This window comes from Heterocephalus glaber, unplaced genomic scaffold (genome assembly GCF_053883595.1).
Source record: "Heterocephalus glaber isolate CG9 unplaced genomic scaffold, H.glaber_assembly_v1.0 deba00000281, whole genome shotgun sequence".
NCBI classification, from domain to species: domain Eukaryota; kingdom Metazoa; phylum Chordata; class Mammalia; order Rodentia; family Bathyergidae; genus Heterocephalus; species Heterocephalus glaber.
Genome location: NW_028258139.1, coordinates 22,282,366 through 22,526,158, shown reverse-complemented (window position 1 = coordinate 22,526,158; position 243,793 = coordinate 22,282,366). Strand labels below are relative to the sequence as shown.

General features: G+C 49.3%; 2 protein-coding genes across 6 annotated transcripts; one reads left to right on the top strand and one right to left on the bottom strand.

Moving 5' to 3' along the window:
* The first annotated feature begins 2,071 nt into the window (after window positions 1-2,071).
* On the top strand, window positions 2,072-221,332 carry Tg (thyroglobulin). Of its 2 annotated transcripts, XM_087187453.1 has the most exons (48): window positions 2,073-2,182; window positions 3,243-3,351; window positions 4,418-4,515; window positions 5,543-5,746; window positions 6,081-6,240; window positions 14,225-14,331; window positions 14,832-14,975; window positions 15,184-15,372; window positions 18,659-19,741; window positions 20,173-20,760; window positions 23,424-23,663; window positions 25,931-26,059; window positions 26,346-26,423; window positions 26,866-26,978; window positions 28,895-28,997; window positions 29,886-30,086; window positions 31,392-31,607; window positions 32,860-33,014; window positions 35,456-35,612; window positions 36,686-36,910; window positions 42,911-43,060; window positions 46,687-46,857; window positions 50,826-50,942; window positions 53,861-53,976; window positions 55,970-56,078; window positions 59,418-59,609; window positions 64,606-64,773; window positions 71,742-71,807; window positions 72,603-72,683; window positions 76,101-76,238; window positions 77,164-77,340; window positions 78,521-78,632; window positions 80,494-80,573; window positions 81,440-81,583; window positions 88,044-88,106; window positions 98,253-98,387; window positions 100,706-100,870; window positions 116,852-117,074; window positions 118,126-118,219; window positions 121,315-121,474; window positions 129,752-129,951; window positions 187,806-187,970; window positions 188,870-189,040; window positions 203,737-203,918; window positions 206,289-206,396; window positions 218,796-218,930; window positions 220,249-220,439; window positions 221,120-221,332. In XM_087187453.1, exons 1-48 carry the CDS (start codon window positions 2,116-2,118, stop codon window positions 221,236-221,238), a joined length of 8,298 nt encoding a protein of 2,765 aa, XP_087043579.1. In that variant the 5' UTR covers window positions 2,073-2,115; the 3' UTR covers window positions 221,239-221,332. The 2 variants fall into 2 exon arrangements, with proteins under 2 accessions (XP_087043580.1, XP_087043579.1); XM_087187454.1 differs by lacking the exons at window positions 187,806-187,970; window positions 188,870-189,040 and having other exon boundaries at window positions 2,072-2,182.
* On the bottom strand, window positions 136,348-212,361 carry Sla (Src like adaptor). 4 transcript variants are annotated; one of them, XM_087187466.1, is made up of 10 exons: window positions 212,229-212,361; window positions 204,528-204,654; window positions 167,363-167,630; window positions 155,143-155,240; window positions 145,884-145,983; window positions 144,994-145,080; window positions 143,202-143,305; window positions 141,033-141,164; window positions 139,079-139,208; window positions 136,348-138,222 (listed from the first exon to the last, which is right to left on the bottom strand). In XM_087187466.1, the coding sequence occupies exons 4-10, from the start codon at window positions 155,201-155,203 to the stop codon at window positions 138,009-138,011; spliced, it is 828 nt and encodes a 275-aa protein (XP_087043592.1). In that variant the 5' UTR covers window positions 155,204-155,240; window positions 167,363-167,630; window positions 204,528-204,654; window positions 212,229-212,361; the 3' UTR covers window positions 136,348-138,008. The 4 variants fall into 4 exon arrangements, with proteins under 4 accessions (XP_087043592.1, XP_087043599.1, XP_087043588.1 ...); XM_087187473.1 differs by lacking the exon at window positions 204,528-204,654; XM_087187462.1 differs by lacking the exons at window positions 204,528-204,654; window positions 212,229-212,361 and adding an exon at window positions 192,464-193,128.
* Window positions 221,333-243,793: the final 22,461 nt, after the last annotated feature.

The following is a 243,793-nucleotide window of genomic DNA, read 5'->3' as shown; positions in this document are numbered from 1 at the left end:
AAATACCTTGAAAAGGTAACCGATTATTATGGTTTATAGCTAGATGTCCCCCATGAGCCTCCTGTGCCCATAGGTGTGGCTTTTGGAAGGTGACTGAGGAAGCTCTATACCTAAACAAGATGTTAGGATGTAGGGCCTGGTTGAAGAGGAGGGTCACTGGGGGCATGACCTGGCAGGGCCTCCCTCCCTCCCTGCTTCCAGCTTGCCCTGAGCTGAGCAGCTTCCTTTGCCAGACCCTCCACCAGCCCTTCCTGCCTTAGAGCGGGCCAACTATGGACCGAAACTTGAGCTAAAATAAACCTCAGCCCCTTGAAGCGGTGGGTGCCGGGATTTGTGTTCCAGTCATGAGAAAGTAACTGAGATACTAAATCAGATAATAATTAGGTTGGGCCTGAGTCCAGTCTCAGTGGTGTCCTCATGAGAAGAGGAGATGAGGACACAGAGGTGTAGAGAGGAAAAACCAGGGGACTCACCCGTCACACACAGGCCAGGGGGAGGAGCCTCGGGAGGGCTGAACCCTGCCAGCACCTTGGCCTGGGACTTCCAACCTCCAGAGCTGTGAGAAAATGGACACCTGCGGTTTGAGTCCCCACCTGTCATACCATGTGGCAAAGCCTGAGCAGACTGAGACAGTGGCCGACAGTGGACACTGACTCCACATTCAGTGCCATTCGAAGTACCTCCACACTTGGTCTATTCACTGTCCACAGCACCCAGCCCAGGGCTGGCGGCCACACAGCTGGCCTGGGCCCCTTGAGTTCCCCTAGGGCAGGGCCTGCTCACCCCCACCGGCCCCCAGCTCCTCTACATTGTGACTGCCCCTCCTCAGCCCTCAGGGCCAAGTCTTCAGTGAGCCCCAGGTCACCCACTGCACCCTACCCTGCCATGCACACAGAAATCACTGGCCCCTTACCCTACAGGGTCATTCTGCACTTGTCATTTGGCATTACTTAGCATAATACCCTTGGCAGAATGAGAAAATAATGAAAACTGAGCATTTTCTGAGCAAGTGCTCTTGATCATTTCATTTATTTATCTCACAGCAGACAGATATGTTTTGTTTATAAAACAAAACCAAGGCTGGGGATTTAGCTCAGTGGTTCCTCCGCCTGCCTCACAAGCATAAGGACCAGAGTTCAATCCCCGGTACCAAAAAAAAAAAAAAAACTACCGTGAAAAAACAAAACCAAAAAACCACCCTTTATCACAAAGTTTAATTAAATTCAATATTAACTCAAGCTTTAAAAAATCTTTCAGGAAAGAAAACCAACAGGGTACATGAAAGAAAAGCAGCCAGCTGCTGACAATTCTTTGGTAGAAAAGTAAGTTGCGTACGTATACAAGCTGCTCTAATTATCAAGCCCAAGTTTTATTTTTCAAAGTTAGCTTTCAAGGCATCCCAAAGAAAACATACAGACACCCCTAACAATACAAAAATTGAACAATGAAGTTTAAGGATGTAGCAAAAGCCAAATATGACAATACACACAAATAATTTACAAAACAAGCTTTTCAGTTTCATTTATTCCCTTCCAGTTGCCCTGATAAGCAGGGACACAAGGGTATCCACCTTTCCACTCAGCTGTGTGGACAGGGAGGCCGTGGCTCTGGGCCGAGCTGCATTTCCCAGGTTCCATGGGCATAGGCGCGGAGGGTGGATTCCAGCAAGCCCAGAGGGGCTGCACTGAGCCCCAGGCTTTAAGAGCAGGAGAAGCTCCCCTTCTTGCTCCCTCCTGGTGGCAAAGGACAGATAGAAGGAGTGTGAGGGAGGAAGGAAGGGACAGCTTTTCCCCCACAGTGGCACGATCTTGTTACTCCCAAAGCCACTGATCTTTGGCCGTGGCCTGTAAAGAAGAATTTTGAAGCTGCTCCACATAGTTCTGTTCCTCACAGTGTAGACAAAGTTGTCCCACCCCGCTGGCTACTCAAGTGCCGTTGGAGGGAGCAGATGCAGGTGGAGGGAGCCCCTTGTGAGCAGCACAGAAAACAGGATGACCCACTGCCCAGTTGAGGGCCCCTAAGTGGGAGAGCAGGGCCAGCCTCAGCCCTATAAAGGCTCCCTTGCCAGAGGACCTGGGGAGAGAGTCCTCCTCCATCCCAGAAGGGGCCAGGACAATGGCCTTAGTCCTGTGGGCCTTTGCCCTGCTGGGCTCAGCCTGTTTGGTGTCAGCCAACATCTTCGGTGAGTTCTGAGGCTAAGCCATGGAGCAGGGGAGGAAGGGAACCTACGGGCATAGAGTTCTAGGATCAACCAGGCTCTGGCTGGTTAATTAGATGTGTGATCTAATTTATCCTCACAAAGGTTCAGAGGTGAGATATTTGCTCTTCTTTTTTTTCAGTACCAGGGATTGAACTCAGGACCTTGCGCCTGTAGGTGTGGAGCCGTTGAGCTAAATCCCCAGCTCGGCACTTCTTTTTTTCAGGTGACAGAGGTTCAGAGAGATGATCTGAATTGCCTGAGGTCACAGAGCTAGTTATTCACAGAGTGGAGAGAGGAAACCATGTCTTCCTAATTGAATTCTAGCTCCCCTCAACCCTATGTTAATTGTTTTGCTTGAGATTAGGATTTTTTATCCCCTTAGCTACTCCACAGTCTGTGTCGTCCCTGTGAGTAGTTGAGAAGTAGCCAGCAGGCAGTAGAAAAACATTTCCCCGTAGAATGAAATAGACCTATGTTTTGGCTCACACTCTAACCTTCTCACTTTGGATAAACTGCCAAGCTGCAGCTTCTTTGTTAAGAAGCGATAAACACCATTTGCCTCAGTTGGTGATTTCTGAGCAAAAGCCCTTGTGTTACATGGTTCCCAGGGAATACTAGGCGTGTGATGTCAGTAATTGCTTGGTATTCCCACTGTGTCCGAGAAAGGGGCTGCATCTGCAGGAAGTAGCTTGCTAAGTTCAAGAAGGTCCTTCTGCTCGTTTTCTGACCTCACCCCCGGTGGCTCGGGTGAGCGCATAGTCTTGCGTTTGTTCCGGAACTCTTCCTTCCTCAGCTGGTGACGGTGGGTGAGTGATTTTGCCCCCTGAGCCTTGCAGCTCCATGGGTAAATGGACATATTGCCCATCACCTTCCAGGAGAGTGTAGAGGATTGAGATGAGCAAATATCCCACTGGACCCGAGTGCAGGGCTGCCGCCCTGGCAGACTGCGGTACTTAATGACTCGGCTGAGGAAGTCAGCCTCCTTCGGGGGAGCCTGTCTGGGCCCGCCTGTGCCGGCTCTCAGGAACTCTTCTCTGCGCAGAGTACCAGGTGGATGCCCAGCCGCTTCGTCCCTGTGAGTTGCAGAGGGAAAAGGCCTTCCTGACGCGGATGAATTATATTCCCCAGTGCTCTGAAGACGGCAGCTTCCAGTAAGGCTGACTTCAGCGAGGTCTCCCTGCCAACACCCCAGCGCCTGCCTGGAGTGCTGTGCCCTCCAGCTACTCGGCCTGCTTTGGGAAGTGGCTGCTGTCATTTAGAGGGCTCCTCCTTGGTTTTCCAGACTAGATGGACACGGGTCAACATGACCGGGAGAGCTCAAACCTTGCGTCCCCACGGAGCGTGACAGCCTTTGTCTTCCCGACAGCACTCTAACCCGGGGCCGCTTTAATAAAAAGTGTCTGTGCTCTTCGGTAAAGCACAAAAGGGGGACTCCTTGACACCTCCCCAGTTCCCTCAAGCTATTTCCTCATGAAATGTTGGGTGGAGGGAGGCAGATGCTTACTGTCCCTTTGGGTCCACGGCTGCCGACTAGCCCGTCCAGCTCCTGGGGCTGTCCCTGGGCTGCTCGGTCCTCTCCTCTCTTTGAGGGGTCTCATGGCTACCTCGAACAAGCTTGGTTCCTGAGATGGTCTCCAGGTAGAGTAGGAGGAGAAGGTAAACAACTCTTCCTTGCAGAGTCGAGGCAAGTCCTTGTAGAGTGGGTCCAATTGAAATGTCCTTTGCTTGTGCAGCCATGCTGCATTCAGGGAGCTCTGTGTGTGGCTGCGCTTTCAGAAACAACTGTGATCCCCCCCATCCTGTGAATTGTTTATGTGTCTAGCCATGCTTTGTATTTTCCTGACAGTGCAAAGCAATGCTCCTAGTGCAGCCTCTGCTAAGAGGGTGCTAGGCGGACTTCTCCCTTCTGCTGGCTTTGTTTAGGCTTTTATTCCCACGTTCCTGTTCCAGGCCCTTGCAGGCTCAGGCCTCCCTGGCTCCAGGAAGCTTTGCACACTCTTCTTTTTACCTGCATGCCTGTTGCCATTACCTCCCCACCCCTTGGCTCCCTGAAGGTCTTGGTTTAACCATCACTTCCCCGGGAGCCATCCACAGCCGGGCTCCATCCTGCCCGGTGCTCCCCTGTGCCATCTGCTGCCCTCTGGCCTCATGTCCTGGAGGCTGTGTGTAGCTTAGGGAACCCACACCGGTGTCCCCTGCTGTGTCCCTCCTCCTCAGGACCATCCAGTGCCTAAATGATGGCCGCTCCTGCTGGTGTGTGGATGCTGATGGCAGGGAAGTTCCAGGCAGCAGACAGCCAGGGAGGCCGACAGCCTGTGAGTGTGAAGCGGCCAGGCCGGGCGGGACAGGAGGGGCCTTGCTGGGTACGTCACACCCTGGAAGGAGCACGGAGCACGGGCCGGCCGGGGTCACACAGTGCTTCCCTCGGGGCTGCTGCGTCCTCCTCTCCGAATAAGGAATCCTTGCACACCATGCAAAGCTAACACCCCGAACATCACTGTGGGAATCAAAGGAAATGTTTGAGTCAGTTTTTCAGCAAATAGCTACCAAGATTGTCAAGGGTTAGGCGCTGAGGCAGTATTGGCAAGGAGGCATCAGAGTGCCCAGGAGCCAGAAAGTGGCCCTGAAAACCGGGAGTGTTTTCTCACCCATGGTGTGGGGTAGCTATGGGATTTGGGGCTTGAGTGAAAGCTTTACAGTTACAATAATTATACAGTGAGTAGTCAAAGAAGCATAGTCTCCATTTAAGGCATGGCATATCTCTAAAACAAAGGTCAATGTAAGTTGATTACTTAAAATGATGAAAGTGAGCCTAAAAAGAAACCTGCTCTTTAATGAATGGCAGGTCGGCTGGTGCTCTGCTTTTATGTGGCTGGCGCGGCTGGCTCTGGGGCAGCCACGTGCCCCAGGGGACAGCGTCACATGCCTTGCTGAGCTGAGAGTGCCCTCTGCAGCGTGAATATGGAATCTGCCTCCCAGTGATGTGAGGCTGCAAACACACAGATAAGCCGGCACATAGGAGGTATTCAGTGGGGCGATACCTGGGCCACTCTCCCTCACGCACCTGAGCAGGGCAGGTGGCTTCCAGCTGTATAGACGAGGAGAAGGAAGCATGGAGTAGTGAAGCAGCTTTTCAAGGTCACACGGCAAGCGTGTGCAGAATCCATATTCAGACAAGCTCTGTTATGGCTGGCCTGAGTGTCCCAGCTGCAGAGCCAGGGTGACGGGGGGTGTGCTTGATGCCATGACATAGTAATATCTGCTCTCACTCCCCAGGGTGTGAGAGCCTCTTGAATGCTGGGTTTTGTGGCACTCCACTGATGCTATGCTTTGCACCCTCAGGCCTGTCCTTCTGCCAGCTGCACAGACAGCGGATCCTGTTGAGTGGCCACCTTAACAGCACAGCCAGGTCCTTCCTCCCTCAGTGTCGGGCCTCAGGGGACTACGCATCTGTGCAGTGTGACCTGTGGCAGGCACAGTGCTGGTGTGTGGACCCGGAGGGGATGGAGGTGTACGGTACCCGCCAGCTGGGGAGACCAGCACGGTGTAAGTCTCGTGGGGCACCAGCACAGCTTTCCTCTGGGTAGACCAGGTGCCCTGGGTGTGCTGGCCCCACGGGTGGAGGGCTTGGCCTCAGAGTGGCTGAAGTGCTGTGAAGGCAGGTTGTATTAGCTGATCATCTCTCGGGCTAGACGCTCCTCTCGCTGGGTCACCGTGAGAAGTACAAGCAGGATTTCAGCGAGCTGAGTTTCTCCTGTGGTAGCTCTATCACTGTTGTGTCTACATGCATCAGTGCAGCCTAAGTAAACGCATCTTGACACAGAAACACACACATCTCCCCATCTGCAAGAACTTAACATTGTTTCGTGAAAATGTTTAGGTCCGAGGAGCTGTGAGATTAGAAACCGTCGTCTGCTCCATGGGGTGGGAGACAAGTCCCCCCCCCAGTGTTCTCCAGAGGGGGACTTTATGCCCGTCCAGTGCAAGTTTATCAACACCACAGACATGATGATCTTCGATCTGATCCACAGCTACAACAGGTAAGGGGCACAGCCTGAGGCTGGTGCATCACAGGGAGGAATTACTAGGTGCTGCTCCTGGCCAGGTGCAGTGTCTCCACATTTCCGACAAAGCAAGGCACAGTCGCTCTTTCCTATGTTAGCTAACTTTTTGTTGATCTGACCAAATACCTGAGAAAAACCAGCCTAAAGGAGGAAACATTTACTCTGGTTCACAGTTTCAGAGGTCTCAGTCCATAGCCACTTGGCTCTCTTGCTTCTAGGCCTGTGGAAAGTAGAAGATCACAGCAGAAGGGTGTGGTGGAGAACAGCTGCTTATCTCATGGCAGGCAGGAAGCAGAATAAAAGGGAAAGAGTCAGAGAAGGGGTCAGGGACAAGATATAGTCCCCAGGTCACACCCCATGGTCTACTTCCTTAAAATAAGCCCCACCTCCTATTTCCATCACTTTCAATAATGCCATAAAAATAATTTCATCAAGAGGGTAATTATAACTTTCATAACCCAATCGCTTTCTGAAAGCCCTACCTCTGCACACATGAGCCTCTGAAGGGTGTTTTAGCTCCAAACTGTAACAGCTATTAAAATAAAAAATGTATGTACTCTGTGGCCCAGCCATGCAAATGAAAACACTGGAATTTGAAGACATGTATTAGGGTGCCTACTGCATTGCTTTTCATTGTAGCAGAACACTGGAGGAAAGGTGCCTATCAGAAGTGGTGGGGCTTGGGGCTTGCTGGTATCCCAGCACTTGAGAGGCGGAGGCCAGCCTAGGCTACACAGTGAGTTCAAGCCCAGCCTGACTACATAGTGAGACCGTCTGAAAAAAAAAACATGGTGGAGGACTGAATAAATGTGTAGACACTATATTTGTGTGCAGCCTTTCAAAGGAATGCATTAGAGCTTGAAGAGCTGAATTGTAGAGGATTCCAGAGTATGTTATAACATCATGATACAAGATATAAGGTCTTGTGGTATATGATTGAATTTTTAAGAAAGAAAGGTCTTTATATGGGTTATATTGGTTCTGTGACTATCCTAGGCTGTTGGGGCAAAGAAGAGGGACACAAAGAACATATGTGGTCACCAACAGCTACTTTGTGGGTTAGGGCTGCTATGGAGGGTGGGTGTCAGCAGAGAAGGAAAACAGCACAAGAATAATCATGTTATGAGCTTCCATAAATTATATATATGCATTGATAAATAACTTTATGGACTCAGATAACAAATAGAGAAAGAGAGATGCATTGTAAATCTTGACCCAAAGAGCCAGGTAGCTTCTGGCTACTCAAGATGGCTACCTGGCTATTGTAAAGGGCTCACACAGATCTCAGGTAAAATCGAACCATTCTGAGCCCAAAGAAGCAGGAAGGCAGGTCTGTGAGTGCTGATGAGCATCTTGCAGGAGAAGCTGAGCCTCTGGCTCCAAAGCAACCCATCTCTCGCCCTGTGTGACAGAGGAGGTTATCAAGGGCTGTGCCAGGGGGAGTCACAGAGCAGCAGCCTATGTGCAGGAACTGTCTCCAGGTGGCTTTGTGTAAAACGCAGAATATCTTAAAAACTGGGAACTTTTATTAGGTTATATACTATGCAGTTTCCATTTTTGCAGGTAAAAAACATTAGATGAGCATTAGCAATTTCATATGTTCTACTTAAAACTCAAACTTATGAATTCCTGGTTCTAAAGAATAAGGGTGGGAAGCCACATTTCCCCATGGCATTGGGCAGTCAGGCATAAGCTGTCATTTTAGATGAAGGCTCACACTCTGTGGCCCAGGCCCCTGGAGCTCTGTGGCCATGGTCCTACCAACTCCACCCACTTGCATTGCTGTTGGGCTGGCACTATGGCCCTGGCCTCTGTGACCTGCATCCTGCCTCTGTCCCTGCCTAGCACAGGGACCTGGTCGCCTTCCTCTCAGAGCCTAGGTGTGAAGTGGGTGGGGGCAATGACCGCTCTTTAGGTCACTGGAGAGCCGATGAGACTTCATTTACGAAACTGTTAGAACGTTAAGCATTATGAGTTATTATTTATTTTAGGGAATTCTCATGCATCGGCAAATTTAGGTGAAATGTTTACCCCAGGCAACTAGACAATGGTCCACCTGTGAGCATGTAAAATTCTCAAGCAGCCTCATTTATTGAATATCAATCAATCCAAACCAATGTATTCTCAGATCAAGTTCGGCCAAATGTTTACTGTATCCAGGGATTGTTATAGACTTCTACTTACTTTAATACCCCAAAGACACTCATAGTTACAGTCTCTAGTACACATGAGGAATCTGAAACTCAGCAGTTAAGGAACTCAGCCTAGGAAGCAGTTAATGGGTTCTCAAGATGTCTGGCTCCTTTTATTGTCCTGCACTATTATGCCTTTTCTATATTACCCACAGTGTGTAGCACAGAGGTCTGTGCACAGTAAGTCCACAATCAGTGCTTAATGAATAGGCAGATGCAGTGAGAACTTGGCAGGAGCTGCGATGAGGTTGAAGCAAAGCTCATAGCTACCTCCACAAGAGGGCAGTCTAGTTCAGCACAAAAGCTAGGAATGAAGGAAGCATCCATTGTTCAACACACATGAGAAATTCGCTTCAGAAATGGGATCCTTTTCTGTAAGTAAGCATATTTAAAAATAAATTCTAGTTTAGGAAGGTCATGGGAAGGGTTGGGTGGTTGACTGCAAGCCTGGCAGTAGTCAGGAGATTTTTGAATAGTTATGTTGACCTGGCCAGTCCCAGTCCCAGTCCCTGTGACTCCTCTGGGCAAAGCGACAGGAGCCATGGAAGCCACAGGGCAAGTTTAGGTTTAGCACCCGGGGTTGCCAGAAAAAATACAGCACTGCCAGTTGCAGCCAAATTTCAGATAAGCAAAGGGTAACTGTTTTGGTGCCGGTCCTCAACATATCATCAAATATTTTGAGGCTGGAGTAGGGGCAGGGGAGAACAAAACCACCGCTGAGCTTAGATTTCGGAAATAGTGGATGGGGTGGGGAAGAGCAGAGTGGGTGAAGAGAAGTGGCTGAGTTTGGGGGCTCCTGCCCTTGCTTGGGGTGGGGGAGATAACGTCGCCTCAGACCAGAGCAGATAGTAGGGAGAGGTGGGTGGGACTTGAGAAATGTCTACCAGGTGGAAACTGAAGAACGTGGTGAAGGAACAGATGTGGAGGTGAGGGAGGGGAAGAATTGAAGAAGACTCCTCAATGTGGTTTCCAGGTGCAGAGCTGAGGATGAATTCGAAAAGGAAAAGGCACAAAATTTACTTGTGCCTGAACATAGTTTTAAGTTTTAGGCAAAATTTACTTCAGAATATCGCCTCTGAGGGTATTTCCTTGGTAAAATAAATTGGGAAATAACACAAAGCAGTTAACTTAGTTCCATGGGGTCCCAGGAAACTTGACACCTATGGGTGGCTCACTTGCTAGCCCATTCTGAGTTCTTAATGTGCTGGGCAATGAGTTACACTTGAACTTGCCATAGGGTTTGCCATTTGAAGTATATCTCTTTGCCTCTTTAAGATCGCTCCTACTCCATCTGTTTGGCTGGTGGCTTTTAAAACACACGTGATGGAGATTAATCTTCAGCCCTCACCTTTCCTATTGCCCTAGTCCAAACATTAACTATGGAGATACATCCTGCCAACCATATCACAGGTGAAGATCTTCAGAGCCTTCAAGCAAGGCTGATGCCATTATCAAGGCTTTAGTGATCTGAGTTAAAATTCAGTAAATTGGCTTCTTTATCAACCCTTGCCTTTAGTGACATAGCTACTCACGCTTCTTAGCAATGAGCCTTCTACTCCAATCCCTCAGTAATGTGCGCTGCTCTGATTGTCCAGTGAAATGGGTCAGTGCATCTTGACATATGATGAAGGATCACCCTAGTTGAAATATAGAAGAGACCATATGGAAAACCCTTGTTGATGCATCACTGGATCCCATCCACCCAAGATTTCTGTAGTGGTGGTTATGCCTCAGGCACGATGCTAGACTACGTCTTCTCCCTTGAGGAATTGCCTGCTGTAGTGCAAGAGAGAGTCAAATGCACTGCTCATTCATGAACTAAGGGTTGGGTTTCTGGAGGGGCTGCTGGTTGGAGGAGTTAGACAATCTGTCTGAGTATGAGTCACTAGTGGAGCCCAGGGATATGAATCCCACTTTGCAAGTGACAGCACCCACCCCTGGTGGGGACTAGCATTTCAGATTCCACTACGCTTTATTTGTAATTTCTGTAAGTCTAGCTTAGCCACAATCTGAACATATACTTAGAAATACATTAGTTTCTCCATCCCTGGGACTTTCTTTCTTTAGGACTCTTTTATGACCATTTTGAAAACCTGATTTTCTTTTTAAAAAAATTTAAAGTTTTATTTTTACCTGGTTTTTTGGGGGGTTTTTTGTTGTTGTTTGTTTTTTTTTGGTACCGGGGATCGAACTCGGGTCCTTGCGCTTATGCAGCAGGCGGTGAAACCACTGTACTTGTACCTGTTTGTAGTTCATGTAGTTTACAATCGTCTTGGGGGAGTGGTTGCAGGTATATAGTATAGCATGTCTCTTTCTTTTTAAATCCCTTTCCCTATAATATCAACACGAATGCTTTTCTTTTTTTTTTAAACAAAAGCAAACAACCTTTTCCACTAGACAAAATACCTAGTATTTTTATTTTCAAATATTCTGTTGATTTGAAGTTCCTTCATTTTTCCAGTATGCACAGAACGTGATAAAAGTAGGAACTTTGGGAAATCATGAGGAAGGCAAAGTAAGGGCAGATGTAAGTCAAGGCAAAGATTGGCCCACACCAATCATTTTCTAATGTTATTACCAGTGTGAGAAACTTTTCACAGTATTTATCGCCATGATCCAAAACCCAGAGAAACGATGAGAAGGTGTTAAAGTGAAACCGTGTTAAATTATTCAGCTTCTGCTAGATGAAAATGATTCAGTCTCTCAGGAGAGTACAATTTTTTCCTTCTACTGAGGACAGGAGAACCTTGGTCCTCAGATGTTCATAAAGATGACAGTGCTGTGTTCCATGTGAGGCTATGGACAGAGTCTTTGTCCACCCACACTCTGCCCCGCAGACAGGATAGAGCCTCGCTGTCCTGCTCGCGTCAGGTCTCTCGGTTCAATTTCACAAGTCCAGCTCTCCTTGAGTTGTGTGGGTAGGCGACATAGTAAGACGATTGGAGTCATGACACAAACCCTCCTGCCCTGGTAACAATGACAATAAATGGCCAAGGAATAGCAGAAGCAATAACTAAATAATCTTAACAATGCAAATTATTATGTTGCGAGAGGAGTCCAAACTCATAGGTAGTGATATCATTTCAGAACTTACCTACAAAAATCAGGTTGTATTAAATCCAATTGTTGACACCCAGGGACGTGGGATGATTCAGAGCTTGAGTTCACTGCTGGTTGCAGGGCAGGCTGGTGGAGAACTGTACCCTGTTTAAGTGGCCACTCCCTCACTATCTGGCCGCATTCTGTGTTGAAAGAGCACTGGATAAAGACAGGAGACTCCTGTTCTCTGGTCTTGGCTGGGTGAGCTTGACTTACCACATGACCACTCTGAATCTCAGATTTCTCATTTTAAAAGGATTGTTGTGAGAATTAAATAAGATAAATGATGGAGAGCACTTGGCATAATGTCTTATTGTTGAATACATATCACTATTTCTATTTTTGAGTAGTAGTTAATATCAATCACATGTGGCTAGCCCAGGGAAGAAATTCTGATATTCTTGGCTCTGGATACTTAGTTGTTCTCACCACATACAAAATTGGAAAGAAGGGGCTGAATATGGCAGCATAGAAGATCTTCCACAGAGGCAATGAAGGGGCAACCCTAGAGAGTCTAAGTAGCAGGGACTGGCCTTAGGGCAATCTTCCTGGCAAGTGGAAGGACCTTGGCTCCAGCTGAAGCCAGGGTGACTTCCAGCATGCATAAAGAGGGGAGCTCAAGAGTACTGTCCATACCCAGAGCACTGGTAGGTTCAGGCATTGGGTAATTTATAAGACCAGGAACCAGAAACCCTGAGAGAGGGACTTTGATCATAAAATAGCGGAGGAAAAGTAGCAGGAGGTTGTGACTTCCCTGAGCCTAGAGGCCGAGGTGGGCCTTTGGGTTGCAGCTGGGGAATGTGCATGGAAGGAGAGATTCAAACTTGCTGTGCTTTGTGCCAGAATAGATGTCACAATCCACTTAGGCAGCTAGGTGGTGGTGAACAGTGCGAATCTCCAGCAAGTCTGTCTTCAGTGTCTGCTGAATGCCAGGAGAAGCAAGGCGCTGGGCATAGGGAAAAGAGTGTCAGAACACAGGAACATGCCTCACAAGATACAAATCAGGGACCAGGCATAGCTGCACACACTGGATAACAGCTATGGCAGAGTGAGGTATTGTGTGGTGGGAAAGGGCAGATCGTGAGCTCCCGTTCCCAGCATGACGTCAAGGAGACGTTCCACATACCTCAGCTTCTTCAACTCTAAAATGAGATGAGAATTAATGCCACCTTCCTTGTAGGGCCATAGGTGGATTAAATGAGTCAATGTATATTAGACATTTTGTGGGTTGACTCTTGTAAAATACTACTCATTAAACAGAAGCAATAATTATACTATTTTTAGCAATTTTAAAACTGAGTTATCCCAGTTCCCAATGATTGGACTTTTTATTATATACTCCCTATCAGAGGCAACTAGGCAAAATGAATGTTTTGTTTCTATTATGTAATACATTTTCTATAACACTCTTTTAATATAACCCACATATATATAATAGTAGACCAACAATATGGAAGAAATCCATAATCCTATAATTTTTATAACTTTTGTCTTACATACTTATTCCCATTCAAATTAACTAATACTTGTTGCACCCTGTGTTCAGAATCTGGGTGGCTGCTACCCTACGTATTTCCTCCCAGTACTGATGCATTTACAGTCATGGCCGCAGGCATACAGAGTATTTTAGGCATTAGCCTTTCTACACAAAGCTATACATGCTCCTTTGTGGCTGTATTTTGCAAGTATCATCCTTAACTAGTAATTTATTTCATTTAGGAGATTTACCATAATTCACTTCTTAATTTTAATTATAATGATTGGACGTGAAGGTGCTTTCTATATTCTGCTAGAAGAGATTACAGAAGATCACTGTTTGTGCAGAAGGATACTGATCTGTTAATGTATTATTTGGAGATAGATTTCCAGACATACTTGGGTCTCAAGTGCTAATTATAAAGGGCTTAAAAAATCCCTCAGTGTTGTATAAATATGAAAATTCCTCTATGATGGCTAAATCCTTGCATCTGGGGAGAACCCCATATGGCTCTCCCAACCTCAGCTTCCTACTACTTCCAGAACGGGACTTATGTAGCCCATGACCTCCTTGTACCAACGGTCAGATTAGGCATGACTAAGGGTGACCTTTCCTCAACTTACACAAAGCCTCGGTGCCCTTGTTAATGATGTCATACTGATTTTGTGTTTTTGCAACTATGGAGCTGGAAATTTTTCTTTTTGCAGACCTCCGATGGAGAAATCTGACTGCTTTTCAAGCTCTTACAAAGTGGTAAAGAGCTCTGGAATCATTTGATCTCGCAAAATGAGATCATGTACTGTGTGTAACGTTTATAAAGCAAACCCCACTTTTTTCCTCTAAAGTTATATTTTCACAAAATATCCAGTTAATGTGGTGTTCACTGCATGTTTTTTGCTTGGCCCTGAAAGACGCATACATGGACATAAACTGGCCAGACTCCATAAGTGAGGGAAACAGCTAATTGGTAGATGATAACTATATTTTACAAGGTTCAGGCTTGCTCTGGCTTGGTGGAACAGTTTAGGGAAGAAATGCACTTACTGCAGGACTCATGGGGCATATGGCATGTGAGCCAAAAGTGAACACTCCTGTCCCATAGCTGACGACCTGGTGACATTTATTTTGACAAGAAGAACTGGTGATGACTTGCTTTTATGTGATGGTGACCAGAAATCTCATTGTCTCTCAGGTTTCCAGATGCATTTGTGACCTTCAGTTCCTTCCAGGGCAGGTTTCCTGAGTTGTCTGGGTACTGCTACTGTGCTGACAGCCAAGGGCGGGAACTGGCTGAGACAGGTGAGCACCCCATCTCTAGGAACTGGAATGGAGGGAGTGCGATCTCCAGGCTCCAGGGCTTAAACCTCCTTGCCAGGGGATCAGAAATGGCAGTGACCACAGCTCCCTTGGTGGGCTGCTGTGAACATGAAAGAGGGTGTGGCCCCAGCGAGCTTCCCTCTGCGGGGCCCGAATGCAGCTGCTGCTGGCCTATCCTGTGCCTTCATGCATGTTGAGAGGGGCACCGGCTTTGGACAGATGCAGCTCTGAGCTTTGTGAGTGGAACACAGGGGAGTGGATTTCAATCTCTCATTTTCTAGGAAGTGCCTCTTTGTGCAGTGAACACTCAGTACAACTAGACACAGCAGCTGTGACTTTTGAAATTATTAAAGTGCTGTTCAGACCCGATGCCTAATTGTGCTGGTGAAAGTTCTGTCCCTCTTGATATTCGTCAGCACAGTAGAGTCAGGGGTTTCTTCCCAAATGAGCCCATCCCTGAAACACTGGCTGCCTTTGCTCAGGTCTGGAGCTGTTACTGGATGAAATTTACGACACCATTTTTGCCGGCCTGGACCTGGCTTCTACTTTCACTGAATCTACTCTGTACCGGATACTGCAGAGACGGTTTCTAGCAGTGCAGTTAGTCATCTCTGGAAGGTTCCGATGTAAGTGACCAGCTGCCAATGGATGTGTGTGTTTCTGCTGGGGGAAGCGGCTTAGGGTTTAAGCTCACTGCGGTCTGCATGGCTGTTCTACCAAAGTAAGTGCAGGGGTTTCTAACGCTGACAGCAGGCAGCAGTGCATGCAGTGAACACACGAGGTGTGGTTGACTGGCTTTCACAGTGCCCCTCCTCCTCTGTGGATCTCTTTCAGGCCCCACCAAGTGTGAAGTGGAGCAGTTTGCAGCAACCACCTTTGGTCACCCCTACATTCCAAGCTGCCACCGAAATGGGGACTACCAGGCCACGCAGTGCCAGACACAAGGGCCATGCTGGTGTGTGGACGCCCAGGGAAGGGAAACCCCTGGAACTCAGCAGCAGGAGGGGGAGCCACCTGCTTGTGGTGCGTTTCTCCTTGCAGGGCATCCTCTTCTTATCTCCATCATATACTTTGTTGTTTCTCCAGACCAGCCTCTCTGGAGCCCAGTAATTCAACAGCCATTCACTGCACCACAACTGAAAATCAGTTTGTTGTTAGTAATTCTCAACATGCTTCTCATCTCATGTCAGCCATAGCTGCTTCCTCAGAGAGCTCAGGGGATATGGAGGGGCTCTGAGGTGAAATAAAAGCAAAGAGAATTGGGTTCGTACATGGGCTGGAAGAAGCATGACCAGGCAGCCTAAGAATGAAAAGGGGAAGTTGCCTGTTCCACCTCAGAGCCTTGAGAGGAGGGAGAAGGCACCTAGGAAGGCTTTGGGGAAAAGTTGAACTCCGTCAGAGTGTCTAAGTGCAAATGCTTCCAGGAAGGAGGTGGAAGTCAGGCAAAGATGTGGAGAGCTTTCAAGCTGCAGATGCCAGCTGGGGCTTTGCGTGTGAGACAGATAACCCAGAGAGCTTAGAGGAGAGACTGAAGGGAGCGTGGATCTGAGGCAGTGGAGCCAACTGGAAGGTCACTGTGACATCCTGAAGAGCAATGATGGGGGCTTCTTTAGTTTCCGAGGGCTGTTTTAAGAAGTCATCACAAATTGGGTGGCTTAAAACAACCAAAAGTCATTGTCTCATACATCTGGAGTCCAAATTCAAGGAGTGAGAGGGCTGTGCTCTGTCTGCAGTCTCCATGAGAAAAGCCTATCTTGGCTCTTCGTAGCTCGTAGGGGATGCCAGCAATCCTTGGTGTAGGCTTTGGGTGTGGTAACATAATTCCAAGCGTGGCCTCCATTGTACACAGCTGTCTTCCCCCTGTGCCTGCCTCTTCCCCTCTTCAGAAGCAAGCATCAGTCACGTTAGACGAAGGGCCCCCAGCCCAGAACGGCTTCTTCTTCCCCAGTTACGTTTGTGCAGCCCTGGGCCAAGTAGAGTCACATTCTGTGGTCCTGGGAAGGCCAGGAATTTTGGAGGAACACTGTTCAACCCAGTGCGGTGACCAATATTAATGTAGAAGGAGGGAAGGCTATGAACTTGAGAACAACTATTGCTAGGCATCCCAGTGAGACCCCATTTCGTCGTACCAGTGAGAATGTGAAGAATCTTAGCAATGAGGGAGAGGGAGAGATCCAGGAGTGCTCGCAGACTTCCACCACAGGGAACGAGGTGGCTTTAGGGTGGTCTGAGATGGCACAAGAGGAGCACAGGTCTTTGCATAGCTTCAGAACAGGCATCTATTAGAATTCGCCCAGTACCTTCTTGCTAACTCACCCATTCCTCCAACTTAACCCTTTAGACTTGCTGCCTGGTGTCTGGTAGTAGTATTCTATCTGCTGGGAGGATGTCAAAAAAGGAAATCCAGGTGGCCTTCCCTGAATGTATTCGCAATCACATTTCACTCTATCGAAGCTTAGGGAAGATTGCCTTCCAACTCTCAGATGGAAATGAACTCTGGCTTTCAAAATTAAAAATAATATCTCTCTCAAATGCATGGATGGATTATATATTTTTACTTTTTTTCTTTGGTATGTCAGTCTTATTGCTGTAGAAATAAATGGCCCATGGAAACAACATCTGGATTTTTTTTGCCCTGGTAGCACTCCATAACAAATGTATGGAGGGGGTAGGTTCAGGTTTTCATTGACAGATGAAGAAGCAAAGCAGTGACTCTTTCTTCCATTCCTCCCTTTAAGATCCACTAAGGAAGCCAGGGCCATGCTGAGGGATGTGTTACGGGTTCTCATGCTGCCAGCCTTTCCCTCTCACCACGTGTTCCAATTCTTTCTCTGTTGCCTGGTTACAGAGGGAAATCCGGCTAACTTTTTTTTGGCACCTGTGTGAATCAAGAAGAAATAATTATTTTAAAAAGTTGAGGGTGGGATACATGGTTTAAAATGTACCCTAAGTCTTATGATTTTATGGAAAAGTGGAATGTACTTACTTTTACCTGTGTGACTGTGACAGCCACTGGCATGTGAATCTTGTATGCATTTGCTTAGTGGGATTCCAGCCAACCTGGATATTAGGTAGAATGGCCTGAGCCTGCATGGAGGTGGCTGAGTCAGTCACCCCGAGCTAGACATTTCAAGGGAAGACCAAGGAACCCAGAGGCATGTGCTTGTGTTTTGCAGGGTGGATATTATTGTATTATATTATAGGAAATATTGTATTTCCTGTGCTATGTATTTTATTTCTTTTTTTTTTCTTTCTGTTTTTAGGCTGGCTGCAAACTCACTATTTAGCACAGGCTGGCCTCAAACTTGCAGTGATCCTCCTGCCTCTGTCTTCTAAGTGCTAGACTCATAGGCATGTGCCACCATGCCCAGCTTCTCCTATGCTGTATTTTAAATATTGTTATAATATAGGAAAATATTTATTATAAGAAACACTAATAATATTTAAGGTCTGAGTTTTGTTCTCAAAGAGATTATAAACTAGTTAGCCTAGAGAAGACTACCTAAGAGATTACCATGTGGTGAAGCATTAAAGTCCATCAAGAATTCCAACAAGAGAACACTGGAAAGCAACATTTCAGTAAATTTGTTCATGTTCTAGCTTCCTAGGGCTGCCATAAGACATCACCACAAACTGGGGGGCTTAACAGAAATCTGTTCCTTCATAGTCCTAGAGGCAAGATGTCTGAAATCAAGGTGTTGACTGGGCTATGATGCCTCTAAACATGGTTGCTGGAAAATTCTGGCATTCCTTGGCTTGTGGCTGCATCCCTTTGATCTGTGTCTCAATCTTCACCTGGATTTCTTCCTCATGCACCTCCATATCTTCACATGACCTTTTATAAGGACACTAGTCACTGTGTCTACAGCTCACCCTAATCAAGGATGACATCATCTTAACTGATTCTATCTGCTAAGAATCTGTTTCTAAATATGGTCTCATTCTGAGGGCCTAGGTAGACATGGATTTGTGGAAGAACATTGTTCAACCCATTTCAGTTGGCAAATGGGGTCAGCCTTCCAGAAAGTGGGCCAGTGACTATGAGGCTTGCTATAGAAGAGCATCATGCCCTAGTGAAAGCTGGGGGAGGGGTCGTGTGGATTGGAATAGTCATTTTCTCCAAATGGCCCTTAGACATGGCTCAGAGGTAAAGGAAACATAGTAAAAGGCTACCGAGAAGAAAGTGGTCCAAAATGTAGGTGTCCTTGATGGACATTTTGGGATCTGAGTACTAGAAGGATCCAAGGGGCCATCTTGAGCTTGCTGGTGAGGTTAAACCATATTTCCCCTTTCATTTTTGCCCATGCAGCTGGAGACCAGTCTTGTTCCTCAGAAAGGCAGCGGGCCTTGTCCAGGCTGTACTTCGGGACCTCTGGCTACTTCAGCCAGCGCGACCTGTTCTCTGCCCCTGAGGAAAGACGGGCTTCTCAGGGAGGAGAGAGGCCGGCCACATCCTGCTCACCCAAGATCAAGCAGCTCTTTGTTGACTCGGGGCTTCTTCACCTAATGGTGGAAGAAAAGGAGCCACCGTTTTCTGCAGTAGAGAGTCTGCTTGGAGAAGCTATCAGAGCTATTTTTCCCTCCCGAGAGCTGGCCCGTCTCGCCCTTCAGTTTACCACCAACCCAAAGCGACTCCAGCAAAACCTGTTTGGAGGGACATTTTTGGTGAACCTTGGCCAGTTTAACTTGTCTGGAGCCCTTGGCACAAGAGGCACATTTAACTTCAGTCAGTTTTTCCAGCAACTTGGTCTCCCAGGCTTCCAAAATGGAAGGGGATCAGTAGAGCTAGACAAAGTACTTTCTGTGGGACTGGATTCAAATTCTGCCACAGAACCCCTCAGTGCTGCGAATAAGCCAATTGTGGGCAGCTTTGGATTTAAAATCAATTTGCAAGAGAACCAAAACGCCTTAAAGTTCATTGCCTCTCTTCTGGAGCTTCCAGAATTCCTTCTCTTCTTGCAGCATGCTATTTCTGTGCCCGAAGATGTGGCAAGGGATTTGGGTGATGTGATGGAAATGGCGCTCAGCTCCCAGGCCTGTGAGCAGACACCCGGAAGGCTTTTTGTCCCCTCATGCACTATGGAAGGAAGTTATGAGAATGTCCAGTGCTTTGCTGGAGAGTGCTGGTGTGTAGACTCCTGGGGCAAAGAAATCCCTGACTCGAGAGTCAGAGGTGGACAGCCGAGGTGCCCCACAGAGTGCGAGCAGCAAAGGGCTCGCAGGCAAAGCCTCGTGCGCAGCCAGCCTGCAGGGGCCAGCGTGTCTGTCCCTTCTTGTACCAGTGAGGGGCATTTCCTGCCTGTCCAGTGCTTCAACTCAGAGTGCTACTGTGTTGACACCGAGGGTCGGGCTATTCCTGGCACTCAGAGTACTCTTGGAGAACCCAAGCAATGTAAGTCTGTTGGGCATTTGATCTGCAGGCTCAGTGGGTCACTCTTTAGTCCCCAGCCCAACCCACCGTAGAAAACTGAATTCACTCCTGGCTAAAGCGCAAAATTCAGTTAATGACCAAATTAGCTGCTTAAATGAGGACTCATCCGGGAAGGCTTGGATGATGTTAAACATTGTAAGAAGCAAGCAGGAAGATTGCTTCAGCCTTAAGAACTGCAATATATATTTCCATAGTGCTGGTCAGTAGCTGTCTCAACAGTGCTGATGGTTATGGCGCCCTTTGCCTATGTCATCTATAAATTTAGGGCTGTCAAGATTTCTTCAGCTATATAAGGTTATAGATAGAATTTAGACACTTAAATGATTCTATCTCTGTCTTTCTGGCTTATTAAAAATTGTCAACTAAAATATCTGTTTATTATTCCTTCTCAGGTCCCAGCTTCTGTCAGTTACAGGCCGAGCAAGCCTTCCTAGCCACACTACGGGCCCTGCTCTCTAACTGGAGCATGCCACCTGCGCTCTCCAGCATCTATGTCCCACAGTGCACTGCCAATGGGCAGTGGCAGCGTGTGCAGTGTGATGGGCCCCCAGAGCCAGTCTTAGAGTGGTACGATCGATGGAGGGCTCAGAACCCTGATGCCCAGGAGCTGAGCGCTGCCAGGCTGCTAATGACCATCATGAGCTATAGAGGAGCAGCTTCCAGAAACTTCCGCCTCTTTGTTCAAAGCCTCTATGAGGCTGGCCAACAAGGCATCTTCCCAGTCCTGGAACAATTCCCTTCCCTCCAAGATGTTCCACCGGCAGTGCTGGAAGGGAACCTGACGCAGCCTGCAGAGAACGTCTTCCTGGACCCTTACTTCTTTTGGCAGATCCTAAATGGCCAGCTCAGCAGGTACCCGGGCCCCTACTCAGACTTCAGCAGGCCACTGGCACACTTGGACCTCCGGAGCTGCTGGTGTGTGGATGAGGCTGGCCAGGAGCTGGAAGGCACTCGGGCCAAACCAAACCAGGTCCCCACATGTGAGTTCACTTACGTGAAGAACCGAATCTGTGTTCTTGGAAAAGGCTGTCTGGTGGGGGAGCGTCAGTGTCAGAGGGGCTGGAGGGCCAAGTAAATTTTTCAGTGTGTGGTTGCTAGGGTCAGGACTCAGAGTCTGGTGACTTCCCCACGTCTGTATGGTCAGGCATAACAAGGGGTGATATCATCCATTTCTATTGGTCATTCAAACTGACACCTTAGATTTTCACCCATGTCTTCTGGGTGCTGAGCATTATCTCAGAGCCAATGAAAGCTATGAAAGTGATCATGATCTAGCCCTGGGGCTCCCATGGTAGATGTGTTAGTCGTGTCATGAGAGTTACATGCGCCATTTAAGTAATCAGCCAGTCCCATGGTGGTCCTGCTACTTCCGCATGCTACTACCAGGTGCTCAGGGCCTCTGGAAAGGGTCACCTAAAGTGTCTCTAATTGACTTGGAGAGATTTAATTAAGACTAATTGGAGAGGCACAAATGAAGGTCTGTGTGTTCACCTTGTAGGAAAGCTGTGGTGCATAAAGTATACATCAAATAAAGGTGACTCTGTGTCTTATATTAAAATGCTGTATTTTCAAATAACTATGGCAGCAGTTTGAAGAAGAACCAGATAGATTCAGTACACTATTATTAAATCAGAATCTCTCTCACCTGCGGTTGTTAAAAATATAGGTAATATTGTAGCTGTTCATTTTTGGTGAAATCTCTCAATCCATCAACTGCAATATTGTATATTGTCAGAAGCTTTTGTAATAATGTTAAAATGTATCATACTATTTGACGTTAGCCAATGTTCAGGCTTCAGCAGAAACTGGATTCTTAGAATGTTGGGTGAGAGAACCACGTGATGAGAGTAGTACTACCCCAGCCTTTCGAAAGCCAGGAGACAGCACTACAAGGATTAGCCATTGAGAGATGAAGACCTAGAATAAGACCTTCAAAATCCAAGCATTAATGTTGGCGTGACTGTTGTAGAAGAAGTCTTATTTATTTGTGTGAGGGCTGTAGAAACATTCTCCACACCAAAGATCAGGTCTCCTACTCAGGGATGTTTCTCTAATTTTAGATACTATCAGGCTGGACTTAGTTCTCTTGGTGCACGATTGTAGGCACCTGCGTTGCTGATACTTTAGTGACTAGGTTTGTTCATCCTGGTCTCATGTTGGACTGATCATGAAATCCAGGTTAGAGTATAGGGTACTTTTCACCGAGTAGCAGGGAACCATGGGTAGTCGACAACAGGGCATAGAAAATAATCCATTGAGAAGAAAGTATTAGAACTATCGATTTTCAGTATTTTATGTCTTCCTTTCACATTTCTATTTTTGTTTTTGAAATTATTACATGCTAACAGCTGAAACAGTGAGAACACTTCACTTGGTATTTTATATTGGTATGTGGATATGCCTCACAGATAAAGAAATACCCATATTTGGGGGCAGTGCATGTTTACAGTCATTTGTTGATGAAGGAATGTTATCAAAAAGGTTTGGTTCAGAGCCTTGATGCTCAAAGCGTGGTCCAGCAGCACCAGCAGCATCTGGGGAACTTGCTAGAGATTCAAGATCTCAAGCTTCACTTACTGAACCAGAACCTGCTTTATCTAAAATATTATCAGCCAAATCAGAGGCACTCAAAAGCTTGAGTAGGACCAGGCAAGAGGAGAGAACCCTGGTTTTAATAAATGATAGCTGGATTAGTACAACTGGTGTAACACACACTTCCTGCACACGTGCATGCAGGGTGATGACTCTAGTCAGAAGCTGTGCCACACTCTTCAGTGGCAATCCCTCGTAGGATCATTACCAAATTCATGAACAATTGGAACGGAAGCCCAGTCATCCCCGTTACACATATCCAGGACACTGAAGCTGAGGATTTAAGCACATCAGCTGTGACTACACAGCTAGAGAGTGACCAAAGAGTTGCGCCCAGGAGTCTCTGAGACCCAAGTCTTCTTAACAAAAGTAACTCACTATTACTTTCAGTGCCTGGCTATCCATCCATCCACTCACCTACCCACCTGCCCACCCATCGACCCATCTCTCCATCCATCCATCCATCCATCCATCCATCCATCATCTGCACATACTTCCATTATAAATAGCTGATCAAGATCACCATTTCTAGAATGAAACTATCTAGACTGGAATTTTGAATCAATTATTTACAAGCTGGAAGGTTATATGACTTCTCCAGGCCTCAGTTTCTCTTCTTCAATGTGGGTCTAAGAGTATCTTCTTAGGGTCTGGGATTTAGCTCAGTGGTTCCACCGCCTGCCTCACAAGCGCAAGGTGCAGAGTTTGGTCCCTGGTACCAAAAAAAGAAAAGGAGTATCTTAGGCTGTTGTGTAGGTTAAATTAGATTCTGTAAATGTGCTTAGGACAGTGCCTGGCACGGAGAAAACTTTACCTATTACTAATACTCATGTAGTAGGTCCTCCCAAATGTTGAGTGAGGGAGATTATAGAGGCAAAGTAGGAAGAACATTCCCAGTTGTGGAAAGAGCCAGTGCAAAGGGAGAAGCTGAGGTGTGTGTGTGTGTGTGTGTGTGTGTGTGTGTGTGTGTGTGTGTGCATGTGTGTGTGTGTTCTCCAGTTGGGCCAGGGGCAGCATTACATTATGAATGAAGCCTATTTTTATCCTATAGGTCCTGGTTCCTGTGAAGAAGTGAAGCTTCGTGTCCTGCAGTTCATTAAGGAAACAGAAGAGATTGTTTCAGCTTCCAACACTTCTCGGTTCCCTCTGGGGGAGAGTTTCCTAGTGGCCAAAGGAATCCGGCTGACCAGTGAAGAACTTGGCCTTCCTCCACTCTTCCCATCACGAGAGGCTTTCTTTGAGAAGTTTCTGCATGGGAGTGATTACACCATGCAGTTGGCAGCTCGGTCCAGTGAGTGCTGTGCGCTGAGGTTTCTTTATCTCTTTAGGGAAGCAAGAGCTCGCACGGGTCTCGCCTCCGTCATCTCCAGGGTTTGGTTTCCCCAGGCTGGGGAAGAAAAGGCAATGTGGCTTTGTGGCCCAACTTGAAGCTAGAATACTGCATGTGTCTTTAAGATGATCCAGACCTTTCAGCTGAGCCACTGTGGGGAAGGGTTCATATTTTGTATTACAGAGGACACCTGTGGCCTCATGAAACCACGTAGTATTATTAATATGTAAGGGACCCCAGTAGTTCATCCAATCCCCGTGGCTTGTTCCAAAGCTTCTCTTCATTTCCAAAGATGCAAGAACACCGTGAAGAGGGAGAGAGAGAGAGAGAGAGAGGGAGAGAGGGAAACATTCATTATCGAGAAACTATTGCACACATGAACACATCAAATCCTGAGAGTATCTCCAAAGGCAACATCATTCCCTGCATGTGACAACAGAGGAATGAAGGGAGGGAGCCTTTCGTGCCTCCTCTAACCCTAGTGACAACTTTACCATATTTAAATTTGCCTTCCACTAAGCACTTACCATTCTGAGCAGATGACCGGATCTTTGCATTAACCTTTTCAGGAGGACAAAGCTGTAACCATCATCTATGACTCTTTACAAATGGGGAAACTGAGTCTCAGGTTAAGTCAGTTGTTTACCCATCAAATAACTTGTGAAACCTACATGGGAACCCTGGAGGTCTGAGCCTTGGCTTCATTGCCTTGGAGCCCGTGCCCTGTCCAGCTGATCTCAAGGCCAGCCGGGCTCATCCCGAGACTATCTGACCCGGGAGACTGTGCCCTTCCTCCTCTGCCCTCAGCCTGCCCTGAACATTTCTAGTTCTCATATTGACCCCACATCTGCTGGGTAGGGTTACATAACTGCTCTGTCTCTGAGCATCCCCTGAGCGCTCCATTCCTTTCCCGTCCCAGCTGATTCCCTGTCCGGAGTTTTCTGGGCTTTGGTGACAAACAGGACAGCTGTCCTCTCCCCGCAATATCTGCACCGAGTCAGAGTGCATCCCCATGGCTGGTGTCTGCTGCTGGGTTAGGGTGGGGTTTCTACCGTCTGAGTCCTCTAACTCCATGAGGGGGATCTCCCAACTCCCTCTCTGTCTCCTGCCTCATCCCCACCGGACACCTCTCATGGAGGACACATCACCACGTCTTGCTCATCTGTACATCCTGGGGCCTGTGTGGCCTTGAAGCAGAGTAGGGCTCAGTAATGGTGGTGAGCCAGCCTGTCTCCCCCTTCCTTCTCTTTTCTTCCTTTCCATCTACTCCTTCCCTTCTGTGCCCAGGCACCTTTTCTTGCCGTTCTTCAGAGATTTGGGGACTTCTGCTTTTGACAAGAAACAAGTGATTCTAAATTGTGTGCATGGTCAGGGTTTGACGCAATTGAAGAAAAGTAGCTTAATGATGCTTCAGCTGCACGCGAGCTTCAATTCAACTGACTGTGTGGCGGGTATGAGAGGTGGAGGTAGCACTGCATCGCAGTCTCCCTCACACAGTGATCCTTTGTCACCTACACCGTCTACATTCAAGCTCTGCACAATCAAGTCGTGAAAACTATCACTAAAATCACACAATAATAAAAATTACATTTTGTGGGGCTCCTTTACTAGCTGTGCAGGGCTGTGTGCAGCCTATGATCCTGGTCTAGGGCCTAGTGAAGGTTGGGAGAGCTGTAAGAGGGTTGAAGGAGGAATGCACACAGCTGTGCCTGGATAAAAGTATCGCACTTACCCTATTCTGTACTAGACCCATTCTAGAGATGAGTAAACACGGGTGCAGAGAGGTTGTCCCTTTGCTCATGATCACACAGCTAATACTGTGGGACAGTGAGGGTCTAGGCAGAGGCATATCAGATCCTAGAGCCCTGTCCACTGCACCAGACTGCTTCAGAGGCAGGGCCCACTGTCCCCAGACTGGCTCTGACTGTGGGTTGGTGGAATTCTTACGTCTACAACCTCTCCCCTCTGGAGCCATGAAGACCATTGCTGATGTTACTGTAGATAGCTACCAAAAGCCTTCTGTTTTGCAGCCTGTGTTTATTCATATAGGACAAACTGCTCCAAGTTCATGCACTACCCAAGGGGCCTCGGTAATATTTCAGGGGGAAATATTTGTCAGATAAATAGGAAGGCTGCCTTATGTTGGAGCAGTGATGTGTTCAGTTGTTCTCAGGGACAGAGGTGTAGGGCAGGTACCACATTCTGCTCTTCTCTTCCCTGGTCTCCAGCCTTGGACTTCTACCAGAGACACCAAGGTGAGCTGCCTGGAGCAGCCCCCGCTCTGCGGTCAGGCCCCTACATGCCACAGTGTGGTGCATTCGGAAGCTGGGAGCCCAGGCAGTGCCACATGGGGACTGGTAAGTGGGACCTCAGAAGCTAAGTGACACCCCTCCTTTTTATGTGGAGCCAAGAGCCCCAGCACAGGAGGCAAGTGGCCTGCATTCTCAGCCACACTTTGGCAGCTGAGACAAATCCTTGAGCTTCTCCAGCTGTCTCCCTGTAACGAGAACAGGGACCTTCAACAGGCTATACTGGGGCTGGAGGGGAGGCCAACTTCCTGTCAGGGTAATAAATGCAAAGAGGTAACATCCGGGAGTGAGCCTCAGGCCTTTCCTGGACTTTGAATGTATGGCTCTTTTCTAGGGTACTGCTGGTGTGTGGACGCGAAGGGCCAGTTTATCCCCAACTCACTGACTGCCCGCTCCCCACAGGTCTTGCAGTGTAAGTACAGTAAAGCCTGAGAACTCTCCCCTCTGACCTCGGGGATGGGTTCCAGGCTGCTCAGGCATCCATTCCGACCCCAGCCAGACACATCCCCCAAGAGCCAGGGCCAGCGGCTAGCAGTGACCTCAGCCTTCCTGGTGGAGCTCCAGGTGGAGTGGGAGTGAAGGGGAGCTCTGGCTCTTGCCCAGTGCACCTGCTGCTCACCTGTGACTTATCACTAGCTCCCATCTGGAGCTCCAGCCTCTGCCTCCACCTGAAGGTGGGCCCTCAGTAATCAGTAGCCCACTCCAAGTCTCAAGACTGCCAATGGCACATGCTTCGTTGTCCTGGGGGCACCTCCATGACTAGATGCATGGATCTGAAACCTAGGGTGAGCCAGGGTCTCCGCTTTTCCTCGGTGTCCCCGCCCAGTCTGTGAAAAGTGCCCCTCTTTCCCCAGGTGCCTCACCTTGTGAGCAGTCTCGAGCCAATGGGCTGCTTTCTGGTTGGAAACAGGCTGGATCCCAAGGAGACCCATCCCCAGAAGACCTGTTCACCCCAGCCTGCCTTGAGGTGAGGCTCTGGGGACCCAGGAGGGTGTGAGAAGGGATGCCAGAGCTCATCCCAGCTGGTTGAGGTGACTTTTGCAGTTTTCAATTCATTGAGCTTAGTAAAAGTCTCTCAGAGAGTCCAGGTGGGATGTTTGTCCTGAACCTGGTAGGCCCTGGCTGTGTGCCCTTGAGCAACTTACTTACCTTCTCTGTGCCTCAGTTTTGCTTTTCAACGTAGGGTTGGACCACATTTTTGTGCCAGCTAGTGCTGGAACAGTTTGGAGACCCCCTGGAAATAGCTTTCGTGAATACTCTGAGATTCACTGGTACCCGTGCAGTTGCTACCATGTGTTTCCTAAAGTCACCTTGGCCAGATCACAGTGCTCAGGTTCCCAGTCCAAGTGGATGACATCATCCCAAGCCCTCCCAGCTCCCTGGATTACTGCAGAAATTCTCAATCTGCCAAGCACAGGCAGGAAAACTCACAGGGGAAGAGATCATGCCTGGACCCTTCAGCATCACTTGCCAAGACAGGCATCCCTGAGCCTGTTTCCTTTCCCTAAGACGGGGATGACAGGAGTCTCACAATCTCCCAGGGACTTTGTGAAAATCTGAAATATGGAAGTTCATGAAGCTGCAAAGTGCTGTGTGAGCTCAATATTATTATCATTGGGTACTTAGAACATAGCTTCCAAGTACGAATGAGTTTTGTAGAGAAATTATCCACATGATGTGGATCTTCATCCTGTCTGACAACCACCTGCCGCTGGGTTGGAATACAGGTCCGCTGCATGTCCTGGGCACTGATACTCGCTCAGGAAGAAGCCAAGACGGGCACCCGGCCTCTCTGCGGGCAGGGGTGGGAATTCTAGCACATTCTCTGATTGTGTGGTGCTCACGTTCCAGCCCCTGCCCAGGGCCTGGTGCCAGTAAATAGTATCCAGATTCTCCCTGTCCAAACTGAATGCTTATATCCTTCAACCCAGGAGAAGTCAAGTTGATAGAACGTTCTCAGTTTTAGGAATTTTTTCAAGGAAAAATGTTAAGGCTTTGCTGGGCTTTGCATCTTACCTCTGCAGTTTACAAGCTTCATGGTAGGAGGCACGAGGACAGAGGCATCCTTATCTCCCCAGTGCCGTGTGCATCGCACAGCACACTCAGGCTGGGCCAGAAGTAAACAGCACCGTGCGAACCTCATGGTTACGCTCTCCTCACATGTCGGATGTTACAAACATTATCGCCGCTGGCCGGCAGACCGGACACAGCAGGCTGGAAAGTGGACAAGCGGCAACTAAGTGCTCAAGGAAACAGCAGCAGCCAGGATGTGTGCGGCAGCTGCTTTCCTCCGGCTCACTTGCTGTGCTTGCGACTTTCACTTGCAGGTGTGGCAGGAAGGACTTTCCTGCCATCCAAGAGTTTGTGGGAGGAATGTGCTCGGTGCCAGTTCCTGGGATGTTTATGTAGGGAAACTGAGGCCCAGGAAGCTAAAGTGGCATACTAGGGGTCCCTAGAGCAGCAGATTCTGTTCTGTAGGTCCGTGGCCAGTGATGAGGGTGGGTAGCTGCCTTGGACGGCATCTTTATTCCAGGTAGGATGTTTAGGGCCCTCTTCCAAGGCCCCTCATTAAAACCTACTGCTGGCATTGGTGGAGTTGGTGCAGGAGAGTGGGATCTGCCACCCACGAGCTCTGGGATGCTGCTCCACTGTGAGCAATAATTGGAGTGAGCCTTCATTTCTCCACGGTCAAATGGGGCACCTTGTCCTTGCCTGTGGAGCTGGTATAACCATCAATTCAAATTAAATGTGTGGAGGGTTGCAGACAAGGTAATGTCCCCTTCTTATGGTAATACCTTCTTACTGGGGGAAGCTCCTACCACCTGTTTTGGACCAAGAAGTGGGCCACAGAGACCTTGCATTGACAGCCTTGGGTTTGCTCAGACAGGAGAGTTTGCCAGGATGCAGGCGTTGGGGACCAGTGCCTGGTGTGTGGACCCCGTGTCTGGAGAAGGGACGCAGCCCAGCACCAATGGCAGCACCCAGTGTAAGTGCTTTTCCCAGCCTGGCTGCCCCACAGCCTCCTTGGTGAACCCTGGGTGTGGAGTCCCCACAGCTGGCTTCCTGTCCCCACCCTGCTGCTTTCCCAGCAGGGCAGTGCAGCTCCTGAGTTCACCTGTAAAACAGGGTGATCTTCTCCCACCTTCCCTACCTCAGGGAGAAGGCTGTGCTCTGTGACAGAGGCAACAGCCTTGCTCCCTGTCCCAGGTGGCTTGGTGCCCTTGAAGACTGCAGGGGCATAGGCCTGCTGGCAGTGCTCCGCCTGGCCCTGGGCTTCCCTTCTCAACCTGCCGTCGGGTCCTCAGTGAAGCCCAGGGCATGTCCCTGAGGGGCAACACTCTGATGGTGCCCCTGCCTGAGGCCGCTGATGCTCCACTGAGGTCAGAACAGGCTTGAGCTTCTTGGCTTGGCGAGAACATGGGCTCCTGGGGGTCTTCTTTGGCTTCTCTCGCCTCTCCGTCACTCTTGCTTCCGGATCTTGTGGAAAGTTCCAGTCAGACTTTGAAGAAAGCAGACACTCTCTTCGCCTTGGCCTTCACTCCCCCTGGCACTTCTGCCTGCACTGTGTCTATACCTTTGCTACCCAGCCTGGCTGCTTTTCCCTTCCACCAGCAGCTCCTCCAGGAAACCTTCACAGGCCTCGTGTGGCCAGGCTCTGTGCTTCCAAAGGGTCCTCAGCCGAACACTGGTCATCCGCATCTCATTGACATGCACTTGCACACTCACTTAAATCTCCTGTAGACGCTAAGCACCCCGAGGGCAGGCAATGGAAATGGAGAGAGGACAGAGTCGGGAGCCCTGTCAGTGCGGGCAGGCTTAAGGTGGGAGTGGATGGCGAGGATGGCTGTGACCTGCCTTGTCTCTGCGCGTCCAGGCCCGGGCCTCTGCAGCTCTCTCAGAAGCGGAGACCTGTCCAGGAGAGTCCGCCCTGGACACATCCCAGCCTGCAGGGAACAGGACGGGGCCTTTTCCCTGGTGCAATGTGACCCGGCGCAGGGCAGCTGCTGGTGTGTCCTGGACAGTGGAGAGGAGGTGCCTGGGACCCGCGTGGTGGGCAGCCAGCCTGCCTGTGAGCGTAAGTCCTGAGCCCGGAGGGACCTCGGGCCACACGTCCCACATCACTTCCCTCCTCTGTCTGGATGGAGCTCTAGGAAGCAAGGACGATGGGAATGGGACTGGAACAGAAAGTGTAGGAATGATGTCGTGGCAGTTGATTTCCGTGATGTTGAAATTGTGTCTGCTTCCCCAAAATGCTCACTGACGGGTGGAAGTCAGGAAGAACCTGGGCAGGGAATCTCCAGGGCTGGCACCCAAGGAAGCCCGGGTGCTGCCTGGGAGGGTCAGGTGTTGGTCTCCTGGTCTGTCCTGAACAGGGGAGAGGCTGATTGGTCTCGGTCTCAGAAACGTGGGATGGACGCTCTGTCCCCAGGGGCACTTCAGGCACTTGTGGAGCTCTCAACTTCTCCTCGTCTAATTTTACAAACTGTTTGAATATCAAATAGCGGAATATGCAGTTACAATACATAATAGAATTGTTAAAATGTAGTATACGTTATTTACTTTTTATTTCCTCCATGTACTCAAATTGTAAGGCATTACAACTATTTTGAAGTTCATGTGAGTGGGTGGGCTAGACCATCTGTGAACAGGAAATGGAGACATTAAGTAGTATTTGGTACAAATTAGGCCCAAGTGGCCTGAAAGGTTTGAGAAATACTGCCATGAGTGGTTCTGCTTTTGCCACAGTGGCCTTTCCTTTGTTCTGATTTTTTTACTTACAGTATTTGTTTCTAAACTTTCAATCTCTAAGCCACGTTTGGAGTGGCAGAGAGCTTCGCGGAGGCCCAGTGGTGCCTCTGGTTTCCATGCAGAAGAGGATGGGAGGAGCCTTCCTAGGGAGGGTGGGTGGGGAGCTGCCTGCATTTGGCTGGCCTCACTCCTACGCTCCCTGCGTGCACCCAGGCCTTCGTGACCCTCCTGGGTTCCCTGGTTTGCTCCCCTGTGTGGGCCCAGCATCCCCTCACCTTGGTCATCTTCAGCAGCTGCCACCAGGCTCAGTAGTACTTATGGGTGCTTGTAGTAGAAACGCCTGCTGGGTGCTTCTGCAGCAGGGAGCGGGGTGACACACCCACCCCGAGTCCCCTCCCTGTCCTCCAGGAGTGGGTGTGCCCTCTGGGACCCAAGAACAGGTCTAGCGGAGGCTACGAGGGTCACACCATGGCTCTTCTAGGAGGAGGGCAGAGAGGGGAGCCAGCCCCGGCGCGGCCTGAGAGCCTGGCACAGCTGGGGATGGCGGTGGGGAGGCCTGGTGACTGAGGGTGCCCAGGAGCTCAGCCCTGCATGATGTAGGTGCCCACCACCCACTTCTCTCTCCCTGTAGGCCCTCAGTGTCCGCTTCCCTTCCTGAGCGTGTCAGACGTGCCTGGCGGCGCGCTCCTCTGTGACAGGGCCTCGGACCTGGGAGAGGCCGCCGTCCAGCAGTGCCAGCTCTGGTGTCGCCAGGGTTACCGGAGTACAGTCCCGTCGGGGCTGCTGCTGTGCAGCCTGGAGAGCAAGCACTGGGTGTCGCAGCTCCCCCAGCCCCTGGCCTGCCAGCGTGAGTGGCCTTGGGGATGTGCGTCCTGTGCCCTGCCCGTGGGGTCAGAGCTGAGGGTGGGAGTGCAGATTCGTGCCACCTTGTTTCCCCACCAGAATGCAGCCTAAGCAGTACCAAGGGCAGGAGAGGCGCCGCGGAGCACTTTCTCCTCAGAGGAGCAGATGCGCTTCACAGGCCCCGGGAGTGAGGTTTATTTGTGGCTTCTCTGGAGCCATCTGTTCCTTGGGCGAGTTTCTGTCATTCCAGCTCTCCCAGGATGTCTTGGATTAAGGCGGATTTTCAGCAGGGAGATGCTCTGGCAGCCGTACCAGTGACTACAGTACTGATACACTTAGGGCGGGCGGCCCGTCCAGCCTCTGAGAGTGCTCTGCCCCAGCAGCCTCTCCCCAAGGCCCCCAGGACAAATACCTGACAGGGCAGAGGCCCCAGGCCTGGTTCCAGGAGTGCCCTTCCCCTGTCTAAACAGAGCTCCTGCCTTTGCCTGAGCCCACTTGACACACGTGAGAAAAAACGTACACGGCTGTGGACCATGCTCTGAAAACACGTCCTTGGCAAAGCCTGGTCGCCTGGGTAGGGGCAGACAAAAGGGACCTCACACTCTGCCTGCCCAGTACAATGGGAGGACATGGGGGTAGAGAGACCCACATCCAGGAATGACTGTCATAAGGCTCTGGGTAGCTGCCGGAGCGTCAAGGGCAGTGTTTGTTACAAGCAATCTGGGCTATAGAGGATCTTCATCAAGCAAAAGTTTAATATGTGATTTGGCTAAATAAGTGGCTTGTTCCTTTGATTAAACAGAGTAGCCTGAGCTGAAATAAAGACCAGGCCGATCACCAGTGACTCCAGAGCAAGGAGCCTTGGGGGAAGAAAGCCTGGGTCTTTGGTTCCCTAAAGTGGGGTGCAGAGCTGCGGTGTATGATTGTGGAGCTTGTACGCTGAACAACCTTAGGGAATGTCTACTCTAAAACCCCAAAAGCATAGGGTCACCTCGTTTGCCTGCAAAATAATGAGGAAGATTTTCCAGGGGGAATACCTAGGATTCCCCTGGTTCAGAGACTGGGGCAGGTCTAGATTTGCTGAGGGTGAGAAGTAATTCCGAGACGACAGTTACGTCAGGAATTATTAGATTCTAAGGATGATGGCGTGAAATGGCAGTGCTAAAAGAAGACGAGTTATTTCCATAGAGGACAAAACCAAAACCAACCCCATGTCTCTGCCAGCCCCAGCCACTGACCTCCGGTCTCACCTGCAGGGCCACAGCCGTGGCAGAGCATCCAGACTGGAGCCCACCTCCAGCTGCAGCTCCCCCCGGGCAAGATGTGCAGTGCTGACTACTCAGGACTGCTGCAGGCGCTCCAGGTCTTTATCCTGGATGAGCTGACGGCCCGGGGCTTCTGCCACATCCAGGTGAGCTGTGTGAGCCATGGATTACTCAGAGCGGTCCTCTTATTACCGCCACTCTGCATGAGGAGAACAAAACCGGGTGCTGGAGCCCTCTCCTCGTCAGGCCATTATCCAAAATCTTTAGAAGCGAAGTAATTTGTCCAAGTTTCTCATACTTCAGTAAGTCCAGGTCTGTCCGGACTCCTTCACTATAACAAATTCACTCATTCATTCATTGATTCTTATAGTGAAAATGTCCGACTGCCTGTTACAGGGCAGGCATGGTTTTAGGTCTGAGGATTGTCACAGATGATCTGATCTAGACAGTAGTTAAAGCGGTAAGGAACATTTTTAATTCCTAACATACAATTGCGAGGAGGAAAAGAGTACAGCATGAACTAAACTCAGCATCCATTTGTCCAGAGGTGGCTAGCATTTTACATGGAGGAGAGGTAGGGAGGAGTTACTGAGGGCTCAGTAGAGTCAGGGAAGAGAAAAATTACACAGAGCAGGAAGAGGGGCTTCATCCACATGAAGCATGTCTGGGTTTGCCAGCTGGCACTTATTAGATTTAGGCACCCACCACAGATACAGGCTGGACAGTGGGGCCTGGCTTCAGGCGTTGGATGGAAGGAAAAGTACATTCTCTAGGGGTCCTTGAGTTTTCTACGCAGGCACTCTAAGGAAGGAATAGTGTCATCCTGAGGTGCAGCCCAAGCTGGTGGAACCATGCTGGTGTTGGTTCTTGGTAAGCAAAGGCTGAGGTCCAGGAGAGGGCTCAGAGAGTCTGGGCTCGCGACTGGGCCAAGGGAACATCTGCAGGATGACACCAAGTCTTTGTTCCCGGGGACTCAGTCTAGGGGGATGTGGCACTGAGCAAATACACATTAGTGGTGGGGAGGGCCCAAAAAGGAGGTAAAGCAGGACAGGGGTGGTGGGGGGGGAGGTGATGGAGAGGTAGGAGTAGCCTTGGAGAAGATGAGCAGTGAAAGCCTCGCTGGGAGGAGCCATTGGAGGGGACCTGGGCACAGTGAGGCTGAGCCCCGTGAGCGCAGGAGCCTTGCAGATGAAGTAGGAAGGGTGGAGCTGCCGGGATGGGAACACAGTCACTGATCCATAATATCGAGGGCCCTGCATGGGTAGGCACAGTGAGAGAGGAAACTGGGGCCCGGGGTGTGTACATCACTCGGGGCCACGTTGCCATGGTTAGGACAGGGGGCTTGCTCTGTATGTGATGGGGTGCTTCGGAGGCTGACAGTGACAGGATAAGTGTGGGTTCCAGTGTTTGCTGTGTGGAGAGTGGGCTTCAGGGGCCAAGGACAGGAGCAGGGGCTCTTACAGTCGTCTTGGGTGAGGGGAGAAGGCTTGGGCACTGGTGTCAGTCCCGCATATGAGAAGCAGAATTTGTGACAGTGGCCAGCACTCCCGCGACTGGGTCTGAGATAACGGAGCCCAGGGAGAGAAAAGCATGAGGATGCCTGAGGCTTGGGCTCCAGGGACTGGGAGGAGATGAATGCCGTGTTTCCTGACAGAGGAGCAGTGAAACTCTCATAGCAAGGAGCAAAGTGTTCCAGAGTGCTGGGGACCTGAGAGTGGAGGAGAGGGCTGAAGATAAAGACAGGACTCTGGAGGCAGCCTGGTCAGTGGCCCTCTGGTGGGGGCCTCCAGGACCAGGTGTCGGGGTGCAATTAGGAGGTAGAGAGGTTCCGAGGCAATACAGGTCTTCTCTGGAAGTAGGACATGATGCATAAGCTTCCAGACAGGTGGCTCTGGTTCCAGCCTTGACATCAGTCCTCCTGCCAGCATGACTGGGAATTTCTCCAAGCTGGTGAAGCTGGCGAGGCCTCATGCCATTGTGAATGGAACAGGGGATGGGAGCACCCATCATGGAGCCAGGCTGAGTGAGGTGAGACACATGCCCAAGGCTTGGCTCTTCACACGTTCTGCAGTGAGCTGTGCCTGCACCCCAGGTCCACCACTTGCTGGCTAAGGGGTCTGAGGCAGATCCTTAGCCTCTCCGAGGTGAACCCCCAAGGAGAACACAGAAAAGTGATTTGTTTCAGCTCCATAGGTTTGTTCTGGAGATTAAACTACCTGACCTGTTTAAAGTACTTCACACAGGCCTGACGAGAGAGTTCAGACTCTGCGCCGCGTCGCCTTGTAAGGTGCTCAGTGCCTGCCGCACAGCAGGTCTTATTATGAGACACCTGTGGGAAGACCTCCTCTCAGTGTCCCGGGACGAGCAGGCTTCTGATGCAGAGCTCGCCTCTGCCCCGACTTGTGCCTCTGTCCGCTATGTAACCAGGGCAGCTCATTTAGAGTCTCTGAATTTGTTTCTTCAAGTAGGTGTGACTGATGCCTCATCCCCGAAGCAGGGTGGTGGGGGACTACAAGAAGTAGCAGGAGCCTGTTCTGGCCGTGGCACCTCCTACTCTGTCTCAACTGAGTGCATCACTCTCACGCAGGTGAGGACGACTGGGACTCCTATCTCCCATCCTGTCTGTGACAGCTCCTCAGTACAGGTGCGGTGTCTGACTGCGGAGCGTCTAGGAGTCAATGTCACATGGAAATCCCAGATTAAGGACATCCCAGCAGGCTCGCTTCCAGATCTGCATGACATTGGTAGGCTTTTCTGCACTGCTGCTTGAAGAAGCCACACAGCCTCTCTCTGCCTCAGTTTCCTCACGTTTCAATGCAGCTGGCAAAGCCACAGTGCCTTCCTGTGATGACATAAGGAGAGAGTTATGTACTGATTGGGAAGAACAAGGAGCCATGGGATGGGTTTTTTGATACCCACGGGAGCATGTGTCCTGCTTAGCTAGAGTGTTTCCGTAGCGTGGGACACAATGCACCTATTTCCAACTAGATACGGGGAGCAACACCCCCTCCTGCCACCCAGTGGCCAAACCTAGGACCACACCTCATTGGAGCTTGCCTTCCACTCTGTGAGAGGGACCTGACAAACACTGCTGGGGTACACAGCAGGCGGCAGACCCTGCCGCTCTCCTGTCCGCCCCCTGTCTTCCTGGCAATAATCTGTGGGACAAGTATCCCCCAACAGCATTATGAGTTAGAGGCCCCACCCCACTCCAGAGAGCCTGGGTAATGTGGGTACAGCTGGGACGCTTCTTCTTGGCTTGGTCTGCACACAGTGATGGCCGAGGCTACAGCAGCCCACTCTGAGCAGGCATCCACTCAACTCCACACGCAGTTTTCCTCTTTCTCTTCCCAGGAGCCTATAGGTCAGAGCTGGAGGTCTTCTCTGTGCTTAGCTGAGCACAGAGGCAGAAAGCTACGCTGCCTCTGGAAGGTCTTGCCTCTTCTGTGTGTGGCCCCATCAGACCTGTTCTCATTGGGGATCCTCACCAACCACAAGAGGGGTGTGCCTGGGTCCATTCTGCAGATGTGAAAACTGAGGCTCAGATACGGTGGCTCACTGAAGGAGGATGTGGCTGAGTGTATGGATCAGTTATAAGATTCGGTCCTATATCACAATGGGCAGAAGTGGCTGGAGCCAGAGACCTGGGTGGGAGCACTGCTTGTGTTTCTGATCCCTGTGTGAATTTCAGTCCATCAAACCCTTCTCCTGGCCTTGGTTTTCCCACTGTAAATGAGACCGCAGATGATACCTCTGTTTCCTTTTGATGAGGATGCAGAAAGTAGTGAGGTGACCCTGCCTCATTCTTGTCTTACAGAAAGGGCCTTAGTGGGCAAGGACCTCCTTGGGCGCTTCACAGATCTGGTCCAAAGTGGAACATTCCAGCTTCATCTGGATTCCAAGGCATTCTTGGCAGACACCTCCATCCACTTTCTGCAAGGGGACAGCTTTGTGGCCTCTCCCCAGACATGGTTTGGGTGCGTGGAAGGATTCTCCCGAGTCTCAGCTACCAGCAAGGCCAGCCGGGACCCTCTGGGGTGTGGTAAGTGGCCCCTGAATCCTCAGGAGGCTCTGGGAAAGGCCGATGAGCTGGAGAGCTGCTGTCCTGCTCACAGAGTGGAGGATCGCTTGTGCATTTGTAAAGGGAAGCTTTCCACTTTGCACAGTCGTGCAGATATCACCCATAGGAGGTAGGGCAGGAGGAAGAAGCTGGTGTCTGAAGTTAGCCTTTCTGTTCATTCTTGGCCAGCCTGGAACCTCTGTGTGAAGAAGGCAAATGTCTACCCTGTGTCCTGGGCAGAGATTTTTCCACCTGGTTATAGCCATAGGTCACCTACCCAAATCCCAGATGACCATTTTTCAGCCCACAGCTTTACAACTGAGGGAAAGTGATTGGGACCGGGGGTTGCTTGAGCGGCTCTTGCTTTGTCCCATGAGTGTCTTTGGAGGTCATTTTCATAGGAAGGCAGCTGCGAATTCCTGGATGAAAGGTGGATTAATTTCCTATCACTACCGTAACAAATTAGCACAAATGTAATCATTCTTCGGTTCTGCAGGTTGAATTCTAACATGAGTTTCATGGAGTGAAATCGAAATGTGCGCAGGGCTGCCTTCCTCCCGGAAGCCTGAGGGAGTCTGTCTCCTGCTTTGTCCATTGTCTAGGAGGTGGCCACATTCCACGGGGGTAGCTTCTTCCCTTTGTGGTCAAAGGCAGTAGTATTTCAGCTCTCTGCATCTTCTCTCTAATCGCATCTCCTTCTGACTTAGGCGCCCTTTTAATTATGCACAGTTGGATAATCCAGGCCACTTACCCCAGGGCAAGGTCAATGGATTGGCAACCTTCCATCCACAACTTTAATTCGCCTTTGCCACATGGCCTGGTATAGTCACAGGTTCTGGGAACTGACTCGTGGACATCTTTGGGGGCCACTGTTCTACCACCAAAATTTTGAGGGTGTCAGGAGGAGGAGCCGTCTTCTCCTGCAGAGTAAGGTAGAGAGGCATTTTTATTGAGCTGAAGAAGGATGTTCTTAGTTATTTTTTCCATTATTTATATTGGTTACAATGCAAGAGATTCATGCCTCTTCTTCTTCTGAAATCCAGACCAAATTGTGAATTCCACACAGGATTTGAGATGCAGCTAAATCCAAGCACAGGAAACAGAAACACAGCCACTTCCCACTAATATTTACAGAGTATGTTACAGTTGGCAATGTGGCTTTGCAAATATTTAACTCTCTCGGTAGCCCTTGGTAATCAGTTATTTCCTGATTAGGCAGAGAGGCTGAGGCCCAGATTAAATGAGACCCTGCACCTAGTGGCCGGAGAAGGCCACTTCTGGAGAGATCCGTGGTCACCTAAGCAACCAGCGGGGTGGTAACCCCAGTTCCTCTGGTGGGCAACCCATGATTTTTCACTCTACCTTTCCAGAGGTGCCCAAAGAGTGAGTGCCAGAAATGGGAACAGGAGTGATGGTGCTGGGTGGGTGGGGGAGTGTGAAACAGCGTCACAGAGCGGGAGTGTCACACAGCGACATCTGCCACCATGATCTCAGACTTGAACAGGACGTGTCCTTGGCTCCACCACCAGGACTCTGAAGTTGTGGGGTGTGTGTCTGCATGTGCGTGCACACACACATGTGTGTGTAAAATGAAGAGGCTGCCTGGAAATCTCATACCAAGGTCCCTTCCCGAGAACTACTCATTGTGATTGTTCATTTCCATCCGCTTGGAAGTAGGTAAGGAATAGTTAGCTAGGCTGTGTTTGCCTGAGAGGGGCCCTGTGTGTGTCCAAGCAGACCCTGGGCCAGCAGTGGGCCTCATGCGGTGAGGGTAGTAGAGAGCTCTGCCAGGAGCCACAGGATGGTGCTCGGGGACGGACCAAAGGACAGGGGTTGCCCAGGATGTACCTCCTCCACAATAGAGGTCACAACCTTTTCCTGTAAAGGGCCAGGTAGCAAATATTTTGGGCCTCCGTGGGCCATACAGTCTGTTTTAAAGACTACTCAGTCATTGTAGGGAATTTATTGATAAGTCACTGGGTTCCAATAAACCTTAACTTACCAAAACAGAAGGCAGGCTGCATTTGGCCCACGTGTTGTAGTGTGATTAGTCTTGGTTCACAATGAGCCTACGTTCTGCTTCTCCACTGCCACAGCCTTTTACTACTCACAGAGGTTGTCAGTCACACGCCTCAGCCCCACACCCTTTACTCCACACAGAAACGTCAGGATGCAACGGACAAGGGCAGGACTGAAGGCCTTGGGTTTTCCCCAGGACCAGTTATAATATCCAGTATGTTGTAGTTCGTTTCTGAGATGTGGGGCCTCACTGGCACCTCTGTGCAGAGAACTGAGTATCACTAGTCCCGTGTTACAGATGAGGAAACCGGGTGTGTAGTTGTGTGCACTGCCAGGAAGCTGCTGTGTGGGTCTGGACCTGAGTACTGGCTCCGACATTTCCTCATTGTAGGATCCAGGCAACATTACTCAGCCTCACTGGGCATAATCTGAAAAATAGGGAAAATGATGTCTATTACATGGGACTGGTTTGTAAAACATGAAATAGTTAATGCAAAGCACATCTCTTAGACATAACCAAGTCTCAAGACATGGTTCCACTGTCACTTGCACATTTGGAGATTTAAAGTCTGCTCCATCTGCTTCCAGGTTCTTCGTTCCGTCTTCTGCATTGCACACCTCCCTTCTCAGCAAGGGAGACCTAGTGGAATCATGGCCTCTGCCACTTATAACCATTCTTATTGGCTCTTTTCCTTCTAAAATATATCTGGAATGCAGCTGTGAGGCCACAAGACAGAGCTTTGTCCTGTGGAAATGAAGCAGGGTTTTTGTGTGTCATCTCTGGGATTAATCTGACCCTCTTGGAGAACAGTGACCTGGAGCACATAACTACACACAGCCCTGTGACACACTGGAACGTGACAGCCCTGATCAGGGAACTGACAGTGCTGCAGAGTGGAGGCCTCACTTGCTGCTCCGACACATCAGCGTTTTTCTCCTTCCTCCTTGCAGCCAGCCATATGGCTTCTTTTGGAGTTACCTGCTGGCAGTCTTCATGCAGATTGGCTCATTAATGAGGATCACAGGGAAACTGTCTAGATTTTCCATTTTCTGATCTGGATGACATTAACTTTCACTTATTCACTGTGCATTCTTATAACACAACTAGTTCCCTGGGGATATTTTTCTAAAGTGATATGTTAGGGCTCCCTCCCTCCCTCCCTCTTTCCCTTGCTTTTTCCCATCCATCCATCTAAGCTTTAAAAATATAGTTACACACCAAAGACACATTTCCCCTAATTCTGGTGAGGGATGTACTTGCAGATGGGGTCCAGTTGCTGCAGTGGATTATCCAGCCACTGCCTCCTTCTGACTTCTAGGAGTGTCTTTTGGGTGGAAAATAGGAAAAGACACTTGATGTCGGGGAAAGAAGAAAAGAGTGGGAGGAAACAGCATATGGGTTTCTTCAGCAGAAAGGAGGCCTAGGATTTGTTGGTCTGGAAGTTAAAAATAGTTCCCACAGGGGCTGGAGATTTAGCTCAGTGGTTTTGCCGCCTGCTGCGCAAGCGCAAGGACCAGAGTTCGATCCCCGGTACCAAAAAAACCCCAACAACAACAACAAAAAAATAGTTCCCACAGGTGTGGTGTTACACGCCTGTGATCCCAGCACTCTGCGGGGTTGAAGCCAGAGGATCTCAAATTCAAGCCCAGCCAGGGCAACTTAGTGACTTTGCAATACCCTGTTTCAACACACACACACACACACACACACACACACACACACACACACACACACACAGGAGAGCTGGGTGTGTAGCTCAGAGCAAAGACCATAGGTTCAGTCCCAGTACCACCAAGAAAAATAAAAGGTAGCTCCCAGCTCCCCTTTCTGGGCTCCTCCCCTGCTTCTTGGGTTTCAGAAGCTGGGACACTCAGGCTAGCCAATGAGTTTAGAGGGCACTTACTTGAAAAGAGACATAGCTCTAAAGCTCTGGAGATGATTATCAACAACCTGACTCAAAGCAGTAATGAAACTCCACTCTGAGGGAAGGTATTCTTGGCTAGGGCAGACTGGAAAACACCGTTTGGTTTCCAAGCCATGGCTTGAGTTTCTAATTTACTCAGAAATGCCAAGTAGAGGCCCAGACCAGAGAAGGCAGCTGCTATATGAACACTGGCCTCTCCACAGCCACCCCGCCTTCTCTGCTGCCCTCCCTGCTCAAGGGAGAAGCCTGGGCTGGCAGATACTGCAGGGTTTTGGTTTGGAGGTAAAGGACTGGGTTCAGCTGTCCCCTCTAGTCGCCTACTGCCTGGCCAACCTCCATCTTCGCCTCAGTTTTCTCCGGTCTGGGATGGGGATGATCCCTTTGTCATAGGATTGTGAGGGTGATCGTCAAAACATCTGCCCCTGTGCTTGATGCATTTTATAATTTTACCTCTCCATTGCCCTTCCCAGAAAAGCATGCTAGTAAGTCTTGCACGCGTGTCCTGATGCTCAGCCTCCTCACCTGTGAAATGGGGTTAAGAGGCAAACTCAGGGTGACCTGGATGCCAGGCACAGGGGAAGGGCCCTGAGAGTGGGCAAGATTTCAGCTCCCACATTTCACTGGCTACCACTCATTTCTGGAGGTTATTTGACAAACTTCAGGACCACAATGCTGAACTGGGAAAGAAAACAGAAAGATCCTCATCTGGCCCCTCTTCTTGGAGCACCGAGGACCGAGTCAGTGGGGCTGGTTCTTGCCTCTGGTAGAGTGCCTTGGAGCCCAACTTGGAACTCCTAGGAGAGATACTCTCTCAAGTTAGGGTTCTGTTTCCCCAGCCTGTGGCATTTTAGGGAAGGGAAATGAGGAGGGACTGGGAGTGTTAAGACCCAAGGGAGAGAAAGCCCTGGGAAATGGCAGATTAGCAGCACAGCGTGGGAAGGGCTAAAACAAGCGAGACGTCCATGAATGGATTGTAAGGAGGCTCCACTCTTGGGGGTCCGATGTGCTATTTCTGAGTCAATCTGAAACCCGGCAGACCTGATAGAAGTACCTCTCCTAATCTCATACCCTGGTGTCCCATCTACCTCACCCTTGTCCCAGGAATGAACAACACTATTAAGACTGACAGACAAGAATAGGCCACTCATGGGGCTGGGGATTTAGCTCAGTGGTTTTGCTGCCTGCTGCATAAGCACAAGGACCAGAGTTCGATCCCCGGTACCAAAAAAAAAAAGAATAGCCCACTCACCTCAAGTGAAATGGTAATGAGTTGTTGGATTTGCCCAAGGTCACCCTGTTTGGCAGTATTGAGGTTGGCTACAAAAAAGACTTCCTGCAATGTAAAAATAATTGTCCTTTGTTGCGTACGCATGTGAGTCCTTCATCATGACAAGTACTGGATGTTCATTATCATTACACTCTCGTCAGGTGCATCAGTGATTCCCCATTTCCCACAGGAGAAAGTGGAGCTTCCAAAAGCCTGCAGTGATTCAGGTGTGGTGGGCTTTGGGACTTTACCCGAGCTCTCTGCACCCCCATTGCTCTTCACTATGCCCTAGCTCTGGGAGTGTTTCCATGGTAACCCACGGCTGGACCACCTGTTCAGTTGTGCCCCAGCTCCATCTCCTGCCATTTGCAAACTGGGCTCTGGCTCAGTAGCTGGCTCGGCCTGGCCTTTTCCTTCTCATTCCTTGAATGATCTGAAATCATTCCCTCTTGCTGTTCCCTCTGCCTGGAATTTTGCTCTCCTAGGACATTTCTCGAGGGCCTGCTTGTCATCCAAGTCTAAGCGCCACCCCTCAGAGAGCCTCCCTGCCACCCATGCCTGACTCCCTCATCTGCACAAGCACATTGGCACCTGGAGATGCTGCTGCTCAGCTGTTCCCTGGGCTTCTGGAGCCTGAGGCACACTGTGTTCCCAAGGGCCCTTTGTCAGACTGATGAGCTCTTGGGCTGACTTTACCTGTGTGTTTCAGAATTGTATGAGAGAAGCAGGTGGCTTGTTCTTTAACATTGGGTCTCTGTGTGCTCTTCCTAGTTATGTGCCCTGAGGGAAGCTATTCTCTGGACGAGCAGTGTATTCCCTGTCCTGTTGGGTTCTACCAAGAACAGGCAGGCACCGTGGCCTGTGTCCCGTGTCCTTCAGGAAGAACAACCATTGCCGCTGGAGCCTTCAGCCACAAGCACTGTAAGTCCTGCAGGGCTGGTACGAAGGAGAAGCCTGAGCAGCTGCAGGCAAAGGAGAGCCACACAGCCTTGTGCTGCAATGTTTGGGGATCTTGTGCGTGTGGGGGATTGTCCTGACCACGGTGGGATGTTCAGTAGTATCACTAGGCCACATCCACTAGATGCCAGCCATATCCCTTCCCCAATTTCTGACAACCAAACATGACTCATGGATACAAAGTCTAAGGCTCAGAGAAGTGAAGTAATTTAGCCAAAGTCATGGAACAAGTAGGTGCTCGATGTTGGTTTTCTCTGATTTGGAAACTTCTGAATTTTGTAAGTCAACCTTATCAGATCAAGAAGTAGAAGATATTTTCTGCCCATAAGAGTACTTCTTACTGCCATGCCGCCCATATTCCCTTCTGGCCCCAGGACCATACGTATGTCTTCCCACAAGTGACGTGATTTCACTTGGCTGCTTACCCATCGCTTGATAATGGTTAAGGTTTCCCTAGCCAAGATGCATAACTTCCCTTGTGATGCCTCTTTTCATGTCAGTCTGAAATTGGGTCACTGTGAGGCACACCATCATTACTTCCGCTGTGACTAATTTATAGAACTTTCAAAGCAAGCATTCAAAAGAGATCAAGTCACTGTGTTGGACTTTACCTTTGTCAGAAGAGCAGTACTTACAGGCAAGTAATTCTAAGAAAACCCAAGTGGGAGGAGCTGGGTAGCTCGGAGCCCGCCTCTCCTCCAGAGTGGAAACTTCCCTAGAGACACAATGCCCTGCTCACCTGGGTGCCACCCTTCTCCTGTACCCACTCACCGCAGAGCTTTTGGTCAGGGGTGGCTTTGAGTGCCATCGGTGTGCACTCAAGCACCTTCCTAAAAGGGGACTGCTGCCTCGTGCTGTGCTGGTCATTCCTTATGGAGGGGATGTGACAGAAATGGTGGAAACAGAGCTAAGCCTTGCACTAGCCAGGTTCAGTCCCTGCTCTGTGCTCTTATTGGCGCAGGACTAGGTTACTATTTCTTCTCTGAATATTGACTCTGTCATCTGTTACACAGGCCCAGCAATACCTCACTCACGGGCATGTCTTGGTCCAGGCCACTCTTACCCATCATCATCGACTGAGTGGCTTAAATAACGACCATCTGACTCTCCAGGTTCTCAAGCCCAGCGACCTGGTGTCATGGAGCCATCATTTCCATCATGAGGCCCCATTCTAATGATCTCATCTATATCTAGTTACATCCTAAAGGCCTCACCTCCAGATACCATGACATTGAGAAGTAGAGCTTCCATGTATGAATGAGGGGCACAACTTTCAGTCTGTAGCAAAGCAGAATCACAGTGTTTAATGTGAACAACAAGCACTCCCCACCCCCTTTGCTCACACTTCTGTGTAGTAACAGGACTCTGTTGCATCATGCTCTCTGGACAGCTTCCTTGAGCACAGAATCAATTTTAGTGGACTCTTACCCAGGATCAAGGTTGAAGTCCCTGCTAAGGTTTTCTTCCTATCTAAGAGCTTCTCCATGATGTGTTCACGCTATCATTCTGCCTTGTGAGTTACCTGATCTGAGTTGAAATCATTCTGAAGAGGAACAGAATCTGCTGAGTTTGAAATGATGCCCAGCAATTGGAATCTTTCCTTGGTTTCTCTTTGGTGTCAGGATAGCTTTGAGAGTCCCAGTTCCTCTATAAGGCATACTTATCTGCATACTTATTTATACTTTTCTGCTGCCTCCACCAGTGTACTGGGCTCATTGGACCATGTTTGAAGTTCTATTGATAACTAAGTAGCTATTTATTTATTGATGTATTAGTTCACATTTAACATGTATGACATGCAAACTATTCTATTTTAAAAGTAGCTTTTGTAACCCCCCAAGTTGTTATTAATCAGTGGCTAATAATGTATTTAGTAGTCTTAAAATATGGAAGCTCACATACTATCAAGTCTCCGTGTGCCGCAAAAGACTACCTTTCACCTATTTCTGAGCTTTAGAGAAACGAGTAATGGAATTCTCTTTTTATATCATTCATCAAAAATGTATTGAGCTCCTGCTTTCTGCCAAGTATATACTAGGTATTTATAATAATTAAAATCTCTTTCCTCAAGGAATGTAGTTATTGGTTGGAGAAGGAGGTGAGTGAGTGCATAAATACATTGCGATATAATTAATGATTTCGTATTTGGATGCTATTACAGCAGCTTTGCCAGGGCTGGAAGGACCGGGATGGGTGGAGGGGTAAGCTAGGGGGCTAGGTGTAGAAAAGACTACTAGAAAGAGGAAACAGCCTGAGCACTAGGACAGAGGTATTCACCCATGGATCTGTCCCTATTGATTGATTTTTGGGGGAGCTTGTGCTGTGTCAGACACTAAGAAAGTCACTGGGATAGTTGCGAGCAAGACCGTTTCTAGTCCCTTGATCTTCAGTCAAATGAATAGCAATAGCCACCCATCTTTCATTCACAGAAAAATGGAAATGATAACCACACTCCCTGGTATGATGGAGAGATGCAGATCCCAAGAGAACAGTTACCAGTCAGACAGATCTAGCTGTGGTGCCTGGTGTGGCTAGTCTATTCGGACTACCAGCACAAAATACCATGGACTGGGAGGCTTACTGGCAGTAGAACTTGTTCCTTACGGTTCTGGAGGCTGGAAGTCCCAAATCAAGGTGCTGACAGATCCTCTGTCAGATAAAGTCATCGTAGATGGTGGCATCTGTCTGTGTTCTCACGTGGTCGGAAGGGCAAATGAGCTCCCTTGGACCTCTTTTACAAGAGCACTAACCCCATTCATGAGGGCTGCATCCTCCTGACTGCATCATCTCCCCCAAGGCCCTACATCCTGACAGCATTGTACTGAGGATTAGATTTCAACATAGCAGGAATGCTTCCTCAGGAAACGAGGATTGAGAAGTGTAGATCTGGTTTTGGTTACTTTAATGAAATACCGAAGGCAGGGTATTTTATAAAGAAAAGATATTTACTGTGGCTCATGGTTCTGGAGGTGTGAGGCCTCAGGCCTGCATGGGAAGATGGCTCTGCTGGATAAGTCCCAAGACGATACAGCATCATGTGGCAAGATCCAGGAAGCACTGTGCATCTGTTGGTGTCTCTTTTGATCTCTCTCCCTCTTTATAAAGCCGCCAGGGTTCAGCCATGGTGGCTCTACCCTAGTGACCTCTAATCTTAGTCACCTCCTAAAGCTACCCTATCAACACCATAGTCAGATTAAACTTCCACACTCTCACTACCTCAGCATGGGGATCACATTTCCATAGCAGGAAGCTGGGACAGTGAGCGGCAGAGGAGAGCGCATCAGCAGGGCGCCCAGCTGGTGCCAAAGCCAGGTCTGAGCAGTGGGAGCATGGGGGCAGGGAAGTGAGACACTGAAGGCAGCAGATGGGTGTGGGGCGTACAGTCTGTCATGGGGCTGGAGTAACAGGCTTCTGCATCAACAGGGAGCCTGGGTGCTGTGCTTTGGTGAAGGTGGGAACACTGGAGAGCTTTAAGCTAGTGTCTGGCCCAAATGTGAGACTTGGTCACCCGGGAATGACCCGGAGCCTGGGGCCTGGGGGGCAGGACCCCCAAAGCTGTCACTGAGTACTGTGTCTGTCTTTCATTCTAGGTGTCACTGACTGTCAGAGGAATCAGGCAGGCCTGCAGTGTGACCAGAACGGCCAGTACCGAGCCAGCCAGAAAGACAGCACCAGTGGGAAGGCCTTCTGTGTGGACAGTGAGGGACGCAGGCTACTGTGGTCACAAACAGAGGCCCCACTCTCTGAATCTCAGTGTCTGGGTACGTGCCCAAGGCTAGACTGGCTGTGTGCTGGGGAGGGGCCTCCCCAGAAAGGAGGAGAGGCATGAGAAGCAGTTGTCTCTGACTTTCTATTTTGAAAGACACCAGAAGAACAGTGGGATGAACAAATACCTTTCATCTAGAAAAAAAATGGTTAATATTTTGCTCATTTTTGAATCATTTTAAAGTAATTTTCAGACAACCTGAGACCTCACCCCTAAATACTTCAGCATGCACAAATGGTAATGTTTATAAAAATGAATCTCCCAAGTCTTTCTGCCACGTAGTCAGGTGGCCTCTTTGAACCTGAGTGTTTCTCCCTTGGGTGAACATTGTGGAAAGAGTGGGTATTGGTTCTGGTTCCTAAACTCCCTTGCTGGGTGACCCAGAGCAAGCTGCCTAACCTCTGTGGTCCTCAGGGCCACCTGTCTGTTTCCTGAGATATTGTGAGGGTCATCACCATCCAAGTGCTACCCTGTGCCACACACAGTTCCTCTCTAAGCTAACGGTGGTCGAGAGGACACCAACATCCTGTAGTACAAGGCATGCTGGGAGTCTGCAGAGCAGAAGGCTAGACAGTGCTCTCTGCGGTCGGAAGTGGTTTAATCCCAGTGGGTCCCTTTGCTGCCTGTGTGGTCTCAGCAAGCCTTTTCCCTCAGCGGTTCCCTCGTCTACGAAATGAGGATGTCCTGGCCTGCCTTGTGTGTTGGGGGGGGTGCATTTGAGCAATGACGTGATCATCAGAAGTCATGGACGTTTCAGAATGAGGAGGAGGCTCGGCCACAAAAACTGCCCATTTCCCTGTGCTTAACCAGGTGCCAGCCGCAAAGTCCCTCAGTGCTGTGCTCTTCCTCTGCCCTCTTCCCACAGCTCCTCCCTCTGCCGGAGCTGCCCACTTCCCCTCCTCCTGCCTGTGTAAGCCAGGCTGAGCTCAGTGGCCAGATTCTCAGCATCTCTGTGTGAGGACAGGGCCTGGCGCCCGCGAGCTTGCTGTGTGCCCAGCAGCCTGAATGTTCTTGTATGGGGTACATGTTATTGTCCCTAGTAATCTAGTGGGGAAACTGAGGCACGGTGCGGAAGTGTGCATCTTCATCTGATAGTTAGGTATACCACATCTAGATTTTCAACTGTATGTTTCTGACTCCCAAACCCGGTTTTCCATTGCAGCAAGCTGTGCCTCTGCCTGGAGTTATCTCCTTCCTCCTTAAATCCACTTGTGCACCCACACGCACACATGACTTTACATCTGTACACACACACATGCACACATACACATGTTCACACCTATGTACACACACAAGCCCACGTATGCATGCTCACGTGTACACACACACACACACACACACACACACACACTGCCTGTCCTGTAGGGAAATTGGTACACCTAACTACAAACACCGGAGAAAATCCAAGTAAGAAATTATCATCTTCTACTGTTCAGAGCAGTCATTCTCATTCTCTGGCCAGGAGCTAACAAATCCGAGGCCCTTTTCCAGGGCAGGGCAGTATGTGTGTGTCCCCCTGGGCACATTGCAAACCTGACAAAAGTCTTCTTATTCTTTCTCAGTCTCTCTCCTTGTGGGCAGAGCTAACAACTGTGGAAATTGGGGCTGACAGGTGCTCTAAGAGGTCAACTGGGCCACTCCTTTCCAGATGGAGCGCAGGGTCCAGAGAGGAAGCCACTTGGCCAGAACTCACTGGTACTCACTGGCCATTCTGGGACTGTTTGCCTCCTCTCATCCCACTGACAGCTCTGCTCTGGGGACGGCCACATGCAGTTTGCAAAACCTGCCATGGCCTGTTCTACTGAGCAATGAGAGCAGAAAGGAAGGTTTAATCAGCAGCAGTAGAAGCATCCAAGGGTCCAGGCTCAGCTCTGACAGCTCTGAGGACGGCTCCCCCCAGGTGCTGGCTTATGCACAGCCACAGGTAGTCATCATGCTTCTTATGCAAAGCTCTGAGCTCTAGGCTTCCTCTCTAGATATGCACGAGATTTCCATATTAATAGACTGCCCCCATTAGAATGTCAGCTTCTCTCTCAGAATCCCTTCTGTGCCTCTGAGAGGAACTTGCTTCTTAAGAGGGGAATTACAGTCTCATATTAGAGGCTTTTGCCCTTCAGAACATGTAGAGGACACAGAGATCGGCTGAATACCTCCCCAGGGAGGTGTTTTCCCAAGTGGGATTTGTCTCTGCTCTACCTCTGTTGCCACCCTCAGCCCAGGCCCCAGTGCTACCTCATGCATCACTGCCATAACCTGTACTGCTCCAGACCAACAATTTCTCTGTGGGGCTCCCTGCCCAATTATTTAAATGATTTCAATGGAAATTCTGCTTCTACAGGGTCCCTGCGTTGCTCTTGGGACCAAGTAAGATTGCAGTTTCAAAGCATCCTCTCTGGACTTGCCTCACTGGGCTGTAGGTTCTCCTGAGCTAGATCCGTAGCTTCTTCCTTGTTCTCTTCCAGAGAGGTAGATACTTGTTGATAAGATGAATTGCTCCAGCTGTCTTCTTCCAAACTGTTTTCTGAAGGTCTTCAGGGAAGAACATTCTCCATCAATGTCCCTTTTCTGAACACCAGCAGATTCTTGAAATGAAGAGCTACATTGACTACAATTTCAGCAGATATTAATTAGAAATTGAAAGACCTTTTAAATATCGTTTGTTCTCCTAGAATGTTTGATCATGTGATCTATGGCAACCCAGACTTAGGGACTCCTATGCATATATCATGGCATTTGCTGGACTGAAGCTCAGCTGTTCCAAACAAGGTACCACAGAATGTAAAAATTATACAACAGGAGGAGTCAGCAGCAGAAGGGCCCCGTATAGGCTGAGCCTGTGAACTTAGCAACTTCAGTGATCAAAGTGGAAGAACCACTTTGTAAACTTAGAATGCTTTCCTACGTCAAAATTTCTGAAGCTTAAAGCATGCCATTTCTATATTAATGCTTTCTTCTTCCAGCCTCATCCTATGAGAATAAACATTTTTTATTTTTATGGTTTTATTATGAAAGCTAAGAAAAGATTGCCTTGGATGGCCCCGATATATTTTCTACTTAGACTTACTGCTTCTTCATTAAATACACATGAATGCACTGACTTGATGAAAGCCAGTCTTGATGTAGGCTCATTTATAAAGCGATAGATGTGTATAATGAGTGATCACATATAGGTTTATAATTATATCTGCAAAGAACTGACACTCAGGTGCTTTGGGGCTTATTAATGAATCTTGCTTTTTGACAGGGGCCTGCAAATAACACACTTGGGCATTTGCGGGTTGGAAGATGAATCTCATTCCTCAAATTATCCTCCATGTTTCTTTAGTTAGTGAGGAATGGTTCCAAGTCACATGGTCTTGACAAACTATCTTTCTTCCTCCTCATTTGGCTAGTTCCATGAGCAGTGGCTATGTGATTCCAACCAAGTGGGCCTCAAGAACTGTGTGTTGATGATAGCTAGAGAAGCAGATGTTAATATATCAATTAAACAAATATTGTCTTGAACATGCCTGAGCCACATGACACATCTCCAGATTAACACAAACCCATACATACATTATCTGATTTCTCTTTGTAAAAACAATTTACCTTGTGTCAGAAAGAGTTTAAGTTGTTTTATGGAAAGGAATATTTTGATAAAGTAATAAAGTTTAGATAGAGAAAAACAATAACAATGAGAAGAAATGAGCTGAAAGGTTTAACGTAGTGTCAATATTTTTGTAGTATTTGCTGATAATGATGTAGGCAAGGTAAGTTATAGCTATAAGTATTAGACATGGACAGCATGCTGGAGCGCCTTTCCTTAGGAATTGTTCTGGTTTGTGTGATGAGAGGGTGCTCATGGGAAGTGATTTCCTGACTGTTTTGTTGGCTGACCTGACTTCATTTGTTGCTCTACTTGATACTCATGTAGACGCGCTGCACCCTTCATGGTCAGATTTTATAAGTCTGCTTTATTTACAGTGATGCAGAAATTTGAGGAGGCTCCCGAATGGAAGGTGATCTTTGATGCTGATGCTCCTGGGATAGTCAGGTCCAAAGTTCCTGGTTCTGAATCCCCACTGATGCAGTGCTTGCCAGGTGAGGGGGACTGGGGAAATGGGCATGTGGGGAACGGTGTAGAAACATCTGCTGCAGATGCGGGGGAAACAAAAGGAAGTGAGCCATCAAAACCATAATGAGAAAGTGTGGTTTGTCAAAAACACTGTGAATCAATTAATTTTCAACATGTATATTCCATCCATGATTTCATTGCAGAGTTTATAGCACATCTACTAAACGGCAAGAAGTATACAAAATATTAGGGAACAGAAACAAACAAACTTAGTTCGTTATAGAGAGGCTTAGGGCATGTATCTGTCTATTGCAACCATGAGGTCAGAGAGGTAGTGATAACAGCTAGTATTTACTGAGCATGTGTCTTTACACGGACTATATCATAATCTTATAGCCACCCATGAAGTAGCCATTGTCATCCCAAGTTACAGGGAGAGTGTAAGATCAATAACACAGAGCTAGCAAGTGACAGACCTTCAATTCAGAGTCAAGCTAGTGGATATAAAGCCTACAGTCTCAACTGTTATTGCATTATGCCTCCTTCAGTAATGAAGTGGTTTAGTTGTTAATTAGCACTGTAGCATAAGTGTATTTTGGATATCTGCTCTGGCTCTGATGAGCATATGCTGTTTATAGCACAAACACAGTGCAGGATGTGAAGAAGGAGCTGAAAAAAATGGAGAATGAATGGGATACATAGGGTCCAGGGCAGTAGTGGTTAGCCTGTGGCACAGTGGGCTGTTTGCAACATTGAAAGCTCTAAAAGGTTCACCATCACTGGTCTAGGGGAACAGAACCAAGCGGAGGACGAGTGGACATGAGGAACTCATGCCGAGGAAGCGCACCTGATAGCTATGGCAGTAATTTGTCCTGACAGGGAACATTATACTCACATCCATGCGTGGACTCTCACACTGTGTCACAGCTTGAGATAGACAGGCAAGAAAGAGAGGATGCAGAGTCCGACAGAACGAGGTGAGCAGAGAGGACAGGTGCATCTGTTAGAATCAGGAGATGGTTTATGCAGTTAGGATAAACTCGGTGATGGAAATGTGGTGACAGGAATAGGTATGGTTGAGCAAGACCACCATGTCAGGAGAGTCTATCAAGATAGTGTCCTATCAGACAAATGAAAGAGGGCCATGCCAGACAGGAAGTACTTGTGATCCGTGGGAATTCAGGCATTCAGCATAGAGTCCTTGGGCCGCCATCACTAAGTACTACAGACCAGGTGGCAGTGAGACGTATTTGCCCAGAATTCAATAGGCTGAAATTCTGAGGGCAAGGTCTGTTATCTCCCTGGCTTGTAGACGGCTGTCTTCTCCCAGGTCTTCCCATGGTTTTCCCCTGTGCTTGTGTCTGTGTCCTAGTCTCCTTTTCTTAGAACGACACTGGTCATATTGGATTAGGGCCTCCCTGATGACCTCACTTGTCACTGAGTCACCTCTTTGAATTTAGTCAGACTCAGACGTGCTGGGGTCAGGACTTTGACATATGATTGGCATGGAACACCTCATAATAAACATCAAGATGATTTTGCAGAAGGTAGAAGGGCCCCTTAAGAGGAAGGAAAACAAAGGACTTATGGCAATGAGAGAGGTGGAAACTGTGGTGCGAGAAAGGGGCCAGGTAAAAAAGCCAAGACCCTAGAGGTCCAGGCAGTGCGATGGGGAGTATGAGGGAGGCGTAGTACTGTAGGACAGAAGAGGATACTGTGCCTGGGGCGGGGCAGTAGCCCTGCGTCTGGGTCAGACCAGCTGCAGTGGTCGGTGCTATTCTAGAGTACTGATCCGGAACTCTTCCTGCCGTCCCGATTGGCCTTGTCCCTGAGCCGGAAGCAGAGACTGCTTACACACAGTTGAGGTAAAGGTGGGCTTTAGGTCCAGAAACAGGTGAGCCCGAGTGAACTGCTTTCTCCGGTTCTGAATGAGCCCGATGGTGTGTGGATGGAAAGACCCAGCATTTGCTTCTCAGTGCCCAATTCATGAGGGCCCTGGACCCATACAGCACTGAGAGGAGCCCCCAGGGACCACCTCCACAGCTGGGGTTCACCCCCAGGGTTCCATCCTCATAGGTCCACTCCCTACCTTCACAACTGAGGTTCCAATTTGTGTGTTGTCCTGTCAGAGGAAAGGAAAACACCCCAGCCACCGGATACATGGCTCTCCCTTGGCCTGAAGCTGGGGAAATGTGGTGAGGAAACAGGGCCTGGAGTAGGAAGCCCCTTGAATGACTACTCTGCCACATCACCATGTGACCTTGCCAATTCTTAGCTTTGTTCCTTGGTCTCTAAATTTGCGTCTCATGAGCGCCATAGTCAGTATGAATAGTACTCAGACACTCCAATGGCGTCTCTCCCTCAGTGGTGCTTGCACATTGGAAAATGTTCCTTTTTCAGTCAACTCACGTTTTTACCGAAATCTTCCGTTCTTGGTAAATTATTAGCAGCTATCATTATTCGTGAACTTTACACGGCAGAATATGGCTCAGTTTAAGAAACTATTATAACCTCATTCGTTTATTTAACAAACTCTCTGAGCCTTCTATGTGCTGGGCACTGTGCTTCATGCCTGTGGTACAGCTAGAGCAAAGTGGCCCTGGGCCTGCAAGGTGAAATGGGGCCTCTTATCTTGGGGAGACTCGTCATGAGAAATGTGGATTATTCTATATCGTCCCCCCGGAGGCCCCCTCAGCTGCCTGCCTGGTGGGTGAGGAGCAGAGCTGCAGACATGGTGGATCTCAATGTGATCTCAGTGGATACCAGGCGTGGTCCTCCTAGAGGAAAGCCAGCGAAGTAGAAAAGGCCTGCATACTGTGACTCCCAGTGTGTGTGGGTATGCTGTGAGTGTGTGCGGGTGTGTGGCAGGGCAGGACTCCGTCTGTCCTTTCTGTCACCACCGCGCCAAGCCCAGTGGTGACTGTCCCTCATGGGGCGTTTGCAGATTGCGCAGGGGATGAGGCCTGCAGCTTCTTCACGGTGTTCACCACGGAGCTGGGGGGCATGTGTGATTTCTACGGCTGGACAAGTGACAGCTTCGCCTGTACCACTTCCGCCCAGGTGAGAGGTGTGGCGGGATGCTCCTGCCTGTTCCATGTCAGACACACTCTGGTGCCACGGTGAGGGCTGATGCGGCGATGGGGTGAGACGGTCACAGCTGATCTTATGGCCTCCTGTTCTTCAGAGAGATGGGGCTTTGGGAACTGAAGCTGCCCCAGGCCTGAGACTGACTGCAGAGGTGGAGGCAGAGTATATCACTTCCTGGGGAATCACACGAGACTCAGCACTGATCATCCACTTCCTGTCCCCACTGCTCGCTTCATCAAGCAGCGTGGGCCCACGTGGATGAGGTCACTGTCACAGCCCCAACCACTGTCTGCCTCTCTGAGCCCTAGACAGGTCTCCAATAAAACGCAAACGTGTCCCGTCCTAACTTTCTAACTCCTAAGCCTGTGCGAATCCTCCGGAAAGTGTCCATGTACTTATAAATGTTTTTATTTTGATGCTAATGTTTTCTCCTATGTGTTCCTTTCTACCTTGACTTCCTCAGGAGAGTTATCTGTGTCTGTATCTTTTCGGTGGTAGCATAGCAGTTCACGTCCTAGATGTGCGTTATCCATTTCACATGCCCTCAGTTCAGGACATGCACATCTGCAACAGTTTTGTAACCTCGCAGACACTAGTGCCTTGGACACCCACGCACTTGTATGTTGCTATTTAGGTCCTTGGTCCCTTGGAGTCCTCAAATCTTCCACAAGGACAATAATGGTATCCATGTCACAGGATCACTGTGAGGACTGAATGCATTTTTAGGTGGAACATCTCAGAGAACAGCCAGAGAAAGTTCTCAGTGATCATTACTGCACATATCACTACTGTCAGCATCATCACACCTTCCCAACTCGGCCTAGAGGGAAATCCCTTCCTGAGCATCATGAAGCTCCTCTCCAGGGCCCTGGGCTTGCAGTGCACTGCTAGGGGTGAGGGAAGGACTGGGATATTGGTCATCACTGGTCAGCCCACCCTGCCCCACGCTCAGGTCTGCAGTCCCAGGTTCTGCTTTCGTCTTTGCAACTTTGCTGCTTCTGGACCAGGTTTGGGCTGTGGGATAGGAGGGGGACTCTTTGCAGGAGCGCTTGTGCATTGGGGTTAGCCTCCCCTGGGCCAGTCATCCTCCTGGCTTCCTGCTGCCCCTGCCCTACCAGGGAATGGGCACAGAAGGACCAAGGGCCCCGACTCCAGTCTGCAGCAGCTTCCCGCTGTGCTCTCCAAGGCCCTCCTGCTGCCCCTAGGCCATCACCTGGCCCATGAGCTGAGGCTGTCTGAAGAGCTCAGACTGTTGCCTTCCAATTGCCTGTGCTTTTGCCTTTCTCTCCAACGGTTCCCCAGGAAATTCAAAGTTTGACAACCAAAATGAGAGAGCAAAATACCAGGTTAAAAACACAAACAGAAGTAGTCAAATTTATCCCGCATACCCACGGGGCAGAATTACTCGAAATAAGCCCCAAGCAAGGTCAGAGATAACTAAGAATGCGACACCTCTGGAAGTGTGAGCTCCTCATTTTCCTGGGTGGAAGCTACGGGGCTCCATGTTCTCCCAGGAGCTGGCTCCTGCCTCTTCACTTCTCTTCAGTCCTCCTCTCACTGGACCTTGTCTAAACATCTGCTGGATGGCGGTGTCCATGTCTGGTGTTTCCTCTGCTTAAAATCCCCCTTTGTTTCTACCCAGCTCATTCTCACTCACACATTAGAACCTTACCCAGATTTACTTTTCTTGGGGAACATTCTAAAGTTCGGCTTCTCCACAGAACTATTCACCCCTCCTCTGTAATCGCCTCCTCTCTAATTGGCTGGCTCTTTGCAGCTCCCATGCTGGGCTGATTTACTGCTTCCATCTCTGTTTGCTCCAGTAGACCAGGAGAAACTAACAAGCAGGAATCATTCCCTTTTTATCTTGTGGCTCCAGTGCCTGGCTATGGTTAGTTTGAAAAATGTGTGTTGAATGAACGGCTAAACATCACAGAATGGTGATGTATATTCTTTCTGTTTCCAGGAACAAGACACTCTGGGGAGCTTGCAGGTCACTGACTTTGGAAGCCTTAGGTGCCAGGTGAAAGTGAAGAACCGTGATCAAGAATCTCTGGCTGTGTATTTGAAGAAGGGTAGGTCGGCGGAGCTGGATGTCTCAGGGGCCTTGTCGTGTCTGGAGCTGTTTGCCAGCAGGCTGGGTTTGGGGAGAGCAGACCGCTGTCACTGGACTCCATGCCAGAGCGAGTCCTCTCACATCCATGCTACAGCAGGCTCGTCCCACAGCCTCTTGCAGAGAGCAGTCTGCCAACAGCTACAGCGGGTTTCACAGCATGCTCATTTGTGCTCTCTGATTCTGCCCTCAACCCCTTCTGTGGGATGCAAGCCTACAGCTGCAAATGAGGTTCTAAGTCACAATGCAGACAGAACCCAGATGCGGAGGATCCTGGCAGAACTCAGCAAGTCCAACCTGTGGGGCCTCATGTCAGCCCCTGATGCCACCTGTAATGCTGGTGTCCTAGCAGGGCCTGGGCTCAGCTCTCTGCAGCTGTCCCCCACTCCGGCCCTCTGATTCCTGCAGCCTCTCCTTCCCCACCCTCCCTGACATTGCCAGACCTCTTCCCAGCCAGTCCGAACCTCAGAGGGCTTCATCCTCTTCCATGCCCTGTGCTCGGGGGACCGCTCTGGGTGAGGCACCTATGCATTACTGGAGGGCTAGGGAACTACTGATTCTGAGCCAGTTCGTGGGGTAAAGCTGAGATCTGGCATTTCTAATAATCTCTCTGAGGACGCTTCTGGTATGGGACCACACTTTGAGTAGCAAGAAGTTAGTATGTTAGAGTTCACAGCTCACTTTTCTATTCAGCTTTTTATTTCACCTTCACAGCAACTCTTCCAAGAAGGCCAAAAGGAGAGCAGAACATCCTTGACCTCACAGTCATTCTGTTAGTCATCTGAGGAGCTGGACTTAAATCGCGGTGTGACTGCATCCTCTTGCCCCACTCACCGCAGGGCAGCCCTCTGGCCTGGCCGTGGGTGACATGTGGGGATGAGCACAAGCCTTCTCAGAATTCCATGGGCTGTGCTCTTCTGCCCTGCCCTGCCCTCCCCTGCCCTGTTGGCCTCCTACTCCTGCCCGTCAGGGCCATGGAGTGGCCAGCAATATGGAGTTTGGTCCTGGCCTGTGGTTTGTGGCTCCTCCTGCAGCCCTTGCTCCCGGCCTTCACTTTCCTGAGGTTTAGGGTTCAAGAGCCAGGATGAGGGAGCCACCTGTGTAGGATGAACCTCAGCTTTGCTCCATGCCAGATGTGTGATCCTGGACATGTTCCTGGACATTCTAAACCTCCTTGTCCTCCTCAGTAAAGCAGGAGTCCTATAGGGCCTGAGGCTATCAGGCAGGGGTGAGGTGACCCATGGGAAGGGCTCAAGGATTGGTGTGTGGCAAATACTCCAAAAGTGTAGGACATTTCTATGACCATTTCTTTCTTGCTGATAAGTTTCCTGATGGCTGGAGCTATAGCAGTGGAGCAGAAGACAGTCAGTGGTGGTTGGAACTGGGACCTGGGGTTGGAAAAAAGGGGCAGGGGGCTGTCATTCTCTGAAATCTACAGCACAGGGCAGGTAGTCTGGGCTCCCAGAAGCTTCAGACTTGTGCTGGGAGCAGCTGGCAGCAAGTGGAGACCTGGCCCGGCCCCACCTCAGCTGGCTGCCACAGCTGCCTTTAGCCAAGGTGAGGACAAACATCTCCCCTCCAGTCCTCCTGTCCCCAACACCTCTGTCTTGACTTCAGAGTGTGTTTGGGGACCAGAGACTGCTGGAGCTCAGGTTTCTTTGCTCCATGACAGATCACTAAGATTTCAGCCCAAGTGTTTATTCTAATGACAGTATTTTTACCATCCATCTTTAAAAACAACAAAGCATAGGGATTATTTTCTAAAAAAATAAAAATGAAAATAAACAAGTAACCCCTACTAGAAATGTTCTTTAAAACCATGATTTGGCCTTTTATCACTTTTAAAAAGTGCAATTGTCTTTCTAAATGTTTGTTATTTTCTTCTTTTCCTTCTCATCTCTAGAAGTGTAAAGCTAGGGGGAAGATTATAAGGAAATTGAGACACCTCCTTGTTGCCAAGATAAATCAAGGGCAGAAATGCGCTTCCTTTTGTTTTGTTCTGGACTTCTGTTTCCAGCAGGGCCACGCCGCAACCCCACTCTGGCCCCTGGCAAGCTGGAGAGAGAAGCCCAGGCTCCAGGCTCCTGCCTCCCTTACCCCAGTCTCTGATCAGCAACAGCCTCCCAGGGTTACTGGAAGCTCAGTCTCTTTTCTGTAAAATGGGAATAACATGTCACAGCCAAGGAGGAAAGCACGCATTTTCTGAACAGTCCTCGGCACCCAAGGCAACTAGTTATGTCAATCGCGCCCTTCACCTTAAGTGGCCTGGAGGGCGGTCGTGAAGATGGGAACAGATTCAGAGCTTCATCCGTAGCCCAGTGCCATTTGCTCTCCTGTAATGGCTGTGGGCCTCGGTCCTGGAGAATATGTGTGATCTTTCAGAATCAGGGGAAATGGGTGTCAGCGAGTGCATCAGTTTGCCTAGCCCAACCATGCATCACACTGACGAGGCCTAGAAAGAGGCAGCATCTTGCCACCCAGTGCATCCGGGCCGGCTGTCCCCCCAGTCTGAACCATCTCCCCGGCCCGGTCTATGTCCAGGACTGCACTGTCATGAGGAGACCTTGGCACCGGCACATCTCCTAACTCAGTGGTGGCGAACCTATGGCATGCGTGCTGCAGCGGGCTGCTTGTTACCATTGAGAGCTCTAAAAGGTTCGCCATCACTGCCTTAACTCATCACTGACAGCCTCTGCGTGACAAGGGTTTGTGTTTGCAATGTGGCTGCAGGTGTGAGCGAACAGTCACCAATCCATGAAAGGACTAATGCAGCAGTGAGATCATTTCAGAGGGGGTCCAGGGCTCGGTGAAAGTGAAATGGGACACCGGGATTCCAGCGCCTCCCAAGAAGGGACACAAAACTAGAGCTGGCCCAGCTTCTCTGTCTGCCATGTGTTCAGACTGATTTATGTCACAGCAACCAGAGCAGGCCAGTGGAAATGGACTTGGAGCATGCAGGGGAAGCAGGGCACAGTGTCTCCGGGTATATTTAGAGCTTAGTCGCTATTTCTGGCAATAATAATAATAATAATAATAATAATAATAATAATAATAAAGGCCAGTTTTGTAGACGAGCCTCCAGACTTTCTTAGATGTGAGGGCCATCTGTCCAGGTCTTCTGAGTCTAGGACAGAGCCCTCGGCTGTCTCCACCCCTGTCACATAGTTAAGTCCAGCAGCTTTGGGTCCTGGTCTATCCTCTGCTCGGGCCAATGCAGCAGACCGTTGTTTGCAATTATCAAGCTCTGCTCAGCTCCACAGTGTTTTGAGGTCTTTTGCATCTTTTTTCTGCCTTTCCTCAGGTCAAGAATTCACCACGGCAGGCCAGAAAACCTTCGAGCCCACTGGTTTCCGAAACTCACTCTCTGGATTGTACAACCCCGTGGTGTTCTCAGCCTCTGGAGCCAACCTGACCGATGCTCACCTTTTCTGTCTTCTTGCCTGTGAACACGACGCCTGCTGCGATGGCTTCATCCTCTCGCAGATCCCAGGAGGTAAGGCTGACAAGAAGCACTGGGCCTAACAAGGGACAGGGAGCAAACTGAGACACAAGAGCTGGGACACACACATGGCACAGGGGACTTCAGGGAGAAGGCCACCACACTGGAATAGAATGCACTATTCATACGTACCAAGTCGGATCCAATCCGGCCCCTTCCACATGTCGCATGCTGTGCTATCCACTTCACATGGTAACACTAGTTTATTCTCAGTGCTAGGTTCAGTTCTACAAGCCCAGAAACCAGAGTTCGGAGAATTTAAGTCATTTTTCTCATGGCCATTCAGCTTGCTAAGTGACAGAGCTGGGCCTTAACCTGAGGTACATCCTCAGCAGCATTTCTCTGCCACCCAGGAAGTTGGGCTGGTCACGCTTGGTCACAAATTTTAACTCATTCTTGTTGCCTGTCATTATTCATTCTACAGCTATCTATTGCTTGCCTACTGAATTCCAGGTCCTGCCATCAATAGGACTGCTGTTTCCAATTGTCTTTCAGCAGGGGGCGCACTCCTATTGATACAAATAGGGACTTGGTGGCAGGGCTTGATGGTTGAGAAGGACTTTGGTGCTGTGGACCTGGTTCCAGTCACGGCCATGTCACCTCCTGGATCTGCAGTCTTGGGCAAGTTGCTTAAACCAAGTCGGCGTCTCCTTGTACATGAAGTAGGGAAGGTGACCACATCTTAAAAGACAATGGACACAAAATGCTGGGCGTGGTTTGCTCCCTGGGGTTAGCACTAACTTAGTAGCTTAGTAACAAGAGGACCTAGCTGTTCCACCAGGGTCAGCTCTGCCTCCACCTGAGCAGCATCAGACTGTAACCCAGGAGGTGGCTGGCGGTATTAAGGTTATGGGAAATTCTAAAGATTAAAACAATTGAAATGGTCTGATATATCTTTTATAGCCCTCACCTCAGTCAACAATAAATTTAAGAGATCGCCATATACATGCAGTCCAATGTGATGGGCATTAGGAGTAAGGAAAAGGAACTTTGTGTCTGGAAAGAGGCAGGGTACACCAGGCCATTCATTCACTCACTCATGCGTTCATTTACTCGTTCACTCACTTGTTCATTCATCCGTGCCTGCTGTCATCAGCCAAGGTGCACTGAGCCTACTCTGGCCTGGCTCAGGAAACGCAGCAGAATATGGGGAATGTCCAGGAGAGGCGGTGAGTGGGAAGAAGGCGAGAGCGAGGGGACTTGGTGGTCAGGAGAGGCCTATGAGAGAGGAGGGACGAGGCCAGGCTCTGTGGCATGGACAGTGTGGAGGACGAAGAAGCAGGGGTCCGGTCCACAGTGGGCTCTGTCTCTGAACAGAGCTGGGGGCGGGGAGATGCCATTTGTTTTGAAGGATGTTAACAACTGAGACGGGCATTTTAGGAAGCAGGTATTTTCAAAGTGCCTACAGTTCATGTTCCTGTCCTCAGGCTGTGGCCAGCTTCAGCACCTTCAGGCCACTCCCTCAGGCACAGGGTAGAGAGGTCGCCCCTCTGCCTTCTCAGAGCCGCTCCGCCCTTGCCGGCTCTTCCCCTCCGAGGCAGCCCAGGGCCTTCTCCAGCTCCCTGCTCTGAGCCACACACCACATTCCCAGCCCCTCTCCCTTCCCGGAAGCCCAAAGAGCAGGCCCAGCAGAACCTAAGGCTCCCAGCTCCCTCAAGTTCCCATCCTGTGCTCTCCTTCCCTGCCAGCACCAGGCCTGGCAACCTGGGGCTCCATCATACCCCAAACCCTCTCCTTTCTGCTAGTTTCTCACTCCAGCTTCTAAGCACCCCCTTTTCATTACCTTTGGGATCCAGGTTCAGTCCGTCCCCACCACTGCTGTCTGTATTTCCTTGGCCTTGCTACTGAGTCCCTTGTCTTGTCCCCATGCCCCACTGCCCAATGCTGCATTCTCTGCCCTCCATTCCTCTCTCTGCAACTCCAAGCCCTCTTCATGCTTCCTGTTCCTTTGTCACCTAAAGCACAAACCCACTTCCCTGGTGGACCAGGACTCCTCTAGGCTTTGACACAGACATTTCAAAGGCTCCGCCCTATGACAACACGTACTTAGGTGCAGAGCAGAGTTGGTGGATCCAGGAGGAGGCGACCTGCCCGATGCCCAGGTCCCAGTGACCAGCATGGTGAGCTGGACTCGGCTTTCGTGGTCCGTGGAACCAAGAGCTCATGCTTTGCTCTCCCACCTTCACCTTCTCCTCTCAGATCCCAAGGAAGGAAAGGAGAATTGTTCATTAATAGGCCCTGAAAAAAGTTAAACATCATCTTGAAAATATGTAACACAAGTTTTTCCCTATTCATGAAGACTTAAGTCTTGAACAATCTGTAGGTTTAACTCAGTGAAGGACAGGGGGAAGATAATTCTCAGTAGAGGGGACAGCATATGCAAAGCCATGTGGGAAGAGTGTGCTTGGTAAAGAAAAGGAACTGTGAGTTAGCTTTGGTCGCCCGAGCAGGGAGAGCAAGTGAGAGGGCAGGGAGTCTTGGCTTGAGAAGAGACAGGAGGGAGAGGCAGGGGAGGCCACAGAGAGCCTTGTAGCTGCACTGACAACTATTTTTCATCCTAAAAATAATTGGGAACCACTGTAAGTTTAAAGCAAGGAAGTTTCACAGTCTCACTTGGATCTTAAAACCGGCACTCTGTCTGGAGGGTGGAGGTGACAGAGAGGGTCTTAGATGCGTAGGGAGGTCAACGATGAACAGCTGCAATGGACCAGTAGGAAGAGGGTATCTTAGCTAGGTCATGGCAGGGCAGGTCAGAAACAAGACACTACACCATCTCTTTAGGAAGCAGATGCAGCAGGACCCTGGGTATGGGGATTCAGGAAGAGGGAATGTGGAAGATCATTCTTGAGTGTCTAGCTTTCCACCTGGTTGGGTAGTCTGTTCCTATGATGAATAATGGAACATATCAGTGATGAATTTGGCGATGGAGAGGGAGATTTAGGAAGGTCATGGGTGCATGGGATATGCTAAGTTTGAAGCACCTTTGAGACACTCACAAAATGTCTTCTGGACACAAAGCTCTGGAGTTCAGAAGGGAAATCTGGTGAGGAGATATTCATGTATGGAGTAGAAGCTTTGCAGTAGTATCAGGAGGCATGTGTATGGCGGGATTTCCTTGGAAGAGAGAAGCAAAAGAATGAGAATAGAAAGGAGGTGGGCCACGTCCAATGAACACCCACAGAAAGCGTAGAGAATCTGCAGAGAAGGACACAAAAGCTTCCCCACAGGAGAGGAGGCGACCCAGGAGCCAGGTGGCTGGTGGGAACCTCAGTGGGAGAGGGTGAACATGAAGCACGGTGTGATCCTGAGTGTTGCTGAGGGTTCAGGAGATGATGAGTGCAAAATGCTGGCATTAGCTCCCAGTTGTCAGTCAGTGGTAGGTAAATGAGGATATATTGTTGGAAAGTTGGGGCAGGAGCCCACATTAAAGAGATCCCTAAAATTCCTTCTAGGTTTAGTGCTCCCTAGTTAAATGATGTGGACTTCTGTTAATGTTTAGATAGAGGGGAGTGTGTTACATGCGTGTGCACACGTACACACACACTTTCATGTTCACCCATATTTAGAAACCCTCTAATCAAACCAAGGATGCCTCTTTTAACCAGCTGCCTCTTCCATGAATGCCACAGTCTCTCCAGATGCTCAATTACTTACCAGACCACATGGCCTTTCAAGTTGGAAAGGTTGATTACATTTTCCTTAAGATCATATATGGAAAAATAGTTTTGCTCCATGGAACAGTCAGCCCACAGTCCTGTTTTCCGTGATATTTCTGGCTGGCAGCTTGCTTGCTTTCCCCTCCACATTTAACCTGTGGGCTGTGCATTCTGCTGAGCTAACGGATCACCTCGCGGCACTGACAGCTAAGCCCTCTTGGAGACAGCAGCAAAGGGTCTGGCTGACACCCTCTTCAGGCTCACACAGGGGCCTGCTTGGAGTTTTAGCTTACAAAGCTTTGGCTGGATCTGCTGACGACCAGGAACAGATGCCCACCACATCCTTCCCCGCAGGCTGAAGAGTCAGTTAACTCCCTAGTAGATTTAGATTCCCCTGTCCTCTTCCTCTCCCAGCTGCTCCTTCCAGGACCCTCCAGCTTCCTCCAGCAGCGAACCTCAAATGGCTGTTTCTACACATGGTTATTAGTCTAACTTCTTGAGGCTCTGTGCCTACATTTTAGTTGAGGCTACCTGAATGTGGGGCTCCGGGGAGACTTGTGTGAGGCTTCAGTGGGTGTCCCTGAAGCTGGCAGGTGCAGCCAGCAAGGTGACCTCTAGTTTCCATCTGGCTCCCAGCTCATGGACCACCAGGCTTCTCACCAACACTCCAGCACTAGCAGTCAAATGCATGTCCTGAGCTAGAAGCAGGACAAATAGTCGTTTGTGTTTAGTTCTGTGTCTCTGCTGGAGAGGCTGGTGCGGGGGAGAGGTAGGAGCGACAAGGAGGTCAGACCACTGTGTTCGGGCTCCCTCCCTCCGAGGCCTGCACTGCCTCTGGCACCATGGCTGGCTCTTGCTGCCCGCTGGCCATTCCACTGTTGCTCTGTAACCAGAAAAAACCATCCCCCTTTCCACGCCTCAGTTTCCTCCTCTGTAAATCCAGGTGGCCTAACTGGGCCAGTGAACTGGCTGTGCACCAGAATCTTCTGTATGTGCCCACAGACATTAATTCCCAAGGCCCCCAGGGTGTGCCCTACCAAGTCCAAAGGTCCACCCATGTCTGAAGCCTGGGAGTGTGCATTTTCAAAACTCTCCTTGCGTTTTTTATATCATCGGTCTGAGCACCTGGTTTGGGAACGCCATACTGGATGACCTCCAAGGCCATTTTTGGAACAGAGCTGGGTTTAAAGAACTCCGGGCTCTGGAGTTGCAGTGTCTGTGTCCACACTTGAGCTCTTGTCACCTGTTCCCACCTACAAGGCTCCCCAGGAACAGGGGGCGTCTCAGAGGGGCCCTGCTGCTTTCTCCTCACACCTCCCTTTGTGCCTCCACAGGGCCCCTGGTCTGCGGGCTGCTGAGCTCCCCCAACGTTCTCCTTTGCAACGCAGCAGACTGGATAGATGCCTCCAAAGAGCAGGCTAACTCTACATGTCCTGGGGTGACATATGAGCAGGGCTCCCACCAGGTGACATTTCGTCTAGGAGGCCAGGAATTCATGAAAAGTAAGTCTCTGCTTTTCGCCCTCCTTCCTTCCAAATTGCTTTTCCACTGGCCAAACTGCTATTTCCTGAGCTCTTTGTGTCTCCTGAGGAGTTCACACTTGGGAAAAGAAAACGTAGGATGTAAATGATGCTTCAGAGAACGCACCTTTCCTTGGAAGTGGCCCATCACAGACTCGGTGAACAGAATAAGCCTCGTGCATTCTCCTTGCCTTTGGTTCTTTTGGAAGCTCTTCTGGCTTTCCTTTTTGACAAACGTATGAATGTCAGAGCCAGAAGGCATGTCTGCGATCACCTGTGGCACCCCTCAGTTCAGAGATGGGTGGGAGTGCCCCAGTCAGGCCCCATTTCCACCTCTGGAGGCCCGAGAGCCTCGCTCCATGGACCTACTAGGAGCTGGCCCTTCAGCTGTGTCCCACAGACTGGCTAGGCCTGTGTCACTCACGGGGTCAGGTCGCCAGCTCCAGCAGCTGGGAACTGGGGTGGGCATGCAGATTCTCAGGCCCCCACACCCTCAGGGCCCAGGAGGCTGTGGTCCAACAAGCCTTCCTTCACCCTGGTAGTCTGTGTGAGATGAGAGCAGGCAGCTGCTCACTCCCTCTTCTACTTCCTCTTTCATCCCAGAAACATCTCCCATGCTGGGAGTCTGGCCCTCACCATGGCCTTGTCTGCCCTCACACAGCACTTCCGGGGGCTCTGCTGTTACCACTATCCTCACTTTACAGCAGAAGAAACTGAGTCAAGAAACCCCCAAGGTTTCAGAGCTAGTGAGTAGCAGGGTGGGTCTGAAGCCACATCATGGCTCCAAAGCTAGTGTTGTGGCCTCCTCCATGAGCAAACAGATAACTGGTGGGAGAACAGGAGACAACATAGTGTCATCCTTAGATAACATCACTGTCCACTGTTGTTGTCTTTAATGTTGGTCATTGTTCTCTGTTATCTTTTAAGAACTGAACTATGTCTCATTAATTTCTGGGTTCACAGCATAGAATGTCAAACCTGGCATAGAAATTATATGCAGCATCTGTGGCAGGCTCACTACATAGTTACCCAAACCTGGAAAAATATTTCAGAACTTGGTGGAATTCCATGAGGCTTAAATGCTTTCCTCTGGTGTAAATAAAATCAAATAGCTTATTTATGTGAGGATTACTAAACACCTGGTATTGATTGCTCTAAGAGGTAGCCTGAGGTGAAAACAGGCATTTCCAGAAGGACATATGATATATTCCTGGGCAATAAATCCAGAAGGAATTGCTTAACCCAGAGCATGTGCTTGGTCTGTGCCCAAGACATGAAGAATGTGCCCTTGTCTGGTCTTCCTGGGAAGGAGTGATTACTGAAGTGACTTCTGAAGGCTTTGGATTCGTTTAATGCCTTGTATGTGTATATGTATGTTCTGGGGAGAGAGAAAGTTCTAAGAGAAGTGGCTTACGGTGAGCACTTCAGGAAGTTATCACTGAGAACAGTAGGTAAGAAATCCTTCTTTTCTATAATAAGAAATAGTGATTTAATTCTTATTAGAGGGTGAGTGATAGATGACCTTTCCTAATAGAAGATATTGTTGGAGGGAAAGAGGAATGAGAGTTCCAGGGACATGGACAACTGAAGGAGAAGCAAAGGATGGATTGATAGAAAATAAGGAGAGTTAGGAGTAAAAACCAAACCAAACCAAACCAGAGTTTGCCAACAAACTCTATCCCTCCCAAAGCTGCCAAGGGCCAGCCTCTTTTCAGTTGCCAGTTAGATAGCAGTAAAACAGATTCTGGAACGAGACCTGGATGCAAATCCCAGTGTGGATGCTGACTGAGTGCATGGCCTTCTAGGCTCTGTCTTCCCAACTGTAGGGAAGGCAGTGGTAACTCCTGACTCACAGGGAGGCTGCATGCGGAGGAGTGCCTGGAACACAGCAGGAGGAGGGAGTGTGGAGCAATGGTTTGGGTTTTACCGTACTTGGAACTGAGTCCTGCTATCCCCTCTTGCTCTGTGGCTTCATTTGAGGCACTTGCCCAGCCTGAGCCTCTGGATCTCCATCTGTAGAGGGGGGCACTTTGTATAGGTCCTGAAATGTGCTGGCATGCCACACAGGCTGTAGCAAGAAGCACTGTTGCCAGCTCCCAACTGTGCATCCTACAGAGGCCTCCACAGGGCACCTTGCTGTCCAGTCAGCTTGCTATTCCTGCCAAGATCTGGGTCAGCAACAGCTTGGCTACTGGGGACTCAGTGGTCACTTTAGGCAGCACAAGGGAACCGGTTGCTGGTAGCTGTAGGAAGTCACAACCCAACAGTATAAACCAGTGACTGCGAACCTTTTAGAGCTTTCAATGATTCAAACAGCTCACTGTGCATGCATGCCATAGGTTCGCCACCACTGGTGTAGACTAAATTCAAGACAGGAAGCAGGTCAATATCTGCAATCGTTATGCAGAGTACTTTCACGTCCATCAACTCAGTGATGCTTTGGGCAATCTGGTGAGTGCAGTTCAGAGCTGTGAGATGATGTACTTATTAGTGCCATGGCTGGGGCTCAAACCTCCAGCTCTGGAGCCCAGCATTGCCTCCACTGTATCCCTCAGGCTACATTCTGCTGATATGGTCCCCATATGATTTCCTGGAAGCAGAAAGTTGTTATGAGTTGTCTTTTTCATTGTCCCAGCAAAGCCCGCATCTGATCTTCGAGAATCTCACCTCTCAGCTCCCTCTGTGGGCTGGCTGTATTCCAGAGCTGTAACAGGAAATTCCACTTTAAGGATTTTAAGGGGCTCCCAGGGGAAGAGGACAGATAATTCAGGAAGGCTGGCAGGTCAGGGATGAGCCGCAGAGGTGAGTGAAGAAGAGCTGGTGGCCATCCTCACCAGTTGGGGGCCACAGGTCGGGACGTTACTAGAGTACAGGGACCTCCTGTTTGCCACCTTAGTGGACTGACAAGGATTGTAGCCACACAGAGCGCTGCATAGCTCACCTCTGCTTAGGGGTTAGATGCCACCCAAGGACCAGCCACGGTCTCTGTCTCCCACATTTCCCACGAGTATTTCTGGGTGATTTCAACTGTTTGGTATTGGCTTGATCAGCTTTCTGGTTTCTAAGAAAAAAGGCTTCGAAGTCTTAGGGGCTGCATATGAATAATTTGTCACAATGTGTTGAAGTACAGATGAGTGAAAAACAGGCAGATTAGATGACCCTGATTTGCAAAAAAACTTAATATTTGGTAAGAGGACAAGGCCTTGTCAGAAATAGTGCTGGATTCATTTTGAATGAATGCTTGGTAGTGCTGCCTGATGCCTGCTATTCCCTTACTACCGGCTGTTTTGTGTCAGTGACTATCCCTGTTGCATTCTGCAACGCTTTCGTGAGCCTATGTCTCTGGCATGACTCCACTGACCAACACACACATGTACTTCGCATTCATTGTGCTGCTCGCAAGGCCTGTGTGTTAATAGGAGTTGGAGGGGCTGGTCTACCCGTGGCTCCTCTCTGGAGGGCGCAGCTCCTAGACCGCAGCTTGCAATGGCTCTGAATGACTCTTGGAGTGCATTCTCCAGTTTGGGATTCTGCCCACTCCAAGGGGCAGATGCAGCGCATGGTCTCCACAGGAGTATTCTAGGGGTAGTGAGGACCATGCAGCTCCACCAACACTGAAGACTCAGACACTGTGGCTCTCAGTGTGGATGTGTGGATGGGCAGCGGGGACATCCTGTGCTGTGACTGTGGAAGGAAGGAATGGCAGAGATGTTCCGGCAGTCACATCCTCACTGTGTAGCGAGGAGGAGAGACAGTGTTTACCTCAGTTTCATGGAGCTTCTTATAGCAGCAAACTGAGCTAGAGAAGCGCTGGGGAGTACAGAGAAGGGCTAGAGGTCTGCCTTAGAAGCGCACATCTGGCGTCTAACTTCTCACGCATGGGAGGGAGGAGCTCTGCCTTTCCCGGGTAGGCTCTGCACACCATTAGTTGCTAGTTTTCCTTCACTCATTTCTCTTTGTGTTTGTTTGTGTAATGAGCACCACTTGCACACCAAGGATTGTGCTGGGTGGGCGAGATAAAAAGGAATAAGGCCTCGTCATCACCTCAAGAAGCTCATAGTGCATTCAGGGATCTTGGCATCGGTTACCAGGTGTGAGACTAAAGTCTGAGTGCTGCATAAAGCCAGGAGGGGAGGCATGTGGCCCTCCCAGCGAGGTCGCGGGGCTTCCAGGGAGCTGCTTGCCCTCTCTTCTCTCCTCCTCTTCTCTTCTCCTTTCTTCTCTTCTCTTCTCTTCTCTCTTTTCCCTTTTCTTTCTTTCTTTTTTATGTTTCTTTCTTTCCTGCCTTCCTTCCTTCCTCCCTTCCTTCCTTCCTCCCTTCCTTCCTGGCCTTTTCCTTTCTCTTTCTGTCTCTCCCTGTCTCTTCCTCCCTCCTTCCCTCCCTCTCTTCCTTCCTCTCTCCTTTCCTTCTTTTCTTTCTTCCAGTACTGGAAAATGAGTTCAGAGCTTTTGTGCTAAGCTACATCCCCTGCCCTTTTCTATTTTGTATTTTGAGACAAAGTCTCACCAAGTCACTAAGTTTCCCAGGCTGGGTTTGAACTTGTGATCCTCCTGCTTCAGCCTCCCAGAGTGCTGCGATTATAGGCATGTGCTGCCATGTGTAACAAATCTGATTCTGAAAGAATGAGTAGATGGGAATCAAAGGAGATGGGGTGGATGAGGGCACTAGGCAGAGAGAAAACAGGTGCAGTGATGGAGAGGGCTAAGAGCAAGCATTAGATGTGACTGGGGACAGAGCTGCTGTGTGGAGGCTCAGGGTGTTACGAGGGAAGAAAAAATAATCTTTTCTTAATTGGAGTGGATCCCTGAAACGACAGGCACGCCAGCAAGAGAAAATCACATGTTTCTCTTTACCTGAGAGCTGCCCAGGGAATGAGTAATTCTCAAAGAGATGGCCTTGACTTTCAGCTTATGTAGCATCTTCAACAATGAACAGTGCATTTTTAGAAAACTGACAAGACAAGGGGAAAAGACTCTGCATCACTGGAGATGGTGAATTGTGGCGAGACAAGGAAATGGCAGAAAACAGCTGGTGAGGGAGTCTTGTTCCCATCATTCTCTGGTGCTGTCTCCAGTCCCTTCAGGGTCCAAAGTCGTCTGCAGGGGTCCTCTTCCGTTCCCCTTGGCAGAGCGGGTAGGGACCTCTGTCTACCTCTAACCTCCTATGTGACCTGGCAATCATTTTAATGATAAAAATACTAAGGGGTTGTTACTTTTCTTGTGATTCACAAAGATGATCCCATGATAAACTATAGTGGTCACCAGGCTTAGTGTTAGATTTGAGAGCAGTGAAACATCTTAGAGATGTCATTTCACCAACTCTTATGGGTTAAGTAAGAATCATAATGTATTGATGAAGATCTTTTGAAAACTTTATTTACATCTGTATTGCCAAACTACCTGTCTACTATCTTGAAAAAGAATCTATCAAGCAGATTTGGCTATAGAAAGATCTAAAAAATAAATTCTCTGGTTTCCACTGTGACAGAGTCCAAAGCTCCACAGCCTGAGCTTTATAAAAAGCAGAGGATGACACTATGAAGAAGTGAGAACAGGGCAGTTCTGTGTCAGTGTTGTAGGAGTGTGGTGTGGTCTCCTCCATGAGGTGGAGTGCAAGACACAATTTCAGACATCCGAGTCCCAGTCTGTCAGGTGGCTTAGTTCACACTCCCTCAGTCTTACTAATGACTCTGAAGAAAACCGTGAGAGAATTCTGAGTAGACCTTTTAAGGAGACCCATTATCCCACCACAGGACAGTCTGAGAAGTCCTAGCATCATTGTTTATTCCCATTTCTGAAGCAAAATCCAGTGGATCACAGCTCAGTATTTTACCTCACCGATGCCCCAGCATAGGGCATGTTTGTCCTTGGGGAGGTTCATCACCTTGAAGGCTGAGTTTTCTATATAGTTGAGTGTTTTTCTGTAAATACAGGAACCTTGATGTGTTTTGGCCATTTTGGATGGACAGAATTCTAGAATACATTGTCCTTTCCTCAGGGTGTTGCTTAAGAGCATGACTGTGGAACTAAACACATGGGATTTGAATTAGGGCATTCACCTCTCTTGACTTTGATTTCTTCACCTAGAACTTGGGGACCTTGCTTGTAGCATGACAGTGAAGTGTAAATTAGGTAAAGTATAAAAGGTGCTCATTACAGTGCTCAATAAATGGCAATAGCTGTTTACCCATATCTGGATTGTAGTAATAACGAGAAACACAATTTGATCATTTTTTGATGTCTCAAGTGCTGGGTCAGCTGTCTCCTGTAGGGCATGGGATTGTTGTCCTCCAGGCTTAGGTTTTCTGAGCTCTTTCCTCAGTCTTCTCCATCAGAGAAGGAGTTGGGAGGAAACAGAGGGCTGCACATGGGCCAAAGAGGAGCATTGATCATTAAGAAATAGTGTGGAAAATCTAGTCTTCCCCAAGGTGGCATCCAGTAGAATAGAGTTTGCCAGAAAAGAGAATTTAATAATATTAACAATAAATAATTGCAGCTGCCAATGAGTGTTTGAGGATCCCGGAAGACAGCATATATACTGTCTTCCGGGATCCTCAAACACTCATTTTATATATATATATATTTTCCTATCCTCACAGTTTCATTCCACACTGATCAATGAGGCTCAGAGGAGCTAGGTAATATTGAAAACAAGATTTGGAGCTTCCTGGGAATGTGATCTTCTTTTAAAGCCAATTCCCAGTCCCTTAAGTCTTTCTCTTATGTCATGATTCACAAGCCCTCAGCCAAACAGTCCCTTTCGTGGCCTGAGATCGACATCTGAGGTCTGACAGCTCTGGTTTTGTACCATGGAGTTAGAATCGAGTTCCAAGAGGCTTTTGAAGCACGTAGGACGATTTGAGGGAGAAGCCGGGCTGTTGTGGTAATGGTGGTTGCTCACCGAGAGCAAGTACCCACATATTCATGAAAATCACAATGTGCTTTTGTAGGTCTGGCACCCCTGGAAGGAGCTCCGGGCACTGTTATCAGTTTCCAGCAGGTTTATCTCTGGAAAGGTAAGCTCCCTTGGTGGTACAAGTGGTAGGGCTAGAGATTGGCCCTGCCTGTCCTTCACTGGGCACTCTGCTCCCCACAGAGAAGAGGTAGAGATCTGCTTTCTAAGAGAGTGCTCTCTGTATAACAGGAGGGCCCCCGCCTCATCAGATAAGACACCACACTCTAAAAGGAAAATGCACAGCGCCGAAACCCAAGAAAAGAGGGAGGGAGGAAAAACTGGGTTCCCGGAGACTGAGTTCACTGAACACATGCTGCCCTGGTTACCAGGATAGGGGGATGGATGGGGCTGTTGCCAACTACAGCAGGAATCTGTCCAAGGAGCCTGGGCCCCATGAGTCTGGGGGCTCAGGTCAGAGGACAGATCCCCAGGGACAGATCTCCAAGTAGTGCTGTGGAATTTTGTTAAATTTATTCAAATTCCAGCTTGTCTTCTCACCACCTGAGTGATCTAAGATAAATTATTTTTCTGGGTCTCAGTTTTCTCAAGAATAACATGGAAATCTGATTCCTCACCTTCACAGGGTGCTGGAAACACCAGTATTTATGAACATTTTTTACACCACAGGGCAAATGTTCAGAATTGCAATATCAAGGACCATGAGGGTTCTATTACGGATGGGTTGGCTGACGTTCAGTACAAGGCCATGGCATGCAGACCTGTGCTGCTGGGCCTGCTCCAGACCTTCACAGCTCCTGGCTGTGGACCAGGAGAATTTCCCGCTTTGTTTCTACCACGTTTACTAAAGGAACACTACTCCTCGACGTCATGTGTACTCTTCTTCTGCTCCTCCTAGATTCTGACATGGCGTCTCGACCAGAGTCTATGGGATGCCAAAAAGATGTGGTACAGAGGTCTGAATCTCCAGCAGAGACAGGTATCTGCCCCCAAACATTTGACATGCTTGGGTGTCTGTGGAGACAAAATGGTGGTACCAAGGGTGGAATCAATGAGTGGATCCCTCACCATTCGCTGCTCACTCTGTTCTTCAGGCTCAAATGCCCCTCTGAGCATCTCTCCTATTTCACAACATGGCAACTCCTTACATGGGTGATTGGCACAGAAATTAAGGCAAACTTAGAAATTCACCACCATCATTGGAAACAAAAACAACCCTAATAATAAAACCAGAAAAAAGGCACATATTAAAGAGCAAGTTTCACATGGCTGTGGTCAATGACTACTTCTTATGTCAGTCAGTCTTGAAGAGTATAAACATACAAATATGCCAAAATTGTTTAATGAATGAGAAAGATTTTGAAAATGAGTCACGACATGCAGTGGGGGCATTTGTGGAACTAATAGGGATGACACATACGGAACGTCTGAGACTTCACCTTTAGAACCGGTGGTCCTTATTGCTGAAGTGGACCCAAAAAGCAGTGTGGGGGGCAAGGGAGAGAGGGAGAGGGAGAAAGGAGGGAGAGAGGGAAGGATTGAAGAGGAGGAGGAGGGAAGAAAGGAGGAGGGAAGAAGAGTGGCTTACTTTGTGCTGCTGTAAGAGGATGCCACAAAACAGGTTGGCTCTTTTACAGTGAGTAGGCAAGGGCCTTCTTACCATCAGTTCCATGGTAGAAGGCATCAAATAGGTGCAAGAGAGCAGCAAGGAGCTGAGCTCCACTTTATGATCCACTTGTGGGCTGGAGGCATAGCTCAGCAGTACAGTTCTTGCCTAAAATGAGTAAGTGCCTGGGTTTGATCCCCAGCACTGGGGAGACAGAGACAGACAGACAGACACGCACACACAAAGGGAGGGAGGGGAGGGGAGGGGTGAGAGAGAGAGAGAGAGAGAGGGAGAGAGAGAGTGTCTGCCATTTGCAGACTGTGTGGCCATGGGCAGTCTGCTCACATGCTAAGCCTTGAGTTCCTCAGGTGTAGAATGAAAGTTTCTTACCCCTCCTATCCCAGAGACGGCAAAACTCCTGCATGTTACCTGGTGCCTGACAGATGGTAGTTTCTTTCCCTTCCTAAAATTTCTCTACAGGTCAAATGAGATCACACACACACACACACACACACACACACACACACACACAAACACACATCTCAGCTGCAAAGGGCTCATCTCACAATAGTCAGCTAGTGGGGCTGAGCTCATTCTGTGCCCAGAGCTGCTGTGAGATGAGCAGTGTCCTCTGCTTAGAGTGTGGGCTCTCAGCTCAAGAGACCAGGTTCGAAGCCCAGTTTTGTCTCTGGCTGCTCCCATGAGTGAGTCACCTCTGAGTGTCAGCATCTTTGTCTGTGAGAGTCCTGGCAGTAGCCACGTGGTAGGGGAGTCAGGGAACTAGAGGGAAGATTCTTTAAACTGCTGGGGTTTAGAGGCTGAGCTCACAAGGCAGGAGCTGTTTTATCCACAGGAACTGTTTGTGCTTATGATCCTACTGCAGAGCCTGGTTCCTGCAAGCATTTAGCTGAGTCTCGGCCCCGCCCTGCCTGTCTTCCTATCAGCTAGCTGATCCCCAGGTGGATGGGCAGCAGGGCCATGGCTCCTATTCTTGTCCAACCCCAGTGCCGTCCTTCCGCCCCTTCAGACATTTTCACTGGAAACATCAGCTTTGCCTTACAGGAGGCACCTTCTTGGTGGGCCTTTCCCCTTTGAGCAGCTCTCTTCCACACCTCTTCTGTCTCCTCTCCTTTCTGGTTTTTGCCAGGGCTGTCAATGGGCACACTTGCCTCCAAAGTGCACTATGGGTGTGCTCAAGTTTACCGGTTGTCCTCACCATTTTCCTGTGAAAGACAGGGAGCTGACACTTCAGGGAGGGCTGTGAAGGAAAGCGAGGTCTCAGTCCCCCAGCCACCTGGGAAAAGCCCTGCACTGTGCTTTATGTATGCTGGTCAGGGTTCCCATTTTACTAAGGAGAAATGAAGGGTGTGAGGTGACTCAGTGTCCCAAGTTTCAGCCAGCCCTGCCCAGTCCCAAGTATGTAGCAATGTGAGGATCCAACCAACTGACCTGAGTCTGGGTTTTTCTCGAATCCCCGTTGACCCCTCACATAGCCAAGGTGGGCATTCGAGCTCAGAACCCAGAGTTGGCTGACACAGTGGGTGTTACTTGTTTAATTTGCAGAGTAGACTTCTAGTTTTTTAAATAAATGAGCCAATATTTTAGAATTGGGGGACATTATATAAAAATTCAGGTTTCTGGCTTCTCTAGAGAAAGACAGGAAAAACTCTAGCAACACTGACTTCAGATTTCCTCTTGGCAATCACCTTCTGAGCTGAGTGAAGCTGGCCATCCTTTCCCTCCTAGTGTGTGTCCAGTGCTCTCCAGACATCACCAGCACCCTGCAGTCCTGTCCGCTTCTTATCCAAGCCTTTGTGTTTGTGGGCAGAGCCTTTCCTGGGTAACTTCACAGCTCATGGCAGGGTGAAGGTGTATGAGGTGGGGGCACTTGAGAGTGTTTTAAAAACCCACATTAAGCACTGTGCCAGGGCTGCACCACCAGCGCTGTCACAGGATCCCCACAGGAGGGTCCTCTGGCCACCCTCCCCACTAGAATGGGAGCTTGGCCCCTGCCCAGTGCCCTGCGAGGAGACAGAGTGAACAGAAAATGCTCTGCTCAGCTTTCCTTTCTCAGCTGATCACATTCCTGGGATGCAAAGGATAAAATGTCTGCAGAAGAAATGCCATTGGGCCCAGGTCAGTTTCTCCAGGGGCTCCGGCCCAGACTGTGTTTCTCAGGGTCCATGGGAAAGACCTCTGATTCTCTGATTCAAAGCACAGGGAGATTTTCCCCTTTCTGCCTCAAGTCCCTGTGGTCAGTCCGAGACAGGAGACAAGCAGAGGGAAGCAGTATGAGCAGCTCCCTCTGGCCATCCCAGTCCCGGTCTCTTTCCCTTTAAGGGGAGCACAGAGTTAAAGGCACATTGAACATGGGCTCCTAACATGGCATCTGTGCAAGGTACAAGGAGGTGTGGAGCTACAGTAATCACTCTTCTGTCTACCAGATGCTTCTTAAGCATATGTGCTGGTCACTTGGATGTTCACAGAACAGTCAGATATCCACAGACCAGCCACAACCTGACACTGGCAGGGTGTGGGAAGACAGATGTGAAGTGCAGTAGGAATGCAGGGGAAGGAGGGTGCCAGGAAGCCCATAGCAGTCAGGGGAAGCTTCTGAGTGAAGTCCAGATGGATCTGCCAAACACTCCCAGGGGACACTGGAAGAATTTGTTCCAGGTCAGAAGGTCACCGATGCCAAGACTCCAAGGGCAGGTGTAGTTGAAGGAACATCAAGTGTCTGTTTCATATTCATGTAGAGATAAGGGTGAAGGACTTGACTTTCTTTTTCAGGTTCAACAGCAGAACTTTTCTCCCCTGTGGACCTCACCCAGATCACTGTGAATGCAAACAGATCCCTGCCCAGTCAGCGGCACTGGCTTTTCAAACACCTGTTTTCAGACCAACAGGCAAAGCTGTGGTGCCTTTCTCGTAAGTATCCTTAGGTTATATGCCTCAGCTTTCAGACTCTGGGTTTGGGGGTCATAGCTTAGCTCAACTCCGGAGACACAGATAAGACCAGCCTCAGTGCTGTTACTCAGGGGTCACTACATTCTTAGAGGATAGACAGGACCCAATCCCTGTCTTCCAGAAGCTTCCAGAATGACCATGTAGTCATTCAGTCTCTGCTCTGGTCCCAGAACCTATCAATCTATTATCAGTCCATCTGCCCATTCATTTCTCCACCTGTCTGCCTGTCTATCCATCCATCCATCCATCCATCCATCTGTCCATCAATCCATCCATCTGTCCATCTATCTGTCCATCCTTCTGTCCATTTGTCCATCTGTCCATCCATCCATCCATCCATCCATCCACCTGTCCATCCATCCATCCATCCATTCATCCATCTATCCATCCATCATCCATCCATCTGTCCATCTGTCCATCCATCCATCCATCCAAGGAGTTATTGAATACGCATTTTATTCTAGGCCATGTGTTGGCTCTTAGGGATAAAAGACAAAAAGAATCAGCCATGCTCTTGCCCTCAAGGAGCTCACCCTTACCTCTGACAATGAGTGATGTGGGAGAAGGGAGAAGGGAGAAGGAGATCACTCACAAAATTCACAAGTCTGGTTTGCAGATCTTGCCTCCAATATGGTCATGGGTGGATCCATAGAATGGTATCCTTTCACTCCTGTGTTGCTGAGTTTACGGTCTACCCTTTATTCCCACTTCTACTCTGCCTTTATTCTGGACCACACAGTCCCTCCCCAGGCAGGAGAACCCCAGACTGGACAACCATGACTCCCCTAAGAAGAGCCTCTGCCAGACATTTCCCCCAGGGGATCCCTTAAAGGTAATTCTCCCCTGTGAGCCTCCTGAGATCTGAAAGCCAACTGTTCTGCTGCAGGCTGCTCCCAGGAGCCCTCTTTCTGTCGGCTTGCAGAGGTAACAGAGAATACACCCCTGTACTTCACCTGTTCCCTCTACCCTGAGGCTGAGGTGTGTGATGCTGTTCTGGAGTCCAGTGCCCGGGGCTGCAGCCTGGTCCTGCCACAGCAGCCAGGGACCCTGTTCCGGAAGAAAGGTGAGCCCTCAGGTGTCTGCAACTGCTGGGTTTCTAGTGGGAGGCTGCTCTGCGGTTTCAGAAACAGCCGGGTTTGTTTGTCCTTCTCTTTAATGCACTCAGAAGCACATAGAGAGTGTTGTAGCTGGTGCACTTGTCACCTGGAATCCCATGAGGCTGTGGGGTGCAGTGGGTTCCAGCCTCTGTGACTGTAACACCATCAAAGGTGGTGTTTCTCACCAAGAGCACTAATAACACTGTAGTTGGTGTTCTTTTTTCACCCTGTGTAGTCTGTCTTTCCCCCAGACTTTGCTGACCTTAGCATCCCTTTCTGTCTTCTTTGCTGAAGGCTCTTACCAGGTATCTGGTGGCTCTAGGTTTTCCACTCAAATGGTAGTCAGGCCCACTAGGCCAAGGAGAAGCTTTGGTGAAAGCTTCTGGCTTTAGAACAACCTGACTGGGCCAAGCTTTGGGCAATCTCTCATGTCAACATTTTCAGGTCCTTGCTTTAGAGGAATCTTGCAGTACCTGCTGAATGCATAGGCCTGGCTGCTGGTGATTTGGACACCATATCAGGTCGGAGGCAGGGGTTCTCAGTTCTTACTATGGAGACTGACATGAAAGGACCCCTCTTTCACCATAGTGTGCATCCCATCCGCTCTCCAGGGCAGCCAGAGACCCTCTCTTATGTCCTCTCCAGGAATAAGCCTTCCGTACTCTTCCATGCTGGGAGAGACACTTGTCATGTGGAAACAGAGAAGCACGTGGCGACCTCAGTCTTCTGAACGAGACCGTCACTCCATCCACTGCTTAGGCTTCTTTCTCCCTTCAGAGCTGCTGACGCTTGAACCTTCCGAGAGCCAGAGGGTCATGGTCTTGCTTCTTGGTTCTCCCCACAGAAAGTAGAGTCTGCCTTCTTAGGTCTATGGAACCAAGTTTTACCTCTGCATGCTTTCTACCTCCACAAAGTGTTTAATTACATCTCCTCTCCTATTCTCTCCACCATCGTGCTCTTATGCTTTTACAAGAATCCCGACTTTTATTTTAATGAGATTTTGATTGAGAGCAAGAGTCAGTGTGTGAATTTAGTGTGCCATCTTCAATGGAAGCTTTCAGTCTGGTTTCTACTCATTGGTGCTAATGTTTTCACAGGTACAGTGAATTTCTCTCCAAGTGGTAACATCTCTTTTCTTTTGTGCAGTTGAACTGAACAACAGAGTGAAGAACTTTTACACTCGCTTGCCATTCCAGAAGCTGGCAGGGATTTCCATTAGAAACAAAGTGCCCATGTCTGAAAAGCCCATTTCCAATGGGTAAGCAACCTCTTCCCTGGCCTTAACATTTATTACTAAAACTCTTTTGCTTCCACGAAAAGGGTGAAGCCATAGCAATTAAAGACAAAAGCCTAATAACCACTGCATAGCCCAAAGCTAAATGGAATAAAAGTTACAAGAAGGTGGTCATACCTAAACTCTGGGCTAAGGCAAGCTACTGACGTTAAACACCAACTTTATCTCTTAAGCTTTAGTCAGACAGTGGAAAAGAGATGCATTGAGCCATATCTTGTCAATTAATAAGAGTTATCAAGCATGGAAATGAACCAGGTTGATGAATCCTACCCATCAGAATCACCAGGAGGGCTTGTTATCAACCACTGTCCTGGGGTCCATCCTGGACTACTAAGTCAGCCTTCCTGGGATGGGGCTCAAGCACTGAAATTTTAAGGAATAAGTATGTGTTTGCAGCACATGAAGTTTGCATTCATTTTAGGGAGCAGGAGCGTGTATATAACACAGCTTGATTCTTTTTTAATCTCTTTCCCCTTACCATCTCCCTCCCTATGCTCATCTCTTTCCACATTTTCATTCTTATTATTACTGTTTCAGTTCATGGTTATGACGTATGTTTACATTCATTGTGGACATTTGGCACATGTACATAGTACCTCGTAAATTTTTTTACTCAGTCATTGATCCATGAACTATTGATCTATGAGGTACTATTGAGCTGTGAAGTTCATGTTTCTGGCATTTAGTATCTTCTTCTGAAAATGGAGGTAAAAAGATGATGCGGGCAAGTTTGTCTTGGGGTCCAGCTGGACATCACCCATGCTGACAGAAGGGTGGAGCCAGGGATCAGCCTGAACTCAGTGCTGGTATAGGAGCTGGTGGAATGGAGCAAGGGTATCCCAACTCAGGGAAGCATGGAAAACCAGTGGTCCAAGCTCAGGCTTAGCAATGTAATTTCAAGACAGCAAAAGGAAGTGGCAGGTGGACAGATGGACAGGGACTTGGGGAGGGAAAGCCAGGAAGGTAGCTCCTTGGTGTTAGGGCAGAGATGCAGCCAGCATTGCCCAGCAGATAAAACCTTCAAACACTAGGATGTGACTTGGCTCATGGAAAAGCAACAGTAAGAATGTGGCAGGGTCCACACACCAAAAAAGGACACAGAGGCCGAGTAAGTTCTCAGGAATCGGGTTGGGACACATGGTCAGGACAGGAAGAACTTAAAACTGAGCTTCAGAGCACTAGCTGGAGCCACTGAGGTCCTCCCACTATGACTGGTTCCGGAAACTGGAGGGTGGGTCTGGTTAGCTGCACCAAGGATAGCAAGGTAGGTACGGGGGAGAAAGCCTAGTAGGATGAGCCAGACGACAGACACACCTTCCTGGAATGTGATTAGTTCATGTCGCAGGGTAAGAGGAGAAGCCAAGGAGGCACAAGCTCAGCTCTTTGCTACTTAAACAGGCCCCCAGAGGGTCATCCTGACTGTAGGACGTGGACCCCCCTACCATGTAGAGATGGCTTTTCTGCTGTGTCTTCCTTTTCCCAGAGTCCAAAGCTGAGACTTCCTCCTTCTCTGAAAAGATTGTAGGAGCAATTCAGATTACTGGATTAGCTTGACTTGGAGCCTAGTGTGTAACAGGCACAGAATATATGCTTGATGAATGAAGGAAGGATGGCAAGACAGCATTCTCCGGCAAAGAGAACTTTGCTTTCAGAAAGATTCTCAATGCTAGGAATCCCCTCATACACATTGGCCAAAGCACCCACACTTTAGGTAGTTACAAAGGAAGCTGACCTCTGAAAGTAAGAGTGATGACAGTTCATCCCACTGAGTGGGTGCTGGGCCCCACTGAAGCCCTAAGACCTGCTCTCTCTCTTCTGATGCCAGGTTCTTTGAATGTGAACGACTATGTGATTTGGACCCATGCTGCACCGGCTTTGGATTTCTAAATGTGTCCCAGTTAAAAGGTATTAATAATAACAAGTCCTTCCCTCTTGCACAGCACTCTACAGGCTAGAAGACACGTTCACACTTCTGACTCATTTCATCCTTAGGACCTCTGCAAGTGAGGGAAAGAAGGGATCCTCATTCATAATCTGGGGGCTTGGAGAGGGCAGGGGGCTCATCAGTGTGACAGCTGGATGTGACTCCCAACCTGGGGACCTGTCGACCCTACACATGCATTTCTGCTTGACCCATATAGCCTTCCTCCCTTCCACACTTCGCTTAGCAGTTTTCAGCTCATCTTTCAGCACTCTGTCAGGTGGCTTGGTGGGGTGGACTTTGGATACATCCATATTTAAAACCTGGATCAGGGTCTTGGAGTAGGGGTGTAACTCAGTTGGAGAGTGCTTGCTTGGCACACGCAAAGCACTGAGTTTGAGCCCCAGCACCAAAAACCAAAAAAAACAAACAGACAAACAAAATCCCCCAGAAATGTTGTGGAGTAACTTACTGGTGATGGGACTCTAGCTGAGTCACTTACATTCTTCCTGAGACTTGGGTCTCCCATCCATAAGTAGGAATATACATGTTACCTTCCTCTTTGCGTCCTGTGAGGACCAAGGGAAGTGATGTAAGCAGGGCCTGGCACAACTCTGTGGCACAGTAGGCAGGTGCTCAGTCAGCAGCAGGCACCCCTAGCCCTGAGCCCCTAGGCCAGAGGCTCCTCACACAAAGGGGCCAGGTCTGCATTGGAGGCCAGGATCCTCCCAGAAAGCAGTAGTGAACCTCAGATGTCTGCTGAGCACTGATTTATAGGATTTCCCTCATTCAATTAGAATCTCCTCTCCTCTCCTGCTCAACATCCTGGTCTTGGCTATGTGTTCCCCAGGAGGAGAGGTGACCTGTCTAACTCTGAGCAGCATGGGAATTCAGATGTGCAGTGATGAAGGTGGAGGAGCCTGGCGCATCTTGGACTGTGGCTCTCCTGACACAGAAGTTCGCACCTACCCCTTTGGATGGTACCAGAAGCCTAGTAAGTGACCTATTCCTGGCAGCTCTGTTGGAGTCTTTAGTACACTGTGTCCCACCCTCACAGTGTCCTCAGATTGGGAAGTAGATGGATCAGAATTCAGTGGGTGCAAGCAACAGACACTGATTCTCTGTACTGCAAGCAGAATAGAAATTGAGTGGGAGTCTGCTCATTGTGTCAAAGGAAAGATGAGCCGCTAGATCTCCATCTGGAAAAGGAGCAGTCTCCACAGATGCATTTAACAAGAACAAGTGGCCCAATTCATCAGGGCACCACAGTTGTCACTGATCTTCTCCAAAGGGGCCACTTGGTATATTAAAGCTTCAATTCAAGGAACAAAGTTCGGTACAGCTTGAGCTGAATCTACGCACTGCCAGAAGGAGGGTAAGATGTGTGAGTGACGGTGCCAACAAGCCTGGGTGCACTGGGGGAGGGGAAGTTGCCCAAAGTATGGGTAAGGTCTTGTTGCTGGACAGGCCAAATGAACAGATGTTCACTATGCCATCTCACCTTAATCAGGGGAGTTAATCAGGACAGCGTGTCATGTAGCAATCTTAGGGAAGGAAAGGGTGACAACCTGTTTGTGTTTGACAGTGCAAGTGCAGCTGGAGCTTCAGGAGCAAGGCAGCATTGGCCCAGTGTGGGTCCTTAAGCCATGTGAACAGAAGTCGTGCAAGGCATATGTCCTGCACCTTGTAGGAGCCCGGTTTGAAATTGATGCAGGAATGAGTGAATGGAGATGCATGAGGAACCATTAGTGTCTCTGCATCCACCATGGGTTTGTGCTCAGGAAAGTCATGATCCTTGTCAGTTTCTTCTTCCATGAAACAGGTGAATGAGACTCAGTGTAGTGCCATCACCTCTCACATTCTGGGTGCTGGTGGTATGGGGGGACCGGGGGAGCGATGTGAGACTGTAGAAAAAGTGGAAGAAACTAGAGATCTGCCTGTCCCAGAATCAAAGTCACAAATCTGTCCCAGACCCCATAAGATTGAAAACGCTGTCTTGGGAGGAGTCAAACAGAAAGGCCAAGTGGAGGGTCGGTCTCTCCAAGCAATACACTAGCGTTCACTGCTCACTTTGACAAAATCTGAAAAGGCCCGGTCCTTCCTGGCACCTCCCGAGAAGTAGGAGCAAGGGATGTCTGATCTGAAGGAAGATAGAGATCCGTAACGGTAGTCTTCTTATTCTTCACACCCTCCCTTCACATTACTCCACCCAAAGCAGGGAGTGACTTTTCAGTGCTTTCTGGGTGTCAGACACATGCTAGAACTGCCTGGACTACTTCAATTCATACCCAGAGCACGCCTACAGAGCAGACATAGTCCCTCCCCGCTAATACGTGAACTGTGTGGCATAGAATGCTGGAGGTGCTGGACCCAGTATGAAGTATAGTCAAGTTACAAGCCCAAATCTGACGGCCCCAAGTCCCCTCATCCCCTCTTGGATGTCAGCTCCCTCCCGGCAGGCCTTCAAGTAGTAGAAGCTCCAGACGTCTTGTATGGCTGGTTTCCCCCAACTCAGTTGACTAACTAGAAACTGACTAATCAACTGGAGGAAAAGACTAGCACGCTGGCAACCAGCCCCTTTGCGGTTTGGCCTCCGGTGCTGGAACTGGAAGGCAGAGCTTGGACTCCCAGGCAGCAGCATTCTTGACCTTGCTTGTGACCCTGTGGATTCCTCAACTTCATGGCAGATTTCTCTTTTTTGGAGTTAATTATTTCCAGGCTGAATAGAATCTTCCTGCTGATATCTACCTTCAGCAGCCTGTGACTTGATTTGAATTCACGCTATTGACTTTTTCTTTTATTTCAACATCTTGAATTGTTTTAGGAAAAACTTCAGAGTGATATAATGAAACAGCCTCCACCACCCAAATCCGTCTCCTGGATTTACCTTTCAGAGCAGGGAGGAGGGAATGCTTGCCCATGACTCCTAGCCCTGATGGACACCAGAGGCCAGCCCTGAGCCTCCTGCCCGTCTGTCTGTCCTGTCACCTCCTCACCCCACTGGAGTGAAAAGTGTCCTTTTGCATCTTCATATGACTCATGGAAGACTTGGGTAAAATGTTTGAGCAGGAACCCATTTGTTCAGAAATCTAATGGAAATCAGCCCAGAGTGTTCTGACATCTTGACAGGAGTTGGCAAGGGAAAGGGCCCAAGGTCCTTCTTATCCCAGCTCGATCCAGCTGTTTGCTTCTTTTTATCTGATTGCCCAGACCACTGACTGCTGCCAGCGTATACTCTGTGGGGTCAGGCTGGGGACTCAAGAGTTTGGACTGGAAACTACAGGGCAGGGAATTAAAATTCAGAGAGAAGTTCTTACATTCAGCAAACATGGCCCGAACACCAGCCAAATCTGGGAGCCTCCATGCGCTGGGCTTTCACTTTGCCAACGTGATCTCATTTAAACCCTGCACCGCATCAGATGAGGAAATAGAGGCCCGGGGAAGTTACCTTACTCACCCAAGGTCACATGGCAGGCAAATGAGTTAGACTGGGACCCTGGCCTTTCTGACTTTAAGTCGCTATGTTATATCGCTGAGTGTGGATAAATCAGGATTCCTGTCCTCTAGGCGCTCACAGGAGTGACAGACTCAAGTAAATAACCCAACCTTAAATAAGCAACCCATCCTGGTTGTGAGTCTCTTGTAACATAAGGCTAGAAGCTTGGAAACTCTGTTGAGTGTTTGTAGTGGGTCACATAGCATATGGGCCACTGAGAAATGGGAAATGAATAAAATATAGGGATTTTTTTTTAGAGACTCACAACCTAGAGAGGAGATACTCACAACAAACATATATGAGTAACTGCAGCAGAGCTTACTTAAGGAAACTGGCCTAATGAATCAGACTTTTCCCCCAACTGGGTCATGTTGACCAGTACAAAACCATCTTTGGATTCATGACATATCTTGAGCCAAACAAAGCATTTTCCCTAGCAGGGTTTGCATATTGTACATTCTTGGTTTCTCTTTTCTTTCATAAATAAAACCACATCGGCATCCTTTGGGGTCATTCTGACACATAGCTGACATCATTGTTACCTTTTTTCCTCATCCTTGTCTTTGTAGCCAACCACATGCATAATGGTATGGAACGGTCTCCATAGGGAAGGGAAAGCTAGAAGGAGGAGCCCCGGGCCTTAGCCCTGAGGGCTGGCTGGCATTCTAGGTCACCTCTCCTTCAGCACTCATACATGACACACGAGCATTACCAAGCAGCTACTGAAGAATACTGATAACAGACTTCGGCCATGTTTGGCCTGGTCTGATTATTAAGCACATAAACATCTCTATCCTCTGGTAACTGTGAGCTGCTGACCATGAATCGCCTGCCGCTGAGGGGCAGAAGGTAGCCTTCACTAAGCTCCTAATGTGCACTGAATGCCGTGGAGCATGACAAGGGAGTCCCATAGGTGACAGTCTGGTTGAGGGGCCAGATGTGAACGAGAAAACCCCTTGTGAAGCACTTCAAATGTGGCAGCACGGGAAGCACTTTGCTTGCATCCTGTTACGCCCTCTGGGAGGTGGGTGCCCCTCCCTGTCCCGCACTGAGGAGACAGTTGTTACCTCTGTGACCAGACAACCTGGGAGGTGACTGGGCCCGCTGGAGGCAGAGGAGGGGCCTTCGCAGGTGGAGGGGATCAAAGAATGTTGTCCTTCAGGGACTATGCTGACCTGATGAAGTTGTCACCAGGCAGGGTCCAGGAAGTTCCCCTCAGAGAGGAGAAAGGGACCTCAACTCAGTCTGGGCAGATCCTTAATGTCGTGTTCCAGAAAAGCACTTGAAGACGTGTCTGTCACAGGCATAGGCTGATTTAGTAGACGGAGTTAGAAAGTAAGAGAAAATGGGAAGGGACTTCAGCTCAGGAAGCTGAAGGGGACACAATTCTGATGGAGAAGACCAGATTGGTCCTTTAACAAAGGGAAGAGGGTGGAATTTATAGAGCAACTGAGATGGGCTAGGTCTGGTAGGTCATTATCTCAGGTCTGGGTTTATAAGATGGCTCTGGAGAAGTCATTATTGGTCGAGGCAGCAATCTTGTCTCTGTGAAATGATTGTTCTGCTTGGGGCAATCTCAGTTTCCCTCAGGCTTTGCTGGGTCCTAGGTGACTGTGTATTTAGGACAACAGTGGGAGCTTTTTAAACACCCATTGGTAGTTACATGGCCCCATAAATTGCTTATCTTAATGTCTTCAGTCTTGAAGGGGATATAGGTTATTTCTAGTTTTCAGACAGACACTCTGTGAATGAGGAACATGAAGTGTGCAGAGCTGAGCAGGCATCTGATCCAAAGTCACTCACTAGGCATCTGTAGGCCCAAGTGAAGAGTCACTTTAAGAAGCAAACACAAATAGAGCTTTTAATGTGTCATAGGTTCAGGGCCCAGTAATGGACCTGCCCTTTCCCCTTTAGGGGTCTCTGACTGTCTCGAAATGGCTCCAGGGCAGAGCTGGCCTGAGTTAAAGGACAGATGTGGAGGAGCAGGATGACCACTGGTTACGGTAGACACTGGGGTACAAGGACAAGGGAGGCATGTTCCTGCCTCTCAAGCCTCAGGACTCAGCAGAGAGGTCCACACGCTTGTCATTACACCCTAACCTTTGTCTCATGGCTGTGTTCACAGAGCAATGGGTGAATCTCCTAAGGTTTAGGAGGCAAAGGCACAAGCCCAGAAGAGGGCTAGAACCAAGAAGGACCCCAGAGAACTCAGAGATGCACTGGTGATGCATTCTGAAGTTACTGCCCCCAGGTGAACAGAAAGCTCTGTGTGTCCTAGCGCAGAACTGCAGAGGCCAAGGCTACACAATTGAGGATGCAAATGAGGACCCAGAGGGAAAGGTTTGGGGAGCCCGGAGGACCAGGGTGAGAGTGAGGGAAGGAACAAGCCGCTGCTCCTTAGCCAAGCAGAGCCAGAGTCCTGGGCTTCCTGGAAGGGATGGGCTGCAGGCAGTGGGTCCCTTCACTCTGGAAGAGAACCAGAACTGCCCCTCCTGTTTGTAGCTAGCGAGTGGAAGAGGCCCTTGCTTCGTTTACAGAGCCCAAGGGACTTCTAAGAAGACAGTCAAAGCCACACAGTTTCTTTCTTCTGAAGAGAAAGGAGATCATTACTATCTACACATCACCTCACGTGTGGGTGTTTTCTCACTTCATTCTTTTTTTTTTTTTTTTAATTTTATCTGTTTAGTAACAGTTGCATGTAGGATTTCTTTATTCCTGCATGTTCTCAATGGTTTCTCCTTATATTTGCCCTACGTGGAAAGATTTGGCTTTCTGTAGCAGGATCTTTTCTTGGTTCAGGCTTTGTCCAAATTTTAACCTGGTAATAACTGCCTTGCTGGGGTCGATGCCCACGTGGACAGTTGGGCCATTTGCCTTTTCCCACTGCAGCTGTCCAGTGTAGATGGTATATTTCTCCCGTAGACCTGGACTGCTCTGCCCATCCTCTGAATTTTATAGTGTCCTCCTACAACCTGCGCCTCACCGGCCTTTCAAATAGATGTAGGTTGTGTGTTCTGCTTCTGTCTCAGCTCTCTGGAAAGAGAGGAAGACATAGTCTCCCCGTGGATATGGGAAAGTACACTGAACCATGCCTTTCGCACTTCTTGCTTCAGTCTAAAGCACAAATGGATTGAACTTCATTTGGGCCACTGTAGGAAATCAGTCTATCTCACTGCACTCTTAGATCATCCTCCTTCTGCCAGTGCCACACCTGGGTATAAAAGAGGTTAGAGGAGCCACTGTCACTCTACCTCTCTTTGGAATCTTGAGTTCAAATTCAGGTCTGCCCACCACTGAGGTTCCTGTGTCCCTTTGCCATGGGGCCTGCCATTAACAGCCGTCATTGCCTGAACTCTTCTGCGAGGCACAGGACTAAATGTCAAACCAGTCACTGCTGGGGTAGACAGCACTGTGCCCGTTGTGCACATGTGGAAAGAGGCTGGAGAGGCTAAGTGCTTTGCCCTGTCCACAGAGCCAGTAGTGATGGTGGCAGGCAGTGGCAAGGTTGGCTGTGTCTGGCTTCCCGCGCTCGGGCCACGCTTCTCCATCCTGACCAGGGATTGGCCAGCGATTGAGTGAGAGGCGTGTGTCAGTGCCACACAGAGCTCTACTCAGTACCTCCTCTTTGCCCGAGAGGTGATGGGTAAAGCCTGGGGGCAACTTGGGGCCTTCCTTGGCCTAGGCCTTGAGGGAAGTGACACAAAGTCATCCCTCACCCCTGCTTCAGGGTATGGTACAGCAGGGGGGCCTGTGCTGCCGTTAGCCGCTGGAGCGTGGGGCTGGTGTCACCTCACCTGAGCACAGCCTGGCTCATCCTGACCGCAGGGGCTGGTGCCACCCACCTGTCCCCCGAGTCTGACTTCCCTCCCGCCATGCTGCCCTGAGCGCTGCTGAGGTCTTCAGAAACGGTGACGTGGACTGGTGAAAATGAGCTAAAGGCTGCTCTTCTTCTTTTCAGTCGCTCAGGGCGATGCCCCCAGTTTCTGCCCTCCGGCTGCTCTTCCTGCCCTCGCCAAGAAAGGTAAGTCCATCATTTTCTTACCTTTCTCAGCAGAGCACGGGATGCTGCTCTCACCCTCACAAGTTCCAGTGGGCACACACGTAGGTAGGGAGGCCTCAGGCCAGGGACACACGTGGTGCAGAGGGGAGGCTGACATCTGTGCCTTCCGCCCATGATGCAGCTAAGCCAGTCGCAGTGGGAGTGAGCCCAGGGTCCCCTTTCCACGGTAGGGATTGCTGCACCTTATCAGGCAGGGCCAGACCTGCACAATCCCGGGGCAGTGTCAGCACGGTGGTGTTGGTGGCCAGAAGGCGAAGGAGGGCAACTCTACATTAGAATGGGGCAGCTGGGACTCCTGGTTCCTGGGTCCAGAGGGTGACATCAGTGGCTGAGGCAGTGGCCATGCACCGGGAACCCAGAGCCCACAGCCCGCTTAGGGCGTGGCTGTCCTTCCTCCTGCGCATGCCCACAGCACTCAGGCCGCCACCCGGACATGCTCCGAGCGGCCATGAGGTAGGGGCGGGGCAGTGTGGGAGCAGGGGCAGCCTGTGTACTGGGCCAGGCGACGTGGGAGCCACAGCAGAGTCCAGGGCTCCAGGTACCGGGCCCCTCCTGCCTCCATCTATGAGGTCAGGGAGGCGCAGCCTGGGGTCCAGGCACCGCTCAGCCCAGAGGCCTCGTGACATTAATTCCTGGCTTGTGACATTGTATCTGAGGGGTCCCAGACACCTATCATTATGGCCTTACCACAGAACCGAACATAGCTCATAGAGGAAGGAGTTACTGAACACCAAGGCTGTGGCTCAGAGTCTGAAATTGTCCTCAGCACGTGTTATAAAGTTTGCTTTGCACATAGTTAAAATACCTTACTTTGGAGGTCATGTGTACAGTACATGTGTGATTTTTTTCCCCTGAGCATCCCATGCAGCGCCTATATGCTAAGCACTTTAGATATATGGCCAGTCGCTGCTTGCCGAAGTGTGGAGCGCCAGGTGTCACCATTAAACCTTGCGAGTGGTAGAGATGGGGCTCAGAGAGAGGTTAAGACTCCTTCTGTCTCAGGGTTACTGCATGTCTGAGCCAGACTTTGGCCAAAATTGATTTTGTTTTATCAAGATAATATAGTTGAAATAGAAAGTCCCAAAAGATTTATAGTTAAGGAGAAAAAACCCAACAAACACTGTTCCTGTCTCACCTCTACCCACCTGCCCTTCACATGGCAGAGACCATCACTATTATTTCAGCTGCTTCATTCTAACCCTTGCTTTCATGCCTCTGAGCCCTGTGCAGATCTCCCAGGGCCACCTCTTGGTCTGTCAGGTATGGCGGGGTCCACTGAGTTCTCATACGGGGATTTCCATGTCAAAAACTCTTTGTGTGCTGGCCCTCTCCCACTGTTCCCTTTTCTTCCTTTTTGTTATCTTTATGGGTTTGAATGTTTTATTCCTTCACTTCATTTTGTATGGGTTGAGAGGGAGAGTAGATAAGCATGCTAATTATGAGCAGTAGTATAGTACTTTTCAAAACTTCTCAACATTTAATGATGACCTGTTTTTTCCTCAGCACTGAGCTATACATTTGGTCTTCACACACACCTCAGGAGACAAGTCTTGTTGTAATATTTGTTAGTTATAGAAAATTAAAACAATGCAGAAAGACAGAAGGGAAACCACAAAGTTACTCTGTACTGGTTTCTATGTTGGTGGGTGTATTTCCTTCCAACCTTAGGCTGTGCAGTATGGTCTGACATAGTTGTAATCTATTTATAGTGTTGCGTGTTTTCATTAACTCAACCTAGTATTGCATCATGTGTACACTTCTGAGCTGCTGTCTCTCTAAACCATGCATCATGTGTGTCTCCACTCACTCATTCCTCCCTGGTGCTGCTTTTGTAACGCTTCCAGTCTGTGATGAGCAGACAGGTGAGGGTGATGGAGTATTCACAGCGAGGACTGTTAGGTTATTCCTAGTTCTCTAACCCATTCCTCTGTTTTTGGATGTTTGATTTTTTATGATTCTTCCTCATCATAAAAATGCCATGCCAAAAGAATACCTTGATACCTAACACTTCTTCTGAAGTCTGGATTATTTCCTGGGTAGATTCTCCAAATTGCATTTCAAATTTTGGGTTTGAAAAACTTTTATTGTAAAACTCTAGACATATTGTCACTTGGGCTCAATCAGGTGTGTTTTCCCAGCAGTAGTGAATTCAGGTGCTTTCTTTATCCCCATCACATGTCTTCCATCTTTAGGTATCATCACTAAAGCAAACAAAAAAGTTTAATTTATAGATAAAGAGTGCTTTGATAAAGGAATGTTAAATACTTATTGTTAAAGATGTATAAGCCTATGTGTAAATATTTTCAAATGATTTTATGATGCTCCCACTCTATTTTTACCAAACATTCACATTACTGAGACTTCAAGTAACAACAGAAGAAAAAACCAAGCTGAAGTATTGAGCATCTCCCTTTACACACAGCTATGGATCTGAGTAGTCGTCTCCAAGACAGAGTAGATGTCACAGTATTTTTAAATGTGCCCTTAATGTGTGATTTAATGGCAGGAGCAAGGTCAGTGCTGACATTCCATCTCCACCGGGAGTTCCCAAGTCAGAATCTCTCGTTGGGATGCATTCTTCTGATGTGACTCAGAGAGGGCACCATTCTGCCTGCGGGTGCTGAAGTGTCAGTGTGTGACAAGGACAGGATGCACGAGCACACATGCATATGCACTGGGCCCTTGCAACTTACTTAGCTTTATGTCCTTTCTGTTCAGAGAAAAAAGAAATGTTTATTAAATACCAGATGTCTATAAATCACTTAAGGCTCACAAGAAAGGTAGCACGGTGTGTTTTTGAAAGAAGGAACCTGGGGACCAGGGGGTTAAACATATGAGTTCAGATTTGAACCTCCCTGGCCACCTCAGAGTGAGGTAGGATGACTTAGTTGAATTTCTGCAGCAGGTTGACTGAGATGGACGGCTGGCTCTAGGCCTGTATGGAGTCCTGGTCTCTTGGGCACATTTCTTGTGTGCAACTGTGTGTGTGGAGTCATCTGTTCCAAGGCCACTTTAACGAAAGGACTCTGTTGCTCTGACTAGCTGATGGAGGTGCTGTGAAGAGGCAGCAACTTTAAAAGTCTCAGGGGCCCCTGCCACCCCGCAAGTCCCTGGCTCCTCGCTCCCAGCACCTGCCCCGATTCACCATCCCAAGGCCAGGCCTAAGGATGAGGAAAGGGCTCTCTCCTTCCTTCCCAGCCTGGATTGGCTTGGCCAGAGATAACCACCACAAGCCCAAAGGACACTGTTTGTGCATTGTTTTATTTCCTGCAGTCTCTGAAAGAGTCAAAAGGAACTAAGAAAGTAGCTCATACTAAGATAAAAATGTGGATCTCTTAATAAGATGTGTTTTCTAGAGAGTATTCACATTTTTTTCCTTAAAATACAATACGTTTATATTTACCATTGGGTGCTTGTACCTGTACATGATGTATCTTGGTTCTTATTTTTTCCCCATTACCTGTGCGCCCTTCACCCCTTCCACCTTTCCCTATTTACATAGACTTTGTTTCCATCACATTTTAACAAGTGGGCAACCAGAAAAATCTTGCTTTTTAAGAACAGAAATGCAGACCATTTGATAAACATTTAGGGAACTGTGTTAGGGAGGGGACCACCTACCCAGCAGGCCATGAAGTAGACCATCCTAGAATGTAGTCCAGTAACAGATTTCCTCTACTTCCATACACTGGAATTATGGATGCTGATTAAAAATAATGATAATATCTTACAAGTGGCTCATGCTACACATTTAAAACAATGATCCTTGGATCCTCCACTCACTCCATCTCACACACACACGTGTGTAAGACTAAAGACCCTTCGCACAATCCCACCAGCCACTGACAGCCCTGCAGCAGTGGGGTTCCTCTGCCTGAAGTGACCAGAGAGATGAGCACACAGGTGTACTCCTGACTGTCTGGCTCCACCACCTTTGTGGGCTTGGGAAGGTCACCAGGTCCGCTGACATCCTTGTGCCACATGCCAAAGGGCCTCTGAGGCACCGGGACTGCAGTGAGCAGCTAACGCTGGCTCTTCACGTGTATTTGGGTCTCAAAAGTTCTGCAGTTTGCCCAGCTGGCCAGGATCATAGACTGAACCCCAAAAGAGAGTTCACATGCCCCTAGGAAACCAATTCTCATGCTGTCTCCAGGTAGCCTTTGTATTAGGGGCATTTGGGAGGCTCTTGATAGGAATCAGGGAGCAATCAGTCTCAAGCAGAGCCTTTGATTGTCCACTAGGTATTCTGCTTATGATGAGCCTGTAATTTTTCATGAAGACGTTGAAAGGTAGAAATCCTTGTGGTTTTCTCTTACTTTAAATTTCTCTAGCAGTGTCTTTGAACTTAGCAGCCCCAGATATGATTACTCACAAGTTGGTGAGCCCACAACACAAGCACATGACCTAGCAGAAGCTGGACCACTGCAGATGTCGTTAGAAACTTCTGCTGCAGTGGGTGTGCCACCAAAGAAACAGCTGTGAGCTTGCAGCTGAATCATGGAGAAGGGGCAGCTGTAGCAGAGTGGGGACCAGGAGGGGGCAGTGGGAGGGGTCAAAGACTTTGCCTCAGCCCTCATTGATTCTCCAGGAGCTAACGTAATAGCATGTGAGAATGCTGCTAATAGAAGTGCCAATCAGTTATAGGTAGCGTTTATTAAGTGTCACTGCTTGCTAAACAGGAATCACAATATCACTGTTTTCCATAAACTACCTAATCCAGGTATTGAATGAATCAAACTTATTAGTTAATTTAGGAGCCCTGGATTTCAATTCTTTTTCCCATCTCTGTAAGAATTAATTCAATTATTACTTGCGTACCAGAAGACCTTGACAGTGATTGAATAAATTAATTTGCTGATTAAGTAGTCACAAGGGAAGCAAAGGGTTGTTGGTTGTATAATATGTCATTTCATGTTGCCCCTTGCAGTTTATAAAACACTTTCATTTCCATTGCAGAAGTATGGCTCCGAGTTGCCAATAGTGTGCCCAAGGTCTCAGCTTCTGACTTCTGTTCTGCACAAATCAAAACATCACATTGTACCAAATAAAGGCATACAACAAACAAAAACAAACTTAGAAAAAGGTGCATTGTGTATTGGAAGGGAGTAAAAGCAATTGGCATCATCCACTCCCTGCCCAGTTGTGGGGTGACCAAGCTGCTCCACCCAGCTGCTTGCTCTTTGCTGCCCTGTCCTCTCTCCTCTCTGCTGTCCCCTCAGTAACTCTGTGGTTTGCAGGGCGACACCATAACATGAGACTATCCTGAGTTCAAACACTGACTTGCTGCCTGCCAGCTATGTAGCTTTGCACAAGACAGTAGCCCTCTCTGAGCCTTACTTTCCTCCTCTGTGAATCAGGAATGATATTGTTCTTCTCAGGAGAGAATTGTGAAGCAGAATCAGCCAATCTTCATATCAGTTCTCAAGCATTCATGCTGGCCTGGTAGAAGGTAGCGCTCATTGCTAGTGTCTGGTCACAGAAGGAAGGGGCCACTTGACATTAAGGTGTCTCTAGGGCCATTGCTTCCCTGTTAACGCGTAGGACAGGGCCTCATATCCAACAGCGCAAAGGCTTAAAGCCTGGTATGCACTTCTGCATTTGGTTGTCTGTACTGAATGCAAGAGTTGCTGAGATTCCTCCACTGCAGTGTGGCCAGGGCAGAGGAGGACTGTGCTGGGCAGGCTGGCCTGTATGGCTCTGGCCAGGGGAAGCAGTCCTGGACCATAGCACAGCAGGTGGAAGAAGTACAGTCACTGCGGCTGCTGCTGGGGGCTGACCCCAGGCTCTGTGACACTGAGGGATGCCTCTGTAACCTTGGGGTGAACTTTTCCCCCAGTGCCTCAGTATCCCTATTTACTATAAGGAGGATGGATCCGAGGGAACATAGATAACTCAGGTGACAAGCTAAATGCACCCGTTTCCACTTCTTAGATGGGCCTGGTGAACAAGCAAGTTGGGGTGCCCAGGGCCACCTGTGGAACTGGGAGAGTCTCGATGCAGCTGGAGACCTCAGTGATGGCCCACCGACCATGGGCTTGCCTGGTTCCCTGATGGTGCTGGGTGGTGGTGCTTTCATCAGCTTTCCGTTTTCAAAGGGGTTGCAGTGTAGGAATGACCCAGGTGAGGCTGAGACTGGCCAGAATCTCAGTGGTGACCCTGGAGTCTACAGTGGTGACCAGAGAGAAGTGGACAAGGCCTGAGCAGTACAGAGAAGAAAGGACAGGTCTCAGGCCAGCTGAGGAGGCAGGTGTCACAGGGGAGGTGATGGGCTAGGACAAGGGGCAGCTCTAATTTTACCTGGATATCATCTTTTGCTGCCAGGTGTAGTTCCTGATGAAGGAGGCCAAGAAACAGTTGTTGAAGTAACAGATGAATGAAAAAGCAGATTCATAACCAAATTAGTTAATTCAGAGGGTTCTCAAGCTAGTGCCCTCAAGACACGCCATTACCAATCTGGAGTGTAGTTTTGGTCCTATTTTCAAAGGAGCCTCAGGGTGAAGAGCCCACATTTCACCCTTGGTGAGAGTCCTCTTGCCATTGACTCAGTAATGTCCTGTAGAAAATGTCAACACACAAACAAATAGCTCTCCTTTATGCCAATGGAAACCATTTGAAAAATATAATGGGGGAAAAAACATTCCATTTTTAATGACATCAAGTGTTAAGCATCCTAAAATTCAAATTAACGAAACAAAGTAATGCTTAACTTTGAGATCATTCCAGATGATTAGCTTGACAGACTTGGCAAGACAGTTTTCAATTTCATCCAAAAGAATAAAGAGCCAAGGAAATATTTAATAAAGGAAAGTAATATGGGAAGACTTTTATCATCACACGATGAAATATGTTATAAAGCGACTTCAGCTGAAGGAGAGTGGGGGTGGAGCCAGAATTTACAAAAAGATGAATGTACAAAGGGGCTGCCCATCAGAGCAGATTCACTCATGTGTAAGTACATAATATCTGAGAGCAGACATTTCAGGTTTATGAGATTACATTTTAAAATAAATGGCACTGGCATTGTAATTTATAAACTATTTTTAGAAAGACAGAAATACCCCAAATGAGAAAATCAATAAACTATTCACTCTGCTTTTTAGAATGACGACCCTTTGGGTGGGCTTGGAGACTCTGTTCCCTCCTTTATCAGCATCGCTGATTAATTTGCTAAGCTAATGCTGCCCAGGCCAACTGGGTACCAAGTGGTGTGTTACACGCCTGCCTTTTTGTCTGTAGAACATGGACAATAGTGGTGCCCGCCTCATGGGGTGTCGTGATATTAAATGCAGTAGTGTTGTGGCTTCCTGGTAAGCAAACAGCAGACTTACATGAAATGCTACCAGGATCCTCTGGGCTTCGTGCTTCATCCTGGTCTATAGCCACCAAGAGCTTGTTCTCAGAGTGGCCGTGAGGTGTGAGTTCATACAGCAGCAGGGGCTCATCTGGAGCGCTTGTGCAGCCAGGCATGGAGCTGAGGGCGGGTGGAAGGCACAGTAGGGACTTGGCTCCACACCCTGGGATGGTGACACAAGAGCTGGCTGTGACTTCAGAGGTGAAACTCACTCTTTAATTATACTTCCCCAGACTTCAGCCTAAACGAGGTCTGTGGTTGAAGCTTCCATTTTAGGACCATGATCGGCAACTTCGGTCCTGAAACCCATCATAACTCTGCTCTAGAACTGCAATGTCCTCACTATCTAAAAATATGCCACTCTGGGAGGGTGCTGTAAAAAAATGCCTCTGGCCTGACTCTGGAAATGGAGCCGCATGGAAAAGGCTGGAGGAGATGGAAGCCCGAGTGACGCGCACACACAGACCCTGACCTGAGGACAGTGCAGGGTGGGGTGTGAGCCCCTGGCAAATCAGTCGCATTATTTGGTGACTTCTCTGGATGAATCTTTTCTATTTTTAAAAAAGTTGTGACGTGTTAAAGACTGCATGGTTGAGTCCCTCACTCCTATGCTGACACCACCCCCTGGGAGACAGGGCTAGGTGGTGGGGGTGAGGGGTTGGCTTATGAGAGCGGAGCCCTCACCAGTACTTCAGTGACCTTAGAAAAGAGACATGGGAGAGGTCGCCTGCTCTCTCTCAGCTGTGCGCCATGCGACGATATGGCGAGGAAGCAGCATTTGTACCAGGAGGAGGCACCAGAACTCAGCCCCACCAGGACCACGACTCTCTATTTCCAACCTCCAGAATGGTGTAAAGGAAAGGTTGTTGCATAAGGTTCTACAGAATCCCATTACAGTGGCCTGCGCCAATGCAGACATGGGAAAGGCTATTTGCTGCCTTATTTACCACTGTCAATCTCACACAAACCCCCCGTGCTACCTGTGAAAGACAAGTCTGAGGTAGAGATTACAGGCTCTGCACACAGCTGAGAGCATGGTGCCATCAAAGCAAAAGCCTTCCATCCCTGGAGCTAATGTTTTGGAAGAGCCTCAGAGACAGAGAGAACTCCAAGGGACAGAGACCTCTGCTTGGGATCCAGAGGCTTCCTCTAAAGTTCCAGCCTAGTAGCTCTCCAGCTCTGGGTTCTTGATAAACTTGTGTAACTTCTCCTTGCTTCCAACTTCTCATTTGTGAAGGGAGGCATTGGTGCCTCTACTGGACCCTGTGTGTGGGGTACTGTGAAGAGCAAATGCGGTGAGGTAGACATGGTTTGTAGACTGTAAAGTGCTACGCTTAAGATTGCTCTAGTGTTGTGCTAGACCAGGGTAACATCTGCTAGCAAATGTTTAACAGGATCAACTACTGTGTTATGCTGAAAAAGAGAGATGGGAGGAAGGAAGGAAGGAAGGAAGGAAGGAAGGAAGGAAGGAAGGAAGGGACACATTTCTCCACCAGCCTTTGTTCTCCCCTCCCTGTGCTGCTCTCTGGGCTCCATATCAGTGCTCCAGGAGGCTCAGGCAGCCTCTGCTGGCCTCTTTAATGTGACTTGTGGACAGTGTAACATGCACTAACCTTGGTGTACAGTGCTTCCTCAAAGCAGAGCATTAAGTCTGCTGCTCAGGCCTATCTCTGTCATCTCAGAGACACACATTGGTCCCAAGGTTTTAGCCATGGCATTGGTCTCAAGGAATCTGAGTTCTGGCAGATCTTTCACCTCTGCCTGTCACCCCTTTGGCCCCCCGCTCCATCTTCCTCCTTTGCACCCTGTGGCTTGGGAGGCAGCACAGGACAGCCACCATAGGGTGGGAATAGGCTCCGTGGCTGGGAAGACCAAGTTCTGGTCTCACCCTGCTGAGGCTCTGTGGCCCAGGCAAGTCCTCTAGGTGTCCCTGTGTCCCATTCCCTTCACCTTTAAACAAGCCATCTCAGCTGGGGCTTCCCAGGGGATGCTCTGAGATGGAGCTTTGCATGCAAAGCACCCTGGAGACAGGCAGCCTTAAGGACTGGGGAGCCAGACAGAGGAAGAACTTCAACGCTAGCCAAGCAAAAGCCTGTGATTCCTGGGGAGTGGAAGTGGGCTGCCCTTCAGAGCCATTCTGTGTTGTGAGCAGAGGCTGGTCTTGTCTGTCTGCACTGACTGGATGTTGGATGCTGGCTGTCCCTGGGTCAGGGATCCACCTCTCTTGGATCAAGGGCAGTTCTTGCAGGACTCAGATGAAAGCTGCCAGCCTCAGACTTCCCAACAGTTGAGAAATGAGAGCCCTGTTTGTGGAGTCTGGGCAGTGCACCAGGGTCCTCTGTAGTGGGTGTGGGGAGGATGGAGGCATGTGGCATCTGCAGAGACCTGAGCGCAATGCCTTGTGGTACCTGCTGAACGTGGTACCTACCGTTGTTCCTGTTATCACTAGTGCCCCATGACAACACAGCTCCGTGCGCTCTGTCTTCTAGAGTTTTCTGCCATTCTACTGTGGACTGCTTGATAGAAATAGATACGTTTTTGCTTATTTCTCTTTTTTTAACCTTTGTAGCCACCCTCCCCCATGGCCAGTTGAGAGCTTAACAAATAGTTGTAGGATAGAGAGACGCATAAAGGTGAGAAAGGCATTGGGTCGCATGAGAATGAGGACCCTGAAGAGCGCGTCCCGGGGCTGTCTTTGGGGACCTTGCCGCCACTGTTTTCATAACCATCTGGCTGTCCTCTGCATTCTCTCCTAGTTGCTGTGGACTCCTGGCAGTCCCTGGCTGTCTCCTCAGTAGCTGTGGATCCGTCCATCAGGGACTTTGATGTCGCCCACATCAGCACTACTGCCACCGCCAACTTCTCAGTCGCCCGAGACTTCTGTTTGCTGGGTAAGAGGAGTCCACGCCCCCAGAAGTGTGGATCAAGCCTGCCCAGTGCTGCTCAAGGACCTGATTTCAGAAGCTTACAGAGATTTCGGGATAAATAACATGGGGGTGGCTGGGCAGGAAGAAATTAGCTGAGAGGCAGAGACCTGAGTGGGTCTCCCCGCTGCCCCACTGCACAGCCCTAGGGGTAAGGAGGAGGTGCACTGCTGTGGTCTTCTCACAGGCTAAGCTGAGACCTGGGGCAAGACTTATTTCCAGAGATTTTCTTCTGTACAATTTAAAGAACTTTCTTTTTTAAAAGTTAATTTTATTGGTACATTTTAGGTATACAATAGAATGACATTCATCATTGGAAATTTGCACCTTTACATAGTCTCTCTTGGTTCTTATTTTTCTCCCTTCCCCTGCCCTCCCTTCAACCCCTCCATCCCTCCCTATTTACAAAGACTTTGTTTCCAGTTTTTCCTTTTCTCATATTAATTCCATTCCCTTCTTTCCTTTCCCCTACCCCTCCCTCTTCCCCTTCCCCTTTGCCCCTTTTCTTCCTATTTCACATTATCTATTATACCTTTTAGTCCTTATTTACACTTTCAGTTTCTCACACCAGAGAAACTATTCGGTATTTATACATGTGTGTCCTGTTTAATTCACTTAAGAGTATCGCCTCAATGTGCATCCATTTAGCTATAAATGTCTCTAATTTCTCATTTTTGATGGCTGAGTAGTACTCCATTTTATAAAGAAACCACATTTTCTTGATCCAGTCTCCAGTTGATGGGCAATTGGGCTGCTTCCAAGCTTTAGCTATTACAAACTGTGCTGCTATGAACATGGGTGCACATATATCTCTGTGGTATGATTCTTTTAATTCTTTGGGGAAGATCCCCAGCAGGGGAATAGCTGGGTCAAATGGGACTTCCAGTCCTAGTTCTTTGAGGTATCTCCATACTGATTTTCACAGTGGTTGCACCAGTCGACACTCCCACCAGCAGTGCAGCAGTGTTCCTCTTAAAGAACTTTCTAACAGGCAAAAGTATCCACAGATGCATAATGCCTTTAGAGAATTTCCTTTCTTTTTTTTTTTTTTTTTTGGTACCAGGGGTTGAACTCGGGACCTGGTTGGCACTTGTGAGGCAGGCAGCAGAACCACTGAACTAAATCCATGGCCCAGAGAGTTTCTAATCATTGATGTTATTCAAATAATAACTAGGTGGCCCCATGATTGGAATGTTCTGCAAAGAATTTTTAGTTTCTAAAAGTGGCTAAGGTCAGATTCTACTTATACCCCTCCAAGATTCTGAAGCCCTCTAAGATTCCATGAATTCAGTGAATCTCTCTTACAAAGTTGGGTAATAGCATTCACAGAGCTATGTTTATCCCTTAGATCAGGCCACCATCTAGAGATGTACCAATTGCCTACTGCACACTGTAGTTGGTGTCATTCAGAGACTGAGTCTGAACAGCTCCTTAGGCCATGTACAACTTCCCCAATTACATGAAGTAGCACTGTTTTCAAAGGCATTCTTAGTACTGAATGCCATGAAATAGTTTAGATGCATTGCCTAGTACAGTAGTTAACTGGTGGGGGAAGGGAGAGTCCCCAGTGGAACATGCAAATATGTGCAGGGGGAGCAGATATTGAAACAGGTCAGGGGGAGACTAGGTAAAGAGGAAGGCAAGACCTGGAAGAAGGAGAGCCTGTCTGGGACCACTTCAACCTGAACCCCCTGAGGAGCCACAGGAATGTTTTCATCAGGGAATGGCAAGGGCCACTTATGAATTAAATAAGCAATAAAAATCTTGACCTTTGTGTGGGAAGTATATCAGTGAGAATGAATGTGGGGGTTCCCCATCACCATGTTATTCTCGGTCTCTGTGCAGTGCATAGTTGGTGCTCAAATGAATCTGTGATTTCATAATGAATGGACAAATGGAAGGACAGAGAGATGGTTGGAAGGATGTATGGTTGGATTAGTGGAGGCATGATTGGATGGAAGGATAAATGGATGATTCATGGATGATTGGTGGAGACATAGAAGGACGGAAGGGTTGATTGACGGAGGAGTGGATGAATGAAAGGGTGAATGGATAGAAGACTGCATGCCTGCACAGATTCATGCATTCATAATTATTTGGAAGCGCGGGTGGATGATACATGGATGGGTTCATGGAAACATGGTTGACTAGAAGGATGGATCAACAAATGAGTAGAAGGGAGGATGGATGACTTCGTGGGTGGGTGGATTTGTACAGGCATGCATGGTTGCACAAGTGAGGTTGACCCCTGAGGCCACACTCCCTGTCCTTCCTTTGCCCTGCAGAATGCTTCCGGCACCAGGCCTGCCGCATCACCACTCTGCGGACCTGGCCCGGGGCTGTGCGATGCGTGTTCTACCCTGACACCCAGAGCTGCACACATAGGCCACAGGGCCACAGCTGCCGGCTCCTGCTCCGTGAAGAGGCCGTTCACATCTACCGCAAGCCTGGTGAGCCCCGCCTGGCCTGTGAGGGCCCCTGAGGACCTGGGGGAAGAAGCCCCAGGGCTATCGGTGTGGTGCCTTGGGGGAATGAGGCTCTACTGATTCTTAAGGGAAAGTTGGCCAAAATTACCCAGGCCAGGTGTTACTGAGCTGGGGCAGACTGGAGGAAGGTAGAAAAAACTCTTTGTGTCACTTTTATGACTTTATTCCATTAAGTTAGAGAAGCCATTTTGGCCTTTGAGTTTCGTAGCATAAGAGTAAGTAGGCCATTTTATTACTGCTTTTCAGCTTGGAGAAATCTTTCACTTGCTTTATTTCATCTGCCCATCACACAAATCTTGTGAGGTGGCAAGATTTTAATGTTAATTGCCTGTATTTTTTTATGTACTTAGCACATGTTTGCAATACATAATGATTACATTTATTGTGAAAAGTTGGTACGTATAAATATATAAACATCTCTGATTTTTTTTTTCATACCTTACTTCTCCTCTCCCTCCCTGCTCATTCCAACTCTTGGTCCCATTCCCATTTGCAAAAGCCTTTTTTTTTTTGGCTTAAATTCCTTTATTGGTACATTTTAGGTATACAATACATTTACGTTTATCATTGGGTGCTTGTACCTGTACATGATGTATCTTGGTTCTTATTTTTTCCCCATTCCCTGTGCTCCCTTCACCCCCTCCTCCCTTCCCTATTTACATAGACTTTGTTTCCATTTTTTCCTTTTCTCATTTTTCCATTCCCTTCTTTCCTTTCCCCTTCCCCTCTCACTTCCCCTACCTCTCTGGACCTTTTCTTCCTATTTTGCATTATCGATTATTCATTATAATAATTTTAATCCTTATTTACACATTCAGTTTCTCACACCAGATAAACTATTTGTTATTTACAAATGTGTGTCCTATTTATTTCACTTAAGAGTATGTCTTCAATATGCATCCATTTAGCTATAAATGTCCCTAGTTTCTCATTCTTTATGGCTGAGTAGTACTCCATTTTATAAAAAAAAACACATCTTCTTTACCCAGTTTCCAGTTGATGGCCACTTGGGCTGTTTCCAAGCTTTAGCTATTACAAACTGTGCCGCTATAAACATGGGTGCACATATATCACTGTGGTATAATTCTTTTAATTCTTTGGGGAAGATACCCAACAGGGGAATAGCTGGGTCAAATGGGACTTCCAGTCCTAGTTCTTTGAGGTATCTCCATACTGATTTCCACAGTGGTTGCACCAGTCTACACTCCCACCAGCAGTGGAGCAGTGTTCCTCTTTCCCCACAGCCCTGCCAGCATTTGTTATTGGTTGATTTCTTGATAGCAGCCATTCTTTCTGGGGTGAGTTGGAATCTCAGTGTTGTTTTCATCTGCATCTCTCAAATGACCAGAGATGCTGAACATTTTTTCATAATGTTTATTTGCTGCTTTTACTTCTTTGGCTGAGAAATGTCTGTTCATTTCAGATACCTATTTTTGAATTGGGCCTTTGAATTTGAGGGGTCTGATTTTTTTTCAGTTCTTTATATATTCTAGAGAGTAGTCCTTTGTCTGAGGCACAGATGCTAAAATTTTTTTCCCACATTGTAGGTTGTCTGTTAGCACTGTTGGTGGTTTCTCTTGCAGTGCAGAAGCATTTTAATGAGATGAGATCCCAGTTGTTGATTCTTTGTGCTAGTTCCCACGCTACTGAGGTTTTGTTCATAAGGTCTTTTCCTATGCCAATGTCTTCAAGAGCTCTACCTAACTTATCTTCCAGCAAGTTTAGTGTTTCTGTTTTAATATTCAGTTCTTTAATCCACTTTGATCTTAGTTTAGTGCATGGTGATAGATATGGGTCTAGTTTTAACCTTTGTCAGGTTGAAATCCAGTTTTTCCAACACCATTTATTAAAGAGGCTATCTTTCCTCCAATGAGGGTGGTTGGCTCCTTTGTCAAAGATGAGGTGGCTGAGTATGTCTGGAGTTGTTTCTGCATCTTCTAGTCTATTCTACTTATCCTCGGGTCTGTTTCCTTGCCAGTGCCCTGCTGTTTTTATCACAGTAGCTTTGTAGTATAGTTTCAAGTTGGGGATTGTGGTACCCCCTGCCACGTCTCTGTTGCCTAGAATTGCTTTTGCTATCCTAGGTCTCTTCCGGTTCCAAATGAATTTTAGGATTGTTTTCTCTAGTTCTGTAAAATATATTGTTGAAATTTCAATCAGCATTGCATTAAATCTATGTAGCAGTTTTGGAAGTATGGCCATTTTCATTCTGTTGGTTCTTCCTACCCAGAAACAAGGGATGTCTTTCCATTTCCTTATATCCTTTTCATTCTCTTTTTTTCAGAGTGCTGCAGTTTTCAGGGTAGAGATCTTTTGCTTCCTTTGTTAGATTGATTCCTAGATGTTTCATTTTTTTGGATCCTATTGTAAAAGGAACTGTTTCCCTAATTTCTCTTTCAGTGAGTCTGTTATTTGTGTATAAGAAGGCTATTGTTTTTTGAGTGTTGACCTTATATCCAGCTACACTACTGAATCTGTCAGTTAAGTCTAGAAGTCTTTTGGCCAAGTTTTTTGGGTCTTCTATGTAAAGTATCATATCATCAGCAAATAATGACAGTTTAACTTCTTCTTTTCCTATCTTTATTCCTTTTATTTCTTTCTCTTTTCTAATTGCTGTGGCTAATGTTGCCAGAACTATATTGAACAGGAGTGGTGATAGTGGGCATCCTTGTCTTGTTCCTGATTTTAGTGTGAAAGTTTTTAATGGTCAGTTTTTGACCATTTAGTGTGATGTTGGCTGTTGGTTTTTCATAGATAGCCTTAATTAGGTTGAGATAAAGACCTTCTATTCCAATTTTCTGTAGGGTTTTTATCATGAGTGGATGTTGGATTTTGTTGAATGCTTTTTCTGCATCTGTTGAGATGATCATATCGTTTTGGTCCTTGGGTCTGTTAATATAGTGTATTACATTTATTGATTTATGTATGTTGAACCATCCTTGCATCCCTGGGATAAACCTGACTTGCTCAGGGTATATGATCTTCTTGATGACCCTCTGTATTCTGTTTGCCAGTATCTTGTTGAGGATTTTTACATCTATGTTCATTGGGGAGATTGGCCTATAGTTCTCTTTTTTGGTTGGATCTTTTCCTGGTTTTGGAAATAAAGTAGCACTTGCTTCCAGGAAGGAATTCAGAAGTATTGCTTCCCTTTCAATTTCGTTGATAAGTTTAAAGAGTAATGGTGATAGTTCTTCTTTAAGCAGTGAAGCCATCAGGACCTTTTCTTTGTTGGTGAATTTTTTATTACATTTTCAATTTCACTCACTGTCATTGGGGTGTTTAGAATTTCTATATCTTTTTCATTTAACTTTGGCAATTTGTATATATCTAGGAATCTGTCCATTTCTTCTGTGTTTTCCATTTTATTAGAGTACAGGTTCTCAAAGTAGGTATTGATGATCCTCTGGATTTCTGCTGCATCTGTTGTGACTTCACCTTTTTCATTCTTAATTGCATGGATTTCAGCCTTTTCTTTCCTTTTTTTTTTGATAAAGTTGGCTAAAAGTTTATCAATTTTATTTATTCTTTCGAAAAACCAACTCTTCGATTCATTGATTTTTTTTTGTATTGTTCTCTTAGTCTCCATTGCATTGATTTCTACTCTGATCTTTGTAATTTCGTCTCTCGTGTGAGTTTTGCGTTTCTTAAGCTCTTTTTTTCTAGGAGCTTGAGGTTCTGCATTAGGTTATTTATCTGAGTTCTCTCTGTTTTCCTAATATGGTCATTCAGTGCTATGAATTTCCCTCATAGAACTGCTTTCATTGTGTCCCATAGATTCCTGTACGTTGTACTGGCATTGTCATTTACTTGTAGAAACTGTCTAATTTCTTCTTTAATTTCCTCTGTGACCCATTGGTTGTTCAGGAGGGTGTTATTCAATTTCCTTGTGTTTGTGGGGTTTTGCAGTTTCTTATGTTATTGGTCTCCAATTTTATTGCACTGTGGTCTGATAATATACAGGGGGTAACTTCAATTCTTTCAAATTTACTTAGACATGTCCAATGAGCTAGCATGTGGTCTATTTTGGAGAATGACCCATGTGCAGCTGAAAAGAATGTGTATTCTGATTTTGTAGGGTGGTACAATCTGTAAACATCTATTAAGTCCATTTGTTCAATAGCTTGGTTCAATTCTAGAATTTTGTTGTTAAGTTTTGTCTAGATGATCTGTCTATTTGTGATAGTGGGGTATTGAGGTCTCCCACTACAATTGTATTAGTGCTTATTTGGTTTTTCATGTCCATTAATATTTGCTTTGTATAGTTGGGGCATTCATATTTGGTGCATATAGATTTAGGATTGTCATCTCTTCCTCTTGGATTGTTCTCTTCACAAGGATGTAGTGACCATCTTTTTCTCTCTTAATTAGTTTTGGTTTGAAATCTACTTTGTCTGCAAATAAGATTGCTACCCCTGCTTTTTTCTGGGTTCCTGTCATGTGGAGAACTGTTTTCCATCCTTTTACTTTCAGTCTATGAATTTCTTTTTGAGTTAGGTGTGTTTCTTGTATACAGCATATTGTTGGATTTTGCTTCTTAATCCATTCTGCCAGTCTATTTTTTCTGATTGGTGATTTGAGGCCATTAACATTGATGGTTATAATTAATAGATATTGATTTATCCTTGTCATGATGTTTTACTGTTGTTGGTTCTTTTATTTCTAATTTTCCCCCTTTCCCTTTAGTTTCTTACCTCACCTGGTGGCTTCCCTCTCTTGGGCCTCATGGAGTTGTGACTTTCATTGTGTTTTTCTAGGATATTGTTTAGAATTGCTTGGAGTGCTGGTTTGGTGTTCATGAAATTTCTCAGGTGTTTTTTTGTCATGAAAGTATCTAATTTCTCCATCAATTTTGAAAGATAATTTTGCAGGTTACAACAGTCTAGGTTGGAATTTATTTTCTTTTAGGGTGTGAAATACTTCACTCCATGCTCTCCTTGACTTGAGGGTTTGTGTTGAGAATTCTACTGTGACTCTGATGGGCTTTTCTTTGTAGGTGATTTGTTTCTTTTCTCTAACTGCTTGTAGGATTTTGTTATTCTGTTGGGTTTCTTGGATCTTGACTATTATATGTCTAGGTGTAGATTTTTTTATCATGTCTAGTTGGAGTTCTATATGCCTCACTTATCTGTATGCCCAATTCTCTACCTCTGCCTGGGAAGTTTTCTACCATTACTTCTGTGAATAGTTTTTTTTTTTATGTCAATTGTACATTCTCCTGTTTTTTTGTAGACTCCTATCAGTCTTCTGTTATTCTTCTTTGCATCATCTAGCAGCTGCTGGATTGATTTCTCATGGTCCCTTACTATTTTGATGAAATCTCTGTTTTCATGGTCCTTAGCTGCAATCCTGTCTTCTATATTTGATATTCTATCTTCACATTCCCTTAATCTGCTGTGCATACTTTCAATGGAATTTTTAATCTCCTGGATATCTGTTTGAATCTGTTTCATGGATTCCATTTCTTTCTTGTGTTGGGCAATCATGGTTTCCATTTCTTTCTTATGCTGGGCGCTCATGGCTTCCAGCACGTTTCTGAGCTCATCTATTTTTTTTATTTGTTTCTGTTCTAGAGCCTCTAATCATGTCTTTCACTTTGCTCACCATCTCAGTAGTTATCTGGGAAATTATTTCTGTTTTAAATTTTTGTAGAGCCTCATTCACCTGTTTTGTTACTTCCTGTGCTATCAGTTCAAGGTGTCCAGGTGGTTGATTATTAGACTTTCCCGCCTCATTTTCCCTAGAATTTGCCTTTGGTGGGGTGGAAGTCTGAGTCTGTGCCTTGCTTAAATGTCTTCTCATTTTCGTTTTTGGTACTGTCCTTGGTTTAATTCCTGGGTTGATACTTTGAAATTGCTTATTGTAAGTATCTTTGTTGCTTGTATTTGGAACCCTTATGGAATGATTCCTTCTCAGAGGTGTCTTCCAGATATAGCTGGTCTTTTGGTTTTGAGTCTCTAATGACTCTGAGGCTATCCCATTTTCATTACACCAGGAAGGACAACTGATTAGATTAATCAGAACACCTTAGCCCAAGTGATACAATCAGCAACACCATAGCATCAAGTACCTCTTAGAAAATGACAATTTGTTGTAGTTATTAATCTATCACCTTTAACTGTGTGAATTAAATCAAAATCAATGGCCAACCCAACATATGTTTATAGTGAATAAACTCTTCAATATAGCAACTTTCCCCTTCAGGATGGGGAGTTCGAAGGAGTTGGGAAGGAGGGATAGATAGGTAGAAGGATAGAAGGTTAGCAGTGAGGCCAGAGGACACAGGTAAGAGAAGGAAAAAGAGAAGAAAAGAAAAATAGAGAAGAAATCCAAATTAGGGCCAGAACAGGAATAAAAAGGGAGATAAAGAACAATGTGGGATAGCAAGAGAGCAAGTGAGAGAGAGAGAGAAATAAAAGAGAAAAGAAAGAAAAAAAAGAAGAGAAAAATAAAAATTTGAAAAGAGTAGAAAAAGAAAAAAATAAAAATAAGAGCAAGTAATAATAATAATTTTGAAAATAACAAATAAAAAATAAAAATGAAGGGCCTCCTTCGGGGTATGTCTTTGCTGTCACAATAGACAACGTGGGCAGCTGTGTGCAGATTTAAGTCAATGAGTCTCAGCAAGCCAGTTGCAGACCTGTGAAATTCAGGTAGATTTCTGGCTGCAAGTCCTAAGTTCAGCTCCCTGTCCTTCTACAGGGTTGAACTCTGCAAGGCTCTAGTGCAGGTTACAGCTGCCCTTCCCCTGAAGATAGTCCAGGTTCCAGTGGGAGGTGATGATCCCTCCAACTTACCAAGTACAGTGGTCTGGTGTGCCTTTATTGCAGAGATTCTCTTCACTTTTCCAGTGGGCTTCAGTTTTCATCAAGGAGCCTGAGTGAGGCCTTTTATCTGTTGTTCACTTCTGCTCTATCTTCTGGAGCTCAGGAAATTGCCGTTATGCTCCCCTGTGCCTTTGTAGTGTGGAACCAGGAGGCCAGAGGTGGGGTGGGGGTAGGGTGCTGCACGTGTCCACCACTAAGCTGGTCACTGTGGGCCTGGCAAGGGATCCTCACCATCTGGCTGGTCACCAGTGAGCATGGTGCAGGTTGGATGGAGCAGGGCTCCAGGTGGCCAGGGACCTCTCTCTCCACCCACCTGGCTAAGCTGGTCACTGTGGGCCTGGCGAGGGCACAAAAGCTCTTTTCATCATTTTCCCCTTTGTTTTGTTCCATCCTCTTTCCCTTCACTCTCTCCCCTGTCCCCCATTTATTATACCTCCATCCATTTGAAAAACATCTCTTCACTTCTATTTAATCTATTTCTCTCCCCTCTCCCTATATATGTGCTTTCTCTTATAAGAGAAACCATGTGATATTTAAGCTTGTGTCTGACTTATTTCATTTACTATTATGTTCTCAGGTTGCATCCATTTACCTACAGATGCCTCCAGTTTGCTTTTCCTTATTTCAGAGTGGTATTCCATTCTGTATAAACACCACATTTTATTTATCCAGTCATCTCTAAATGGGCCTATAGGCCACTTCCAAGATTTCACTATTAAAAATGTTGCTTCTATAAACATAGGTATGTATATAGCCCTGTAATAAGATGACTTTAATTCTTTCAAAACAATACCTAGAGTCAGAATAGCTGGATCAAATGGAATTCCTATTTTTAGATTTCTGAGGAATCTCCACAAATTTCCATAGTGGTTGTACTAGCTTACATTCTCATCAACAATGTAGAAGAGTTCATTTTTCCCCACATCCTTGCCAGCATTGTTACTATTTGATTCTTGATGATAGCTATTCTTTCTGGAGTAAAATGGTATCTCAATGTTATTTTAATTTGCATTTCTCTAATGGCCAGCAATGCTGAACATTTTTTCCCATTTGGATTGGCCACATTGGGCATTTGTACTCCTTCTGAGAAGTGTCCATTCATTTTGGTTGTCAGTTTTTTGGATTGGGCTTTTTATTTTGGGGAGCTATACTTTTTCTGAGTTCTTTATATACCTAAGTGTTAGTGTTTTGTCTGAGGAGTAGCTGGCAAGAGTCTCTTTCCATTCTGTAGGTTGTCTCTTCACTCTGTTGATTATTTCCTTTGATGTTCAAAAGCTTTTCAATTTGATATTATCTCATTTGTTGATTCTTGGTATTATTTCTTGTGCCATTGGGACTTTTACCTATTTTATCTTCTGGCATATTGTTTCTGCTTTAACATTTAGATTTTGATCCATTTTGATTACAGTTTAGTACATGGTGAGATAAATGGGTCTAGACTCAATCTTGTGCAAATGACTATATAATTTCCCCAGTACCATTTGTTAAAGAGATTATCTTTCCTTTAGTGTATGTTTTTGACCCTTTTGTCAAAGATCCAATAGGTGAACATGTCTGGGGTTGTTTCTGCATCCTCTCTTCTGTTCCATTGATCTTCACATCTGTTCTTGTGCCAGTGCCATGCTGTTTTATCACATTCCCACTGGCTTGAACCAGCAGTGGTACATGCAGGACTGTTCCCTTGGGCAGCTTGTACAACTGGTGTTACAAATGGACCTAACCATTTCTGTTAGTCTTTTTACTCATAAAATTAATGAAAAGCCACCTGATGAGACAATCATGCACGTACCACTGCTGGTTCAAGCTACTCGGCAGCAAGACATACAAGTTACAGCCCTGCCACGAACATGTTAATCATAGTAGCTTTGTAGAATAGCTTCAAATCTGGGATTGTGATGCCTCATGCTATACTCTTGTTGCCCAGGATTGCTTTTGCTATTCCGGGACACTTCCACTTCCATATGAATGAGAGGATTGTTTTCTATAGATGTGTGAGAAATGCTATTGGTATTTTGATTGGGGTTGTGTTAAATCTATATATCTGTTTTGGAAGTATAGCTATTTGATTACATTTGTTCTGCCTATTCAGGAACTGGGGTATCTTTCCATTTTCTGATGTTCTCCTTGATTTTCTCTTTCAGAGTTATGTAATTTTCATTGGAGATTCACTTCCTTGGTTAGGTTAATTCCTAAGTATTTAATTTTTCTTGATGCTATTGTGAATGGTAATGTTTTCCTTATTTCTTTCTCAGTGAGTTCATTATTAGTGTATAGGAATGCTATTGATGTTTGTGTGTTTACTTTGTATCTTGCTATGCTACTAAATTTGATTATTAATTCTAGATGTCTTTTGGTGAAAGATGTCTAGATGTCTTTTGGTGTCTTTTTTGGGTCTTCTATGTAGAGGATCATGTCATCTGCAAATAATGATAGTTTGACTTCATCCTTTCTTATATGTATTCCTTTTATTTCTTTCTCCTACTTGATTTCTCTGGCTAGTGTTTCAAGGACTATGTTGAATAGGAGTGGTGATAATGGACATTGTTGTCTTTTTCCTGATTTTAAAGAGAAGGTTTTTCCCCATTTAATATGATGTTGGCAGTAGGCTGGTCATAAATGGCTTTTATCAGATTGAGATAAGTTCCTTGAATTCCTATTTTCTTCAGGGTTTTTATCATGAATGGAAGTTGGATTTTATCAAAGGCTTTTTCTGCATATATTGAGATGATCATGTGATTTTTGCCTTTGCTTCCGTTTATGAAATGAATTTTATTTATTGATTTGTGCATGTTGAACCATCCTTGCATTGTTGGGATAAAGCTTAGTTGGTCACAGTGTATAAAACTTTTTGATGATTTGTTATATTCTCTTTGCCAGTATCTTGTTGAGGACTTTTGCATCTATGTTCACTAGAGAGATTGACCTGTAGTTGCCATTTTTGGTTGAATCCTTGTCTGATTTGGTGATGAGGGTAATTCTAGCATCTAAGAGTCATGTGGGATAACTCCTTCCTCTCAAAAGAGTTTGAGGAGTATTAGTATGAGATCTTCTCAGAGGTTCTTGTTGAATTTGACAATGAATCCTCTAGGTCCTGGGCTTTTCTAAGTAAGTTTTTTTTTTTTATTACTGTTACAATTGCATTGGCTGTTATTGGACTATTCAGGATTTTTAAGCTTTCTTGGTTCAGTTTTTCTAATTCATATGTATCTAGAAATATCGCCATTTCTTTTGAGTTCTCCAATTTTTTGGTGTACAGGTTTGTGAAATAGTTGCTAATAATCTGAATTTCAGCATTGTCTGTTGTGATTTCACATTTTAAATTTATAATTACACTGATTTGTGTCTTTTCCTTTTTTGGGGTAAGATTGGCTAAAGGTTTGTCCATTTTGTTTATTCTTTCAAAAATCAGCTCTTTGATTTATTAATTCTTTGTGGGTTTTTTTTTTAGTATTCATTTAATTGATTTTTGCTCTGACATTTGTCTGAAAATAGGATAGCTACTCTTGCCTATTTTGGAGTTCTTGTTGTATGAAATATTATTTTCTGTCCTTTGATTCTTTTTTTTTTAGTCTATGAATTTCTTTTTGGTTAAATGTGTTTACCATAGGAATTTGTTTTTTTGTTCCATTCTGCTCATCTGTGTCTTTCAATTGGTGAATTGAGACCATTCACATTGATAGTTATAATTCATAAGTGCTAACTTATTCTTGTCATTGCATGATTTTTCTGTCACTGTTTTCCTTTATTTCCCTTCACTTAATTGCTTACCCTACCTGATGCATTTATTCTATTGGGCATTTTGCTTAATTTGATGGTCTCTTTCTAGGATATCCTTGAGAATTTTTTGGAATGTTGGTTTCTTGGCCTTGGTTCTTTCTTGGTCACCTGAATTTCTTTAGGTACTCTTTACAGTGGAAATAGCTTATTTCTCCATCAATTTTGAAAGATAATTTTACAGGATATATCAGTGTGGGTTGGAGGTTGTTTTCTTTGAGGGCTTGAGACACTTCAAATTGTTCTTTCCTTTAAGGTTAGTGCTGAGAAGTCTGCTGTAATTCTGATGGGTTTTGCTTTATAAGAAAATCATTGCTGTTCTTCTCTAAAAGCTTTTGAGATTCTGCTCATGTGTTGGATTTCTGGTGTGGAGTAGTTTTGCTGATCATGGCTATTTGGGGTTCTATATTCCTCTATTATCTGCACATTAAATTCTTTTTCCCAGGTCTGGAAATTTTTCTGTTATTACTTCTGTCAACAGGTGTTTTAATGCCCTTTGTTGTGTCTTCTGATTTTTCCCTAATTCCAATTACTTAGCCATCTTTACATCATCTAGCAGTAGTTGGATCAATTTATCATATTCTTTTGTGTAGCTCTCATTGATTGATCACCAACAACAGCCCTATCATCTAGATCTGATACTTTTCCCTCACATTGGCTGCTTCTGTTGCCCAGATTTTCAATCATATTTTTGATCTCCTGGATTTCTGTGTGGAATTTTTCTGTGGACTCCCATTCTTTTCTATGAGGGCCATTCATATTTTGCATCTCTTTCTTTAGCTCAGCTAAATGTTTTATTAGTGTCTTCTCTAGACTTACTGATCATTTGTTTCATTAGGATCATTATCTATTTAGTTATATTTTCTTTGAATTTATCACATCTTATCGATCTTTTTTGTTACCTCCACTGATACTGTTTCAGGTACTTCTGCTGTGTGGATTTTTATTTCCTTCCCCCTTGGTCCCCCTTCCCCCCCGAATTGGCTTTAGGGTAGTTGGGAGGTTTTGGAGGCATTCTGTTGCCTTGTTTTCTCATGTTTCTATTTTTGTTTATTTGTTTCCTGTGCTGGGGTTTGGTGCCTGATTATAGTGCATAATTTTGCTGCAGAGATATCTTCTGGGCATGGGTAACTATTGGCCTTTGCTTTTATCCCAGGATCCAATTACCTCCATTTATTTGAGAGGGAAGGTTGTAGTTTATTTGGCTCCATATATGGTTCTTCAGGAAGTGGCTGCAGTATTGTTTGTGGCCCCCAGGTAATCTATATACTGGCATACTGAGAAAACCAACACCTATGTCACCTTGACTATCATAGTAAAGTCAGAAACAGTGCCATTGAATGTGGCCTGGTTACTGACAAACCCTAAGAACCACTCATGTACCACCCTTAACCAAAGCAAAGAGATTTGCAATTTTAGTATAGACACTTAAGCAACCCAGATACTGACCTATAGTGAATCAGACCACTGATCTCCACTGGATGTTGGCAGTAGTGCAGGAGCTCAGGGAAATCACCAGACTCAACACCATCACCTTCAGATCAGCATTCTCTGAAGGTTACACCCACCAAAGCTGGCTCCCGCCACAGAATGCAGGCCCTGTGACCCTCCTGTCCTGAACTTGAACTTCTTAGGAGACTTCAGGGGATCTTTGTCTAGCCCTCACCCTTTCTGAGCCTTTCTCACATGGCTGTCTCTCACGTGGTAGCACTTCAGTCCTGAAGTTAAACTCTCCTCCAGGGTAGTGGCCATCCTCAGGAAGGTCAGTCCCTTGGCTGCCATCTCTGCTATCCTGTGCTGAGCAAAGCCAAGGTGCAGAGCCAGCTAGGAGTTGATAGTTTGACCCTGGCAGTGGGTCCTTCCTCCCTGCGTGGCATGGCACAGTGAGGTGGTGACAGGGCCTAACCTCTCTCATTTCACATAGCTAGTGAGGGCACAGTGGATGGGTACATGGAGCTGCCTCCTGTCTCACACTGTCGTGTTCTCCTATAGACCTATGCTGCCAAACAGCCACATCATAAGATCTTTGAAGAAGGAAGCTGTTCCCAGCTGAAATGAGTTAAAAAAAAAAATTCAGGGCTGGGGCTGTGACTCAGTGGTAGAGCACCCTGCTTAGCATGCCCAGCAACACGTGTACACACACACACACACACACACACACACACACAGATAGACAGACAGACACATATATACCCACACACACAGCTATTGAGTGTCAGACATTCTGTTGGGTGCAGAAATGCAGGGTCCCCTCCCCAGATCAGCAGAGAGCAGCATACAAACCCATCACTGAGGAAAGCTGCAGACCAGGAAACATGGGAGCTGAGGAGTGTAGGGCAGCTTCTTCCTGCTAGATGTGTTCATTGGAGGACATGAGCAACCATTATGGTGTTGGCTGTATCTCTCATCCTCTCCTGAGCAGCGGTCACACATTTTCCCAAAAGGGTCACATAATAACTCTTGCAAGTTCTGCAGCTGTAAGTTTCTATCACAACTATTCAGTGGCCTCTATAGCATGAAAAAAGCAAGGAACAATATTCAAAGTAATGGACATGACAGTGTTGCAATAAAACTTTATTGAGAAAAGCAGGAAGCAGTTGGATTTGACCCTACCTCTATCCTGAGATGTGATAGTCCTTCAGTCCTGCTGAGTGCCAGGGATATCCTTCTCTTATGTCCTTCTTCCACCTCAGCCTCAGACTATGGGAGTGTTTCCCAGAACCGAGAAGGTCCTAGGCCCTCAATCTTCTATCTGTACATTTATATTACTGAGTTAAGCTGGACAGTTTTTAATAGTACATTTCACCAGTGGGCCCAATCTATGTGGTACTTATGCAAAGAAATGCCCTAGTGCTCTGGATTAAGTTCTGTAAAATAGATTAGGCTGCTTCTCTATGAATTCAGTGTAACTAGGCCACACAGTCACATGGACTAAATGTGTGGGTATGTTGGAAAGAATCCACTGTTTCTGCAAAAGAATTCAAAATGGAGAACTGCCCCTCTAACATGTCCTTGTGTAGGATGGCACTGTGGAGTGTGTACTATTGTCCCTTCCCGCACAATGCTTTCACCTTTGTATTTTTCTGGTTTACGTGGCTGTCCCCTGCACAGCCAGAGAAAATGTGCGCCCTGTGATTGACAACTGTAACAGGAAGCCATGTGAGAAGCAATGGGAGGGGATGGTCAGTCATGATTTGTGATTGAGACAAATTAAAAACGGAAACTGTGTTTTTCCTTCCTAAGTCTCCATTTTGGGTTCTAATTCATACTCCAGAGTTTTTGCAACGGAGATGGCTTCATTGGAATTTCTTTCTCTCCTGTCTTTCTCTCCCTTTCTTGCTCCTTCCCTCCTCTCTCTATCCCTTTATTCTTTCCACTCATTTATCTACCCCTTCTCTACAAATCCACTGGCCTCTTTCTCTCTCTCTCTCCCTCTCTTTCTCTCTCTCTCTCTCCCTCCCTTTCTGTTTCCCCATAAATCTATCCATCTTTCCCTCCCTTGGTCTCTCTTCATAAATTGAACCCCCCTCCCCCTCTCTTCCATAAATCAGTCTATCCATCCATCCACCCATCAGTTCATCCATCCCTCTAACCATGCATCCCTTCTTCCATCCACATGTCCAGCTCCTGCCATTTACCAGGCACCACGCTTTGAACATTAGCAGTATCATCATTTGTTCAGACATTATTGTGTTACAGGACTGCTACCATTCCTATTTCACAGGACCTCTAAGATTAGAAGACTAAGGCTAGAAATAGAACAGCTTTTACATAGACCCAACATGTAAAGCCCCCAGGTATGTTCCACTCCCAGACTGTCAGTGAGCTCTGTACGTGGCTTCAGTGCATGGCCATAATGAACAGACACTACACCAGCTTTTCCAGCCTCAGATCTCACTGAAATTTGGGGCTGGAGAATACTTAGGGGGTGGCATGATGTCCTGTCTATTGTAGGATGTTAGGGTCTCCCACTAGATGACAGTAACTGCTCCTCTCCTGGCGGTGACAAACCAAAAATGTCTCCAGCATGGTGACATCGACATTTGGGACAAAATCGCTTCCAGCTGACCACCACTGCTTAGAACATGCTGTTGAGGATTGGACAGACTCTGCCTGTCACTTGTTTGCCTCCATTCCCTTCATTTCTGTTTATTATTGCTGTAACATATGTATTTTTACAGAAGAAATTGTGGAGAAAGCAGCAAAGCTTTGCCTCCCAATCTGCCAGGAGTGGAGCTGAGCAGACAGAACCCTGTTTTAGGAATAGGAAGACTCCTCTCATTGCATCAGTGTCTCCTCACTAGTGTTTATTGCTTCCTATGTGCAAGGCCCCGAGTCTTGTAGGGAACTAGACATGAGCCTGTCTCAAGGCCCAGACAACAGCACTTGGCACTGAGCTAAAACTCAACAGAAATGAATCAAATCGATGAATGAACAAAAGCAAATATAGTAGAGGAAATAGGATAGGGGGTGGGGTGGAGTTGGATGAGTGTGGCTGGTGGTGAGCACCACTGTGGGGCTGGGATACACAGACCACTGAGCAGGCATGGCCAGGGGCTCTGGTGTGACTTTATGACTGAGAGTTTGGATGTGAACACAGGCAGGTGGCCTGCATCCCTGGGCCACGGCAGCAGAGCACAGGAAAGGGATGCTGGGCCTGGCCCTGGCTTGTGTCCACAGGGCTTGGTCAGGACTGGGCTCAGAAGTTGAGCTTGGAGTCCTGCATCATGGTGGGCTCCTGATGGTCTTCCCACCCCTGCCCCAACTGTACTTTTTCACCAGGAAAATGTAAATATGGCCTACAATCTTTTAGCTGCAATGCTGAAATTCAAAAGTCAAAAATTTTTTCATGGATTTGCTATAAAAATCTGAAAGGACAGAAGCAATTATATTCTTCATCCATCCTTCTTAGTATAAACAAGCTGTGTTTATAGAAATTGCCGCTGTGTTTGACAACAGACAGGTCTTTTCTCCAGACCTCCTGGAGGACTGCTCAGGGCTTGTGTGTGTGCCCCAGGGTCCCTTTTAATATGCCAGGGTGTGGGGTGAGAGGTAGGGCTTGGCTTTGCACCTTCCTTCCAGTGGCATTGAGGAGAATCCTGGAGACAGTGCCCTTTAGGGGGGTCAGTGTCATACTCCGCCCACATCTGGCCCCTAATAAGGACCAGCAGCTTCTGCTATGTTTGTGGTTGTTTTCCTTGAAAGCTAACTTGAATAGTCCTAAACTCTAGGATCTGAATGGATTACTGAGAAGGTCCGAGGAGAAGCGTGATTCCTGTGTTCGAAGCATACTCAGGAGGCTGGTGACGGGCGTGCTCATAGCTACCCCCTGTCCTCTTCCCAGGCACCACTCTGCTCCGCTCTGAGACAGGATCTGCACCCTCTGTGACCATCGCCCCCCGTGGCCAGCTACGGGGCAGGTCCCAGGCTGTGCGAGTGGGCACTGCATGGAAGCAGGTGGACCAGTTCCTTGGAGTTCCCTATGCCTCTCCACCACTGGCAGACAGCCGCTTCCGGGCACCAGAGCCTTTGAACTGGACGGGCTCCTGGGATGCCACTGAGCCAAGGTAGGGCCTGAGGGGTGTGCAGCCCTCAGGGGTGACTTGGAAGCCGAGCCATGAATTCCGGCTTGAGCAATGGATGGGGGATGTCACTTAGGGTGAAATTAAGTAGGGTCACAGGTGCAGCCCCCCAGTGTCAGTGCCCTACACGCTCCTGCTCGTGTCAGCTCTTGCCTCAGCCCCTTCGTGACGTCTGAGTTCAGTCGTGCCGGAAAGGAAATGCACCATTTCAGGAAAAATAAATAGGCCATGAAAACAATTTAAGAAGACTTGTTGTCCCCCACCTGGGAGAATACTACAAGCTTTCTTTTTCTTTAAGCACTCATATCCCATCATTTCCTCTCCTTAAAATTTTTCATTTTAAACAGTTAGTATACTGGAGAATGATTTTTGTGATGCTTTCTAATTAAAGCTCATGCAGGGCCTAGAAACAATGCCCATGGCTGCCTCGCCTCTCTGATTGCCCTCAAACACAAATCGGAACAGCTTACCATGCTGGCTGTTCTCAGGGAACGGATGAGGGCATGGGGTCTTGCAAGTCTTGAGTAGCGAGTGACTGGAGATCTTGGGTTGCTGCAGCCAGGGATGGTACAGAGTGGGCAATGACTGAGGGGCCTTTTGGGCAGATGACCCCAATGCTGCAATTAGGGGGGGAAGCAGAGGTGGCCTCCACTCCTGCACTGTGGGTACGCAAGCTGTCCCCCAGCGCCCTGTGCTGTGTAGAAGGCCTGTGCTCTGCCTGACAGCAGAGTCTGCACACGTGCTGGCAGAAGGCCAAGATCCTGGGCGCACCCACTGTGCCCTTCTCTGTCTCAGCTGGCTCTGGCCAGTATGCTGTCCCTGGGAGTCGTCCCCTGAGCCGCTGGCAGAGATAGGCACAGCCACTCTGTGCCCTCTGTTCACTGGCCTCTCCCATGCTGGAGGGAGCTGCCATGGGGCAGGTGGGAAGCCAGGCCTCAGAGAGGAGCTGTGGGCTATGCCGTGGAGGTCGACGGGGAGAGACGGGCTGTGTCCTCTCGGTTATTTCTCCTGCACATCACCGGGTCTGTCTTCGCAGGGCCAGCTGCTGGCTGCCAGGCACCCGAAGCCCCGCACCCCCTGGAGTTAGTGAAGATTGCTTGTATCTCAACGTGTTTGTCCCGGAGAACCTGGTGAGTCCCGCAGCACCTGGTGTGTCTGCCTTCAAAGCTCCCTATTAGATATGCCCTGTCCCCATGGCTGCTGAACCTGCCTGCTCACCTCCCCTGGCTACTGTAGCACTGCTCCCAAAGGCTCGGTGCTTCTCGGAGGCCTAGTGGCTGAAAGAATGCAGAATAGCCTGGGCCTTCCCAGGCGGGTGAGGTCTGAAGTGTAAGGCGGGTGCCTGGGTGTTGGACTCTGACTTTGAATCCAGTTTGCCCTGTTTTGAACCTCGTGTCTGCTTGAGAAGCTCCCACCATCCTGTTCTTGAATGGCTGAGTTCCCTGTTTGGGGGAAGGGGCAAAGCCCTGAGAGTAAAGGGATGGGTGGGCTTTAGGGAGCATGAGTTTCCAGGGTTGCCAACCCAGTGTCAAGTCACCATGCTGCTGCTTCCTGGTCCCCCAGTTTCCCAGCAGTGAGAGTAAACTGTATCCAGAGATTGGGCCACAACCAGCGATCTGAATGAGCTTCATAGTAGCCACCAAAACTGCACAAGCTCTCATTGGCTGCATTAATATAACTATGGAGCCTTGAATGAGGGAGATGGTAGGGTGCCATTCTGCTCAGTGCTGGTCTCACCACAACCCTGCAATGCCAAATTAAGTCCTGGGTCCGAACCAGCCCTGCCACCTGCTGGCCCCTCACTGCGCTGGAGGAAGTAACTCAAATTTCGGTGTCCCAGCTACTTTGTCTGAGAGTGGAAAGAGCAGTAGCATCTGTGAGAAGTAAATCAAGCCAAGCAGGCATGGGAAAGGGCCCTGTGCTGGGCCTGCCATGTGTGCATTGATCCAGGAAGGGCTTCTGAGAGAGGCTTGCAGTGTCGATGGCTGAAGGAGTGGGTAGTCAGCGGGATCGGAGTGTGCCTGAGGGACTGCGAGAGCAGGGGATGCAGGGGAGGTGATGATGGAAGCGCAGAGGGCTTGGGAGAGGAAGGGGCTGTCTCGGAGGCCTGACCATCATTCTTCGGGCTGCATTATTCCCATTTCATGGGTGAAAAGCGGCGGCCTGGAGGTTAGGTGACTTTCCCCAGGTCTCCAGCTGCTCAGGGGTCACTGCAGACGTGTTGGGGCTCAGATTTCATGGCGAGGACTATTGAGCAGTGACAAGGGAGGTAGACATTTGCTATAGTGTCAGCAAGAAGTCTGTGACAGCAGTTCAGCGTTTACAGAACACCTTTTTAAAAACCTGTCACCATGGGCCTTCTTGACAACTAGGAGAGGGGATGATGGACAGACAGATGGAAATTGGTAAAATACAGATAGATTTCCCTCTATTGTAAAGGTGTGGACAGTAAGGTTGAGAGGGAAATAACTTAAGGGCACCCTGCCGGCAGAGTGGAAGTCTGGCTCTGTGTCTTGACCCCAGAACCAGTGCCCCTTCCCTTAGGGAAATTCCCAGGCAATGGAAGCTTTGCCCTCTGTCACGGCTTTGCCTTGGGGAGGAGCACTGGCCATAGTGAGGGTGGCAGGGCCTGGGCCTCTAGTGACAGGCCCTGCGGGGAGCCCCGGTGTCCTGACACTTGCTCTGCCGGCCTGGGGGCAGCGGCTGGGCCTGGTCCTTCTGTCCTCATCTCTACGTTATCAACAGGGCTGATGGCAGCCCAGCATCCTCCTCTTGTGCTGCCATGATGCTACCCAGTAAAATCACTCAGAGCCTTTAGCAGGCCCAGAGCCTGTCCCTGACCTGTGCAAAGGCCCCAGCCAAAGAAACCAAACCTCCCAAACTGGCCTTTCCTGTGGCCTCAAGAAGGCCTTGTCTTTGAAGAACCCACAGTTCTGCCAGTGGGGACATTTGACCTGGAGCATCACCAAGGGATGAGCTGGGGCGAGTGTGAAAAGAGAGGAGGGCCAGGTCCTGTGGTGACCCTTTTGGGTGTCTTAACTGGTTACCTCCGCACTCTGAGCTTTGGTTTCCATCTGTACAATGAGGGTGCTTAGAGCCACGGTGGCAGCTGTCTTCTGGGTGGAAGAGCTGACAGACTTCCAGGTGCAGGAGCTTAGCACAGTCTCCATGGAGAGAGGGCCCCGCTGAGGGCAGCTGTGGCAAAAAGCCTGGGTAGAAGCCTGTGTGTGCCATGCTCACTGTACCTGAAGCAGAGAGGTCGCTGCTCATGGAGGCAGGACCCTGATCCGACACCAGGCACCAGTGCTGCACAAATACACCACAGCTTGAGGTGGGCGTCAGATCCCCCAGATGCCACTTAACATTCTAATACAAAAGGGCTAGCTTGGGTTCAAAGCCCAGGCCTCCACTTCCTGGCTGTGTGATCTCGGATGAGCTATTCAACAACCCTAAGGCTCTGCACTCTCGTCTGAGAGGTGATGATTAATAATAATAATAATATGCCAACTGCATTGAGCTGTGTGAGGAGCACATGGTAACACGTGTAAACAGAACAGCGCCAGCCGCTTGTAGCTGCCGAATAAGCCAGGATGGGGACTCAGCACAGAGTGGCTAACTGCCAGGTGTCACTGAGGACCCAAAGCAATCCTTTGCAATAAGAGAAGGCCAGGCCTGGGTGCCGGTGTGGTCCCATATGCACTGCAGCACACCTTGACCCTGGGTGTCAGTGTCATGCCTTACACCAGGTGCCTTGACCCACAAGATTTGCTGCCTCATACTTCTGGAGGTTGGAAGTCTGAGGTCAAGGTGTCACAAAGCTGGTTTTTTCTGAGGCCTCTCTCCTTGGCTTACAGATGGTTGTCTTCTCTTGCTCTTCTCTCTGTATGTCTGGATCCAAACTCCCTCTTCTTATAAGGACACCAGCCCTATGGGATTGGAGCCCACACATGGGACCACGTCTTAGATTAATCACCTTTTTAAGTCTCTGTCTCCAAATACAGTCACTCTCAGGTGCCAGGAGCTAGAGCTTCAGCGCATGAAAGGGGTGGGGGACAAACTCAGGCTGCTGTATAGGGAAGTGCTCTGCCTAGGGAAGGGCAGGGTTAACAACAGAAGCTGAGTAGATGCACAGCGTGGGGCTTAGCATGGACAGGCGCCCTCCCCACACTCCTGCAGTGAAAACAGGCCAGGCTCAAGCACCTCTGCCCTTTTCCTATCCCCACAGGCCCCCAACGCATCGGTACTGGTGTTCTTCCACAACGCCAGGGAGGCAGAAGTCAGCAATGGACAGCTGACAATTGATGGCTCCTTTCTGGCTGCTGTTGGTAACCTTATTGTGGTCACTGCCAACTACCGAGTAGGTGTCTTTGGCTTCCTGAGTTCTGGTGAGTTGCTGGCATCAGTGGGTGTGTTAGTCAGCTGTCTGTCCTTATAGCAAAACACCTGAGATTATTTGCTTATAAAGAGGGAAAGTTTATTTTGGCACATGGTTTTGGAGGTTCTGGTCCGTGATTGGTTGTCCCCATGGCAAGGCAGCAAATCACGATAGCAACAAGTACCGGAGCACGATGCTCACCTCATGACCAGGAAGTGAAAGAGAAGAGTGGGCTCACTTGGGACAAAGCCTTTAGCCCCTGAACCTTTGGGGAAGCTTCATCAACAACTATAGCTGTGGGGCTGCTGACCTCCCAGCTGAGGCTGCCTCTCTGCCTGTGTCTCCCATGTCTTCTCACAGCCTCAGAAACTTGCTGCTTTGGCATCTCCTCTGGCCTGCTTGACACACAGTAGAAACACTGGCACGTCTGCAAGCCCCTCCAGGGGTGCAGACACCCATAGATGAGAATTTACTGTGTCTTAAGCTGGTCCAAGCACATATTGTGGTGTGTGTGTGTGTGTGTGTGTGTGTGTGTGTGTGTGTGTGTGTGTGTTTAGAAGAGAAAATCAAGGCCCAAGGAGGGACGCAAAGTCATAAGGTTGGGAGATCAGAGCCAGCCTTCGCCCAGACCTGCCTCTGCCTGGCCAGTGCTGAGGAATGGCCTACAGCCCTGCTGCCACAGGGAAGCTCTGGGACTTGGGGTGAGGGATGTGTCAGCAGTGACTCCCATCTTCCTTGATTTGTGGTCCCCTAAATCGGTGCATCAGCTTGGCTGTGCTCTCCATCCTCCTCACTACCTAATAGAATTGAGCTTGGATCCACACAAGCACCCTCTTCCACATACATCTTTCTCCACCTCTGCCACTACCTATGGTTAGCGGGTCACTGGGTGTGGGGAGGGGGAGGATATATTGCTTGGAATTAAAAGAGCCAAGGGCGAGCTCTGCCTGTCACTCACTGGCCATGTGCTCTTGTACCAAATGCTTCCCTCCTTGAAACATTCATTTTCTCCCCTGTAAAATGGGAGTTGTTTTACTTGACTCCAGAGCTACTGAGAGCCTCAAGTGAGGATAGGATAGGTATGAGAGGGATTTGGAGACAGTTCAAGTGTTTCCAAGTCCTCAAGGCAGGGGCTGAGGGTCCACTCCATTTCCTGAGGATCCCATTTAGACTTGGGGTGTCTGAAGAGCTCAGCACAGATAGGCAGCTGGGATGGAGAAAGAATGGCAAGGTAGGCCTGACTAGAGGGCTTGGTTGAGGGGGACACCCAGCATGAGCAGAAGCCCAGGGGAGCCAAGGAGAGGCCTGGGTGGATCAATGGCACAAGACCTTGAGAGCCACAAAGAGAATTCTAGGTTGGGCAGTGAGTAAGAAGAGTCTTAGCCTGTGAAATGGGCAGCGAGTTAAGGCAGAGCATAGGCCACCATCAGTGTGAGAGACCCGGATGAAAGACAGATGTGAAGATGGCCATGTGTGGCTTCTTTTGTCTTAGCTCTCCATTTTCTGTCTGATATTGCATGGTGGTGAGAGACAAATATGGTAGCTGAGGTTTTCGGTAAGATTTGGGGGAGTACAACAATGCTTCACAGGAGAATTTATTTTCTTCTTTAAAGAGGACCTCCCTGCACCCCCAGCTGGGCTTTCTGTCCTCACTGCTTATGCGAGTCTGACAAGGGTATGCTGGCCAGCACCCGCTGTCCCTAGTGGGGCAGGTGAGATCCATAGCCCCACAAGTTGAAGTTGGTCCCAGGGAATTTTCCCTAGACATGGCTGCTGGCTCAGAGCGTCTCCAGACAGAAGAGAGTGAGTTTCCATGTGTCATCTGTCCCTGAGGGGGCGGGGATTATGATTTCAAGACTGCAGTCTGGGTGAGAATTCCTTTTCACCTGGAGCGCCAGACTTGTTTTGGCCGCCAGCATGAGTAGCCTGTGGGAGCGGTGGAAGCCTCCAGAACTTCCAATGCCTCTCATTCCTGACTCATACTGACACTGCCTGTTCATTTTGCTCTAGGAAAAACTATCAGCAAGAGAGAGGGAAAGTTAACCTCTGGAGCACCTCTCCTGGCCAGGTGTTTTGGCGGGATTGCCTTGCTTGGGTCTCTTGGCGCACCCAAGGCAGTGCCTTGTGCCAGGTCTCAGAGGAAGTGGTGAGGCTCAGGGAGGTGAAGGAGCTTTGTCAGTGCAGTCGGAGGTGGCAGATGGGGCTTTGACCTCTGCCAGTCACACACCAGCAGCAAGAGACATGCTCGGTAGTTTCTCCTTGGAGTCTAGAGCTGCTCTCTGGATTCTGTTGTCTTTGGATCTGTCCTTTGCCTTCACTTAGCCCCAGTCCCTGGGCTTTGCTTATTCACTGGACCCCTAGCACATCCCATGTCCCGAGCCTCTGCGTGTCTGACAGCCTGACGCCCTGCATGGAGAGGGAGCAAAGATATCAGTGTCTTCTTCACCAGCTGGAAAACTGAGGTGCAGAGCTGAGACCACAGCAGTGCAGAGCCCCAGAGCTGAGATGTATGGAGGCCTCTATCACAGATGGAGTCTGGCTGGCACAGGCAGCTCTGTGACAAGCTCTGGATGTGGAAGGGGAAAGAAGTGGGCCTTGTGTCTCTTAATTTTCCAAATAAAACTGCAATGTAGGCAAAACTTGCTTTTCCATTGAAAAAAACCACAGGTTTTATTATTTAGAGCAGTTTTAAAAGTGTACAGAGAAACTGAGCATGAGTGCTCCCATGTCTTTTTCTCCCAGCCTGTGGTTTCCTCTGTTATTGACTTTCTTTTTTCATGACACATGAGTTACAAGTGATGAACCAATAATGATACATGATTGTTCACTAAAGTGCAGGGCTTACATCATGTTGTACATTCCGTAGGTTTTGCCAAATGTGTGATGCTGTGTACTTACTATTACAGTCCCCTGTGGAGTAGTTTTAGTACCCTACAATTTCCTTATGCTCTAGCCATTCATTTCCCCCCTTTTTCATCGTAAGTAACTGAACCTATAGTTTAGAACACAGGTCTGGAAAACTGCTGGGCAACTTTGGGTGCCAGCTTCCCCGGGGTCTGGCAGAGTGCAGGCTTTGCTTCTGAGTGGGATAGGGTCCTGGAGTGGCTCTGTGGAGCAGTGCTCTGGGCACATCCTCGTCCATCCCTCTGCGACCCGTGGCAGGCTGCTATCCATGAGTGTAGGATGCTAGGACTTGTGGGTGGTTCCCCTGAGACAGCACCCCTGAAAGGCCAGCCCTGGGACTTTCCTGGCACTGTAGCCTCACATGTTACCTCTCCCTCTCTGTCCCTAGATGGACAGGGACTCTTCCCAGGCAGGGCTGGGCTTTTGTCATTTTCCACCCAGCATCTGGCTGCGGCCAACACAAAGCTGCCACCTCATCTCAGCAGCGGCTCCTGACCTCCCCTGAGTCAGGAGGGCAGTGGCTCATGTCATCAGCCCACCTGGAAACGTACACAGCATCTGTTGCTGTGGCCCAGAGCAAAAGTGCTCCCCTGGGGGCCTCAGATAGCAAAAGAGGTACATTTCAGAAGATATGAGGAGAGACGAAAAGCAAAGGACCTGCCAGTGCAGAGGTCAATGAGACTGACTCGTGCCATCTGTGGAAGGCTCCAGGACAAAAGTGGGGCATGGTTCCTGTGGAGATGGGGGTCAGAGAGAAAGAGAGAGAGGCTGGAGGAGGCCATTTCCTCAGCCCAGGCCTGCAGAGGGGGCAGCCCCAGGGTGACTGGGCACAGTGCAACTGTGAGGGGACCTGGAGTGTGCGTGGGTGCAGGGACAGAGGAGGAGAGGGGCGCAGCAGGCCTGCCAGCCTTCCACAGGATGTGGGGTTGGAGGAAGCATGCTCTGGCTGGCCGCCCCAGTAACCACACATGGCTATGACCTCACTGTTGCTTGGTGTGCAGGGCCTGCCAGGAGGGTCTGCTGTCCTCTCTAACTAGCAAAACAGGTGGAGTCTGGCCAGAGGCACCCCTCACAGGAGCTGCTTCTGCTATGGCAGACAAGATAGGCTCTGCTAAAGGCTTCCGGGAGATAATGCTGGGACCTGACCTCTTCCTTTAAATCTTTTATAATGCCTCAGGAGGCACAGCTCTGTTGCCTTCCCAAATATTAACTAATTTAATCATCAGAACAACCAAAGGAGGCAGTTACTATTATTAGCCACATTTAAGGATGGAGAGAATAGGCACACAGATGCCACATAGCTTGTCCAGCGCCCTACATCTGATGAGCAGTGAAGCCAGGACTGTCACCAGCGCTGTGCCTCACAGCCTTTTCATGATTCCCATCGGCAAGACTGGGTCCTGCTAAGGGGCTTTTGTCGGTTGTTGGAAGTGCACTAGCCAGGCAGTGAGGCAACAGCATCTGCTTGCTGGCTGGTTCCTCCCAGACCTGTGGGAACCAGGAGATGCAGGGCAAGTGGGGCAGATGGAGACCGAGACAGTGATGATATGGGTAATACGATGTCCAGAAGCCTCGTATTCATACCTGTTTCCCTAATGGGCCACAGCTCCTGCCCAGCCCAGTGAGACCTCTCTGGTCCTGCCCGGTTTGGATGGGGGTGGGCTTCAGCAGGAGCATTGTGTGTGTGTGTGTGTGTGTGTGTGTGTGTGTGTGTGTGTTTGAATCTATAGTTTAGAACACAGGTCTAAACAAAGTCTTTCGCTCACAAGGTTCTGTTTCTTCACCAGTAAAGGGCTAAGCAGAGGGCTTCATGCCACTATTGTTGGTTCTTCCTTCCGGTGTGCATCTAGGCTGTGTGTCCTGTGGCTGGGATCCTCCCTGTCCGTCTCTTAGCAGTGCCTGGCTCCAGAGGAAGCCCCTTTCATCCTTGTGAGACAGGTGTCCTCTTGAACAACCCACTCTGACCTTCTAGGAGGCTGTGGATCTCAGAATGTCATCAGCATCCTCTTATAACATAGTGGGAAGTTGACACATGGGAAATGCGTGTCAGGGACATCCCTACTCACCGTTGTTACTGGCACTGCGGGCCATGAATGTCCCTTTGCAGACTTGCAGCAGTTGGTCTTACTCAATTGGCACTTTGCTCTCCTGAGCTGCCTGAGACCTGGAGGAAGCACACATTTGCACCCTGAAAAATGGAGCACAGGGATGATGCAGAAAACTCATGGTGAGGATCATGTCGAGTCAATGGCTTCACCAGACCTAGAACGGGAAAAGCATTTGAAGAAATTCTGAGTCTTTCCAGCTGGAAGAGTGATTTGTATTGTTAGAAACTCTGAGCTGCTGTTCTCTTCAGCTTTGTGAATTCAGGATTTGGCAATTACCATGCAGGATTTTTCTGTCTTTTTCTGTTATATGGAGACTTGTTTGATGCTGCATTCTGTCCATCATGCCTGGTGGCTTGTGGAGATCTCTGCAGGCTCTGGATCTTAGGGCATGCCCTGGGCTGCTGCCCTATAGCCAAGAGTCACCTGGGTGCAGTGGTGGTGGGAGCCATGGGCTTGGAAGGGCTCTGAGGGTAGAGTCAGGAAAGGAGTGAGTCTCAGAGGAAGCCGTGGTGAGGCCTGGGGAGCCAGAGTTCAATGGAGAACAAATTCATGGAGAAGATTGACGGGGAGGATGCACCAAACTCACAGGACACTCAGGAAGCAGTGGCATGGAATGTCCCCAAAAGCCAAGGAGAACCATCTGTTTTCACTCTATTTTTATCATTTCTTTCTTTTGTGGGTGATCATTACTAGTCTTACATTCCAATGCACCAGGACCACATGCAGGCCCTGTGTTTCTCCTACCCAGGCCTATTTCTAGCCTTCTCACTTACATGCAATAAAAATAACTGAAATCCGTTTGGCAGTTGTTTCATGCAGCTTTGTGTTAAATTCTTATTAGCTAATTTACTTCTCCACAAACTCCCCATGAGATAAGTGTTACTTTCATCCCTACTTTAAAGATAAGTAAACCAGATGTTAGCCCTCTGTCTGAGGAAGAGCTGGCAAAATGTTTTTCCCATTTTGTAGGTTGTCTCTTCACTCTGTTGATTGTTTCCTTTGATGTGCAAAAGAATTTTAATTTGATAAGATCTCACTTGTTGATTCTTGGTGTTATTTCTTGTGCCATTGGAGTTCTCTGTTCAGAAAGTCCTTGCCAAAATAAAATGTCCTTGCCTATACCCATGTTTTCAAGAGTTTTAGCTATTTTATCTTTCAGCAGATTGTTTCTATTTTAACATTTAGATGTTCGATCCGTTTTATTTTATTTTAGTACATTTTTGAATCTTTGACCCATGTTTACTTTATTTAGTTTAGAGATATATGGAGCTGGACATCTAGAATATAAAGAACTAAAAACTAAAATTAGACTTTCCCAAGATAAAAGAGCCAATCAAAAAATAGACAACTGAAATGAATAGAACTTCTCAGAAGTAAAGATGACCAATAAATACATAAAAAAAATTCAACATCACTGGCCATAGGAGAAACACAAATTAAAACTATGTTGAGATACTATCTTACCCTGGAAAGAATGGCAGTCATCAAAAAAATCTAAAAATAATAAATGCTGGTGAGGCTGTAGGAAAATAGAACTCTTCTGCATTGTTGCTGAGAATGTAAACTAGTACAACCACTATAGATATCAATGGGGAGATTTCTTAAAAAACTAAAGACAGAAATTCCATTTGACTCAGCTATTCCCCTTCTAGATATCTTCCCAAAAGAGTTAAAGTCATCATATTGCAGGGATATGTGCACACACACCCATGTTTATAGAAGCACAATTTGTAATAGGTAGAACTTGGAAACTGCATGTATGTCCATAAACAGATGATTGGATAAAGAAAATGCAGTATTTACACACAATGGAGTATTACTCTCCCATAAAGAAAAATAAACTTGAGGCATTTGTAGGCAAATGATACAACTTGAAAACATAACATAATGTTAAGTGAAACAAGTCAGACACACAAGCTAAATACTTCATGGTTTCTCTTATATAAGAAGCTCAAAATACATACATATGCTGTATAAAGAGCAAAATAGTAGAGAGAAATTGAAAAAATACACCCAATCCTCTATTCAGTTGTTTCAAAAATATTTGAATATATATGTTAATTTGTTTCATTTATACTACTATTTTCTCTTAGTTCATTGAGAAGAAAGTTTCTGCTATCATCTGTTTCTTTTTTGTCTATGACTTGTACTCTGAGTAACATTTTGGCCATTCTTTAAAAAAAATAAAATAAAATGCCCCCCAAAGATAAGGAAATGGTGTACACTTTGATCTCAGCACCGTTATTCACTTCATTATTTAGCCTCCAGCAGCCAAGAGGTGGAAGCCAGACACTTGCTCATTGGCGCCTGATTGGATAAACAAAATGTGTCATGTGCATACATGGAATATTATTCAGCCTTAAAAAGGAAGAAAACTCAAGACACATGCTACCACATGCTGTTGTGAACCTTGAGGACATTATATGAGTTAAATAAGACACACACACACACACACACACACACACACTACTGTATAGGTCCACTTACATGAGTTACCTAGAATGGTCAAATTCATAGACAGAAAGTAGAAGGGTAGTTGCCAGGGACAGGTGCAGTTCAAAAGGGGGTTATTGTTTAATAGATACACAGTTTCAGGGGCTTTTAATTTTTAATTTTTAATTTTTTATCAGTACATAGTTTATTAGTATATGTTTGAGGTACATAATAATTACATTCTAAATAGGAAAAATTACATTCTGTACCTGAATAATCATGTTGTGTCTGAATCATTTTATTTAAAAAGTGCAAGATCTTTAACAGATACTTATTAATTCTATAAGAAAAGGAAAAAGCTTGATCTTCAAGGCCTGAGGATGAGGCCAGGGGAAGGACTGGGGTCACAGTGCCGTCTGGCCTGGGTGACGTTGGAGAGAGCTACCTGCCATAGTAAGAGACCAGGCAGGACCATGTCCTCCCCTCTGATGGACCATCCAGGTGGGGACTCAGCATGGACTGCCACTGACCTAAGCAGCAGCCTAGGAGTGGCCTTCATCCATCACAAATGGGAAAGCTGCAGCTCAGAGGGGCTGACAGGTTCAAGGTCTCCTGCAGCAGCTAGCAAAGCCTAGATTTAGAGTGCAAGCCAGGCTGTATCTTATTCCACAGCCCCGGTCCTTCCGGTTTCCCTCAGTGTGTGTGGAGCCCGCAGTCCTGACCTAGGGAACAAGTACCCAGAGCCCATGGAGGAGCCCCATGCCTGGCACAGGCAGCACTATGATTGGTAGATTCAAAGTAGCGAAATCAAAGAAAGTAAATCACTTTCTGCTTTTCTCCAGGGTCCAGTGAGCTGACGGGCAACTGGGGACTGCTGGACCAGGTGGCAGCTCTGACCTGGGTGCAGAGCCACATTGGCGCATTTGGCGGGGACCCTCGGCGCGTGTCCCTGGCAGCCGATCGTGATGGGGCTGATGTGGCCAGCATCCACCTTATGACCAGGGCCATGGGCCCCAGGCTCTTCCGGAGGGCCCTGCTGATGGTGAGTGGAGCGCCCTGCCATCATTCTGCCCTCCAGGCTCTCCCTGCCTTGGGAGACCCATTGGTCTCCGCTGCTTGCTCTTTTCTTAGCCTTTGTGGTGAGTTTGGTTCCTTCTTTCCGGATCCTTGTGGTTGCAGGATCCTGAAGGGCTCCTCTGACTGCTCTCTGCTCATGTGCAAAGTGCTAGAAATGCTAGATGGCTAAGTGTCCTGTCCCCTGGGAGACCCTCGCTAGGGTTGGATGTTCTTGTCAGTGAATGGAGGCCAAGAACAGAGCTCATGAATCAGGATTCTACCGGATGGTTAGAAGTGCTCGCTGGATGATGATAAGGTGATGATGGTGCTGGTGACGGAGGTGATGATGACACGATGTTGATGATAACAGCGGTTGTGACCACAGAAATAGCTTGGTTGGCTGAGCATAAGCCCTAACATCTGTTGTCCTGTCATTGACTAGCTTTAAACTTCACTGAGCATCTGATATGTCGGGGTACTTGCTAGGTACTGGAAATTGCAGACTAAATAATGCATGCCCAGTTCATAGGAGGCTTGTAGTCACTGGAACAGGGTTATAAATGCTGAAGCAGAAGAGTATCTTAGGGCAGCCCCAAGAGAAGGCCTCAGGGGAAGGAAGTGTGAAGGAAGGTTCCTGGTAAGGGGCCATTTGAGCTCAGTGCTGCAGGCTGTGGACATCGCCTGCAGGCAGAGTGGCCTCAGGGAAAGAGTGGAGGCCAAGCCTGGTGGGCAGTGGTGTAGGAGAGCGGAGCCAGAGTTCCCCAAGAAGCTGGGGGTTCATCCCAAGGCACGAGAAGCCAGCAAAGGGTTTTGTTTGTTTGTTTCATTTTATGATTTTACTCATTTTTACGACTGATTTCGTGGCATCCTGTACATTCCCAGTGTAGCGTGACCATCAGCACTGTCCATTACCAGGACATTTTTCCTCATCCCAATCAGAAATTCTGAAACTATTAAACATTATCTCTCATTCTCCTTATCCCCTTGGCCCCTGGAAAATCCTATACTACTTTCTGTCTCTATGAATTGCCAGTTTTAGGTACCTCAAATTAGTGGAATTATATGAGATTACCCCTTTGCGCCTGGCTTCTTTTCCTTAGCAGAATGTCTTCAAGGTTCTTCCGGAGTGTAGCCTGTTACAGAATTTCCTTCCATTTTATGGCTGATGACTGTTCCACTGTGTGCACAGACTATGTCTTGTTCATTTATTATTCATCTACTGATAGACGTCCGGGTCTCCCCACCCCGACCACGCTGGCTATTGTGAATAGTGCTGCCCTGAACTCAGGTGTGGCATCAAAGGCCTTTGAAGCAAGTGAGAAAACTGCCTGGAGCTGCTCTTTGGAAGACCTCCGTGAGACCTGGATGGAGAACGATTTTCAGAGGGGCAATGCTGGAGGTGGAGAAAGCTGTGGGGAGACCAGGAAGTATCCCGAGATAAGGAGACAGGGGATCATCGAGACCAAGTCCATGGGCTGAATCCCTCTGTGACCTGCTAGCAGTTCTCAGACCATGCCACCACACCCCACCTCGCCTGGCTTCCTGGGACCCAGAGCGTTGGTTATAAGGAGGGAAGATGAAGGGTCATTGTATAGCCATAGCTGATGCTAGATTAGCATTGTTGCCATTCCCAACAGGAAGCAGAGCCACCTGCCACTCTGCCTCCTTCAGCCCGGGAAACCCTAGATTCATTGTGTGCTCTGCCCCATATAGGCAGTTTCCTTGGCATGGGCTGCCTTTCTCCTGTCTTCCTCTTCACCTGTCTACTTGTCATTTAGGTAAAGCTTTCTCGACTTTTCAGCCTGGAGCTGGACCCTTTATTGACTTGTGCTGCCCAAATCTCTCCTGTGCTGCTTTCGTTGTGATGTTGTTGGTAACTAACTGCTCTTAGTGTCGAGTTGACCTCCCTCAAGGACCAATCCCCAGGACGGCAGGGACCAACGTGCCCTGCTCTCCACAGGGCCCTGGGTACCCACACAACACACCTTGCAATAAGCAGAGGCTGCTCCACAGTGCCCAGGTCTGCTAGCGAGCAGGTGATGGGCAGGTGTCCTGATGCTGTCCCAGATAGCCCCAGACCCACGGGCCAGTCCAGACCCCTTCTTGTAAGTCATCCCTTTTGTATCCTTTGATTCTGATTTACTTCCCCTGTCCTGAAGCCGGTCAGTGGAAATGGCAGGAGATTTGAGCCCAAACATCTTTTACTGGCTGGTGTTAAAAGCAGAACTTCCTGCCCGAAGTTGATCCTGGAAGATTTCTCCAGCATCTGATCAGCAATCAGCTGCTCACTAGGACCTGGAAGATGCCTACATATCTTCCAACAGGCTCAGAAGGCAGATTTTCTTTTTGAGGATTTAGGTGTCTGAGGAATTTCAGAAGCTAATCTGTTTTAACAAATGGCAGTGTATTTAAAAATAAACCCTCCGTCTGTTTTACTCACTTGGAAGCAGCTTTTACAATGGCTCCCAAAGTCCTTGGGATGCATGTGAAATTATTTGGAATAGAGAGCACTAAAATACTTCAATGTATTAGCAGTTCTTAAATATGTTCTTTACTGACAGATGTTTGGGAAATGAACTCAAGTTGATAATTTTTTTGTTGACTAAAATCTCAAGTGCCTGCAAAGCCTGGGGTTAGAACTGGTGAAACATTAGTCAAGAGAAATGTCTGTGGAAATAATCAATAGCTTATATTCATTTAAAACATTTGAGGCCACAAAACACCTTCGGTATAGATCATTCATATTGACTGGCAGGGGGTCTTCAATCCAGTGATATGACTTTTGAGAGGTTAAGTGACCTGTCAAAGAGCACACAATAAAAACCCTAAAGCTAAGTCCTGTACTTTCCCATTCTCTGAATCATCTTCTCCAGGAATTTGAGGTTCTCCTCAGGTCTTAAGTTGAAAAAGAATAAATGCAACATTGGGATCAGCGAGGCCCGCGTGAAGATCCTAGCCTTTGAGCACAGCCTTCACTTTGCATTCTGTGCCTTAAGGTCAGGATGATTAGGTCTGTCTCCTGAGGTGTGGTGAAGCTGTCATGTCTTAAGGTTTGCAAAGCGGCCTGTGCATTGGGAAACAAGTCCTGGAATATCTCACCTGCCCTGTGGCCAGGTGGCAGGAGAAGGCAGGGTGACTTGTTGCAAGCGTGTAACCTGGGATTCTGGACTGTGAGCTTTTCTTGAACTCAAGAGAAGACAGAGGTGGGCATGCGCTCTGTGGTGTGATTTCTGGGGTCCAGTGATTCCATTGTGCCCCATAACATCACCCTGACCTTTCTGCACTACTTCCAAGGCACCGTCCAGGGCCCCCAGGCAGAACTTGGCTCACTCCACACCTAGGAAATGCCACCCCTCCTCTGGGCCTTTCAGCCTGTCTTGTGCTCAGCATGTCCAGCGCCAGCTCTACGGTCACTCCATCTTTCAGGTAGCAATGAAAACTAGGCCTCCAAGCCTTTCCCCGGCTCTCAAAACAGCAGGAATCAGCCCGGGTATTTAGCTCAGTGGTTCTGCTGCCTGCCTCACAAGCGCAAGGTCCTGAGTTCAATCCCCGGTACCAAAAACAAAAAACCCAGCAGGAATCCCAGCTTGAGAAGCAGACTTCTGTGTGGAAGGTTTTAGGAATTCTGTCCTGTTTTCTATTTGGTATTTTTCTAACATGGCTGGTTCCAGTTCTGCTGTGGCTGGGTGTTGGACCCTTACTGAGTGTAATTCTCTTAGCACTTCCTCAGCACTGAGCCCAGCCCCTGCTTGCCGGGAGGCACCCAGAACCCACTGCAGGGCCGCAGGGCTGAGCTCCATGCATGGTGGGAACAGTGGGGATATGGCTATCTGTCTCCTGCACTGCCTGATGCTGCTGGCTGCGTGGCTCAGTGTGCGCATCTCCCTTGGGCTGGCCTTATGCAAATTGGCCTAGCTAGCACTCCTGTGTGTCTTTTAGAATAAGCTTTTTGAGGTTCATTCTGTTTCAGTATTCCTTGTGGGAATTTGAGCATTGTTTCATGGAATTTATCTATGAATTTTAGATTAAAATAATGTATACTTTTCTGATGTGCAGACTTGCCTCCATGAAAGAGGTTAACCGCAGAACCATGCACAGAGTATTTTACTTCCGAAGGTCTTTTCACAGGGTCTTGAATGTTTTTCCATGAAAGTTTTGTGTAGTGGTTGTGAATCAGCCACACCTCCGGCACATGTCATGGTTTGGCTGGCATTGTGCATGGTGTCATTTTCTGTGCTGTATCCCAGTTTGTGACTACTGGTACACAGGAATCCATTGAGGTGGGAGCTCACTGAGTTAGTTCTCTGAACAAGTGTAATACTACGCTGATTGCTCCTTCGGGCTTTCTGTGAACTTGCCTCTGTTGATGAGGGCAGGTTTATTTCTGTACCCATTAGAGCAAAGTGCCCAGCTGCTGCAACCAGGAGACCCGACACCAAAAAGCTTCAAAAGTAAAAAGTAAAAAGCATTTTTCTCTCTTTCTCTTTCTCTTTCTCATAGCATGGGGGAACAATCCAGGTGACTCCTCTCAGCCAGGGCCCTGGTTTCTTCTAGGCTTTAATATGACAGCACTTAGGCCATTGGCCCCATCCACAGGGCTGAGCCTGGGCTGCAGCAAGGAGGGCTCCAGACAGCAGGGAGAGGACAGACAGGGAGGAAGGCCACCCCTGCTGTCCTTGGCCACTGCAGAGCCCACACTCTCCTGCAGACCTCTGTACTAGCAGAGCTGCCTTCGGTTTGCTTTTGCCCTCTTCCTCTGTTTCATCACCGTACTGTTCATGTCTTTAGCTGTCACATTAATCTTACTACTTAGACAATGTTTGGTTTTCTAAATCTTCTCTATGGTGTGTATTAAAAACTCTAAATCATTATCACCCGCATCTACTTTCTCCTGTCTCCTGGCTTGTGTGATGTTCTCTTAGCTCTTCAGTTGGAAGCTGACCTCATTACCAGTTCTCCTTTGCTAATCAATGTGCTGCATTTCAAGCAATAAAATTCTACTATTTTATTAGCTCCAGAAATTTTGAAAAGTGAAATTATGTCATGTATTTCTAAGTACGTTATTATTCCTGCATTATTTTCTTAATTGGAAGAATTTTGTCAAAGATTCTAGATTCACTGAAGTTTTATCCATTGCTTTGCACAGTTTTCTCTTTGTGTTGCCTTGTGATCCTGGAGCAGAGTCCAAGTCTGTGATTCCTCGACATTTATCATGGCTCTCTCTCTCACCTAATGGGCTGTCATCTACTGGCAGAAAAATTATGTAATGTTATTAAAATCTATAGACCTCTCTATTTACTTATCCCCGTTTAGCAGTTTCTGGGAGCTGTATATTAAAAACTTCACAGGAAGTTACTGATTTATCCATTTGTCCCTATAATAGTTGCACAACATATTCTGGAACTGCGTCATTTGATCAGCACAGGCTGCAAGCATCCTACCTCCTCAACAGATTGCTGTGTGGCATTTCTCTTTACCCTTTGAGAATTTATTTTCACCTGAAATTGCATTGTGCTTCAATATGCAGTGCAAATTTTCCTTTTGTTCATTTTTTCCTTGAAATTTTTTCCACAGTCCCTGCATCTTTTTGTTTTAGGTGTGTGGCAAGTAGGTAATAGAATGCCTGAATTTTAAAAGCACATCCTCCACCCAGCAGCCAGGTGTCTTTCGAGACTTATGAATGAGATGTTACCACCCCCTACTTAGATCCTCCCATGGCTCCCTGTGTTTCTTAGAGCAGCCCGAAGCACCCTCCCCTCCAGGGGCCCCTGTGCCCTGCTGGCCTCCCTCCTGAGGGCACCCTCCTATCCCAGTTGAGGCCTGCTGCCCCGCCCTGCCCTCGGAGCCTGCAGAAATTGACCTAGGTCCCCACTGCTTCTGCCACCTTCCTAGATCTCCTCGGACTGTGTGCTGCTCCTCTTTTAGGCCTTTCCGCAGCATCCATCTAGAGTCTCTCACCTGTCTGCGGCTGCATGGCACCTGCCCATTTCTGCACTTGTCACTCCCCGTGGTGGCAAAGTGTCCCATTGTTTATGGCCCCAAGCTCCATGATCTCAGAGGCCCCATCTGATTTCCAGGGCTTCAGCCCAGCGCCCAGAGCACCATGAGGCTGATAAGTATCTAAGAAACCTCATAGGAAGGAATTCTTTGAAGGACAGGCAGCTCAGAGAGCACAAGAAACGTGGAGATGTAGAATTTTAATGATGGTAGCCAAGAATCTGGCCCCTCAGCCCCCACCCTGCCTTTCAATGTGAGAAGACACAAGATACACTTGCTTAAGACTCATTGGGCTGCCCCGGGGGAAGCTGCCAAGCCACTACCTGTGCTGTCCCTGCCTTTGCTTGGTTCCTTGAAAATCCCAAACCCAGAATGAGGCAGGAAGAACCATTTGCCTCAATCCAGAGGCTCCCCCATTCCAAGGGTTAAATATTTATTAGGCTTACATTAATCAGGAATAAATACATGATTGAGCAAAGAAGTGTAATGCTTCCCACTTACTTACAACCCCACCCCCACCCCGCAGTGCTCTCCAAAGGTTCTGGTCTCAGTGGTCACAGAACACAATGCAGAGGGTGCTGGGCAGACGTCAGAGCCCAGAGGGTGCCCGGCCGGTGGACACCACTGTCCTGCTGCAGTCATTCCTCACACACTGGTCCTTTTGGAGCAGTCTCGGGGTTATTATGGAATTTCACATGGCTCCTCGTGTAAACAGCCTGGAGTCTGATGGTACAGGACCATGTGGACACAGGCACGTACCACTAGCTGTGAGCACAGGGCCAGGGAATGTGTGTGGCAAGCAAATTCGACATAACATACACGTCCGCCCCCTCCCCCAGAGCCCTCGGAAGCGGGAGGAATGAGCCATGGTTGAATTGCAGCCGCTCCCTTCCCAGCCTGCACACTGCTTCCTCTGCCCCACATTCTCCCCCTCATCTCTTACAGTTACACAAACTCACGGCAAGATTCAGCCACAAAGGCGCCTCCTCTTTCCTGGAGCTCGGCATTTTTTATTCCCATTCATGCCAGACTCTTTTTAGAATAAAATGCATGCTAAATTAATTCTTTAGAGCTAATCTGTTTCCCTACTTGACCCTACATCCCTAATAGGTCCTGGTGGCCTCACCTACCTCCTACCCCTTCTTAAGCTGTGGGTGATTTCTGTCTTCTATCCACTTTTATGTCATCTGTATACATTTTCTCCGTCTCCATTCTGCAACCTCTGTTGAGGTCTAGGGTTTTGGTTTTTGTATTTTTCTGGTCTCACGCTTACATAGGATGTCACAAAGCAACTCTTTTGAAGATCAAGAAGGAATAAAACAATGGGTGCATTCATACAGGCAAACATCCCAGCAGCTGAGGAGCCCTTTTTGCACTGTGGCCATGACTGGGGCCACCTGGAACCTCATACACTCCCAGCCACTTCTGTCTTCCCAGCCAGCAGCCTCCCTCTCTCCCAAGGCCCTGCTGCCCACATGGTGTTGGCACACGAGAATAGCAAAGGCTCCTCCTGGTGCACAGCTACTAAGACCTTCAAGCTAGTGTGTAGTGTTGGGGGTTCCTTGAAAAGAGAGGCAGTGCATTGTGTCCCAGAAGTCTTCATAGACAGTGAGGGCAGCTCCGAGCCCATGTAGGGCCCCGCATCTGCAGACCCCACCCTTCTGAGGCTCGGCCTTTGTGGGTCTTCCTCCCTGCCTTGCTCAGCCGGAAGTCCTCCCGAGGACTTGGAGCAGGCTGTCTGGACCATGTGTTGGAGAGGCGCTTTCCTGTGAGCGTGTGCTCATCCCTCCCGCACGTGATGCACACATGCTGGGCTCTCTGAAACATTGGCCCACGGTGTCACCACTCAGCCTGCCAAGATGTCACAGTGCTGCTAAGATGCCAAGCGAGGTTCTTTGGTCATCATCTGGGTAGAGAGATTTGAGTTGCATCTCCACATAGCTTCTCTTGGCTTCTGGGAGGCGTGAAGTGCCCAGGGATCAGAGAAGACCCTAGGAGACAGCTGGGACTTCTGTCCCATGGGTGAAAGCCCGCTCCTGTCCTTGGCTAGTCTTCGAAGTACTGTGGTGCCGAGAAGAGCGAGCTCTTGCGCCTGCTCCCGCTGTATATCAGGGAGACGCTCTTCTTCTTCCGATCAAAGGGGCTGGGGTCCTCCCCGGTCAGGGACAGGTAGGAGGCGATGCTTTCCCGAAGGCCATAGCTGAAAAGGGACTCGTCCACTCCAAGCGGGTTCCCTGCTCCCTCGGGGTCCTGCTGTAGCCTGTGAGTTGGAAGAGCAGGAAGCAGAGGAAGGGACATGGACAGGGGTGGGGATGGGGGAACAAAGAATGAGAAAAGAAAGAAGAAGGAGGAGAAGGAGAAGGAGAGAAAACAACCCCAAAGCCTGGTTAGTCTTCCTCTACAGTATTGTTCTAATTCTGGTTCTGGGGGCTCTGTGATGTTGTACAAATCACTTAACCTCTCTGAGTCCCTGTTTTCTCAGATGGCTAAAACTTCTAACTGTAAATCTCAATGAGTATTTCTTTATGCTATGTACAAGGGAGAGCACTCTTAGTCATCTTCCAGGGAATCCTAATATTTGATCTTCTTTGAATTTGCCAGTGGGGTGCCTGGATCCATGTTCATTTAATATGAAAACCCATCCATCACACACTACAGACGTATTCCTGAGTGTCCAACAGCTGACAGTGGAATAAGCAGAGCAAGTCAGCGCAAAGCTTTTCTTTTCTCAGGAAAGATGAATGGGCCTAGGATTTGGGTGTTGTGTAAGCTGGGTGAGCGGGTGCCGAATGACTAAATCTACACCAGATGAGTCTGCGCCTCACTTTCTGGAATCCTAACAATCAGGAGAGCAGAGGTGGCGAGTGTTCCAGCAGGAAAGACAGTGTCAACACCGAGAGTGGGACTCAGTGTGCAGAGCGGGGCACTGAGGCCATGGCGAGCGAGCGAGGCTGGCTCCACATGGCACTGGAGGCTGGGTCTGTGGGATTCTGCTCTGCCGCCACTCAGTGCCTGCCCAGGGCTGAGCAGGGCCTGCTGCCCCTGGCCCTGGCCACTGCCCGTTAGTGTGGCAGGCGGCACACTGGCTCCCGGCCTTGGAGGAAGCACACACCCACCTGGCTGCCCTCCTCCAGTCCAAGGTCTTCTGGCGCAGGATGACGGGGGAGCTGGGGGCTCGTGCTGCAGGGGGCACGCTCTGTGCCAGGCAGGGTGTGGTGAGCACACAGCACAGGCCATCGGCCACCTCTGTGGGGCAAAAGCAGACAGCAGTCAGTGCCCCGGCAGTGCCAGAGCCAGCGTGGAGCACAGGCTTGAGGCCCACAGTGTAGCTCCAGGTCATGGGAGTGGTGAAAGGACCCCTGCAGTTATCTGCGGAGACTTGGCCACCCCACGAGCATCTTTCTGAGAGGCGCTCTTTCTAGCGTCCTGCAGCCCCATGGGGGCTCGGGCCTTGCAGTCTCTTGGAGTCAGTCCGTAAGAGTGCTGCCGGGCGGCTTCCACGCCGTGTTTGCTGTTGTCTATGCAAAACTTCTGGTTGGCGCAATCCTCAATGATTGTTATTAAGAGCCAAATACCACAAGCAAGCCTTACTGAGACCCAGCAAAAGGTGGCTGTTTCCAGGACTCCCTTCCTCTTTCATTTTTAGTTAGCAGCTAGGTTTTGGGGTATTATAGAAGTCTTATTTGTCATCATCCTTATATCTACCATGTGTCAGGCCATGCTGGACGTGGTGTATGAATGACTGCTGAACACCCATGCGATCCCTTGCACAGGCGCTGTTCCTACAGCCTTTCAGGAATAGGGACCTGGGGTTCTGAGAGGGCAGGGCTCCGTCAAGGTGCCCACGGCCTAAATCTGCTTCACCTCGCTGCCACTGCTCCTTTGTCACCTGCTGCTTCTCGTAGGCCAGGGCTGTCACCAAAAGCTGTGTGGGCTCCCTTCTCCTTGAAATGCCCTTTGTATCTTCAATCCAAGACTCCAAATCCTAAAGGATTCTAGCAAGGTACCCATGGGTGCAAGGTCAGAGATCCTGAATGGAAGGAGGAAGATGCTAGCAGACCGAGAACAACTTCCTATCTCTGGTGGGACAGGGCAGGAGGGGGACAAGGGCACCTCTGCCCAGTGGTCAGTGGCAGCCATCGGGAAGCACTTGAGGTCAGGAGCCAGCCTTCCACTCGTCACCTTCCCTGCCCACTTGGCAGGTAGAGCACAGTTACACAGCAGAAAGTGAGGCTCTAAGAGGCAGGTCCCCAGCCCATAGTGGCCCAGCCCCCAGTGGGCAAGGTATCAACACAGGTGCCGAGCCAGTGTGTGGAAGCTCAGTCAACTGTTTCCAACTTCTCCCGGGTCTACAGGGCAAAGTCCCAGCTCTTGGCTGGCATGCGGGGCTTCCACAGTCTCAGTGGCCTTTCTCCTCCTGACTGTGCACGTCACGCCATGGAAACTACCCCTAAACCTGCCGGCATGGTGGATGCTCCATCCTGGGCAGCCTGGGGAGGGGAACCTGGACCTCTCTCCTGGCTGCAGGAAGGACACAGGAATGAATAACATCCGCTCCCTAGTCTCTAGGAGCTCGCTGGGAAGCACAGACTAGGACGGGCTAACTAGGCTAGGGAGAGAAACTGGTGTGCTCTGGGGACAAAGAGGAGGGAGGACGAACTCCAAGTCCTGTGGCTCTGTCATGTCACGGGGGGCGGGGGGAGCTGAAGTTGACCTTTTAACCAGCAGAAAAGGGGAAACAAGTGACATTTTAGAACAAAGCCCCAGAGGCATCAAAACCCAGGGCCCACTTTCAGGGCACAAGCCCTCTGTGGCTGTGAACGGAGGGTCCTAGTTGGTTCGATTCGGATAGAGGGGGTTGGACGTGAAATGCAGTACTGTTGGCTCCCTAAGGCGGCACTCACAGGCTGTCTGCTTCAGCCTGGAATCTGGGATTTAGCCTCAACCTATGGAAAAGCCAGGTGGGCAGAGAGCTCCACAGCCCCTTCCTGGTGGCTCTGGTGCCGTGTTGTAGGCAGACAGCGCCACGTCATCCTGCAGCCCCGATGGCAGGCACTGGGGACGGCTTACCAGAGTAGTGATTGACCAGATCCTCCAGGCACTGGAAGGTGAGCCTGGGCGAGATGTAGTACCAGTTGTTGGGCAGGCGGAAGATGCGGTAGTGCTTCACCTGCCTGTGTCTCACGGACAGTGAGTAGAAACCTGCACGGAAGGTGGGAGCGACAGGTTAGTGGCACTCAGGATCCCCACCTCGGGCAGCCAGCGACCAGCCCATCTGCACTGAGGTGGAACTGGAGCACAAAGACATGGGCCCCTCGTGTGAGCAGCAGCCGAGGGCACGTGCCTGCTCACAGCTCAGTCACAACCTGTGGGTCAGGCTCTGCACTTCTTAGATCCTCCCTGGGCCACATGCTAAGGGGGGCTCACAGCTACGGCCCCTTTCCTGATCTTCCTTCCTCTGATTTAAGCTTGCTTGTCTCAGAAATGTGGAGCAAGTGGCGCTCAGGACAGGGCTCCGGGGATCCCTAGGAAATGCGTGAAAAGCATCGTTTCTCCCTCAGCGTCACCAGAGTCCTGACCCCCGATGGTCAGTGAGGGCCAGGCAGGTACTGTCACCTCCTCTAGCCTGGATCTCCTCCAGTGGAAAAGAGAGGCTTGGACTTAACATGCTTATGGCCCCCCCAGCACACACACTGTGGGGTTCCAGGAATGAAAGCACCCCAGGAGGTGGCGAGGGGTGAAGAAGCCAGCATCCACTAAGTCCAGGCCTCCTGTGCTGGGCAGGGGCCAGGCTGCTTCCAAACAACCTCTCATTCATTCTCAGGAGGGACCTGGGAGAGGTTGTGCCAAATAGCTTAGAGACGGAGAAGCTGTGGCTCAGGGACCGAAGCCTGGTGTGTCCCCGGTCGCTTCCTCTGCCTGCCCCTGGCCCTCTCCAGGGAAGACTTCACCAGGCCCAAGCCTGCCCTGCGAAGCCACCACTGAGTGACTTCTCGTCACTTACGTGGAAGTGGCCCACACTGGGCGGGTCAAGCGCAGTGAGTGGAAAATCTTCAGAACTTTGCATACCCCAGGAAGTGGGGGCTGCTGCCTCCCTGCCCACCCCACTGCAGCTCTGCCTTAGAAAACCATTATTTTTAGATGAGCTGTGTCCTTCTAAGGGGTCCTTTCACTTCTCAGTGGCACCAGCCTGTCTGGTGTCCTTCTTCCAGTCCCTGGGGGACAGACACACAGCGTTCATCCTCTGCTCTGAGCTTGTGCTCCCCCAGCATATTCAGGCCATTCATAGAAAGTTGTTCTGGGCCTCCAAAAGTCACAAGTAAGTCCCTGCTGCCCCAAAGCCAAGCTGGGCTCATTTTGGTGACAGCCCCAATGCCAAGTGGCCCTGGCACTTAGTAGGTGCCTGAAGAATGCTCTTAAATACTCTGTTTTCTCTTTTTTGACAGCAAGGGAACAAGGAGCTGGTTGGGAACTCAAAAACGGGTGCTATACTTAAGTAGTTGTTGCTATGAGTACTCAGTAGGGGAGGGTCCTCGCTGTGCAGTGCTTTGCTCCTGCGACTGACCCAGGCATGGCACTAAGGATCATCCCACTGTCAACCCCAGGCCCTAGGAAGGGGAACCGAGGAAATGGCTTAGTGATTCACGGCTGAAACAATGCTTTGGGCTCTCGCTCATGGAGAAGACCCCGCTATTTCTGTTTCCGGTGGCGCAGGCGACTGTGAGGATGAAGACTGCAGCAGTGTGTGAGCTCACATCTCCTTGGTCTCACCTTAGGCTGTCTCACAGCAGGCACAGAGGGGACTGATACTGGGGCCCCTGCACCACAAGAGCCCACAAATATCACTGCCTTTGAATCTCACCACAACCTTATAAGGGAGGGCCTTTCCTTCCATGTCACAGATGAGGAGACAGGTCAAAGAAGCCACAGATCTGGGACAGGCCTGTCCCAGCATGCCATGCCCTGGCTTTGGGTTTTGTTCTCGGTTGGTGGAAATTCTCCAACAGGACCAGCAGGACCTGCCCACAGTCACGCTTAGGGCCTGGGGCCGCTCCCAGCCAACCCCATTCCCCTGTTCTAAGACCTTTGGTGTGATGCTGGCCTCCAGGCAGGTAGGGTCACAGGCGGCTGACCATATGGCCCGTTTGTGTACACAGAGCAGGAGAGGAAACGGAGCCCTGTCCCAAGTCAGCAGAACAGAGCCTGCTGTGGCCGAATGTGGAGAGACAGGCTGCTCACCTTTCTTGGTCTCGCTCTCTCTGATCATGAAGGAGCCCACTTTCGTGTCTGGCAGCTGCAGCAGCTCCTCAGCCTTGTCTCTGCCTAGCCCTTCAAACAGCCAGCTGGGAAGGGGAGAGACAGTGTGAGCAGCCCATGTGCCAGCCTATGGAAGCCAAGATGCCATTAGCATGCAGAGAATATAAAGCTGCAGTCCAGTGGCATGAGCTGCTAATGAGCAGTGTTCATTCATTCCTTCATTTGTGTTTTCCATCTTTAAATAACATTTCCCAGGTGTCTGTTAATTGCCACATGCCGGGGGAAATGACATAGGATGCAGCAGCCCTCTTTCTTGGCTTGTGTCTCAAGTCCCAAATGGAAGCAGCTCTGTCATGTTCAGTAATGTGTGTGCATTAGTGCCTTGTGTACCCGTGTGGCAATTTGTCTAATGTGAGCTGCGCTGCCCGAGCATAGCGTCTCCCCGCCGTCTGTCTTGCTGTGGTATCCAGGGTGCTGTGTGTGGTGGATGTTACGAGTGAATCAGTGAACACAAGACAGAAGGGGAGGAAGGGGGTCCATGATTTCACCGACGGAACAAGCTCCACTCCCCGTTCGTTTTATTTCCTCAGCCTTCTCGGGTCCGACACATTTGAACACACTCATCACTGTGCCATGCCTGAATTAGTGCTTCTTGCTTTTCTCACTTAATAGGAAGAAAAAGCAGTTGTGCCCCTGAAGCCCTGCTTTCTGAGGGCAGATCCACTCGGGAAGGGGACCTGACACTTGTGAGCGCTCTTAGGGAGCTGTGCTGAACTCAAAAGAATCTCTGTTCTGAGTGAAAGAGCCGCTACTCATTTTTCAGACCAGGGTCTGCCAGCTCTGAGTTTGGCAGGAAGCACTTTGTTAGCAAGTGGCTGGCGTCTACTGGGGAGCAATCGCAAATCGCTTGTTAACAGATGCTGTATTTCAGGGAATGGATCCTGGCTTTTCATCCACAGTTTCAAATCTGTGTATATGTAGCGAATACTAATACCCTGCCCAATTGCAGCCTGTGGCATTGGCCAGGGCGCACAGCAGGTAGAGGTCAGTGAGGCACTGGCTGAGTGCCCCAGAAGCAGCAGGTGTGAGAAGACTCAAGCCCCAGCGCCAGGTTCCACTTGTTTACTGTGTTCTCATCACTGAATCACTTTCACTGTTAAGGTCACGATTGTGCCATGTTTGGCCAGATATGTCAGGTACTCCCTTGGTGCTGTATAGCGCATTTGATGTTAGTTACTTTAGAGTGAGTGACAAACATTTATGCACTCAAGCCCTTATACAAAGATGAAGACAGTAACAGCCATGTGGGAATGCCAATTCCATTAATGTATTACATAGTATCTTGCTCTCTACTTGGCAGTGAAGAGGAGAAAACTGATGGCACATAGAAGGTTGAATAGCTTGTTCACTGTCACATGGGCAGTGAGTGACAGAGGCAGGATTTGAACCCAGGCCAACTGGCTTTAGCCACTGTAGTGTGCGACATCCTATAATAACAGTCCTTAAGCATCAAGTGGCCTTGACCATTGGACACCAGGAGCATGGTGTTCAAGCTGAAAGGCCCAGCTTCCTTCATTTCACCCCTGAGGAAGCCCATTCCAAAGAGTAGAAAGGACTCATCCACATCCCATCATTCCCCATGGACGGGATGGAAGTGGGAGTGCACCTCCACCCAGTGCCTCCCTTCCTGCTGCACTGTGCTAGAATCTCTGCCACCAGGAGCCCTCAGCATAGACACCATGACTTAATGCGGCCATCTGAGAAATGCACTCACCCGTGGTACACTCTGGCCACACAGATTCCAGGGATGTAACTCTCTCTGCCGGTGCTGAGAGAAATGGCTTTCCACCAGCCTCCTTCACTGTTAGGGCAGAACAGACAGGACCGGGAGAGGTAAATGGCAAAGTGAAGGACAAATGAGCAGAGCTAACAGACCTAGCCCTTGGGGGCTTGGGACACTCCTCTTTTAGGATCTGCTATTGGCCATGTTGACCTCAATGTCTAAAACTTTCTTTTTCAAGGCATAGATACCCATCTTCTCATCTCTCCGTGGCAAGGTACCCAAATGCGTCAGTAGCTGCCTTTCAGGGTCCAGAAGCTGATGTTTTTAACTGTTGCTTCATTTTTGGAGGCTTTTAAAAAGAATTGTTTATAGTGTTGATTTATACCCTGGATAGTCTCATGTGACCCTATCAATGAGGACCAAAGGGAAAGGGCTTGGAGCCTCTGCTTTGTTCTATGGACTGTTTGGAATCAGACTGAAGAGGTGGCAGGAACGGTAGGCAATATTTGCTCACCATCGGAAGTTTTTTCAGACGCTGGGTTCTCCTTCCCAGGCTGCACTGAGATGTGCTGTTCCGCTGATGTACGGGGGAGGTGGGCCAATAGAAAAAGCAGAGCTTTGACCACATAGGGTCTTACAGGCAAGTGAAAGAATTTAAATTTTATCCAGCAGGCCATGGGAAGGCACTGAAGGTTTTACAGCGCTAGTAGTAAAAAGGGGTGGAGGTTACAGTTTGAGCCAAATTTCTCACCTTGCAGTAGGACCAGGGTGTGGGAAGAACTGGGCAACTGTGGCTAAAAATGTAATGATTAAACCCAAACGACACTCATGATGAGTTCATCCTGTCTTGGGGATCATAAAGTTTTTAAAAGTTAACTCACTCAGAAATCACGCGTAATTTCTCCCCTTGGCGGAATATCGGGGGACTGATATCAGGAGATGGGTAATCACTCAGCACAGCCAGGAAATCACTCTCCAGCCCTGGGAAACAAGCAGAGGAGTGTTGTGGTTCACGAGGAGCAGAAAGGCAGCCCTGGGCTGGGGTTGCAAGGCTGTGGAGACTTCTGCTAGGGACACTGTACATTCGGGGCAGTGCAGCGCATGCTGAGGACTGCCCTCCCCGGAGAAGGCAGCAAGAGCCTGAGGGACCCAAGGGCCAAGCCACACACTTCTGTCCTCATACCTGGCTGGCCCCCATGCTCAATGCTGTCCTCTGAGAAATGGGGACCTGTGAACTGAACCCACACCATCCGGCTACAGGGTCGGGCCTATGTCCACCAGCATTCATCTGCCTGTCTTTAAAATGGGCTCATTCTGGGTCCTTCTCCAGTGAGGCGAGAGGAGGCGCATGAACAGTGGCTGCTATCAGACTCCCCTGATGTGTCCTGGGCCTGTGGTCCCCAGATCTGTAGTGTGTGGAGAAGACTCACGGAGTTCTCAGGAGCCTCTAGGGCCAACCAGCACCAGCTCTGCTGGAACATAGCACTTCCTCCTTCCACAGGATGGGGTACCCTGCCTAGCATCTCCTTCACAGGGACTTTTGCTGGGGGTGGAGGTGGTGACAGAAAAGTACTTTTCATTGTAGGTTTATTGAAAGTAATCTGGGTGACATTTTGAAAAGGGAAGAATGCTATCGGGTCTACATGAGCACAGCCTACAGTAGATACACGGTGACAAAGTGGTGAATTTCCTTTTTGACATTAAGCAAAATCCATTTTGAATCCTTAGTGATGGACCATCATTTGTATGCATTAGACAGTAATATCAGAATACCTTCTGGGGGGAAATGATAGGTCTTACACAGCAGCAAGTACTGTGATTGTTTGCTGTGATGATTATCAGTCCACTGGCTGTCTCAGTGTCTGAACTCATTTTTCTGGGTAACGTACTTATTCACTTGGAAATTAGTTGCTGAGCATGGACCAGGAGCCCAACATTTGTACCCACAATCGTAGAAGTAGGTCTTCCCATCTCTTGGGCTAGGAAGTTCTGGACAAATCCCAGCACAGAGGCATCAGGCTGGATGCCCCAACAGGCCACTTTCTGCAATGCAGAGCCCCTTTTCTGAGACCCGAGCCCCTGCCTCTTATACCCATATCCTGCATTTCTAGCCGTGAAGTTTCTTGGAAAGGCCAAGTCAAAAAAAAAAAAAAAGAGATTAGACACTGGATGAGTAAGAAAGATGAGTGGGACTTTTAGTAAAAGGTTTGGTTAGCAATTGATAAGTGAACTGGAAACAAGTTATCGTGGTAGAACAGTGCACACCAGTGTGCTCCTCACGAGGGGAGACTGAGTTGGAGACAATGAACTTTGTAAAAGCAAGAGTTCCTGTGTGTGAGCTGGAAACCGAAAGTGATGTTTAGGGTCCTCCTGAGACTTGGGGAGGAACCAGAGCAGGACTACTGAGAAACAAGTTTCTCAGGCGTGGAAGGATGACCCTGCCAGTCCTCTGGCTTCTCCTACTATAAACTGGCCTGAGAATGCGAGGGACCCTCCCTCCCATCCTGCTTTGCTGAATTCAAAACAGTTCTCCCTCTGTGTAGTCCGGACCCCACCCCAGCAGACAGCGCTACAGTTGTATTGGATGTGAAGCCACAAGTCCCGAGTTCTAACTGGGCGGATCCTGTTTTGGTGGGGCATGAACTTTATGCAAATTTGAAGGAAAAAAAGGGTATGAAATTTCAAGACAAGGGGCAGGCCTTAGCCGGGTGCTGAGCCAGTGAGGGGCCTACCCTCGTGATGGACTTAACTTCCTGGTATGCCCACCCTGATGGCAGGCGGGCTGCTCACAAGCAAAGGGATGGCGGTAGATACACCTGGTGTCCCAGTTTGGAGAATGACCCATTGGAAAGGCCTTCATAAGGGAGATTCATTCTTTTTGCTCTACTGGCCTTGAATATGAAAGGACTATTGCCTAACTCAGCTGCTTCTGCTAAGCATGGCAGGCCTCTCTGAGACTCGCAGGCTCCTGGGGTCCTCAGGGCCTCTGCGTAGGCTCTTCCCTCTGCCTGGACCCTCTGCTCTGGCTTAGTCCTCTCTCCTCCCTGGCTTCATCAACATGGGCCTCCCCAGGGGCGCTGAGCTCACTTGCTCTCCTATATTCACTCTCAGCCCCTGGGATTTTCCTTTGAAGCAATGGCTCCAGGCTGCATTTGCTCATTCATGTGACTCTCAGCTGTGAGTTTCAGCAGGGCTGCAGGGTACCTGTGGCTTCCATGTCTTGTGTCCTGAGCCCAGGACGGAGCCTGTCTTCTAAATGCTCTGGCTGCACCCTCAGGAAAGGCCTTTATGTTGCTTGTTGTTAAAGCAGTGCAGGCAGAAGGGACCCATGTGTGGCAGGCAGCAGGGTAAGCAGCCCCTCAGAGCTGTCTTTGAAAAATAAGGGTTGAAATGAGCTACAGTGTGTACTGTTGTCTGTGACCAGAATGCAGCTTTTACACAGATCCTGATGTGCGGTTTGATGTCTGGTTCAAGAGAGAGAGCAATCATCTTTTGCAGTGTTAAAAAAAGTAACAGCGAGAAACAGAAACGAAAGCAAAATCATTATAAAAATAATTGTTCCAATGAAGGAAAAGGGGTTGATGGATTAGAGAGTCTTAGATGACAGTAACAGAGAAGTTTCCTGTGGAATTTCCATAATAGCGAGGCTTTTGTGTCTAAACCACATAAACTGCAGCGAGGCAACTTCTCATTCTGCTTTTGTTTAAGGGGCTGATGGTGAGCGCATGGTCCTTTGAAGGGGATTTCACCTACGTCCCCAGTCAGGGTTAGAAGAACAAGTCACTAGCAGGTACATCTGTAGGGACAGGTACCATCCTAAGCACACTGCTCTCCTGGGACCCCTCCCGTGTCTCCTCTGAGCTTTGCTCCCTACGGTGAAATAGATGCAAGGTAGGAAATGGCACTTTACTTTTCAAGTTGCACCATGTTATCCCGTACTCCTGCGGCCCCTTGGCTCTGTGGAGAGCTGAGCTCTGGAGTCAGAGTGGATAAAGGCGTTATGAGGAGAGAGAGGCGCTGAGAACATAAGTGCGATTATTGCAGATTTAAGACAAGAAACAAATTAAGTAAAGACGTATGTGCCATGCATGAAAGAAATCCAGAGGGAGCATTGGGCAGAGATCTATGGAAAGGGAATGGGCTTTGAAATCAACTGGATCTGGGTTCAATCTACCTCCACCACTTAATAGCTCTGCGATTTGGGGACAGATCGAGTGTGAACTAATCTGGGCCCGGTTTCTTCACAAATGAAAATGAGAAATATCAAACTCTGCCTCACCTGATGGGGTAAGGATTCATAATGCATCATCGTGAGATACAGAGTCTGTCCCTGTAAGTGACAGGCAGTGTCATTGTCATGTGGGGCAGGGCGACCATCCCACGCCAAGACCAGTTTCAACCAATAGTTCTAAAGTTTGAAACTATCTAGTATTGTGGATTTGAATATATCTTATCTCCTTCTTACCATCTAAACACAAATTCCAGGCTGAGAACAGAAGATGAAATTCAAAATACTAAATATTTGCTGATAGCTCAACAGGGGAATGAGTCAGGTGAACAGATTGTACAGAAGTATAAAATAGGAACTGGGTTGGAAAAAAAGAAGGGGCCCTGGGCAGAGCTTGCTGGGCACAAATATAATATAGTTTTTTTAAAAAGCAGGCTCATTTGCACCTGATTATTCTTTGGAGTATCCTTCCTGTTTCTTTCCCATTGCTGAAAATGCCCTCAGTAGCTCCCGTTTATAATCGTGCAGCACACTGAGACATTTATATCTTCAACACTCTGGCCCATCCTGCAGCACAAAGACTCTGACTTGGAGAGTGAAGAACCAACCATGGGGATTTTAGCACCAGGCAGAGCATGAGAATTTCAAAGCTGGGGTCTCTTTGAGGCAGGGAGCAAACAGGACATTGAAGTGGTTAAGTCATTTGCTCAAAGCCAAATAGCAAACAAGCTGCAGAAGACGGCTTAGAACATGGGCGGTCTGGATCTAGAGTCCAGGTGGGTATGTGAGGGAGCTAATGGACTTTAAAGTAGCCACCTGATAGAAAAGGAGCAGGTATGAGGGATAAGAGGGAGAGGGGAGGCAAATGTTAATCAATGGAGCAAGTGATGCCCTCCTGGGGTAAGAAAGCAGGGTGCCCTGGAAACCAGGGAGGGACGCCACAAATATAAGATGTATCTTTTATTCTGTGTGACTCTGACTGTGGGGTAGAGTAGCCACTGCTTTGTCTGTGGAGCAGCCATCTCTGCTATATCTGTGTTTCTTTCCTATAATAATTTTTTTTTTCATAGTACTGGGTTTGGAACCCAGGAGCTTCACACTAAGCTATATCCCCCAGCCTTTTTTTTTTATTACTTTTTTTGTTTTAAAACAAGTTCTTGCTAAGTCACTGACTGGCCCAGGCTGGGCTGGAGCTTGCAGTCCTCCTGCTTCACCCTCCCAGAGTGCTGGGATTATGGGCGTGAGCCACAGCCCCCGGGCAGTTGGGGCTGAGAGCCCCTGCTGGCTGGCGACAGCTCCGCTGTGCACAAGACTCTCCTGGCACTTAGTTTCCAGGCTCTGCCTCACCCACACTTGACCCTTAGCAGATTAAGACCAGGGCCAACTCCCAGTGAGACTTCAGAGTTGGACCTGCATCCCGGGCAGCTGGTGGCTCCAGTGCTCCAGTGTCGGGCCCAAGCTCATGGACTCAGTGGGGTCACAGCAGCCTGACTCTCAGTAATTTTCTCAGGAAACTGCACACATACACAAGAAAACAATCTGATGGCACCTGGCAGCTGGCCAGGGCACAGTCTACCGGGCTCCGCTGTCACCATGAGACTCTTGCTAATATGTAAGATGAAACACACTTGTCCAGAACACTCTTCTGCCCACGCTCTGGTTTCTCCATGTTTTGGTGGGCAGACTGGACCAGAACCAACCCCAAAAGCATTAGCAGCAGTTTCCATCCTCTCAGGGCCCGTGGGCCCAGGGAGCTGGCATAGAGCAGCAGGAGGAGATGACCTATGGGCTGCAGAGTCCACAGTGGGTGCTGTCTGGGCACCCAGGGCTCCCCAGACTTCAGTTGCCTTCAGCCCCTCTTTCTCTTTCCCACCATCTTCACAGGTGGCAGCAGCAGGACCAGCACGGCACCATTTCTGGGTGGCCTGCCTGGGCTGCATGCTGCCCTCAAAGCCCTCTCCGTGGCACTGGTAGGCAGTGGTCACCTTGAGTGGCATCAGGGGAGAGGCCCAGCAGGATCTGGAGACTGGCCTGAGGCCTCCCAGCTAAGCAGCCACACGCCAGGAGTCAAACCAGGGCCACCTCCTGGCCAAACATGTGGGCTATGTCCTGGCCACTGGCTCTCCTTTGCCACTGGAGTCCAGTGCTGCCTACACTGCTAGTGGCCTCTAATAACGTCTCTCTTAACATCACTTAACTTTTAAAACCTGTCATCTTGTTCTAAGAACATGAAATCATGGATTTAATCAGCCACTTACGTTATTCTGATAGACCCTAAATGTAAAAATGACATAAAAGCTGAATGATCATGGACCCCATGCCTGATCTGGCCACAGTGGGCAGGACGCAAATAAGAAAGCAGACTCTCGCCTAGGATCTGATGCAGGTTCCCGTCTATGGGACCCTTCACTGGGCACAGGAGTCTGTCATTGAGCCTTGTGACCGGGAACACTTTCCTCACCCCAGAGAGCTGTCCTCGTCAGGGCACTCAGGCCTCTGGAGAGCTGGCCCTATCTGACCTGATGCAATGGTGAAGAGGGATGCTAGGATCAGGCCCCCTGGCTTTGCCTCCCTGCTGTCCCCTTCCCAGCCAGATGGGTTCAGGAAGTCATTTAACCTTCTGTGCCTCAGTCTTCTCCGCAGCAAATTCAGATAAATGTGTTAACATCATGGGCCCTTGTGAGAATTAAGAATTTATATGTGTAAATTCACATATACCATGTAATTTGTATGTGATGCATAATTGCAGGTGTGATGTGTCAATTCATGCGTGGGAAGCATTTGGAACTATTTGGCACATGAGCACTGGGTCACTCTGCACCCATTCCCACTTCACAACTGAGAATCAGCAGACAAGTGGGGAGAAACCCACTTCTCCTCTTGCTGTGCATTTGTACAGAGGCAGGACTAGGAGCTGGTCCGTGGTCCCCAGCTGTAGGGGCTTAGGGTTTGCCAGGGATCAGTACAAATGCATCTTGCTGCTGCTGTGCACCTTCACAGATCTGGCGGGCAGGTCTAGGGTGGGGAGATCTGCTTGCTCACTGCTTCCCAGGGAATTCTGATGTGGGCTCAGGGCCGAACCAAGCTAGATCTGGAGATTTCTCTGTCCTCTTCCTCCCAGGCCCTGCCCACCCCCTTTTTCCATGGGCAGGTAGCCATGTCAATGCACCAGGGATGTGATTTCCATGCTGGCATGGTGGAAAGGGGTCTGAATGCTGCTTGGTTTGCTCGGCCAGTGCTGGTGGTGAAGCCTCACTGTAGGTCAGAGTGGTCAGAAGGCAGGGAAGGACAGGGGGAGGGTCACAGCCGTGACTGACTGTCTTTGTAAGGTGGAACTATGCTGTTTCCCCCTATGCTGGGAGTGCCCTGCAGCTGTGTGCTGCCTGGACAGGCACTGAGGAGGAGCGAGGAGACAATATAGGGCTGTACAGAGGACTCACTCCTTGGCATAACTCGGAGACAAGCCACGGACTGGCTAATTCTACCTTTACCCATTTTGCGGGATGGCCATGTAGACACACCCCAGTGCTGCCAGACCTCCCAAAGTGTGGTTTTGAAAGTCCCACCTTCATTTGCCAGTGAGCTGTGGTGAGGAAGGGAATGTTTCCAACTCTGCTTCCCACCAAGTCCCCAGGGGAGGCTGAACATCCCTAAGGTCACACAGCTTCCGAGGGAGGAACATCGCCAAGTCAGTGGAGGTCCTTTGCCTCTGAAAGCTGCCCTATTTCCATCGAGTCCTGCTATTTCTGTGCCTTTTGTGACATTAGTCTCTGGAGCTAGTATAATGAGGAAAGCTTGATTTGGGAGAAAACACATGGTCAAAGCCATATTCCAAGGCACTCATGGCCCTGGTTTGGGGGAGAAAGATTCCCCCGAAGCTCAGGAAATTCATTTATCTGAAATCCAAGCTGTGGCCTTGAGGTCACCCTCCTGCAGCTGCCTGTTAGGGCCAGGGGCTTTGGAGCCTTCTCCCTTTTGTCTCTCAGGTTACTGTCACAGGAAGTCTGGCTGTGCTCTCGTCTAAGGCAACCAGCAAGCCAGGTGCTGCCTCCTGGAAGGCAGGAGGAGCTGAACTAGCATAGCTGTGTAGGAGCTCCTTCCATGAGAGACCTGACCCTCTGGCTCACGTAGACAGGAACTAATTAATGCAGCATGCATCCCACCAACTTCTCCTCCCTGAGCTGCTAGGTGCAAGAGGAAAGAGGAACGAAGTCAGGACTGATGATAAAGGAAACTTTTCAGGGGTAAGGGTGAAAAAGCAACCCAGCAATGCTTGATGTGGTTACCTGGATTACAAACGGTATGACCTGGGGAATTCTCTTACCCAGGGGGCGGAGTGGGGGGAGACCCCTCAACTTCTTTTTTAGAGGTGACCTCCCACCCACATCACGGAAAGAGAAAAACTTACTTCAGGACAATTTGCATTAAAAAAATAAAGGCAAATGAGCAAGTCCTCAGAGGCCGATGTTTTCATGGGGTTTGCTCAAGCGTGCTGGCCCTCTGCTCTGGGGTGAGAGGCGACAACTCGCGACAGGTTCGGCTGGGTGCCCCGGAGCTGGCCTGGGCTCCAGGCACTGCGGCAGTTTTCTAGTGGCAGTCAGGACCAGGAGGAGGCCAGGGCCTGGGCCAGTCTGGGGAGGGCTGGAGCCCAGCCCAGTTGGTGAGCTCTGCCTGGGAGATGGCAGCCTGAGGACCACACTCTGGTCCACTTTATCCCAGGGTCTGTCTCCTGGACCTGGGGATGTTCTTTGTGTTTCTCTCTGGCTTAGAGAGGGGAATTTCTGGGCCACTAGGAGCGCCTGAGTCTGATTTGTAGGGACGTGGGGAGGCTCTGTCAGCCGTCTCACGTGGGCACCTGAAGGCCGAGGGACTGCACTGTTTCAGCAGCTGTGCTGGTCCACTTGGGCAGAGGGAGGAGGCTGCTTGGTAAAGGGAGCAGAGAAGCCGAGGATGGAGCAGTAGCTAGAGGCAGGCGGGAGCCACGCTCATGTTGACAGAGCAACCATCTGTGCTAGTGACTGCCAGTGCAGTGCCACCGGGGAAGAGAGGACTGGGCATTGGTCACCTCTGCTGCGAGATGGACACCAGCCCCCAGATGCTGTGATGTAAGGAGGGAGCCAGAAATGCCCTGAGTTTCCTTAGGAATTCCCCTGGCCTCCACGATGTCCCTTTCCAGCCCCCCAGAGGACCCACACAGATACCACTACACACACACACACACTACCTGGACTTGGAATCTTCACGAACAAAGGTAAGGATGTCAGAAACAACCAGCACAGCATCCAGAATGGCTGACTCAGAACACAGGGGATTTGACTTTCAGTCTTTGGCTCTGCTTGCTGATTTTCCCTCCCCTTTTCTGGCCACTTGCTAACCAGTTCTTTGTACATTGGGGGTGTCTTGCTACCACTGGTTAGCCCAGTACCCCACTCCAGAATGTTTGGCACCTTGCCATCATACCAGTGGAACACAAGGACCTCTTTCTTCTCTGGGGAGCATGGTAGGGACAGTCCAGCTCAGGAGGGTGGCACTGAGAGGTGCCTGTGTGGACGATAATACTGCATCACAGGTGGGCAGGGTAAGATCAGCTGGGCTCTGGCTTTCAGACTCAGAAGGTCCTGGGTTGGAGGTCTGCCTCTGTGACTTGCTAATGACACAAACTACCTTTGGGGCAGAGGGAACTCAGTTTCCACACCTGTGAAATGAAGGGACTAAACCAACCAATCTCAGAGATCTGGCTCAAAATGCCCACAACTTAACATCGCTGCCAACCACACAGGTTTTAAAAATTTTCAATTACTAAATATTCGAACCACAAAGAAAGTGGAGTCTAATGAATTCCAGTTAGCAAACTGATCAGCATGCACATAGGACAGAGTTGAACATCTTGCCAAAGGAGAAGTCAGACTTACCATCCGTGCTGGGCAGCGGCCTCTCCGGGGGTGCAGGGGTGGATTTCATGCTGTTGCCCATGTCTCTCTCCCCTGGGGCTGCCGGAGTTGCTTGAAGCCTAAGGTACAAGGGTACACACGGAAAGTCAGCTGCACCCTGGGCACTTGAGGGGGAGAGTGACCCAGTTCAGAGTGCATCGCGCATCCTTTCCCAGGCAGCCTGCTTCTTGAAAGGCGGCTGTTTTCATATCAAGATGTGATTTGTGTTGGTTACATTTGCTCAGTTCGAGTTCTTTTATCAAGGGAATGACAGAGAAAAACCACAGAGAGGGAAGTTGCTAGCAAATGCTGTTGGTGGTAGAAGTTTCCATTCTTCTGCACCGGGGCCGAGGACGGCAGGCTGCATTCGTGTGAGAAGCTGAGCAGCGTTTCAGTTGGCCCCAAAGAGTCTGAGCCCAGAAACCCCAGCCATCAGCTTCCTCGCTGTGCGAAATCAGGGCACACAAACTTGGGAGCGATGTGACATAATAGCCCAAAGGGATGTGGAGGGGGTCCTGGCCCTGTGTTTTCTTCTCTGTTTGAATTTTCCAACACGCTTTCACAAAGCGATGGGAAAGACAGCTTCCTGATGACACTCTAGTATTCACTCCTGTGTGACTTTCCATCACCGCAGAGACCGTGCATCCCTAAGCTCAGTTTTCAGGGAAGACAGCTGAGTCTCAGAGAGGCTAAGTGACTTGGCCAGAGTCACACAGCAGGGGAAGCGGGGCTGGGACTTGAACTGCTGATATTTAGTCTCCTGCTTGCTCACCTAACACTTTTTCCTCCTGGGGCCCACCCCAGTTAGAATCCCGGCAGTGCACTTTCGAGCCGTTGAACCTCAAGCCTTAAGTTGTACACCTTGTCCCACCTGTTCTGGAGCCTAACAGAACACCTTTGGTTTGTGCCTACAAAATTGACGAGATAAAGGACACACAGAATTTAGACCGTGGCCTGGCATAAGTGTGCCAGTCACAGCCACTTCCAACTTATTCCCCAGCTGTCCTTAGTGATGAACACCCAGATTCTGGGCCCTCACACAAGCATTTTGAAAGCGACATAGATGATTGCAGAAAGGAGTCTTAGGGAAGCTGCATCCTCACAGGATGCTCGAAACACAGAAGAGGGGCCCATCCACAGACAGAGCTGTATGCTGCCTGTGGGACCAGAGAGGACATGGGCAGGTTCCCCAGCCTGTGTCCAAGTCAACGAGAAACGTGCCCCATCTGTTCTGTGTCTGCACCTGGGGTCAAAGCTTCATGAGTTTGGAAGGGTCCTGAGTCAGCCGGGCCACTCCCACCCAGCGGGGGATCCGGCCGCCTTGCTCTATGTTCAGGTGCTCCTCGCCCTTCCGGGGCCATCCCCTGATAAGTCCATTGCTTGCTGAAAATACTGCTAGTCCAAATGCACTGACTACCCACATCTAACCTGCAGAACATCACAGGTTAGTGACACAGTACAGTGTAGGGGGAGGGTTGTCTCCCTTACCACCATGTGGCTGATGAGAAAGAAAAAGGATCATACCAATATCGCCAACCTGGGAAAAGGTCAGAATTTAAAACTTACTATATAGTTTCTACTCAGTGTATATGGCCCTGATGGCAGCGTTAAGTTGAAAAATTGCAAGTAGAGCCAACTGCATAGGATCTAAATGGTCTATGCTATGTGGGACAGTGAGGCCTTCAAGATGAGGTGGAGGAAGGTTGGCGCCCTGCCTAGTTTTGGAGAACAAGTGGTGTGAAGTGGGACTCTTAGCATATTAAGAAACAAGGTCACTCAGGTTGAGGGGTTTTCTTTTAAAGTTCATATGCTCTAAATATTTACATGAACAACTTATCACTTAAAACTGAAACTAATACAGCATAGTATTCTCAAGATAATCACAAGACCTGTAAAAATTAAACACTTGCTATGCACCATGAAAGCAAGGCCAGAAGAGCTTCCTGTCTAAAGTGAAGTAGGGACCTCATCTTGTCTGGGCCCTGTGGATCTCAGGAACTGGTTAGGACGGGCTACCTGCTAATCTAGGTTTTCCCAGTCCTTCACAGTGCCCCATGACCTAGCAGCCCCTTCCCTCAGTCTGCATAGGTTGTTCAGCATTGTCCTTTCTCCCAGAGGAGGTGGATGCACCTACCTTGTCTCTAACTCCTGGCCCGGCAAACTATAGGTGGGTGACTGAGCCCCATATTCCCTAGTGTACACTCTCTGCCCAGCCCTGCTCTGAACCCCCACTATGAGAGGGGCAGGACCATGTAGGCCTACCAGCCTCAGGGCCCCAACGTGGACATCTTCAGGGAGGAAACACACACAGCCCCCTGACAACACTTAGCCTTCTCAGCTCTGCGAGGTCCAGCTCTGCACAGAGCACGGGTATGGCACACACAGCCATACAGAGCAGAGCCACTGCTGCCCCATCCTTTTCTGCTGCCTCCCAATCCCACAGCCTGCCTCCCTGTCTGTTATCACTGAGGCCTTGGAACTCCTAGAGAAAGCACTCAGAATGTAGACAACCCTGACACCAAGCACAGTAGTCCCTGCCCACCACCGGCTCTGCCAGGTATTCCGTGCCCCAAGCGTGGTCTGTCTGGATTCCCTCAACAGCGTCTTTCTGTCCTTTTACTCTGCCCCTTGGCACCAAGTGTCTTTAAATGGGGCTAGTGACTGTGCATAAGACCCCAGCAGCCCCTCCTTCCAGCTGGCCGGCCTCCCCCCACCACTCCATTCTCTCCCTCCCCAAGCCACTTGCCAGCAGCAAGCTCTGGCCGTAACGTCCCGTCTATTCCCGCCCCCTCATACCACAACTGTGCTGGAACAGCTGGGAAAGCCTGTGGCATTCACCAGACTCTTCTCCGTAACTTAACAGTTTGTCTCAAGCTTCTTGTGCTATTTTGGGGTAGTTCCTGGAATCCCATATGTGAAGACAAAAATGGGAGTTTAAACTTACATTTTTCAGATGGTCTGTCTGATAAGAGACAAATACCTGAGGTTCTGAGACCAGAGCGAAGGCAGTCCTTGGGCCTGGGACCCGAGACTCGCGACATTCCTCTGGGAGAGAGGGCTGCACTTGTGCTATGCGCCCCCCAAGTCCCTCCATGGGCCCTTGGCAGCTGCTCACTGGTCTCCCGGAGCCCCAGGAAGGAGTTAACTCATCAGAAAAGAGCTTTTATTTGAGAAGAAGGAAAATACCCCTGAGAATGAAAGCTGGAGTCTCCCTAATGAAGTGACTGAACGATTTGATTTAATCTGTGACAGTTTTATGCAGTGACTAGAGGTGGGAGAGAGGGGACGAGCGACATAATTGCTTCTAGGAACAATATGGAAAGGGCAAATGAGAAATGAGTTAATTAACAAAGGCTTCATAATTCTTGGCTTCTTTCTCCTTCGCCTTTGTGGCGTGACTTCTCAGTTTCCAGGTCAAAGGACTGTCATGCTAAGCACATTATTTTCCCTCCAGTCTTTGGAGCAACGCTGCCTGCTGGGGGTGACCTTGGGCCTCAGTTTCCTTTCCCGAGAAATGAGATGAGTGGGAAAGGTGGTCTCCAGAGGGGGAGCCTTTAACTCCACTTCATTCTGGCAATCAAGACTTCATGGCTTATTGAAAATTATGAAGAGGAAGGAACCATCATAATTTTTATGACGTCCCATTGGACGGAATCCAAATTCTGCCTTTGTATTCATTAAGATTGAGAGAAGACAGGTGACATGCACCAGGGCCACCTTCAGCCCCGAGTCTCCCTGCAGCTCTGTTGCAGAAATTCTTCCTGTCACCGTGGCTTGGGGATCAGGATTGCCCTCGCCTGACCGTGGTCCTGGAGCTGGGAACCCTATGTCTCCTGGCTTCACCCCCAGGACCTGTGCCTGGGACTGCTGTGTCTGTCCTGAGGGTGGACACTGCTCAGTGCAGGGCTGGTCACATTGGAGTGGGCTCAAGGTGAGGACGGGCCGCCCATAGGTGGGGAGCTGCATTAGGAGCCTAGACAGGCTGGCTGGCAGCCCCTCACTAACCAGGTTTCTGTCTGCCCAGAGCCTGGGTCCTTTTGTTGTGTGCTCTGCGCCACCTTATACATCCTGAGCCTTTCACTCCTGGGCCATCCCAGGGTGATCTATGTACCTTGTCCCTCATCCACCTTTGACCCAGTCTGGCTGTTGAGAAGGAAGGGAGCCTGTGCCCTTCATAGTGTGCCAGAGACAGCTCAAGGAACTCAGCCAGGGAATGCACGATAGACTCTGCAAGTAACCAGGGATCCGAACCCTGGGCAGCAGTTGGAATGCACATGGAAACCTGCCACGTGGTGCTTCCCCTTGGCCTTAGAAATTTCTTCCACAGAGTGACAGTGATAAGCCCACACATATGACTTTCTTTTGAGGCATAGAGCCACAGTGCCACAGGAACCTCAGTGTCCACATGTCACCTCTAGTAGCAGCAGCGATGCCCAGAAGAACTGCCAGGCCAGCCATCACTGTGCCAGGCTCAGGTACGCCTTGCACAGCCATCATGTCCTGGATGCTCCCACAGCTCCCCTTAGGGTCAGTGAGTAACTTGTTCAAGCTTGTAAGACTAGTAAGAGGGAAAGCTGGGGCTCAGAGCAGGCCTGCCTGACCCCATGACTTGTGCTCTGAACCTCTGAGCCATGCTGTCTGTCTTCCTGCCTCCCTGTTCCTTCTGAGAAGATAGCAGAAAAGTGGTTTCTAAAGGCCAGCAGAGCAAACTTTGGGAGTCATCAACTTTGGGGGTGACTTCAATACAAGGGAAACAGAAGCCCTGAATGCCTCTTGGATGTCACGTGGCAGTGAATGGGAGCTCAGGTCTGGGGATCCAGTTAGGGAAGCAGAGGGACAGGAGAGGCTCCCAGTGATGGGCGGGGTGAGGAGAGACATGCACGGAACACTTCATCCCTTCCTAGGATTATTTTAAAGAACTGTTCATGCTCTAGGACTAAACAAAAAAAAGAAAGAAATACTAACTTATAGCATGCCAATTTCATGAAAATCCTGCATGTGCATATAGTCTATGTAGAAAAATAGTGAATGAAATTTTCCAAAATGCTTCCAAGGGCTGCTCTCTCTCTCTCTCTCTCTCTCTCTCTCTCTCTCTCTCTCTCTCTCTCTCTCTCTCTGTCTCTCTCTCTCTGTCTGTATCTCTCTGGGTAGTGAGTGATCTTACAGGTGAATTGATCAGCATCTCCTTAATTTCCAAAATGTCCAAATGTTATTCCTACTCACGAGTTGCTTTATGTTCAGAAGTTCTGGAAGCAGGAGGAGCCCTGAATCAGAGTCCTCAAGACAGGCAGGCCTAGTTCAGAGTTCAATTCCTCATGTCCTGACTGTGCGTCCTTAGGCAAATTCCTTCACTTCTCTGAGCCTCAGCTCTCAAATCGATCAATGTGGAACAGATACATGCCCCACAGGGTTGTCCAAGGATTAAACTGCAAATCATATCTAAAGCAGACGTTTATCTGGTAAGTGGTAGCTAAAAGTTCACGAACGTTAGATGGTGTTTGTAGGGGGTAGGGTGGCCCCAATTCACTGTGCAAGCTTAAATAAGCCCATTCCCTTCTGTTGTCTCAGGGTCCCCAAATAAGATATGAAAAGCCCTGGGCGGGACTATTGCTCATGGCTGTTTTGCCTCGACCTCTCCCACGCCACCACAACTGGTGCCTGTGACTCCACATTTGGCTCAGGGCTTGTTCAGAGCCGCCTGGGGCTGACTCTCTGCCTCAGGGAAAACGAGAGCTGGCAGAGGGGCTTGGCACAGTTGCTCCCCTCGCTGAGGGCCAGGCAGGATTTCCGGGGCACCCCACCACATCCTGACCTTGCTCAGCAGGTGCATCTCTCAAGCAGGTGCTGAGAGCCGCCTGCTCTCCCGCCCCTTGACCCACTTTGCTCCCAGCTCCTGGTGGGCAGGTGCGGCCCCGGGCCTGTGTGCCCCATCCTGCCTCTGAGCACAGGGCAAGGGCCAGGCCTGCAGAGAGCCGATGGCTAGTTGGCAAGGGAGGCCTCACTCCAGCCTTCTCCCCATGTCTGGCTCAAAAGCAGAGGCTCAGAAAAGCCCCTGAAAAGAGAGCTTGGGATCCTCCCATCCAAGGTATTTCAAACTTGTTGATTCAGACTATGTTTTAAAGACATTTGTCCCAGAAGTTCAATTCACAAAATAAATAAAAATAAGTTGCAGGCTGGGGGCCGCTGTTCAGTACCTCTCCCCTGCATTCCCCTTTACAGGCTGTGATACCATACAGTGCCCACCGAACACCAGCAGTTGAGTTCTCTTCTATTTATTACAAAGCAAAAGCTCAAGGAGGGCAAGCAATCTGCTCAAGGTCATACAGGAAGCTGTCTGTCCACGACTGAGACCCACTGCCCCTTTGTTGGCCTGCCTACCAGGCCCAGTCCACATGTGCATGAGATTTTTCAGGCCTCTTTTACCCTTGGATGCCCAGGAGGAAATTTCATAGGCCTGTGGGCTCTCAAGGAGGCTGGGCTTTGCCCTGACACTAGCTTAGGCTGGATGTGTCCTGTGACACATTTCATGGTCACTTTAAGATGTTATAGAAAGATGCCAGATCTGGGGCCAGCCAATGCTGAGGCACATTTTAATGTCACCTTTGTTAAGTCGCCTAGCTTTCTTTCTATCACTTTTTCCCATTGGATATAGCCGTATCTGCCTTGCTAGGTCTTTACAAGGAAGGTTAACAAGAGGAGGTGCTGATGCTGAGGCTGAGCATATTGTAATCTCCATGATCCAGTGCCCTGCTGGCACAGGTGTCTCTAGGAGCCTGCCGTGTCACAGCAAAGGGATGTGCATTTCGAGGAATGCTAGGGCACAGAGGGGACAGCAAGGGCTGTCCCTGAGCCAGCTGCACACTCCACCGAAAAGAAACTGCAAGCATCATTCCGTCTCAATCAGCCTTCCACGCACAGAGGCCCAGCCTCCAGGTGGGGCCACCCCACCTGTCACCCTGTTGGATTTGGAAGAATGTTTCCGGCCAAAATTGTGTTAAGGATGGGGCCAGGTCCTGAGTACACGTGCACCCTTGAGCTGCCGACGAAACAGCAATGGCAATGAGAAGTTATTGTGCTACCAGATTTATGCAGAAGGGGAAACAGTGACCGTGGAGTAGTTTTCAGTTCAAATGTGAGTGCTGAGCAAGTGTGGCGTCATCAGGGGATGAGGGAGAGGAGGCCGCCGGGAACACCCGTGTGGGCCTGATGGGCATCAATAAATCCAGCCCAGGGACTAGAGAGGCTGTGTGTGATTCCTTCATGATATCACCCTTCCCAGCAATGTTTAGTGTTGTTTTTTATTCATATGCTACGTAGGTCATTAGCGTTACTCATAGACTTATCCAGCAAGATGGAAATTGGAAATCTGCCTAATGCAACGTATGCCGATGAGAAGCCCTGGCTTGGCCCTTCTCCCATGGGTCACCTGTCACAGAGCAGATAACTAAGCCATGTCTGGCCTCTCAGGCTATGGGTCTAACAGGATGTGAGTGTCAGCTGTCTAAAGAGATCTCAGAAGTTTCTCCCAGGCTGCTGGGGGGAGCCCTGGGTTGCTCGTTCTTCAGCTTGCTATTCCCTCCTTCCTTCTCAGGGATAGAAATCAGAAGAGAGGAAACTGCAGCCGCAGTGTGCTTGGAGACAGTGGGCTAGTGAGGTGCTGGGAAATGTCTAACTGTCCGTGTTCTGAGGGGAATCTCCAGTTGGCAGCATTTGCCAATTTCTGTGGTGTAAATACTCCTGCTGGGGCTGATCTTCAGTTTCCAGTGTGCAGTTAGGAAGAGATGTACTGAGCGGGCCTTAGGAGCTAGCACACAACGGCTCCAGGCTCCACAGCCTGACAGACTCTGTGATGAATCTTTCTCTTACAGATGATTCTTATGTGGAACAGCTACCTGCAAACATCCTCACTTGCTTTTAAAGGAAAAGAGGCCCTCATCTCAGTGGGCAGCCACTAAGTAGGCCAAAATTAGATGTCAAAACTAGCCTGACTCATTTGATGACCCAAAGAGCCCATCCGTTGTACAGATGAGGACCCTGAGTATCAGACAGGTTAAGTTATTCGCTCAGGGTCCCACAGCTAGCTTAGAGATGGAATCAACTTTCAGAGCTTGGCTCTTTTCAGTCCTAACCCTATTTCCTCCATTATATTCACCCCAGCATAATGGCACTTCACTTCTGAGAACAGATACGGTAAGAGCTGGGGTCCTCAGGACCCCGGAGGAGAAAGTACAGAGGCCTGGGGCCTGGCCTGCCCCAGCTGATGTCCACCGACACCCTCGCTCAGCTTGCCGGGAACCCTTCTCCCTGGACCAGGGCCTGCTCTGCACTCCTGCCCTGAGCCCTGAGATCGTCAATTTCTTGCTGTAAAACCCTTTGAATGGGTGACTGCAAATGCTGTGACGAAGAATGAGCCCATTTCCTACCTAATTTTCCCCCAATTTTACTTTCCACACTTTACATTCTTAGCGCCCACAGTGGCCCACTCACTTCTTCCAGGTGGTGGGCAAGCAAGCACTTCCTTCTGGGGGTGCCAGTTTGCATCTCCATGAAGAGTGGGAGGGCCAGAGGGAGGGCTCTCTGTGCACATGGAGGGTGGTGCTGGCTCTCACAGGCACAGTCCAGGGCCACAGGAGAGGAGCAGGAGGTGACAGGCACTGAGGAGTTGAGTCTGCGCTCCCTTGGCTTCCACGGCTCAGCACAGCATGCCTCATCTCACACGGGCTTTATGCACACCTGGGGAAGCTGAGGCCAGAGCATTGTGCACCCTGTCCCGGGCACCTGCTACCTGGCTGGTAGGCACTGGGGGCAGGATTTGAATCCAGGCTGTTTTGCTCCAGAACTGGCTCATTTTTCCCATGTCCTCAGGCATAGAAAGATGGGGATTTTGTAAAGCCAAGCCTCTCCTTTGTGCCCTTGCTTGGTGAGCTGGAGGGTTATGCCAGTAGCAGGCTGAGTAGCTGGACCATCAGGTAAGAGATTGCAGTGGGGGAAGAGGAGGACCGGACACTCAGGGCGCTTGGAATATGAGCTCAGAGGACACAAGTTCAAGCTGAGTGTTCATGTGACTTGGGAGCCATGGGGCGATGACCCAGATGTAAAGGGGGGAGGAGCCTTTCTCCTCCCAGGGTAAGTGTGAAGGTTCATTTACAGACTCCCAGCTCCTCTCTCTCCCTGTTCTCTCTCCCCAGCCTCCATCTCCTTCAGGGTACTTGCCACGATGGCCTTTGTGTATTTGCCACCCATCCTGCAGGCTAAGTTTCTGAGGACAGGCTCCACGTTGACTGCTCAGAAAAAGCTATGGTCTCAAAGAGCCTGGTACATAATGGGTGCTCAGTTAATAGGTAGACTGACTGAAGGCATTGTACAGTAAGCTCCTGGCCTAGTGCAAACAGGAGGTACTCTGCTTTCAAGGCAACTGACCCATTCAGGTTGGTCACTGTGACCCCAAAGATCAGCCAAGGACAATTCTCACTTTCCCCAGAGGCTCTTCAGATATCCCTAGCTTCAGTCACTCCCCAGCTCCACTCACAGCAAGCCTTCCAGCTGCAGTGCCAACCTGCCTGTGTCGTTTCAAGGGAAATGGAATTTTGCAAGGCCATTTGACAAAAAAATGTGAGCCACTGAACTCTTGACACCTCTGTTTCTGGCTAAAGCTGAAGTTACTGTAATCAAGTGTGCTCCCCTCCTCCTTAGTGGAGCTCAGAGGGGAGGAAGTGGTTTGGACATGGTGTACTCAATTCTTTTGGAACCTTGGGGAGGTGGAAAGAGGGAGGAAGTCAGTCACGTGGTGTGGACTTAATGCATACTTATTGCAGAAATGGATAGATGAGTGGACAAATGGGTCGGTGGGTGGATGAGTGGTTAGATGGATGGATGGATGGATGGATGGATGGATGGATGGATGGGTGGGTGGATGGGTGGGTGGATGGCTGGGTGGATGGCTGGGTGGATGGATGGGTGGGTGGATGGATGGATGGATGGCTGGGTGGATGGATGGATGGATGGGTGGATGGGTCGATGGGTGGATGGATGGATGGATGGATGGATGGATGGATGGTTGAGTGGGTGGGTGGATGGATGGATGGGTGGGTGGGTGGATGGCTGGATGGAAGGACTGGCAGATACATAGATAAAAGTACTAACTTCTCCCTCAGATTGCTAGCTAGAACCAGTGGTTTGGTCTGACATACTGGAGATCTTTAATGAGAATTTAAAATTCTATACTCAGAGCTGGGGAAGTAAATTCTTGTTGAATGTGAAATGAGAAATTAAAACCCAGCAGCATCTATGAGTGCAGAGCACTGACTAGAGTGTGCTGGAATGAATAATTTCTGTCTTTAAGAAAGGCATGATCTCCTGTGGGCATGTCGCCACTCTGAAGCTCAGAGCGGGGAGTGTTTCTGGATTAGGAAAATGGTTTCTGTTTGCTGCAATCCAAACCCACCCATGTCTGTTTCATTTTTATCAGATGGAGGAACAAGCAGAACTATATCTTGGGAAAAATGGAGGAGTCCCCAGCTCATTGGTTTTGCAGTTTGCTGCACGCGCTAACAGTCTTCAGCCTGGGGACACCAGGGACTCAAATGTATTTTAACTGTCAGGTTCAGAAATGGTATTAACAGCCATTATTTAGTACTTAGCATCTCCTACACGTCACATATAATTTAAACATGTTACAAACACATGAGGAAGCTGGGCTTCTTTTTATGAGGAAGAAGCTGGCATCTAGAGAAGTGGAGTGATTTGACCGGGGTCACACAGGCCTTGGTGGCTGATCCAGCGAATGCTGATCCAGCTGTAGCTGACTGCAGCACCGGCTTCTCACTGTGCTTCTTGCTGCCTGCTTGAGCTGTGGACACTGCAGGGGTGTGAATGCACCACAGTCTGTCTGTCCCACTGGTTATATTGCTGTGCTTTTCAGGGCCTGGGGATCACTTCTGAAGAGCCTTCCTCTGACTGGAGAGCATCTCTTGTAACAGAATTTCCAGAACTCTCATCTGAGATCCCCCACCCCCAGCCCCATGTTAAAAGGATCACATCCCAGATTAATAGATTGGCGACTCAGCGTCTCATGGCAAACTTTCTAATGATGATTTGCAGACTGCGGGATGTGTTTCTGTGCAAGACCACTGCTGTAGATGCAGGACTCTGTCCCCAGCCCTCAGGCTTGCTGAGGCTCTACCTTCCCCACCTCAGCCCCTAAGCACCTCATCACCTCCACCTCCCTACAGCTGGGTGACTTGGGCAAGTCGCTTAACCCCTCTGAGTGCTATTCCTCACTTGTCAAAAGCAAACAATTGCAGTCCTTCAGTATTACTGTTTCCGGCCATGCCTCCCCATCCCTTGGGATGGTAGACACCATCGATCACCTCCCATGCACAGTCCCCTCAGGGCATTCTGAGGCCAAAGCTCAAGTCCTTCGCTGACCAGGCTCTCTGCATGTGTAGGCACCTAAGAGAATGTGCAGCATGCCACATTCCTTAGGAAATTCCTCCAGTTGAAACAGTCTATGATCTCAGATGTACAGACAACACATGTTGGCTTTTCCTGTAGCCCCTCACCCCCATACACAGATCACCTTTGATCATTGTCAGTTCTATATGCCAGCTTCCCCCAAGAAGGTCCACACTATGACACACCATGCACACTATTGCAATTGCTCAGTCTGCCTGGGCTCTGTGTACCTTTAGAGCTTAAGACAGCTCCAGGCCGACAGCTCCTACTGAGCACCTGCTGTGTGTCAGAAACTGTGCCAGACACTTGGTATACCTTAATTCATTTAATCTGCCCAATATCTGGGTGAACTAGGTACCAATACTGCCATTTTAAAGAAGAGCAAATAAAAGCCTGGCATGGGTTACATGACCTGCCTGAGGTCACACACAGCTAGGAAGTCGGATGGCAAGTCCTAGCTGTCACCTGCACAGAGCCTGCTGTGTGCCGGGCTGCTCTGGAGGGAGACACTGCCCCCTGGTAGGAGTGTGTCTCACTCACCCTTGCCCTCCAGCCCTCCTTTCCTTAGACTTATGCCTCCAGCGCCCACTGAGCAGCTGCGGGCTGCTGGGCACAGCACGGGGTGGGCTTTACCTAAGACGCAGCCCTGCTTGTTCTTGGGAGCTCTTCCCCAGCTCCCCAAAGTCAGTCTCTACCGGATGTGCATCATGAGGATCCTGAGTCTCTCCCCCGACCAAACCCAAGATACCTTCAAACGCTGGGGCTGGGCATGGCCTCCCCTGGGAGCCGGCTGCGGAGTGGCCTCCAGGCCTGGGTCACCTCCTCTCCATCAGCTGCTGCTGCTCCTGAGTGAGCAGGCGGCCAGAGCTCGGGAGGGCGTGGAGGAGAAGCCCATGCTATCACGAAGCCCGCAGTTGCTAAACCGCCACACACTTCCTCTGCTAGAAACGGGGAAGGCGTTTGGCTGGCAGAGGCCTGGTTCCTGTTTCCACCAGCCACTCTGAGCAGACTTCTCTCTGCAAGGACAGTGAAGAGAGAGGAGTTATTAATTTTTTGACAAAGCACTTGAGAGTATAGGCAGCTCGATTCTAAATGGCCAGGGCTTTCAGAAACTTGCTCTTTTTTCTTTTCTCTAATTAAAAGGCAGATGGGGCTGCGAATTTGCTCGTGTGCATCCCAGAAGCCCGCGGGCCCATGGAGCCTGTGACTTAGCTAGCTGCAGCTTCTCCTCTGTGAGTTTCTCAGTTTCTACACTTTCTTGCATCATTGCCAAATGGACCCCGGAGCTGAGGTGTGAGGCCCAGTTCTAATTCCATGGAAACTAGTTTCCAGTCACCAGAGACTTGGAGCAGTGAGCAACAAGGACCTGTGTGGATGGGGCTGACAGTCGGTCCCCTTCCTGGGCACCTCTCCTTGTGTGTCACTAGCAGAAGAAACCAGAAAGTTTGTGGGAAGGAGCCAGCTCTCCCAGGTCAGGATGAAAGAGACAGGCAACTCCGTACAAGGAGGGAAACTTGCCCAGACCCTGAGTGAAGGGAGGGAATGAGAAAGAACTCACGGGGCGTGCAGGGAACAGGGAAGCTTTCTTCATAGTGGGTGATACTGTGTGGAAGCTCATTCCCTGGGGTTGATGATGATGCTGTAGCCATGTGGGAGGAGGCTCTAGGTGACCTATTGGAGCTGAGTGTCACGATGGCTACCGCTCTCAGTGGTAAACACACACACACACACACACACACACACACACGATCACGATGTAGAAAGACAATGAGAGATCTTGCACGCAAGTAAGGCCAGCTTAATATTCTGAATCTATGTGAAGGGTAAAGAAGTGTGCATTGTTCTACTCTTTCAACTTATGATGGATTTGAAATTAGAATCTACATTTATGTATCACAAAATATAAGCGTATATCACACATCTATAGAACCAGTGTGAGTTTTGTTTGGTTTTTTTCACTCAGAAAATGGTATATGTTTTGTTTACTTAACTAGCAGGGATGAGACTGGTGAGAGACAACAATCAGTGGAAGAAGAGTGAGCTCCACCCACACAGACTCAGGAGGAGGTGAGGTTGAGAACATCCAGACCCATGCTGCACAGTGTGTGAGTGTCAAGCAGGAAGACCCCAGAATATGGGGCTCTGGGCAGGTTGGTAGAAGAAGCAGAGGCCTCAGAGATGTCAGCTCCAGAATGTCCTGGGAATTATACCCAGGGACTTGAAGGCCAGTGTCAGCAATAAGCAGCCTGGCCAGACCCGCCCAGGCCTCCCACTTCACAAAGTGGGCAGGGCATCAGAGTCCAGCGTCTGGTTTGTGGCCTCAGCTCAGAACCAGGGCAGAGTCTAGGGCCTGTGACCCATGGCCTCACCCGGTGACAGCCACCCCGGATAGTCATTTGAAAACCTCACCCAGTGGAATTTGCAAAGATGAATGAAAAACACCAGGGCCACATCTATATTTAGAAGGCACTGTGTACTAGATAGACACAGCAGATGGCTTGTGAAAACACCCAGTCTGTGCAGAGCATGCTGGGAATGTGCAGAGGAAATGTTGCAAGGGCCTGAGGGGGCAGCTTGCCCAAGTGGGGAAGAGAAGACACCAAGTCCTGCAGAAGTGCAGCTTCCCCAGCTCACACCAAGAAGGGAGAGAGCACTGGGCTTACAGTTGGTGTGTGCTGTGTGACGACTTTGCATAAACATTTCCCGAGGATCTACCTGGGGCTGGGTCCTGAAAGCATTCTCTCGCCCTGTCCTTCCCTCCCTCTGTAAAGCTCTGCTAGGCACAGCATGGCCTTGGACACGGGATCCAGACATGAGCAGGCTGGCCAAGCTCTCTCCCTGCTCTTCCCTCCCAGGAGGGGCCTTGTGTTAGAGGCAGGCAGGGCCACAGCTGGTATGGGGTGCTGTGACAGGATGCAGTGGGGCGTTAGGACCAAGGGCTACTCCCCAAGGTGGGCAGTGGCAGTGTGCTTCTCTACAGGTGTCAGGACCCAGGGCCTGGGGGAGGACAGCAGCTGGCCTGGGGACGAGCCAGGGAATGAGAAGCACACACGGAGGGAACCGCTGGTGTGATCTGAAGTCTGGGGGAGACACAGTCGGTGTGAAGGAGCTCCAAGTCTGCTGGCAGATGGGCATGTGACCAAGGCGTGGTCCATGGGGCGGGAGGGCACGAGAGCCTTGAGCAGCCTGGGTGCACAGGGTTGGGGCCTGTGGGTGGGCAGAGCCCCTGAGAAGGAGGGCTGTATTTCACAGGCCTCTCTACTGCTTGTCTCCCTGATTATCCCTCTGCAGCCCATTTTCCATACCACACATGGTTTTCTCTCCTAGTCTGTGGAAGGGATCTTTGAATCCAAACCGTAGTTTTTTATTTAGGCACGCATTTTATTATCCATTCATCCAACAAGCTTCGTGACCACTTGCTACGTGCCAGGCACAGCACATGTATCACACTTCCTACCAGCACTTTAGGAGCTACGCTTGAGGAGCTTAGAGCCGAATCTTCCTTTCTCTGGTGCCCGGGCCCAGCATAAAAGTCCATTGCACACTGCTGTATTCCTGAGTGTCCTGAGTGTCGCACACATCTACTGCAAATTTCTTATGTATATGTAAAGCCTCCACTAGCAGGCAAACAGAGAAGAATCCCCAGAGACAGTGCAGATGGGCTCTAACCTCCCTGCCCTCGAGGAGTTTGTTTATAATCTAGAGAGGGAGACGGATTCAGATCAGAACCCAGGAGTAGGACTTTGACAAGCCAGGGAAGACAGGATTCCCAGGCTCCCGGTCCACACAGGAACTTGGCACTGGGGCCCAGGAGAACCAGGTCAGATTCCACCCCAGAGGCCAAGTCATCATTCAAGGTCATTGAGGCACTGAGGCAGCACAACAAGCAAAGATAAAAGCCCTGAAGGTGATGCCCTCGTGAGTGTGGAGTCAGCCGTGGATCAGGAGGTCATGCTTTAGGGCTTGATGACACGCGGGACCATGGTGTAGAAAGTATCTGATTGCCCGGAGGCGTCAAAAAGTAATTAGCTATCAGGACCCAGACAAAAGACCACAGGCAGCTTCCAAGATGCCAGCCATGGATGGGCCAAAGATTGCTCAATTAAGGGCAAAGATGTGGTCACCACCTTGGTTGAGATGACTTGGTCCCCTGTATGAGCCTGGTTTCACTCAAGTTGTCAAGAGCAGGCATTGGGTTCCCTGCTGAAGCTGGCAGCCTCCAGCCCCAGGTCTCAGAGAGGCTCCAGGTTCCAGGGCTCTTAAGATGGTTGAGGGGAGGCAGGGAAAAGTGCTGGTTAGATCCCATCGTTGGTCAGAATTCACAGCTTGAGCCAGTGTTAGTTAGCAGGCCCTGGCTCTACTAGAGAGTTTTTCTCCTACCCCTCCTCACACTTTCAATATTAATGTTGGGAAGAGAGGCTGGAAGAGGAGAGAGACAGCCCTGAGAGTGAACAAGCTTCCCATCAATGGAGAAAACCAAGGATAAATGAGGAAGTGCAGGCACTGTGGTTGGTCCTAGAAGCTGTTGGTGGGATTCAGGGCTCTAAAGAGTTAAACTCCAGGAGCTTAAGACTCCCTGCAAGCACCAATCCTCTGAGAGAGAAGCTTCAACCTCAGATATGGCCCAGTGAGTACAGACTCAGTTGTTGGGCCTTTCATTCCGGGCCTATTTGTATGGCTCAAGGGATTGAATCAGAACAATGGGGTGTTAATGTCATAGAAAGTGGCCCAGAGAGGAGACAGCAAGGGGAGCTCTCCCCTCTGAAGAATGACATTTGATGTGAGCTCAGAGAGCCCCTAAGGTGAGGGGCAAGGGGAAGAGCCATGTGGTGAAGGGAACAGCTCAGCTCATGCAAAAATTTATGGCTGGAAATGCTCATTCTGTTCAGGAGCAGCTAGAAGGGCTGGGGACAGTACTGGGGACTGCCATCTCTGCTGTCATTCCCTCACAGCACTCTCTGCCCAGATTTCACCTGAAGAAGCTGAGGCCCCTTAACACCCTTGCCCTGGCCACCAGCTGACTCTGTGACACCACCTGGTCTAGGCATGTGGGCTCTGCAGACAGCGAGCTGGCTGTCACTGTCATAAGAGCCTCCCGTCAGGTCTTCTGGAATCTTTCCTCTGCCATCACAATCCCACTTACCTTTTACTAGCCCTGCATCCCAAAAGATGACAGCACTGTTGCTATCCTCCTCAAGTGCCTGCCCAAGGTCCTTTCCCATCAGCTTCATTCCTTTCCCTGGCATTCAGTGGGCAGTTGTGTCTCCCTCCACTTTCCCAGCTCCCAGGACAGCAGCACTGCTGGAGAGCTCCATGCTCCACCCACCATGGGGCTCCTACCCCTCCACACTGCAGACAGGCCTCCCCTCCCCTCCTCCAGCTCAAGTTCCTCCAGCCCCATGCAGAGGTCACCTTGCCATACCATCCCCGGGCCCCCCTGAGCTGAAGGGAACAGTTCCTTGAAGCTCTTTTGGCCCCTGGGAGTAGGATACATTGCAGATTGGATCAAGGTCAAGAGAGGAGTCCAGATCCTAGGGGCTGTGTGAGCTTGGGGAGGGTTCTGAGTCTCTCCCAGAGCCTAAATGATGTTACTAGTGGTCACAAGGATCCAAGGATAATGGGTACAAAGCTCCTAACACAGCATGCAGAGCCAGTCGCCAGGCCTGAAAAGCCTTCCTCTCCTTTGTAATTGGAACATGCTCTTGGGAAGGCCACTGAGCCCAGCAGAGTCCCACCCACAGCGGACAATGCAGGAGGAGGGCAGTGGTGCCCGCCCAACACTAGGGCTTTGGTTGTGAACATGGTAGACAGTGTGCTCGCCATGCCAGGTGGAAGCAAGCAGATGCTGTTGTTCTCGGGGAGTAAATGTGTCTGTTTCTAGGGCCACTCTGAGGTCTGATGAGCAGCTCTTGGGGACAGGCTGCGTTTTCCAGCTGGAATGCCACTTCTGTGCATGTCCTCAGGCTTTGTGTCTCTGTAGGAGGCCTCCTGGAGCTCAGAGTAGGTTCAGGAGAAAGAAGAGGTGGAAGTGCACTGCTCAGCACTCTCTGCTCTGTGTTTGCTTGCTGGAGCCGTCCTCCTCCTTGTTGCTCAGCCAGACCTGCTGCAGGTACCTTGGGAGAGTGGGCTGATCTCAGCTCTGTGAGGAGTGGTGAAGAGCAGGCAGGCTTCCCAGAGGCTGGCAGGTCCCTGAGCTGGGATCGGTTTTAGTACTTTGCAACTTTGCTTTCTTCATTAACATCTTCTGGATGTATTAACTTACAAACTCTCTTCTTCAACAGAATCTACTGAGGGACTCATTTATTTGACTATTCTGGAGCTCCGATGGGCCAGCCCTTGGGCTAAGCTGTGGGGGACAAATGTGATACATGCTCTGCCCTCCAGGAGCTCAACGTGGGGTGAACACGGGCCAGAATGAACCAAACAGGGCAGCCCAGTGGGGGCTCTGGTGATCAGGGCAGGCTCACAAGGGTAGCCAGCAAGGCCGCAGTGAGCCAAGGCTTCACCAAGAGGGCATTCAGGGAATCTGAACGTGGAGGAGCCCACCAAGGACAAACATTCCACACACTTTCGGGGGTGTTCTCTTGGCACCTGCTCAGTTCTGTTTTACTGTGGGATGACTTCCGCTGCATCTCGCACAGGGATGGACATGACTTTGGCATCTGCTGCTTCTCAGTTACCCACCTCCTGTGTGCTCTCACCCCTCTCACTGCCAGTCCGGCAGGCCAGGAATGAGTCAGGTCTCTGTCCTCTTCTGCTCCAACCTTCAGTGCCGCCGCTGTCCCTGGCATATGCAGAGGCCACTCACCAGCTCCTCAGTCTCCCTGCCTCTCCAGCAGCTGCCCTCTGCCTCCTGCTGCCTGGACAGGCTCTGCTGGCTTTTGCCTCTGATTTTACTCCTGGTCTGTGTGACTTTCCCTCATCTTGGACTCAGCCCAAATCAGGGATGAGCCCTCTTGGGACCAGCCAGGTGCTCATCCATCTTCTCTCTGGGCTGAGTCAGGTGGGGGGCTCTGTACTCTCTTGACCCTGTGGGAAAAGCAGGACCAAGCAACCCCTACTCCTGCCCTCTGCCCAAAGATGGGGCATTCTTCAGTTGTCTGACAGGGTGAGCCCCAGACTGGCTCATGCCATGTGACGCTAGGAAGAATCAAGGGAGAAGGGGGGTGCCATCTGTCTGCAGAGTGACATACACCTGCCCAGGGACAAGAGCATTGCTGATTGCTTATCACTGCCAGCAGGGCCTAGGGTGGTCTCCTGCTCTTCCCACACCACCTTCCTGTTTTCTAGACTGGTCATCTCCAACTTCTAATCTGCGTCTGGACAGCAAGAAGTTTTGAATGAGCATGCCCAGTGCATTCGTATTTAGTCATGGACCACACACCTAGGTGACTCCACTGATGTATGTGTTACAAAAATGAAAGACTAAAAGGTAATGTGTCAGAAATGATGTTTATAAGAAGAGAGCGCTTCCTCCCATGCTCCACTGGGTTGTCTTGGGCACCCTTTGGGAGACCTGGCCGACAGAAACATGAAGAAGATAGGAATCACTTCTGCAAAGGTGGAATCTTGATAAGGAGCCTCCAGGCATCCCATTTTGCCTTTTCTCGGTCCCAGTATACAGTCTGTCTTTTGGGGACAGCACAGAGATCCTTTCCAGCTCTGCTTAAGAACAAAGCCAAGGGCCAGGGTTTCCCGTGAGAAAGGAAAGCAACCTGTACACAGTGCTGTTGAGAACTTCGGAGCCCTAGGGAGGACATCTTTCAAGAGTGTCTCCTCCTTCGCCTTCCCCAGCTTTCCGCTGGCCTGACTTTCAGAAGCCATGAGCACTGGAAAGCGGGGACAGAAGTGCTAGTCACTGTGGCACCAGCACTAGCGCTCTGAGGCACCACAGAGGCAGAATGGGAGGGAAAGACTGAAGGAGCAAGCCAGGAAAAGAAAAGAAAGAAGAGTCTCTTCCCCCTGGATCGCAAACTTCCTTCCGGCCTGGGTTGTCCTGCATTCCCGGGCGGCACAGAGGAATTACTCAGAGAGCTCATGGAATTATCCCCACCGTACAGTAGTGGCAGCAGTAGGGCAGGCCGGTCCCAGGGACGGGGCGCAGCTAGCCGGAGTGCTAGCGAGAAGACCCCTGCCAGGAGCTGCCCAATGTGGGCCCCCTTAGGCCTCTGCCTACTCTGCCCCAGTGTTTCCATCTCATAAACAATGATTTCAAGGTGCTTGCCCACCCACCTCTCAGTGTGCTTGAGCAGCACAGAAGCGGGGAAGATCGGTAACAGAATTCTTACAGCTTTCGTTAAAAATCCCCGGATGTTCTCATTCTTTGATGCCTTGGCACTTCTGTGAGATACGCTTTTTTCCTAATGACGGGACTGTGTTGTTATCAAAAGAAGAGCAAACTCACAACTGGCCTTGTTGTAATTTAAATCGCTGTCATCTGGTTAAAACCGAGTGGACGGGTGTGAAATGACCGGGGGGAGCCCCCTGACCACAGCTAATTGTACCCAGCAGTGGACGGCCAAGGAGGAAGCTGAGACAGGCAGGCTCTGTTGCTTAGAAACAGCGTTGCCACCACCCCTGCTCAGCCCCAAGCACCTACTTCAGCCTGGGGAGGTTTCACTGCTTTTCATTTTAGTTTGAGTAGCAATGAGATCATAAATAACTGACATCTGTCGAGTGCTTTATGGGTTATAAAGTATTTCCAAATCTGTTATTTCATTTAACTTTCATAAGAACCTTTGAAATATTGCCCTGTTACTATTTATTGGAAACTTGGCACATATAAGCACTATATGTGTTGTCTCCTAAATCCGTCTCAGTAAACAAAAGGTAAACATTCTTTACCTTTACATTTGAGGAAACAGTGCATGAAGCCCTTACCTAGCTTTCCTAAGAATATGCAGCCGGTTAGAGGGGATGCTGGATTTGAACCTGGGCTGCTGGACATGACTACACACCCATTTTACAGATAGCTAAACCAAGACCCCGAGAAAAAAGCCATTGTCAAGTTGTCAGTGCAGGATTCAACATAATTTCTCTAACCCAAATGCCCGTGTTCTATTTTTCTACGTCTCTTTAAAGCAGTAATAATTTATATTTGTTTTCACTGGGAAAATTTGAAGGGGATGTTGCTGGAAATGATATGCCATAGGTTCTAGGGGAAGGCAGGTGCAGGGAAGTGGGCACATGCCTGTGGACACGTCTGCGTAGCACTTAAAGATGCTTTAGGCCCACAGCAAGAGACTCCCAGGAGGGCCCTCCGGGAAAACTTCCAGTCGGCTTGAGGGGTGCACATAGCAGCCCTCAGAGCTGTGCTGATCTGGGTGAGGGCTGGGCCAGGCCTCCCGATGAGGAAGTGGGCGCACAGAGGAAGTGCGGAGCCCTTCACACTCACAAGGCTGGGGGTGGGGTGGGGTGTCCCTCAGGCAGAGGCACGGCTTTCCTTCAGCCGGTCAGAAGAAGTTGGCCCTCTGGAGTCCCCAGTGTCCTTGCTGTCCAGGATGCTGGTCAGCACCTGACGTCCTCTTCCAGGCCAGGCTGCTGTGCAGCCATCTTCCCTGTGGCTGTGGCCCGTGGAGCTCCCTCCCTCCTGATCAGCTCCTGCACCACCACTGAGCTCGCCAGCAGCTCCCTCGCCCGCCCATTCCTTCTAACGTGGGGCACGGAAGCCCCCTCGAGGCCAGGTCCTGACTCCCCACCGACCTTCGGCCCAGCTTCCTCCTCCTCCAAATGGCCCTCTGCATCAGGGGCTCCCGCCTCTCTGCTCGGCCCACTCTGCAGTCACCACCAGCCTCCCCGCCAAGGTGCGGCTCCTGAGGCACTGTCCTTAGAGGCCCCTGCCAGGTCCGGTTCTCCATTCTCAAGGCCACTCCCCTCCACCAGCACTGCACAACGTTTGGAGTGAGTGGCATTTTCGAGAGCAGGCATGGCGAGTCTCCTGCAGCTGAGAGCTGGGCCCTGCCAGGAAGGAGGAAGGAAGACAAGAAAGGAGAGGAGGGAAGAAATGGACAGAAGGACCAGAAGGAAACTAGTGGTCAGGCCCTGGCTTTCGGACTTCCGGAAGTCCGGATGGGTTGTATGGTCCTCTGACTTTCCAGTCTCTTGGGTTAGTTTTTCATAAGTAAGGCAGACAGCCCAAGCCAACACCTGGGGTGTAGCAGGGCGAGGCTTCAGCACAGGAGCTGGTGTGGAAGCCCCGTGGCCTCTCCGAGCTCTGTCTTCCCCACTGGGAGGAGAACACATACTGCAGCACTTGCGTGGCCTTGGCTACCTTCATGTGTGGTAATTGCTGCTCTGCTCATACACGAACCAAGCCGGAATACACAACAGGATCGGTGAAGTTCACTGATTTGCCCCTGTGATGCGCCACTAAGGGACAGAGCAGAGACCGGGATATAACTCATCATCATTTCCAAATCTCTGTCCTTGCCACTGTCTACATTTGAAATTACTTTTCAGAGATTTCTTTTCCGTTAGTGAACTTTAGCAAATGTTTGTGGCTGACATGTACTAATTGTGCATGTTGATGGAGTACAGTGTGATGTTTCAGCATGCGCATGTATACAGTGGGTTTTGATCCAACCAAGTGATTAGCAATTTCAAGTCCTTGCTTCTTCTTTATGCTTGCAGCTGTGGCAGCCCCTCTCTTCGTGGTCTATACCATTCTAAAGAGAAGATACGGTCGGCTGGGTCAGAATGAGCCAGCACGCAGCTGTCTACTGCAGGGCCAGGAGGAAATGGTGTCCCAGAGGCCACAGCAGAGGGGCATGCTCACGGACACCCCAGTGTCCCCAGGACCCCACACACAGGGCAGGTCCTAGGGTCCTGGCAATGAATCTGCAGGGTGGGAAATTTAAAGCTAGGGAAACTGAGGCTGGCTTGTGTGTCCAAAATTTATGTCCAAGCCCTCATCTTACTACTTCAGAATCTGCCTGTATTTAGACATGAGGCCCTGAAAGAGGCAGTGAGTTAAAATGAGGCTATTAGGGTGTGCTTCTGCAGTTTGATTGGTGACCTTATACTAAGAGGTATTAGGACATGCAAGGAGGCCCCAGATGCCCACACCAAGAGGGAAGGTGAAGGAGGGAATGCCACTGCAGCATGGAGAGAGGCCTTCAGGATAGCACCTGGCTAGCACCTGATCTGAGACTTCCAGGCTCCAGGACTGGTAAACTAAATTCCTGTTATGAAGCCACCCAGTCTGCAACAGCTGTTATGGCTTCCCTGGAGCACTAATACAGAGCTTTACTACTTTGTGCAAAGCCAAAGATGAAGCCACTGTTCACCCCACCCCTAGCTGCTGCCTGTGCCCACCGAGAAGAGCTCACCTCTCTCACAGTCCCAGGGTCTGCTCGTCATGGCGTCTGTCCAAGTTCTGAGTGTGCAGTAACATCTAAAGGGAAACATATGCCCATGTGTATGTATGAAGTGCTCCTGGCAGTGGTGGGGAAGTGGAGGAGCCTGCATATTAAGTTCCCTCCCTGTCTCTCATGGTGTCACATTTAAATTGTGACACTTTTGCCGGGGAAATCAGTAATTTTCAAGTGCCAAGCATTTAAATGACTTCTGACAGCCTGGAGACCGAGACGATGGAAGCAGTTAGACATCCTGTTTGTGACAGATGGAGGAAGGCATTTTATGGCGTCTGCAAGACCTGGAGGGGAACCATGACAGCCATGTGCTCTAGTCCTAAGAGGCAAGGCCAGGGCCTCCCCATTTACAAGAGAAAGAGCACTCAAGAGGAAGCTCAGGGAGAGCCCCTCCTGCCATTCTCCATGGTTAGATGGCTCACCTGCCTGGATAGTGACATTTTCCAGAGAAGACCAGAGAGAGGGTAAAGGCAGACTCTGCTGCAAGAGGAAGCTGCATAGTTCCGTGGCTTTGGGCACAGCCCAAGTCCAGCTCAAAAGCAGCAGGTGACTTGGAGCAAGTTGCTTATCCTCTGGGAGCCTCTGCCGTCTTTAATAAAAGGGACACTATGGTCACACCTTGGTGCAGTGTGGTGAGCAGAAACTGGGGACCCCAGCTGCTCACTGTTCAGTGGTACTTTCTCTCTCTTCCCTCCATGTACAGACAAAGCTGGATGGTGATTTCAATTTGCAAATAAAAGTATAGCACATTTTTTTAAAGTTTTTTTTTTTAAATGTGTCTATAGAATGCAATAGAAGACTTCTGGTCTTTGGGTTAACAAAGGTGTTTTAGATGAGAAGCAAACAAAAGAAAAATGATGCACTGTACTTCATCAAAATAAGAACTTTTGCTTTGTAGAAGATGCCATCAAGAAAGTGAAAGGACAGTCCACCGACGGGGGGTGGGGGGGTGGTAATTGCAGTCATGTACCTGATAAGGGGCCTTGCATCAAGCAGATATAGGGACACTTAACAAATTAATAACCAAAAGGCAAATATCTTAAAGCTAGCCAAAGGATCCAAATAGCTATTTCTCCAAAGATGATGTAGAACTGGCCCAGACAGCACACAGTATCTCAACAGCATTAGTCATTAGGGAAATGCAAGTGAAAACCACAATGAGATACCACTTCATACCCACTAAGATGGCTATGAAAATACAAAAACAAAACAAAACAAAAAACAGACAATGACAAGTGTTGGTGATGGTGGGGAGAAACAGAAAGGTTTATGTGTTGCTCTAGGAATATAAAATGGTGCTGCCACTTTAGAAATAGTCTGGTAACCTCTCAAAGGGTTAATAGTTACCTCGTGACCTATGCTCACTTCCAGCCTGGGACACCACCAGTCTACTGTTGTTGCTATAGATTCGCCTATTCTGGACATTTCATATAAACAGAATCTTCATCTCCTTAATCCATGTTATACCATGGAGCAGTACTCCGTTTTTTAAATTTCTTTTGCTGAATAATATTCTACTATATAGATACACTGCATTTTTCTTACCTATTCATCAGCTGATGGATATTTGTTTCTGCTTATTGGCAATTATAAATAATGTCTCTATGAAAACTCAAATTATCATGTGGACTAAAACAGTCTTAGAAAAGAGTAGGGAACAGCATAGAATGATATTTACAACTGATTGTTAGGTTAAAAAAAAAGCATGCTCAAAAGCAATATGATTTCACTTATTTCCTACAAAATAGGTACATGCAAGGAAGGGAATGCCCAGAAGTTAGCACTATTTAATAGTAGTTGTCTTTGATGGAGAAGATTAGCTGTAATTTTAATTTTCTTTGTTTTGCTTACCTGCATTTTCTATGGTGGAAACTGTACTGCTATTTTTGCTTTAAAAGTTATAAAAACCATTCTGCTTTTCCTCTAAATCAAGTGGTGGAAGTGCACACAGAGCAATACAGGTCAGCCTTTTTCCAGGGGGTGGAGAGGGTTACCATTGAGTTGGCCTGCTTGGGACCCATCCCTCTACTCTAGGTCCTCCTTCAGTGCCACCTTGAATCTCCCTGCAAAGTGCCTTTGAATGGCCTTGACCTTCAAAGACCCTATCATGTGACAAGTAATGATGAATGTTCTCTTGGCAAGGAATTCATCTTTAAATGCAATTTAATTGCTTTTGTAACTATAATTTTAATATCAATTCACTGAAGAAAAAGTTAGAGTTCTCTGTAAAGTGTAAAACCCAGTAAAGTTCTCCTGTGATTTGCTCACTGTGAATGGACTGGGGCTCTGGGAGCTATGGAGCTGGCCTATCCCTAGAAGCTGGGTGAAGGGGCAGGTGATGGGGAAGTGGGAAACAGGATACCCACGAACCTCGCTGAGAATCTGCCATTGATCTAGACAGAGTAGGAGCAGAAGGAAACTTGGAGTCAGAGAATTTGGTTATTAAATGTCTTTGATGCTCTCTTGAGTCTACCCAAAGTTTTGGAATGAGGTGGGGTGTGTTGAAATGAATGATGAAGTAAGTAGGGAATTTGTTTTATGGATATTTGTTTTATGGATCTTCCTACTTCCTGTGATGGTCATGAGTATTTAAATGAGGGATCAAGGAAAGAATTTTATCCTAAGCAGAATGCAGTAGGGATGTACATGCAGAGCAGAGAGATCTCCAGTGGGTTCGTGTGTGTGTGTATGTGTGTGTGTGTGTGTGTGTATGTGTGTGTGTGTGTGTGTGTGTGTCCTGTCCAGTCTGCAGACATAACATCTGCCTTTCAAGCACTATGTAAACTGGTTTCCATTCAGTGCTACTGCCCAAGTGGGGAAGCCAGACCCCCTATCCCTCTCTCCTTATTTCCTTGGCCTCCTTCATGAGTGAGGTGGAAAATGAGAACCAGTGATGTGCTTAGCTGTTGCTGTCTCCAGTGGTAGGACAAACATTGTAGGGGAAACCGAAAGCCTTCGCATTCAGCCTCTGCTACTTACCAGCCTTAAGACCTGGGGCAAATCACCTACTTACCCCAGGTCGTAGACTCTCCAGTTGTAAAATTGGGATAAAATACTTAGAGGACTGCTGGGATCACTGAAGACAGTGTGCTTGAGTGCCTGGGTTCTTACAAGGTATTTAAGGACTGCTTAATTCCTTTGGGTTTCCTTTTAAGCCTGTGCCTGCACTTTCTCTGTCTCTGTCTCTCTTTGTCTCTGTCTCTCTTTGTCTCTGTCTCTCTCTCTGTCTCTCTCTCTCTCTGTCTCTCTCTCTCTCTCTCTCTCTCTCTCTCTCTCTCTCTGTCTCTCTCTCTCTGTCTGACCCCCACACACATACACACATATACTTACATCTATGAAGGAGGGAATGATATCTCCTAGGCCCCTTTCAATCCCTACATGTCAGATGCTCTCCTACCTAAGGTCATGGCTAACACCAGTGTCTTTTAATGTGGTTTAAATAAGCAAGAGGGAAACTTCAGCTTGGTGGCAAAGGACTCTAACCAAGGGCTGAACTAGACCTGTGCATTTCTCCTCCAAATCCCATGGCCTCCACCAAAGAATGCCAGTGGCTGATCCTTAGAAGAGTGGAGATGTGGGCTCTGAGGTCCCAAACTTGGATTTCAAGATGAAAGTTACATTCACTGCCATCCCTCTGGCCGAAGTTCTGCCAGAACTGCAATACTGTAAATCACATAAGGCTCATGGTTTAGGTATCAAGAAGTGATTCTGGATTGTCTAGAAGACATTCCAGAGAATACTGATAAGAACTTGGATGGAAAGTAGTTGAAGTCTCTCTCTGCTTTAGCTTCTGGGAGTTCCCTCTCTGGGCCATCCAGGCTGCTCAACGGCAACACCCAACTTTCCTCTTTTCTTCCTGCCTTCCCTTCTCCTGTCCTCCATCCTTCTCTCCCTCTGTCCTACATCTTTTTGTGTCCCAGGTCCTGTAAGCAAATGCTAGGTGCTGATGATCCAGCTCCTACCCTCTGTCCCTAGTGTGGATGTTAAAGGGCTTCCGCTGCCACCTGCTCTCTCTGCACTCTCCCCAAGCGTGTTCTCCCACCCTCTTTCCTCTCTTCCAACCATTTCCAGCCACCAGAATCCTCTCAAGTTCCACCTCGTCCCTGCAGCCTCCCCAGGTCACTGTGGCACCTGCCTTCTCCCCTCGTGTTCTGAGTGCCAGGATGCTGGCCCTTGATCCTGACAGCAGTCTCACCTTGAGGTCACTGGTGTGTGTGGCCAGCTGGACACTGTCCATATCTTCAAAAACCATCTGCCTAATCTTGGGGACTTAGGATTTTTGTGAGCCATGTTGGCTGAAATAAGATAGTCAAAATAAATATTGCAATGTGAACTCTCAGGTAACACACAGGGATCGGTTTCAGTCCAGAACCAGCTAGACCTGGCTAGGCTCCTTGAGGCCCAGTGGTCCAGCAGGGACCGGGAGTCTCACATCTGATCTCTCCTGGCCAGAAGTCGTGGAGAGGACCCCTGGGTCTGGCTTCAAGTTCTGTGTTCAGAGTGCCTCCCTAGAGAGACACGGTCCTTCCTACCTGATCCAGTGGTGAATGGCAGGAGCTGAACCATCAGAGCAGGTGAGAAAGTGCTTGGTCAATGTATGGTAGTATAGAGAAGTAGGCAGCCACTCCGTGCTGGCTTTGTACAGAGAGTTATGAGGTGAGCGGGCCTCCGCAGTGGAGACACGGGGACCTCGTACCTGCCAGCCTGCAGCGTACTGATGGATTTAACTCAGGGATGTTTTTAGCCAAGACAGTAAATGCATTGTGGGAAGTAAACCTATGGTTAATGATATCCCCAGTGAAAATTACAATGAACTTTTATTGAATGCCAACCCCACGTTGGGTATTTTGTATCCATTACCTCACTTAACTTGCACATCTGTAACTGCTGACCATGACATCTGCTTTTACGGATTAGAAACCCAAGACCCCGAAGCCAAGGGCAATTGGTATCATGGCAGCAGGCATGAGACTGACTGTGCCCAGTGGTTAGAACAAAGAGCTGGGGAGCCAACAGCCGCTTCCCTCCCTCTGCAGCTAGGAGATGGGCACAGGGCTTCATCTCTGCCTGCAACCTGTCACCTCCAGGTCTGTGATTCCCGCCTCTGCGAGGCTGTGAGATCCAGAAGCTTTTGCATGCACTGCCCTCACAGTGCCCAGTGCATGGTGAGTGCCATGTCTCCTCTCAGCACCACTGTTAGTCTCCATGTGGGCACTGCCACAAAGACTCTGAGGAGTTAACTCCAGGACTCACCCCAAGGCAGGGCCACCAGGGCGGGCTTGGGGCAGCAAGTTTGTCATAGAAGCTTTAACTTCCTGTTCCTTCACTTGTTGACATCTTCACAGAAGGCTTGTGAGGGCTCCTCCTGGAATATTGAACCGTCCACAGCAGGAGGGCTGTTGTGTCTAAGTGTGTATCTCTGTGACCGTGTGTGTCTTTGCTTGTGATTGTGTGTGTGTGTTGGTGTTGCGTGTCTGTGTGTGAGCCTGCCTCTGCCTGTGACCGGGTGTCTGTGTCCTGAGTGCGTGTCTGTGATGGGCACGTGTCTGGGTATCAGTGTTCGTGTCTGGCCGTGAGTCTCACTGTGTTCACAGGTGTGTGAGGTGTCCTCTACGTGTGCCTGTGTGGGCTGAGTCAAGCTTGGTCTGAGGCGACCAGAGGCTTCCTAAGGTCAGGACAATGTTCACAGACTCCAGGAAGGAAAAGCTGTGGTTAGCAACTGTGGTTTTGGCCCATGCTATTTTTAAACTTTAAAAAACAACAAGAGGAAACTCATTGCCACTCAATAGCCAGGTCAGAGTTAGATAAAACATAAGCCTGGGCTTTAAAAATAGCATGGGTGGACTGAGAAGACTCCAGTGCCACCATGGCCTGCAAGGTCACATGAGGCCCAGAGAGCTGGCGGGTCCCAGAGGCCACATCACCATGCATGGGACACCGGTGGTCATCCATGTCTGCCTCGTGGTTCTTTACAATGGCCTGCGAACATGGGTTCCTGTTCTCAGGCTCTGAGAAGGCTGCTCTCCCAGGGGACTTTATCAAAGTGACAGAGCCAAAGCCTAGACCTGTCCCTCTCGCCCAAGCCCATGCTCTCTGCAGGGCCCCGTTTAGCACCCTGCCCCTGAGTACCTTGCCTCCTATCAAGTGGTTTAAAATGAGGGCTGTGTGCCCGTTGGTGCCTTCACCACCAATTTTCCGTGAAGAGATTTCCTCCAGAAAGATCGATTAAAACCAAACACTGAGAGGAAAGTTCTGTAGCCTATCTCACAATACTAGGGCAGCCCACGCCTTTAACCACTTCCTCCCCTATCGGGAGGCCTGGTTTTTATAGCTGGTAAAAATGTTGCAAACATCAGAGGCATGTCCTGAAATTCTCGTGTCCCGGGGGGCTGTCTGTGCATGAAGCTGGAAGCCCCTCCTGGCTGTCCCGCACTTTGCTGTTTACAGTAGGAACTGTAGCTGGAGTATCTGGAGTGTGTGTGTGTGTGTGTGTGTGTGTGCTCTGTTGGGACAAAGAACACCCAGAGGTTCTCACAAAAGCTTGCCACTCACTGATGGAAGAATAAACCCAAAGGTGCGGAACTCAGTGCCAGCTCTGAATCATGCTGACCCTGGTTCACTGCCACTGTCACTGAGCTCCAGGACCCCAGCTGGCTGAGTATTTATTTGTCCTTTATTGTTGCCTATTCCCACAAAGAGCCTGGGTTTAGTGTTCTCCTCCTGTAGAGATGCTGCAGCTCAGAAGGAGCCACTGGCTCGGTGCTCAGCCCAGCTTGGTGCATCTTACCGTAAGCCTGAGCTTGTTATCTAAATGGGTGAAGGACAAAAAAACCATATATTTTGCCTATTTCTGCCTGCATCTGTAAGCCCAACCTTCCAGGCTTAATGGGAACACTCAGAGCTGTTGGAAAGGGCTCCTCGGGTGCCAGGCTGCTTAGGCGCGGTGTCTCTGGTCCTCCACTACACGCCCTGTGTGATTTCCAGGCCCTCAGCTGAGTTTTTCACCGCCCAGCCTGACCACAGGCCCTCACTGGACCCAACAGCCAAGCAGAAACAAGAATAGCAATGGCACCTCCCGCCGCCTTCCCCCAAGGACTCAGGCCTGCCTCGTGGTAACCAAGGGCCTGGTTCAGGTCCTGCTCTACCTCCCCCGAGCCCTGTGACCTTGACATTCACCTCGCTGTGCTTGGCTCCCTTGTCTGTAATGGGGGATGATGCCATCAGTGCCCTGGAGGAGCTGGTGAGGCTTCAACCAAATCTGCACCTGCATCGTGGAAAGCAGTGCTGGTGCAGAGAAAGATCTCTGTCAGGGTGCACCTGGCAATCACTAAGCCCTCAGTTCCGGGAGCCACTTGGGGCTGGCATGGAGGAGGAGTGGGCGTTAGGGGCTCTCTGAAGCCATCCGTGGCGTTGGAGGCCTGAGCCGGGACACTGTCTGCCCAGCTGCCTGTGATGGTAGCGCCTCGGGGTTTGGAGCCTGGGCGTTGAGCTGTTGCATGGAGGACAGGGCCAGACTTGGGCTCCTCGCTCGCTCCCGTCCCCTCAGCCTTTGGGTGCCGATTCTCAGGCCCCCACACACTGTCCAGTGCCGGGGCTTCCACCCGAGTCCTGGTTCCCCCTGCTGTGTTAGGGGGGATACTCCGCCTTTCTGGTATTTTCGGTTTCTGACACAGTGGCTCCGGGCCTGGAACTGTGACGTCAGTGCCACAGAGTCCACTGGGGACAGTGTTCTCTTTACACTGCAGTGGGAGGACCCCATGTAGCCCAACCGCTGACCACCTGGTCTGGACAGGACATGGATAACATGGGGCCGAGCCCAGGGTCCAGTCCAGACTGCACCCTGCTCTGCCCTCAGCAGATGTGTGACATTGGGCATGAGAGAAAACTTCTCTGCCCAATTTCCCCCTCAAAAAGATAAGGAGCTAAACACTGTTAACACTTAGGGCTGTGGAGAGGTTTTAATGAGTTAATCTATGTCAGTGCTTAGGGCTATGTGCTTAAAATCTAGTGAGTGCTCAAGGCATGTGTGCAGTCACTGTGAGATGTGACCGAAAACTACAGTGAATGTTTGAATTTTTAAAGATGTATTACAGTAATAGTTATATTGCCATTAACCTCCTTCAAAATAACCCCTGACCACTTGGAACACACTTATTCCCTGTGCTTGCCACGTTCTAAAGCAGTTCTGGAAGTCCTCTTTTGTATGTTTAGTTGAGATATCATGGCTACCTTGACTGGATGAATCCATTCAAAATGTTTACCTTTCATTTTGGCTTTGGGGCGGAGCCAGAAGTTGTACAATGCAGACCTGGTGAGTAAGGTGGATGAAGGAACTCCCTAATGTTCTTACCAGCCTGCCTTTCCACTGAAGGCCAGCAGCATTCACCATATTTTATCACACCTCATAAAGATACTCGTGAAAGAGGACTTCCAGAACTGCTTCAGTAAGTAGTAAGAATAGTGGAATAAGAGTAGCCTACGCAAGGCAGAGTAATTTGAGGGGGATTAGTGACAGTGTGTCTTTCACTGTAATTTTTTTAAAATTTAACACACACTATGTGTTTTGCTCTCACCTTGCATTTCAGTTGTTAAGCTCCTAGTATATGTGAAGGACCTAATTTATGGGCATTCTCTCTGTCCTTGGTGACCCTTCTTGTCTGGAAAGTGGGGTGATGGCTGCAGCTGCCTCAGACTATTATTTGGAGGTGATGTGAGGTGCAGCAGACCGAGCTCCTGGGAGAGGGCACCCTGGCGGCTGGTCACAGTGCTCAGTGAACAGTGCTCTGCAGTCAGCTGCCCTTATTAGGGCCCAGGGCTCTGTGGTGAGAGCAGCGTCTCCCTCGGTGCTCCAGGTGCAGAGCCAGGCTCTCTGTCTGCACACCGGCCCATGCAGAGGTGCCTGAGCCTGGCTCTGTACCCACGAGCAGCTGCACCTCCCGATGCTTGGCCCTGCTCATACCACTCTGTCCCCCTGCGTCTTTAGTTCCAGGCTTTTAACGGGGGGGGGGGGGGGGCAATAGCAGAAACTACCTCACACAGCCCCTGTGAGGCCAGGTGAGCAAACCAGGGACTCCTGAACTTGAGTTACCCGAGGACTCCATCCATGGCCATCGCTGCTGCTCTGTTTGTGGCAGTAGCTCTGGCGATGGCAGTGCGCCATCCCTCCGTGCTGTCCCTGACTCCAGCTCTCCAGGGGAATGTGGAGCCAAAGTGTGGGCCTCCCCTCCATCCAGCCCTGAGCAGGAGACCCAGGTTTGGGCAGAGACCAGCTTCCTGAAACCCAGCTTCCCCTGACATCCGTACACAGGGAAACCCCAAGGAACTGTTGTGCTAACAGTGACACCCACTGATGTGGCTGGAACAATTTCCCTTCCCAGTGGGATGTGTGTTTTCATCATCTCCTAGGTGTGCTCCATATTAAAGTGTAATTTGGTCCTAGTTGAGCCATGGGAACTTGCTGTTGTAACGGTCCCTGGAGGTGGAAGCAGGATGTGGTTCTACCCCTGCAGAGTACCTTTCTGCTCTGACCTTTGTCCCTGTTGCAAAACCACCTGACCTTTGTCTCTGTAACCACTCCAGCCAAATAGCCATGACTGGAGGTGCTTTGCCCAGTGCCCTTGATTCACAGATGAGGAAACTGAGGCCTCAGCGTTGACTGGTTAGAGCACACATAGCATGCTGATATGCTGTCCATCAGTCGGCCTCCACACCCATGGGCATCCCCAGGAAGGGCCCTGAGACTTCCGGTCTGGCCGAGGTTTTGAGGCTGAGCAGGAGCAGGAGACTGTGAGAGCCTTGCCCTAACCCTTCTTTCTCTTCCAGGGAGGCTCTGTGCTCTCCCCAGCCACTGTCATCAGCCCCAGCAGGGCTCAGCAACAGGCGATGACTTTGGCAAAGGAGGTCAACTGCCCTACCTCATCCAGCCAAGCAGTGGTGTCCTGCCTACGCCAGACGCCTGCCAACGTTCTCAACGATGCCCAGACCAAGGTGGGCGCTGGTGTGCAGGGTGGGTAGGGCCATCCAGTCCTTCACAAATAGAGAGCTGAGAGAAGAGACACGACCTACTCAAGCCACCCAGTCGGAGACTGTACATTCCTGACACCCACAGGCCATCGGGGACCAGCAGGGCACTGAAGGTGCACAGGTCTCTCTGCACCTTAGATTTCTCCTCTATGAAATGGAAGGAATGATGCAGCCCTGCACAACAGGAGGGGACAATGCAACACCACATTGAGGGGTGGTGCCCCCCATGCCAGGACTGCAGTAGGCACTCGGTCAGGTCACAGCTCTGTGTTCTGAGCATTATGGACATAGCTGCACAGTCAGGCTCTGGACGTGGGGCCCCCTAACCCTTACATGGGACAGCTTTGTGCCCCCTTTCTAGCCTGCAAAGACCTTGCTCAGAGCCAAGTCTCTACTGTCCCTGAGGTTAGTGAAGGGGACAGCAGCAGGAGTAACTGTTAGAATTTCAGCTGGCAGCTTGGTCCTCTCAGTGCTGACTGCAGTGGGTCTTACCCTTGGTTCCCTTAAATGTGGTAAATGTCACAGCAGCAAAAAAGCTGATCAATGTCACCTGTCAGAGCCACAGCCCTTTCTTCAGCTACATACCCTTCCTCCTGGGGATCTTTAGCTCAGTAGCAAGGCACTGCGATGCTCTTCTGGGGCCTCCCATGCTGAGAGTGAGCCACCTGGTGTCCTGCCTGCCTGTGGCTGTGGTCCTTTTACCCCTGCTTCCCAAGAGCGCTACAGGTGAATAACCGGCCCTGGCAGTCATTTCCATTAGGACCTCGTTGTGCAAAGCAAAGACAAATCATTATTCCAGGACTATTTTTTAAAAGAAGGAGGTAAGAGCCATACAAATAGCGGCATTCCTCTGCACCCTGCAGCTCCTGGCAGTGAGTGGCCCTTTCCACTACTGGGGTCCCGTGGTCGACGGCCGGTACCTCCAAGAAGCCCCAGCCAGAGCCCTGCAGAGGCCTCCTCCTCGGGCCAAGGTCAATCTGCTCATCGGGAGCTCGCAGGAAGACGGGCTCATTAGCAGAGCCAAGGCGGTGAAGGTAGGCGAGAGGAGGCTGGGGTGGGGTGGTCTGCATCTGGCCTCTCCTCGAGGAACTGGGCACAAGGAGGAGGAGGACAGCCCCTCCCCAGCACACACTCAGGAGTCTCTCTGAAAGCTCTATTGAATATTCTTTTAAAAAAATTATTAATCCACACAGACAGGATCCTGAATTCCTTTGGATTAATCTATTTCCCTTGGATAATAGACCTCACTTTGGAGAATCTATTTCACAGCAATAGAAATAGGGTTTTACATAATATATATGCAAAGGTATTTTTCATAGCACTAATTGTTGTGGCAAAAAAAATTGGAAGCAATTCAAAATTAACAGGGAAATGACTGACTAAATTAAAACACATATAAACTATGAAGTATTAGGCTGCTGTTGAAAAGAACTAGTTAACTCTGCTTGCTTCAGGGATACCTGTTGCTAAATGAAAAATGAAGATGTAGAGGTATGTGGAATTTATATAGCATTCATATTCTTAAAAAGCAACCTGTGCTATCTGTGTATATGTAAGTGTGCGTAGTTTTATGTTTCTCTGAGAAAGGGTAATGATGTAGACAGATTAACAGCAGCTACTTCTGGAGGTGTTAGAGACACGAGAAAGAATATTATAAATTATTTACTGCAGTTGCTTGATGTACATATACGCATGTGATATTCAATATCATCTTTGCCTTGGAATGCCGTATTTACCATTGTCCTGCAGATAAAGGTGTATGGCTATTGACTCATCACAGCTCTGGTTCTTGGACCATGTGTAATAGTACCTCAGTTCACAAACTTAATTTGTTCTACAATTTGGGAAAAGATGGCCGCATTTGCATTTGTGTGGGAAAGATGGCCACGGTCATGTTTGTTACCTGATGCAGAGTTTGCAAACAAAACCAAAATTTTGCCAAGTGCTTCAGGTTTTGAACTGAATTGTTTGCAAACAAAAACGTTCAGGAACTGAGGCACCACTGTACTGAACTTGTTCTAGCCATCTTTGACTCTTTCTCAGAAAAGGAAGAACTAATCTCATATTCTCAGGAGCTTGGGATCATCCCAGATATTGCACATGTGGTTTGGAGGAGGACGGACCAGGGGCTTCTCCGCACTGCCACTGTAAAGAAGCGGTGTCCCCCAGAAGGGGAGGGCAGGTGCTTATCTGCAGGCTTGGGTGGTGGTGGGCCAGCATGCAGCCTTGGTTACATTTCTCTGTCATGCCAGCTGACTGGGAGAGGGTGGCCAGGACCTGTGGCTGCTTTGGGCTTGTCTAGTCCAACCACTGTCCTGGTAGTACCTTTGGGACATTTCCCACCATGTCTTGAATTCCTGAGCTACTCCTCACAAAGCCTTAATCCAGATCCCAACTCAGTGCTGCATTTTTACTCCTCTCCTTGAGTTTCCCTCTGAGGCTCTGCAGGCACCGTTTCCTTTGTCCACTTGCAAAGACAGGCAGTTCTGGCCAACAGGAGGCTGGCTGCCCAAGCAGGCCTGGTTTGGAAGGCACACGCTCAAGGTGGCACAGGAACAGAGAAATTTTGCTACAAGTCTAGCAAGGAGGCTCCCAGCCCATTCCACAGCTGCCGGCCAAGCTCCACTTCCAGGCTCTGTATTCTCCATACCCATTCTCTGGCGAGATTGGAAATCATACTGCACATTTCTCCCCTTCTTTCGGGAACAGGTGCAGCCCTGAGCCATCTTGGGTTCCTGCATCCTACCCAGCTTATACATAGCACCAGCCAGAGGAAGGAAGGAGAATGACAGCGACGGTCAGGTTGGAAGCCAGGTGTCCACGGCCATTCCATGCTGACTTTTCCATGCAGATCCTGTCTCTCTATCACTTTAGCCCTGACCCTTCCCCTGAACTCTAGACTGTTTTAGTCCACGATCTGGCCAACTTCTCATAGCTCTTCAACCCACATGCACAGCAGACTGCTGGTCCCAGCAGCCCCCACCCCTAAAGCAGCACATTCTCCCGCAGTCTTTGCACCTCAGTAAACAGCTACTCTCTCTCCACATGCTCAGGCTCCACACCAGAAAGCAGCTGGACGCCGCCTTCTGCCAACATTCCATCAGCATCGCAGTTTCTCTGTCTTACAGTACACCCAGCACCCAGCTGCCTCTCACTGCCTCGTGGGCCATCACTCTGATCCTGCCATTCTCTTTCTCCAGGATCTTGGCAGAAGCCCCACTGCCTCCCTGCTGTCTTAGCCCCTGTGTCTGTGAGGACCACTGTGGCTGGAACAATCCTTGGAGGCAGAAGTCAGATCAGGCCACTCCTCCACTCACAGTCCTTCAGTGGCATTGCCTCTCACAGACTCAAATCCACAGCCCTCACCGTGACTTAGAGAACCTATTGGATGTGGCCACAGTAGCTCCCTGGCTTCACTTCTTGCTCCTTCCTTCCATGGCCCACTATGTTCGCACCTCACCAGTCAGTCCCTCTGGTGTCCCCAGGTTTGCTGAGCATGCTGCCACCTTAAGGTCTTGCCATTTGCTGGTCCCTCTTCTAGAATGGTCCTGGATAGCACAATGCCTCATGTCCTTTAGGATCTGCCTACCGACCCTAACTGCATATGTTCTGAGGCATTGTCAAGCATGAGCACATTTACTATGTCCCAGATGCTGGGCCAAGTGTTTAGGCATCAATATTGAATTCCTGCCCCCCTTGGTGAGGTCACAGTCAGGCTAGGAAGAAGAGAGTAAACAAGCTAAACAACCGAAAGATGGATATATGCTATGTGGAAAAATGGGGATCCGATTCCTGAGCCTTCAGAGGCAAGAGGCAAAGGATTACTAGGCCCATAGTGGCACTGCCGGGAGGGCTGATACATGGCCAAGGAACTGACCAGAACCCCACAAACTTGGCTGTCTCTCAACCAAACAAGAAAGGAGTCATGAACATCCTTAGATTATAATCAGAAACATTCAAGTTTCCCAGAGCCTGACCCTCATTTGTCCTGTTTATAAATTTGGACATTATGAGTAAACATCCTTATAACAATGATCAGAGGATTTAAATATACCTCAATGTCTGCCAAGTAGTCTGACCTCAATAAATGTAATTTCTCACTTCGTTCTTTAATTTTAATAGGATTAGTGGCCCTCATCCAGAGTTAGCCCCAGAAAGCAGGAATACAAAGAACAGGCAGTAACCTTTCCTGACCGGAGACCAGTTTCCAAATTACCACAGTCACATTTGTGCACACGCTTCTTCCTCATGCCAGCCCTGCAAAATGCCAGCTGAGCCCAGTTCCCAAATGTACACAGGAAGTCCCAGGAGGGTGGGAGTCCCTACCCAAAGTTCAGGCCCCCAGACCGAGCCATCACCTGGCAGAGGCCCGCCAAATGCCCTCACCCCCTGCCACCCCAGCACAGCTGTAGCCCACCCAGGGAGTCCCAGTGACACCAGCACAGTTAGTAACATACCCACAGAGCATCCGGGCTGCTTGAGATGCCTAGAAGGGCTCCATTCTTGGGGAATGATCTTATCTTCTGAAGTAGCAGCTTTCTATTGAAATTCTTCATCAGTCTCTGTGAAAGGGAGTTTCCAGCCCCCTTTTCTCTTCCTTACTGGTGAAATTGACAGTCTGCCTACATTAACCGGGCACTCATTTGCATGATCAAAAGCAGATTTGTTCCAAGATGCAATGTTCCGCCTTCTCCTCCAAGTGCAAGCATCCCCAAGGAAGCCAAGGAAAATCAGACAGGGAGCAGTGCCACCACGCCCCGAGCTTGGCCAGGCATCAGCCCCTTTCTGGAGCAGGTGGAGTGGGGCCTGTGGTGCAGAGCCCGCCTGAGAGTTGGAAAGCAGCACCTGGCAGCCGAGGAGCTGGCATGAGCTCCAGCACAGGGAGATTGAGTCCTTGGTGACAGCTTATAGTAAGAGGTGCATGCAGGAGTCCCCAGCGCCTGCGTGAGATTTCTTGAAGAGAGGCCTGGCACTCAGTGTGGGTGGGTTAAGTCTAGACCCAAGGCAGAGTGAGGAGGCGGAGGCATATAAGTGGATCCCAAGTCATGGCTTTAAACATGCGATTTAGGCAAGTTGCTTAGCAAGTCTGAGCAGCCATTTTTCAGCCTTCCAGTGGCATAGTGAATGAACCCCTCCTTCCTTCCCCCCACCCTCACTCCTGTCTCCTGCTCCTTTGTGAGAAGGCCTCTAAGAAAAGAGACAACTCCTGCTCCCTGGGGACCCTGCTGGTCTCTGCCGGAGCTCTGGGCTGCCCTGGTGCACTGTGAGCCCCCCACACACTCTGTGAACCAGGCCCTCACAGCCCCAGGCTCATATGTTACCTCCCGCAGCCTCATGTGCTGGGATCACCTCACTCAGCAAGCTGAGGCTCAAAGAGGTTGATTCTCCCCACCCAAATAGCAAATATATTCCGTGACTGCATTGGCAGAAAGATGAATGTAGACCAAGCTGGAATCACTGTTATACCTTCATGATCTTTCTATTGTTTTCCTTCTGATTTTAAAAGACACACACAAGAAAATATTCTTGTGGATCCCTAAAAGCATAGGGGGCCCTGGGCCCCAGGCCTGCCCTGCCTGGCTGAGAAGGCAGCCCCTCGCCTTCGTGCTGTAGTGAGTGGAGGCATCAGGAGTCCGGCATGTGTTAGTTGCTTCGCAGAAGCATCCCGCAGAGAATTGTTAAGATGCTGCTTCGTGCACTGGGCACTCTTCAAGGCTCGGGGGAAGTTCTGACCAGACAGATAAGGCCTGGTTGTGGAGTCTGTTCTCTGAGGGGGACACACATACAATGATGTTCACACAAATACAGTAAGGACTTCAGACCTTGAGAAGTGTTCTGAAGAAAATGGAAGCAGGTCAGTTGTAGAGGAAGTGGCAGAATGGGAGACTGAGTTTGGGGTGGATCTGGGAAAGCCTATGGAGGAGGGGACTTGGGGCTGAGATCTGTGTGGTGAGGAGAAGGAGTCTGTCTTAGTTGCTTTTCTCACTGCTGAGACAGAGCCCCGGGGAGATCTCTGGCAGAGCTGCTGCGAAGCTGCACAGGGAGGCCGTGGGAGAAAGCTGGGGCCCAGAGGAGGAAGTGCACGGCTCTGGAGCAGACAGTGGGGTGACAGCTCAGGGGCCACCAAGAAGGAGATTTGTTCTCCTTACAGCACAGAGTTACGCAATGCATTTAAGCTAGGCTATTCATCTACCCTTTTCCAATAGAGCATCTGAATAAAAAACTGATTACAGTCAGGTAACAAAGGAAGGCCAGATTGCACTCACAGGGAAACCCATGACACAATCTGGCCGCTTCAGCAGGGCTGCAGGTGTGGCCTTGGCAGGAGCGATAAGACGCCAGGCACAGGGGTGCAGCCCTGTGACCCCAGCACTCTGGGGAGCTGAGGCAGGAGGGTCAAAAGCTCAAGGCCAGCTCGGGCAGCTTAGTGACTTAGCAAGACCCTGTCTCAAAACTAAATAGATACATAAATAAATAAATAAAAAGAGCCAGGATGTAGCTTAGTGTGAAAGCTTTAGGTTCGATGTCTAGTCCTGGGGAAAAAAAAGGAAGATAGAAATGAACAAAGAAAGCAAAAAGCAATCAGATTTGAGCTACAGCTTGGATTGGCAGTTGGGGTGTATGAGTTGGGACGTTAGAAGAGAGGCTAGGGCTGTAGGAACAGCTTTGAAAGAAAACTAGGAAAATCTGATTTCACAAAAGCCAAGAAAAGAAAAGGTTTCCCAAGTAGGTGGAGGCCAAGCAGCAAATGCCACTGGAAATAGGGAAAATGAAGGCTGCACAGGACGTCAGTCAGGAGATCTGGATAAGGACCCCTTCAGCCGAGGGAGGGAATTGGCAGACTGAGCAGAGCTACTGAGGGGACAGGAGAAGCGGTCACTCTGTGCTTTGCCCATTGCACAGTGACCCCTGAACACACATGGGTTCTTGTGCAGCACCTTGCTCATTCATGAGCTGGCCTCACCGGCTCCACCAGGCTTTGTCCCATGGCAAGAACTGTGTGGCCTCTGCCTTCAGTCCTCTGTTCCCAGCTGACGGTGGGTCAGTCTTCAGCCCGTGCCCATCAAGTGCACAAATGGACTCTTGTGTCCCATCTTGCTGGGACCTCTGGGGAAGTCTGGGGCATTCATTTAATCACTCCTCCCCCCATTCATTTATCCATCTATTTGCATTGTCCTGCAAGTATCAGGTGAACTCTGGCAGGCTTTCTCATTTTCCTTTGGGGATTCTGCTCCGGTCTACTCCTTTCCAAACCTGGGATGTTAGAACCATTATGCAAAACTTCTGGAGTCGACAGTGCATGGACAAACACTGGTGAAGGTCCTTTGTGGACTAAGGGATCCTCCTTAACTTGCCTGATGAAGCAGCATCCTGACATCTGCCCCAGGATCTAGGCTAGGATATTCATCTACCCTTTTCCAGAGGAGCATCTGGCAGCTGAATGAAAAGCTGATTAAAGGCAGGTAACACAGGAAGAGCAGAGTGCACTGATGCGGAAATGCAGGGACAGGCTGGTCAGGAGATAATGGTTATGAGCTGGGATAGGATGAGAGGAGGGGCAGAGGCTCAGGGGGCCCATAGGGTTGGAGTGCGACAGAGTGGGGGCCTGGGGTGACGTGTGTTTGAGCGTTTGACCATGAGAGGCTGGGTGCCGGGCTCCCTGAGGTCAGGGCAGGAGGGAAGCAGTTACCAGGGTGGGCTTGTGGGGATGCACAGCTGGCCGGTGCACAGGTCGGTTCTACTGAGCGATTTCCCAAGGTAGGAGCCATTTGGCTAGAAGGTCTGAGGATCTGGTGGGGGAGGTCCCGGAACCTTCTTGCATAGGCCATTAAAGGAGGCGATGACCCCACCCCCAGCATGTGTGGTGAGAAGCAGAAGAGAGGGAGCAGTGATAGCAACTTGGTGTCTCAGAATTCAAAAGCGGGCAGAGACGCGGAGCGGGTTCCAGAGGTAAGTTTGTGAGGTGGGTGTTTAAGAGTGAGGAGCCAGGGGAGGTGTGGTAAGCAGGGGCAGAGTCCTCTGGGGGCCGCTGGGGGCCGCTGGGGGCCTTACTGGGGGTGTCTGGATCGGGGAGGAAGGAGAGTGGGCTAATGGAGACTGCCGCATAAACAGGTCCATTGAGTGCATGCCTCGCGGAGCAGAGAGGCAGACGGGGATCCTCTGGGGAACCGACAGGAGCCTCTGAGATCCAGGTGGGCTGGGCCACACAGGAAGGTCTGAGGGATGAGGGGCAGTAAAGGTCCCCAGAGCACTGGGCAGCAGGCCTGAACCTTGGAGGGAAAGGGGCCTTTGCTCCAGGAAGAGGAAGGGCTCGGGTTGGGCCATTTCCCTGAGAACAGGCCAGTGCAGGCCTGGGAAGGGAGGGGTCTAGGAGGCATCGGTGTGAGCTGCAGCAGGGACCAGAATCCTCTGGCTCCTCCCTGGCGCCTGCAGACCACGGAGATGCAAGGTCACCCAGCTCATGCTGTGCCCCTAGGCTCTGGAGGCTCACAACTGCAGAGCAGCACAGATGCAAAGAGCAAGGCGAAGCCTCCAGTCGCCCAGTCTCCAGTCCCCTGGCCTCACCTCCTGGTCCTCCACCCTCATCCACCCTGTGACCCTGCCTCCACAGGGCTGGACTTCACCTCGTGTCTGGGCTCAGTCCCCTCCATGCTGCCCACCCGATGCAAACGGGGACCCTCACCCACCCACCCAGCCAGTAACAGGAGCATAAAGAGATGTCTTCACTGAGCATATCTACTCAATGCGGACAAATCCTCTGAGGCCACACCCTGAGCTGGATTTGAACGGTGTCTCTTTTTTTTTTTTCCCCATTAATTTTATTGGTACATTTTAGGTATAAAATACAGTTACATTCATCATTGAGATCTTGTACCATTGCATGAGTCTCTTGGTTCTTATTTTTTTCCCCTTCCCTTGCCCTCCCTTCACCCCCTCCACCCTTCCCTATTTGCAAAGACCTTGTTTCCATTTTTTTCCTCTTCTTATATTTTTTCCTTTCCCTTTTTTCCCTTCCCCTACCCCTACCAATTCCCCTGCTCTTTTAGACCTTTTCTTCCTGTTACACAATATCAGTTATACATTTTTTAAATTACAATATTATAGGAGACATTATCACAGATTTTACAGAATTTAAAAGGATATAGAAAGCATATTTCAAAAACCTGTTTTGAAATAAATTTGACAACTTCTAAGAAGTAACTTTGAAGACAAATTAATGAAACTAACTCTGGAGGAAATATAAAGTTTGAATAGCACCTATTAAAGAAAGTATATTCCTAGCTTGAAAACCTACTTATATGACAACAGCAGGCTCATAAACATTTTAACTGATAAATTATATCAAACAATTAAAGCAGAAAAAAGAAGGAACACTTCTCCCCTCATTTTAGGAACTCAACATTGTGCTAATCCTAAAACTGGATAAAGATAATAGAAGAAAAAAGTATGAACATAGATAGAAATTTGTTTAACAGAACAAACTATTAGAAGTCAGATCAGGCAGTATGTAGAAAGTGGTTTTGTTATAGGGATGGCAGTGTTGGTTCAGCATTGGAAGATCCACCCCCAAAAGTCATCATTTTAACAGAGGAAAGGAAAAAGCCATATGATCCTGTCACTAGTTGGAGAAAGAGTATTGGACTAAATTCTACAGCTGTTCATGGTAAAAGCTAACAGGAGACTAGAAGTAAAACAGAAACTTCTCAACAGATTAAAGACATGTACCCCATACTTCCAGCAAGAACACCTTATATGAACGGAGAAGATACAATGCTTTCTCCTTAAGGTGGGGAACAAGGGCAGATATGCTTACTCTTTATCTGTCCATTAAACTTTGAAACCTAGGCCCCACCAAAATAGTCTGGCAATACAGTGACACAACTAGGATAGGATTGGCACAGCAGAAGCAAAGTCTTTATATGTAGATGAAATGATCATCTACAGAGAAAATATTAAGAAATCTCTAGGAGCCCCTAGAACTTGTACTTGAATTTAGCAGGATTAGAAAACATAAGGTATACATAAAAATTCAGGTCTGTGTATACTTGCTATAAATGAAGAATTGGATATTGAAATTTAAAAGTTATGTAGGAGTACAAAGGACCTAGAAAAGTTAAAAACAAAAACAGAAACAGTGTTGGAAGACGTTTAGTACCTAATTTGAAGACTTCTTCTAAAGCTACAGTAATCAAGGCAGTGTTGGTGTAAGGAAAGACATATAGATCATTTGAATAAAAGAGAGAATCTAGAAATAGAACCACACATATATGGTCCACTGAGTTCTGAAAGATTATTTAACATTAGCATTTTATAGAAGATAAACTCAATTCAAGAGCTGAGGAAGAGATAGTGTTTTCAGCAAATGGCACTAGAACACCTGGTATCCATATATAAAAAATTAACCTCAGTCCTTTTTTTCCATACATGAAAATAATTTGAAAGGATCTATGAACCTAAATAAGAAAGCCTAAAAGTATAAAACTTTAAGAAGAAATTATAAGGGAAAATATTTATGAATTCAGGGTAGGCAAGAACTACCTAGGATACAAAAAACATGATGTATAAAAGAAAAAAATTGATAAATGAGATTCCATCAAAATTTAGAACTTTAAATGACATCATTAAAATGAAAAGTAGTCCTTAAACAGACCATATTTACAATGCATATAACCTATGACCAGAATATATAAAGAATTCTTAGAGCTCATTAATAGACAACCCAATTAAAATGTAGACATAAGAAGATGATAAATAGCCAGTATAGCACAAGGAATGGTGTGCAACTCTAGAATCAGAAAAATACTAATCAGTACAATAATAAGATTGAATTACACACTCATTAGGGAGATGAAGTTAAAAGTTTTAAAAGCCTTGTCATGACTTTCTTTTTGTTGGATTCTCCCCCTTTGTGTTTAATTTGTCACGCCCAATGGATTCATTCTGTTGGGTTTCCTGGGGTTGTGATCCTCATTGTCTTTTCCTAGAGTATTGTCTAGAATTTTTTGGAGTGCCGGTCTGGTATTCATGAAGTTCCTGAGATGCTCTTTATCATGAAAGTATCTTATTTCTCCATCAATTTTGAAAGATAGTTTTTCAGGGTACATCAATGTGGGTTGGAGGCTGTTTTCCTTTAGGGCTTGGAATATGTCACTCCAAGCTCTTCTTGCCTTGAGGGTTTGCATTGAGAAGTCTGCTGTGATTCTGATGGGCTTTCCTTTGTATGTGATTTGTTTCTTTTCTCTCACTGCTTGTAGAATTTTGTTCTTCTGTTGGATTTCTGGAATCCTAACTATTATACGCCTATGTGTAGATTTTTTTTTTTGATTAAGGCTAGCTGGAGTCCTATATGCCTCACTTATCTGTATGTCAAGTTCTTTTCCCCTCCTTGGGAAGTTTTCTGCCATCACTTCTGTGAACACTTTTTTTTATGTCATCTGCACTCTCTCCTCTTTCTTCATTGACTCCAATCAGTCTTATGTTATTCTTCCTTGCATCATCTAGCAGCTTCTGGATTGACTTCTCATGTTCCCTTACAATTTTAAAGCAATTTTTCTTTTCCTCCTCACTAATTGCAATCTTATCTTCTATATCTGAAATTCTATCCTCACATTGGTTCATTCTGCTGCGCAGACTTCCGATGGAGTTTTTAATCTCTTGGAAATCTGTTTGTATCTGTTTTATGGATTCCATTTGTTTCCTATGTTCGGATTCCATCATGTTCCTCAGATCCTCTATTTTTTTATCTGTGTCCTCTCTAGATTTATTAATCATGTCTTGCACCATGAGCAAAATCTTTGCTGTTATCTGAGTAATTATTTCTGATTTCATTTTTCCCAGATCCTCTTTTGTTGCCAGTTCAGAGAGTCCAGGTGGTTGAGTATCAGATTGTTCCATCTCGTTTCCCTTTGGGATGCTGTAGATGATCTGGAAGTCTGTTTTTGAGGCTTGTTTATGTGTCTTCTCATTTCCACGGGGGTGGGGGGTGCTTCTGGCACCCAAGTGGCTCAGCTTCTCTGCCCTAGGAACTTGGGATGGCAGCGGGGGAGCTTCCTTCTGGGTGCTGGGACCAGCTCACCTTCTCTGCCCTAGAAGCCTGGGATGGAGGTGGGGAGCTTCCTTCCAGATGCTGGGACTGGCTCACCTTCTCTGCCCTAGGAGCCTGGGATGGCAGCAGGGGAGCTTCCTTCTGGGTGCTGGGACCAGCTCACCTTCTCTGCCCTAGAAGCCTGGGATGGAGGTGGGGAGCTTCCTTCCAGGTGCTGGGACTGGCTCACCTTCTCTGCCCTAGGAGCCTGGGATGGCAGCAGGGAGCTTCCTTCTGGGTGCTGGGGCCAGCTGAGCTTCTCTGCTCTAGGAGCCTGGGATGGTGGTGGGGGAGCTTCCTTCCAGGTTCTGGGACTGGCTGAGCTTCTATGCCCCTGAACTATGTCTCTTTAAGGCCAAGTGCCACACTGTCAGCCATTAGCAAGACATTCAGGTGACTCAAAGCCCTTGGCATCTTGGGGCTTCCCAGTGGCCTGACTCCCGACTGTTAATGACTCCCCCCTTGAAATTGCACTTGGAGGTCCTGCCCATTCTCGACAATCCCCTAACACAGTCGGCCTGTGACAAACCCGCTGGCTGTGATGAGCTTGTGGAAGTGGCCGCAGCCCCTCCTGCTGGGCCTCTAATTAACCAGCAGAAGCATCTGTGGTCAGCACAGTACCAAGGATAAAGAGATGTGTGCGGTGGGCTTCTCTGAGAGAGCCCTGCCACTGCCCTGTGCCCCAGGGGCCAGGCCCACATTCCCAGGGCTCTGGGATATCCACTTTTGGGGAGGTGACACCCAGCTGGCCTCAGCCTGGGGGCACCTGGCTGAGTGCTGAATTCTCCCAGGGGCAAAGAGATGAACCCCTCCAGTGCACCCACTTCTGCCCAGTCCCAGACTTTTCATTATAAAGCACTTGTGGAGCCAGATGTGGTGGTGCACACCTGTGCACTGTGGAAGGCTGAGACAGAAGGATTGCAAGTTCAAGCCCAGCTTATGTGACCCTGTCTCACAGTAAAAAAGGGCCAGGAAGATAGCTCAGTGGAGTAGCCCTGGATTCGATCCTCAGTACAAGAAAAGGGGGCATAGATGACCCAAGGTCTGGCCCCTCCTGCTGCCCCCCTTCTGTCCTCAATCAGCACCTCTCTCCTGCTCATGGCTCACAGCTGGGGATGCAGCTGAGCATTTGGGAAGCCCCTGCAGCGACTTGGCATCATTTTCATGCACTCCTTTCAGACTTTCATATTGTTCATAGGGAGACAGCAGATAGAAATAAAAGCAAGAGGGAAACACTTTCTTCTGTGAAGACACACATAGCATCTTGGGATGTTTTCCCAGCAATAAAGTGGTTTGGGCTCATGCTCTTCTTTCTCTCCTTTCACTAATGGAAGCCAATAAAAACCTGGGATTAGTATAAACAGAACTCTTTCATTAAGTACTGTCTGCCAGACTTGGAGCTCAGTGCTTCAGAATATCATGTCTAATTCCTAAGACCTCACTGTGAAGCAATCTTTAACCCCAGTTTGCCCATGAGAAATCCAAGGGCCAGAGGGCTTAGGGACTTTCCCAAAGGCACACAGATGGGAAATGTCCTGGCACCGAGCCCGGCTGGCCCCTTCTAGCCCACAGCACCAGCAGACGGCCTGGACCTGCAGAAGAATATGTGACTGTGACCACTCTGTTCCCTTACCCATCATGGCAGATAAACACAGGGCCGGGTCAGTACTGCCAAACCCACTGTAAAGATGCAAGCCTCTCTGGCAGCTGGCACTTGATGCTAATGTTGACTCCAGTACCAGTACTCTCTTCACTTCGCTGGCCTGGGACCCTATGGGTAGACTTCCTACCCTGTCTCCTTATCCTTACGGCTAATGTTGGACAGTGGGTAACTCGTAGCAAGAGACAGGCCTGACACTCCCAGCTGTAAGCTCTGGGCTTGGTCCCAGCCCATCTGCTCACCTGCACCTGTGTGACCTTCGCCAGCTCCCACCCCCAGGCCACACTGCCATTTAGATGCTCCTGTGAAGCACCAGGGACATGTGTAATGCAAAGCTGCAAATAAGAGGAGGTGTAAAAATGGTGACCAGCATCATGTTTGTCCCGAAATATTCCACACAGAAAATAGTATAATGCAGTTTCTCCTAAAATAGTGTGAAGTCGACACAGGAGATTCCAGGTGACGTGTTTGGGTGGACAAGACTGGCGCAGCCCGGACAGGATTGGAACCTCCTCTGTGTGCAGCTGCTAAGAGCCAGGGCCGGGAATACCATTCATAGATGCTCTTTGGGTCTGTGAGAGGTGTGTGTGCGTGTTTGGGGTCTGTGTGTGTGTGTGTGTGCGCACATGCATGAGACTGGGCTGTGTATGTTGTGTGTGCATATGATCTTCCCCTTCAATGGCCTGTGATCGTGGTCAGTAATATGGAGACGCTGCTTGGGAATTCACTACTCAGGCTGAACAGATAGTAATGTGCTTCCGTATTTGCTTCGGACTTCATTCCGAGGAGCAGGATGCCATGGAGGGAATGAGCCCGGCCCCTTGCATCCAGTTCCCTGCCTCAGCTCCCTCCTCCCCTGTGGGACTGGTGGACTGGAGGGGACAGATGTGTCTTTGTCCAGTCATTCCATGCCTGGGTATGGGCAGAGCTCGGCCAGCCCATCGGCAGGACAGCCGTCCTCGAAGGAGGGACCCTCCTGGGCAGGCATGCTGCCCCTTGACTTCTAATCCCGTGTGCTTGAAATGTTTAGACAGGCAGCTTAAACATGTCAAGGGTGCTGATAAACAGGGCCACAGTTTACACAAGAGCCCAGACAAATGTAAACACAGTTCACAGGCCTCTCCAGGGGCCTGGAGTCCAGGCAGCTCTACCCGGAGCTGCATCCCTCACATTTTGTGGTCCCTTGTCTGCACAATCAAGAAATCTGAGTTCTGGAGCAAGGAGATCATCTGCCCTGGACCCCACAGGGTGGATAGCAGCAAGGCCAGCATAAGGAAGGAGGAGGAAAGGGGGAAGAAGAGCAAGAGAAGAGACACAGAGCGAGCCACTCCCCTCTGGGCACGCACCCCTCGGCCACGTGCCTTCCCTGACTGACCCGCGTGAAACACCCCAGCCCAGCCTCTCCCTGCCTCTCCCCCAGCCTCAGTGTTCTCCCAGAACAGTCCTGGTGGGCTGTGTGTTCAGCTGCCCATTCCCACTCTGCCCAGTGGCCCACACGCCCAGGAGAAGAGTCGGAGCTAGACCAGGGCGGTTGTGCGCCTTTCCCAGCCTGGCAGTCAGCCTAAAGGGAGCGCTCCACGCACAACAGTATGTTCTGTACATTGTGAATGACCAAGTCAGTCAACGGAGCTGAACTGAGCTGGGCCCATAGACACAGAGCGGCCCAGGGAAAGCCGGTGAGACCAGGTAAGGCTGCTACTGAGTGGCAGTGACGGCCCACTAGGTGATTCGTGTGGATGTTTCTTCCTGGCCTTCCTGTGACCATCTATGAAAGATGCCTTTGTTTCCCCATGGGCACCAGAAGGCACAGAGGGGCACAGCCATTGTGTCCAAGGTCACACAGCAGGAAGAAGGCAGAGCAGGTGTTCAAATCCAGGCAGTCTCATTCCAGCACCCAGGAGCTGTATGCCATGTTCTATCGCTTCCCAGCGAGAAAATTCTAGGATGAACCTAGACTTGAACTTTTCATGTTTTTGTGTTTTTAGAGATTTGAGGAAAGTCAAGGCCGGACTGAGAGCAAAACAGCCTTTTACCAGGCGCTGCAGAACTCGCTGGGAGGTGAGGACTCGGATGCCAGCGTCCTGGCTGCAGCCACGTGGTACTACTCCCTGGAGCACTCTGCAGATGACTACGCCTCCTTCTCCCGCGCACTGGAGAACGCCACCCGGTGAGCCAGGCCGGGGCACGGACCAGATGGTGCTTGCTGCTGAAAGCCTGAGGCAGCTACGCACCCACAAGGCCTACAGCTGAATCCACTGTGGCCGGAGTCCACCCTGCCCGTGGGAATCAGGGGAACTGTTCAGGAGGTCCTGTGCCCAATGTCACAGCCCAAGGAGGAGGAGCCTGTGGCTCCACTGGCCATTAGGCCCTTCCATCGTGGGGGGCCATTTCTTGTACCCGCTGCCATATGGTCACCTCGTCCTCTTCATTGCTTAGGTTTCTCACTTGAGAGCCTGCCCTGGCCTCACCCTGTGAGAGTTAGGGGCTGCCCCGGAGCCCAGTCTCTGCTGCCCCTGGACACACCCTGCCCAGTGCTGCTTGCATCAGGGCTGGCCTGTCTCCCTCTCCCAGTGCACCAGGAGCTGGTGGAGGTGGGAACTGCGGGTTCGGGGCACGCACAGCAAATGCGCAAGGCCCCAGTTTCAAAAACAGAGAAGTAAGCAGGCTGTAGCCCTCTCTTCCTTCTTCCTGAGGCCTTGAGGAAGAGACCTAAGTGGAGATTCAGCTCTCCTCACTGCAGTCCCTGAAGTGCACTCAGCTCCCTTTCAGGACTCACCTCCAAGTGGAAGGGAGGGGTCTGTGGGGTCAGGGTCCCGCGGTCCTTCCGCTCTCGTCTCGGGCCACAGGGTCACAGCTCAGATCTCCGGAGCCCTCGCTGACCGGGCTCTGCTGGGCAGGGTGAGCTGGAAGACAGTAGAGGCCGCTGCCGCACCCTGCCCGAGAGGCTGATTCCAATCTGAGGGTCACCAGCTCAGAATAAAACTCCACGTCTCCCACATGGTTCTTGGGGCCCAGAGAGGCTTTGATTTTCCCTCCAATCGAGAGCTAGGTCTGAACCAAGCAGTCAGCAGCTATTTCTGGAGGCCCAGCCCTGGGCTGGACCATGAGAGCTCACAGATGCCGGGTCGCTGAGCTGGAGAGGCTGCCCACCACGTCCAGACTGGCCCTGATCTGGCTGTGGGAAGAGCTTAGGGCCCGAGCTCAGCAAACCAAGCTGTTGCTTCATTGGTGCCTTTGGATTTAAAGACAACCTGTGCCCTGGGGTAAGAGCTGAGGCCCGAAGAAGGCAGCATGATCCAGGGAGGTGTCACTGAGGAGGCTCAGGCCCTTGTTCTGTCCTGGCTGGACTTGGGCAGCCACCTCCTGCGGGCCTCCCTGCCTCCAGTTCCCTGGCACTAGACCTCTCCTGGGCAGCATGGCCTCTGCCTACAGGTCTGATACCATCCTGTCCCACTCACCAGCAAAGCACAGCTGCTGTCACCCGCCTTACAGACCCCGATACTAGCTGCCACCTTGGAATCTCACTGAGACATTCCCATTACTCTAAGGCTTACCAGTTGTTGCCATCTCTGCAACCAGGAAAGGAGGGAACCCTCCTTTTACTGAGGGGCTTGCAAAGTCTCTGCTGCACTCTAGGGCCCCGGCCCCGTTTCTCAGCTGGGAAGATGGAGATCAAAGAGCTGAAGGGAGTGCTGAGTATCTGCCCTCACCCAGCAGGGCTCATGGGATTCAGTCGAGGGTCACAGTCAGCTGGAACCTGTCTGCTCCTCACCAGGCTTCCTGTCTCAAGGCACACAGCCCCTGCCTTCCCCCTGGGATCCACTGCTGGAAGCTGCCACTTCCAGGATTCATTCACATGCCCCCAGGAGGAGCTAAGGTGGGGCCTGGGTCATCTAAGGCCAACTCCTCCGGCCCATCACTTTGAACTAGGTCATTCTGGGTTTGGGGACTTTCCTGTGCTGTGTAGGATGTGGAGCAGCATCCTGGCCTCTACCCACTAGATGCCAGTAGAAACTTTCCACCCGCTGTCGTAACAACCAAAAAAACATCTCCAGGAATTGCAAATTCACTTCTAGTTGAGGGCTGCAGGTTTAAAGGTATTACATGCGTAAAATATCTTGGAGGACTTTGTCTTCTTTTAAAATATAGTTATTTTACGTCTTGCTCCTCAATATATTTACTATGTTGCTATACCAGGGTGTGGTCCCAAATCTTTATGTAAAATTGACAATCTAGGAAGAGCTTTATACCATGGCTTCCTTGGCCTCTGAGATGCATCACCATGGGTGCCAGGTTTGGGTCACCGTCCACCATAACCAGAGCAGACCATGAGCTGTGCCTCAGCTCTTCCACCAGGGCGGCAGCAGAGCCACTCTGAAAGGGGCTGGAAGTGGAGAATAGCATCCTCCTCAGGCAGGAGCAGAGGAGCTTAGGGGATGACGGGACCTTGGGGGCCCTTGCTTGGGAGAAGCTCTTGCCTGGCCAGCTGTCCACGGAGCTGTGTGTCACCAGATTCCCTCCTCTGTCCTCTCCCCAGGGACTACTTCATCACCTGCCCCATGATCGACATGGCCAGACGCTGGGCAAAGGGCACCCGAGGAAATGTCTTTATGTACCATGCCCCAGAAAGCTACAGCCATGGCAGGTAAGGGAGCTGCATGACCATAGTGGGTGCAGGCAAAGACAGCAGCCTGGCAGGGTGCTTGTCACTGCTGTGAGCCAGAGAGAGTCTGAGAAAAGAGGGGAACTGAGGTACAAGTCTTGGATCAGTGACATAAGACGCTCCACTGACCTCTCCATACCTCAGTTTCATCATCTGAAAAATGGGAAGAGCAGGAACAATCACTTGATTTATCTTGTTTCTACCAACTGGGAAAGTAAAGTAGGAGATGTGGGAAACTTTGTAAATGATGATGCATTTTGGAACTGTGGTATCAGGTATTTGTTACTGATTGATTAACTTGCCTTGGCCATTAATCCTGCATATTCTACTTCTAGAAACAAAGCACTTGCCTTAAGAAAATGATTTCCCAGTGTATGAAGGAGGTTTTTTCCAACCCAAAGGAACGGGGGGAGTCAGTCTCCCAGGTCTCCTTCCCTCTCTCCTGGAGGCCCATGCAGGCCCTCTGCTCTGTCTCCGGGCACAGGGTCAATGCACAGTGCAGATCTCAGGTGACCTTGCTGACCCTCATGAAGCCATTAGTCATCCCCCAGAGGTGCTGCCTCCCAGTAATAGCACAATGGGGATTTGTCTCCAACATGAGTCTTGAGGGGCAGGAACATTCAGACCACTGAGAAGAGCTGAGGTTCCAAGAAGTTCCACGTGACTGGGAGGACAAGCAGCCAGCTAGTGACAGAGCAGCAGCCTGCCATGGCATCTCTCTTTCCCCTATGACACCTGCTCCCTGCATAGGGCCATCCGATTTCACCTCCCAGAGGCCACCAGGTGGTTCAGGCTGTGGGAGGCTCCAGCAGCATGGGCCTGGTTCCACTGAGAGCTTGTGGAATAAGAGAATTGAGGTGGCTGTAGGGTTTGGGTGGATGGGAAAGGAGTGTTGTCACTGATGGGCTGCAGCCACCACAGCTGGGGAGCCAGTGGGGAGCTTGATCCTGGAATCAGCCTTAGCCATGCCTCCCAGCGCCTGGCACGTAGGTTCCCTCCCTCCTCCCTGGTCCGTTGTTGTCTCTGCATTCCTCCCTGTGCAGGAAAGGTACAAGGCTGCTGTGGCATAGTCAGTTCCTCGGGAGCCTTAGGAAGCCCACACCCAGCTGTGATCCCAGCACTCTGGGACGTGAGGCAGGAGGATCACAAATTTAACCCCAGACTGGGCAATTTAGCAAAGCCCTATCTCAAAGTAGAAAGTAAAAAAGGGTCTGGGAGTGTAGTTCAGTGTGAAAACACTGAGTTCGAGCCTTCAAAAAAAATGCCCACAGCTTTGGTCCCCAGAGTTTACAGTGACAAAAGACTAAGAAATACATCCATGCATAAGGGTAAAACACAAGAAAGTGAAAGCATTCATAGGACCCCACCAGAATGGCAGTGCCCGGGCCCCACCCAGGTTAGTGGCTGAGAGCCACAGAAGTGGATTGTCTCCTGCTACGGACTCTGGAAGACTGAAATCAAAGAGTGGCCCAGGTCAACTCTCCTGAAGGAAGGGTGGTCCCAGGCCTGTCCCCTGTGCTGATGGCCTTGGACACCCTCAGCTTGTAGATGGTGGCTTCCTCCAGTGCCTCTCCACATCACCTTCCTTTGTACTTGCCTGTCTGTGGTTCCAAATCTCCCCTTTCTGTAGGGGCATCTGTCACCCTGGACCAGGTCTGCCCTAATGATCTTAGTTTGACCTAAGTACTTGTGTATAGAGAGAGCCTTGCTTTGAACGAGGTGGCATTCTGAGGAACTGGGGTTAGGACTCCAGCATGTGGAGTGGAGGGGATGCAGCTCAACTCTCCAAAGAGCCCTACTAGGACCTGTTGAGTGCTAGCCCCTTGCAGCTGGTGGCCTGGAGCTGGAGCCTCTGCAGAGCCATCCTGGGCAGACTCAGTGGTGTCCTCGGTCTCCCACAGCCAGACTGGCTTCTTCTGTTGCCCAGTGACCTCCCCGTGTCCCTCCAGGGACCTTCAGGTGGGGCTCACTGTGCTGGCTCAGGGAAGCTCCCACAAAACAGATGCTTTCCAGGTGCCCTTGAGTCTTTGTGGCTCTCTCTCTTCACAGGTTGGGCACAGGCTGAGATTGGGCAGGTGCTCAGGCATCTGGCTAAAGGACAGAGGTGACTCAGCCACCTCATTCAATGGTGCCGAACAAGTCTTTCCCGCTGTAGCATTTGTGTTCCTTGGGGCTCAGTTTTACCATCTGTAAAGTGGGAGTAGGGAGGTAGGCACAGCTGGCAATGGATTCTTCTGTGGAGCCTGGTCCTGGGCTCCTGTGAGTTGGAGCACAAGGTGAGTCTGTGCCTCCAGGGCCCTCTCCCTCTCACACCTGGAGCTCTAGAAATGCATCCCGCCTGCTCAGTTCAGAATGGTTCGGACCCTCGGTGTGAGCATCTGGAGGGCTTGTCTGGCTCAGGTCCTATCATTTCTGGAGGAGACACACTCAGAGCCACTGATTCATCCGAGATGTGGCCGTTTTCATAGAGGCAAGTCACTGTCGTGGTGAAAGGCAAGGGCACTGTCATCTTCTCCTTTCAGTAAGAAACTTGCCCTTGACTCTTACCCACTCAGTGACCTACGGCAAATCACACAACCTCTTCAAGGACTCACGTCTTCCCTGGACAATGGGCTATTAGGATTACTCCTTCATGCAGAGACCAGCCCTGCTGAGCCCTAAGTGCTGGGAGCGTCCCAGTGTTCTCAGCCATCAGAGCGTGTCCTTGACAACAACCCAAGCAGACAGCTTCCCTCTGCTGAGGTGACCACGGGGCCACCCACTGAGTGGACACTGGAACTGGCAAACAGATCGCAGGAAGGGAGGCTTTCGTTGGCAAGTTTATCTTTTCTTCCCCAGGAGATAAGGTGAATTTCTCTGTTTGTCTGTCTCTGTGTCTTTTTCTCTCTCCATTTCTCTCTCTTTCTCTGCCCTGGAGCTGTCACACCTCTCATTTTATTTCTGGCTCAATCTACACACTTAAAATATATGTGTGTGTGCTGCGCTCCCAGCCATCTGTCTTGTACCCCCACTTCTGTTAGCATATATTACATTTCCTGGCAAAAGCTAGTGAACAATACACAATAATTACTGCTTCCTTAAAGACTGTTGCTGTTTGGTCACAGGATATCAGTGAGGTTCTCTGATGCCCCACTGGACTATAGATAAGATTTCTGTCCCTGAAACTGGGGGGACGGGGGGGGATATTTATGAGGAAAGGATAGATACACTGGATGGGGGCAGGGAGACAAAGAAGCCAAAATCTACAGAGTAAGGCGTGCTTAAGTGTCTCATTCAAAGAATCGCAGAATGTGGAAGATGATTTTTGCCTCACTTCATTTTGCAAAGAACAGAAGCCTGGGGAGGTGACAGGACTTTATCCCTGTTCCGGAGCCAGTGAGAGACCATCTGGACTCGAGATGCTGCCTCTTGCACTCTCTGCAGTTTTCTCTCAGTTGCAGCCACACCAGCCAAAACCCTACTGAGTACTTGCCCGGGCCAAGCCCACTAACTGGCTCTGTGGCCTCAGGCAAGTTGCTTAACCTCCCAGAGCCTCCAAAGCTGTATCTGGATGGAATAATAATACCTGTTCCGTACAGCTCCTGTGAAGGCCCAGAGAACCCGCAGGGTGTTTAGCCCAAGGCTTGTATCTGGATGCGTGCGTGCGTGTGTGTGTGTGTGTGTGTGTGAGTGCACACATGCATGCATACCTGGCAGGCTTTGAGTACCGACTCTACCGATATGAGAGTTAAATCAACTGAGGCATTCATCCTCTCAGAACAGCTTCCTTCAGCTCTCTGTCCTCACCTGTGAAGCTGGTAGGGTTACCTCCACCTCACAATGTGCACAATGTGTGTTTAACACAGTTGAGATCGTAGATGCTCAATATTTAGTAGGAAGGATTCTTTTCCTTTTAGAAAAAATAAGTCTCTGATAGGGAAAATAAATAAAAATGACCAAAGGGGCGATAATGTTCCTCCTTTATAAGTTTCCCAACTTTGGAAAACAAAGCCATAAATTCTAGACTTGAGATGCTCTGGTCACCTCTGTGTTTGCATTCTAGACACTCCTGTACATTCCAAGGCCCTTAACTAGTCCAGATGCAAAATATTATCTTTTCAGGCCACTGCTGTGGTGCTTTGGAAGCAACAAACCAAAGAACATATTAAGCAGCTGGATTCCATTAGCCTTAGCTACATCCTGTGTGATTAACAAGATTATTTCCCAATATAGACGGGCACTGGGCATTTTCTGAAACTGTCCACTCTAGCCCCAAGGCACAGTAGGGCTTACTCTTATCTTCCTCTGCAGCACTGACTCAACCAACATGTACTTACTGCTTTCGCAGTGCTGGGGGTGGATTAGCCCACAGGCAAAGAGGGCTGCTGCCTCACAGCACAGGGCATCTGGTGGAACCATAGGGAAAGGGTGCAAAGAGTAGGTCAACGCTGACGGAGAACTTTCCAGAAAGATGGCATTTGAGCTGAGCACTGTGAAACGAAGTGTGATTCCGCTGCAGACTTGAGCAGTGAGCAATCCCAAAAGGATTGTCAAATGCCAAAGCACTGAGGTATGAAAGGCCTGGATGAAGAAGGCCAGGGAGCTGGGGCCTGGTGAAGCAGGGGAGACTATGGGAAAAGAAAGGTCTTGTGGGTCACTAGTAGGGTATAGTTCTAGCAGGCAAAGAGTTGGTATTTTATGTGAGAGTCATCGAAGATGTTTAAATAGACATGTTATCCAGAGTGCACAATGTTCTTTTTAGTCATACCCCAAACACAGTTCACTGAAACACTAGGTGTCTTGTTATTGGTTGTTGTTGTTGTTGTTGTTGTTGACAGAATGTAGAACAAAAGTCCTATTATCCAGTGTGACTTTCAGTTAGAAAAGGCCATTAAAATGGGAGATTGTGAAAACATGACCAAGATAGCTATATAACTTAAACATATCATTTTAACTTTAATGCGCATTCCATTCCCATTTTTTTGCGTGCTGGGTCAGAGGCTCCCTCTGAGCTTCCTGCAAAACCAGAAACAATATGTGGTTCACGATTTCCAGATTGGAGTTCTGGGATGTGGGGCTGTACATGACAGAGCATGGAATTACACAGTAGGGTCCCAGTGACAAACACAACTGGGCAGACCCTTAGCTCTTAGTCAGCACATCACCTGCTGCCTGGCAACTTTTGTTTTTTCTGACACTTCATGGGGGTGGAGGATGAAGTGTTCAGGCTGATTGAGCATATCACGCTAAGTTTTGACTGTTCTGCAAGATAAAATATTATCCAGCTCTTCTGGCTTTGGGGAATTTAGGAAATGTCTGAAATATTTCATTTGGGGATGGGGTAGGGCTGTATTATTTAAAGTAAATTGGGGAGCTGAGGTTTAAAGGATTGCCTAGCAAATCAACTTATTAAATATGTCATTTGTAAGGTTTATAATTACTTACTGATCAATTCATAGGCAGAAACTGAACTTAGATTAGATTTGACCAAGGTTTTGATTTCTAAGTGACTCAACAATTTCTCACCACCCTCTCAAAAGAAAACCAAACAAAACAAAATGAAAAAGAAGCCTGGGATGCAGCAGGACTTCCAGCCCTCCCTGTTCCCTTGGCTCCTTGGGAGGAGAAGGTCTGGAAATGCCAGCTGCAGATAAGAAGGGCTATGTTTTGCGGGGATGAGTTCAACAGATTTCTTCCTGCAGATGGGAGGGAGTGAACAGACATCCCTGGTCCCACCGGGCTGACCATGGTGCAGCAGCCCCTCCCTGGACATCCCCTTATCCCCTAATCATTGGGACAGTGCCTTCTGTCCTATGCACGCTGGGCTCAGCCTACCTTCCAGTGAGGCCACCACCCTCGGCTCTATTTGCAGGTACCAGCTCAGCTGTCCTAGGTTACAGCTCCTGCTTCTGCAAGTGGAGCTCCACGCAGGGGTGTGAGGAGCTGAGATCTGGCCCCTGCTGCCTTGGTTTCTGGCTGCCTGGGCTGCAGGCCTGGGCTGATTTATAGCCAGAGCAGTATATGAGATAAGAGGAGGCTGAAGGCCAGGGTCAGGTGCTGTGTGGAAAGAACCCAGGCTCTGTCCTTCTGGAAGCACTAGGTCTCCTCTCCCACATCACCCTAGCAGTCATTGATAGAGACATGCAACTTGCAAGTCACTGGCCAAGAGGCCACCAGCATCCCCAGCCCCTGTGAGACCTGGGCTTCCATCCTGTTGGCCTCAGTCCTCAGTGTGCCCCGAACCAGAGGCAGAAGAACCTCAGTGAGCATCGCCTTTAGTGGTTCCCACACTGGGTTGGGAAAAACTCCAGCTTCACTTCTCAACACCATACACCTACCAGTATATGGGGCCACAGCACCTGGCTGGTGCCTCAGCTGCCCAGCGCCCTCACTGCCTCATGCTCAGCTGCATTTCCCGCTTGCTGCATTCTCCATGCAAAGTGCAGCCCCTCTAGAGTCCTCAAGTGCTAAGATGCGCCCCAGATGCCCTTCCTGCTGCATCTACTTCCTGCTCTGTCCACTTGTGTCCACGACACAACCATCTAGCCTCATGTGCCCTGCAACAGCATTTATGTTTGAAAACCACTGGCTCCTCTGCATTTCCTTCTCAACCACGGGCTCGTTCACAGAAAGGCTCATTCATGACTTCTTCATCTTTCCCTCTCCACACCTGTCCATGCCAGACACAGCGGACGTGTGGCCCATGTCAGCTACACGGGGCCTCAGACCCGACACCCCCGACCCCCTGTCACACTTGCTGCTGTCCTTGATGAATTACATTCACATCATGAGCCTACACACACACCGAATTGTGCCAGGAGTCGAGTGGCTGGTCACTTCTCACACTCTGACTAAATAAATGCCACTTTAGCGGCATCTCTGGTGTCGCTTCTTTCCCCAAAGGCCATTTCTAATTTTGAGAGGGATTTCCTTCTACCATATATCAGTGAGCACTGGTGGAACTGTGTGGAGGCTAGGCAGGGATGGTCAGACCCATTTTACTGATAGAGACACCAGGCTCGGAGAGCCGTGGTGGAACTGAGGTGGCCTGGGAGCTCTCTGAGGCTCTGTCTGCCTCTCCTGTGCTGATGCAGAGACCCAGATGTGGTCTGAGCACCCCACAGGCAGCTCTCAGAGTAGACAAAGACAGCAAAGCACAGTGAGAAGCCAGGTGTGACCAGCCTGACCATTACCTACCTGGCTGCTGCAGGTTTGGGCAAACACACTCCATGCAAAGAAGCCAAGCCAGTGTGTGCTAGCCTGTCTCTGAGGACTGTGGGCCCGGCTCAGGAGTTTCTCCCTTTAGCTGGTCAGGTCTGGTGTGTGCTCCTGGGTCTCCCTCTGCTCACTTCTTCCCCACTTCTTCCTCCAGTGGGTCCTGGGTCTCTCACCCAGGCACTAGACCCACTGAGGGGTGACCCTCTGAGCCAGCATCCTCTCCTCCCAGGCTCCCTCTCTGAGTCCCTCCTCCAGATGTCAGCCTTAAACTGCTCAAAATAACTCCAGCATCCCCATAGAGATCTGCCCTGCTAGGGAAAACGGGCAGAAGTTCTCGTCCCCGTTAAGCTCCCAGTCACACATGCAGGATGGGCAGGAAGCCAGAGCTTCCCCCCAAGAACAGTCTCCCCTGGCCTTTCAGAGGCCAAGGCTGCAGTGGGAGGAGACGATTTGCCCCAGTTCCCAAGAGCCCCTGTGTGTGCCTCCTCCCTTCTCCCTGCTCAGTGATGTCACTGACAATTTGAATGTGGCTGTGACGCAAGCATTTACAATCTGGAAATCAGCAAATGCTGTAAGGAAGCCTGCCCTCCCGACTAAGGGCCAGCCCCTGAGCCTTCACCAGCTCACCATCGGCAGCCTTTCTGGAGAAGGTGGTAATGTGTGTGAAGCATCTCTCGAGGAAGATGAACATAAGCTGGGTGTGATGGTGCACTCCTATAATCCCAGCACTCTGGGAGGCTGAGACAGGCAGATGACAAGTTTTAAATCAATCCAGGGCAATTTAGTAACTTACCAAGACCCTGTCTCAAAGCAAAGACTAAAAAAGGCTGAGGATGTAGCCCGGATGCAAAAGGCCCAGATTCACTCCCCAGGACTACCAAAAAAATACAGATGCACATAGACACAGTTTCACAGCATCTCACACATAATTTTGGGAGACACAAAGCCTGCAGAGGCCCTGGACTAACAATCTTCACACTTAACCTTGCAGATGTCCCTCGGGAAAGGCAAAGAGAGTGGGCAAATGAGTCAGAAACGGGGCCAGAGGTCTGAAAGTTCCATTGCTAAACCTTATCAAGGACTAGGGCATCGGGATTGCATCAGCAGGTCCCAGACAAGGACACAGAGGCCCAGGAAGCGTGTGCCTCTTATCATGACCTGACTGTGCTGGGCTCTGACTGAGGACCGTGGTCTCAGGGCTTCGTCCCTACTTCCTCTGCCACAGGGGATGCTGTGGAATGCTGCTCTCTTTGGAGGGCACAGTAGACAAGGCAAGTATGGTTCCTCAAAGTGTCCCAGTCCTAAACTTTGATACCCTCGGATACCTTACCTTATGTGGCAAAGGGGTCTGCAGATGAGACTCACCATCCTGGTAGGCTCAGTCTAATCCCTGAGGCCTTAAAAGTAGAAGCAGGAAGCCAAAGAGTGTGTCACAGAGGTGTGAGGTATGGACCCACGACCTGAGGACTTGGGACCCCACTGGCCTCTGGTTGCTGGGAACAGCCTCAAAGTGAAGCAGCAAGAAAGATAGACTTGTGTCCTCCTCCCCAAGCACACACCAGAATAAACAGGTCAAGGGTTGTGGAAGGAACACAGCCTGCTAGCACTGTGACTGCAGCCCAGTGAGATCCATCCTAGACCTCTAAACCTGGCACTGTAAGATGGCACTTGTGCTATTTGAAGTCCCTGAGCTGTGACCACTTCCTAATGCAGCAACAGCAAACAGTTCAGCCACTGTCCCAGAATGGCCTCTCAGGAAGCAGGCTGCTTCACCTGCCTCCCGAGGTGAGGGGTGGGGCAAGTGCCACTGAGGAGAAAGGCAGGCAGGCGGTGGGGAAGACAGCAGAATGTGGTCCGTGTAGACTCGGGGCCTCCTGGCTGCTCTGTGGCCAGTGCTGCCCCATGGAATGGTTCTGGAGCCTCAGCCGGAAAATGACCACTTTGATTCCATTGCCTGCACTGCTGGAAGGAGTAATGGTCTCTGTCGCCTGTTCCTGCTGCCATAGCAATGGCGACAGCACCCTGTAAAGTACCCAGTGCTAGTCTATGTCAGTCCTGTTCTTTCTGTAACCACAAATTCTACTTCCGTGACATTTTTGTCTTACCTTTCTTTTCCTTCTGTGGGTCTAAATACATCCTTCTGACTTTTCAGTGTTCCTCAGTTCCCTGCCCGTGGGGGAGCGACTACATGCAACATGGATTTGGTCCTGGGGCACTTGGGTTTGAGTACTGGCTTTCTGTGTCTCTAGCATGATGTTGGGTTGTTGTGAGTCTTGGGCTGTCATCCAGGAAGTGTGTAGATGGTTCCATTGAGTTCTCTGTCCTTTCCCAAAGGTCACCAATCATGAGCCGGTGGTTTGCCACAGAGCTGGGCCATTGTGAGGGCTCAGATAGCCGGGAGCAGAGTGAGCAGAGAGTAGACCAGTGGCTCCCAGTGGCTGGGGGTGGTAGGAGCAGGACACAATGGACAAGGATGAGCCTCTGTCAGAGAGGAGAAAGAAGTCTGATTTTTATTTTAAGATCAGTTGCACAGCACGGTGAATAGAGCTAATAACTGACAATGTACATTTCAATATCACTAAGTGTGTGTTTAATGTTCTTATCACAAACAAGTTAGATAAAATTATAATTAACTTAATCACCCACACTGCGCTCAAAAATCATAACAGGGCTGGGCAGAGCCAGTTTAGCATGGATGAGGCCCTGAGTTCCATCCCTAGTTCTGCAAAAAATTCAAAACACCATTTTGTACCCCATAAATATATGCAAACTTAAGGTAAATATATATAATATGAGTTAATTAGAAACAAATAAAGAAAAAAAACAGACAAGGAGTAGAGGTGGCAGCTCTTTGGGTCCTAGGATCCTACAAATTCCAGTGGCATTTGCCATTTCTGGGTCCCTTTCGGAAGCTGAAACATCTTCCAGGAGGGCTCAGGGTGGCTGTGTGCTGTTGCAAAGAGGCCCTGTGCTTTCTGGTTGTTGCTTTTCTTGACCACGATGCGTGTCTTCCAGGGTTTCCTACCTACTGTACCTTCCAGGCTTGGCTTCAGCACAAGGCACATGGCATAGGACAGTGACATGCAGGACCTGTAAGGCACCGTGGCAGCCAGAGCTGCTGCATGCAGTAGTTCATTTGATCTAGTGCTTCATGAGGAGGAAAACCCAATCACAGAGAAATCAAAGGACTCATCCACAGTGAGAGAGTCAATAAGTTCCAGGGCCAGGTCTCAGCTGATTGGCTCGGTTTAACTCCATTCTGCACCCTGCTACCAGTCACATGCACACCCAGTGATGACATGCATAGCCACACATAACAGGGGACTGGCTTGAGCCCTCAGAAGCACAGTAAGCCAGGTGCTTGGCATCAGGCCCCAACACCTGTCCAGCCTGAGCAGCACCATCCGAGAAGGTGCCTTCTCCACTCAAAATGTCCCCTTTGCAGCCCTGCGCTGAAGCAGTCCTCATCCCCCTGTTCTGGTGATCACCTGAGTCACAGCCAGAGCCAACCGTGTGCTGACAGTGGCCCACACCCATGTGACTGAGTCTGTGCAGGTGGCCTTTATCCAGAAGCCACCCTGCCTGGTCCCCCGCACCCAGCCTGATGCCCATCAGAGCCCTGCCCTTACCTCAAAGGCCACTGAGCCCATGGGCAGGTGGGGTGAAGGGGAGGAGGGCCTGAGCACACTCCTTGCCTACACCGGCTCACCCTGACGGTCACAGCAGCCATGTGAGGAGGTGTCTGTACACCCATTCCACGCTCGAGGAAGTGGGGAGCGGTCCGGGCCAGGTAACTTGCCAGAGGTCACCCAGCCTGACCGGGAGGCAGCGCGACTCAGGAATCGTGGCCGCCTGGGCCCTGACTCCATCCCTGTCACGCTTCCTGGAAATGCCAGCTCTGATCCAGCTCTTCTGTTCAACTTCCTAGGTGCTTCTGAGAAAATCAGGAAACTTCCCTGGCCTCCATTCTCCTCACCTGTAAGATTGAGAGATGATTCTTGGCTGTGTGAAGGCCAGCTACTAAGTTACGGGGCACTGTCTCCACCCAAAATCTCTCTTACTGCTGACACCAACTGCTATCTCAGGGCTTTCCCAGGCCACTCTCAGGTTCAATTATTCACTGAAAAGGCTCACAAAATTCATGGAAAGTAGCAGTGCTATAGCAATGATTCACTATAGGGAAAGGCTGAGTCATCTGAAGAGAGGTATGGTGCCAAGCCCAGGAGGTTCCAGATGTGACGCTCCATTGTTCTCTCCCTGTGGGTCTGGACAGGGCCTTCTCTCTGCACAGATGTGTAATGGGACAGAGCAGTGCCCCTAAGTTTGGTGTGTACAATTTTATTGGGGCTAAAATGCATGCTTCACATTTGCAGCCCGGAAGACTGTCAGGCACCGCCACATCTCCTTTAAAATCCCATGTGCCGGGCCTCCGCCTTCAACAAAGGCACTCCCACTGGGCAGGACTTATTTCCCAGACCTCTCTTTGGGAAAAGCCACATTCTTTACTACACAGCTCTGTAAAAGGCCTCCCAGCTTTTCCACCCTCACACTCTCCTGGGGAATCGCCGTGACCATCCAGTGTCCCCCCAGGACCCAAAGTATGCAGGCTCCTCAGCTGTCACCACTGGCTTGGCCCATGGGAGCCTTGGACTGTCTGCCAAGTCATTATCCCCCTGCCTGCTGCCTTCTAGAGATTCAGTCCAGCCTTGGCGTGTATTATTGGACAACTACCCTGCAGCAAGTGCCAGGGTGGGCTACATGGATAAACACCCACTCTGAGGAGCTGCGAGGGGGCTGGTTACATAGGGAACAGGGTTGATGAAGAGGAGAGGCTTGACGCCTATGTTCTTTTTATTACTTGCGTCAGTGAATAGGTGAGCAAACAAATATTCAGGGATACCCTGAGAACCTGGTTTGAAAGTGGTCAAAGGACATTCTGTCAGAAAGTTGCTCCCAGGTACTGTTGCTCAGCGCAGGCAAGCTGAGGCTGGCACCCATGCCATGAATCTGCCCCATGGGCCATCGGGCTCAAGACCAAGCGGAAGCTCAGCTATGCCGAGCACTTCACAGGAATCTTAAACAAGACGCAAAGTGGGAAAGTCTTTGTTTCGGGAAGAATGTGGGTTTCTCCAGTGGTATACTATTCCCCTAACTTTTGCCCCTTCTTTTCCTCTGTGTTCCCAGCCTGGACCTGCTGGCGGATGTTCAGTATGCCTTTGGGCTTCCTTTCTACCCTGCCTATGAGGGGCAGTTTTCCCTGGAGGAGAAAAGCCTGTCACTGAAAATCATGCAGTTCTTGTCCAACTTCATCAGATCGGGGTGAGCGAACCACTTGTCCTGAACTCTGCCATATGCTCCCCTCCCTGCCCCTCCATCTAAAAGAAAAGGCCGCAGTCTGCTCAGGGGACTCAGCCTTCCTCCCTAGATGCTGGGATCACTGGCCATGGCCATCCTGTTTCATCTCCCTCTCTGGCCAAGACACCTTCGTATAGATTAATCTTCATGACGAGCTTCCAACAAGCCCCTCTGTGGTCCAGCCACATTTCACGGCTCTCCTTCCGGGTCATTGCCTGTGCACGTCCAGTGTTGTAAGAGGTTACATGGTAGCCCTGGCCCCTGCCCAGTAGATGCCAGTGGTACGCACCCATCCCAGCTGTGACAAACAGAGCTGTCCCGGGACTGACCATCACCCCTGGGGGCAGACCCCTGGGAGGAGGAACAGCCTGTAGGGTGTGAGCCGCAGGCCCTCTGGATCTACGCCACTTCCTCCCCGTCTCCATGACACTCACTCAGCTCCCTCACCACCCAGATCCTCTGCTTGCCTCCTCCCCTAGTTTTGATTTCCCTCTGCCTTCTTGTGGGATGTGTGCGCCTTCCCCAGGACTGTGCTAGCCCCCCCCACCCCAGGAAGTAAACAGGTAAAACATGCCCTGATCCAGCAAAGCCACAAGGTTCTGACACCTAAAAATGAAAGCCAAGCATAGCTCGAAGCAAAGCAAAATGAAGCTTTTGGTAGTTTGCTGCGGGAGTTGAAAAAGACATTTGTTCTAATTAGGGTTGTGGAACATATTTCCCTGAGAAAGAACATTTATGCTGGGCCTTGAGAGATGATCAAAGGAGGCAGCATTCTGGATGGAGGAGAGGCATGGGCCAGGGTGGGTGGTGATGGATGGCAGGGGCTGCTGGGCTGTTTCTGAGGGAAGGGGACCCGTGGGTGGCAGGTGGCTTTCTCAGTTGTGGGCCCACACTGCAGCCTGAGCCTTGGGAAAACCAGACCATCCCAGAGACGAGATGGTGTCCAGATCAGAGGATGTCAGGGCCAAAGGGCACCATGGCCTCCTGAATACCCAGAAAGACCAAAGGCCAACACTAGGGCCTGCATGATCCTCCTGGATCACAAACTCACATCTGTCCCTTGCAGAAATGGCCTGAAAGCCGTGAGCCCGGGGAGCCTTTATGCCTCTGGCTTTGGGGCCTCATTAGGGTCCCAGTCTCGGGGTCAGATCTGTGCATTCACACCCAGTGTTCCAAGACAAGTGACATGGCCCTCAGAGACTGGGTGCAGCTAGGCAGGGACCCCACGTGATAAAGGAGAGACAAGGTTTCCTTAAGGACATTTTTTTCTCTCATTTCCCAGAAACCCCAATTACCCGCATGAGTTCTCACGGAAGGCACCTGAGTTTGCAGCCCCCTGGCCTGACTTTGTCCCAGGCACCGGCGGAGAGAGCTACCAGGAGTTCAGCACCCTGCTTCCCATTAGGCAGCACCTGAAACAAGCTGACTGCTCCTTTTGGTCCAAGTACATCCAGGCCCTGAAGGCGCCAACAGGTAGTGAAGCCCAGGGCTGGTGGGGGTTCAGGGAACAGCTGGGTGGGGTGGGGTGCTGGCTGTTGATCTTAGCACCTGCTGACTGGCTGTGTGCGCAGCCTGCTGTGCCTTGTGCCTGGGGCCTGCATGTTACTGGATGCTGATGGCCCAGCCCCTGCCCGTGACTGCTGTCTGGGGCTCCTTTTGCCAAGAGCCTCCTGCTCTGATGGAGGCCAGCAAAGTAAGTGAGAGAGAGCCCAAGGAGAGGAAGGTGGAAGGTTGAGTGGTGAGCTCCTAGCCAGGAACTCTGGTACAAAAGAGAGGTCAGGACTCTGAACTTCAACCTCGTAGCCCTTCAAGAGCTGCATAGAAATCTTGGACAGGCAATTCTAGCCCAGGGAAAACTGTGTGCTCCTACCACTTAATGTTGCAGAGGTAGTAAGGAGAGAAATGCAATCATAATAAAGGTATCGAGAATGTAGTGATGAGCTTGATGCCCTTGAGAAGCACCTGGAAGGTGGGGAAGTGAGAGACAGGACCTAGTGGGTGCTCTTAGCTCTGCTGGCACCATGGTGGAAGTCTGTGAGGCATTAGTGGGGAATGACCACTGGAGGCTGGGACCTTTCTGGACCAAAGGAAAAGGACTGGGGAAGAGAATCCCTGATCTGGCCTTGACCAACCTGGCTGCCCCTCTTTTTCAGATGGAGCCCTAGACGAGCAGTCAATAGGGAGTGAAGATAAGAATTTGTTGGCTGGGTCTGAGCTGGAACAAGACTTCCTGGACCTCCCGGAGCCAGGTCCCAAGAGCTACAGCAAGTGACCTTCCCCTGAGGCCTCACCCATGCTGTCCACTGTGGTCACTCTTTCTCTAGAAGAGCCACTTGCTTTCAATAAAGTGTCCACATGCATTAATACTTCCGTGACCCTGATTTGTGAATTTAAGGCGATTCTTGGGCCACACCAAACTGTATTATGATCATCTTCCTGGGGCTTAAACCCTGGACTGCTATTTTTTCTAACAAATATTCATAGAGCATCTACCACGTACCAGGCCCTGTTCTGGGTGCTAAGGAGTCAAGGGCCTTGCCCCTCTAGAAGGAGAGAAAGTCAGGCAAGCAGAATCAGTGACATAGAAAAAGGGGGCTCATGGAGGGTAGGCCCGAGTGACAGTGCCAATCTGAGTGATGGAAAAGATTTATTCAGGACAGTTCCAGAGTGAAGGTTTCAGCTGTGCAAACTTCTAGCCAGGGACCATGAGCTTGGAACCAAGGCCAAGAGAGTGGAGATGGAAGGGACACATCCATGGGCCCTGTGGCAAGCAGACGCTATGGCCTTGCCTGAAGGTGACAGGGAGCAGGTGCAAGGAAACAATTACAACAGCAGCTTTTGGTTGATTTGGGCTCCTGGAGACGCAGCAAATTTCCTCATTCTCATTCCCAAGGGACACATCTGTGAAACAAACCTTTGTAAACTCTCTGGGGAGGACCAGAGAGGACAGCAGGAAGGGTGGACGCAATCAAAGCAAGATTTGTTTGTTTATGGAAACGCCACGGTGAGGTGAAAGCCATTGATTTGTACACCTAACAACTATTGATAATATTATGAAGAACAAAGCCAGTTACTAATAAGGCAACAGAGGAAGAAGGAATTTAAAAATGTTTTGATAGTCTCAGAATTTAGAGTAGATATCACATCCATAGAACATGAACAACATGCTATTATTTGTAATAGAATTGAAAACTATGAAAAACACTGTGATAATTATACTTTTATATTTTATACAACATTCCTTAAGTAAAAGTATTCATCTCACCATAGTAATCAGAAAGTAAGAAAACACACAGTAATATACAGAGAGAAATCTAAATAACATATGCATATAGAAATGTCACATAGAGAGTAATAAAAAATCTCACCCCACTTCCTCTTTCTGTCTCTGTGCCTGTATCTCTCTCTCTCTCTCTCTCTCTCTCTCTCTCTCTCTCTTTCTCTAAAGCAGGTGGAATTTGTCAGCAGTCTCTGTCATTCACATGGCACATCACAAAATGTGTTTGCACCCATAATCTCACTTGAGTTCAGACAAAACTCAGGAATGATCTGCAGGTTGGATGAAGCCCAGAAAGGCTCATGATATGCCAAGATGCATACTAGGAGGGGGAGGACCAGAGACCAATCTGTGTCTCCAGGTCAGGGGAACCTTCCCTCCAGGAAAGAACAGGTGGCATCTCCCCACCTGCATGTTGCGGGATTCTGAAGTAAGGGACCCCTAGGTGAGAAGCATGTTTGGATACAAGTGTTGGATGACTTGGAGTAATTCTTTTGACCCCAGGTCTTTCTGGCTATTATGCTTTGTGTTTAGTTGTCCCCCTAAAGCCTCATGCAGTCATAGGTGGGGCTTTTCAGAGTTGGCTAGTTCTAGAGTGTGTGATACTTGAATTAAATGTGTGATGCTGGTGTGTGATTACTAAGTTAGTCCCCTGATTTGTTTGGTACAGGTTCTGGGTAAGATTAAGGGTGCCCTAACCTGGGTATGAGTGCTACCTTCCCCCTAAGGGGGTCCAAGAATTAAAAAAGCTATTCACTTGCTGCTTTCTCCTTTACTACTTTGCTGCTTTGCTGCCTTCTGCCTACCATGAACTGTTTCTCCTCTGCAATGCCCCTCTGCCATGCCACCCTGCCTTGGAGCCAGACAACTGTGAACTGAAACCTCTATAAACTATGAGCTAAATAAACATTTCCTCTTCTAACTTTGGGTGTTGAATGTTTTGTCTCAGCAATGAGAGAAGTAACTGAGACACTGGTCTTGACTATTTGCTGGACTCGCCTGGGAACTTTTACAAAATGCTAATGCATGACCCAGAGAATAGATCAGAATCTCTGGGGGCTGGGGCCCAGGCCTGAGTCTCAATGCACAGGCAATGGTGGACACCACTCTTTCTCTGAATTTACCTTCCTAGACTGTCTGTAGAGGGGGCTCATTTAACTTACTTACTAAGCAAGTGAACAATATTTACCATGGTTTAAGATGGGAGATATTTTATTTTCCCACCAGTACTCACTAGGGCAGGTAATGCCCCGAAAGGTGAACCTGTCCTAATACCCAGAACTTAGGAAGAACCCAGGCTCTATGGCAAAAGGAAATCAAGGTTGCAGATGGAGTTAAAGTTGCTAATCAGCTGGCCTTAAATTATCAGGAATTATCCTGGCAGATCTAATGTAATGACAAGAGTTATTAAAAGTACAGAAGGGAGGGGAAAGAGAGGACCAGAGAGAGAGGACAGCATGCCAAGAACTTGGCCCAACATTGCTGGTCTGAAGATAGAGGAAGTGGGCCAGGGAAGCATGGGCAGCCACTAGAATCCAGCAAAGGCCAGAGCATAGATTTTCCCTTTGTGCCACCAGAAAAAATGCACTCACTAAGAACCTTCATTTCGGCCTGCTTGAGATTCAGGCTAGATTTTCTCACTTACAGAACTGTAAGACAGTATACTGTATCACACAGGGGTAGCTCCTTCCAGCCCATACAATAGTGGTCATTTGTTACAGCAGCCACAGAACACTAAGCATCATTACCAGTGTTCCCATGTCTAGTTTATCCTTCCCTGGGACCAAACCTCAGGCAGAGCTAGCTCAGTCTTTTTCTGGTGATGAGAAGTTCACTCCAGTCCAGTATCAAAACCCCCATTTACCAGGACCTGTTCTGATGTTGGTTGGGGTGATAGGCTAAGTTGGAGGAATTGTTTTTGATTACCCCTTTGTGATCCTTGCACATGTGTATGGCCTGGGCCCACTGGTTAACATCTATTGTTTTGTACTCAACCTTTAAAACCTGAGATAGAAGCTTCCCATTTTAACATCCCATCTTGATAATAATGCCTACTTTGCAGATTTGCCCTGCTGATTAGGGTGCTAATGTATGTGAACAGAAACAGCGAGGTACAGTTCACAAAGCCCTTGCAGTGAGCAGCAGGGTTGCCATGCCTACCATGTACACATTGTGAGAGGCAAGGGTACAAATAAGAGGACTCCAGAGGCCAGGCCATCAAGGCCCTGCCCTGGCGCAGCTCTCAGAAAAACTAAGGCGTTTGAGCTGCAGGACGCTCGACCCCTTGTCCACACAGCCAGCCACGTCACTGCTGGCTTAGGGCTCTGGGCTCCAGATTCCCACTTAGTGCTCTTCTCTGTGCACTGCAGAGACTTCCATTGGCATCATGGGAACTACACGGCTCATTACCAAAGGAGCTGAGCAACCATTTGTGCATCTGAGCAGCCACAAAGGCATGAAGAGATCATAAACTTCCCTCCATCTGTAAAGTTCAAAAAGGTCACAGCACACCCTGTACCAAGGCTGGGGTCACTCAAAGTCAGGTGAGTGAGGCATCTTCTCACATGGGGAACCAGAGTGGCCAGCAAGATGAGTACATCCTGAAACAGGAAGAAGAAGGAAATGTAGAAATTATCAGGAAGCCCAGTCATGAGTCCACTTCCTTCTGAGCTGGGAGCATCTCTGAGGGCAGGAAAATGAGACCCATGATCTTCTCCATGGGAAGTTGCTAGACACCCTTACTGCCCCCACTCCCACCCACAAAGGCATCGGGAATCTGAGAGGCCAGGAACTCGCCAGAGCCTAGCAAAACTGGGAAGACAGAAACAGCTCCTCCCAACGCATCCTGGGGCTCAGATAGTGGCTCCTGGACCAGGCTGAGGACGTACAAATCAACTGAGTGGCTCATCAAGAACACAGATTCCTGTTCCCAAGTTTTTGAGACTTTTAGATCTAGGGCAGAGCTCACCAATCTAAGTTTCCAATGAATAACACCTTTGGATAGAAGTCATTTCCTGTGGTCTTTCGGTCACTATAATCCTGTTCTCCAGAAGCAATCTCTACCTGTTTTACCACTTTCCATCTTAGTCCACTCACCTCTATAACTCTGTGAGTTTACTTGTGTTTGTGATTTGTCGACTTTACACTGGACCTGTCGACTTTCTTCTCAGGTCATCTACCTCCTGTGCCTCCACAAATTGGGTAACAGTATGATTCTACTTCTTCTTTTGGTTACTTTTGCAATCCTAACCAAAATCTTCTTCTTTTTCCATCAGTTTTGGAATGACTTCTTAGCTTGCTATGTGAATGGGGACCACATCTGCATCTTCATTCCAGAGCTCCCCCCACCCATCTCTGTCTGTCTGGCCTCCCACGTTTGCACCTTTTCATTTTGACTGTTCACACTCTTGGCTTCATTTTGTCCTGAGACCTCACCAACCCTCCAGGTCCACAGGGCAATTCTAGCAACCGGAAACCTCTAGCTGTTCTGACTCTAGTAAGACTTCAGATCTACAGCTCATAGGACAAGTAGCCTTCTGGGACTCACTTCATATCCTACTGGTCTATGGTACACACCCTGGGCATCCAAGAGGAATATTCCTCACCTCAAGAGCTAAAGATTCTCTTTCATTATATTCTGTGCCTTGCTTAAAAAATCTTGCTATATTTTAGAGCAGTCTTTGCATGGACCATAGCACAGGGAAGCTTTGCTTCTTCTTAATATTTATAAGTGCTTTTTTCCCCGTCTTTCTCCCCTTCCCTTCCCTTCCTTTCCCTTGCTTCCCCTTCCCTAACCCAATCTTAACTAATCTAACCTTCCCTAACCTAAAAGTCCCTAACTCAACGTTCCCTAACTCAACTCTCCTTGACCCAACTTTTCCTAACAGAACCTCCCTAACCAAACACTCTTTAACCCAACCCTCCCTAACCCAACCTTCCCTAACCCAATCTTCCCTAACTTAACCTTCCCTTCTGTTCCAACCTCCCCTCCCATGTGTCCCCTCTCCTCTGTCCCTTCCTCTACAATCCACCCTGCCTCCGCCTGACTAAACACCCTAGTTTCCTCCTGAGCAAGACTGCAGATCTAAGGCAGAACCCTACAGCCCTGCCTCAAAGGTTTTGATGTGAGCTGATGTTCTGGCTCCAGAGGTGGGAAAGTGAGTGGTGGCCCTAGTCAGGACAGATGAGCCATGGGTTTGGCAACAACTTTCAGGGCCATGGCCAATACTTGGGCTCTGTCGGTGTCACTAGCCTACGGGTTGTGTATTTTGAAAAGTGAGGGGAGCCAGTAGTCATCCAAGGCTCTTGCTGGTTGTTTTCTATGATACTCTAGCGTTGTTCTCTTCCTCCTCACGCCCCTTATTCAAGCTGGGGCTCATCTAGTCTCCCTGCCCTCTGAATGGAACTTAAGCCCTCCCTGCTTTTCTTCCCCTCATCCAGCTGTCTCCAGATATTCTTTGAGTTACTTATGCTCCCAGCCGGGGCGGGAATAATGGGCAGAAGGCGGCTTAGGTCCCCTCCTTGAGGAGAGGCATCTATGCTGTCTGGCTGATGAGTGGAACGAGCCCCTCCTTCCCCAGGGTCATCCTCACCATGGCCCAAGGCAGCTCCTCAGCCTCTCTAAGCTTGGTTTGTTTGTTAAACTGCAAAATGAAGAGAGAAAGTGACCAGCAGGACAGAGCCATTGTGAGGATAAAATAAAATCATGTCCTTGGAGTCTTGTGGGTCCCTGGTGGCGAGGAAAGGAGCAGTGTCCTGTGTTGCAGAGGGTCCACCTGCTCTGAAGCCGGACACTGCACCTTCCTGGCTCTGCCCTCCTGGAAGTTGGCCATCGTCTCCGAGCATGCCATTAGCGATCTCCACTCTGGGGGTGCTGTGAGCAGTGAATGTACTAGAGTACATGAAAGCACACTGCAAGACCTGCGCGCTGCAACTGCTCCAGAAGCGAGGGCCGCAGAACGCTAGCTGCTCCTATCTCTGACCCAGCCCTTTCATCTGGATTTCGCTGGCTTTTCACCACAGCCCCTTTGCATTGTTCCACAGTCTGCGTGAAGCACCTAATCTGTCTCAGGCTCACTGCAAGATACAGTCAGAAGGCAGAGGCCACAGCTCACTGCTGTTTGAAGGACAAGCTATAAATACATCAGGTCATTCAAAAGAGGAAGGAGAGCCAGAACATGTAAATTCAGCTCACCCAGTGTCTTTCCCGGTTCTTCAGAGCAATGTGAGTGCCCAAGTCGGAAACTGAAAACCACCAGTTGCCCCTTCCAGCAGCCCCGGAAACCCCATGCCCTTCGCCAGGAAGGTCACAAACAGCCTGGGGTGAGTCCCTAGAGGGACATTAGTCCTGGGCAGCCTCCTTCTGGAAGAGGAAGGACAGTGTCTCCAAGCAGGGAGGGTCCAAGGCTTGGTCCCAGCTTCCCTCTTGAGGTATACCTGTACCTCTGGAGTGTCCTGATGTTAGGAATATGGAGAGTTAGGAAGGAAAGAGTGAGTCTTCACTGTATGTTAGAGAAGCCAGATGATCTTGGCCAATTTATTGAGTCCTTGAACCTCTGCTTCCTCCCTGATGCACTGGGGTGCCCTGTGAGCATTAGAGTGGATGTGAGAGATGTGCCTGACAACAGCAGTGCTCAACAGATGTCAATCTTTTCCTCACCCTCGTCTTCTTCCCACCTCCCCGTGGCAGGCTGATCATTTCATTTGGTTCCTGAGCACGCAGAGATGCACCTGGTTCACAGTGAGCACTCAGTGGATCTTTTGGAGAAAATGAAGCTTAGAGTTCCTGCCTGGGGCACAGGGGGACAAAATCTCTTGTGCAGGATGGTAGGTGGGGTAATGACCCACAGCATGTCCACACTCAGATACTCACAACCTATGAATAGGCTCTGCTACCTCACAAAAGGGACTCTGCATTAAGGCTAGGGACTTTAATACAAGGGAATTTCTGGGTCATGTTGCTGGGGCCCAATCTAAACATGTGGCCCTTAAAAGCAGAGAATCTGCACTGGCTAGGAAGAGGCAGAAGAAGGAGGCAGAAGAGATGCACAGGGAGTGAAAGGCAGAGAGACCCCAAGCGTAAGAAGGACTCAATGTCCCTCTCCTGGCCCTGAGACGTGGGAGCTAGACACAAGGACCAGAAAGAGGCCCTCGGAAGCTGACAGCCAGCAAAGAGATGGGGACCTCAGTCCCACAACAAGCAACCAGATTCTGCCAACCAACTGAAGGAGCTAGGAAGTGACTATCCCTCGGCACCTCCAGTAAGGAACACAGCCCTACCGACACCTCAAATTCACTGCAGCCTGATCACATCAGACTTCTGACTTCCACAAAAGAATTCTTTTAAGCCATTAAATCTGTGATAGATTACACGCCAGGCACAGGAGCCTTCAGACTACGAAGGTATCAGAGGCACCAACCTCTTGGCTCATCTAGGCACTTAGCAAGATGACGGAAGCGTTCATCACCACCATTGATGTCAGGCTCACCCCAGTGCCCCCTCCTCTTTCCTAGATCCATCAATCCATCTTCAGGTCACTGTGATGACTACTAAGATCCCTGGCCCCTGAGGCTTGAAGCCCCTACACTGCCAGCATATTAAGACCAGGTCTTCTGAGGTGGGACACTGTGGGGAGATGTATCAGAACTAAGCATATCCCCACACAGTGGCAGCCCAATAATGTTCCAGAAGCAAGAATTTCCCCAAAGGTTCTACAAGCTCCATATTGTACTGCTCTGCTGAGCCCATCTCCTTGAGTAGCATTCCTCACTACTGGTCACACCGCACAGCCACTGGATGGACTGCAGGGCTGGTGGTGATAGCAAGGGAGTAGAGACAGCACTTGCCCTAGGCCCACCTTGAACTTTCATATCTCAGGTAGGTTATGGGCAAACACTTTGGGGTCAAGGTCCTCAGGTTGTGGTTTCACATGTCACAAAAGCAGAATCTGCCATTCTTTTCCACCTTCTTTCTGGCCTGCAAGCGTTGAAATTGAGTCAAAGGTTTTGGTGCATGATGATTTAGGCAGAGATACGGTAAAGCTTAGTCAGTTGGGCTAAAAAAACAAAAACCAAGACCAGCTGCCTGGTCTTCCCACTGCCTCCTCCAGAGAGCCCTGTGGCCTCTGGATGAGCAGGGAGACCGAGGACACAAAGCAGATGAGCCATTAGGAACCTCCTTGGCCACCTCCCTGCCACAACCCGCACAGCTTAGGGTCCTAAGCCAGGGACAGCAGTGGGAGATGAAGAAGATGACAAAGAGACCAAGATCACTCTTGAGAGCTGGAACCAGGGGGAACCATAGCTCGTTGGGAGCTGATGGCCGCCTGGAGCACCACATGCTCTTCATTTATAGTGGAAGCAAACAGGAAGAGAAGGCGGGGCAAATAGTGCTATGTGGCCCACGTGGCCTAGGTGGAATGTAGCGTGATTGTTTCATGACGGGGCATGCGCAGGAAGGGAACAGGGAAGGATACAATGTAGCTGTCTCCTCAGCCGTGCCATCCAGGGTCTACAATATTAGTCAAACAGACTCTAATCTATGGGGAGAAAGGGAGTAGGCAGGAGGCGAAGGACCATCTTCAGGCTCGGCCTGGAGCACTTCTCCAGTGAGGCCCTGAAGTTGGGGACATTTAAGGAGGTGGCCAGAGCACCCCAAGCTGTCCAGAAAGAGGAGAAGGGCTTGGAGGCAGAGAGTATGCTTATTGGCACACTCAGCATCAAGCGAGAATCTTCACAGAACTGAGCTACGGCATGTATTGCCATATGTGAAATTCCGCATTTCCTTGTCCCAGGAAAAGAAAGTGGAGTACGTATTTCTCTGATTCCAGCAGAGTGAGAACTCCTGCAGGTCAGGCCCTGTAACAGGGATACGGACTGGAACAGTCTGGCAGGAGGGCTGCCGCTGCTATCCGGGAGGTATGGGGCACAGGCTCTCTGAGGATCGGCTGGCAGGCCCGTGACTGCTCCAGGGGCCTCCGCCAGGCAGAAGGTCCTCTGGATGTGGCGCACGGGATGCTGGAAGTGGTCAGAGTGCCCTTGGAAACCTCCTGTGAAGCCAAGGGATAAAGCTGTGGTCCAGCCACTGTCTCAGCTGTGGAGCAGCAGGCAGGAGTCAAGCAGCTGGGCAGTGGCTGAGGGCAAAGCCCAGCCTCAGGGCTCCAGCATCTCTTGCCAGCTGCCCCTTTGTAGCTCCAGAACCTCTTGAGCTTTCCTGGTGGCACAACATGGGGGACACCGAGGCAGGGGACACACATCTCTGCGGAGGGGACAGAGGGGCCTTCAGGAATCCCCTCCACAGTACACCAGCTGAGCCACCCTGCCACACAGCAGGAGATGTCAGGGCCACTGCCATGAGCTGACCCACCGGGTGACAACACAGGCCCTGTTGGTTCTGACGTTTGTTTGCAGGGAAGAGAAAGGGCAGGCTCAGCGTGGCCTGCAGTCGCCCCACCCCATGGCCTAGGGGACCCTCTGCGGGTTGCGCAATAGAACCTAGGGTGATGGAAAATTTAGAACTGTGACAAGGCAGACAAGAGAAAGGAGACATAACTCCACCCAAATTCTAGCCCCAGAGAGTCGCTCCTGATGTTTTAGATTAGGACCTTCTGGGCTATTTAGCTATTTGATTAAAACAAATCTTACAGGCATGTTTCAAGTGTACAACCCAATTTTACAGGACCTGTACCACTGTAAAATGAGTATTTGCTGAAGCAAGTTAACATAGTTTTCGTCTCACACATCCTCCCACAGGGTATTTTTCTCGGCAATGAAACAGCTAAAATTTACTCATTTGGCATGAATCCCACAATAGTACATTTTTTCACCTATAGTCCTCACAGATTCAGATTCGATGTATATGAATTTATTTATCTAATTTACATGTGTGAATAAAAGTGGCTCATATGCTATAGACTTCTTTGTTGTCTACTTTTTAAAAAACATTTTAATAAAGTCTGGGCATTGGCTACATCATTAATTTCTCATCTAAACCCTTTTTAAATCACACTGTATTAAGCAAGGACTGGATTTTGTGTGGTTGGCAGAAGTAAGATTCTGATGCTTTTGAATGAGAATCTTCTATACCGTCAAAATTGGCCTTGAACATCTGTAACAGGCAAAAGTACTGCTGAAGCAGAAAGAGCAGCTCTCGACTCTGATACAGGCAGTTTCTTCTCCAGAGTTGGAGCAATCCTTGTTTCTTTCATTATTCATGAAAAAGTAAATGGCTCCATTTATGAGTATTTAATGCTACACACACAGACTCACACACACACACCCCTCATCACAATTATCACTATTACTACTTCCTTAGCTCACAGGCCTGCATGAAATAGGATGCAAAACCACTATATATTACCCCACGGACCGCCCCTACCACTGGCCCTTCCTCAGCTCTGGTCTGACCTCCTCCGTGAGGTCCATAAAGATGCTTCAAAGGCCCCACATAGAACCATTACAGGCTGAATTGTCTTGAATCAAGTGATTTCTCATAGGACGTCAGGGTGTGAAGGGACATTGGAGACCATCCCATCCCATCCCCTATTTTCTAGTTGGAGACTGATGCTGGAAGAGGGACCAGTGCCCCAGCGGTCAGCAGTAGACACATGCCCTGGAGCGAGGACGCACATCATCAGGGCTTGCAGAGGGGCTGGCAGGAAGTTTGGGATTGAATCGGCATGGTGGAACAGGGGTCACCAGGGTCAAGAGGGTCACCAGGACACTCATACTAATACCGCCATTGCGTGAGTGTGTACAGCTATGGGTGTCGGGCACTCGACCCATCCTCAGAGCTGTCGTGGCAGGTGGGCCAGAGGACAGACTCTCACTCCCATTTACACACAGAGACACTGAGGCTCAGAAGCACTTGCCATAGTCACACAGCTGGCCCCCGGTTCTCCCTTGAGTCATTTTCAGACAGTAACTCCAGGATATTTTGTCTTCTCCCTCACCCACTGTGTCACACAGTGTTTCACAAGTCAGCAGGGAAGTGAGGTCCCTTCTCCAGAAGCAGCTGGCACAGACTCCACCGAGGAGCCAGGCAGGACCTGTGCCCCTAGGCCTGGGTCACGGGGCCTCTGCTGATGCAGGGAGCACTCATGTTCCATGGATGCAGGTGCCCCTTGGGGTCAGGATTTGCTGTGTAGAGTGAGGGCTGGACTTCAGCCACAATGATGATCTGACCGGAGCTGAGCTGATGCAAGACTCAGCTTCCCCAGCCAAATAACAGCCGCCTTCTTCATCTCTGTGCTCAACCGAGTTCTGTTCTGAGGACAAAAGAGCTGCACCTTGCTGGCTGTGGCAGTCATATTTCCTGTCTTCGGCTCAATGTCCGGATTCTAATGATGCAGAAATGCACCACCTGCCACTACCCTCTCAACCCTCAGGAAAACAGGAGAGAGCAGGAGGGGATCTGGGCTGCTGGACACCCAAAGCCAGCACTTCTGGCTGAGGCCTCAGCCTTGGTCATAGACAGTGAGCGTAGGGTAGATCCAGAAAGAACAGCACTCCAGTGGAGCTTCTTGCTGAGGTCTAGAAAATGTAGAACACAGGGGCATGTGAGCCCAAGCTGACTCTACCTCTGAGCCTTTGCTTGTACAGATTGCTCTTCCTGGAGTGCTCTGCCTCTCTTCTCCCGGGTGACCTCCTTTTCCTCCTTCTGTTTCCATTTGCTGAAGCCTGCCTTGGTCCGTATCTTCTCTACCCTCCCACAGAAAATGGCCTGCTGCCCCTTATCACTTGCTGCTGACTCGTAGTCAGTTACAGGTCTGTCTTCTCAGCTGGAGGGGGTCAGTGCAAAGGCTGCAAAGTCATCTTCTGGGGCTGTAGAGCCTGTAAAAATGGTCTCATTTCTACCCACTCTCCAACCTTTTCTGTGGTCACGTTCTCCTTTAATGAAAACAAATGGCCTCAGTTTCCATCCCTCATACTTTAGGGAGCTCGCTGCCCTCTTTGTGAATGCTAGGGAGAGCAGTGAGACAGACTGTCTGGACATGGCCTTGGGATCTCAGTCTGGGGTGCCTGGACAGTGAGCTGTCCTGGACCAAGAGCCTCACCTTCCAACCTTTGGGGCTGCACCCAAGCAGAACTTCCCACTGGATGGGTCTTCAGCTGTAATGGTGCAGCTGGTCCCACGGGGCCACAGCTGTGAATCACTGGCACCCAGATGCAGACCTCCTGGTCTCAGCAGCTCATACAACCAGGGGGAAGGGGAAGGTGGGAGAATAGGGATCCCCTTACCTTCGCTTGCCCTCTCCTCTTGAAGTTTCTCTTTAGGAAGAAATCAAGTGCGGGCCTGTGGCATGGAATTCATCCGAGTCTGCTGATGGTGATGTCCCAGCAAGGACGCATGTGTACCCGATAGGCCGATCCTGTGTTCTCTGTGCTCCAGACTGCCATACAGAGCACCTCCGTGTGCATGCTCCCCTGCGCACCGCTTTCTTCCCGACATGGCTTGCGTTCATTGGCTTTCCCTCTCATTGCCTGCTTCCCAAGCCCTGCGTTTTGCATGGCAGACTGTCACTCAGGGGCAAGGTAATGGACACAATCCACAAAACAGCAGGAAAGCACTCTGTGTGACCCTAGCCCGTTCTGATTTCTGGGCCACTGTAGCACACTGAACAATGTTCGTCTCCCTTCCTTCTCCCCACTGGTTTGTGCACTCTCACTGAGAAGTGTTCCTATATCCTTTGCTTCTCCTGCTCCCAGATCCTGACCTTTCTCTCCCTCAGTCCATCAGAAAAATCTGAGGTTTCTTTTACATTATCTGGTAAGTCACCTTCATCCACAGGGCCTAGTCTCATGTCCTGAATAGGGCAAAGTAGAGAAACTGGCTTTTCTTAAAGAATCCAAAGACCTATTGCAGCACTTTTCTAAACTAAAATGCTATTTACTCTCTTTTCTACCTTTAGTTCCACGAGGAAATCGCAGAGGTTTTGAAATGACAGTAGTCCCTCAGTGTGTGCTTAATATGCCTCCTCCCTGCCCCACCCCAACTACAGTGCTGGTATTGGGGAGCATCCCATCTCCAGTGCAGTTTCCCCACTGTTTCCATGTTTTATGGCTTCTTCCTCCTACACAGCACACAGTGAATCAGCGGGTGAGTGAACCATCTATCCCTTTGTGTGTTGGGGGAGAGGGTTTCAGTGTGCTAGGATTGGAGGTCATGTGTATGCGTGTGCACACACATGTGTATGGAGACGCTTCCCTGTGTTGGTCTAGGATGAGTGTGTGCGCGTGTGTGTGAGCTGCTATGTGCTGGGCCTGGAGGTGGTACGTAGTGCTCATGTAGCCCAGACCTGGCGGGCGGGTGGAGTGTGGGAGAGGGAGAAATTTGTATATGACTTAAGATTTCTCAGCTCTCTCTTGCCAAGTGGTTTCCTCTGAAGCTCAGAATCAGCCCATATGGCCAGGGTGGAAAATACCACTGTGAGCAGCCAGTGACTGACTCATTCTGAAAGCCTGCACGCCTGCTGCATACCATAGTGTGTCCCATACTCAAATCTGCCTACAGGCAGGGCCTCTGAACACCGACGCCCCCCCCAAAGCTGGGGCTGGGGTGTGGAGACCTTTCCCTACATCTGTCACTCCACTCCCTCCCTCCTGGCTGGCCCTCACCCTGGAATACAGCTCACTCTGTGATTTATGATTCTGTGTCCAAAGATCTCCCCAACCTCACCCTCCTTGCCTGTACCCAGGGGTCCCTGGAGAGTACTTTGAACATCCTATAAGTTGCTGGGACCACTTCTCTCTGTTACCAATTTCTTGCTCTCTACCTGCATTCTCTGGGGGACTCATCACCTCCGAGTCCTGTAAAAATGGCAACCTTACCTCTGGAGACAGACTATGTCCAACACAGAAAACATTAAATTGTCTGCTTTGTAATACCAAGGAACCAGGCACCTCGTCCAGCCTGAGCCCTTTCCCTGGTCTGATTGATTCCCTCCCCTACCTTGGGATGAGTGTCCACCCATTTGTGGGTGGCACAAGGTGAAACTTGAGCATGCACAGCACACTCAGCAGCACACAGGTGTCATCTTGTCTCTTGCCACCATCTTGCTTCATCCTAGACCAATGACAAAATGGCTGCCTCAGGTTCGCGTTTCAATCGCCCTTCATCTGCTCTCAGCTCTAGTGCTTGCCCTTCCATAGCACCAACCTTCTGCAAGAATGGGCCCTGATATTCTGCTGAAGGGTGCTACCATCACTGTATTGGTTATTTATAACCTGCAAGCGGCTGACAGGCTGACGTCTGCCAACCAGCCAGTGCCTTGCCTCTGGCAGGGGTTACTATTGCCACACAGAGGAGTTACTCCTATCCGCCTCATGCACCTCCACAGGCTCCAAGCACCCCCGCTCATTCCTTCAGAACCGTGCTGCTCCAGACACCAAAGAAGTTCCCTCCCAAATCAGCCATGGCATCTGTGTAAATAAATGACCTGTTTGTGCCTGTAGCCCCCTCTTCTAGAGTGTTGTGGACCATAAAATGAGCAAAAGGAAGACTGGACACAGCCTCCCATCTTCTTGAATTTCCTCTCCCAGTCTCTGTTCTCCCACTCCCCCAAATCCCTTCCTCATCTGCCCTCGGTTTTGGCATGAGGTGCAGCTGCTGCCAGCTTCCAGGGACACCCATGGGTCAACCAGGGTAACCTAGAGTGGACTCAAACAGGACCCGTAGGGGTTCTGCCACTTGAAGGCAAGGACGGACCCAGAGAAAACAGATGTTGCTGCCTACCAGTTAGTTGTGTTATTTCTACCTGGAAAACCCTTAGGGAGCTTATCATCTCTGGGGGAAACCTCTGGTTATTAGTTAATACAGTGGTTGGTGAATTTCACAGTGAAGAAAACAGATGAACAGAAACACAACTTACAGTCTACTTGGAGGCCCTGTCTTTCTTGGAAACAGAAAACAATACTTGAGACATTTGACACATTGAGTCACTGTGAGTACAAAGGCAGTCCCTTTGGAGAGGACACACAGGAAAGACCCTTCCCTTGCCTCCTTGTACCAGGTGCCTCTGAATTTGGAGATCTCCAGGCTGGGATGGGTGAGAGTCAGGTCCCCATGTGTCCTCCAGCTCTGTACCTGATGTACGTGCTCTCTTCCGGGATCTGGTCTCTCATGAAAGCGTGGCAGGGAGACTGCAGTCAGGAGGGCTTCTCCCGTTGAGAGAGCCAGCCCTGGACTAAGCCCTGTGCCCTGCCCCACCCTCTGTTCTTTGGCTACTCCAGGAAAACCAGTGACTGCTGGACTTGGAGTACATACTTCCCGTTATTTCTGGTTACTGTACACTTCGATCCCCAGAGGCATGGGAAAGTTCCTGGGGAAGAAGCTTTGCCTCAACATAGACAAGTGGCTCCTTAACACACAGCAGGTTTTGGAGAAATAGGCTCAGGTTTGTCAGGAAAAGTGTAAATTCTCTGACTCGAGAAAGCAGAACTGTGAGCAGTAAAGCTTTTGTCTAGCGAGTGCTCCTGTGTCAGAGCCACATTTTATCAAGGGTCCTCACTTTTTCTTTGTATGTGTTCATTGATTTTAAAAATTTTCTTTATGGAAGAATTTTAAATGTAAAAATAATATGAATTTTTAAGACGTCTGAGCATCACCCACAGTCCCTTCAGACATTCCGAAAATAGACATTGTAAATATTTTGATGTATTTTCTTCTAGCCTTTTGCCTCCATTTGTGGGTGTGTGTACAAGCACATAATTACACTAATTTTTTACATATACTTTGTATCATTTTTTCTTACATCTGCTATATGTCATGGGCTTTTTCAATTTTCCACTAAAATATCTGTGACGTCCCCAAAGGCGGAGTTGAAAGTGAAACCTTAAAAAAAAAATAGTATTTCTTCTGAAGAGAATGTATTATGTGCTCAGCATTATCTGAGGTTTGATTCATCTTATTTCATCACCACACAGAACAATGTGAACAGATATGTACCACAACCCCACCACCATCACCATTTTACAGATCAGGCTGCTAAGATCTGGAAGAGCAATGTGCACAAGGTAACAGATAGAAAGGTGCAGAAATAAAAATTGAATTAATGCATGTGGTCCCTGAGGTCAAGCTATTAATCACCATACCACACACTCATTATACAAATGGGTTGGCAAATGCCATGCCAGCCACTGCTCTGGAATGTGTCTGTGACAAGAACGGGCAGGAAACTGACAAGAACTGGGGTCACATCCTATTGGGGTTGGGGGGCTGAAGAAAGACAATGAATAAGTACAGAAGTTTTGTAGGGTACTACATGGCTCTAAGTGCCCTAAAAGATAGCAAAGCAGGGTGAGGAGAAGGAGACCAACCCGATCAGGTGACAATTAAGCAGCCTTGAAGCAAGCGGAGCAAGCCATGTGGACAAGAGGAGCATCGTTCAGGCAGAAGGAACAGTGGATGCAAAGTCCCTGAGGCAGGAGGGTGCTGGGACTATTTTAGCATTCCCAGTCACTGGGGTAGAGTGAGCAGGAGGGGGAGTGGAAGAAGGCGGGATCTAAGATTTGGGTCAAGCTGTCCAGTCACTTTGTACTCCCACAGGAAGACGTTGCTTTTCTTTGGGTGACAGGGGAAGGCATTAGGGCATTCTGAGTGGAGTATACAATCCAACTTGATTTTGAAAAGATCCTTCTGAGGTTTTTTGTTTGTTTTGTTTCGTAAAGAAAAGACTATACAGAGAGCAGTACATAAAGACAGGAAGTCGTGACCATTAATCACCATATGTTAATGGTCAATCTTGATTGGATTAAGAGATGCCCAGCAGACTGCTGAAACACATTTTGGGTATGTTGAGGTAGTCATGCAGCATGACTTTGGGGTCTATGTCTGACTTCTCCTCACCCCTTCCTAATCTGGCGTGGTTCTCCCCCTTTGCTCTGCTTTCTAGCTGTCATGAACTAAGCATGTTTGCTACAGCACACTCTTCTGGCATGATGTTCCTGCCTGGACCCAGGCAGCCAGAGACTGAATCCCTTGATCTGTGAGCCAAGTTAAACCTCTCCTCCTTTAAGCTGGAGGGGCCGGGTATTGGGTCTCAGTATGGGGAAGCTGGCTAATGGAGAAGTTGTGGCAATGAGCCAAGTGAAAGGCCACAAGGGGCTGGTCCAGGCAATGATGGCAGCTGTGGAAAGTGCTCAGATCTCATCTCGAAGCTGGGCCACACAGCCCGAGTGTGGGAGTGCTGAAGGTCACCCCAGATAACCTCAAGGCTTTTGGGCCAGATGAGCTCACCTGAGGGTGTGCCCTAGGGAGGGAGAAGCCTGAGAGCTGGGGCCTGAGCTGTCCTAGCATCCAAGGGCTGAAAAGATCATGGAAACCCAGTAAAGGGGACCAAGAACAGTTAAGTGGCAACACAGGAAACTGATCTCTTCAGGGAGCCAACTTTGGGTGGGCTGCTTGGCATGCATTATTTCATCAAACCTCCCTTCCAACCTTGTGGGAAACTACATTTGCTCCCATTACAGATAGGGAAATTGAGGCTCAGACAGAAGAAAGGAGTCACCTGGGTATTTAACAAGGAGGTGGCAGAGCTGGGATGGAAGCCTCCTTCTGCAGGTAAAGGGCACATGTCTGGCCCGGCTGAGACCTGGCCCTGCTCATTAGACAAGGTGACATGGAAGCACTGTCCTCCTACACCAGCCCCCAGAAGCCACCCTCAGCCCTGACAGAGAGGGAGCCGGCTGCTACCTCCCCCAGCTCCCTCCTGCCTTGGGTACGGTTATTCTGAGCCATGTGCATCTTTATGCAGACCTCGGGGACTGGACCTCCACAGCCGTGGTCACCGCCACTGTGGGTTAACATTGTTCCCTGACTGGTTTTCCCCAGGACCTCATCTCACTTCCTTAGTCCATTGGTGCCATTTCCTGCATCACCTCCCAAACAATCCCTTGTACCCAAATTCTTTCTTTTAATGGTACTGGGGAATTAGTCCAAGGCCTTTGGACTGAGCTACACCACCAGTCCTGTTTATTTATTTATTTATATGTTTTTGGAGACATATTCTCAGTTGCCCAGGCTGGGCTCTAACTTGCAATCCTCCTGCTTCAGCCTCCCAGAATGCTGGGATTACAGGCATGCACCCTCGAGCATGCTGTAGACAAATTCTTATCTCAGAGGCTGCTTCTGGAAAAATCCCCGCGTGGTTCTCATGTGTGAAGGGCAAAGACAGGCACAGCATGAGGGGACAGACGTGTCCCGTGGAACTCCCGCAGCTCAGGGCTGTATCTAGAGCCAGTGGTGTGGGGATGGGTCCCCTGCACAACGTGTCTGCCCCTGTGAGATGCACACGTGGACCCGTGTGTCTGTGCCCACTCATGAGCTAGAAGCCAGAGAGGAAAATGTAAGCAGCTCCTTATGTAAATATCGGGCTGTCAGACCACTTCTCTATTGCTGTGAGTCATTTTGGAGTTTCTGAAACTTCACCTCCTCCCTTTGGAAGACAGGTGGAAACGGAGGTGGGGACAGAGGGTTATTTTTGTCCTGGGGATTCCACAGCCCTCTCTGGGTCTCTCCTCTCCTTCCCACCCGCTTCAGCCCAGTAGGGATCCTCTGCTGAGGACAGGGAACTCCTTCTAACCCAGCGATGGCGAACCTTTTAGAGACGAATGCCCAAACTGCAACCCAAAACCCACTTATTTGTCACCAAGTGCCAACACTGCAATTAAACCTGAATACGGAGGTTTTAGTTTCGAAAAAACAACTCATACATTAACTTCTTTTCTCTTAAAAGAAAAACAAATAACATGTGTGCCAGAGGTTCGCCATCCCTGGCAAACCCCATGGCAAAGCGGTGCTCCTCTGGCTGCTTGGGACAGTGGGAGAAGTCACTGCAGGATACTGAGTCACCCAGTCCCTGCTCCAAGCCATCCTGCCTCAATGCTCCCAACATAGATAAGAGGGAGGGTAGGACCAGTCAGGAGAGATGCAAATTCAGTGATGGAAATGGGAGAGCCGTAGTCCACCTGGGTTGTGACCATGGTCAAGTCATCCGTGCCCCATGAGTGTAGGGCTTCTGCCTGTCAGAAGGGGTGAGGCAGGCTGCCACAACCCCAGAGGTGGCTGCAAGCTTTGTAGGAGTCAGGCACCAGAGGAGGGCATTTGAAGGAATGGGTTTTAGAGCGATATACATGCAAGTTCAAATCCGCTCTTGGGATTTGTGTGACCTTGGGAAATAGTTTAGCCTCCGTGAGCCACTTTATTCCCATCTGTTAAAGGGAGACTAGAAACATTTTTATTTTATTTGACAAAAGTAACATATAAATGATCCGTCCCACTTGCTGAGGTGTAGAGAGTCTTTAGTGAGATCCGTGTTCTGCTTTATCCACTCCACTTCTTCCTGGGGCAGTAGTGGTGGTGGGGAAGTGGAATCAAGAGACACCGTGGAAGGAAGACTCGTCTTCATGCAACGGTGCCCGGGCAGGCGTCTTCTAGAGCTGGTGCCAAGATGCTGAGTTTAGTTAGGGGCCGGGCTGGGCCTCTCCTCGGCTTCTAGATGACAACCCTGCTGGGCGAGGGAGTTGGCATCGACAGTCACCACCCTGAAATACTCGGGATGGGGAATGTTCTGGGCTGTCTGAGTGCTCAGTGCACTGCACTTTCTTATTTTTTAAAAAATAGTTTGTTTTGTGATTACAGAAGGAACTAGAGGATCGCTATAGAAAACTTTGAAATACAAAACAGAATGAAAAGAAATTAACCACGATTCCATCAACTATGAGTGTTTCTCCTGGTATGTTTTCCCTCTAGGATTTTCCCTGTGGAAAGAGAATTTTCTAAGAGAAGACAGCATTTTAAAATATGTGTGACATTCCACCTCCCAAATATCCCAGAACAGCAGCCTTTTTCGCCCCACTGTGCATCCACAGGCTCATTCAGTGCTAATGGGCAGGCAGACTCCATGCGGCAGTGTGCTTATTCTGCAGGAAGGCTCTGTCCTTCACCCCACAGCTCAGCTAGTTCAAGCACTCCTTCCTCCTCGTGCTCTTTCTCTGCCCCTTTCCTTTTTAGTGATGCAATCTCACCGTGAACGTGGTGAAGCTATAGCACGCAAGCTGAAGGCAGTGGGTTCCATCTAGCCTAGTGGGATGCACTGAGTACTGAGGACTTTTCCGGCACCTGCGACGATACAGCCAGGGCGATAGCTACAATTGTTCCAGTTTGACACATGGATAGAGGCCGGCCCAAGTCTTGTCCCGGGACCCTTTCCCTTTGGTCCGGTAGTTCTCGGTAAGTGCTGAATGAGGGGAAAAGTGGAAATAGGAAAGGGCTGCTCCCGGGAGCCTCCAGGGCTGACTCCACAGAGTGAGAATGTGGATCTGAGGGAACCACGAAGAAACACCAATGTGCTGGGCCAGTGGATGTGCACGTGAGCCCGTGGTTTCTTCCCACTGAAACCCTGTATGTGCACAGACATGTAAACAAGTGGGCGTGGGACTCGGACGACTGAGGTTTTCCCCTCTGACCTGGGTGAGCTGATTGGGTGGTAGAGGCATGTGTGTGTGTGTGTGTGTGTGTGTTTGCAGACCCTGGAGGGATGGGGCAGTGAAGAGACATCCCCAGCCATTTGGGAGGCTGAACCCACTAGGGACCCCGTGGGAGCAAGACCCCACCCCGTTTGTCTCTGGGTTTCCAGGACCTAACACAGAGTTTGGCACACAGTACATGCATCAAGCAATATTTCTGAGTCCATATACCACCCCAGAGAATAATTAATAAATGCAGCTTTTAAAAAACTCCATGCCAGGGCTGGGGATTTAGCTCAGTGGTTCCACCACCTGCCTTGGAAGCAGAAGGTCCCAAGTTTGATCCCAGTACCCCCCAAAACAAAAACAAAAACAAAAACAGAAAAACCCCTCCATGCCAGTACTACACAATCCATAAATAGTCCTCTGCTTGCTTTCCCAGACCTCATGAGGCTACCGGCTCTCCACAACACTTGGCTGGGTTTTGGTGCCTGAGAGCCTACTTCACACTTTACCAGGTATTGGGAAAATGAGCTTGCCATTAAGTACTCCTTTCTCAGTACCGGCTTCACATACTTGCTATAGATGGAGGCAATTTTCATCCCAGTCTTCAGGCTGGACTCTGAAATGTGTGACGTGTTTCTTCCACTATTGTGTGCATGTACAAATGATATGATTAAATACATGAGATTGCCATGTATTATATATCAATTATATAATAATTATACAGATATAATATTAATTATATTCCAATATAAAAGCATAATCAATTTGATGTGTAAGATATCATATTTTTATAATAATAATTACATACTATAAATATATGAGATTATCATTTATTCCTTTGCTCCCTAAAAAGTATCTATTGGCAGGGTGTGGTCCCAACTCTTTGGGAGACTGAGGCAGGAGGATTGAAAGTTCAAGCACAGCCTGGGCAACTTAGGAAGACCCTGTCTCGATATTAAAAGTAAAATAAAATACAATGGGCTGAGGATGTAGCTCAGTGTGACGGCCCTGCGTTCAATAACCAGCACAGCCAAAAGTAAACAACCGTCTATTGACCACCGTGCTTGGCAGGCACCGTGCTCAGTTAATAGCATAAAGCAAGACAAGCATGGCCTCTGCTCTGTGGAGCTCATGGTCCTCCAAGGGAGAACGTGGATAGCCATCACTGTGTTCAGAAGGGACTTGCCCTAGGGCACAAAGGGCTGGGGCACCAGGTCCACAGGCGGTCAGGAAGGCTTCGTAGATGAGGTCTGGCCGTGGGAAGGGGCAGGGCTGTAGGCAGAGGGGTCTCAGGACGACGATCTGCACCTCGGGCCTGGTGTGAGCCCTGTGGTTGGACCAAGTGAGGAGGGGCAGCTGGGCCTCCCAGCAGGAAAGGCAGCCAGGAGCCGGGCGTCAGTAACGGCAAAGGGAAGCCATGGGTGTGCTTTGAATGTGGGAGTTGCAGGAGCAAACTCGGTCTCCACAAGGTGGCGCTGTGTGCGGGTGACAAGCAAGGTGCAGCCTGGGTTAGAGGCCGGGAAGCATGGAGCCTGGCGCTTGGGTAGCGGTTCCTGCTGTCTTCCAGTGAGGAGTGAGGGGCCTGGAGCCAGAGAAGTGGTGAAGGGAAGGAGAGGAGTAAGAAAGCTCATGGCCCCTGAGGAGGTAAAGTCCAGAGGATTTGCTAGAGATTAGATCAGAAAATGAAGAAACACCGCCGTGCCCTGGCATTAGCAACCAAGGTTGAAAGACAGTGGACGCTCTGTTTAGGATATGCGGCCCCTGAGCTGTCTGCCACAGGACGCTGGACGCTGAGCCCCGGACTCCGAGGAGGCGGGGTTCGGTGCACCTTCAGGGTTGTTGGCGCACGGTGGCGCTGAGGCTGCTGGGACATATGAGGTCAGCGAAGCACAGAAGGGCCCCATACAGTTCAAAACCATTTCAATTCCGCCCAAGCCAAACACCCAGATCCTGAGGATTTTTTTTTTTTTCTTATAAATAAACAGCTTGGAAGAATTTCCTCCACGGTGCCGGGTTCCCTGAGTTGTCTTTGGCTGCAGGAGTAACGTCACTGGCCCCAACCGGTGGCCTGGCTTGCAGG

Bases quoted from the DNA above. Each gene is read 5' to 3' on its own strand.
- Tg (XM_087187453.1), top strand. From the start codon at position 2,116: ATGGCCTTAGTCCTGTGGGCCTTTGCCCTGCTGGGCTCAGCCTGTTTG. The intron at 189,041-203,736 runs GTAGGCGAGAGG...TTGTGTTTTTAG, and splicing joins GCAGAGCCAAGGCGGTGAAG to AGATTTGAGGAAAGTCAAGG. The intron at 203,919-206,288 runs GTGAGCCAGGCC...TCCTCTCCCCAG, and splicing joins GCACTGGAGAACGCCACCCG to GGACTACTTCATCACCTGCC.
- Sla (XM_087187466.1), bottom strand. From the start codon at position 155,203: ATGGGCAACAGCATGAAATCCACCCCTGCACCCCCGGAGAGGCCGCTG. The intron at 141,165-143,201 runs GTGAGCAGCCTG...CCTTCCGTGCAG, and splicing joins AGAGAGCGAGACCAAGAAAG to GTTTCTACTCACTGTCCGTG. The intron at 139,209-141,032 runs GTAAGCCGTCCC...TTTGCCCCACAG, and splicing joins TCTGGTCAATCACTACTCTG to AGGTGGCCGATGGCCTGTGC.